Below are 280,694 nucleotides of genomic sequence, written 5' to 3'. Positions count from 1 at the left end.
ATGTGTGGGATTTTTTTTTTTTTTTGATTGGGGGCTAGATGATGTCTAATGATGGTCCCCAGTCAGATCATCGGTGGGAGAATGAACCTACCACTTCAAGGTTTAAAAGCCCGTGCTGCCAATTAGTAGGGCCATTAGCTTAATGGCAGAAGCAGACTCATAAACCTCCAGGTGGTCAGCTGCTTTAACGAGACAAAGCGCTACGCTATCAATTTTGGTTTACTCAACTGTTTCCAGTATAGGACAAAAAAGACATTTTGGAATAGAATCCTAGAAATGTAGGACTGGAAAGGACCTCTAGAGGTCATCAAATCCAGCCTCCTGTGATGACGCTGGATCAGTTAAACCTAGACCATTCCTGACAGGTGTTTGTCCAACCCATTTTTAAAAACCTCCAGTGATGGCGATTCCATAACCTCCCTTGGAAGCCTTTTCCAGAACTTAACTACCCTCATAGTTAGAAAGTTTTTTTCCTAATAGCTAACCTAAAATTCCCCTGCTGCAGATTAAGCCCATTACTACTTCTACTTTAAGTGGACATAGAGAACAATTAATCACAGTTCTCTTTATAACAGCCCTTAACACATCTGAAGACCGTTATCAGGCCATCCCCAATCGTCTTTTCTCAAGACTAACCATGCCCAGTTTTTTAACCTTCCCTCATAAGTCAGGTTTTCTAAACGTTTTATCATTTTTGTTGCTCTCCACTGGACTCTCTCCATCTTTCCTTAAGCACCCACACTTGGACGCAGCTGAGGCCTTACCAGTGCCAAGTAGAATGGGACAACTACCTCCCATGTCTTCTATTCAAAACTCCTGTTAATATGCCCTAGAATATTAGCTTTTTTCACAACTATATCACACTGTTCACTAATATTGAGTTTGTGATCCACTATAAACCCCAGCTCTTTTTCAGCAATATTACCAGCTATCCAGTTATTCTCCATTTTGTAGTTTTGCATTTAATTTTTTCTTCCTAAGTGAAAGATCTTGCACTTGTCTTTATTTAATTTCATCTTGTTGGCTTCAGACCAATTCTCTAATTTGTCAAGATCATTTTAAATTCTAATTCTGTCTGCCAAAGTGCTTGCAATCCCTCCCAGCTTGGTGTCATCCAGAGAGTTTATAAGCATACATTCTACTCCATTATTCATGTCATTATATAATACTATTCACTATTTTCATTAAGCAAATATTGGCATTCATTGCTGGCCCTAGGAGAGCTGGGGTGAGGGGGGGAGGTTTAGTCTCTCTCATGGGAGACCCGAACCCTCCCCCAAAACTGGTCCCTTTCACTAGACCCCTGCTTCATCTTGAGGAATGAGAAGCCACATTTAAGCTCACAAAATGTACTAGCTATCACGAGGAATGACAGCAGCTGGAATGTTTGCAAATTAGGACTTTAACAAGGATAAATGTTTTGTTTAATCCACACAAAAAATGTGGCAGCAGAGATCAAATTTTCTAATAACATTTTGGCCATCTTTCATGCATTATGAGTGCTGGTGTCACATCTGGCAGGTTTGAAGGTGAAGAGATGTGCCTCACATGGGCAGAAAAGAAAGGACCCTGAGAGAGGGGAGAGTGAAGGCTCGTATGCTGTTGTTGCAGCATCTCCTGGCTGTATCCATTTTCCAGGAAATGCTTTGGTGTGCTTTGGGAAGGGAAGGAGTTCTGCATACCTCCTTTCATGGAGGTCACCTCCTGCGGACAGGTTGTCATCACTATTAAATATGGTATGTTGCTCTTGTCTTAATTAGTTTCAGTAACTTTTCTAATACTTCATCGTTGCTGTGAGGCGTGTTGCATTTCATGCCCTTTGGCAGGATTGAGACAGCTCGGAGTGGCTTCAATGGTGCAGTTTTCCTCCTCCTCCCAAATCTTGAGGGATTTGAGGTGCTCCAATATAAAAAGACAAACTTGGAAATCAGCACAAACAAAACCATAAGGTTAAGGTTTCATCAGGACACAGCCACCAAGACCAAACCTTGGAAAGCATGGAAATAAGTCCTTCTGGCTTCTTCATCACCTTCACAATGCCCACAACGCTGTGGTAACATACTGAAAAGAAATATCTTCCCAACTTCATCAAACTTGCTGTGTCATGTAAAACTTTAATGGTGACCTCAGCAAAGGTAAAACAGAGTAACTTTTAATGGACTTTGGGACAGACATGTCACCTTTCAGCTAATATGTGATTTGGCTGAATGGTAAAGTCTGTCTTCTAGATTGTATGTCCCTTGTGGCAGGAATCACATCATCTGTGTACTGTAAAGGAGCTTATTTAGACAAAATACTTTAAAAGATAAGCTTGCTTGACAAGGGTCGCCCCTTTCTCATAGTGATAATGTTTTATCTAAATGGGAAAATAAGTGAATCCATTCCTCAATTCCTTTCTTTCCTTCTGAACGGTTCTGATCCATGGAGTCTTTCAGAATCCTGTCATCCTTCATTTCAGAGTCCAATGTAATTGCAATATCAGACACTTTTAGTATCTCCCAAGAAATGGTTTAGTCTCTTAAAAAGCAGAGGTGTTCAGAAGATGCTAGTAAGTGTCATGTCCTTAGGGTAGAATCAGCTGATGAAAACTTGTTCTGATGATGTAAAGCTTTTAAATAGGTTGGGTTTTTTTAGCGGCTGCCACTTGATTCTTTGTGGAAGCTCCTACAATTTCATTTCTAATTTCAGTTAAGTTCTTGTTAAACTCAACTGTGTTTTCTAACTTGCGTTCAGAGTTTCAGTATTGCAGCTCCAAAGGCAAAAATACTTCTGTATTAGCAAAACTTTCTAGTATAGTAGTAAGCATAGTTATATAAAGTTCTTACCTGGATAGTGTCTGAGTCTTGAATATTTACCCTAGTATTTGTTTCATTGCTAATATTTTATTTTAAAGAGCTCTGCCAGGGAAGGTCTCTTGTTGAAGATTCATGATATGAACACTATAGAAAGCTATATTAAGCTCCTTCTTCATATTAGGAAACCGCCACTTGAATTGTCATATAAACAGCTGTCATTGGCTTTGTGTTGCTTTGTAATTAAATTGTTAGGCTTTTTATGCAGTTCTTGAGGTGCATTGCATGGAAAGTAACTTACAATATGGTGCTAGGTTGTCATCTGAAAAGCAATTGTTTAGTTTGCTGTAGTATGTTTTAGCTCTTGTGGTATTTTATGTTCAAATTCTGCAAGGAACATTTAAGTTTCCAAGACAAAAATACGTGTATTGAATATCCCAGAAATGAGATGTCAGTATTTCAGAGTTCTCATGGGTGATCTGGAGGGAAACTCAGGGAAACGGTCTATCTTTTTGGGAGATTAGATATGAACAAAAGATCAAACGGAATGAAAAGTTAGATACAGCTACAGGAAAACATGTCTTTTATACTATTAGAAGACTACTTAGTTTGGACAAGTAGTTCAATTAAGTGATCCAAAGCACAATTCTAGCAGCATGCTGTATGCAGAACATTTATAGGATTGGTCTCCTGTAGTTAACATTTCATTCCAGTTACTCTGTGATAAAGAAAAAGTATTTTTTTCAGTTACATAGTTGCCACATTTACACTTCTGAATATTTACTGAATGGGGTAATTTTACACAAGGAGTCTTTTTATAGTGCTTTGGCTTTTGACGTCCTGCCTACAGGGGCAACCCATTCAGAAAAAAATGTTGAGGGTTGCTATTGGCAACATTCAGGGGTGGGAAATATTTTAAACATACTGGTTTGGATTCTTCTACTTATGCTAGTGTCACACTTTTGTAATGCCACTGACATCAGTGGAACTGCTCCTGATTTTATGGGCTATAAGTGACTAAGAAGTAAATCAATCCCAGTGAGTCAAGTTCAGTCCTCAGTTAAATGTTTATAGTATCAGAGGTGTAGCTGGGTTAGTCTGTATCCACAAAAACAAAGAGGAGTCCTGTGGCACCTTTAAAGACTAACAGATGGTGTTAGTCTTTAAGGTGCCACCAGACTCCTCGTTGTTTTTTTAGTTAAACATTTGTAATCTGTTTGTCTTTAGCTTTCCAGAAGTGTATCTAAGACCAGATGTCAAATTCTGTCCTTAAAGAACTTAGAGAGGTGCGATGTATTAAGAGAGAGCTTGTGGGAATTAAAACACTTCACTTCCAATAAGACAACCCAAGTCTGACTTCTTGAAGTATTAATGGAAAATTTACCATACCATTTATAACTCAACGTGTGCATCCTGCTGTTTCTTGCCTGCTTTTATACTTTACTCTAACCTTGATTAGCCAAACCCAGATATATTAAGACAGAATAACAGGAAAAGAGCTTTCCAAAGTTAGCCTCTGATGAGCCATATTGCAATCCAGGGGACTGTCCCACCCTAGTAAAATATAATGTTGAATTATTTTTGGAACAAGAAATTAGACTACTTTGTTCCCCTAAACAGCTTCTGTCCTGGAGAAAAGATATGGGGAATAGGTTTTGTGTTGAGATTCTTAAAAGATTTTCTGCAAAGCAACACTGAACAAAGATGGCTAAAAGTTGTTCTCAATGCTCTTGTGCATGTGCCAGAGTAACTCAGGTGAATGGTAATGGGAGTTATGTTTCTGAACTAAGGAGAGAATAGATATCCTACCCCCAGTCAATCAGACACTCGAATAAGTATTATTCAAGGAAATAGTGTACAATTTCTCTGTGAATTACCCAGGATAATCCTACATTATTAGATGGCTTTGGTAGAATTAGCCAGAATCCTGAAATTATTTATCAGCCCTTAATTTTTCTATTCAATTTTTGTTTCTTCAGAGGCCTTCTGAGAATTGTTGATCTTCACTGAGCAACAAGACCAGAGACTGTAGTACTTGTAATATGTGCTAAGTGGACCTAAACTTAGATTTTCATTGTAACATACAAAATTGTGGGGAAAATCATGAGAAGCATGCCAGACTTGAAGGAAGAGCCTTAAAAAGGTAGAAGCCCGGTTCAGAGGACCAGCCCTGGAAAAGAGACACAACTTGCATCCTCAGCTATCAGATAAGCTACCTCAGGTCTCTTGTGGTGTGGAGTGGGAGCACAAATGGCAAAAGATCCTTCTGGGACAGAAGGGTTGGTGCCTGTATTTATTTCTGTTTGTTTAGTTTTCTTTCCTTTGTCATATTGGGAATGGGGACCGGGGGGCCTGGCCCAGGGCAGACCCCTGCCAACAATGTAAGCCTCTGAGGAGAAAGAAGGCTGACATAGGAAGTAGTCCAGGGAAAAATCAAGATGTCGGATGATACAGACTTTAACTGCTTGCTACAGGGTCCTTGGAATGCAACCCAGGGTTGAGGGAGAGACTGGGTTCCCCTAGAGCCTCACTGAGGGCAACTAGGTTCAGACCCCAGACACATCGGGTAGAAGGAATACCGGGCCTGGATCCAGGCTGATGACCTGACCTGAGGTCACGGAACTATTGTTGAGTTGAACTCTGGTTTAACCCAAAAGACTAAATGTGACCTGGAGAGAGGGCCTAGTCACAAGATGGAGGCCACAAGAGGACCTGAATGGCTGGGCAGTGGGGCTATGGAGAGGAAAAACCCAGCCATGAGGCAGCACACCAGCTGATGAGTCACTTTGTCACAATGTCCAGTTCCCATTACAATTAATTCAGATGGCTTTGAAAATCTCAGCCATAAAGTGCTATAGAAGTGAGTATTTTTATTCATGTTTTTTCCGTGAAGATATGACATTTTCGTGATGGTTAAATTCAAATCAAATTAGAAAAGAGCAATTTTCTGTAATTGTTCAGAAGGAATGTAATTAGAATTTAATTTAATTAATACTAATTAGAGGGATTGTTTTTGCAAGTTAACCTTTTAAAATAATGGCATGTAACTGATTGTATGCTTATATTTTTCAGCTGAAAACCAAATAATAATGGTCCTGAATCAAATGTTCCACTCGTGGCTATGTTAAATAAGTTGTATTATAATCATTGTTATGGATATGATTTGGTCATGGTAAAATTCGGCAAAAATCACAGAACAGGCAAGGTGAAAATGTACAAAATCAGGATATTGTCACAGCAACCAAAAAACTCCACTGGACATGGAGGAATTGACACTGACTGCCCTACAGGCTGGGTGGCCCACAGAGGTGGCTCGGTGTAAAGGTAGTACTCCCTCCCTGAGCCCCGCCACTTGGGGCTGAAGCCAAAGAATTCATGGACATCTGTTAAAGACACACAATCTGTGCCCTTGTGTGACCAAATCAGATCCTTAATAATTGCATCTGTTTGTAGTTTCTTTCCTCCACAAGGATCCCATGTATGTTACTTCTGTAACTAAAAGCCTGATCTTTCCAGAACTTAAACACATCAGCAACTTTACTCACATGAGCAGTTCTATCGGGAATTACTCACATGCTTAATAAATATATGCAGGGTCAGGTCTAATATACAAATTAGGGACCAATCCTGCAGTTCAATCACTTCTGCTACCTTTCAAAAAAGGATAGTAGTTGTTTTAACAGAGAAGTTTAGAACAAGAGTTAAGAATTTCAGGGAGATTATTCCAAATGGAATTACAGGTATGTAGGCAGAATGTAATTACCAGAATTGAAATTTGACCAGATTACTTTATTCTTGCAAAAATGACCATGGGGTGATTAATGATCAAAAGTGGCCCATACCTCAAGTTTATATCTCATCTGATCTAGTGCAGCCACTTCTGTTGAGCTGGTTTTTGAAAATATATGTGGTGATCATTATTTACAGAAAATCTATGAATAACTCTTTCTTACTTAAATTTTACTAAGAATAATAAAGAAACACTTATCTCTTCAGTTCTCTGTGCCTTACAAACACCACTTAGAAGTCCAAGGGGCAGAGGATGAAATTTCATAGCTATTGTAAAACTGTGTTGAATGGCCCTACAAAAGCTATCCCTTGGCAATGACAAACTTGACTAAGACCAAAGCCAAGATAACATGTGATTTCAATGACAAAACTGAAGTAAGCAAAACTGTACAAAACAACAAATGTGACTTGCCTTATATAAAAGTTCAGTATTCAATTCCCAGATTTTTAATTGTGCCTCTCAGATTCCCAAACCTGTCTTCTCTCTAGCTGTTCTTATTGTTTTAGATCCTTAGAGATTAGCTGTCAGGTCAAATTTTCAAAAAGGATCCGAGTAACTTAGTTGCTCTTGAAAATGGGACATATGAGCCTAAGGATCCTAAGTCCCATTGACAGGTTTCAGAGTAGCAGCCGTGTTAGTCTGTATCTGCAAAAAGAAAAGGAGTACTTGTGGCACCTTAGAGACTAACACAAGTCCCATTGACTTTCAATTAGACTGAGGCTACATCTGCACTACAGCCAGGATCGACGCTCTGAGATCGATCCACTGGCAGTCGATTTAGCGGGTCTAGTGAAGACCCGCCAAATCGACAACAGATCTCTCTCTAGTTGACCCCGTACTCTACCCCCAACGAGAAGAGTAAGGTAAGTCAATTAGAGAGTTTCTCCCGTCGACCCCCCACGGTGTAGACCCCGCTGTAACTTGACCTGAGATACGTCGACTCCAACTACGTTATTCACGTAGCTGGAGTTGCGTAGAGTAATTCAACTTACAGCGGTAGTGTGGACATAGCCTTAGCTTCCTAAATCACTTGTGCTTCTATACTTTTTGCCTGTCCTCTATTTTAAGATGAATAATCATAATCAGGAGTTGACGTTACATTTTCTTTCAAATTAGTTAAATGATTAGTTACAGTATGATTTAGATGTATTAAAGGAACAGTTAGCAGTCAGAACTCAAGCTTGTTAAATAGTCAGCCTAGCTAATTCCAGCATGTTTGCCTGCCTTGTTTTTAAACCTAGATGAAATGATGACTCAAAACATTAGATATCTGTCCTCAATGGTGTGCAAAATCCACACCCCTGTGTCACAGTTAAACCGACCTAACCCCCAGTGTAGACAGCGGTAGGTCGACAGGAGGTGGAATACCTACACTGATGGGAGAACCCCTTCTGTTGGCATAGGTAGTGTCTTCACTGATGTGCTACAGTGGCACAGATGCAGCAGTTTGTGTAGTCATACCCCCTAGGTTACACTGGCTGGCATTTTCAAAAGAGCCTAAGGGAGTTTGGCACCAAACTGCCATTATATTTCAGTGGGAAGTGAGCATCTGACTCCCTTTAAAAATCATAGGCCGTCTCTCCGACATACACATACCCCCTCCCCTTTCCCAAGTGCAACAGACAGAGGAAGTTTTGCTGCCAAGGCAAAATGTGTAATTGAGGTTAGAGGGGGATCTAAGAGGCTATTTGAGTTCATGTTTCAGTTTTGCAAGATGACACATTTTTCCCTTTGTAAACCCAAAGTTGATTTAGATGTGGGTTCCATTGTATCCACACCCCACCTTTCTTTGAATGGGAGGAAGGAGTAAACCAGCATGGGTTTGATTTATGATTTACAAAATCTTACCAGTCTGGGTTTTGTTTTTGCAGTATCAGGATGCTTTGGGTTTGATTTATATCTGAGCCACCATGTTCATAGATTTCCCCCACCCCCAAAGATTTATAAAGTTAAGGCAGAAGGAACCATTTGATCATGTAATCTAGCCTCACAACACATTTCACGTGCATTGAGCCCAATAACTTGGGTTTATTAAAGCATAACTTGTGTTTGGCTAAAGAGTAGCTTCCAGAAAGGTATTCCGTCTTGATCTGAAACAGCAAGAGATAGAGAATCTACCACTTCCTCTGGTAGTTAATCATCCTCACTGTTAAATTGTGCCTTGTTTCTAATTTGAAGTTTAACTTCAGGGGAGAGTATTAAATAAAAATGATCAGCCTGTGCATCTTGATGTTTTCATGACACCGTTTTGTCTCATCTGTTTTTCATAGCTGAATTTAGTACTGTTGAAAAATGTATTCTTGATTGACAGCATTGGAAATGAAATCCTCTATCTTCAGGAAAGGTTCAGCATGAGCACACCAAAGTAATACTTAGTACTTATATATGTAGCATTTTACATCTTCAAAGCACCGTACTAGTTAATCCTCACAAACATTCCTGTGCGGAGAAGAAGTATTATTACCATTTTAATAATGGGGAAATGGACACAGAGGTGACATGACTTGTCCCACAGTAAATTCACACTGTAAACTCCATTTCTAATCCATAGATCTTTCCATTCCACAATCCTTGTCTAGGCCTGAACCCTGATGGGAGAAACCCCCTCTAGTGTTGAGAGAGTAGTTCAAGTTCCATCTCTGGTTCTAAAGTTCAGTTTGGGGCCCTTTTGCTCAGTTTGCCCACAGGGGTTCTAACTGAGTGTCAGCTGTGATTGCTTTGTGATGTGTGGACAGTGGCACCCCAGACACTGGAATGACACCACCAGCTTCTCTTACAGGGACCACTAGTAACTTCAAGCAGTCCCAGCCTGGGCAAGATTTCAACTGGTAACCTTGTGGTGCAAAGGAGAAAGAGTAAGGATAATAGGATATAATTTAAATAAATAAATAAATAAATAATCTCTCTCTCTCATATATAAAATAAGTGTGGGGAAACTATTAATAAATATAATGATGAATATCAGGGGGTAGAGGAAGGAGAATGGGCATTTGTCCTTTTTTCTTCTGTCTAAAGATATGCAACAGTCTTTGCCAGCACCTCATTTCGAAAGCTTCCATTTTCTTCACACAATTCACATCCATAAATTGCTGTGGAAAAAAATGGGCACCAGTCCCACCTTCGTACATTTCATGAATCCATGGTTTTCCCACACTTACTTAAGGGAGGTTATAGCTGAAGAAGTCATCCCTAGTCCTCTTCTGTTTTCTTTAGAATAGCCTCACTGGTTGGATATATATGATCCCAGATCATTACATTCATCTACTGCCTCTACAGCGTGTCTGTTTATCATGATATCAGTCTGCATCCTGTTCGTTAATTGTGTCAATGTGCAGGCATTTTGTTTTTGTCCCGTTCAGGAATAGTCCATATTCCTCACTAACTGGTTTTATAGTATGTAGTAACTATCGTACCATGTCCCCCATATCTCTCACAAGCAAAATTCTGCTCTACGTACTGCAGGACTGCTTAAAACAAAGGATAGAAGCAGAACTACCCTCACAAGAAGTTAGTTTTGGAGAGGGCTGAGGGCACGTATGACCAAATCACAGAAATCCATCACATCATCGAAAAATGCAGAGTACGATAACCTACTGATCATTTGCTTTTGATGCCATCCAAGACGACAATGTTTAGAGGATACTGGCAGACACCAACAACAGACTACAGTGCAAACAGCAGTAGGCAGCAGTGAGGGGTTTCCCAGGACAGGGTGAAAGACAAAGGTGTGTTTTGTCCCCAGGTGTTTTTAACATATACACAGAATTTATTATGAGACAAAACCTTGTAAGGTTTTGACAAGTGAAAGGAGCTGGGATTTCTCTTGGTTGAACACTGATGACACAATGTGCTTTGCTACAGCTACTGAAGCAATGCAAAGACACATTATATGTATATATATATATATAAAATACCAAGAGAGCATGAGAAAAGTAGTCCAGTGGGTTAGGCTGTTAGCTTGGACCGTGGAAAACCTAGGTTCAATTTTCCTACCCTGTCACAGACTTCCTTTTTGACCCTGGACAAGTCACTGAGTTTCACTGACCCTCAGTCCCTCATTTGCTCATCGTTCCCAAGTGTGAATAGCACTGCATGACTTGTTGAGGAGAAATACATTACAGATTTTCTCATATGTCAACACTACGAAATTAGGTCAATTTTATAGAAGTCGGTTTTGTAGAAAGCGGTTTTATACAGTTCAGTGTGTGTGTCCCCACACAAGTGCTCTAAGTGCATGTAGTCGGCGGAGTGCGTCCACAGTACCGAGACAACCGTCGACTTCCGGAGCATTGCACTGTGGGTGGCTATCCCACAGTTCCCGCAGTCTCCGCCGCCCATTTGAATTCTGGGTAGAAATCACAGTGCCTGATGGGGCTAAAACATTGTCGCGGGTGGTTCTGGGTACATATTGTCAGGCCCCCGTTCCCTCCCTCCCTCCATGAAAGCAAGGGCAGACAATCGTTTTGCGCCTTTTTCTTGAGTTACCTGTGCAGACGCCATACCACAGCAAGCATGGAGCCCACTCAGCTAACCATCACCGTATGTCTCTTGGGTGCTGGCAGACATGGTACTGCATTGCTACACAGCAGCAGTTAATTGCCTTTTGGCAGCAGACAGTGCAGTATGACTGGTAGCCGTCATCGACGTAGTCCTGGGTGCTCTTTTAATCGGGCACCTGGGCAAACATGGGAGTGACTCAGCCAGGTCATTTCCCTTTTAAGTTTTGTCTCATGGCGATTCAGTCCTACCAGCAGTGCGCTGTCTTTTAACCTCCAGCCAGCAGAAGATGATGGCTAGTCATCATACTGCACCCTCTTCTGCCGAGCACCCAGGAGATGATGATGGCTAGCGGTCATACTGCACAGTCTGCTGCCAGCAAGATGTGTAAAGATAGATGAAGTGGCTCAAAACAAGAAATAGACCAGATTTGTTTTGTATTCATTTTCTCCTCCCTCCTTCCTTCCCTCTGTGAAATCAATGGCCTGCTAAACCCAGTTTTGAGTTCTATCTTTGAGGGGGCCATTCAGTTTCTTGCAAAGCCACCCCCTTTGTTAATTTTAATTCCCTGTAAGCCAACCCTGTATGCCATGTCGTCAGTCGCCCCTCCCTCCGTCAGGGCAATGGCAGACAATCGTTCCGCGCCTTTTTTCTGTACAGACACCATACCATGGCAAGCATGGAGCCCGCTCAGATCACTTTGGCAATTAGGAGCACATTAAACACCACGCACATTATCCAGCAGTATATGCAGCACCGGAACCTGGCAAAGCGATACCGGGCAAGTAGGTGACGTCAGCGTGGTAACGTGAGTGATGAGGACATGGACACAGACTTCTCTCAAAGCACAGGCCCTGGCAATGTGGGCATCACGGTGCTAATGGGGCAGGTTCATGAGGTGGAATGCCAATTCTGGGCTCAGGAAACAAGCACAGACTGGTGGGACCGCATAGTGTTGCAGGTCTGGGACGATTCCCAGTGGTTGCGAAACTTTCGCATGCGTAAGGGCACTTTCATGGAACTTTGTGACTTGCTTTCCCCTGCTCTGAGGCGCAAGAATACCAAGATGAGAGCAGCCCTCACAGTTGAGAAGTGAGTGGTGATAGCCCTGTGGAAGCTTGCAACGCCAGACAGCTACCGGTCAGTCGGGAATCAATTTAGAGTGGGCAAATCTACTGTGGGGGCTGCTGTGATGCAAGTAACCAACGCAATCAAAGATCTGCTGATATCAAGGGTAGTGACCCTGGGAAATGTGCAGGTCATAGTGGATGGCTTTGCTGCAATGGGATTCTCTAACTGTGGTGGGGCCATAGACGGAACCCATATCCCTATCTTGGCACCGGAGCACCAAGCCGGCGAGTACATAAACCGCAAGGGGTACTTTTCAATAGTGCTGCAAGCACTGGTGGATCACAAGGGATGTTTCACCAACATCAATGTGGGATGGCCGGAAAAGGTACATGATGCTCGCATCTTCAGGAACTCTGGTCTGTTTCAAAAGCTGCAAGAAGGGACTTTATTCCCAGACCAGAAAATAACCGTTGGGGACGTTGAAATGCCCATATGTATCCTTGTGGACCCAGCCTACCCCTTAATGCCATGGCTCATGAAGCCATACACGGGCAGCCTGGACAGTAGTCAGGAGCTGTTCAACTATAGGCTGAGCAAATGCAGAATGCTGGTAGAATGTGCATTTGGACGTTTAAAAGTGCGCTGGTGCAGTTTACTGACTCGGTTAGACCTCAGCGAAACCAATATTCCCACTGTTATTACTGCTTGCTGTGCGCTCCATAATATCTGTGAGTGTAAGGGGGAGACATTTATGGCAGGGTGGGAGGTTGAGGCAAATCGCCTGGCTGCTGTTTTCGCACAGTCAGACACCAGGGCAGTTAGAAGAGCACAGGAGGGCGCGGTGCACATCAGAGAAGCTTTGAAAACCAGTTTCATGACTGGCCAGGCTACGGTGAAAGTTCTGTTTATTTCTCCAGGATGAAACCCACCGCCCCTTGGTTCACTCTACTTCCCTGTAAGCTAACCACCCTCCCCTCCTCCCTTCGATCACTGCTTGCAGAGGCAATAAAGTCATTGTTGCTTCACATTCATGCATTCTGTATTCATTCATCACCCAAATAGGGGGCTAACTACCAAAGTAGCCCAGGACGGGTGGTGGAGGAGAGAAGCACTAGGAGGGGTGGTGGAGGAGGGAAGGATAAGGCCACACAGCACTTTAAAAGTTGAAAACTTTAAAACTTATTGAATGCCGGCCTTCTGTTGCTTGGGCAATCCTCTGGGGTGGAGTGGCTGGGTGGCCAAAGGCCCCCCCACCGCTTTCTTGGGCATCTGGCGGAGGAGGCTATGGAACTTGGGGAGGAGGGCGGTTGGTTACACAGGGGCTGTAGCGGCAGTCTGTGCTCCTGCTGCCTTTCCTGCAGCTCAACCATACGCTGGAGCATATTGGTTTGATCCTCCAGCAACCTCAGCATTGAATCCTGCCTCCTCTCATCACGCTGCCGCCACATTTGAGCTTCAGCCCTCTCTTCAGCCCACCACTTACTCTCTTCAGCCTGCCACCTCTTCTCCCGGTCATATTGTGCTTTCCTGCACTCTGACATTGTCTGCCTCCACGCATTCATGTGGGCTCTGTCAGTGTGGGAGGACAGCATGAGCTCAGAGAACATTTCATCGCGAGTGCATTTTTTTTGCTTTCTAATCTTCACTAGCCTCTGGGAAAGAGACGATCCTGTGATCATTGAAACACATGCAGCTGGTGGAGAAAAAAAAAGAGGCAGTGGTATTTAAAAAGACACATTTTCTAGAACAGTGGCTACAGTCTTTCATGTTAAACCTTGCTGTTAACATTACATACACATCACATGTGCTTTCGTTCCAAGGTCGCATTTTGCCTCCCCCACCACGTGGCTAGCCCCTCACACACACCCCTCCCCATGGCTAACAGCGGGGAACATTTCTGTTCAGCCACAGGCAAACAGCCCAGCAGGAACGGGCACTTCTGCATGTCCCCTTAAGAAAATCACCCTATTTCAACCAGGTGACCATGAATGATATCACTCTCCTGAGGATAACACAGAGAGATAAAGAACGGATGTTGTTTGAATGCCAGCAAACATACATTGAAATGCTTTGTTCTACAATAATTCCTGAGTACATGCTACTGGCCTGGAGTGGTAAAGTGTCCTACCATGGTGGACGGAATAAGGCTGCCCTCCCCTGAAACCTTTTGCAAAGGCTTTGGGAGTACATCCAGGAGAGCCACAAATGCCAGGGCAAATTAATCATTAAACATGCTTGCTTTTAAACCATGTATAGTATTTTAAAAGGTACACTCACCAGAGGTCCCTTCTCCACCTGGCAGGTCCGGGAGGCAGCCTTGGGTGGGTCCGGGGGGGGACTGCCTCCAGGTCCAGGGTGAGAAACAGTTCCTGGTTGTCGGGAAAACTGGTTTCTCCGCTTGCTTGCTGTAAGCTATCTACAACTTCATCATCATCATCTTCCTCATCCCCAAAACCTGCTTCTGTGTTGCCTCCATCTCCATTGAAGGAGTCAAACAACACGGCTGGGGTAGTGGTGGCTGAACCCCCTAAAATGGCATGCAGCTCATCATAGAAGCGGCATGTTTGGGGCTGTGACCCGGAGCGGCCGTTCGCCCCTCTGGTTTTCTGGTAGGCTTGCCTCAGCTCCTTAAGTTTCATGCGGCATTGCTTTGGGTCCCTGTTATGGCCTCTGTCCTTTATGCCCTGGGAGATTTTGACAAATGTTTTGGGATTTCGAAGACTGGAACAGAGTTCTGATAGCACGGATTCCTCTCCCCAAACAGCGATCAGATCCCGTACCTCCCGTTTGGTCCATGCTGGAGCTCTTTTGCGATTCTGGGACTCCATCATGGTCACCTGTGCTGATGAGCTCTGCATGGTCACCTGCAGCTTGCCACGCTGGCCAAACAGGAAACGAGATTCAAAAGTTCGCGGTTCTTTTCCTGTCTACCTGGCCAGTGCATCTGAGTTGAGAGTGCTGTCCAGAGCAGTCACAATGGAGCACTCTGGGATAGCTCCCGGAGGCCAATCCCGTCTAATTGCATCCACAGTACCCCAAATTCGACCCGGCAAGGCCGATTTAAGCACTAATCCACTTGTCAGAGGTGGATTAAGGAAATTGATTTTAAGAGCCCTTTAAGTCGAAAAAAAAGGGCTTCATCGTGTGGACGGGTGCAGGTTTACATCGATTTAACACTGCTAAATTCGACCTAAACTCCTACTGTAGACCAGGGCTCAGATACTACAATAATGGAGGCCACATAGTACCTAAAAACCCAGCCTCTGATGCGAACTCCGGCGGCTGCCAATGGCTAGCAGCAAAGTGGTGGAGATTTGTTAACTGCCACATCTCAGGTCAAGCGACTATGTTCATATCCCAGGTGTGTGGTAAGTATGCATTGTCCTGAAAACATAATGAAATCTATACTGTAGTTTGGAGTCTAACCCAGATACAGATGGGAAAGTTCACATGTATAGGTCAAGGAATTAGTCTAATTGTTTTTTTTAAAACAATTGCCAGTATTGAAACTTGAAAGCTACTCTTGCTATGAAGCCTCTGATGAAGAAAATCATATGGAGAACGCCGAATGGCGGGACTTAAATAAATGGAAAAAAATCTGTTTGCTGATATTGGCTGCTTGCCTATTGGAGAACTTTGCGCTCTGCTGCCTTAGAATAATTAACTTTGGTGATAACCCTTGAAAAGCAGGAAACGAGCATGATGAACCAAACATGAGTTACTTCTGAGGAGCTGCACTCACAACCAGCCACACCGTTTTTCAGGCTGATTAATTCATGACACATCACCAGCTGAGACACAGCTGTTCACTAGGAAACCAGCAGACTTTATCTGATGCATACCGAAAAGGAAAACTCCATGCACAGGCAAGCAACACATTAACCAAACACTTCTGCGCTTCCTCAAACACCGTTAGATTTTCTGTCAGCCTGACAAAATTCTAACCCAAGTGCTAATTGTGACTCTCTCTTTTTTTTTTTAATTAAATTTTGAAGCAGGTGTTACTTTGTGAGCGGTCTAATGAAATAAGCCAGCACTGTGCTACGCTGCTGTCTGTAGTATTTCCTGTCCCACAATATCTCATCCAGATGTCTCCCAGCCTTCTCTGTCTAGATAGCTGTTGAATACTAAATCACAGGTACTAATGAACCTAAGGTGCCGCAAAGAAAAACTTTATTGCTGTAAAAGTTAAGTTCAGCAATGGAACCAGCAATGGAACCAGCTGCCAATGGCAGTTGTAGATTCACCATTATTGCAAATAGTCAAGACTAGACATCTGTCAGGGTCCGTTTAAGGTTAATGCTTAACTCCTGCCATGATTCAGAGAGAAGGGGCTAGAAGGCCAAGCTACACTGGGTGGATTTTCCTAAACACCTAAGGGATTTATGAGCACTTGGAAAGTCAAACTAGGATGGTGCTTCTAAACTCCCTGAGGCATTTTTTGAAAATCTCTCCATAGTGTGCACTGTTTAATTTAAGGCTACATAAACCAAGAGACTTCAAGGCTGAAATTCGTAGCTAAGAACAAGTTATGTTTAGGAATGCCAGCACATATGTACCTCTCACCTACTCCTTGCCATGAAGGCCAGTTGTCATTTTACACCCAGCGTGATATTCCACTTTTATTATTGAAAATTACTTCCATATAATTTATTCAGGTTGTATAAAATCTGTTTAGTATAAATAAATTAATCACATGCTATTAAAAAAAGATCACTGGGATTATTAACAGGATATAGAGTTCAGTGTGTCGGTGGTGAGGTACCAAACAACGCCATGAATGGAACAGGCAACAAATGTTAAGTACAAGCATTTTACTGGACACAGGCAGAGAGGTGGTAATCACATTAGGTTTAAGACTAAGGCCAAATAGCAGGGCTAGACAGCACTGAAATCCTGTGAAGTATTCTGACAAGATGTTGTCTCAGTTAATAGAAAACTCATGAGAACAGTTGATATCATGAGAAAGCCACCATTTTGGCCCCAAATCCTGTGAGAATAGCTGCTGTTGTATGACAAAGACAAGGAATATAGAATTAGAACCCCTTTTGGTTTGTGCTCGAATCAAAAGTATAGGGAGCACATTCAATTCTGGGGATTTTAATCCGAGCAACTTCATGTACACACTCACCCCAAAAATCCAAAGGGTTCAAATTTATGTTTTGGCCCCTCTCTAGCTTTTTTATTTTTGTGAAAGTTGAATGTAGATCTCACAGGACCCAGTCTTGCAAGAAGCTGAGTGCCTTCAACTTCTCTTGGTTCCTTTCTGACCTTCTAATATCTATGGATGCTCAACCGCTCACATGCTCACTTCCATAGCTATTTAGAGGGTCTTGCAACAAGAGGCACATGAGGACAGCATCCCAACAAACCCCTTTTGGAAATCAGATTCTCCATTGACCATCTAGATCAGTGATCCTCAACCTCTGGCTCAGCCCTAGAATAACCTTTATTTTATTGATCCATAAACCATCCTTAATGACTCATACCTAGCACCTCCTATCAATTAAAATGCAAAATTGGTATGAATTAAAATGTTCTCCTACACTGCTGCTCTGGCAATCCCATCAGTTAAGTGTAGGTCTTACCAGTCTCCCTATTTGGGAGTGAGATGCATTGTAACATTATTGAGTAGGGATTGCAGCACTGGGTGGGTATTATGCACATGATTTGCTGATCTCAATTAACTAGGTTATGAAAAAAACACTGCTATCTTGTGTGTGACACAGTTTTTGACCACAGCCAAACGGTATGTGTGGGACATGCTATACATTTAATAGATGTGCTTGCCACATGCTTCAGTCACATTTTATCGATAATCTCTTTTATTTCTTTGTGTTCATTCATAAGACTGGAAACAAAAAGAAAACCGCCCCTATTCAGTCATGCCAGAAAGATGACATTTTACGATAAGATGCCAAATTTCCAGTCACAGACAATTCTCAGTTCATTCATCTTTTTAAGTTTTTCTTTTCTTTTGAAATGCCATAATGCTGATCAAAGGGAAATGGGTAGTTTTTCAGTGTCATGTGAACAATATTGGAGCAAGATTTATTTACTATTTGTATTACGCTTTGTAATTCATTGATTGGCTTATGGGCCCAAAGTCCTCCTGGGAGTGTCACAAATCCATATATTGGGCCAGTCCTCAGCTGCTGGACGTTGGGGGGGGGCAATAGCTCAGTGGTTTGAGCCTTGGCCTACTAAACCCAGGGTTGTGAGTTCAATCCTTGAGGGGGCCATTTAGGGATTGGAGCAAAAATTTGGGGATTGGTCCTGCTTTGAGCAGGGGGTTGGACTAGATGACCTCCTGAGGTCCCTTCCAACCCTGATATTCTATGATTCTATAACATTGAAGTCAATTAACTTATGCTGATTTACACTAGCTGAGGATTTAGCCCAGTGTTTCAGAGCACTAGAGCCTGCATTTGCTTCTCTGATTTACCGAACAGATATGAAAAAATAGTCTAGCTGAGCCATGTGGCTCCCTAGTGACTGCACAGCTGCATAGGCTTCAGAAAAAGTTATTACAACTACAATTTGCATTAGCTTCGGCATAAAATGTTCCCTCCAGTTCTGCTTGCACATGCTGGTAACATACAGCTTTAGTATTGTTTTGTGCCGTGTCTACTCTTTTTTATCAAACTACACGGGAGATGCATTTCTTTGTCAAGTGGGAACATCACCACAGATACTCAGTTAAGATGCAGAACACCCATACATAAATAAATGATGTTACCCACCTACTGAACACATAGGCACAAATTTCAGAGCTCCACAGTGCAGCTCATTTCATGTGTGTGTCTTTTAAAGAGAACCTACTTATATGACTAGTATTGTTTTATTGTGGTAGCATCCAACTGCTGCCATCGAGGTTGATTAATAGATTATTAGGCCAGAAGGAAGCATTGTGATTGGCTGGGCCCCATAGAACTTCCCCCAAACAATTCCTGTTTGAAGTTAAGAAAAAACAGCCAATCTTGATTTTAAAATCACCAATGATAGAGAAACCACTGTGACCCTTGGTAAGTTGTTTCATTGGTTAATTAACCTCACCGTTAAAAAATTGTGCCTCATTTTGAGTCTGCATTTGTCTAGCTTCAACATCCAGCCTGTTAGGCAATACCTATCTGATAGGCATAGTATACACCATGTAAATAGGTGTTATGTGCCTGTATTTATACAATATATATTATATATGTATGTTCGGAAGTTATGTTACCTGAATGCACAATGCTCTTCCGACAGTTCTGTTCACCCATGTCCAGTATCCCACAACCCTTTGCAAAGTCAAAGGCAGCTTTGGCATTAGAAAATAGGAAACTTGTCAAAGCAAAGATGCATAAATACTTTGTATGAAGTACAATTAGGGAGTATTTTCAGGCTCATCGGCACCGGGAATGTAGTATTCAAAACAAGGTAAGGCAAAGTATAGGGAGGTACCTTCATGGACTAATATCTGGAGTGCTAGTATCCAAAACAAAGATAAGGTACAGAACAACAAATTAAGGCACTGATATGACATGGTGGGTTGGATTTTAGTCACATACAGAAAGTTTTGTAACATATCTTTGAAACACACATCTGTGTATGTTGAAGGTACTGTGGGAATTTGGTTCCCAAAAGGAGGGTATGTATGTTTTCTTTTTGCATGGCATTGTTTTGTCTTTAGACAATAAATTTGGCTAAATTCAGTTATTCGGTCTCTTGACCATTTAAAGAATGAACCGTGAGTGTAGTCAAATGATTGGCTATACCTTTTAATCAACTTTGGATTTTTTTACTGGGGGCTCCATTGTTTTAGGTATTCCTAGTACATAGTCCCTACCTCAAAGATCTTACAATGTAATTTGAAACAGAACATAAGTAGCTATACCATGCAATGGTGCAGGAAAGCTGAGAGAGGATAAGGACAGTATAATGAGATTGCACAGTGATTTAGGTTAGCTGTTGTGTAACCTGATGCTTCCAAACTATTTGAAAATGTTATTTTTAGAATTTATAAATTACTAATACCTGTTCCTTCTGCCTATCCAATAATCTAGTCAAGCTGTCAGCAGAGATTCTTTATATGCAGATCATGGGTAGGATGATCAGTCCATTGTGGAAATTCATTCCCAGAGAATCTTTAATGTCCAAAGTATTGATGCAATAAAAGTGTCTTGTGTGTTAGCTTTATACAGGACTCTCTAATTCATGGTCTCTTGACTGTAGAGTCAGATTGAAATGGCTCCATTTAGCATAGCTGTTATTTAGAGACTATTAGTTTTTGCTAGAAAGAGTCTTCTGCATCCCTGATGGAACAGTCCATTTTCCTCATTTTAACTCCATCCAACTTCCATTCTGAAGGCTCTACACTGATCATCCTTAATTTAACTAGAGAGAAATGGACAGAACTCCCTTTTCAGCCTGTAACACCCCCCTGTAATCTGTCAGATGAGTCTCCTAGGGCTAAGTGTGCTGCCACGGCAGCATTCCCTACCAGCTCATGAAGAGCAACCAGGAGAGGTCATTCCTGGATCTCCTGCATGCCAGTGCAAGGTGCTACCAATAGGTTACAACACAATGGATTGTAGCTGTTCTCTTGTACCGTGGTATTCAGGGAACTGCTCACATAACACCACCTCACCGACATGTCCAATGTCTGCCACTGCCTGATTAGCACCTGCTGTGAAATCCTCATCCATGGCTTCCTTATCTCTTTCTTGGACTATTAAAACAAGTCCCAGCTCTCCAGTCTCCAATATGTGCAGAATATTCTCTCCAACTTCTCACATGTACAAAGAAGTACAGCCGTATCACCAGTATCCCCCTGACACCTGCCCTAGCTGAGAAGTCATTTCTGGATGCAGTTAAAAATGGCAAGGTACTCACTCCAACCTGACATCATGGACCTTGTCTCTCTCTAGTCCCATCCTAGCACAGCTCCTCCCCATGGCATCCTATCACTCTCTGTGTAGGGCTGCCATAGGATTCTCCAAGATGAAGGCCTTTCTTGGGTCCGTAATCAAGGGAAGAATTTCACAAGTGGTTGCACAGAACTCCTGTCAAAGTCACTGGGAACTGCTCATGTACAACTGAGGGGGGCAGAATTTGGCATACAGCCCCCCTTTTTTTAAAAAAAGTGTATAAAATGCTTTGATTGCACTAGCTTCATAGATTCCAAGGCCAGAAGGGACCACTGTGATCAGCTAGTCTGATTTCCCGCATAACACAGGCCTTTGAACTTCAGCTGGTAACTTCTGCATTTTATTATGTGGTCATGAAAGATCAGCTCTTCAGTATTAAAGGAGATGGGATGCTGTCTTCACCTGTGAAATGCCAAGAGCTATTGACAGAACTGGGTTAATATCAGGCACTCTGATGCTTCCAAAGCAAAAACAAAGTCCAGGATTAAAAGAAAAAAAGCCCTGAAACTAACAGAGGGAGGATATGAGTTCTGAGCAGAATGCAAATCCAGCCCACCTCCATTTTTGAAGTGCTGCTGTTGTGTTCAGGATTGAATGAGATGAATTTCTGAAATGGTCTAGAACATATTTTGATCGTTCTTGTCTTTAGAGGGCCTGCATCAGTCTTCCGGCGCTCCTTTGATGTATGTCGCCTCATTAACACAGACGGGATGGACCACATAATTTTTTCTGAAAAGCGAGAGTGCAGCTTGCATTAATGTTCCACTATATGTAAAATAAGACATGTTTCATTTAAAAGTACGACTGCATATATAATGCAATTATGGTAGCTGACAGCCCAAACTGATTATCATTGCCACCAGGGATTGCCTCTGCTGAGAGATGATACAGTACATGAAAGGTCTATGATTTTAAGGACTATCTTTTATATCATCATGGGAAATTTAGTCCAGATTTTGTTCGGCGGTATTAAAATGTTTGCTATGGCTGGCTGTGGTTGGTTCCCCTTTTTTACTTTGGTTTAACTTGCTTCATATTGCATTTTATAACAAATACAATATCAGCAGATTATTATAATACCAAATAAGGTACTGTATTATAGCGAATTTTAGGGGATGGTGGGTAGTCTGATGGTGGGAAGACTAGAAATCAAGACTCAGCTTTATTCCTGGTTCTTAATTGGCCTGGGTAAGTTATTTACCTTTCCTATGGTCCAATTTCCCCGTCTGTGCCTTGGGATTAATAACAGTTCCCTTTCTTTATAAAATGTTATGAGACTCATAGATGAAAAGCATTATGTGAGTGCTAAGCTGTGGTGAAGCAATAGCATGGTTTGTTGCTTAATTAGCACTGTGAGATCTTTGGATGAAAGCTGCTATAGGGGGACTGTGAGCTGTTTTTTCTGTTCCATGGGGGGCATTGGGGAGAAAAGGGATCTTCCCTTCTCCCGCACCTCAGATTGCAGAGTCCTGAGGCAACAGGCCCACCGACAGCAATTCCAGGCCCCTGGGCAGAACAGTCAACCGGTCCCCACCTATGCACAAGCTGTGCCCGTGTAGACGCAGTCCGCCTGACATTTGGCGGTGCTGCACCTGTGCTGGCTGGTGCCCAGCGAGCTGCCGGCTGTGCTGCTGGGTGCACGCTTTGGGCACAGCCAGGGCTTCCACATGCCCGCCTGGTAGGGTTGCCAACTGTCTAATTGCGCAAACCCAAAGATGCTTGCCTCACTCCCTGCCCCACCCCTTCCCTGAGACCATGCCCCTGTCCCACCCCTTCTTTGAGGCCTCGCCCCCTGCTCGCTCTCCCACGCCCTCACTCACTTTCACCAGGCTGGGGCAGAGGGTTGGGGTGTGGAAGGGGATGCGGGCTCTGGGAGGGCGTTTGGGTGCAGGGTGCAGGCTCTTAGCTGGGGCAGGGGTGCAGGAGGTGGTCAGGGGGTTGGCGCTTAACTCAGGCAGCTCCTGAAAGTGACAGGCACACCCCTCTGGCAGAGTCTTCTAGGCGGGGGGCCCAGGGGTCTCCACACACCACTGCCCATAGGCACTGCCCCCAAAGCTCCCATTGGCCGCAGTTCCCAGCCAATGGGAGCTGCAGAGTCGGCGCTCAGGGCGGGGGCAGCACGCAGAGACCCCCTCCCCAGGGGCCACAGGGATGTGCCAGCTGCTTCCAGGAGCGGTGCGGAGCAAGGGTGGGCAGGAAGCCTGCCTTAGCTCCACTGCGCTGGCCCCGGGCCCTTTTAAATCACCTGAGCCCCTTTTGCCCTCCCCGCCCTCGCCAGGCCTGTGAGGCAGTAATATTAGATCCTGTGGCTGCCCAGTTCTGCTCTTCAGTGGCTGGCAGTTGGTGGATCCATACAGCAGCAGATCCAAGATGTTCTTCAGGGCCTTTTCTTCTCCTCCCCCACCCTGACGTACACTCCTGTTACCTTCCCCAATTGTGATTAAACCACACAGTGTGGTGGTGCATCTGTGCACAGCACCCCCTCTGGCTACGAGTGGCACAGCCCCTGGGCTCACCTAGCCTACCGGGGCTGTCAGTCTAATCCCGGTGCTCAGGAGTCTGAAAAACCTTTCTTCAGTTCCAAGTCCGCCAGGGGGCTGGTAGGGGAACTCAGGCCTGCCCACTCCACCGTACCAGCGCAGGCCCTCAAATTAGAGAAACAAAATCAGGGTTCTTCAGCTCTGACAGTGCTCTGAGCTCCTTCCGCCTGTCCCCTGGATCTCTGCAGGCTCTCCAGCCTGTCAGTCAGTTCATTCCCTCCTGGGCTGCAGTCTCTGGGCAGCTCTTTAGTAGTCTGCTGGCAGGAGCTCCTTGCTCTAGCCTGCTCACTCCTCTGGGAGCCACCCCACCTCCCTCCTTCCCAGCCCTTTTATCCTCTCAGCTGTTGCGAGCCTTCCAATCAGCAGTGACCAGCAGTGCCTGTATTAACTCGTTGGTTGCTGGGCCAGCGTGGACTATTTACACCCCAAGACACACACTGTTAAGCCACTGCTCCAGCTGGCTCAGTTCAGCATACATGGCAGTCTTTGTTCAGATGAGGTGAGGAGTTAGCAGCAGTGTTGCGGGTCGGATTGTAGTGGCTGAGTGACATGAAAGATGGCGTGCACTGATCCTATGGGTCAAATTCTGCTCTCAATCACCCTGACTTCAGCAACTACTTTGGCTTTATACCAGTGTATGTGAGATCAGAATTTCACTCAAAATCTGCCTCTGGACAGTGCCTCTGTAACATAATTTTCAGACGTGCTGAGTGCCCACAGCTCCCATGTGGAGCTGTGGTTGGTTGGTGCCTCTGAAAATCAGGCCATTCATTTTTTGTTGTCATAAACATTAATCAGGAAAGAGAGGTTGTATGCTAAAGCAATGTTAGCCAGGATAGGGCAGATTTCCTCAGTAAAAGCTCCTACGGCATCAGAGTATGCCCCTGTGTATGGCAAGCTCCATTTAGAAGTACATCAAAGGAGGTTGGGGTAGGACCGGATTAACGCAGGGGCTTTAGGTGCTGCAGCCCAGGGCCTCGGGCTAAGGGGGGCCCCACAAAAATAAATCCATAATTATATACGATTCAGTGGTCACCAACCCATTGATCGTGATCAACTAGTCGATCCTGGAGCCTCTGCCAGTCAATCACGATGTCCAGGCCACTAAAAGTCCACTGACGCAACAGGGCTCAGGCAGGCTGCCTGCATGCCATGGCCCCACGCTGCTCCCGGAAGCAGCCAACTTCTGGCACATCTCTGTGGCCCCTGGCAGGTGGGAAGCAGCTCTGCGCACTGCTCCCGCCCTCAGCACTGTCCCTGCAGTTCCCATTGGCCAGTTCCAAGCCAATGGGAGCTGTGGGGGTGGTGCTTGTGGGCACGGGCAGTGCATGGAGACACACTGTCCCCCTCACCCCAGGGGTGTGCTGAGACATGACATCAGCTGGCCCCTTCTGGGAGCGGCGTGGGGCCATGACATGCAGGCAGCCTGCCTGAGCCCTGCTGTGTTGCCGGCCGGGAGCTGCCTGTGGTAAGTGCCTCCCGGCCAGAGCCTGCACCTCACACCCCCTCCTATACCCCAACCCCCTGCCCCAGGTCAGAATCCCCCTCCTGCACCCAAACTACCTCCCAGACCTCGCACCCCATTCCTGCACTCTAACCCCCTGCCCCAGGTCAGAATCTCCTCCTGCACCAAACTCCCTCCCAGAGCCCACACCCCTCACCCTCTCCTGCACCCCAACACACTGCCCCAGCCTGAAGCCCCTTCCTGCATCCAAACTCCCTCCCAGAAAGAAACTAACATAACAGCTGTTCTCAGGTAAGAAGTAGGCTATTTTGAATTAATGTAACTATATTCTACATGTTTTAAGACTGAAATGTAACTACAGAATGGCTTTGTGTTAATTAAAAGGCAAGTTTAGTATAAAATTAATAGCCTCGATGCCATAATTGTGATTGTTTTGTTTTAAATTAGGAAAAAGACTTGTGGGCCCCACAAAATCTAATGGCCCTGGGCCCACAGGAGAGTTAATCTGGCCCCGGGTGGGGGTGGTGTCAGAAGAGTAATTTTAATTTAAGAGTAATTTTAAAGTTAATCTTAAACTTCTTGTTGAATTCAATCTCTGGATCATTGAGTGAGGGGAGTTTTTTTCATCTTCACGGTCACTGAGCCATCAGATATTGTGCAGCCAGAGAGGTGGTGATGCAGGCTGGAGGCAAAATGTGAAGTTTTCTGAGATGTGAGATGCTGCTATGCGTTGTTGATTGTATTCTTTAATTAATTTACTTATGTTCTCGGTTGTGTTGGCTTCAGGATATGTGGCTAGCTATTACATATACCCCCTTTCACTGCCTCTCTTGGATTAAATGCCATTGCAGGAAATAAATTTCCATGAGTTCCGTTTAATTTTAAGAAATGTTGGTTCAAGCTCCAGAGCTCATGTATTCTTTTTATTATTATTATTATTATTATTTTCTAACAAAGGTACTATCACTTCTAAGTATCTGACTAAAAATAAGGGCAGGGCTAAGAAGGTAACTGAGCATAAGCCAGTTTCCCTAAACCAGTACAGAACCCATGCTGAGGTCATGTTAACATGAGCCCAATTTAGTAAGGGGGAAAAAATACACCCAGCTCCTGCAAAAACATAGAAACGGATTTTTTTTTAAAGAGCAAAAGGCTCAAATGCTCACAAGTACTCTGTGCATGTTTCCATGTGTATTTGTAGTGAGTAAGGGCATGGAACAGCTTCCAGATGAGGAGTGATTAAAAAGACTGGGTCTGTTCAGCTTGGAAAAGAGACGACTAAGGGGGGATATGATAGAGGTCTATAAAGTATTAATTATATGGAGAAAGTGAATAAGGCAGTGTCATTTACCCCTTCACGTAACACAAGAAGTAGGGGTCACCCAGTGAAAGGACTAGGCAGCAGGTTAAAAACCAACAAAAAGGAAGTATTTCTTCACACAATTCACAGTTAACCTGTGGAACTTGTTGCCAGGGGATGTTGTGAAGGCCAAAATTACAACTGGGTTCAAAAAGGAATTAGATAAGTTCACGGAGGTTAGGTCTATCAATGGCTATTAGCCAAGATGGTCAAGAATGCAACCCCATGCTCTACATGTCCCTAAGCCTCTAACCTCCAATTCTGGGACTGGATGACAGGGAATGGATCACTTGATAATTGCCCTGTTCTGTTCAGTCCCTTGGAAGCATCTGGCATTGGCCACTGTTGGAAGAGAAGATACCGGGCTAAATGGACCATTGGTCTGACGCAGTATGGCCATTCTTATGTCTTTAATTGCAAATTTTAAATGTATTGTAAATGGCAGGTTGTAAATCTAGGAATCATTTTATCATAAGAAACAATCAACAAAGGTGTCTTCTGAAAAACTAAGACACACACTTCTTGTATAAGATATTAGTCTGGTATAGACGTGATCTTTGTCTCAAGAAAACAAACTTTGTAAGGTATGTTTTTCAGAAGAGATCTGTCTGGGTAAAAGAATGTGAAGATGCTCTTTATTTAGAATATTCCAAAGAGAGTGATGCTTAAGATGTGATATATATCAAACAAACTCAGAGGGGGCCTGTTTACTCAATCTGTTTGCCAACAAAATAACCTTTAATTGTTAACTCACACAACGAATTTTAGAAATATCCTCAGTGAAACTTATTTTTTCTACAAACACTATAAGGTCATCTTTCTTCAAATATTAAGGAGAACATGTATGGTAGGAAAATCTTTTATAGAACATAATTGGTTATTTCTGACTTACATCTCCTCATGAAAACCTTAAATAGATTCATAGATTATAAAGCCAGAGGGGATTATTGTGGTCATCTAGTCTGACCTCTTGTACAACACTCCAGAAGACTTCCTTGTATTAGTTCCTGCTAATGGTCCAATGGCCATGCGTGAACAGAGCATGTCTTTTAGAAAAATAACCACTATTGATTTAAAAACGTCCATTGAGGGAGAATCCTACCACAGTCTTGGTAAATTGTTCCAATGATTAATGACCCTCACCATTAAAAATTTGCACCATATTTTTAGTCTGACTTTCTCTATTTTTAGATTCCAGCCATTAGTTCTTGTTATACTTTTTTCCAGATTGAAAAGACCTCTATTATCAAATATCTGTTCCCAGTGAAGGTACTCATAAACGGTGATCAGATCACATCTTAACCTTCTCTTTGTTAAACTAAATAGATGGAGCTCCTGGAATCTTTCACTATGTTTTCCAATCCTGTAATCATTCTTGTGGCTCTTCTTTGAACCATCGCCAATTTTTCAACATCCTTCTTGACACAATATTCCAGTGGAGGTCATGTCAGTGCCAGTACTCCTACTCATGATTCCCATGTTTACACATCCGAGGATCACATTATCTCATTTAGCCACAGCATTGCATTGGGAGCTCCTGTAATGCTCATTATCCACCATGACCCCCAAGTCTTTTTCAGAGACACTGCTTCGTAAGTTAGAGTTCCTCATTGTGTAAATATAGCCTACATTCTTTGTTCCTAGATATATGACCTTACATTTGGCCATACTAAAATGCATATTATTTGCCTGTGGCCCACTTAGCAAGCAATCCAGATAGTTCTGTATCACTGGTCTGTCCTATTCACTATTTATCACTATCCCAATATTTGTGTCATCTGCAAACTTTATCAGTGATATTTTTGTTTGCTTCAACTCATTGATAAAAATATTAAAAAGTATAGGGCCAAGAACCAGTCCTTGTAGGACCCTGCTAGAAACAAACCCATTGATGATTCCCCATTTACAATTACATTTTGAGACCTACCAGCCAGTTTTTAATCCATTCAATGTGCACAATATTGATTTTGTATCATTCCAGTTTATTAAAGAGGTCATGAAGTACCAAGTCAAATGTCTTAGACTTCTATAAATATATTATATCAATACCTTTATCTACCAAACTTGTAATCTCGACAAAAAAATATCAAGTTGGTTTGACAAGACCTATTTTCCATGAACCACTATTGACTGGCATTAATTATATCACTCTTCTTTAATTCTGCATTATCAACCATTCCATTATTTTGTCCAAGATTGATATCGGTTGACTGGCCCACAGTTACCCAGACAGGTCATCCTGTTTATTCTTTAAAAAGATTGGCACAATATTAACTTTCTTCCAGTCCTCTGGAACTTCCCCAACATTCCAAGACTTTACTGAAAATCAACAGTAACAATCCAGCACCTTAATCAGCTCTTTTACAATTCTTGGATGCAAGTTAGCTGGACCTGCTGATTTTAAAACATCTGACTTTGATAGTTGATGTGTAACAACATCCACAGTTACTGTTGGAATGGAAAGTATACCATCATTGTATTATATGATTACATCTGCTTTTTTCCCCACATACAGAACAGAAATTTTTATTGAACATTTCTACATTTCCTGTATTATTGACAATTCTACCATGTTATCTAGTAATGAACCACTTTTGTTCTTGATATACTTAATCTCCTCCTTGTTATTATCTTTAATTTTGCAGGCCATATATGTCACCCTGTGTCTTTTGGCTTCCCTTATCAATTTTCTATCCTTCATATCTTCTAATTTATATTAACTGCTATCAAATTCCCCCATGCATTATGTACTATATTGAGTTAAATTTTTTTATAGCTGCTTTCACTTCCCCTTTAAGTCAGGGTGGTTTTTTAACTAGCATAATCTTCTTTCTCGACTGGAGCTTTTTTGGGCATCTGGTAAAATGGATTGTGGTTTTGTGAGCATCTTGTAAGGTGTTCTTCAGCAGTTTCCAGTTATCATTCACATTATTTTCTGTTTAAATCCTTTCTTCTAGCTGATTTGTCAGATAATTTTTTTCAACTTTGTGAAATTGGCCTTTTAAAACCACCAAGTACATATATTACTGATTTAGACTTTATTCTGTTTGCACATATTAAATGTAATCAAGACATGATCACTTGCACCTGATCTACCACTAATTTTTAGTTCAGATATCAATTCCTCTTCTCTGTCAAGATGAGGTCTAAAATAGAATTCCCCTGTGTTGGAATCAACACTATTTGAGTTAGGAAACTGTCATCTATAATTTATAGAAATATTTTTGTACTGGCAGCATGAGACCTCTAGCATATGACACTTTATTGGTCCTCAAATGCTTAAGATGGCATGAGCTTCCTTTGAGAGTTTATTTGTAAATGTTTTATATCTAAATGCAAATCTTCATATAATAACTGTCTGAAACCATTGTTATGTGACTACTAAGATGTTTTATGTACAAGTATAGCAAGGTCTTTGATGCCACAACTGGTTACTATGATATGAGTATAAAAATTTATATTAATTGGATAATTAAATAGTTGTCTGGCAAAGCTTAAGCAACAACTTACTGAGCTCTGGCCGACAAGAACCTCTCCATAGTTGGTAGGAAGAAAGGACAGTAACTTCTTCAATGACCATTTAAGTTTAAAGACTTTCTTTAAGAATAACTTAAGTTTAAAAGAGACTATTTTAAGGGTTGAAAGGCTTATATAGGAAATAGGTGTGTCTGGATTCCTTTGAAACAGAATTTCAACTCCTACTAAACCAGGAGTGGCCAACCTGTGGCTCCGCAGCCACATGCGGCTCTTCAGAAGTTAATATGCGGCTCCTTGTATAGGCACCGACTCCGGGGCTGGAGCTACGGAAGTAAAGGGATATATCAGAAAATGAACTGAATAAAATAAAGATAGCGTTTTAACTCTCTTTCAAGATGTTCTGAGAATTTCCTGCCACAAACCCAAAAGCAATTATCCATACAGTTGAAGAATTACAACCCTGCTGCATATGCATTAGTAAATTGCATATTCATGAACTGAAGATGCTATCATGCTCAGCCAATGAAGGCGTTAAGACACTGAAAGGTAGCAGTGGCTGATACTTCAATCCAGCCAAGCCCTGAAAGCGGTGTGCCTCCCACCTTCAGTGAGACTGTGGAAAGAGGCGTATAAATTACTCTGGACTCAGATATGTACAGGCTCATGCACCTTTATTCTCGTATTCTTACGCTCCTATGCGCTCACTCAGAGCTACTCTTGCTCTGATGCACACACACTCACTTTCTTTGCTTATGCCCTTGGTTCAGCCTATTCATCTCATCTCAACAGGAGCAGCAATAGAACAGATAAGAAGAACAATGAAGCCACAGCACAGCATCAGGAAGCAGCATTCTCCTGGCCCAGTACAGCTTCTGCAACAGGATAATGAGAGCTAGTTAAAAAAAAAAAATCAGACAGATCAGTATTCCATACTTATTAGGCACAATAGAAATGTTTCACAAGAACATATGATTTCATCAAAATATTTTGTGGGAAATTATCTAAGTTTCACTTTGACTTTATAATTTTGACTTCTATATATATTTATATAGAGGTAAATATATATTTCTGTATATATTTTTAATATACAACTCAAAAATAAAGTCAAAATACAACATTTTGGCTGTATTGAAACAATATTTTTGGAATGTTTTGTTTCATGAAAATTTCTGAGATTTTGACTTTTCTTTCCAATTCAGGATTAAACCAAATTTCAGAATTCCCCATGTGATGGAAATGCCAAATTTCAATCACCTCCTATGATGACATGACCAAAGAATTCAGCACCATTGGTGAGATGGAACTTGCAAAAGCACTGCGAAGGGATTTGATTTAAATGGCTCCTGTAATAATTTTAACGGGATATTGAAATGTTATTTTAATTGAAGGTACTAACAGTTTCTCCTATGAAACATCAGACTGTTTAGACTGTGTACTCCTAGAAAAGAGACATCAGCTAAGCTTGGTAGACAGAAAGAAATAGTGGGATTTAACTTGAATGTAAGTGTGACATTCAGTACTTTGGGGAAGTGTACTGTAACCCCCATATTCCTCATTTACATATAATCATTATCTTACATATAAAGCATGCCTTGTCAGGTATCAGGGAAAGGTGCACCCGTTGTTTCATGTTCTCTGTGTATGTAAAATCTCCCCACTATATTTTCCATTGTATGCATCTGATGAAGTGAGCTGTAGCTCATGAAAGCTTATGCTCTAATAAATTTGTTAGTCTCTAAGGTGCCACGAGTACTCCTTTTCTTTTTACAGATACAGACCACGGCTGCTACTCTGAGATCTGCTGAAAGTCATTTCTCTATCCATATATGTGTATCATTAATGTGTAGTATGGTTGTCACTAAAACACACTGTAAGTTGGGGAATCAGCCAGATATTAGCCCCCCAGAGGCAACAGCAAGGAAAGTAACTAATTCCTGGGCAGGGTGTCAAACAACCCATCAACAGCCATTGTCCAGCAAGGGAGCAACGATGCTGTGAGTCACCTGCATGAGGCCCCACCAGGGGAATTGTTCAACCTTGCTTGGAGAGACTCAGCAATGCCCCATAGACATGCCTGGACTTGTGTTCTACAAGCACATGGACTGAGGGTATAAAACAGTCAGAGTGGACGCATCCTGAGTCCTTCTCCTGCCCCCACCTATGCTGCAAGCAACCAAGACACTGAGAAGAAGACAAGACTCCAGCACAGGAGATTGGCCCAGATTTAAGGAACAAACCTGTATATTAAGGACTGCAATATCCAGTGGGATGAGGAAAATTGCTTAATCTAGTTGCTGCCCAGTCTAATAGGGTTGAGAGTTTAGACTGCGTGCTTATATTTTATTTTATTTTGATAACCACTCTGACATGTTATGCTTTGACTTATCATTTAAAATCTATCTTTATAGTTAATAAATCTGTTTGTTAATTCTACCTGAAGCAGCGCATTTGGTTTGAAGCATGTCAGAGTCTCCCCTTGGGATAACAAGCCTGGTACATATCAATTTCTTTGTTAAATTGACAAATTCATATAAGCTTCACTACAGCTCACTTCATCGGATGCATACAATGGAAAATATAGTGGGGAGATCATGAAACAATACCACCTCCCACCCCACTGTCCTGCTGGTAATAGCTTATCTAAAGTGATCATCAAGTTGGGCCATTTCCAGCGCAAATCCAGGTTTTCTCACCCTCCACCCCCCCACACACAAACTCACTCTCCTGCAGCTGGATTTGTGATCTCTGTGTGTATATAAAGTCTGCTGCAGTTTCCACTGAATGCATCCGATGAAGTGAGCTGTAGCTCACGAAAGCTCATGCTCAAATAAATTGGTTAGTCTCTAAGGTGCCACAAGTACTCCTTTTCTTTTTGCGAATACAGACTAACACGGCTGTTACTCTGGTTCCTAGGGTTGTGTCTGGGACCAGAGATATTGAGTAGTGTCATTCGGTTGCAAGTAGCTGGGAGCAGCTTACATGCCAGAGGCTGTGCGTGAACAGCCTGGGAGTGGGGGTTCTCACAGCAGAGCAAGATAAGGCTGGCTCCCAGAGTCAAGGATTGGAGTGACCTAGCAGATCACCGGTCCAGATAACACCAGAGGGGAACATCACAGTAAGCTTCTTAACCATTCATTTATCTGATTCAAGACTCTTCCTTGCTTTTCTTAGGTAATAAATTTAAATATTGTCTCTGTTTTCATAGGACTTAGTTAAATTCACTTACCTTTGTTATTTATAAACTGTTCAGGTTACCCATGCTAAACCAAACAGGATTAATCAACTCTTAAATGAAATTCCTTTGCCCAGCTATAAACTGTTCTAGTTATCAGTGATACACGGAGACAGGATTCACTACTAATTTTGGGAATAATATTACTTGTCTTATCTTACGTAGAAGAGAGCATCCCCACCAAAAGAGGACCCATTCTTAAGGTCTCTCTGTTGAAAACTCTTCACAGAAAGACATACAGAAAACATTGACAGGTTTCAGAGGAACAGCCGTGTTAGTCTGTATTCGCAAAAAGAAAAGGAGTACTTGTGGCACCTTAGAGACTAACCAATTTATTTGAGCATGAGCTTTCGTGAGCTACAGCTCACTTCATCGGATGCATACCGTGGAAACTGCAGCAGACTTTATATACACACAGAGAATATGAAACAATACCTCCTCCCACCCCACTGTCCTGCTGGTAATAGCTTATCTAAAGTGATCAACAGGTGGGCCATTTCCAGCACAAATCCAGGTTTTCTCACCCTCCACCCCCCCACACAAATTCACTCTCTTGCTGGTGCTAGCCCATCCAAAGTGACAACTCTTTACATAATCAAGTCGGGCTATTTTCTGCATAGATCCAGGTTTTCTCACATCCCCCCCACCCCCATACACACACAAACTCACTCTCCTGCTGGTAATAGCTCATCTAAACTGACCACTCTCCAAGTTTAAATCCAAGTTAAACCAGAACATCTGGGGGGGGGGGTAGGAAAAAACAAGAGGAAACAGGCTACCTTGCATAATGACTTAGCCACTCCCAGTCTCTATTTAAGCCTAAATAAATAGTATCCAATTTGCAAATGAATTCCAATTCAGCAGTTTCTCGCTGGAGTCTGGATTTGAAGTTTTTTTGTTTTAAGATAGCGACCTTCATGTCTGTGATTGTGTGACCAGAGAGATTGAAGTGTCCGCCGACTGGTTTATGAATGTTATAATTCTTGACATCTGATTTGTGTCCATTTATTCTTTTACGTAGAGACTGTCCAGTTTGACCAATGTACATGGCAGAGGGGCACTGCTGGCACATGATGGCATATATCACATTGGTGGATGTGCAGGTGAACGAGCCTCTGATAGTGTGGCTGATGTTATTAGGCCCTGTGATGGTGTCCCCTGAATAGATATGTGGGCACAATTGGCAAACATTGTATCTGAAGTAACCATTGGTCACTGCCTGAGTTCTGTTTAGTTTTGTCTTATTTTATTTCTCTCTTTATTGAATAAAATAATTATAGTTAATAACTATGATGATTTTACTTGCCTTTAGTAGTGGTGTCAGCTAAGGCATGGCAAGAACCCGAAAGAGTGGGAGTCACCTCCCGGAATTGGCATTAAGAGAGACAGTTAATAAGATCTGGCCTGCCATTTCTTGTTTCTCTAGATTACAGATAAAATTACTTGGCACGTTAAAACACTCATTTCTATCCCACATATGTCAGGGATGAATATGGCCTCTGGTGTACAGTTATTTCCCAAGTCAATGAGTCAGGGACTTTCAAACCACAAATACATTCTAAAGATGTCAGTCCAGGAATAAGCAAATACAAGTGTCACAAACTCTTGGAAATGAGAAGCAAACAGTTCCTGTTCACATAGTAGGAGGATATTGTGACCTTCTCTGGAGGTCTTGTGGGCTTTAAATACTGTTGTCAGATGTTATGGGGAATGACCGAACATGTATTGTCTTCCTCTTTTTAAAGCAGGAAAGATGGTTTTGTGATTAAAGCACAAGCCTGGGAGGTTGTGTTCCTATTGACTCTCTGTGTGTATATGAGTACGTTACTTAACTTCTTTGTGCCTTGTTTTCTCCATCTGCAAAATGGAGCTAACTCTTCCCTACCTCATAGGAGGCTGAAGTTTAAGTCATTCATGTTTTCAAAGTGCTTTGAGATCCTCTGATGAAAAGCACAATAGCTACGTAAAGTATCCGTATAGTGATTTTTATTATCTACATGACTGTGAACATATGGCCTCTCTTAACATAATTTGACAAGGACTCTGTTTAAGGCCACCAGCATTTTTTAACCCTGGTGCATCTTAGGGTATGTCTACACTGCACTTTAAGCCTGGCTCTGACTCAGATTTGAGCCCAAACCCCCCTACCATCCACACACAAATCGGTACAACTTGGGTCAGCAAGCACTCAGGATCCAGGTTCTAGGACCCTGTTGGAGGGTCTGAGTCCTACTAAGACTCAGGACCAAGCCCTATTCTGAATGCAGGTCAAGCTGCAGACCCAACTCAGAAAGTCTGCATAATACAGTATTGATGCATTAGCCCGGCTGTGAGACTTAGGTCCAGCAATTGTAAACCCAGGCTTACAATGCAGTGAGGACACTCAAGTGCAGGGTTGGAAAACAGTGAGTCCGCAAGCCTGGGTCCCAAAGACCTGGTTTACAATGCCCTTAGGGTATATCTACCCTGCAGTTAGACACATATAGCTGGCATGTGCCAGTTGACTTGGGTTCATGGGACTCGGGATAAGGGACTGTTTAATTGTGATGTCGAGGTTCAGGCTTGGTCTGTAGCCCGACCTCTGGGACCTTCCCACTTCAAAGGGTCTTAGGCTCCAGCCCAAGCCTCTACACTGCAATTAAACAGCCCTTTAGGCTGAGCCCCACAAGCGTAAGTCAGCTGGCACAGGCCAGCCATGGGTGTCTGTTTGCAGTATAAATACCCTTAGAGGCTGCAGGTTGGAGCAAATTGGACCACGATATACTCAGAGAAGCTTTCAGGCAACTGACTAAAAGAGTTCACATAAAAATAAAGCACCAGTCTTCCACACACTTCTCTAGTAAACAGCGAGGTGTTTAAGGGGGAAGTTGTGAGAGGACGTCATTTCTGTGACTAAAGCGTACGGGGCAAGATGCTGCTGCAGCAGAGGTGCAGAATAGGTGTAAAATGAACACATGAGAATCTTCCTAAGGGTCAAGGCTGCAGATCTAAGTGGGGATGCTATGGTGTTGAACACCCAAAATAAGACAGTCAAGCACCCAAGTGTAGTGGCAGGGCGAGGCGTGATTGACAGGCTAGGTGTGCTGCACAATGGGCTTACAGGCTTCTAAAGGAAAAAGCGCTCAGACACAGCAGATGTTACAAACCAGCCGGACTATTCATAACAGCTATTACTAGGCACAGATAGCAAATGCACCCCTGCTGTTTATTGCTGTGTCCATCAAGCTTGCAGTACCCTGATACCATTTCTCAGCACTTCATAGATCCAGGCTCCTTCACCCTGATAACCAGTGCTGGGTGAACACTGCACAGTCGTGTGTGTGTGTGTGTGTGTGTGCGCATATGCGTGGAGACAAAGTAGAATTACACTCATTTTTTTGCACATCCACAAAAGGCCTCAGCAGTGCAAGTTAGTCAGAAAATGGGTGTAAGCAGCAAAGTAATTGATCTTACACTTGATAGCTAATTTTATAGCCTTAAGTAAGTCACTGCAGGTTTTTTTCCAGATTTGAATCCAGACTTCTTCAACAGCAGGAGGGAGGGTTCTCACTGGGGCTTCATCCAGCAATTAACTTTAATAAGGACATCAAGCAGGAATTAGTGAAAAAAATTCATATAACTCTCTCTCTCGATCTGAAGAACACTGTACTTGCATGAACTCACTGAATATTACATTCAGATTAAGGTATGTTTCTATTAAAATGCAAAACTGGAAAATCTCTGAGGTAGAAAAGCAAGGTTCTTGCAGGGACAAGGGGCCTAGAAATTTGACATAAGGATGTGAAATTGAATTTCAAGCTGCAGTCTCTTATTCACTGCTCCCAAGAGAAGTGATCACCAAAAATAACAGGAAGACAAAGCCCCTTTCACACACTAAATCTTGGCAACAATTAAAACACTGCCACTAAAAAAATACTCTGTCATATGATTACCTCAGTATTTCCTACTCACACCAGGAGGCTGACCCTCATGCATACTCAGGGTAAGTGGAGCTTATACATTTTATTTTTACATCACTCTTACAGATAGGTATTGCAACTCATCTGAGGTTTGTCTCCAGGTTCAAGCTGGACAGATTCCAGGAATTAATTACTGTTTCACACATGTTGGTGTATAAAAGGTTTTTTTATTTGAAGATATCTTACTCACTCAAAAAGTATGTGTAGTGGCTGTTGACCTCTTTTTCCCTGCTTTTGTCGTAATGGAGGGAATAATCACGCAGAGCTTCCAGGTAAGAGAAAACATTTGAGAGAAGCATAACCTTGAGAGGGATAGAATTTGTTATATTGAGCCAAATGGAGAACCAAAGGGATCAATTAACACGAGCATAGGACTTTGCAAGTAGCATCTTCTCTGAAGCATCTTTTGAGTGATTGTGTTATACCAAGCCTACAGGACCACTCTGCACAACCAGATAATTCCACTTACCACTGATCTGGAATTCTGAAATGAAAAAATGCTAGATTCTTTTCTTCTAATGGCAGCCATACCAGTTTAGATTATGGCCTTGTCAGGTCACACAGCTGAAGTATTTTGGATTTGCTCAATATTTGGATAGAAATCCCAAGCACAGAAGCAGTATTGGTCATTTGCTGGGTCTCAGTCTTCCTGCTGAGAAATGTAAACAAACTATAGAGCAGCGATTCCTGACTTCTGCATCACTGTCCTGTGAAAGGCTTTTCCCATCAATATAGCTACCGTTTCTCAGGGAGGTGGATTAACTATGCCAATGAGAAAAGCTCTCCTGTCAGCTTAGTATCGTCTTCACTAAAGCACTACAGAGGCACAGTTGCCCCAGTGCAGCTCTGCTGCTGTATCTGAAGACAAGCCCCTAGACCATTTCCACTGAGGTTGCATCAGTTGCTGAGCAGAGCTCCTTGGTTTCCTACCAGATGTTTCACTTTATGCTACAGCCTCTTTGGTTTGCTACACTGGAATCAAATTGTTCTGGAGACTTTCTTTGTTGCGTCTCTGATGTACATTCAACCATCATCACTCTGGCTCTCACCAGCCTGGGTTAGATTGCAGGGTGACCCCAACACACCCCCACTCTTATATTCCCCACAGAAATGTATGTCCTGTACTGCCCAGCCCTCTGCTGGACAATACAAGTTTTATAAAGTCTATTATCTCTTTAATATACACACAACTTGTCACCCTAAATGGAATGTTCCAGACACTCCAATTTAAACACACTGGATTAGCTAAAACAATAAAACAAGTTTATTAATTACAAAGAGAGAATTTAAGTGAGTATCAGTAATGAGGCATAAGAGTCAGAAATGGTTACAAGAAAAATAAAGATAAGACATTTACTAATGTCTAACTTAACAAACAATATCAGATGAAAGCAAAGTTTCTCACCATATGCTTTCAGCAGTCTTACTGACCAAACCTTCTAGGTCAGGATCCCTTCCCCCAGAATCCAATGAAGGCTTCATTTGTTACTTCAGGTGCAGTGAATTCAATGGGAATGGAGAGAGAGAGAGAGCAGTGCCTTGGGTGTCCCTCCTTTTTATAGTTTCAGTCCCCCTCTTTTAACACATTTCCAGCTGGTTACCAGGAGACAAAAGGTCTATGTGGAAGGATGTTCTCCACTGCTTTTTTTCTCACCTATTTTGAGCTTCCTTTGTTTACCTTCCTGCTTGATGACTTGGTTTGTTGCTTAAATCAAATTAAGCAGAGCACACATTCTTTTGTTTAAGACAGACCTGTTTGCTAACCTCAGTTTGGAACATGTGTTAATAACACCATAGAGTGGAATCTTATAACTTCATGTACAATGTTGCCACACGTATTTTATCAGGATGATACTGATCAGCAAAGTAAGAGTTTTCAAACAATACCTCACATGACATACTTTGTACAAAGATTATTACAATAGAGTGTAGGGTGTGACTACAGGAGTACTGTACATTTTGTCACAATAATATTTACCTACCTACCTCAAAAGAAATGTGTGTAGAATGGGGTAATAGCCCCTCACCTGAGCATTGTAAGGATAATTACCTTAAAGATTGTGGGATGTCCAGATACAACAGTAATGAGGGCAAAGTAAGTACTTAAAACAGAATAGGGTGACCAGATGCCCCGATTTTATAGGGACAGTCCCGATTTTTGGGTTGTTTTCTTATATAGCCTACTATTACTCCCCACCCCCCTGTCCTTATTTTTCACATTTGCTATCTGGTCACCCTAAACAGACAGATACTGTATTAGGATTAATTAGTTCTTCTGTACAGTGCTTTGAACATTTAAAATAATATATCCATGCTAATCCATACAAACATTTGAGCTATTCACTGAAGTTAAAAAGGCAAGGTCATGTAAAGTATGTATCTTAAAAATGCCTCTGGCAGCTTTCAAAATTATAGGCTCAACTATACTTACTCATTTTGAACCACAAATACAGAGACTATTGTCATTGTGCAAAATATATTAAACAATGTAAAACATTCTAGAGCAAATATCTGGTTGTGACAATCTCCTGTTGCCTTGCCAGGAGGGTTTGGTGAGATGTTTGTTTTCTCAAATGTTGCATTTTCAGGAGCGTATAGAAAACAACCTTTCTTACAATTCAGCCTGAAGCAATAAGGGCTAAGCTATTTTGGGAGATGAGAGATAAGCAAAGCAGAAAACCTTATCAGAGATTTGTCTTGACTTGCAAGGTATTTTCTTTAATGAAAGAATTCAAACAATGGTCAGAAATGCTCTGTCGGTTTAGATTTGTTTTCAGACAAAACTCACTCACACAACCCTCCTACCAAAATAGGACTGTTTGGATTAGATTCCTGAGTGTTGCTCTTAGACTTTCGGGATTAAAAACTAGTTAAGAGTCAGAAAACAAAGAATGAACAGAAATAAATGGACAATTTGGAGCACAGACAGAGATTAGTAGTGTGTTTCACCAGAGATCAATATTGGTTCAACATTTTATTAGGATCTGAGTCCAGATCCAAACTTCTCCAAAGCTGACAGGAGGAGTGAGGTGTATTAAATCCAGAATTTTTGTGTTTGAACCCATCCCTTATATTTATTAATTGTCTGGAACATAGGGTGCATACCAAAGTGTCAAAATGTGCTGAAGATTCAAAATAGTTAGTCAAGGCATGGGAGAATGTCCAGAAAGACTAATCAAAATTAGGTAACTGGGCAATATAATGGCAGATACATTTCTGTGTAGATCTGTTTCATGTAAAATACAACTGTTCTCATACACACTGATGGGTTTTGACTCTGTTGTAACTTCCCAGCACAATGATCCAGGAAGCCATCCTGAACAAATGAAATGAGATGTTTTCTTGTTGCGTTACAGCTAGTAAAATGTTGGGCTATACAGAAAATGTCATTGTACAAAACTGAATCTAGGGTATATCCTCACCTTGAGTACTGCAGTTAGTCCCCTAGTTTCTGAAAGGCTATAGCGGGAATAGAAAACAACAATAATGTTTTTAGGACTATGCTAATTCATTGTGGGGAAAATTCACTCCTGTGCAGACGGCCAGCAAAAAGCCCAGGCTTCAGTTAAACCCCAGATAAATCCTGACATAGGATTTATGTGGGATTTCAGCGATTCATAGGACTTTTGCTGGCCATTTCACCTTGCAAGAGGGAAATCTGGAAGAGGTGGCTAATTTGGGGGACAGTTTGGGTGGATGGGATCAGTGGATGCTGGGTTACAATCTCATACCAGTTCTACACTCATGTCATTCCATTGACTTCATTGGTTTATATCAGTGTAAGTGAGATCACAATTCTGTTCTAACAAGATTCTTTTATTGCCGCTTATCACGGTAGTATGTGAGTGTTTTCCAAAGCACATTGAGTGACATAACTACCATCTATCATGTGTGGTTCTTTCTCTCCTCCCTTTCTTTAATGATAAATTTTGTGGGATTTTTTTTATTTGAATTTTGGGAAACTGATAACGTCTCACTTTTTGTGGGAGAGTGACAGAAATAACTGAGGTGAAGAGTGGCCAAGTTACACAGTGCAACAAAGATCATGGGTGGGTGGCATCCACAGATGATTCACAATTGGCTTCTTCTGACCCAGAAGCAGCTAGTTGGGGAACAAAGTTGGGTCTTCCCAGAAGGTGATCTAAGGGGTGGAGAGGCTGCTTAAAAAACAATGAATCCACGATGTAATTAAGACACACAGGACTGTTGGTAAGAGCTTTAATTTTATTTTCTGGCTCCATTCTGGTACTATCAGTCCAGTATTGCAAGCGGTTAATATCCCATCACATGGCAGGGGCCAGTACCCACCATCTCCAGAGGCGACTATTACAAAGAGGGCACTATACAAACAAATATCCTTACATGCTTGCTTTTTATTATTATTATGATTTATTATTTATTAATGTTTAAAGGTAGGTGGCTTAAAAGTGGTTTGAATAATTGTTAGACGGTCCCAAACATATGATAAAAGTGATGACTTTACCGATAGTTCCTAAAGGAGGAGAATTGTGATTGTTCTTCCTGTTTGGCTCTTTCAGAATCTGTGTGCTGCTGCTGAGTTAGTGAATATTTGCTGCTCTGAATAAAGCCTGTATTGAAATCCAAATGCTGCGAGCATGCTTCATAATTACGAGGGAATCAAACTCCGGGGATGTTTATGTGCAGGAGATTAAGGGACTGCAGAGCTGGAGGAAGCTGTTCTTGCTTCCCTCACTGCTCTGGTTTAGGCAACTTTCTGCAGGGTGCCACAGGTTGCTGGGGTTTAGTTGGGAACAAACAGGAGTACCAGTGTGTGTTGCAAGAAGTAGGTCTTTGGGGGAAGGGGTGTTTTGAGGCGCGGGGGCGGGGGAAGTTGCAAAGACGTTGATCTTTGGTGGGTGAGGGAGAAGAGTGTGGCAAGAAGTTGAACTGTGGTGATTTGGGGGGGCGGGGGGGGGGGAGCTCCGTGTATGATTTCGAGCTTGTACCAGTTCTTAACAGTCTGCATCGCAAAGAAACATCGCAAAGAAAGCTACTGTGTCGCAGCGCTGCTATTGCTCACACTTTTCAGTGTCTCCCAAGGTGGCTTTGTTTACACCTCCCTTTTGGGAGCTGAGGTTAAGTAATAATAATAATAATAATTAATAATAAATAATAACTGTAATGAATAAAGTGCCCAACTTCTGCTTTCGCAGAGCTTCATGAAAGCACCGCCTCCCCTGCCGAGAGACACGGGGGACATCGCACCCCCCCCCCGCCAAGACCCTTATTTCCAGCCGGACTCTCGCTCCAACCCTGGAAGGCATAACATTCTCCGACTTGTTCTGAGTGACTGTTCCCGGCCCCAATCAGCTGGCGCGTGTGGGCGGCCATTCCAGCCCCGCCCCGCCTCTCTGTGGCCGTTCCCCGCGGGGAGGGAGGTCTCTGGAACCCGAGTGACGTAAGCTCCCCGCTCAGTCCCCGCTTGGAGTCCCCGGGCATGGTGTGAGCGGCCGAGAGCGAGCCCCGGCCGGGACGAGCGGCGGCCGGTGGTTTACAAGGCTGCCTAGGGAGAAGGTGCCGCGGAACTTTGGGAAGGCACGCGGCTGTTTTCCGTCCAGGTAGGTGGGTCTGATTGCACTTTGGGGGGAGTCGGGAAAAGAGGGTGGTATTGCAACACCGTGCTGTCCGCAGCTGCTGTTTCTGGGGCACAGCTTCCCTCTGCAATTCCTGCTCCTCCTCCCAAAACAAAACCAGTCACTTTTCCTTCTCTCTGGGCGTTTATTTATGTCCGCTCCCTTGAAGCGCGGGGCTGTTCAGTGCAAAGCTACTAGTGAAGAAGGGTGGTGGGGAAAGTACCGAATTCAGTCTGCCTTGTAACATTACGGTGCTTGGGCTAAATGGGGATATTTCTGTAGAAGGTTTGTTTGCAGTAGTTGGAAGGGTTTGGTAAGGGGGAGGGAGTGGAGTCTGAAGGAAAACGCAGGGAGCTTGCAGCCGGAAAAAAAGGGGAGGGTGAGAGAGAGCGAGGGTGCTTTGTAGTACACTTCAAATCTGGTGTTTGTAAGGATCTCTGCGTGTGTGTTTTAAAGTGTTTCTCTCTCTCTCTCTGGAGAAATGGGGGAGGGAGGATTTCTTGAAAAGGAAAACCTGTTGCTTTCAGGTGCCCTGAGTTTCTGGTTTCAGGCTCACACCATGTTATGTGGAAAGGAGAACAGGAAGCATGGGTTGGTTATAATGCTGTTTCAAATAACATACTTAATTTGTTGCAGTTTAGTGACTGAGACTCTGGTTCTCAATGAAATAATCTAATAGAAGAAAAGTTTATTAGCATTGTAGGTTATCATCCCCAAGAAAGACTGCAGGTGATTTTTATGTAATTAAAAATCTGCACTTAATAAGTTATTTGCATTCTGTGGGAGGCTGTGTGAAATTCAGCTACATGTGTTAATTGCAAACCTGTGTCTAAATCTAATGGAAAGCAGCCTCTTGGGAAAAATTTCTGTTGAACAGCAGAGATAATCCTGCTCATCTCAGCCACTTCTCACCTCCCCCCTTAATTTTAACACAGAAACATTTTCTGTTGCTTTTACAGTTCTGCTCTGTCTGGAAATTGAAGGGCTCATGTAAATATAGATGTCTTTATTTCCCTTCTTGCCTGTGAAACGGAGGCCATAATAAAGTTAGGAGAATGTCTGGGTATTGCTTATTCATTGCAGCAAGACAAATCCACCTTTTGTCAACTAAAATTTGGTAAAGGTTGAGCTACCTGTGTCAGGTTGGTAGGTAACAAACTGTTCAAAATTTTAAAAGCTACACCTGATTGTGTTACTTCTACTTCAACATTTATTTTAGAGATTGTATGGCCACTCAATGCAAGGAGGGAATAGCTTTCTCCCATCAACAGGCATTGCCTGTTTCTGGATCTTTAGCCAGGGTTTAACTGAAAGAGTCTAGGGTGATGAGTCATGTTTCCAATTCCAGTTTGCTTTCCTTAGTCCAAAGGAAAGTAACCCCTTTTCCTCTCCGCCTTGTGTCATCTGCACAAGGGAACGGGAATCAGCTTCACTGTGAATAACTGGCTAGCTGGCATCCAGACTCATGGCACTAGACTAGTGTATATCAAGTGGCATCATCAGTCCAGCCGATGGGAATGAAAACTAGATGTGATTTGTGCTCCTCATGAGGGTTCTGTTGAGGAAATGAACAGGTGATGACAAAATTTAGACTATTGGACTCTTTGCTAACTGGCCACTTAATAGGCTTGAAAAATGAAGTTGATTAGAAGGGCTAAATTTAAATATGCCATACTTCTGTTACTGCATAATACAGTGCATTATAGCAGGATGGTTGAGGTTGAATCTGTGTTTGGGTTGCCATACTGTGGGCACCAGAGTGTATTTATAGACCGTCTCTAGCTATAAGCCATGGAGAGAGACAGCTTTTAGGAAAGTGGTAGGGAAAATGTGTGCTTAGGTTTAAGCTCTAACAATTCTGGGATTTAATAGGACTCTTCCAAATACAACCACTGAAATGCTAGATGTGCCTTGAATTAGCAATGTTTCCCTCTCCAGGGCCTGATCTACGCACAGTTCTTATGTAACTATTTTGGTTAAGCTTTTTTGCTAGAATATTTATACTGTACCAGTACAATCCCTAGCATGGATGCAGCTGTTCCAGTATAAAGATGCTTCTTACTGGTATAACTTATTTACCTTCCTTTATGGCAATAGTTATGCCGGTGTAACTGTATCCACACAAGGGGGATGTATCCCTTTGACTCTTAAACATAGATGTTTATATATGCACAAGAGTTGTATTTTTTTAACTATACCTATATAGCTAAATTTCAATTATCTTTGGAGCTTTCAAAGGCTTTGCTGGTTTGGTTTGGTTTGGTTTGACCCCAGAAAGGATTTCTGTAGTAAAATGCGTTAGTGGCTTGTTGGAGAGACAAAGTGGGTGAGGCAATATCTTTTATTGGGCCAACTTCTGTTGATGAGTTGGTGCAATAAAGGATATCACCTCACCCACTTTGTCTCTCTCATATCCTGGGACCTGCACGGCTACAACACCACTGCATAAGTTATTCCTTGTGGCACATCCTGAAATGGCAGCAGGGCTGAGCAAAACAAATATCTGCATTCCTCAAACTGAGTCCTCACAGGGAAAATGTTCTTCATGCTTGTGTGATCAAATATCTGACAATAAAATGTCTTGGTGTGTCAAATCCAGATTTATTGCTTCTATTAAAGGCAAGAGTCAGAGCTTAAGAATTTACATTACTGAAGAGCAAGTGTGACTTCTAATTTTTGGTAACATCATAAGTGTAGATTTCAATAAAATCAGTAGCAAGGTAATCAGTGAGGCAGTGTTAGAGCATGGGGTTGGGAGCCAGGAGATCTGGGTTCTGTTCTTTGCGCTGATGCTGACTTTATGTATCAAGTCGCTTAACTCTGAGAGCCTCACTTTCCTCATGTCTGGACTGGGAATAATAATATCTACCTTGCAGGGAGGTTGTGAGGCTCCGTCCAGTAATGTTGGTATCGTGCTTTAAGATCCTCTCCTGGAAAGTGCTACAGAAGTGATACATATTGCATTATTTATTAATTCATAACCTGGATTTTAAAAAACACCCTGTTTTCGGTTAGCCAAAGTGATGCTGATATAATAGCAAATATGTATTATATTGCTCACTGATTAAGGTTGGTGTTATGGGCCCTGGAATACAAAGTTTGTTACTTTTTCCCTCAAAGTCAATGGTAGTTGCACGTGTTTATCTGACAGAGCTTGGCCTGGAGGGTGGCGATTCTCTAGTTTCAGTGGCATTCTCAGTTTTAGAAGCATGCTTCCTTTGAGCAAGGCACTGTTACACTTAGCACCCATTAACCCTCTTACATGAATGTCAGGGATGGCCTGAGCCAGTGTTTGAATCCAGTGTATTTATAGCTGAATTTTTGGTTTGGTCCTATTTCTAGTTAGTGTTGCATTTAACAGCTTGACTGAAGGATATTTAAGTGGACCCGTCGTGCCCACTGGTATTAAAAAAGAAATCCACATTCCTTTCTTTAAAGTTCTGTGTGTTGTAGTAATTCTGGTCAGTAATATCACTAGTTTACTGAATACCTGTGAAATTTAGGGGACATACAGAGACGATTTATGCTCTATAAACAATTTGAAGTCAGTGGTGTCACATGGGCTGTAAGTCAGCACTGAATTTGGTCCATTCTCTTACCTGGGCTGTCCTCTGCTCTGGGCCACAGGGGTATGGGGTGTTGATAAGAATCCTTCCTTCCCAGCTCCACCTCCTTCCACCCCTATCTTCACTACCACCACTAAATTGCTCTGTAGCCCAAACACGCCCTTCCCACTCGGCAGGATCTACATGGCAGAAGATCTTTGGTATTCACATCTTCCACAACCCATCCTGGCTTCACACTCGACCATTCCTGCAGAGCTCAGCTCTACACAAGGGGTCCACACCCTGCATGGCCCCCCAAGGCCCTGCTTCCCTCACCTGCTGCAGGGGAAATGCATAAGTTCTATTGCCAAGGGAAGCCTCCGCAACCACAGATTTTTTTCCCTTGATGTACACATCTGTTCCCTCCAAATTCTTGATCAAGGCTTGGAACAACCAAAGAAGATGGTTGCTCCCAGAGAATCCATCCTAGAGTTTACACAGAGCCCTTAGACTGTGAACTGTTTGCAGAAGGGATTTTATCTCCTGATTTGTTTGTACAGTGCCTACAAAGGGACTTGGTTGGGAGAAGGGCATTTAGCTGCTGCCACAGCAGAAATAGTAATAGTCCAGTGCACTTTGGTACAGGAGAGAGGAGATCATGGAGTGCCATGTGAACACTCCTGCAGTTCAGATATGGTCAGCAAAGCTTCCGGGTATGTACCTTGCTTTTGTCTGCATGCATCTGTAACTACTCATTGCAGAGCTCTCATCATGGAGGTATGCATATCAGCGGGAAGGTATACCCGAGACAGCTGCTTCTGTTGTTGAACTCATTATTTTCAGACTTGAAAGAGAAATTCAAACTCTTCTGCAGCTGTAAAGCTCCACAATTACTGTGTGACCTATTTCTATCTTGCATGTTAAAAATCTGAATATGGTGAAGTTATTTAAATGTTCTAAGCTGATAACTTCTGACTGACTTTTTTGGAGGCCAGATTTACTGTATATTTCTGTTGTGAGGTTAATCTCAAATAGAGACCTGATGATGATGATGATGTCCTTTAGCTTGCATATAAGCTCTTTTCATCCCTAGATCTCTTTAGTGATCTACAAAGGGATCAGAATCATTATCCACCCTTTTCAGATAGGGAAACTGTAGCCTAATAAAAAGAATTAACTCCAGACACACTGGAATCTTTGCATATGTACAGTTAACTGACTTCCTCTAATAGCGGTCGCTCACTGTTACCAGTCATTCAGAGGTGGCACGTGAGTCCTCCATTTGGGGAGGCTCACACACGAGTGCCGGAAGGAACCTAGAAGTTGGGAGGAGCCCGCTCTGGCTCTTCCCCTTGAGGCCTTAGGAAGAGACAGTCTCTTCCCCAAGGAGGTTACAGTCTAGGGGGAAGACATTCGAAGAGGAGTTAGATGCTCAACTAAGTGTATGCCCACATTGTAATGACAGGGTATGATTGCAGTTTCTGTAGACATACCTGAGCTAACTTTAATCTAGGTAGCTCAGGTACTGGAGCAGTGAAGCCATGGCTGCATAGGCTTCAGCGCAGGCTAGACAGCTGCCCTTGCTGCTGCAGCTTCACTTTTCCAGTAGCTAGATCAGGGGCTCTTAAACAGGGGGTTGGGAGGTTATTACGCAGGGGGTCGTGAGCTGTCAGCCTCCACCCCAAGCCCCTCTTTCCCTCTAGCATTTATAATATATTTGTGTTTTTAATGTATAAGGGGGGCCTCGCTCAGAGGCTTGCTGTGTGAAAGGGGTCACCAGTACAAAAATTTGGGAACCACTGAGCTAAATCAAAGCTAGTTCAGGTATGTGTGCATGAGCTGCAATGACTCCCCCTTAGAAAGTGTCATCCCACCCTTTCCTCATAATCTTTTTAGTAGAACTGGCCAATAATTATGTTGCAACATCATTTAAAAAAAATAAATACTGAGGCTGATTCTCTTCCCACACCTGTTTTATACCTAACTTTGACTTCAGTGAAAGTCGGGAAAAACTCCACTGCTGTGAGAGGTGAATTGGGCCCCACTCAGTTTTGAGATGAGTATCCAGTACTGTTGTATTAGGTAGGTGATCTGAAAACTGTGAAGAAACTGCTTAGAGCTATGTGAAGACAGTTTCAGAAATCAAGATAATATATAGCAAGCTTATCTTCAACGTGCTTTACGAATGCTAATCTTCACAGCACCGTGTGAGAGAGGGTGAGTATTATCCATAAGAGGTATTTGTCTTGACTAAAGGTTTTTGAAGGAGTCGGTATCAAATCCAGAATTTAAATTTGACTGCTTTTGGAGGGGCATGTTAGAGCAGCAGCTGGAGCTGGGTCCAGGGCTGGCACAGAAATAAATACATTTTTAGACAAATATTGGGGATGCGGGCCCATACCCCTGCTTGCCCTCCCTTGTGCATGCTCCTGCTTTTGGGTTACATATCTAACTATTTCTCTTCACAGTTGTTGTACAGCCTAGGCTTTGAATGATGATTACATCAAGTGAGGAAAACAATGGCTCTATCAGTGGGATACTGTGTTTTCAGATCTTTCCTGTGGAGGTTGGCCTTAGTTGGTTGTTTTTAAACAAAATATCCAGCCAGGGGATTAACTGTGAACATTTTCCAGGGTGCTGTGAATTATACAGTCACTTTCCTGACTGAACAAGATGACTTGTATTTTTGATTCAGATCAGACTAAGGATAGTGGCGCGCTCTGGTATTTTTCTAATTGTAGGGAACAAACTGTTCGTTACCAGTGTGGGGTTTATTATTTTTACTAAAGGTTGGAATTTTCTGTTAATAATCGGCTATCAAACTGGATTTGCAAACACTTACCTATGATATGTGTTGTCCTTCTGGTGAACACATACAGTTTCCCCATGTTTGTAGCTTTCAGAGCCTTTTATTCCTTTCTATCTTTGCTGTGGAGTGGAAAAATATGGTGGATAAAAGCTTGATTTTTTGAATGAATATGTGCCTGGTTTTGTCAAAAGCCCAAACTAAACCAACCGTATAATAGAGCTGATTGTGCTGCATGGGAATGTTTAAATAACACAAATTGCAGCAATGGCCTTTCTTAGGCCTCTGTCATTTTCTCTTGCATGGAAATAATTTGTGAGGGAAGGGGACATTTACCTGAAAACATGGGCAAGGTTTGGCAAGGCTGGAGGGCAAGCCCTTGAGTAGCTGCAGAAGCTGTGGAACTGTGAAAAATCGTGACTCAGACACCATGGATCCCACATCAAGATGTGCTGCTTCTCTATGTTTCTCTCATGGTGGAAAGGGTATCTCTGCAACTGCAGTAGCACCCACCTTGTGTGCCAGGTTCCAGTTAACTCCCTCCACGTTCAGAGGAAATGCAGGATTTAATGCTGCTTTAATACTCCCTCAGCTTTAGGCAGAAATCGTCCTGTCTAGGCAGAAGGACATGCTGCATAGTGGCTGTTCCTCCCCTCCGCTCCTGGCACACTCCACCTCTTCCCCGCAAGCATTTTAATAGGGTGAATGTAAATGTATCCTTTAGGAACCAAGAATGTAGGCCATTAGGAACCAAGAATGTAGGCCATGCTTACATGATGGGGGACTATCCTGTGAAGCAGTGACTGAAAAAGACTTGTGCGTCGTGGTGGATAATGAGCTGAAAGTGAGCCCCCAGTGCAATGCTGTGGCAAAAAGAGCGAATGCAATCTTTGGATGTATAAACAAGAGAATCTCAAGTAGGCAGAGAGAGGATATTTTACCTCTTTATTTGGCACTGGTGTGACCACTGCTGGAATAGTGTGTTCAGTTCTGGTGGCCGCAATTCAAGAAGGATGTTGATTGATTGGAGAAGGCTCAGAGAAGAGCTACAAGTATGATTAAAGGCTTTGAAAATTTGCCTTGCAGTGATTGACTTAAGGAGCTTCATTGGTTTATCTTAACAAAGAGAAGATTAAGGGGCAACTTGATTACAGTCTGTAAGTACCTACGTGGGGAACAAATATTTAATGGTTGGCTATATAATCTAGCAGAGACAGGTAGAACGTCATCCAAAGGCTGGAAATTGACGGTAGACAAATTCAGACTGAAAATCAGGTGTAAAACTTTAACAGTGAGAGTAAATGACCATTGGAATAACTTATTGGTGGTAGATTTTTCCATCACTATTTTAAAATCACACCAAGATGTTTTTCTGAAAGATCTGCTTTAGGAATTATTTGGGGGGAATTTCTGTGGCATATGTTAGAATAGAGGATCACTGTTGTCCCTCTTGGCCTTGGAATCTGTGACTCTATGAAAAGTCACCTCAAGTGCACAGAAAGTGTTATCTACGCAGACAGTGGAACATTCTCTTCCCTTTTACAGCTACCCACAACATTTTCAAGACATTCCTACAATTTTCTCTCTGCTGCACTGCAGAATGGAGAGGAACATACAGTAGGGGTTTGTGTTCTCTATGGTTTACGTTAGAGTCCCTTTAATTTGAGGCCCCAGACATGAGTATGTGTGAATACAAATGTTTGTGGTTTTCAGTTACAACACAAATGTGACATTTAATACTTCCTCTTATGTTGTGAACCCCAAACACAGTTACACAACATGTTAAATCCTGGGAATCAGACAGCAAAAACAATTCTACGTGTAGATCCACTGTAGTTTCATTTTCTGTATCCCATCCAAATGTAAAAAGTAAAGTCTACCTAAAGACACAGCCACAGCTTCTAACTGGGACAGCAGCTTATTTAAGAGCCTAAATATAGATTTAAATGCCCACTTAGAACTTTTTTGAGCTAACTGGATAAATGGTGGACAGACCATCGTATTTTTTAATTGTTTTAATATTACAGAGTGTTACTGATAAAATATGTTCTAGTGGTAGTAATAATGCATGTGTAGCACTTTTACATTTTCAAAACACAAATGTTAATCGCCACAAACATCCGTGGGATGTAGATAAATATCATCCCCATTTATCACATGGGGAGAGTTAGGCAGGAAGTTTGAGTGACTTGTCCAAGACCAGAGAGGAAATCAGCTTCACAGCTTGTATTAAACTCAGGACTTCCTGACTCCCAGTCCTCTGTTCAGACCATGAAACAGTGCTTCTCTAGCCAAGGCATTAGAGCCAGGACTAGAGCTAACTACAGAGTTCCTTGTTGCTAGTGCTGTGATTTATTTATTTTTTAATCTTGACGTTGTCTTTGTAACAGCAGATTGCATGGATGGGTACGCTAGGCACGGTACTTCAGCCTTTACATGTGTCTTCTTATGGGAACAGTCCCATTGACTTTACTGAAACTTCCAATGGGAAATTGCATACACCGCTATATAGACAGATCAGCATACTTGTCCTCTTTGTTGTTTGCTTATAAATCTTATTGGAGAGTGTGAGGTTCAGACTTGTGAACCACCTACTGTAGTACCTGAATTCCTTTATCATAGGACATAGATGGGAATCGAATTATAGGACTTAACATTTGTTTTAAAACATACTGATTTATGACAAGTAGTTATTTTCAAAGGCTTTTATGGCACCATCTGAGACTGGTTTGAGAGAGCAGCTTTATTTGACTTTTTTCATGAGAGAAGTGATTAAAATAACAGAGGGATGGAAAAGTCGGGACCATAAAATGGATGATGGGTTTTAGTGGGAGTTTATTTTGGCTAACTTTAGTTGTTTAGTGATTGGTCATAAGTGTCTATTGACTAGTCAATTTCTAGGTAACTGCCACTGGAAAATGTAGAACTTTCATTTCAAATATAAAAATAGAATCCAAGTTCTCATTACCAAAAGCTTATCAAACACTTTAATGTTTGTGAAAGGGGAATTGAAACTACTAAATGTGATTTAAGCTGGAGACCTGCAAAATAGCAAGATGAGAGAGAGAGATTTTTTTACAGTAATTAAAAGAAACTCTTGTTTTCAAGGCCCTACTCCTACAGTGCCTTGTCTGAATGACAGAAGGATAAAATTAAGAGAACACATTTACCAAATTAACAGGGTGGTGTTTTGGTACTCGTGGAAAGGGTGGCACTCTGCTGAGTCTGTGACAGCTTTACACATAGCTGCCCATCTGTTACATGATTCAGCTGTTCGACTGAATGGTTTTAATTTAAAACAGCGCTAGTATTAGGTGAGTTCAGTCATAGTACCTACATTCAGAGATAATGCTGCCTCTGCCTCCTTAATTAATTGTGCTGTACACTTTTCCTTCCTGCAAAAGAAAGCCATTCAATCGCACAAATCAAGAAAACTGGAACAATTCTCCCCTGTTGCACCCATAAAGGCTGCAGAACCCTCGGAGCCAAATCCCATACCTGGTGTAGCAGGTGCAATTGAAGTGAGTGGGAATTAAGCATGTTTATTAAGGGATGATTTGGCCCTTTTGTTTCTTCTTCTTTTTTGTATTACAGTAGCACCTAGAGGCCAACTTTTGGACACTGTACAAACACACCGCCCATACCTCAAAGAGCATCCTATCTAAATAGACAAGGCGGACAATGGGTGGGAGAGGAAACAGCTGCAAAGAGAGGTGAAGGTCACACACAAGATCAGTGACACAGCAGGAAATAGAACCCAAGTCTCTTGGCTCCCAGTCCTGTGACTTACCCACTGGACTGCTGCTTCCCCCAAATGTCTTTGCTTTTGTCTGTCATAACATACTCCAATTATAAGAAAATGAAAAATAGTTTCTTGAAAAGCTGAAGTTTGCATCATGAGTTGAATTTTCCTAAAGTTTAGAGCTGATCAGAAACCTGGGTTTTGGTTGAGTGCTTTTAAAAGGATCAGAATCATCCACGAAGTCTGGAGGTGAATTTCTCCAAAGTTTGGAAGTGTTCAGATCAGGGTTGTACAGCTCAAGTCTGTCTCTTGTAAATGTGAGCACATCTTGGCTAAACAGTGGCTGAGGATCAGGCAGAAATATCACACTTCTACAGGGATTTGAAAGGGGGTAAGCATTAGTGCAGATCAGTTGTTTAGGGTGGCCCAGACAAAGGAGAGTTTGTAATAATACGCAGTAAGATTAAGGAAAAAGAAAACGTACGTTCACTGGAGGCAGGAGACCTCTGAAAATGAGGAAGTAAAATTGACAGGTAAAGATGTCTGTAGGGCCAAATTAAGATCATGTGATATATGACTCAAAACAGGATTCTAATAATTGTAATTAATGTCTTCCCTGGGGAGCCTTTGCTGCTTAGACTGCATCTCAGGCAAAACTTCCTGCTGCTGAGAGACATGCTGTTGGACTTCTATAGAAATTACTCCAACAACCTATAGTTCAATAGAGAATCCATTTCTGCTGGAGAATACCTTAGGCTGGTATTAAATGTTCTGTGGAAAAGTGGTTATTCACTATTAAATGTCAAAGGACTCTTTCATAAGGGATCCTGACAGGGAGATGGACTGGATGAGCTTTAACTAATGTGATTTCCTCATTATGTAGTTCATAGATGCCTCTCGTGTTTTGGGATTTTTTGAGTCTGGATCTTCTGAGTCCCAGATTACTACCCTAACCACTAGACTCTCTCTTGAGCAGATTTTAAAAAAGTCCACCAACCACCACTAAGTATTTTCAGGGAACCTGTCCATTGTAGATAGCTGGGGTGTGTTAGGTGCTCCAAATGCAATGGTGATGGGTGCGGTATAAAAAAATCAGTTAGAACAGAATTGGGTAACTGGGATACCATGGCAATTTCCTCTATTTCTATCCCTACTTGTATAGAATATAAGTCAGGGCATGATATCGCTCAGTAAGATGTAGGTGCACTGAGTAGCCTGGGTTAGCCAGCCCTAGGAGTCCCTCTGTGCAGGAAGGAGGAAATGCTAGCTGGGAAAGCCCTGTTCTGCTGGACTTTAGTCTGCCTGCCTGCACAAAACCATCCTTTTGGTGAATTCCATTTTAAAATTAGGACAAAGGAAACTTTTTGAATTCTTAATTTAAATCTCTGTGGAAAGTTTCATTGTGACAGGGCCCCGAAAAGCCTGTCAGTTGGATTTCCAAAGCCTGCGGTATTTGTGTCGCACCCAACTGAGGTTCATTTAACCTGTCACAGCACCTTATTTGTTTAAAGAAACATCCGGGAAGGTTTGGAAACATTTCCTGGCGAAGCTCATGTAGATAGGTTTCCAGCATTCTCTTTTAATTCATTCAGGTAGATGTGCTTCAGTCATCCAATGGGCCTTTTTTTCTTGCCGTAACCAGGGCTGATGCAGGCATTTGCTATGGGGTAAAGGTAGAGGGAATTCTAGAGGCGGTCACGCAAGTGGGGAAGGACATGTGTTTCTACCCACCATCCTTCTGGCAACAGTTACTCTCTTTTGGTCTACACCCTGTTGGCAACCACATACATAAACCCATAGCTTCTAGCTGAAATCATCTTCTAGGGGTCGGTATGGACTGATTATAATAATGGGGGACGCTGTAGTGTTGGCATTTTTAACGCTGTCCTAGGTCTGCTCTTGATACTGGTAAAAACATCGGTGTCCTGTCTACGCTACCGTGTACGCTCCCACTAGATCTAATTCATCACAGCATAAAAAAGCCTGAGGGTGATAATGCCACTCTAAGGGTATGTAGGTAGATCCTATGCTGAGGGAAGGGGTTTTTCTGTTGGTATAGGAATACCACCTTCCCCAATGATGTTAGTTATGTTGACAGTAGGGATGTAAATATCTGTTAAAGTTAATGGGTTAAACATTAAAATTATATTGTTTAACCGGTTAAGGTAGCTTGTGCGGGCTGGTGTGGGGTGGCAGGGGCTGGGGTCCTGCTGGGCCAGCCAGGGTTGGGGTCCCCTTGGGGCTGCGGGCCTGGGGTTCCACCTGCCCTCCAGGCCTGGTGTGGCTGGCTGCTGGGGTAAACGGTTCAGGTCCAGTTAATAGTAAGCCTAATGCTTACCGGTTAACCTTCTACATCCCTAGTTGACAGGAGCTCTGAGGGGGGAAGAGGGGGAGGGGGTGGTTTTTCACACACCTGACGGACATTGCTATGCTGTTGTAACTCTAAAGTGTAGACTAAGCCTAGGCAACTTTCTGGGGGAGCTTAAAACTGATTGATCCATTTCTCCCTTTTGTCCCCCTCCTACCTCGCACTGCCCCAGTGGAAGCAAAGAAAGTAACATTGACGATACACCCACCCCACCCCTTTCAAGGTTCTTTCTGTCACTTAAAAAGTGTGTTCTAAGTGAGTTTAACCTTAACAGTGCAGATGTCACTGCAATAATAGTTAGTTTCTTGTTCACCATTCCTTTGTCAGTTGCATGGCTGGCTTTGCTTCGGATTGTTCATGTAACACAGATTAAAAAAACAAATGATGTTGTTCTAAGGGTGGTGCAAGTAAACTTCCTGCTTGTGTTAGTGAGTTGTTCCACAGAGATAATTCTGTGGGTTTAGCTCTATTGCTGTGATTGATTGATTCTGAAATTACTTTTTTAAAAATATTTTGGTGGGAGAAACATTTTTTTTAATCTAGTAAGCGATTTTTTTCACCTTAGATTTCACTATATTTTTAGAATGAGATCTGAATCCCGAATTTTTGCATAGCTTTGTCCATATGGCAGAGAGTAAGGATGTATATGTGGAAAAGTCTCATAATTGCTTGTCATGCTGGTTGGTCATAACACAAGGTAGAAAGACACCCTTCTATCCTAAAGCTGAGGTGCCCATCTGTGACGGAGTCCCCGGGCGATGCTCTGGAACTGCTCCCTACGAAGCCAGTCAGGACTCTGGTGAAGTCTCCTCTTTGTGAGCAGATTATCTGCAGGGCAAGAAGCTCACACAGCTTCCACCTTCCTGGGTCTGACCTCGGAGCATTCAGCATCCTCTGCCCCTCCATGCGCTTCCCACAGCGAGTCCACCCAGGCGGGGCTCCTGGGGAAGCCAGAGGGTCCTGCACCCAACTTTGCAGTCAGACGTGAGTCTCAGCCATCCAGTAAAACAGAGGTTTATTAGACGACAGGAACATGGTCTGAAACAGAGCTTGTAGGTACAGAGAACAGGACCCCTCAGCCGGGTCCATTTTGGGGGGCAGTGAGCCAGACAACCACGTCTGCACTTCACTCCATGTCCCCAGCCAGCCCCAAACTGACTAACCTTCCAGCCCCTCCTCCTCTGGGCTTTGTCCCTTTCCCGGGCCGGGAGGTCATCTGATTCCTTTGTTCTCCAACCCTTTAGCTATCACCTTGCAGGGGGGAGGGGCCCAGGCCATCAGTTGCCAGGAGACAGAGGGTTGGCCATTCATGTACACTGGCCCTTTGCTCTGCAACAATTACACCGCCTTATCCCACCACCTAGAGACTTAAGAAATGCATAGGGGAAACTGAGGCACCCCTACAGCATTCAGAGGAAACATTAAGAACAGTCCCACATCGTCACACCATCTGATAGCAGGGATGCCAGCGTTCTCCTAGAGTGACTTCAGACAGCATGATCAAAATTGATAACTGAAGGTCAGATTGCTGTATAGCCTGTAAAAGTAACTATAGTTCAGCTATTAGAAAGGAGGGTTAAGGGCAGAGTGGCTCAGCTCAGCTGATAATCCATCACTAGGCTGTAACACATGGGGAAAGTAGAAACAACTTAAGGAGGAATCTTCTTACCGAGTGTGCCAAGGTCTATGAACTTGTTGATCTTCTAGATAAGATTTCTAACTTAACTGTTCAGAGGCACCCATGCCAGTCACTGGGCAGCTGTTGGCTCTACGCAGTAGCTTATTTGTAGTGTCAGTCATGGAAACTTCCCCTAGTGACTTGGTTCTACGTATTCTATAACTTGCCAGCTATTGAATGTATTTTCCTTCCCTCTTCTGTAGTTTGTATTGCAGTTGCTAAGTATGTTGAAAGTGACGGTAACAACTGGAGTTCCATGCTAACATGAGCAATGCTGCTATAACAGAGCCCCTGCAGAAATCCAAAGCACTACCCGTCAGACCAGCGCTACGGCTGCTAATGTGGCTGGCAGCTGTACTGCATGACCACAGAGACCCCCTCCTTCTGGACAAGGTGTCTGCCCCAGCCCTGGCTGGAACGGGCCCCTGGACATTTTATTTTGGACACAGGTGGGAGGCTATTCCCCTCTGTGTTGTATAGAGGTGGGGCTTAGGGGCAATATGCAAGGCTTGTTGGAGACAGAGAAAGAGCTGGAAGCTGGCTGTGCTAACAGCTTTATTGCATTTATGTGGCAGTTCCATGCTAGTAGCAGGTTGAGTTGCTAGCATGGACTCCTGTGATTACAGATCCAACCCCTTTCAGCCCACATCTTTGAGGCCTTTTGGGGTTTAAACATTCTTCTTCCATTCCCCCCTCTTCCTAGGAATTTTACAAATAAATCAACTTGCTCTAGGTAGTTATGACAGCAGGAATAACAAACAGAACTGGCTCCACAGTGATATGAAACGTACTTGTGAAGTATCTATAGAAGAGATGGTACCACACAATTATCCCTTACATTCCTTCAGGACACACTTGAAATTATTTGCATTAGTTAAGCAATTATTGCAAGTTTGTGCAATGAAACACATTCGCTTATTGTAGCAACTTCTTTCTTCAATTCTGTAGTGCAAAAGAAAAAAAAAAGCATCGTTGCAAATAATGGGATAATGGATCTCAATTCTTGGTAGATGAACTACTCCTGTTCGGCTAAACCAGGATTATCAATCTGATGATGCTCATATTTCAGTCAAGGTCTGAAAAGATCTTAAAGCCCTTCATTATGCCTTGCAGTGCACATAACCGGGTGCCAGTTAATTTTATGGCAAACTGATCAAATTATTGCTGTTTGAACAGTTCTCAGCATGTGAGCTTTAGTACTGTTTAACTTGTGCATCACGTCTGAGTTAGTGCATCATATCTGAGTTAGTCTCTCAAAGCTGCAATGAGTGAGATGAAAGTAAACAATTCCTAGCTTGAAACCTCATACTAACGCTAAGGTATTTGCACTAATTTGTGATGAAATCATCGCAGAAGCATAGCAAGTAATAGACTGTGATGGGCACATTTGATAAATACCCCAAAATAAACCTGGGACCCTGATTCTTTCAGTTAGAAGGCTGTATTTAGAATTTTGTCCAGCTGTTTTACATTGCTCTGAAAGGTCATCTTGCTCTCAGTGAAATATAGTACCAGTGTGTGTGTATATAGACTGAACAAAACACACACTTGGGCCCTAGTTGTGCCCTTATTTGTACCAATGTTATTCCATTCACCTCACTGGGATTGCACAGATGTAACCGAATACATAGAGGAGACTATCTTATTGTTAGGTGTATGTAAATGCAAACTGTGAGAACTATTGCTTATGTTTCTGAAGGGGCATTCATAGGCTTCACTGTGCTTCCTAATAAACTTTATCACATCGCTTAATATATACTAAAATAAGCACATAACATTTTCTTTGGATATTATGTTCAACCCAGTTGATATGGTCATTGGTGTATCTATCTGTGGTGGTACATCTGTGTAGTTAAAAACAATATTGGAGGACATAAAGGCTTGAAAATCTTTTGTTTAAGGTAGACCTACTGTGTTTTTATTTTTACACACACACACACAATCCTGGGAGGAGGGAGAATAGTAAGCTTCAATTTATAAGAATGCTTTTCATTAAGAAAGATCCAAAAATGCCTCAGTATTTTCTATAAAGGAAACACTTCTATGCAGCTGCCTGTTGGGAGAAATGTGGCACTTGGTGGTAAATGGTAGGTGGTCACTATGTATATACCGAAACTGGAATTTTGCTGTGATGGTGCAGTCAAAATCCCCATTCTCCCAAAATGTGCTATGTTATCTTTCAGTGACCACCAGTGGGTAGGGTCTGGGTTTTCTATCTTATCTTCTTAGCTATTAGATGGAGATTCATTTCCTCAGTGATTGTATCTTATGCCTTATTAATGCAGACGGTGTAGAACGTGCACTTAGGGCTAATATGGGGCTCTTGCCCGAGTAATAGCTGCAGGATTTGTTCTTTAACAGTTAAAAAAACTGGAAAGAGACACATCTGGAATGTCCTGATATCCTGCTCTTTTTTTCTTTTGAATGTCCTGTTTGAACCTCTGGCTTTAGTCGCACTGAAGAGTACCTTGTTCCAAAAGTGGCCCCACTGAAATCATAAGTTGTTGATAAGGGGCTACTTAACATGAGTAAAGGTATCAAAACCTGGCATTTGTACTGTAAGCTCTTCAGGAACTGAATGAAGGTTGAAATCCTGGCCTGGTCAAAGCCTATGGAAGTTTTGCTATTGATTTCAATAGGGCCTGGATTTCACCTGTTATCTTCTTTGTCTAAAACACTATACACATGTGTGGTGGTAAGGCCAATGATGTCGTCATTTAATACATCTAGTCTGAAATAGCCCACATTTATTAATTTTTTAGGGCACACCGCAAAAGCCACTTATGAGGGCTTCTGATGTGAGCTGGGCGCTTGGGGCATTGGGTGGAGCATGATGGAGTTTGCTGCTGTGTTTACTGGTCAGTTTTCTGATTATTTTGTTATGTTGGGCTGCTGGGGGATATTTTCCCTGAGTGCAATTGTCAGGGCACCTAGAGCGTGCACTATTTGTGTGGCTTTTAAATAGAAAAAAAATGAGTTTTCTTGAAGTATGCATATGATGATGCACAGCTGTAAGTCATTGCTCAGTATTGTGTGTGTGTGTGTGGAAAATTTGTAGTTTTAAGAAATAACCTAAAGTCTGGTGATTACTAGGCTTGTGGGAAAAGAATTTGACCTTGGAAAAATTACTTACTACCCCATAACAGTGAGACTAGTGAATTACAGAACTGCAGTTTGAAATCCAGTTCCTCCCGTTCCCCTCTCCTCAAACTACCTAAGCTCTGCTCCACACCCTTGTTATCTTGTGCCTGCATTGCTGTAACCTGGTCCTCTCTCCTCTGCCTGCCTCTCCCCATTGCAGTCCATTCAGTATGCTCTACCCCCCACCCCCTTTCAAACCATTCCCTACGTCTGGGACAGACTCTTTCCTTCTTTACATCCCTTCAAAAATATGATTTAGTTGCCTCCTTTTTGCCATCTACCCGTGCTCTTATACATATTCTGTCCTGTGTAGGTTCTTATACTGTGCTCCTCACTATAGTATGTGAACGCCTTCCAGTAGTGCATTGTAACGTGACTTACTGCCTACTACTTAATCTCAGTCTCTTATAATATAAATATAGTGTTGTTTTTTTTACAGTCAAACTCTCTGAATTAAGACAAATATAAAACCCATCCCAACCAATTTATGTTGTGTCCCTTTTTGTGTAACTGTTGTCTGGTTTAGACTGTAAACTCTCTGGAGCAGAGGCCTTGTGTTGTATATCTAAAGCCCTGTGCATGCTAACAGCGCTACATAAACATTAAACAATAAAGTAAAAAGACAGGGAGAGGTTCTCCAAGTTTCTAGCAGAACTGATGGATAACCACATGTCAGGTTAAGTCCAATTTCCATTATTTATTGCTGGAATGCATTCTAGCACACATTTACCGTGTTGCGTAATTTAAAGTATATGAAAAACGAGGAAAAGTGAGTTCTTTTCTTTTCCAAATGTTGGCCCAGTCTGATTGCCCTTTATGAAGTTTTGAGACAAGCCAGCACATTGTGTAGGCGTATGAGTAAAGCAATTAGGTGAACTACTTTACTTCAACTACTCTAGTTTAAAAAAATAAAAAAGCAACACCCTACTTCATTGTACCCATAATCCTCCCCTCAAAGGCAATTAAACAAAAAATAGGCCTAAACAAACCCCCTGCATACGAACACTCCCTCTCCTGGTGCCTGGGAGGTTCAACTCTTGATCTGAATTTAGAGGCTAAAGCCAACTCTAAAGTAGGGGATGAGAGGGGAAGTAAAGTAAGGTTGCTAGTGCAGGCCCGGCTGAAACTCTTATTGGTTAGCTATAACCCACATGTGCCACAGGATACACAGCTGGCTTTTCGGAAACTCATGTTCCTCCGCATGCGCTACAGTATTGGAGCATGAGGAAGAAATGTGAAAACCAAAAAAATGGGTGGGTCCTGGAGAAGATGGGCAAGGTTCTGGTCCCTTTGTGATGCCCAGGGTGAGCCAAGGGGCCAGATTCTGGTTGAAAGGGGGCAGTAGAGAATTCTCCTGGCAGAGGGAGGGGAACTCTCAGCTGTCGTAAGGCTGGTGGAGCCGGCTCCTGTGCCAGCTGCCTCCCTCTCCCCCACCAGTATTAGGGGAAGGGAAGAGGGTCTGGCTGAGTCAACTCGACAGAGCAGAACCCTCCATGTGGTAAAGACTCACCTGTGGCACAAGTTCGAGCAGCCCCATGGCCAATCTAATGCACACTGGGACCAGTATAAAAATATAAGCCAACCCAAGGATCAGGGAGACGCAACCTGCACTGTGAGCTCGGACATGGACAATTCTGTCCCAGTGCTGGGATCTCAAAGTGGTCAGGGTTAGGCCTGGCCAGTAATGAGGTATTCATTGGAGGTTTCCCATCTGGGTGCCACAGGAAGTGGCAGTAGCCAGTCACTAGGTGGCACTTTCCCCTCTGAGCCTGTAATAAATCATTACCCAAAAATTGTATAATGGGGCAGTATGGTGCTTGTAGCCAAATCTTTCAGCTGAAACACATTCATGCTATTAGGCCTACGAAGCCTAATGTTAATAACCCTTTATAAAGCCATAACTCGGCACATGTGAATTATTAACCAAAGCGACCACAACATCATCTTGTTGTCACCATTGTCTTCCCTTGCCTCTAACCCCAGAGTTCACTATACATCATGTCTTCATTTAGACCCCAATCTGCAAGTTTATTACATTCAGGTGGAGCCCCACTGAAGTCAGCTTACAGGACCTTTGATTATAAGCAGTTTGGGCCTGGGTGTTAACAACTCTTATTTGTCAGTAGAGCACTGGGGACGTTTATGCGGCCACAGACGTAACACGGAGGTCCCCTCAATGGGGAGAAGAGCAGGCCCACCTCTTCCAACATCAATCTATAAAGTGCAGCATTTACACAGCATAGTCCCTCCATTTAGATGAATTAATCCTATGTCCCCATTTCTGTTTGTGTATGTCGATTTACTGCATGCTGCTTAAGCCCTCATATGAATCCAGTGGAAGTCGAGAGCCCAAGTTAATACATAAATCTGGTGTTTTATAAGGCTGGCTGAGATGATGTGCCTGAAAGGTACAGAAGAATGTACCGAGTTTAGTTGTTTATGAAGCTTTTCCAAGGAGACTGTCCCCTCGACCGTACATCATTGGCTTGGTGCCTGTAGCACTCATTCTGAGCATTTCAGATATTCCAGACTGGGACCTGTGTTAACTTGTGTTGCTGCTAGGTTGGTTGTAAAACTCGGGCGGGGCCCCCCGCCCCCTCAAAAGCAAAACCCAGGGGTAGGCTGTATACCCAGGGCTTGAACTGAGTCTGTTAAATTATTTAATTTTAACAGTTAGTTGAATGTAGGGTGAGCATTGAGCACAAAAATGTGTCCTGGGTATAACTTGACCCCAGGTTGAAACTTTATGAGCATGTTCTTAGCTGAATTGGGGTTTGGTTTTGTTAAATAAAATTGTTTCATTTCTTCTTTCCTCCAAAATTAAACGCCGTGTCTAATGTACTGCATGCTGGGTAACAACAGAAAAGGACTCTATGCTTGTAAATCTAATCTGGCTCTCCACAGAGAGAACTATTTACAGAGATACTGCATTTGGCATCCTAGCCATGTGCACAGAGACTGACTCCCTGGTGTTAACTTCAAACTCTTCTCTCCTGCAACTTGTTCCATGTAGATTGCTACAATATATGAAATGAAGAAGAAAAAAAAGTGAAATAAAAAAAAATGCTGTTCCTTTCTGCTTGTTTTGTCACCGTCCATCGTTTGGTCATTTCATTCTGTTGCAGTATAAGGCTCCGAAGTCTTGCATCCAACTGGAGTGCTGCTGAAATCATTGCTGGGGTTCTGTGCAGGTAGAGGGGGCTGCCCTTATGGACTACATTGTAGGATCAAGGCCTAGGGTTTTTAGATCATAGCTGGCACACTTGTATCCTAGATCATGTCTCCCCTTGACCCCTCCACCCCCTTTCTCCAGCTGTTACTAGGCAGAATATACGCTTTGCCTAACAAACAGCTTTTTTGTCATTGCAGTAGTAGCATTTAAACATGCTAGAAATTAATTTAAAAACTGCAAGTTGGAAAATGCTTTGAGAGACTGCTGAGATCCCGCAACTCTCTCAAAAGTCAGTGGGAGCTGTGAGGCTCGGTATCTCTCAGTATCGGGCCATTAGGTCAGTGGTTCCCAAACTTGTTCTGCCGCTTCTGCGGGGGGGAAGCCCCTGGCGGGCTGGGCTGGTTTGTTTACCTGCCGCGGATAACCAGCCCAGCCCGCCAGGGGCTTCCCCCGCATAAGCAGCGGAACAAGTTTGGGAACCACTGCATTAGGCAGTTAGGAGCAGTAGTTTCATTTAGAAGAATGGAGGGAACCTGATCAGTGAAATCTGCTTTCATGGTATTTGTTACAACCAAACTGCTGCTAGATTACATTAGCTGGTGACCAGAGACTGCTAGATTTTAAGATTGTGAAACAACTTGGTCTGCAAACGGAACAAGTAGTCACCTGCATATGTTCATGGAATTGTTTTCTGTCCATTGACTGTACAAGCAGAATAGTAAATAGCAGAGTTAAATTTATGGACAAAGTTTTGAACAAGATCCTTCCTCAAAGCACATGATAAACTTCCTAATAGTGTGGAGCACTTGCTTGTCTTTGCTACACATTGTGTTGTCATAGTTTTTAATGGCCATAAGCAAATTACTTTTTGGAAATGCAATGGTTTCATCAAGATTTAATTTATTACTAATGGACACAACTTGAATAATTTAACAGCCAAAATCAGCCTTTGATGATTTCAGGTAAAACCAAGAGTTATAAACCCTTATACATGTGTCTGAAATTACATTTAAAAATGGAAATCTCTGGGTATCAAATTGTTTCTCTCTCTCAAAATCTCGAATGGTATTTTGTGGTGGGAGAGGGGAGTATTGAAAAATATTAGGGCTGTCAAACAATTAAATTAATTGTGATTAATTGTGAGATAATTACGATTAATTGCAATTTAAAATGCACTGTTAAATTAATTATGATTGAAGTTTTAATCACACTGTTGAACAATAATAGAATACCAATTGAAATTTGTATTATATATAAGTATTTTGGATGTTTTTCTACATTTCCAAAGATATTTATTTCAATTGTAACACAGAATACAAAGTGTAGAGTGCTCATTTTATTATTTTTGATTACAAATATTTGCACTATAAAAAAAATAAGACCGTGCAATCCACAAGTCGAAGCATGAAGGGGCATAAGAATGTTTAGCATATCTGGCATGTAAATACCTTGCAATGCTGGCTACAACAGTGCCATGCGAACGCCTGTTGTCACATTCATGTGACATTGTAAATAAGAAGCAGGGCAGCATTATCTCCCGTAAATGTAAACAAACTTGTTTCTCTTAGCAATTGGCTGAACAAGAAGTAGGACTGAGTGGACTTGTAGGCTCTAAAGTTTTACGTTGTTTTGTTTTTGAGTGCAGTTATATAACAAAAAATATTTCTACATTTGTTAGTTGCACTTTCATGATAAAGAGTTTGCACTACAGAACTTGTATGAGGTAAATTGAAAAATACTATTTCTTGTTTGTTTTTTTTACAGTGCAAATATTTGTAATAAATAATAAAATGAGCACTATGTACTTTATATTCTGTGTTGTAACTGAAATCATTATATTTGAAAATGTAGCAAAACATCCAATAGAAATTTATTATAAATATTTGGTATTGTTTAACAGGGCAATTAAAACTGCAATTAATCACAATTTTTTAATAGAGTTAATTTTGTTTTGACTTAATCGCTTGAGTTAACTGCAATTGACAGTCCTAAAAATGTATTTCTAGATTTTGGTTAAAAAAGAAAAAAAGGTAAACTGTCATATTTCCATGGCTTGATCCACCAGTGTCTGAATGTTTATGAAAAATGGAAAACTATCAGACAAGGTAATAATGAAAAAAATGACTTGATACCTGCCAGATTTGATAGTCTATCTTTCAGATGAGTGAAATCTGAGGTCTTAGCCACTTGTAATCATTAAAAATCCCACTGTGCTTTTAACAAGAGTAGGGTTATTACCCAAGTTTTCTGGCTAAATTCCAACTCTGCGTATATCTTCACTGCAGAGTTAATTTGTGTTTTCTACACTTGTTACTCCTCTTGAATTAGCCTAGCTCTCCTGAGAGAGGCTGCACTGCAACATAACACTTGAGTCGCTAGGTCCACACTGGCCCTGTGTTCACTCATGCGTAGTGCTAAGGCTGTTGGGGCCGTATCCCATGATTTTTAGTGCTGCAGTAAGATGAGCTGCTCTATGCATCCTTTTGCACGATATTGTGGGAGAATTTGTCTATCCTTTCTGAGCATGTGGGGGGAACTGTGAGGAGACTTTGGAGGAGTAGTAGCTCTCAGGTGACAATAGCCTATGTCCATGCTGCAGTATGGTTATGTTAGCAGCTGACAGGTTGCACTAACTTGAGCTTTATTTTTAGCCTATGCCCTTGACAAGCCAGTCAGCTTGATTTAAAAGCACTGTCACTTTTGAGTTCGGGGTTTTGTGTGTGGATGGGAGTTAAGTTAGAGGCAACGCTCGAGTTATAATTTTGCAGCGAGGCCAAGCCCTCAGTTCATTAGTCTGTTTATCTAAATCCTACAATTTAACGTTTCATCATTCTCTTACCTATCATAGTGTTTTGTTGTACAACGTAACAGTTGCTCTGTGTCACTCTAGAAATGGTTGCATTTCAAAAATGCATTAAGTGATCTCTGGGTAGTTTATATTATAAAATGCATTATGCTATCGCTTCTTGTATCATTCATTAATTTTTTTTCTAGCTGGAATATGCTAGAACATAATTTGGTTCGGTCTTCAACAGCACTACTGTGTGAGGTAGAGAGAGTAATAAAATCAACTCAGTTTTCTTTTTTACTTTGTGCCTGTACAAAAGCTCTTTTTTTCTCCACTCTCTCCCTCCCCCCCCACCTTCCCTTGCCCATCTTGAATTCCAGTCCATTTTAGTTTGATCTAAATCTGTCCCCAGCTCTGGGTGGGAAGTGGTTAGAGCATGGGGTTGGTAGTCAGGACTCCCGGGTTCCATCCCTGGCTCTGAGAGCGGAGTGGGGTCTGGTGGGTTAGAGGGAGGGAGTGGGGGGGTTGGGAATCAGGACTGCTGGGTTCTGTCTCCAGCTTTGGTAGAGGAGGGTGGAATCCCACTATCATCTTGCTTGTGAAATAGTGACACCGAGATTCTAAATGATGCTTCCATTGAGAAGTTTGATCATTGCCTTTTTTTTTTTTTAAACTGTTTTGCAGATTAGTGGCAGTTAACTGTCCTTTTTTATGGAGCAGGAATAATCACTTAAATAAGATTTGTGTTTCTGTACATTCAAACAAAATATATTTCAAAGTGCAATACTCTGCTTTACTACACAGTTTATGCAGAGTGTAATAAGCCATTCAGATTCAATGACTTTTTTTTTTATTATTATTATTATATAGAACTACCTGATGTTATAGCTCACAGGAAGTATATCTGCAGTGCTTGGTGTTTTCTAAATTTTTTTGAAAAAGCTCCTGGGAATACATTCTTTCAATGACCCTTTTCTTCTTTGTTTTCCGTTCCCTGTACTAATAATTTTGGCTCCTTGTTCACTTTCTTTTCCTTTTTAGGAGAGACTAGGAAAACAATGATTTCTTTTTGCTGAAGAATTTGCTACAGTATCTTATAGGACAAATAAGTCTCATTTTGCTTTTTCTTGGCATGAGAAAAGTCTTCCATTAGAGAGAAATCATAAAATAAGGAAAAATACAGTTTGACCTTTTATTAGATAGGAAAATAGTGATGTAATCAAATGGCTATTGGAGAGTATTTGTGAGACGCATAGTACGGATCTAAGGCCTTTTTCTGTCAGATCTCTTGCATTTTGCCCGAGTCTAATGTTTTCCAAAAAGTCCTGGACTTTGCCAGAAGTGCAGTTCCCAGCGCTCATAGTTATACTATTGTATGGAACTTGAATTTTGGATTTTGAAGATATGGGTCCTGATAATGTACATATGCTCAAAACAGAGAGGTTACAACTCCCTGATTCTGTGTCCAGCTCCAGGCAGCCTATGGACTACTCTAACCTGTGTCAGCTAGCAGTAGTCCCCAGGATGACATTTGCCAGCTGAGCATACCAGAGTGCAGTGTACCCAGTCATACCTCCTTCCTGACTCTGGCTGTTTTCTGCAGCAGGAGCTATGGGGAAGGGGGTTAGGCTCTGCATTATACATTCCTGCCAGGTTAGGGGGATGTGGCTAGTCTCTGCTTCTTTTATGCCATTTGAGTGGCACAAAGGGAGCAAAATGGGGAAGAGAATCTCTTCCTAAGTTGCTAATATGTACCAAATTCTGGCCCTCTTGTAAATGGCTCTAAAATGGGTATGTGTTACCTCTTCTTGTACACCCATCTTCTGACCAACAGTGCTGCCCCTCCCTAGATCCCAAGTACGGATGGCTCCTGCTGGGAGAACATCATCTCTGGTGGGTGAAGTAATGGTTTCCATTACTGAAGCAGTAGGCATATGCGTGCAGATGTCTGGACCGCCCACCTGGAAGTAATCACTAGAATGCCTTTTCGCAACTCCCACCATAGAGGGTCTGGGACTGACATGTTGGAGGATTTTGGAGAGCTTCAGAATTGGGGGAGAAATCTTCCAGCAAGCACCTTCTCTGTACCTGTTGTATGCCAGCATTACAGACAGAATGTGGTCCTACGGGAGTAATTAAGACCTGGCTCAAACCAGTGTAAATTCAAGAGTTACTCAGTGGAGTTACACCCATGTAAAACTCATATGAGTGAGACCAGAATTGGTCCCTGTACGTTTAAAAGGAGAAAACACATAGTTATTGGCATGTGCTGTTGAGCTAGTTTGAGACTTTCTATCCCTTTCCCGTATCACACATCATCCTAGGCTTTATTTTGCTATTTAGCTTGCTTCAAGACATGCAGTTGCTAGATGGAAAAATGCAACCATGATCCCCAATTTGCTGCAAGTCTGACTGGATAATTTGTTACAGCTAGACACGTACAAGCTTGACATCATGGCTCGAAACAGAAGAGAGTGATAGCAACAGACTGTGAACCCTTTCAAGAGATTCTGAAGATCAACTGTACTAAATTCAATCTTCAGATATGTTTCTGGTCTTTGCATGTGGTGTTAATTTTTGCATGTGGGATTAATTTTAGTTCTTCACAAAGTTTATTTTAACTACACCCACATCCCCTCACAGAAACGTTGACTACCTGTATGCTAAAGGAATTTGTTAGAAGTGACTTTGTTGCTTGTAATTTGAAGACTTCTTTAAATATTAAATCACAGCATGTAGACTGTCAGGCAAAAAATCAGCCCTTGGATAGTGAGTCAAATCACTAGTAATTACTATAGAACAATCAGACTTCCCTGCACCTCAGTGGTGATAACAAAGAGTGCATTGCTGCATGAAGAAGTCTATTGATCAATGGATAGAAGCATGTGTTTGTCTGCAGAAGAACCTTTCTTCAACAGTTGGCTGCTTAGATGGAATTTTGCATTTTGGAAACCTACTTATCTAAATTTGGTGGGTTTCCTGGGGTCTACAGTTACTGCCTGCTCCTTTTTTGGGGACAAATGGCTTTAAACAGGTAAAGCTGTTAGGTTTAGATGGAATGATGTGTATGTGCTGACAGAGGTTTTTTGTGCCTGTGTATCAGTAGGAAATAGAATTGGGCCAGGACTGAAAACCTCAGTTCTGAGCCATGGGGAAGTTCAGATACAGATCTAGATTCTATGGTTTAGGCCCAGCCCCATTAAGAAATAATGATTTGCACTGATGTAGCCCTTCCTGTTTGTGCATTTTCAAAATGTTGTACCATCAGGATGATGGATGCTCTTGATTAGTTTAACAGGGACCACATTGTACCTACTATTAGGAGTACCTGTATATGGCAGTGATGTGTAGATCCAGTACCTCATTGTTATAATATACAGGTGTTCCTAATGTGTTCATACAGTGATCCCTCTTAAAGTCAGCACTTCCCAGTAACCACCATTTACCACAGTTACTTTCCTCCGCCAAGAGTCCTGCTCTGGGGTAACCATTGGCTCTCCATTAAGTATCCTTTCATTTTGACTGATGGGAATCTGAGGCAGAGAGTAGTGCAGTGACTTGCCCAAGCCCCACTGAGTGAGTGAGCGAGCGGCAGAGCTGGGGTTAGAAGTCAAGTGTCTATGGCTCCCTAATCCAAATGCAGTACGAGACAACCCTGCAACTTAAATACCAATTAGTATCACTGTATCTCTGAAAAGTTTGAGTGAGCTGGAGGAGGTGACCATCCTGCATAGTTTTCTGACTATCATCCTATCAGAGTGTATTTAGACAGACTTCATTTGTGTATTTCTTATGCTGGTTTCACACAGATGTAACTCCCATTTATTTCGGTGGAGTTATTCTTGGTGTACCTGGGTGCGAGTGAGTGGAGAATCAGACCCAGAAATCCTTTTGCTTTGCCCTGGCCATGCTTTTAGGGCTAGTCTACCCTAGAAGCGCTATAGCGGCACAGGTGCACTGATGCAGCTGTAGCACATCTGGTGAAGATGTTCCATACTGATAGGAGAGAGCTCTCCTGTTGGCGTAATAAAACCACCTCCCCGGGTGGCGGTAGCTAAGTTGATGGGAGAAGCTCTTCCGCCGACATAGCGCTGTCCACACCGGCACTTAGGTCCGTGTAACTTATTCGCACCTCTGAGCGAAGTAAGTTATACCAATGAAACCTGTAATGTAGACAAGCCCATAGATTTAGCAGGGTTTTTTAAGGGAGTTGCTGTAAATAAAGTCAAGGGCGTACACCTTAAATGATCGAATCCATTTTTCCACAGTCTTGCTTCATAAAATGTAAGTTTTATGTGACATTCTTTTATAATGACCCACCATCTCTGGCTTCATACGGTACACTTAAAAAAAAAAAATCGACGTTGGAAACCTATTCCCTGGAGTTGAGTCATGAAACAGACTGCTAACAAAATAGTTTGTTTCTAAGCATTTCCTTGGCATAATTATATTGTGAGGGCGGGGGCGGCGGAAACCCTCTATTCCTTGCTGGCACATTTTTCTCAAATAAAGGAGTTATACAAAAACCCTGTGAATGAGAAATTGTACTGCAGGCAAAGAGGTGAAAATACATTATAACAAACTGATTTGCTTCTGTATGCACCAGGATTGCTATTGTGCAATCAGTAGGGTAGTATTTGGGGTAAGTTTTAAATCTCACCGATTTCACGCTGCAACAGAAGGTAGTCTAGCAGCTTGCAGATCCCCAGCTGACTTGAAGAATTGACCCTGGAAAAAAATTGTGATACTGCACGTTGGTGACTATATTTTTAAGAAAAAAAAATTTAGTTTCTCTGCTAAAAGGGGAACAGTGGCTAATGATGAAGCTAACTTTGCAGTCATCAAAGTTCGAAATTGCTGACGCCTTTTTTAAACTCTCAATAGACTTGCTCCATTCTACTTCTCTGTGCCTTCACCCAGTTTCCTGTTCTCTCATTCGGCTCCTTCTGTCTCCTTCTTGCAGGTAACCACAGTTGTGGATTGCTCCCTGGTGCTGCCCAGTCTGACAGTCTCTTCCCTTCTTCCGGGCTACTGAGTCACCTCTCCTCTTTAAATCTGCACCCTGCAACCATTACATCCGTTAGGGCTTGTAAAGCACAACTTTTCTCCCTGCTGAAGACAAGTGGGCAGTGTGGTGTCTTTTGGAGGAGATGTAAAATAGAGGTTCTAACTGTAATGTGTTACACTGACAGCTTGTTGTCTTTAGCGGCAGTTGTCAAAAACACAGGAGTGTGAACCTCACTGTCCTGGCAAATAACTTGCCTGCATTCTGCTTACCTAAAATTCCCCCATTAGTTGCAGTTGGGTGCAGAGTTTTCATTTGCTGTCCTACACAATTCTGCAGGGTTGCAGTGGCTGCATTTCAGTACAAGATCAAGTGATTCTTGTATAACTTTTTAATATAAACTTGTTAAAGTTCTTTGGCATCCATCTGTATAAATGGAAGTTCTGCCCTAAAAACCAGTTCCTCTTCTCTTCTTGGCTTGATGTTCTCATGAAAGCATTTGGCTGTTTCTGCCTCTGAAGGGCTGTCTACCACAGTAAATTGCATTGTCGTATTATAAGGGCTAGATTGTCATTCCTGCTGCTTGAGGGTGGGAGATGTGCTAACTGGACATTTTTTTTGGATGGTGCAGCTTGCTTCCTCCATTCCTTTGCATCTGGTGTACTTGGCACATGAAGGTGATGTGCATCCCCAGGACTCCACAGAGAGAGTAATCCTCGAGTGCATGGGTTGTGACTGTAGCTGGTCCTTATGCAAGGGATAAGGAAGTTCCTTGTGTTCTCCTGTCAAGCACCTGTGCAAAAGCCTGTCAAAATCTAACCCTTAACAGGAAGTTTAGTTAAATTTAATTCAATTTAAACAGTAGAAACATAATTAGAGAGTGAAATTCGGACTTTTCCCACATGATCAAAACTCTTACCAAACAAGCAATAACATTTTTCTTTAGCTACACTTGCCTGGTTTTAGATTTCTGATCTAATAATAATAATAAACATTACATCTTCCTTTAGGAGCCACATGTAATAACTTTCCCCTGTGGCTGCACTTGAGCAGTTCAAGGTGGCTTTTAAATGAGGTATTGTTCTACATAAGTGGGTTTGTTTTTATTTTTAATAGCTGTGAAAGACAGTGTAGGTAGCCAGTAGGTGATTTTCTAATTAGCGACTGTGTCTTGCGTTTCCAGCACTTTGAAAACTTGGCAGACGAGACGAAAGTATTAATTGAGCTAATCTCTTTAGAAGGAATAAAAATAAATGTGCTGCTTTTGTTGTTGAATAGTTGCACTGTTGTGTTTCTGGTTCACCTGGAATCCTTTGCTGGTTCATTGTGGAAGGGCTGAGGATGTTATGTACCAGTGGCTCCTCTTCTTTACTTCTATGACCGGTTTTGTCTCATTGTTTCCTCCTGCTCTCCCTGTCTGGTTTATCCATCTGTTGTCTATAGTCTTACACTTAGTCCCCGCCTCCAAAGAGCTTACAGTTTTTTTCTGTTTGTACAGTGTCTAGCACAAGCGGGTCATGGCCTCCGTATACAATTGTAAAACGAATAATGAGCTTAATCATAAAGGGTGCCAGGCTGACCTATATGGACAATTGCTAGCCGCAGGCTAGGTGGCAGCCGTGCAAAATTCCCCACGTTGCCTAGACCAGCAGTGCATGTGCAGAGTAATAAAGTAGTTCAGTATCCGTGCACATTCAGTCTGCTGCCTTTCTGGAGTGAATGCCCGTTGTGGTGGAGGTGTGGTTTCTGTAGGTGTGGTGGATAACTGTCCATTGAGAAGTGGGCCGCGATAACACATTTCACATATTAAAAGATTGCCCCAAAATCTATTGGCTGTACATTTCAATCATTACATAATTGGGTTGGATTTGAATTGGTGACCTAGAGCTGAAAAGCTCCTGTATCGCATCAGCAGTTGCTTGAGCCATCCATTCTTCCTGCTTCTTTTTTTGAAAAATTATGCGCTTTTGTTCAAAAGAAATAGTCAGAGCTTTGTCTTTTTAGTTTGATACCACAATATTTGAAAACCTACGCTTGGAGGGAGAGGCTTTATTCTCTGCGGCCTAATCAGAGCCTACTTTTCCTCCAGATATGAAAAATAAATTGTGAAACTTTTTGGATTGTGTACACAGTGCATCATTGGTATTTCCCCTGAGAGAAAAACACATCTGTTGTTGCAAGACACTGACCTCTTTAGAGAAGTAGATAGACTGAAAGTTAATGATGATTTTTCTCTGCGGATAATGCTCTATTATAGTTAGTTAGTTTGGGGTATTTAATACTAGTGGCTGCATCTTTACTTGTTGCTGAAATAAAATATTGCAATGGGTATAAGGAAAGCTCTTGAGTAAAACAGATCAAAACGTTTCTAGCAGCTATGCGGGGAAGATTTTGCATTTTGGCATCACAATGAGGACATGATAGTTTATAAACTACCAACATAAATAAAACCTTAAATATATGTATGCAGTGGTGTTGTAGCTGAATTGGTCCCAGGATGTTAGTGAGTCAAGGTGGGTGAGGTAATATTTTTTTATTGAACCAACCTCTCTTGGTCGGTGAGAGGGACAAGCTTACGCTGAGCTCTTCTTCAGGTCTGGGAAATGTACTCAGTGTCACAAGATGGAAAAGATTGTTTAGCATAAGTAGCTGACACACATTTCAAGGGACCCTTTAAGGTGAATGTTCTGTCAGCATCTCTCCAAAGACATTTCCCCAGCCTGGCAGCTGTATGTATAGGCAGCATGGTCTAGTGATTGGAATAAGAAAATGGGGCAAGCACTTTGGGTTCTATTGCCGTCACTTGTGGTGATTGACGCTGGGCCTGCTTCTTCAGGGTTCTGAGTGCTTGCAAGATCCAGCACATTGCAGAAGATGCTCAGTACCTCACATGATCAGGCCCTGCATGGTCACAGTGAAGTTATTTTACCTGTTCTGTGCCTCAGTTTCCCCCACCTGTAAAATAGGGATAATACTTTCCTGCCTCAGAGGGGTATCTGGGGCTTAATTTGTTAATGTCTGTGAAAGGCTTTGAGCTGCATGGGTGAAAGGTGCTAGACATGCAAATATCAAAGTTTAATTTACGCCATGCTCTTTCTGGCCTTTGACCTTCCTACTGACAGCTTTACCTTGTCTTGCTCCAATCAGTATTTCTCAGGAGTCTGTTTTTTCCTATGCTCATATGTTCCCAAACAAGATCCATTTCCCTGGCACCTCCTCCCACAAGCAATCAAATCCTTCTCCTTGCATGAGGGGGACTTGGGAAAGGGGGGGTGGGTTGTTTTTTCCCCCAACTACTGCTTTCTCCTCTTAAGAACAGAAGGAGGCCTTGCATAATCCACTGCCCAGGACAGGAGTCTGGGGAAAGAAGGGGTGGGACACTAGATTCTGGTGTTCCCATAGTCAGTCTACATGAGGGGCCCTCTGCAGACCACATCCCGTATTGCATCCTGTTCTCCCGCTGCTGTTCTTGACTGCACTCGCAAATCAAGTAGCTAAGTATCTCACTGACCTAAATTGCATCCATAACTATTGGTAGCTAAAAGAAGGGTGAAACTAAGTTCTAACTACCTATCCCATTATATATGGTCGAATATGTTGGGAGAATAATGCTGATTGTGTGTCGGGAGTGGGGGTGGAGGAGAGGGAATAACCCACAATACTCGAGTTTTCTCTGGTGGAAGAAAAAGAGAACTCTCTCAGTTCCAGGGACTGAGGAGATGAACCAGAATAGGTCAGGTGGTGGTGATGAGTTTATTTTGTAATCTAATTGCGTCTGTTTAAACTGTCTGGAAAATAACTTGGTGACTGGAAATGGTGTGTTCAGGGTTATTTAAAATTCACTGCTGGCCATTTGTATATCGAAAGCTTATGTGCTTATCAGTATATTTTAAAGTTTAAAAAATAAAACAATCAATCAAACCTGGAGCTGCAGTTTTATTTGGCAACAATGCATCTCTCTTATAATGCCATTGAAACGAAGGAGGGCCCTCATCAAGTCAGCAGAACTATACTAGAGATGAATTTATCCGTGTATGTCTCCAAATAAGACACAAGGGAAATTAAAGATAAGACTCTTCAGTAGTTGTGGAAGGAATGGAGTAAAATTGGAGTCAGCGAGATAAAACACTGTGGCCATATCCTCATATTAATTAAAGCATTTTCCTTTTGTAAAATGATCATAATGGGGTTAACCCCATAGTCCTTTCTCAAAGAAGTCAGTTAATTCTGACTTTTGTACTCCAATAGATCAGGCATCAGCTAAAAGATTCTGAGAGACTCCTGGAATTTCCACAAGAGTGGCTTGCTGTTAGCTTCACTATTAACTCTGCAGGTTGTAACACGATTAGCAAGATCAATGAATTTAGTCAAAGTGGTGCATGCAAACTTGATTGAAGTAAAAACGTGACACATAGTTTTCATCACTTTAATTTATACTAGAGAATCAGTCTCTTTTTGCATAACAGGGAGAGATGGCAGATCTCTTGGATTTCTCATTTGACATGACTAATTACCACCTTATTTCTACAACAGAGAGAGTTGGGGCATGAGATTTTGTAGTCAACTGTACACTGGACTTTTGGGTTAAAGAGGAATATTTGGAAAATTAGTTTTTAATTTCTGCATCTTTCACCCATTGTTCATTGGAGAATTATGCAGATAAAATTACCCGCATAATTTTGGTATTGTTTTGTAAGTATTTAAGTATTTAACTTGAGTTAAAACAACAAGTTATATGATTCTGTATTACAGCATAACCTGAATAACACAATTTAGTGCAGAAGAGCATTTTAATTTTAGGGTTGACTCAGTCAGTGATTAATATAGAAATTAGTCATAGACTTACGTTTTTTCCTAGCATAGGTCATGTCTAGTTTCACTTTTAAACTCTGAACAGTCAGTTACCTGAAGACTTCATTTAAATGATTTGTAATTTTTATTTTCATCCCTATTACACATGTTTATACCAGACAGAACAGTTAATGTAGCACTTATCAATGTTCTCTTTTAGCAGTATATAATAGGTCAGTGTATATGTTAGTCTGTTTTTGATGCAGTTTTCTGAGGTTAATGTCCATAACTCAGATTATGAATTGAGGACCATTTCCTTTTCATATAGACAAAAAATAATCAAGGGTCTTTAGAGTAAAGGTTGAAAAATTCCATGTTGTGTCGTCTTGGTAAAATGGCTTTGCCACTTTGCCTCAGCTTCCTCATCTGTAAAATGGGGATAACAACACTTATATCACAAGGGTATATGTGAGGCCTGATTAATGTTAACGAAGTGCTTGGAGATCCTTTAGATAAAAAGTATTAAATGAAAGTTGAGTATTACTAAACTCATTTCTTTATACCCCAGGCTGTGAGGTAGGCATTTTTATCAAGGTCTCTCCCTAGTGTGTGAAGGGGTATCTTGTGCTTTCCATGTTGAAAAACAGGGCACTAAGGATGGAGTACCAACTTTTTACTCTGAATTAAACTGACAATTTAATGTTACCTGTTTGTGTTGTAATTTAAATGCTTAATTACTGTAGCTTTCACATCACTCATTGCGGTAAATTATGCATTTTGAAGTTGGAAACTTGCTGAACAAACTGGCTTCCCGAACATCAAAGAGAAGCCAAATCACAGAATGTGTAATTGAATTTTGAACACACACACCATATTCACTAGCTGTCGGTTGCAGTAGCAATTGGATGTGTTGCCTACACCCTACAGTGCTGGCATGTGAGTTGTGACCTGTTTTTCCTTCCCCCTCCCCAGCTTTAAAATTGTGTAGTGGTAAGGAGCAGTACACAAAATACCAGTGGCTTTGGTCACAGGGCTTCATGCGTACGTTAAGTGTCCGTCATGAGGAATGCCCTCGGAGCACTAGTTTCACTCTGAACTTCGGGTTTGAAGGAATGCAGAAACCCAAAGTGAAATTCAGTTCAAACTCCAGCCTTTCCGTCAGCCCAGGTTCGGCTGAGAGACTGACTGACCTTACGCCGAACTTGGACTTGTAGTGAAACCCACCGGCGGGCAGGCTTTATGGGCGTTAGGCCTTTTGCTGTGCACGCCTCTACTGAAGACAAACATGACGCTCCAAGACTTGAGGGTCAGTGTTTTACATGTCATTACAATTACATGATCTTAAAAAAAAAAAAAAAAAAAAAAAAAATCGTAAACTTCTGTCGCAGCATTATGAAGCGCTTCATTATATGGTCCCTCTGCTGGCTCGGCAGCAGGAGTTGAAAATATTATTCCTGGAAGTATGCTGACCTCATTGCATTTTGATATTTGGTATGATTAGGTGCTGTGTATCAAGATGGCGAGCACGCTGGTTTTGTTCAAACAGTAATCCTATTAATTTCCATTCAAAACAGTGTTTGGCTTAATGCCCTGTTGTATGATGATTTTACCAAAAATTATACTGACATAATAGATATTTATTATCCATGAACATGGAGTTGACTTATTTTCTGCTAAGAAATCACTGGGCCTTCCTGAAACAGAAACACGAATATTTCTTCAGTGTTTGCTCTTTGATTATTTAAGGTCTTCATGTAAATCCATGCATGCTGCCTCAACCTTGGTGCATAGTTATCATTGATGAAAACCGCTGTATGACACCTGGGTGGCATTAATAATAATAATAATTATGTATTATTACTGTGGTGATTGCTTTAGAAATATATACAAGTATTCCTTTTCCTTGATTTTTAAAAAAAGCCCCTTTAAAAAAACCTGGTTGTTTAATGGAAGAGTAAATCACAAAATAAACTAAATATGAAGAATAAAAACAGAAGGGGGAAAAAAGGTTGCCAAACTCTTCTCCACAGCTTACAATATAGATCAAGATAAACAAGTAGCAGTGGTAGTAAGGCTGTTAGGGAAGCATCTGTTAATCAGAGCGTTTCAATTCTGGGGCTGCTTTACGTCATTTATATATAAAATATAGTATGTACTGGACATGTGGTTATTGTTGAGGAGGTTAAAAATTGAGGGCCAAATCCTGGCAAAAGGGTCATCTACGATGTAAAACTCACAAAAGCTGGGTAACCTACCTGGGATCCTGATGAGGAAGAACATTTCCAATGGGACAGCCCGTAACTGCATCATCCGCATCACTGAGTGAAGTCTAACTCTTTGTGGAACACAGTTGCTGTAAGTACAGGCAGGTTCTTGGGAGGAATAAGCTCCTTCTCCGTATCCCAGCAGTGGGTGGAGGTGTTAGTCTGGGGGGATGAGATGGAATGGGCTGTGTGGTCTAAAGACTTGTCCTAGGTGGTATCTCTGCAATGGAGCTGCTGCCAAGCAGTATAGATGCAGGCCCATCAGGCTGAAGAACACCCCATCTCCCTGAAAACAGGAGTGTTATCAAAGGAAAATAGCCCCAGAGGACACCCCCCCCCCCTGCACCCAAAACATGCCAACATTTAAAAAAAAAAAAAAAAAAGAGGGGGAGAGAGAAAAGAAGTCAATTATTCCTTTCCCAAGGTCCCACCATGGAGGAAAAAGCTCTGTAAGGCACCTTACATCTCATGGCACTTTACAAAGGAGGTCAAAATCATTATCCTCATTTTACAGATGAGGAAACTGAGGCACAGAGGGGAAGCATGGAGCTGCTCAGGGGTAGGAAAGCTTATTTGCATAAGTTCCTGCTTCCAAAATAACTCCATGACATTTATCCACAGAGCAGAGATTTCTTGCCCTCCTTTCCAGTGCAGCAGCCTGAACTGCACCCCCAAAGTGGGTGATCAGCCAGTTCACAAGGCTGTATGTTGCTTGCAACATGTAACCCCAGCTTGATGATTTGGCCCATAAGTTCAATATGGCCAGGATTCCTCATAGTGTGTCTGTCAGTTAAGTTTGTAAAGTGCTTTGGATGCGTGATGAAGGAGGCTGTATAAATGTAAGTTTTTAAAGTATATTTGTCTTTCTGTGGCTAATGGAATTTGCCAGACTATATTTTTCAGAGATGCAGGTGGAGTGTCACAACAGCATCTTTTAATTATCCACTTGGACAATAATGAATGGGTGGGTGGGAGAAGTAACTGGAACTGTTTTATGAGCCATCTGAAAGACTTAATTTCAACTCTCTATTCTGTAGTGGAAGGAAGTCAAACAACTTTTTATAATTTAAAGAATTTACCTTTCTTTAAAAAATTATCTTGCATCAGGAATAAAAGTAAATAGATCAGCCTAGCCTGATTACTTGGTAATGAACAGATCTAAAACAGACTACGGCATTCCAGTCTTCCAGATAACATACTCCCAAAAATGCCTTTGAAGGAGAGATTACAACAGGTACAAAGAAGAAATTGAATCAGTCTGTGCTGCACAATCTGGTACGAACAGTTAAACTGCTGCCAACACACACTCCTAAATCAGTCTGTCAGATCCTCACTCCTTGAATTGTAATTCCAGTGCCATTTTTAGTTTTTCCTTTGTCCAATAGCTAGTCCTGTCTCCATAGTCTGCAAAAGAAATGAGTGATCATAGCATAAAACCCTCAGTTTGGCAAGGTGAAGTAGAATTACAGACACATTAAGATGCATTGGTTTGAGTTAGTTCCCTGTTTTCCTCCTGAGTAATGGGGTTAAGGGCTGGAAAGGACACCAGATTTGAAGTCCTGCACATCAGTTCAGTTTTCTGTATATTGTAAGTCATGTTTGTTTGTATTATTGTCTCTGCCTACTACACTAATGGGGTACATTAGAAGAATTATGTATTGTATCTTTTTCTGTGTTAGGTCAAAAACGATCATTAATTTTTCCTCAAATTTTTATGGCAGCCTTACCTTACCTTTTTTTAAAAACTGAGATACACATAATCTGAAATTCTTTTGTGAATTCTAACAGTTCACCCTAAGAAGTAATTTTCTTCTGTGGAGATTTGCTTCTATATTTTGCCTGCAAATCTCCTTAAATTGCAAACATGAGTTCTAAAATTCAGCCAACTAGCTATTGAGAGAGAGAGAATTATAGAATCTTGCTGATTAATATATAACCTTTCCAACAGTATAGAGGGCCTAGCACTGTAATATTTAATAATAAGGCTAGATAAATCATATAATCGAGATATTTGGCTAGTGTGCCCTTTTGATGGCATTTTGTATTGTTACAGTGTTTATTCTGCACCATGCGGATGCGTTTGTTCCCTAGTTTCCATCACTGAGGACTAGTTTGAGCCCTCCCAAAAAATTCCACCCTTTCCAAAGTAACAGAAGTCCAAATAAAAGTTCCAACTTTTACAGTCTCCCTGACTCACAACCATTGCTTGAGGGTTTGTCCATCTTCTCCTCTGTTCTGGAAGCAACAGCAACACCCCCACCCCCTGCTTGTCCCTTACAGTCAAAGTCAAAGTGAGTTCACACCCGCCCTTCCTCTTCCATAAGAGCCACCTTTGGGGCCCTCAACAATGAGGCAGGTGTCAGGTCAAACCACCATCTTTCTCCCTCCCCAAGGCCACTGCCCTTCCATAAGCATTGTCTCCTCAGGGTACATTAGCCCTGGATAGCCCTCCAGCTATTTTCCCTGAATCTTTCACTAGCATCTTAAAAAGCTTCCCCCCTAAGGTCTTTTCCAGGCCCTCTGACTGATGGGACAGCCCCTTTTCCTCGTCTCTCTGCCATTAGACAGAGCAGGTCTTGCTGCATTTCCCAGAATTCCCTGTTCATGGTGGAAACCAGGGGCACAGCACAGTGCAGGACCTGCAACCTGCCTCCCTATTATGTATATAAAAAGTTTAAAATCAATTAATTACTTCTGTGTTGTGACTTCTGAGGAAATGGCAATCTTGAAAATGTGGTGCATTGAAAACGGTGTTAAAATTGTGATCTGCCCTTTTAAATTCTCTAGGGTTTTCTGGGTCCTGCTCGCAGGAAGCAGGATTTTTAGGGCAGAGTCATTTTTGCAGATGTCCTAAAGCAAGTGGGGTGATTTGTGCCCCTCTGTTTTAGGAAGCAGCCTGCTTTCTCTCTCTCTGTTTTGGGTTCTTGTGTGTTGTTTTTGTGAATTCTAAGACCAAGAATAGCATTATGTTTCAGCCTTCCAGCAAGAATATCATATGTTTTTATCTTGCCTCTTGGCTTGTATGATGTGAAACACAGCAGAAAACGGGGGGATAGTTGTTTGTCATTAAAAAAAAATTGCGTCTTTACTTATTCTTTTATGAAATGTGCCCTATTTATCCATAAATTGGGTCACTCCTTGGACTTTTAAAACTATAAACCTCATGCGGTGTTGAGGAAGCTGCACGCATTTCAGGTGATCAGCTAGCTCCTTTGCTGGTAGCAGGTGCTCGAATGGCACCTTTCGATGGCAGTGATAGTTGTGTATCTCAATGGCTAGCTAAGGGCCAGTATTGAAAACCTTGAGCTCTTCCTGTAGGAAAAACATTGAGGTAAGATGATAGCCAGCCATGTGGAGATATATTAAATTCCTTTGTTTGGGGGCTTAACTCTAAAAACAGGCTCCTTACAAAAGTATAAGGTGATGATGGGAGGCTCCGGGATGCACTTTCTTAGACCACTTGTCTTAGGTTTAGGGGTTCTGAGGAACATATATAGGTTTATTAGTAAAATTATTTTGAAGATTAGCATAGACACGCAAATTGTGTGAAACAAAATGAAAATGCTCTGATTCATCTTGGTGGTATCAGCTCACAATGTAGTGAAAGGTTTGAGTGGTAGCTGTGTTAGTCTGTATCAGCAAAAAGAACGAGGAGTACTTGTGGCAAACTTGTTAGAGACTAACACATTTATTTGAGCATAAACTTTTGTGGGCTAAAGCCCGCTTCATCAGATGCATGCCGTGGAAAATACTGTTTCCCCATGCTAATTTCCCCCCTACTGTTACTCACACCTTCTTGTCAACTGTTTGAAATGGACCATCCTGATTATCACTACAAAAGTGGGTTTTTTTTCTCCTGCTGATAATAGCCCACCTTAATTACTCTCGTTAGGGTTGGTATGGTAACCTCCATTTTTTTCATGTTCTGTGTGTGTGTGTGTGTGTGTGTGTGTGTGTATATATCTATCTTCCTATTGTATTTTCCACTGCATACATCTGATGAAGTGGGCTTTAGCCCACGAAAGCTTATGTTCAAATAAATTTGTTCGTCTCTAAGGTGCTACAAGTACTCCTCGTTCTTCTTCATGTACTGAAAAAATTTCTTTTATGTGAAATGTGTGTTTAAAATTTTTTCCTCCTCTCTAAAGCAGTGAGTGACCATACTGGTGGCCGGAAGTGTAGGCTTTGTATGCTCAACCCCACGCCTGTTGAAGAGGAAATAATCGAAGCCTCTTGCTTTCTGACATACCAGAGTAACAAAGAACATCTTTGATTTACAGAAATAACCCTTTGAAAGAGACTCAAAAATAATGACCAAAGCTCCAAGTTCAGGTGAATGCAGCTGTTCTTATTAAAATGAAATAAATAAGATGGATGGATTTCACATTACCAGAAAAAGCGTCACCCCGACAGCACATTCTATTATTCTTTTCCTTAAGACAGATCTCCATAAAGTCCATAACAGATGAGGAGGACAGATTGGCCTTGGAGCAGTTAGCACGAGCGAATAAAGGCCAAATGGGGGGGGCCTGAATAAAGCAAATTTATGATTTCTTCCTTCTCTCTCTTCTCCCCCCCCCCCCACCTACTGGGGAGGACTTTCCCAGCCTACTTCTTCCTCTCCTCAGACTCTTACTCCCAGCCACCCCGCGATGGACTGCTGTCGTCTTCCTATTGCTGAGTCTTTGGACTTGCTGCCAAACGAGCCGGCTAGCTTATTTCAGCTGGCAGCTCGCTGCTGGCCCTGTTCCAGCAGCACACCACGTCGCTGCCTACTGTGCTGCCTTCTGACTCGCTACTGAGTCCGTGCCCCCTCCATGTGAAACAACAACCCTACTACAGATTCTGAGGCTTGAGCATCTTACCGTCAGGGTAATACATAGGATAAAGACAGCAGAGACAAGGAGATCTTTTTCCTTATTACATGCTTTCTGTTTGAGCCCTTTGCGTTCGACTAGACACGCTCAAAGTAACACTGTCAGATAACTTTTTCCCCTAGCTGTCTCCTGTTGTGTGTGAAGTTCTGCAGTACCCTTTTTAGAAACCTCAAATATTTTTTTCCCGCCTACCAGATTTTGTCCCTTTTCCATCTGGCAAATGAATTTTTTCCTAACACTGTGGAATAGAGCTCAAATTAACATAGTTATTCTAAGTTCAAAAGCTTGAGGCCCCATTCCTGGAAAGATATCTGCTCGATCATCCCCTTGTGCCCATGTGGATTCCTGCTGCCTTGAGAACAAGTATGCACACGTGTGATCTTTTGCAGGATCAGGGCCTGAATCTGTATGTCACCTTATCTTGACACACTGTGCCCTGGCATTATGACAGATGTTAGCAGCCCTGGCAGCTTCGGGAACTGTTTTAGATGCTGCAGCACTCACCAGTGCAAAGCTGGATCTACAAAGCAATTTAATGTGTGCTTTTTTTTCTTAAGTTCACTTACAGGGTGGTAGATTCATTAGTTGATGATTTCCCAGTGCTTTGACTATGTACATAAAGAGCTTGTGTCTTACGTTAAAAATACAATTGTATGAAACCACGTTCTTTCCTTTAGGAATGAAAGAAGTTAGATTTAGAAAAGCCACTTAGATCATCTAGCCCAACCTTCTGCCAATGTAGAATTGTTTCCTGTTTGTTTCCTAGTCTTTTTGTCCATTCTAGTTTAAAAGAATTTTGAAACCAATGAGTTTTCACCACTACTTTCAGGAGAACTATTCCATAGCCTAATAAATCTCATTGACAGTTTTCCCTGATATTCAGTTTAAATTTTCCTTCCCTAAATTTCATACAATATTCCTAGTTATATCTCCATGTACCACACACTAGATTTCCTTCACTCCTTTGTGTTTTTTACACTTTTGAATACTGGTAGACTGTCATCTCATGTTACCTTAGCCACCGCTTAGTCAAGCTATGTGTATTTAATCTTGTTCATTTTCTTTCCTACTTCGATCCCTCCAGTCTTCTCATCATTTTTCTTGTAAGATGGAGTCCAGACCTGAATACAATATACCAGGAGTGGCCAAACTTACTGACTCTGAGCCACGTACAATAATCTCCAGAAGTTCAAGAGCCACGAGACACGCACAATCTGCCCTGCGGTATGGCACCTGCTGGGGCATGGAGCTTCTGCCCCTCTCACCCCCAATTGGGCTAAGATCCTTAGATTCCCCTCCCTGCAGGGCAGAAGCCCCTAGTCCCATCACCCTGCCGCAGGGGAGAAGCCTGATCTCTCCTCTTCTCCCTAGCCCAGTGTGTTAGGTGGAGAATGGGGAGGTGCGTGGGGGTGTCTTTTAATTTTAAAAGAGCCACATGCAGCTCATGAGACACAGTTTGGCCATGCTTGCAATATATCTAGATGCGGTTGCAGCAGAGCCACATAGAGAGAAGCTATTGATTACCACCCTGCTGCTCAGTGATGTGTGTTATCTTTTAATGTACATGGCCCAAAGTATACTTATCTTTTTACCTATTATACCTCAATGCAAAGTCATGTCTAACTTACCGTTTCTTACATTATTCACTTGTGGGGGTGTAACAAAGCAGCCTTTGGTGGGACACTACTGAGAGTATCAGTTCAGGAGAAATTGTTTGGAGCAGGGCAGTCACAGCCGAAGGCTGGGGGTCCTTCACTACCAAGGCACACCAAACCAGCTGAACAGAGAGGACTTCAGTTTTACCCCACTGGCTCACCAGAAGTCATACAAGCAATTCCCTCAGACACTCCAGTTTCCCAGTATGACCACCAGTGCCACTCATTATGGGGATGAATGGTTATGAAAACCAATACCCCAGTAAAAGAAAAAAGGTTTTCCAGATCCCAAAGCACCAAGCCCCAGACCAAAGTCAATATACCAGTCAGATCTTACCCACAAATCATGCTGTTGCCAATCCTTTAGAATCTAAAATCTAAAGGTTTATTCATAAACAGAAAAAAATATAGATCAGTTAAAATTGGTTAATCAAATACAACAATTGCAAAGTTCTTAGTTCAGGCTTGTTTCAGGCTTGATGGGATTACTACTGATTTAAACCAATCAAATCTCTGGATTACAAACACCCCATCTTGGATGGGTCATTCAGTCCTTTGTTCAGAGGTTCAGTTTCAAGCATGGTTCCTCCAGAGGTCAGAAGCAGAATTGAAGACACAGTAGAGGAGTTTCCAGGGCCTTTTATATCCCCTGCCCTGTGGAAGGAAGCTGCTTTGTTCTTATTGTGGAAAATCACAGCAGCAAGATGGAGTTTGGAGTCACATGGGCAAGTCACATGTCCATGCATGCCTCAGTTTGCAGGCAGAAGGCATTGCTCAACATGTTATCTTGCACGTTCCAGGAAGGCTCTTCAGATGTGGATTGGAGTCTCCCAAGGTCCATTGCCAGTTAAGTGTTTCTTGATAGGGCTATTCTGAGTAAGTGCCCATTCTCAAGAAGCTGACCAGTGCTTCACTGATGCTACTTAGAATCAAACACATTGAGATACAAGTACATTGCCAATATTCATAACTTCAAATACAAAAATGATACACACAGATAGCATAATCATAACCAGCAAATTACAACCTTTTCATAAACACCTTACTTGACCTCCTTTGTAAAAGATTTGGTGCAACTATAGGACGTTGGTTGCAACAATGATCTATATGTCACAGTTCATGTCAATAACTTCACAGGGGTTCATATAAATAATTGGTTTTATTCAACTAGATTCTTATCCCCTGAATTTTGCCTTGTTTTCATGTTTGAAAGAATGTAAAGTCTCAAAGAGAAGTTGTACTGAGCCCATCAAATTTCTTTGGCTTCATTTTGATCACAAATGGGAATTAATATGCAAGCTAGATACCATTAACTTGGGTTTGAATAGAGACTGGGAGTGGCTGGTCATTACACATACTGAATCTATTTCCCCATGTTAAGTACCCTCACACCTTCTTGTCAACTGTCTAAATGGGTCATCTTGATTATCATTACAAAAGTTTTTTTTCTCCTGCTGATAATAGCTCATCTTAATTCGCCTCTTACTCCACCTTTTCATGTTTTCTGTGTGTGTGTGTGTGTATATCTTCTTACTGTATGTTCCATTCTGTGCATCCAATGAAGTGGTCTGTAGCCCACGAAAGCTTATGCTCAAATAAATTTGTAAGTCTCTAAGGTGCCACAAGTACTCCTGTTCTAAATGTGGGGTAGGATCTGTGAGGAGACGTAATGCTGTTTTGAGCAGAAAGTCCACCTGGTGCTCAAGGGACTATGCTGCTGGCTTTCTCGCTTTCTGACCTGTGCGTCCCCATCTCCATGGTGTGCTCTCTCTAGACCCCTAAGATTAGAGGCAAGCCTTTTGCAAAGCACTTTGTCTTCTCTGCCTCACTGCTGCATGCTTTTGATCATCTTGGCCAATGGAGAGACGTACATAAGAATGACCATACTGGGTCAGACCAAAGGTCCATCCAGCCCAGTATCCTGTCTACTGACAGTGGCCAATGCCAGGTGCCCCAGAGGGAGTGAACCTAACAGGTAATGATCTAGTGATCTCTCTCCTGCCATCCATCTCCACCCTCTGACAAACAGAGGCTAGGGACACCATTCTTTACCCATCCTGGCTAATAGCCATTAATGGACTTAACCTCCATGAATTTATCCAGTTCTCTCTCAAACCCTGTTATAGTCCTAGCCTTCACAACCTCCTCAGGCAAGGAGTTCCACAGGGTGACTGTGTGCTGAATGACATATCAGGTCCATGGCATAAAAACAAATATTAGGAACTAATTTTATTAAGAATAATTAGGAATAAATAGAATAACTTGTTTCCAATCTGCATTTCTTGCTTTCTCTACTCTTATTCTTTAATCTGTCTTTAATATTCACTTACATATGACACCCAGTGTTTCTTCTTCATCCAGTAGCATTTCTGATAGTTGTTTATGCTTAATAAGTTACCTCAAATTTTGTGCTGATTAATAACTCAGACTTGTTGTTGTTTGCTTTTTAGTGTCAAAAGTTTTATATGGATCAACTTGTTAATCAACTGTGTAGTCTGAAGAGTATCAGTAAAGATCAGCATTAAGTCACCTTTTCCAGTGTGAGTAATCCCCCAAACTACCGAATCATCCTCATTATTGGCATCTTTACTGGCCACAGTCATCCTTGTTGCTTGTACTTTATCCCCTCAAGGAGCTATTGAATGTTTCCAAAGTTAGGGAAAGTTTTACTGTATTTTTATACATATATTTTATATATGTATAAATTTCCATTTAATGAATTGTAAATTGATACCTTCCCTAGTAGTAATGCTGCCTCCTTTGATTTGCAATGTCCTTTTATTTTGGTATCGCTTAAGGGTCCTGATCCTTCCATTCAGGTCAGTGAAATATCTCTCTCTCCCCCCCGCTCTTCCGCCCCCCCCCCCCACTTTGAGCAGTATGACTGGGACCTTAATATGCGGACTGCTGTTATGTCACTGTGCTGTATATCATGTGAACTTCCACATACATACCCACAAGAAACTTCTCTAAAATAATCACCAGAACTATTTTTCTGGTAGAACCCTGGTTGGAAGACCATTTTATTAAGCAATATAATATTTGTTGTTGTTGTTCTCAGTTTCAAGTTCTATAAGTTTACATATATTTGAATTTGACCACTTTTAGGTTAGACTCTGAATTTATCTAAATAACTGAGTACATGTCAGAGTTTGGTAGTCTTGATTTATCTACATTTTAATATATGCTGGATAAAACGTGAGAGGACTTCATGTTTCTGAAACTAAAATGGCTCTTTATTAATAGAATTATTTACAGAGAGGCTGCAACTGCTGCTAGTATTCCAGCCATGTGCACACAGACTGACTTCCTGGTGCTTTCTCCAAACCCTTCTTTCCTACAACCTAGGCTCCTCCTTCCAAGCTCCATGCATGTTGCTACTGTGTTCCTTTTAATTTTTGTTGGGTTTTTTTGCGCAAGCACAGGTTACTAGCACAGAGCCCACCATGGGAACATGGCCTTTAACATCAACCCGTTGTGCCTTGTTAGGCTTCATATTTCTTCAAGTGTACTGGTCTTCGAAGCAGCCACCTACTTCTTGTTTGTGTTTTCATTGTTGGTCGGGGACTTGATTCCTCCCTGTTGCTGCCTTCATCCTTGGCTTCTTTGTCATACGCATGCTGTGATGGGTTTGATCACAGAGACCCCTTGGGACTGTCACCTGATGTGCTGAAATGACCTTTGAGCCCATTTTCCCTGCCAGCTTGGGGACTCCAGAACCCTGCCTTGTTGAGCCAGGAACGCTAGCCTGCTGCAACACAGACCCAGGGTCTGGTCTGCGACCCCAAAGCTGCAGGCTTAACTGAAAACAGCTTAGCAGGTTATTTGTCTCCAGCACCCAGACACCCAGTTCCCAATGGGATCCAAACCCCAAATAAATCTGTTTTACCCTGTATAAAGCTTATACAGGGTAAATTCATACATTGTCCACCCTATATAACACTGATAGAGAGGTATGCACAGCTGTTTGGTCTCCCAGGTATTAATCACTTACTCTGGGTTTATTAATAAACAAAAGTGATTTTATTAAGTATAAAAAGTAGGATTTAAGTGGTTTCAAGTAATAACAAAGTAAGTCATCAAGCAAAATAAATCAAAAACATGCAAGTCGAAGCCTAATACATTAAGAAACGGATTATAGGTAAATCTCACCCTCAGATGTTCCAAAAAGCTTCTTTCACAGACTAGACTCCTTTCTAGCCTGGGCCCAATCCTTTCCTCTCCTTCAGTCCTTGTTACTTCCAGCAGACATCTGAGGTGGTAAGCAGGACTGGCACCCCTTTGTTCTGTTCCACCCCCTTTTATAGCTTTGGCACAAGGTGGGAATCTTTTGTGTCTCTGTCCCCACCCCTCCTCCTAAATGGAAAAGTACCAGATTTAAGATGGATTCCAGTATCAGATGACATGATCGCTTGTCCTGTGAGACCCCATTTTTCATTACCCATGGGCTGGCCCACATGTACACAGGAAGACTTGCAGGTAAATAAACCATCTACAAACAATTGTCCTAGTCAATGGGAGCCATCAAGATTCTAAACCACCATTAATGGGCCACACTTTGCATAGTTACAATAGGACCCCAGTATACTTCATATTTCTAGCTTCAGAAACAAGGATGATACATGCATACAAATAGGATGAACGCACTCAGTAGATTATAAGCTTTGTAATGATACCTTACAAGAGACCTTTTGAATAAAGCATATTCCAGTAGCGTCCTATTCACATTCATAAGCATATTTTCATAAAGCATATGGAGTGCAATGTGTCACATGCGCGCGCACACACACAGTATATCTATTACAACACAAAAAAAATTAAGGTTACCAATATACATAGAATCCTAGAATATCAGGGTTGGAAGTCTAACCCCCTGCTCAAAGCAGGACCAATCCCCAACTAATCATCCCAGCCAGGGCTTTGTCAAGCCTGACCTTAAAAACTTCAAAGGAAGGAGATTCCACCACCTCCCTAGGTAACACATTCCAGTGTTTCACCACCCTCCTAGGGAAAAAGTTTTCCCTAATATCCAACCTAAACCTCCCCCACTGCAACTTGAGACCATTACTCCTTGTTCTGTCATTAGCTACCACTGAGAACAGTCTAGATCCATCCTCTTCGGAACCCCCTTTCAGGTAGTTGAAAGCAGCTATCAAATCCTGCCTCATTCTTCTTCTCTTCTGCAGACTAAACAATCCCAGTTCCCTCAGCCTCTCCTCATAAGTCATGTGTTCCAGTCCCCTAATCATTTTTGTTGCCCTCCGCTGGACTTTTTCCAATTTTTCCACATCCTTCTTGTAGTGTGGGGCCCAAAACTGGACACAGTACTCCAGATGAGGCCTCACCTATATCGAATAGAGGGGAACGATCACATCCCTCGATCTGCTGGCAATGCCCCTACTTATACATCCCAAAATGCCATTGGCCTTCTTGGCAACAAGGGCACCCTGTTGACTCATATCCAGCTTCTCGTCCACTGTAACCCCTAGGTCCTTTTTCTGCAGAACTGCTGCCTAGCCATTCGGTCCCTAGTCTGTAGCAGTGCATGGGATTCTTCCGTCCTAAGTGCAGGACTCTGCACTTGTCCTTGTTGAACCTCATCTGATTTCTTTTGGCCCAATCCTCTAATTTGTCTAGGTCCCTCTGTATCCTATCCCTATCCTCTCCTCCCAGTTTAGTGTCATCTGCAAACTTGCTGAGGGTGCAATGCACGCCATCCTCCAGATCATTAATGAAGGTATTGAACAAAACCGGCCCGAGGACCGACCCTTGGGGCACTCCACTTGATACTGGCTGTCAACTAGACGTGGAGCCATTGATCACTACCCGTTGAGCCTGACAATCTAGCCAGCTTTCTATTCACCTTATAGTGCATTCATCCAGCCCATACTTCTTTAACTTGCTGACAAGAATACTATGGGAGACCGTGTCAAAAGCTTTGCTAAAGTCAAGGAACAACACATCCACTGCTTTCCCCTCATCCACAGAGCTAGTTATCTCGTCATATAAGGTAATTAGATTAGTCAGGCATGACTTGCCCTTGGTGAATCCATGCTGACTGTTCTTGATCACTTTCTTCTCCTCTAAGTGCTTCAGAATTGATTCCTTGAGGACCTGCTCCATGATTTTTCCGGGGACTGAGGTGAAGCTGACTGGCCTGTAGTTCCCAGGATCCTCCTTCTTCCCTTTTTTAAAGATGAGCACTACATTAGCCTTTTTCCAGTCATCCGGAACCTCCCCCGATCGCCAGGAGTTTTCAAAGATAATGGCCAATGGCTCTGCAATCACATCCGCCAACTCCTTTAGCACTCTCGGATGCAGCGCATCCAGCCCCATGGACTTGTGCTCGTCCAGCTTTTCTAAATAGTCCCAAACCACTTCTTTCTCCACAGAGGGCTGGTCGCCTCCTCCCCATCCTGTGCCGCCCAGTGCAGTAGTCTGGGAGCTGACCTTGTTCGTGAAGACCGAGGGGAAAAAAAGCATTGAGTACATTAGCTTTTTCCACATCCTCTGTCACTAGGTTGCCTCCCTCATTCAGTAAGGGGCCCATACTTTCCTTGACTTTCTTCTTGTTGCTAACATACCTGAAGAAACCCTTCTTGTTACTCTTAACATCTCTTCCTAGCTGCAACTCCAGATGTGATTTGGCCTTCCTGATTTCACTCCTGCATGCCCGAGCAATATTTTTATACTCTTCCCTGGTCATTTGTCCAATCTTTCACTTCTTGTAACCTTCTTCTTTTTTGTGTTTAAGATCAGAAAGGATTTCACTATTAAGCCAAGCTGGTCGCCTGCCATATTTACTATTCTTTCTACACATCGAGATGGTTTGTCCCTGTAACCTCAATAAGGATTCTTTAAAATACAGCCAGCTCTCCTGGACTCCTTTCCCCCTCATGTTATTCTCCCAGGGGATCCTGCCCGTCAGTTCCCTAAGGGAGTCAGTCTGCTTTTCTGAAGTCCAGGGTCTGTATTCTGCTGCTCTCCTTTCTTCCCCGTGTCAGGATCCTGAACTCGACCATCTCATGATCACTGCCTCCCAGGTTCCCATCCACTTGCTTCCCCTACTAATTCTTCCTGGTTTGTGAGCAGCAGGTCAAGAAGAACTCTGCCCCTAGTTGGTTCCTCCAGCACTTGCACCAGGAAATTGTCCCCTACGTTTTCCAAAAACTTCCTGGATTGTCTGTGCGCTGCTGTATTGCTTTCCCAGCAGATATCAGGGTGATAGAAGTCTCCCATGAGAACCAGGGCCTGCGATCTAGTAACTTCTGTGAGTTGCCGGAAGAAAGTCTCATCCACCTCATCTCCCTGGTCCAGTGCTCTACAGCAGACTCCCACCATGACATCAGCCTTGTTGCTCACACTTCTAAACTTAATCCAGAGACTCTCAGGTTTTTCTGCCATTTCATACTGGAGCTCTGAGCAGTCATACTGCTCTCTTACGTACAATGCAACTCCCCTACCTTTTCTGCCCTGCCTGTCCTTCCTGAACAGTTTATATCCATCCATGACAGTACTCCAGTCATGTGAGTTATCCCACCAAGTCTCTGTTATTCCAATCACATCATAATTCCTTGACTGTGCCAGGACTTCCAGTTCTCCCTGCTTGTTTCCCAGGCTTCTTGCATTTGTGTATAGGCACTTGAGATAACTTGCTGTTTGTCCTGCTTTCTTAGTATGAAGCAGGAGCCCTCCCCTCTCGCGCTCTCCTGCTCGTGCTTCCTCCCGGTATCCCACTTCCCCATTTACCTCAGGGCTTTGGTCTCCTTCTCCCTGTGAACCTAGTTTAAAGCCCTCCTCACTAGGTTAGCCAGCCTGCTTGCAAAGATGTTCCTCCCTCTCTTCATTAGGTGGAGCTCGTCTCTGCCTAGCACTCCTCCTTCTTGGAACACCATCCCATGGTCAAAGAATCCAAAGCCTTCTCTCCGACACCACCTGCGTAGCCATTCGTTGACTTCCATGATTCGACGGTCTCTACCCCGGCCTTTTCCTTCCACGGATGGACAAGAACACCACTTGCGCCTCGAGCTCCTTTATCCTTCCCGGAGCCACGTAGTCTGCAGTGATCCGCTCAAGGTCATTCTTGGCAGTATCATTGGTGCCCACGCTGAGAAGCAGGAAGGGGTCGTGATCCGAGGGCTTGATGAGTCTCGGCAGTCTCTCCGTCACATCGTGAATCCTAGCTCCTGGCAAGCAGCAGACTTCTTGGTTTTCCCGGTCGGGGCGGCAGATAGATGACTCAGTCCCCCTGAGAAGAGAGTCCTCGACCACCACCACACACCTCCTTCTCTTGGGAATGGTGGTCGTGGAACCCCAACCCTAGGACAGTGCCTCTCATGCTTTCCAGTCGGTGGAGTCTCCTTCTGTTCCCTTCCCTCAGATGTATCATCTAGTCCTCTCTCCGCATTAGTACCTGTGGAGAGAACATGAAAAAGGTTGCTTACCTGTATCTGCTAATCAAAGAGGATCATAGTTTTGTTTTGATTCACCTCTAGCAGCAGTGAGATATAAGGCCACATAAACACTTCTTCATTTTTTTAATTATTTTACAAAAATTAATTCTTTGTCTTACCTGGACAAACCCTGACAGAGATGTTGTGTGTTCATAGCATGAATGAACTTAACCTCAAATTTGAAAAAATGAGGAAGGAGCAGAGATAAAGCCCTAACAATATTCGAAAGCATTGAACTCTTGCTGTCAATTCCATTCAAGCATGGAGGCAAAATTCCAGCACATCTGCATAAAGAAAACTCTTCTTGCTGTATGTATTTGATATGTGGAAATGGAGCATAGTAAACTCATTGAGACTAGTAGTGTGGGCCTGTTCTAAACATTCATTCAAGTGGATTGTTCCATTCTTTTCTTGCTGATGGTTGGGGGGAGGGGAACAGAATTTAAAGGGGGGTGTTATTGGAGCGTCCCCCCCACCCCGTTCTCCCTTAAACAAATGCTGCTGCTTGTAGAAGATTGTATGTTCGTGGGCTTCATAATGTAAAAATGTCTCACTTGTGGTTCAGGCATTAGAAATGCTCTGTTTTGCATTCTGTTCACCCAAAACACTGACAGTGACACTCCAATACAAAGAGACAGGGAGAAAGTACATAAATATTTAGCACACTGCCCTGTTTATCTAGCATCTGACCTCTCTGTTGCATCCAGTGAACAGTTTTTTCTTTTCCTCTCCAGTTATTTATTAAATTGGCCCCTCCAATGCTGCTAATCACTTCATATTCAGAAATTATAAATTCATCATCCCCAGAGCTTTTAAATATGATTTCCATTTCTTTGAGATTTGTTTTTCCCGCTCCAAGGCTTGAGATACTTTTTCATGTTTTATTTAGACAAGCTTATTCTGCCAGCAGAAAGCCAATTGAGTGATATTTTTCTTTTCTTGGATGCATACTCCTATAAAGTTTGTGTGGCTGGAATAATCTTTCTGAGCTGGCTAAAGATTATGCAATTTGTGTTTAAAATGTCCCACTTTTTCAGTATCTCATTTAATTAGAAATACAGTTGCGTGCTTTGTGTTTTCCCGTACGTACCTTGAGGGAGAAAATACATCATTTCGTTGTCTAATAATACTGCTTGGCACTTATGTTCGTACGGCTCTTTGAAGATCCTAAGTAATTAATTGTTACAACAAAATCGTGTAGTAGTTAGTAATTATTGTTTGACCCATCTTACAAGTGGGAAACTGAACCAAAGCGGTTAAGTGACTTCCCCTAGGCCAAGACATGGAGGGCAGGGCAGTCATTTTTCACAGTGAAATTAGAACTCTAGAAGTACTGGCTCCCCAGTTCTATGCCAAGACAGTACCACACCCTTTGCAAACTTTCTCTGCTAATGAAAACTTTATTTAAAGAAAGGGAAGATTCATTTATATCAATAGTAAAAGAGGGGAGAGAAATATTCAGTGAGATACTTTGAAAGGATGTCTATCTTTTAAAATTTTTTAAATTATCTAGCCTAGCTTTAACCATTATTAATTATTTACTTGTATAATGACAAGTTTTGCAAGTTATGAAGAAATGGTCCCTGCCCCAAGCAATAGGAAGTCCAAGGTCCCAAACCTACAATTGGATTAATGTGGGCAGAGCCCTATTGATTGCATGAATCTGCTTGTTTGGATCTGATTATAGGAATCTGGGCTAAGTAGATAAGCCCCATCCCTCATTCGTAGGTTGAGATGTGACTAAAAGAGGAATGATCAAGCAGAGTGACCTGACCAAGTGGTGAAATAATGACTTGTTCCATGATTGATCTTGATTTATTATGTATAGCGTCAGGGTGGATTTGATTTAAATCAAATTGATTTAAATTACTAGTCAGGAAGACTCTGTTTAATCATGGATTTCTACATAAAAGTGCATTCTTGTTGGTTGTTAGAACCTTTAATACACATTCTTCGCAACTCAGAGATGTAGGTTTCATTTTTAGAAGGTACACACTATACATTTTTAAAGTGATTTATTTTGAAAACTTTTCAGATTAGTTTTACAGCTATATCAGAAAATGGTAAATGAAATAACCAAACAATCATTCAAAGGTAATTGAAGCAGATATTTATGAAGTCATTGGGAGGTGAACTATCTCCAATTCAAAAGGTTAATCATTAATATTTGGAGGATTTTCTTGCCATGCCGTATTAGGAGGAGAACATCCCCAGCAAACATTTAAATTGTTTTATTTAACTAAAACAGCAACGTTATGTATTCTGGATTTTTTTCTTCAACAGCAAACATAGAATATTTTAACAATACAAGTATATGAATTTTTAAATTTAAACAGTCAAGTTTTTTAAAATCAGGTTTGTTTTTGTTGAAATTGTTTTTAACTAAAATAGTTAAATGAAATATTTAAAAAAAAAAAGTGGACTATGTCAGCCAGGTCAACATGAGAAACTTAGAATATTGGCTTCTGCAGCTAACTCAGTCGTCTTTACCTTCATTTTCCTGTTTGTTCGTAATCTGGAAAAGAAAAACAAGCTTTCGTGCTTTTTCAGGTCCCAAACAATTTCTCAATTTGGAATACATTAGTCCAAAGGAAGAAAATTTCTTTCTACACCGGCAGAAGAAGCTACTGCTGTTAAAAGTGAGATTATCACTTCAACAGTCTCTGAATCCAAGTGCTTAAGTGACTTCCACCAGTTCAGTGGTGTGACTTTCTTTAAAACATCATCAGCAAACATATATTTCTAGAATGGTTCACCCTTAGCTCTGAAGTTTATTATAGTTGGCATTATGGAGGGATGATTGCTGGATGTCCATGTCCTAGCCAACTCCTCTTCTTCAGCAGTTAAGGTTTGACCCTGGTGCAGAATATTGAGAATATTTGCAAGAAAATGAGCTGGAGATAGTGCTTGTCCCATTTGTTTTATTAATGCTTGTAATGTAACTCATTGCATATTTCTGTTTTTAAGATCTCACTCGGTTCCTTCCAAATTTCAACAGCGGCCACAATAAAAGAGCTATTTCCCTGCATTTTGTTCAAGGCTACAGAAATAGGCTTCAGGATATTCAGCATGTGTTCAACATTTCTCTTTAGCCCAATGTTGAGAACTTTGGCTGGGTCAGAGCCATCTATTTTTTCACAATTTCATTCACGAACTGTCATCAGATTAGGCCAGTTCTTGATGGTAGTGCTCAAAACAGTCCACTACTGAGTTCCATCGCATGTCTTGTGGGAGAGTTAGCGTGGTTCCTCCCACTTTTTTCAGAGCAGCTGCTGCAAAGTGGTCATTACAGAAGTGTTTTTTGCAATTTCAGCACATTAGCCTTTATTTCTGGGACACTGAAGTATTTGGCTAAGAGGTGCGTCAAATGAGCACTGCAACTGTAAGTTGTTAGCTTGGGACTCTCTTCTAAATAATTTCTTCTCATCTTGGACACATTTGCAGCATTGTCTGCAACCAAGCTGCGTACTAGACATTCAAATTTTTTTTCCACAGTTTGTTATAACTTTTTTCTTGTAAGTATTCTGCTGTGTGCATTTCCTGATGTCAGTTGTTTCTGTAAGGAAGACATTCCCTTTTTCTGTTGTGTCACAAGCACATCCAACAGGATCATTGTGACATTGCTCCACCCATCAAGACTCAGGTTAACAATTTCACCCTCTAGACCTTTTGCACACAGCTCAATTTCTCTTTCATACACTTTATCCAGCAATTTGCCTGCGACATCTGCTCTTTTGGGTGGACTGTATTCTGGTCTTAATGACTGAACCATGTTAATGAAGTGTGGGTTCTCAATCATATGGAAAGAGGAGTTTGTTGCATAAACAAACTGGGCAATTTTTTTTATCAATTACCTCTTTTTGTAATCTGCTAGTTCTTATCACAAACTTATCTATGGTTGTTCCTCGATGATGAAGATTTTGTTTCTTTTTGCTGCAGGTGATATACTGTGGCTATGTGACATACATGATGTGTCTGAAACAGTATCATTGGCAGCTAACTCCGAAAGTATAGAAAATGATGGTGATCGTGAAGGTGGATAGTCTTCAGAATCCCGTGTGTTGAGGATGGATTCTCCTAAACAAAAAAAGTCAATGCAGTTATTTAATTATTATTACCACACTGCTCATTTAGTATTACTCATTGCATTCACTGGCACGCTGTACTGCTTTAAAGGTGAAATTGTAAAAGGAAGATCTGCCTATTTCAGCTACTTATTTCTTGTCACAACTGCATCTAAAATGATAGTACCATAGAGTAACAACTATATTTTTTGCTCAAACATGAGAATTCAAGAATAGTCCCGAAGGAAGACAGGCAGTCCGTAAGAAAGAAGTATGAAATATAAAAGCTTACCAATCTGAAGATCCTGTATGTTCAGACATGTTCCTTTCATCACCTTCAACACAGCTTCCTCTTGCGAAGGAACACTTCTCATGATGCTGTTTCATTCGGGCAACCCGGCCTTGCATTTCTTTGTGGCCCTGTTTGCATTTTGCTCGCATGCCTGTCTTACCCACAGGTAGAGGAACTTCATTAAAATATTCCCAAACTGGATCTCTTTTACGGCCTGCTGTTTTCCCTTCTAGTGAGAGAATGGTGTGGTAGATCTCAAATCAATGAAGGCTACACTCAGAAAGACTTCAAGACTTCTGGAATATGCTGCTCAAACAGTTTCACTTTTGTTTCTACTGCTTGTCGCTCCCTTCTCACATTTCTCTCCAGACTTCTTCTCCTTGTCCAGATCTATTCTGCCCCCAACAATCTTCTATTCATTGAACTTTTTGAAAGTTTGCACTTTTAGAGAGAGGTAAGGGATTGACTATGTGTACACAAATTTGCAGAGGGACAATAGGGTTGAGGTCTGTTATTTTTCACCTCTCTCTCTCTATTTATTTATTTATTTTAAACATTTTTGCTGTTAACACGCATGTTGTCTCTGGAGACACGAATTCATAGTTTGAAAACTGCAAAACTAAGCATCTCTGATGGTATCTTCTAGACTTAGCACTGAGTCCCATTGGGTAGATGGAAAGATTAACCTAAATAATCTATACAGAACCCCTGGAACCCCATAAGGTTGGGTCCCTAATCTATGAACTATTGGAACTCATTTACAAAACTTTTCTTAAATATTACATGAATATATTGTCTCATACTCTAGAATTAGAATGTATAATTCCTATTCCATGATGAGATATCTTTGAGCTATAATGTATCTTAATTCAAGCTATCTTTAGATAGGTTTTTTCCTCAAAAATCATTTTATCAAAAAAATCCAATTTTAAATACGTTTTTTTTTACTTTTTTTAGAAAAATCATTGATTTTTTTTATCCACCCTGTGTAGTGTTTTCTTTATTGTTGATTTGATTGGCTGACATTTCTGCATGTCTTTGGATGTGTGAGAAGGGGTAGCTAGTGTTTTACTAGCCTAAAGAAGTGTGTTTGATTTACTAAAGTGTCAGAGAAATAAATTATTAGGACCTGGTGAACCAGTTTGGAGGGAAACCCCTTTAACCCCCACCTATTCCTTCCTTCCTCCCACTCCCTGCTTTAAACTTTCTCCCATTTGTAAAGCTGAATTCAAAATGAACCTTTTTTGTGGTGTTTGGAAAATGTTCTTTTTATTTCTGGATTCCAGCTGGGACTAGAACTAGTAATGCAGGAAATAATAGGAGCAAGCTTGTTTTAACAGGGTCCCAACGCAATTGTGCAGACTCCTGAGATTCTTATACACTTCAGCTAAGCATCTCAACCTTTCGATATTTATAGAAAATGAACCTGAATTATGCACCTTGGGCATAATCCAGCTCTCAGAGAAATCTGTGGGATTTTTTTTATTCCCCCCCCCCACTTCAGTGGAAGTTGTTGGATCAGGCCCCGTTTGAGATTCTCATTAGTAGAACCAATCTTATAAATCAGTGACTTTGGCTAGTGATTAGCAGGGCATGCGCTGGATTTATTGTTGCTTAATTATTTTACAGTGCCCAAAAGTACACTAAGCACTTTACAGAACAGGTAATTCACTTAATAGAATTATTGAATTAAGAAGTCCCTGATAGAATAGACATGTAAATCACACTAATAATCTCCAATTACTAGTTATGCTAAAAATGTTAGTTGTGCTAAAAATGATTTTACTGGAACAAAGGAGACAAGTTTTATTTGGCTGCTTCACAAAGGTTAAGGAAGATAATCGGGGAGCTGAATAACGTGAGAGCCAGATAACTCTGTCGGGGAAGGATATTTCATCTGCTTGGTGAAAAGGGGCTGTGGCAGAGGAGTGGAAATTGCGCTGGGAATATCTTCATCCTGTTTCAAAAATTCTCAGTGGTGCTTCCCGAAAGGTTTTCAAAGTGGCTTGCGCTGCTTATGTCTGGCCCACACTGCTGCACTTGATGAACTTTTTCTGACGAAGGTCTTGTGTCACTAACCAGCCTTTTTGTGAGCATGCTCCATTTACTGCACTGTTAAAGATGAAAGTTGAGGGGAGGGCTGTTTTCAGCTGTCAGCTCTAACTGGAAATATAAAACCCTACCCATCCATTTTTGGGTTGAAGACTCAACTGCTAGGGCATATCCAGGTGTCCATTCCACACGAAGTAGCGAGGGGTGATGGGAGCTTTTTATTTCTGAAACTTTTATTTCAGGCAGGAAATATTGTCTTCTCTTAGAGGGGCTCCACTTCCAGCTGTGTTAGACAAAGTTTTTGCTTCCTCTTTTTAAGAGAACACTATAAAGCGAATGTGTGTGTTAATTTTCAACTTTCCATTGTTTGTAATAGTGTATTTTATCCCCACATCTTGTGTGTGCATGCACAGACGCAGGCATGGTGGGAAGTGGCGGAGCAGGAACTGAGAGAGGCGCTCTCATGCATGTGCATGGTATCTACACAGGCATATCGGAGGGGCGAATTTGGCCCTTAGCCTTTGTTTGGCCAACACTGATTTCCCCTCTGTTTTGTTCCTCTCTGCTATTTTGAATGGATCTGAAAGTATTATGGCTGTTTTGTTCAACTCCTATTACATTCTTCAACTTACTAATGCCTTGTTACTCTCAGCGCCTTTGTTCATGTACCTGAATCGCTGACAGATGGGAATACAGCTCCGAGGATTGACATGTGGACTTGCGGAGTCTGAAATCTTCTCCCCACTGAACTTAAGAATTTTTGGTTCTGCATATGAACTGCTCATCCTTAGCCAAACGTAGTTTCAGGGTCAGCAGAAGAGCATAAAATAGTTGTATAAAAGTCTACAAAACTTAGGGTTAATGTCTGCGTATTTAAAATTTCTCTGCAGTGCTGTGTTTGTGTATCTTGTGTGTATATTTTAACATACATAAATTAGCCACTGGCTTCATTATGGGTGGTTTGATTGCTTATAAGTTTTGCCAAACTTGAACCCTCCAGTAAGAAAATTCCACAAAAAAAAAAAAAAAAAAAAATTCAGCCCAAGTCAGACACCCAGCATGGAAAGCTGGTTCAGGTGTTTCCGAGGACAAGTTTAAGGTAAAATATGTTGCCCATGTTAATTAGCTGTAAGAAATATTCTGAAAAGCACTAATGCATCCAGGCTCTGGAGCAGGGACCTGAACTTTGGCAGGGGCTGTCTTGCTGTGAGGGAGGAGCCTTTTTACTTTCACTGTGAAAATTCACCCACATTTGGCCACGTTACAAGCCTCTGAAAAATTGTAGTTTGCAAATCTCGGCAAGGACTTGTTAGTTTGGCTGCTAAACTCCCTGATGCTTCTGTCTGACCTGCATGCTTTAGCCCCACATGCCAACCAAACTGTGCTTTTGCTGTCCCCACAAAGCAACCCAGAAGCTCTATCCGGGGGCTGGAGGGGTTAACAAAATCTTCCCTGCAACTGCCGCTCTTGGCTGCTGTGGTGCCAGGCACCAGAACTGAGAGCAGGGAGATGCTGTCCTGGACTGTTAATATCCCACCTGCTGGCGGTGCCCAGGCACCGTGGAGAAGCGGGAAGCAGCCTGACTTAGCGTGGGAATTATGTGGGTAGATGGAGGGGGGACTGGAGCTGGTGGCAGGAAGCAGTAGGAGACAGGGGCCGATGGGTTAGGCAGATATAGGGAAGGTGGATGGGAGCTGGGGCTACGGGGGGCTGGGGTTGGATAGGAGCAGTGAGAGGGGAAGGTGATCCGGAGGGGGGTATATTGGCTCAGATAGGAGCAGAGGGGTGAGGGTCAGGAGATGGAGGGCAGGGGACAGAAACAAATTTGAGGGGAACAGGGTAAGAAGGGTCTATAACCACCAAAGCATACATCCCTCCAGAACCTGAAATCAAACTCGAGTCCTGAGCATATTACTCTGCTGTCAGCAAGTATCTGTAAATCCCACTGACAGTCATCCCTCTCTAGTTCATGTAATCAGCCTACTACTGCCACCAGTTATTCTGTTAGTTTAGGTCAGTGGTTCCCAAACTGGGGTTCACGAAATACTACAGGGGGTTCTCGGGGAAAAAATTCCCTAATGGCGGACAGAGCTGTTCCTAGGGACCCTGGGCCAGCAGCCCAGAGCCTCTGGACTTCCAAGAGCTAAGCAGATCAAAGCAGGCATATCTATCACACTGAGGAGATTTAAACTTCAAGACTGCTTTTACGAAATAGAAAGGGGGGTGGATATTTTTTGCTGTTTTTAAAATTAAATAGGCTGCTAGTGTGTTAAAATTATTATGAAGAACAAGTTTAAGCTTTATTGTAACGTGAGTTGTTTGCCTGGACTGCTCAAGACCTGACTGCTTGTGTAGGAGGAACTCGTTGAGTTGGCTTCTTAAACACCTTCGTGCTGTTTCACATCTGATACTCCTGGATGAAACGTAGGAGCCAGAGGCGCCAGTATGGGGGGGGCAACGAGTGTCACGTGCCAGCCCTGCATCTGCGTGCCCCCCCATGGGTCCCTCCCCTTTTTTCCCATGGGGGCCCCCCCTTCTCTGGCAGTGCCCTCCCAGGGTGCATGGGGGCTTTGCCTCCCCGCACCCCTTTTTTCTACTGGCACCCCTGATAGGAGCCTTGTCTTATAACAGGCTTAATCAAAAGTGATACAAGCTACAAAAGTGAGATCTTGGAAGAGTGTTGCCATTTTCATAATGTAATAAAAATACTGTAATGATAAATAATTAATAAATAGTGTGTAATAAGCATGTCATAAAAACAAATTTTATATTTCCAAGATCGCTACTTTTATAATTTATGCTGAGGTAAGGGAGAAAATCCCTGGAAATATTCATTTTTAGGAGGGGGTTCACAAGACTTGACATTTTAGTGAAAGGGGTTTGCGGGTTGTTAAAGTTTGGGAACCACTGGCTTAGGTGGTAGAGGCTTGTGCTGTGGATGTAATGGTCCAAACCCTGTTGATGGTCCAAGTTGTGGGTCAGTATGGTTCCGAATGATGGAAATTTGATTGCTTTTGTTTGTTTTCCAGTTTGTATGGTTTTTATAAGATATAATTTGTAATTTTATAATACAAATATTTAAAATAACATTAAGGTTCCAAACTACAGCATTCAAAGTTAGGAAATCCCAGCCTCTCAGCTCTCTGTATTACCCTAATTCAGCTCGTGTGTGTGCACGCGCGTGTGTGCATGTTATGATAGTCTTTCATTCATATTGCATTCATCATCTCCCAAAATATTAATTTAAAAATGTCATCAGTAGAAGAATTCAAGTGAATGTAAAATAACTCCCCTATGTGTGTGTTGTGTTGTTGAAGGATTAGAAGTATCATGACTGTGAGAGTATCAAATTGGACGTGCAAAACTCAGAAGTAGGAAGGGGTCTTTTTGTGCAAGAAATCACATCGTCAGTTAGCGTCCGAGACAAACATTTGTACAATAACTTACATAGCAGCATCCAACCAGACAGATCCCAACATGCTTTACAAGCTGGATACCGTACACATACATGTATCCCTGGAGTGGAAGGTGCCAACCAACGAGCACAGAATAATACTGGATAACAATGTGTTTGGGACACTTTTTTTTTTTTGCCAGCAGCACCAAAGCAAGCTCTTGCTCTTTTTGGAAAGGGTCATGGGATCTGTCAAGATCTACAGAGAACAGCAGATAGGACCTCAGAATTTTATGACCTTGTCAGTAAGATTTCCACACACAGCAAACTGCATGCTTCTCAATGCTATGTATGTCAAGAGGATGAAAGGATGAGTTGATGCTGCCAAGATTTGAACCAGTGATTCCTAGGAACCGAAGTGTTTCCAGTCTGATGATTAAACCAATAAGCCTTCCCTCTGACTTTAATCAGGCAGCTGATTAAGGTTTAGGAACTGGAAAAATGTCAAGGTGTGGACGATAAGATGTAAATGGTAACAGTGCTTTAAATAGCCATACAAATTCTCTTAAAATGTACTTGTGGAATGGAAATTCAGAACAGGAACCCCTGTGGACTGACACTCTTCTTGCTGTAGAGTCTGTTTTTTTCCTAAGCATGACAGGATTGAGGTAGTTCTGTCATGTGAACATAAAGCAATAATATTGGTTAGGATTAGAGACTGGTCCAAACAGGAACGCTGGGTCTAAACTGCTTAAATTTCCCAAGTTCCTTGGGGGTGTGGTGCGGCAATTCAGATCTGGGTTCTATCTAAAATTCAACTTTGTGGCTAAGGCTTCTCTCAACTTTTTAAAACGATATGTACTGACTTATGGGATGTTTAAAAATAGGAATAGATTTGTTCAAAGGTTCGTCTCTCAAAGTTTAAGAACCTCTTGAAGTCATTCATTCAGCATTTGGAGGTTAGCCAGTATCGTGCAGACTGTGGCCAAGCGTTTTCAGGAACACAGCACATTTCAAAATCATGGTATTAAGATAATTGGCTTTGAGCCAAAGGGAGGGGAACTTTAACTGGCTATGTGCTATCCATCAGAAATACCTCTAGCACTTTTTTCATCCAATATATAAATGTCATGGTTTACATCCACAGGGTCTTCTATCGAATTTTTAGCAGTACCAGTGCATTTTCTCTCCAACAGAATAAATGCCATATATAGTTATAAGCACCATTTTTCATTTAGACACCAAGAATAGCGCGCACAAAAATGTTGTTACCGCATGAAAGTAGTAAGATGAAATAGTTCCATTTTATTGTCCTATAAATGAAATAAAATTCTACTGGGTCTCTTGGTGATTGATAAATCTTTTACCTTAAGACCATACTTTTTGAATTAAACCTACCTAACTGGAACAATGTAAAAACTGCCATTCTCCCCCCCACTTCCCCCCCCCCCGCTTCCCCAGCTACTTTTTTTTAAGGAGAGGGGTTGGAATATAGGGTCTGATTCTCCCCTGCTTTGTACCATGTGCCACCATTTATACCTGTGCAAAGGGTGTGTAAAATGCATCACATTCACTTTGCAACAGCTATCCAAAGGTACAAGGTGATGAAAAGTCAGGCCTCTGTAAACTAGAGCTCCATTTATCTGAATAGACTGAGAGACAGGGAGTTTATTCTGTTAATTTGCAATAAAAAGTTCCACATTTATATGCATGTCTTGTCAGGCTGTTCAACCCCATATTAGATAACGGGGATTTTAGAATAAGTGTGTTCAATTACATGAGATTCTAATATACATTTGGATTTTATTCTGTTTAAAGGTAGTGATGTATGTTTCCACTTTGAGTTACTGAACCACTGTGTCTGAGAAATTGACTTGCTAGACGTCTGCATTATTTGAATAGGATGTTAAAGTAGCTGTAATCTGCTGTCTTTAAATAGTCTTGTTTCTGTGGGATCATGGTGAGTTGCGCATTAAAACAAAATATGAAATTTTTGGGGAGAAGCATTTTTCACTGTGGAAGGCAAAAATAAGAGGAAGGGTTGCTGCAGATTCTGCAAACCCCAATAGCTACTGTATAGCTTATATGTTAAGTTTTGAAAATACCTTCCTCACAGAAAAATCAAGAGAAGAGAAATCGGCCTACAGGGGTGACCAAGTGGCTGGAATTTCCATTGAGCAATGATGCCGTGCACATTTGCCTCTCCCACATCCTTAACTGCTGATTATTTAACCAATATTGGTCATAACACAGGACGCATTGTGGGGATTCCTGGCTGGTTGGTCAGTTTTGCCATGGGCCATTAACGATTTACTGGAACTAATCAGTCCTTTAGCTCCATGCTGGTGAATTGGTTCTGTACTCATTCAGGGGTAAGAGTGCCACCTGGCAGATCACCATCACTAGGTCCTGGGGCAGGGTAGGGAAGTCTCTTAGCTACGTACTAACCTAGGACAACCCAGCTCACTCTGAGATTTTGTATCATGGGGCCGTAAGGCAGCAGGCATGATGTCTTTCTACAAGATATGCTCCAGCTGAAACACAAGTTACTGGACTTGATGCAGGGTGAGCTCCAATGGCCTGTGCTATGCAGGAGATGATAATGTTCCCTCTGGCCTCAGAAAAGATAAATGGTGAATTTCCGTAGAAATATCTTACACCAGAGAGCTTGAGGGTTTTTAACCAAAGGCTAAACCCTCCTCTTCTCCCTCGCCCCAGTCCCCAGTTATTTCTGTATCCAAGAGAAGTGATCTGTATCCCAGATGAGTGTGTTAAATTTTACCGATAGTGGTTTTGGGGCAACACCTGGCTAAACATAGGGCTTGTCTTCACTGCAGAGTTAACTCGAACTGTAAGTGGAACATTGCTCCCAACTTGAGTCCCATCCACACGCAGAAATGCTTAATTTCCTAAGCGAAATGGGAGAGAAGGGAATCAAAAGTGAAACAGAAGGTAGGGGGCAAAAGGAAGGGTGAGGGAAAGGTTACTTTAAAATATTGTGCAATGGAGTGTTCCGATTACTATTGTTGCCTGCTATGAGGAGCTGCATACGGTGAACTACAAGCTTAGACCAGCAATAGGGGATTACTGACTCAGCCAGAGGAAGGCTGCCTTTGGCTCTCTGATCAAGCCACTTCTGTTGGTATCTCTGTGTAAATGACTTGAAGGTCAACCTATCTGTCTGCATTGGTTTTAAGTGGTACCAGGTATCACCGTGGTATGTAACTGAACACAAACCGACCAAAGGTGGGGTGCAGGGGGTCTTTCCCCATCTAGTCATTTTGGGTCAGAGAAGGATAACTGTGTATGTAAAAAACGAGGAGTCCTTGTGGCACCTTAGAGACCAACAAATGTATTTGGGCACAAGCTTGCGTGGGCTAACACCCATGTAGAGTATACTCTTGATTTATCCCAATAGCATGGGGGACACAGATTTTATTTGGGTAATCGACAGTTTGGATAATTCAGAGGGCAGGAGACATTCAGCAGCAGAGTGACCTCCCCCACAGCCAGGGGCTTGTCAACCACCTCCTGGCCAGGGGTCTCTGCGGTGCCCCGCCAGGACTGCAGCCTCCCTTCCCACCCTTGCGCCTGCAAGGGTCAGGTGTTACTGCCCCTGTGGCAGTGCAGGATCCCTCTGTGGCTCCGCTGTCCCAGTCCCACTCACCTCTGCAGGGCTGCAGAGGGCTCCCTGCACAGCCACAGGAGCCATTCAGCAGCAGGGTGGCCTCCCCCATGGCCCAGGGCTCGTTGTCATTCTCCTCCTCCTCCCAGTCTGGGCGGGGGTGTCTCCACTCTATTATCGGAACCTGTGCATTATCTGCATTCCTTCCTTGTCTCCCAGTATGAGATACATGTTGCAGAGGGCAGGTATCTCATACTGGCGAACAAGGAAAGGATTTGGATTCCAAAGTTTTGGATAAACAGGACTATACTGTATAGGATTCCCGCCCCCACAATAGCACAATACTGAAGGAAGGCTTTTTGTCAATTTATATTGGAGTGTATGTAATATACCAATAAGGTAGAATAAGTTGTTATGGGTGGAAGACAGATGGTCCAGTGGCTAGAGTGGTAGGCTGGGACTTAAGAGATCCAGATTAAATTCCCTACTTTGCTTTGGATTTCCTGTGTGATCTTGGTCAAGTCACTTAGAAAACTAAGTACAGAGAGACTGTCTGTAAAATAGAGATAACATTTCTGTCTCACAGGGGTTTTGTGAGGATATATACATTAAATATTGTACAGAATTCAGATGCGATGGTAATGGGAGCAAAATAAGTACATAAGATGGATAAATAAGGTGGGAAACGCATCTTTTACCTGCACTGTAAAGCACCATGGCTGTAAGCGACAAATATTAATAAACATGGTGTGTTGGAGTCAGAGCTGTCCCTTTCAGGCATTTAAGTTTACTTGATTACTTGTCAATGTCTATTAATTTCTACCATCAAGAAGTAGTTCAGTTTAGAGGCTTGCGTTATTAAAAAAAAAAAATTGTACATAATTTACAATATGGTACAACAGCCATAGCGTACTCCATAATCCAAGCCATGGTGGACCTATATATAGCTGAGAAAATATTTATTATCTGTAAAAAGACTGCAGCTTTGCTGGTGCTCCTGCTGTTTTGCTCGCATAAAATAGAAGCATGTGGAGTAATGTGACTGTCACTGTGCGTTTGCAGATGTTGTTTTGGAATCCATAAAACCAAAGTGATGTAAAAGGTCACACAAACTCTGCACAATACAAGCTTGCTGGCCTGCAGCCCTGCTACTTTGTTGTGAACCTGTCAGATCCCGCAAACTAAGTAGCATTAGGCTGGGTCAGTACTTGAATGAGACCTGCAAGATACACTTTTCTGCTGTGGAGACACAGGATACTGGGCAGTGCAAAGGTGTATGTCTGTGCATTTGTGTCCCTGTCCTGTTTGGTACCGTTTATATTTTTGCACATAAGGCCCCCACGAAACAGCACTACATACCTACTTACTGTACCAACTCTTAAATTGAAATCCTATTTACACTTGAGATAGTGATACTGTAATAGCTATATTATTGACTGAGCTGACAACTTTTGAACCCTGTAACCAATCAGTTTCCAGAATTTCTGGGAATGTTCTAGGCATCAATAGCCAAACTTCTATTGCTTTTTGGGAAAACTGGAAAGCCAAAGGGAGGGGGTCGCGTGAAGCCTCTGCTAGCTATTTAGGTCAGCTTATGCAAGCTACAGTGTGCAGTCCCCTTCCCCACAGTTTATAAGGTGCCAATCAACATAATATCTAGGCATGGGTGGAGTGTCCTATCCACACAAAATACAAATAGAAACCGTTGATGAAAATGGCCTTGGCAATATAATTTTAAAATTTCCCACAATGCAAGTCAAATATTTCAGCCAGCAATTCAGTATAGAACTATATTGAACAATGGTGAGGGATGAACTCTAGAGACTAATTTCAGTCTTCGAGATGTGATGCATTGGATAGGGCACTGAACTTGGCTCAGGAGAGCTGCATTCTCTTTCTTTCCAAATCTGGCTAAATGACCTTGTACAATTAATTTAACCTTCTCTGTGCCTCAGTTTCCCCATCTGTAAACAGGGTTAATAATGCTCACCCACCTTAGCAAAGCACTCTGAGAAGTGTGGATGAAGAGTATTGAACAGATATTAACCCATTGACAGTGAATTTGTCCCTATGGGTATGAATCATAGAATCATAGAATATCAGGGTTGGAAGGGACCCCAGAAGGTCATCTAGTCCAACCCCCTGCTTGAAGCAGGACCAATTCCCAGTTAAATCATCCCAGCCAGGGCTTTGTCAAGCCTGACCTTAAAAACCTCTAAGGAAGGAGATTCTACCACCTCCCTAGGTAACGCATTCCAGTGTTTCACCACCCTCTTAGTGAAAAAGTTTTTCCTAATATCCAATCTAAACCTCCCCCACTGCAACTTGAGACCATTACTCCTCGTTCTGTCATCTGCTACCATTGAGAACAGTCTAGAGCCATCCTCTTTGGAACCCCCTTTCAGGTAGTTGAAAGCAGCTATCAAATCCCCCCTCATTCTTCTCTTCTGCAGGCTAAACAATCCCAGCTCCCTCAGCCTCTCCTCATAAGTCATGTGTTCCAGACCCCTAATCATTTTTGTTGCCCTTCGCTGGACTCTCTCCAATTTATCCACATCCTTCTTGTAGTGTGGGGCCCAAAACTGGACACAGTACTCCAGATGAGGCCTCACCAATGTCGAATAGAGGGGAACGATCACGTCCCTCGATCTGCTCGCTATGCCCCTACTTATACATCCCAAAATGCCATTGGCCTTCTTGGCAACAAGGGCACACTGCTGACTCATATCCAGCTTCTCGTCTACTGTCACCCCTAGGTCCTTTTCTGCAGAACTGCTGCCTAGCCATTCGGTCCCTAGTCTGTAGCTGTGCATTGGGTTCTTCCGTCCTAAGTGCAGGACCCTGCACTTATCCTTATTGAACCTCATCAGATTTCTTTTGGCCCAATCCTCCAATTTGTCTAGGTCCTTCTGTATCCTATCCCTCCCCTCCAGCGTATCTACCACTCCTCCCAGTTTAGTATCATACGCAAATTTGCTGAGAGTGCAATCCACACCATCCTCCAGATCATTTATGAAGATATTGAACAAAACCGGCCCCTGGACCGACCCTTGGGGCACTCCACTTGATACCGGCTGCCAACTAGACATGGAGCCATTGATAACTACCCGTTGAGCCCGACAATCTAGCCAGCTTTCTACCCACCTTATAGTGCATTCATCCAGCCCATACTTCCTTAACTTGCTGACAAGAATACTGTGGGAGACCGTGTCAAAAGCTTTGCTAAAGTCAAGAAACAATACATCCACTGCTTTCCCTTTATCCACAGAACCAGTAATCTCATCATAGAAGGCGATTAGATTAGTCAGGCATGACCTTCCCTTGGTGAATCCATGCTAGCTGTTCCTGATCACTTTCCTCTCATGCAAGTGCTTCAGGATTGATTCTTTGAGGACCTGCTCCATGATTTTTCCAGGGACTGAGGTGAGGCTGACTGGCCTGTAGTTCCCAGGATCCTCCTTCTTCCCTTTTTTAAAGATTGGCCTTTTTCCATTCTACATTAGCCTTTTTCCAGTCATCCGGGACTTTCCCGGTTCGCCACGAATTTTCAAAGATAATGGCCAATGGCTCTGCAATCACAGCCGCCAATTCCTTCAGCACTCTCGGATGCAACTCGTCCGGCCCCATGGATTTGTGCACGTCCAGCTTTTCTAAATAGTCCCTAACCACCTCTATCTCCACAGAGGGCTGGCCATCTCTTCCCCATTTTGTGATGCCCAGCGCAGCAGTCTGGGAGCTGACCTTGTTACATTGCAATAAAAAATCTCCAGCACAGTCGCGGCTGACAGGCATCAGCTGACTTGGACTCATGGGTCTTCGGCTGCAGGGCTATAAAATTGCAGGGTCTCAGAGCCTGGACTCCAGCACTAGCCCAAATGTCTACACTGCAATTTTATAGCCCTGTAAACCTGAGCCCTGTGAACCCGAGTCAGCTGATTAGGGTTCTGAGACTCAGTGCTGTGGGGTTTTATTGCAGTATACACACACCCTAAGTGCCTTCATGCTATGGAAAAGGGAATACTTGTTGTGTGACGGTTTTCCTCCAGCTGGAGCCATGTGGCTACGTTATCTCCGTGTTGGTTATAAGCCTGAAAAATGCTTCTGTTTTAGGAAGAGATTTGATCTGAAGCCACCCAGTGCTGGAGTTTTGTCTTTAACTGCAGCTTTCTTCCCAATATATTGGAGAACTGTGACATTCCCCAGAGTACAATCTGGACTGTTGAATAGATGTGTCCCCTCAATACTCCAGCCTGGGGTGCCTTTTACACTACTTCACTGTGAGAGCAACCACTCCTAGTCTGCTCACACACAGCCTCTAGCATGTAAATTACTCCCAGCTGTATTATATGAGCCCTGGTCTACACTAGGACTTTAGGTCGAATTTAGCAGCGTTAAATCGATTTAAACCTGCACCCGTCCACACAATGAAGCCCTTTATTTCGACTTAAAGGGCTCTTAAAATCGATTTCCTTACTCCACCCCTGACAAGTGGATTAGCGCTTAAATCGACGTTGCCGGCTCGAATTTGGGGTACTGTGGACACAATTCGATGGTATTGGCCTCCGGGAGCTATCCCAGAGTGCTCCATTATGACCGCTCTGGACAGCGCTCTCAACTCAGATGCACTGGCCAGGTAGACAGGAAAAGAACCGCGAACTTTTGAATCTCATTTCCTGTTTGGCCAGCGTGGCAAGCTGCAGGTGACCATGCAGAGCTCATCAGCAGAGGTGACCATGATGGAGTCCCAGAATCGCAAAAGAGCTCCAGCATGGACTGAACGGGAGGTACGGGATCTGATCGCTGTTTGGGGAGAGGAATCCGTGCTATCAGAACTCCGTTCCAGTTTTCGAAATGCCAAAACCTTTCTGAAAATCTCCCAGGGCATGAAGGACAGAGGCCATAACAGGGACCCGAAGCAGTGCCGCGTGAAACTGAAGGAGCTGAGGCAAGCCTACCAGAAAACCAGAGAGGCGAACAGCCGCTCTGGGTCAGAGCCCCAAACATGCCGCTTCTATGATGAGCTGCATGCCATTTTAGGGGGTTCAGCCACCACTACCCCAGCCGTGTTGTTTGACTCCTTCAATGGAGATGGAGGCAATACAGAAGTAGGTTTTGGGGACGAAGAAGATGATGATGAGGAGGTTGTAGATAGCTCACAGCAAGCAAGCGGAGAAACCGGTTTTCCCGACAGCCAGGAACTGTTTCTCACCCTAGACCTGGAGCCAGTACCCCCCGAACCCACCCAAGGCTGCCTCCTGGACTCAGCAGGCGGAGAAGGGACCTCTGGTGAGTGTACCTTTTAAAATGCTATACATGGTTTAAAAGCAAGCATGTGAAAGGATTACTTTGCCCTGGCATTTGCGGTTCTGCCTTTGCAAAAGGTTTCTGGGGAGGGCAGCCTTATTTCGTCCTTCATGGTAGGACACTTTACCACTCCAGGCCAGCAACACGTACTGGGGAATCACTGTAGAACAAAGCATTGCAGTGTATGTTTGCTGGCATTCAACCAAAATCACACGGTGGGAGGAGGCAAAATGCGACCTTGTAACGAAAGCACATGTGCTATGTATGTAATGTTAACAGCAAGGTTTACCCTGAAAGAGTGTAGCCACTGTTTTATAAAATGTGTCTTTTTAAATACCGCTGTCCCTTTTTTTTTCTCCACCAGCTGCATGTGTTTCAATGATCACAGGATCTTCTCCTTCCCAGAGGCTAGTGAAGCTTAGAAAGAAAAAAAAACGCACTCGCGATGAAATGTTCTCCGAGCTCATGCTGTCCTCCCACACTGACAGAGCACAGACGAATGCGTGGAGGCAAATAATGTCAGAGTGCAGGAAAGCACAAAATGACCGGGAGGAGAGGTGGCGGGCTGAAGAGAGTAAGTGGCGGGCTGAAGACAGGGCTGAAGCTCAAAGGTGGCGGCAGCGTGATGAGAGGAGGCAGGATTCAATGCTGAGGCTGCTGCAGGACCAAACCAGTATGCTCCAGTGTATGGTTGAGCTGCAGCAAAGGAAGCTGGAGCACAGACTGCCACTGCAGCCCCTCTGTAACCAACCGCCCTCCTCCCCAAGTTCCATAGCCTCCACACCCAGACGCCCAAGAACGCGGTGGGGAGGCCTCCGGCCAACCAGCCACTCCCCCACAGAGGATTGCCCAAAAAAAAGAAGGCTGTCATTCAATAAATTTTAAAGTTGTAAACTTTTAAAGTGCTGTGCTTAAAGTGCTGTGTGGCATTTTCCTTCCCTCCTCCACCACCCCTCCTGGGATACCTTGGTAGTCATCCCCCTATTTGTGTGATGAATGAATAACGAATGCATGACTGTGAAGCAGCAATGACTTTATTGGCTCTGCAAGCAATGATTAAAGGGAGGAGGGGAGGGTGGTTAGCTTACAGGGAAGTAGAGTGAACCAAGGGGTGGGGGGGTTCATCAAGGAGAAACAAACAGAACTTTCACACCGTAGCCTGGCCAGTCATGAAACTGTTTTTCAAAGCTTCTCTGATGCGTACCGCGCCCTCCTGTGCTCTTCTAACCGCCCTGGTGTCTGGCTGCGCGTAACCAGCAGCCAGGCGATTTGCCTCAACCTCCCACCCCGCCATAAACGTCTCCCCCTTACTCTCACAGATATTGTGGAGCACACAGCAAGCAGTAATAACAGTGGGAATATTGGTTTCGCTGAGGTTTAAGCGAGTCAATAAACTGCGCCAGCGCGCCTTTAAACGTCCAAATGCACATTCTACCACCATTCTGCACTTGCTCAGCCTGTAGTTGAACAGCTCCTGACCACTGTCCAGGCTGCCTGTGTACGGCTTCATGAGCCATGGCATTAAGGGGTAGGCTGGGTCCCCAAGGATACATATAGGCATTTCAACATCCCCAACAGTTATTTTCTGGTCTGGGAATAAAGTCCCTTCCTGCAGCTTTTGAAACAGACCAGAGTTCCTGAAGATGCGAGCATCATGCACCTTTCCCGGCCATCCCACGTTGATGTTGGTGAAACGTCCCTTGTGATCCACCAGAGCTTGCAGCACTATCGAAAAGTACCCCTTGCGGTTTATGTACTCGGCGGCTTGGTGCTCTGGTGCCAAGATAGGGATATGGGTTCCATCTATAGCCCCACCACAGTTAGGGAATCCCATTGCAGCAAAGCCATCCACTATGACCTGCACATTTCCCAGGGTCACTACCCTTGATATCAGCAGATCTTTGATTGCGTGGGCTACTTGCATCACAGCAGCCCCCACAGTAGATTTGCCCACTCCAAATTGATTCCCAACTGACCGGTAGCTGTCTGGCGTTGCAAGCTTCCACAGGGCTATCGCCACTCGCTTCTCAACTGTGAGGGCTGCTCTCATCTTGGTATTCATGCGCTTCAGGACAGGGGAAAGCAAGTCACAAAGTTCCATGAAAGTGCCCTTACGCATGCGAAAGTTTCGTAGCCACTGGGAATCGTCCCAGACCTGCAACACTATGCGGTCCCACCAGTCTGTGCTTGTTTCCCAAGCCCAGAATCGGCGTTCCACAGCATGAACCTGCCCCATTAGCACCATGATGCATGCATTGTCAGGGCCCATGCTTTCAGAGAAATCTGTGTCCATGTCCTGATCACTCACGGGACCGCGCTGACGTCGCCTCCTCGCCCGGTATCGCGTTGCCATGTTCTGGTGCTGCATATACTGCTGAATAATGCGTGTGGTGGTTAATGTGCTCCTAATTGCCAAAGTGAGCTGAGCGGGCTCCATGCTTGCCGTGGTATGGCGTCCGCACAGAAAAAAGGCGCGGAACGATTGTCTGCCGTTGCTCTGACGGAGGGAGGGGCGACTGACGACACGGCTTACAGGGTTGGCTTCAGGAAGCTAAAATCAACAAAGGGGGTGCCTGTACATCAAGGAGTATTTCAGGCAGGACTGCACGGAGGGTTCCAATAAGAAATGGTGCACCTAAGTTATCGTTGTTATTGGAACAAGGAGGTTAGCCTGGCCTCTGATTGATACATGGCTAGATTTACCTCGCTGCACCTTCTCTGTGAGTGACTGCAGTGTGACCTAGAGGAATGAGTCCCCTAGACAGGGGAGGAGGCAAATGAGTACAAAACAAATCTGGTCTATTTCTTGTTTTGACCCACTCCATCTATCTTTTACATCTTTGGCTGGCAGCAGACGGTGCAGAAGGACTGCATGCCATCCACATCTCATGGCTGCTCGGCAGAAGATGGTACAGTACGCCTGCTAGCCATCCCCATCTCTTGCCTGCCTGGCAGAAGATGGTGCAATACGACTGCTAGCAATCCTCATCTCTTGCCTGCCTGGCAGAAGATGGTACAGTACGACTGCTAGCAGTCCGTATCGCCTGCCTGCTCACCATAAGACGGTTCAATAGGACTGACTGCAGGACTAAAGAGAATGACCTGGTCAAGTCACTCCAAATTTAGTCCCTGCGCCCATGTCTGCCCAGGCGCTCCCAGCCGACGCGGCCAGGAGCACCTCGGACACGATGAGGACGACTACCAATCGTATTGCACCGTCTGCTGCCAGAAGGCAAGGGGTTGCTGCTACTGTGCAGCAAAGCCGTACCGCGTCTGCCAGCACCCAGGAGACATAGGGTGACGGTTACCTGAGCGGGCTCCATGCTTGCTGTGGTATGGCGTCTGCACAGGTAACTCAGGAAAAAAGGCGCGAAATGATTGTCTGCCCTTGCTTTCACGGAGGGAGGGAGGGAACGGGGGCCTGACGACACGTACCCAGAACCACCCGCGACAATGTTTTAGCCCCATCAGAGCGCTCCATTGTGACTGCTCTGGACAGCACTCTCAGATGCCCGATTGTTTGCCATTGCTCTGACGCTGGGAGGGGCGCTTACAGGGTTGGCTTCAGGGAGCTAAAATCAACAAAGGGGGTGGCTTTACATCAAGGAGTATTTCAGGCAGGACTTCACAGAGGGTTCCAATAAGAAATGGTGCACCTAAGTTATTGTCCTTATTGGAGCAAGAAGGTTAGCCTGGCCTCTGATTGATACATGGCTAGATTTACCTCGCTGCACCTTGACTGCAGTGTGATCTAGAAGAATGAGTCCCCTAGACAGGGGAGGGGGGGGAAGCAAATGAGTACAAAACAAATCTGGTCTATTTCTTGTTTTGACCCACTCCATCTATCTTTTACATCTTTGGCTGGCAGCAGACGGACTGCATGCCATCCACATCTCATGACTGCTCGGCAGAAGATGGTACAGCACGACTGCTAGCAGTCCGTATCGCCTGCCCGCTCACCATAAGACGGTTCAATAGGACTGACTGCAGGACTAAAGAGAATGACCTGGTCAAGTCACTCCAAATTTAGTCCCTGTGCCCATGTCTGCCCAGGCGCTCCTGATCGACCTCACAGAGGCGACCAGGAGCACCTCAGACATGACGATGACGGCTACCAGTCGTACTGTACCGTCTGCTGCCACAAGGCAAGGGGTTGCTGCTACTGTGTAGCAATGCCGTACCGCGTCTGCCAGCACCCAGGAGACATAGGGTGACGGTTACCTGAGCGGGCTCCATGCTTGCCATGGTATGGCGTCTGCACAGGTAACTCAGGAAAAAAGGCGCGAAATGATTGTCTGCCCTTGCTTTCACGGGGGGAGGGAGGGAACGGGAGGCTGACGATATGTACCCAGAACCACCCGCGACAATGTTTTAGCCCCATCAGGCATTGGGATCTCAACCCAGAATTCCAATGGGCAGCGGAGACTGCGGGAACTGTGGGATAGCTACCCACAGTGCAACGCTCCGGAAGTCGACGCTTGCCTCGGTACTGTGGAAGCGCTCCGCCGAGTTAATGCACTTAATGCACTTAGAGCATTTTCTGTGGGGACACACACACTCGAATTTATAAAACCGATTTCTAAAAAACCGACTTCTATAAATTCGACCTTATTCCGTAGTGTAGACATACCCTGAGTGCTCTAGCCAGCCACTGGTGAATTATATCGCAGAGCAGAGCAACACCAATGAATTCTCAGTCCCAGAACTTATCCCCAGAAAGGCACATTTTGTGCTGCCCAGTACTCTCCTGGACTATACAAGGTCATAGAAAGTACACAAACCTTGTTATCTCAAATGGAGTTTCCCAAATACTTTAATCCAAACACGCACTGATTTATATAAAACAAGTTTATTAACTACAGAAAGATAGATATTAAGTGATTACAAGAACGGTAATGAGGCATAAAAGTCAGGTTACAAAGAAATAAAAGGCAAAACGCAAACTAATATCTAACTTAACAAACTAAATGAATTCAAAGCAAAAAGTCTCTCACCACATGCTCTTGCAGTCTTAAATGGTTGGATGCTTTTCAACCAGGTCCCCTCCCCAAGTCCAATCCTCCTTTCCTTGTCCTTCAGGCTTTGTGGATGTTGTGTGCAGAGAGAAAGGAAGAAGAGATGTTTTGTGTCCTCTGTTCTCACTTCTTATAGTTATTTTCCTCTTTGAAAATTATCTGGAGCTGAAGTTCAGGAGACAGAAAGTCTGTTTGCATAGGAACCTCCAGCTGTTCCATTACCAACATGTAAATTTCTCACTCACACCTTTCTACCCACCAAAGAATGGTGGCTTAACCAGATGGTATTCTATTTGCTTATTCTGACACCTGGTTGAGGTGTTGGCTAAACTTTTGTCTCTGGGGAACTGGCTTAATGCTGTTTCCACAGGCTTGGAAACATGTCTTATACATTAGAATTTTATAACTTTACATACAATGCTGCTATGTACATGTTACCAGGACAGTAATGTTCAGTGGATTACGAGTTTTCAAGTGATACCTCTAGGGATGTAAATAACACTTTAAAAAAAAAAAGTAAATGTTTAAACTATTAAAATTTTACTGGTTAAATATTTAACCGTTAGACTCTGCTGCTGCCCCATTCACCCGGGATTCCAGTAGCTGGGACCCGTGGCAGAGTTTAAATGTTAACCGGAATACCTTACCGATAAGACTGATGCTTAGCGATTAATGGTTACCTGGTTAATATAGTTTACATACCTAGATACCTCGCAAGGCATACTTTGTACAAAATTAATCATAGTCTTATAAAAACGGTAAACATAAGGGTACAGACTGTCACAAGACCATACAGTGATCAGTGTCCTTTCCCAAGGAGTCCATGCAAAGGATGCTTCAGCATCTCGGGCTAGGAGTGAGCATTGCTGGTAGTCCCTTCTAGTTCACTAGTTGTTAACAAGCAAGGCCTTTTCTACTTGTCACACCAGGTTAGTGCAGTTGCCTGGAAATAGCTTGTAACTGCAGGTGCTACTCTGTTACATTCACCACAAGGTGTAACAGAATACAAATGATGCCCTAACTCATCTGTCCTTCCCGCACACAGTGACATCCCGTTGTCTCCTTGGTGACTTTCGCTTTCTCCTGCTGGCTCCTCTTGGAGCTTTAGATCCTTGGTCCCTTCCTGACTGGTTCCCTAGTTCGAGACCTTGTTTGATGGTAGACAATTGTGAACTCCCAGCATGTGCAGCCCTTGAGGCCAGCTTCACCACAGGCCACCTCAGGAGCAGGGAGTAAACCAAAGTCTTAAAAGCTTCCAGAGAGCCACCAACCACTTCCTCACTCCCATGAGGTTGCTGCCTGCACTTGCAAGAATCTGTCGCAATGCGGATGGCTATTTGGCTAATTTTCCCTGCTCCATGTTTCCTGTGCTCGGTTCCCTTTGCAGGCTGATGAAGGGGTAGAGGCAGCTCTGACAGCCCCCATTCTCCCTGGCAGCAGCAGTGTTGACACTCTGGACAGCCAATAGTCTGCCAGGATAAGAACTACCATGCGTGCTGGAACTGGGGATGCTGTCGCACCCCCTGGCTTGAAGGGGTTTCCATTCGATACAGGGTTTACAGTTTGGTTCAGTGGCTCTCAGCACTTCCACACACACATTGTTCCAGCACCCCTGAGAACTACACCAGGGATGTAAATGAGTCTGGAAGGCAGTGGAATGAGAATGCCAAAGCATCACCAGGACATACATTGCACCAGATTGTTCCTATTACAAACTGAAAATGGTAGCCAATGTAGGGATAAGAATATTTTTGTGACTGATGCAATTCTAGCTGGTTTATATAAGACATTTCTGCTGAATGAATTTCCTCTACACTATCCAGCTAAATTGCTTGAGTCATCTCTCAGCATTCTAGTCAACATGTTGTTTTAGCAAAGGCTTTCTTTCCAGCTAAGAAAATGGACTGTCTTCTCCTGAGCCATGACACTATGTGCTATTCCTCCCTCATAAGCCCTTCTTGAGAAAGCTTGTAGTGACACTAGTGTTGCAGCTGCCCACATCATACCTTGCCTTTTGGAAAGAATGTCACAGTGACACGGAGCTTTTTGCTGAGGGAGTGAATTAAAGAGTAAGCAAGTAGTAAAAATAATACTCATTACTTGTGTAGTGCTTTTCACCTAGGATTTGCAAGCACTGCAAAGAATCTCATAGCACGCCTGTGGTGGTGGGAGGTATTTATCTTCATGGTACCAATGGCAAAGCTAGAACATGAAGTAATAAGCAACTTGCCCACAGTCGCTTCTTGGGTCTGTGGCAGAACTGGGCATATAGTCCCAGGAATCCTGACTTGCATCTCCCTGATTTTCCCAATGCGTAAAGTGTGGGGGTGCATCGCTGGGGAAATCCCCTTTCCATTCATCCCTTTAAACCATAATAATAGAATCTTTCTCACACTGAATGGAAGTGTGACTCAGCAAATAGGGCATTGGACTACAACTCAGGATACCTAGGTTCTGGTCCTAGCTCGGTAACTGGCCTGCTGAGGGAACAGGGGCAACCAATGTGTGCTCTGAGAGAGGTGGTATTATCTTTTGTGACTTCAAAAGGGCAGGCTCTCTCAAGTGCTGCAACACTTGTACTTATGTGGGAAGAGTCATTATTGCAGTATAGTAAGCATTTAAAATTCACAGTTCAAAAAGCAGGTTTCCTTAAATCATAATTTTATTTGAATCCTATTAAAGCAGGTTTTGCACAAGCCTAAAAATCAACAGAAATGTCTGAAATGCTGCAGAATCTCACACTGTGTTTCAGTGATAACTGATCCCCACATTTAGAAAATGTTGTATATTTAAGTAGTTCAGTCTTGCCAATTTATTTTTCTAGTTTTTCTCTTTAGATTGCAATAATTTAATGCAAGCAAAAGAGGTTTAATCCTGCTGCTTTCCTCTGAAGTTTTTAACCAGTTGATAATGCTGATTCAGATTTTGTAATCTGCAAAATACTGGACATAATATGCTGCTTGTTTCTTACAGCACCATACTTTCTTTCTAAAGCAAATTTAGAGAATTAGTTTTAAACCCCACCAACTAGATGCACAAAGACGAACGTCAAGAATGCTAACTCGTACTTTCTCTGAAAGCTACTTAAGATTATCTAATTTAAAAAAGGCAAATTTTATCTGCGAGTCAAATAATGTAACCAAGATGATATTTCATTAAAATACTGTACGAAGACTGAATGCACTTTTGAGTTATGAAACTTCTGCAAGAAACATAAATTTGCTAATTGGAACCCTTAAGAAGGATTTAAAAAAAAAAACACAAAAAACTCTGGTTCAGAAATAGAAAATTCAATACCCTGGCACTTACTATTATGGGATGCGCTGCCTTTCATTATCTTTTCTTCTGGGCAAAGTGATGGCATTTTGTAAAGGGTATCTATTGCCAGACCTTGGTGTGAAGAAGATGAACTTTAGAGTTTGAACTCGTGTTTAGAAAATCTGTAATGACAATTACCACAATTTAGATTTATTTCCAGGTACACTACAAAAATGTGCAAGGCTGTGAAACTCTTTTCTCTGCAGCTTCCTCAGTTACCTGCAGTGCCGATGGTGAATGGTACATAACATCTACATTTTTTTAACTGAGTTGGCCCCCTTGCGGGTCATCCCTCCCTTCCTCAGCCCCAATACAGGAGTCGGGCTTCTCTGAGAGAGACTTGTTCATTTGACTTTGAGAAGCTGAGATCAAAAGATAACTTGCAGTGTAACGTCTATAAAATTGGGAATAGTTCTCATGTCAAGCATTTTAGTGTTCCATTTTAGAAAGGCACTGCATAGTACTATAGAGGAGCAGCTGATAAATGCCAGTGTTACACAAGCAGTGTATAATTTATACAAAGCTCTTCTACTTAGCGTGCAATATTTTTGTTAATATTGTGCCCTCATATTATATTTTAAATACCTCTATGTTGAGAAAAGAAGGAAAACCAAACTTTATTTTTACAGCTCTCAAGAGTGCTCAATAGTTTTACTTTTAAATTAAAAGCCTGTTGTACTAAGAGAGAATATATCCTTAATGGAATGTGTTACATAAATATCAAAACCCACATTTTTTTGAGGGACCGACTTGTTTTATTAAGCCCTGATCAGGCTCTCTGTTCCATGCAGCCTAATCCCTGTACCCTTGTGAATCCCCACTGAGGTTCCATGTTGGGTCTGGAATCTGCCCCACAAATTGGATTGCAGTATCAGGGCATGACTTTTTGTGGGAGTGTAGTGAGTAGACTATGTATAAATACTGGGTTTTATGAATGTAAGTTTTGTAGTTAATTGCATAAGGAAATATTGTGCATGCAACACTCAACGCATACAGCTTTGAAAGTTTGTCCGTGAGAATTTCTTACATTAGTGAATTTTTCTAGAAACTTTTGCTAGTATAGTGCTGTTGATTAGGGAAAAGCCCTAATGTAGATGCAGTTATACTGGCATAAAGATGCTTTTGCGGGTATAGCTTATTTTGTTTGCTGACCTGATATAAACTATACCGGCGGAAGCTGCATCTAGATTTGGAGGATTTTGCTAGTATAGCTTTGCCAGTATAGCCTTACTGGTAAAACTTTTAAGTGTAGGTTAGATTCTGCCACTCATATATTCATTGAGCACTTCCATAAACCATGAATAGTCCCATTGATTTCAGTGTTAGTGTAAGCTGACTCTGTGCTAGCTTATTTAGTATCACTGATACTTATATCACTGTAAATTACTGTGGACTTATAATTTGGAAAGGTACACAAATACTAAAATGCATAAAGATTTTTTCCTATTGTCATGTCAGAATATAAAATAGCATTTTCTCTTTGCTGGACAGAAACTCTAGTTTAATGCATAATATACTGAAAATAAATATAAATGCATTTGCTGCTGCAGGTTAAAATTTTTGTATATTTGACTCACTTTCCCCTTTAGTATGACTAGAATTTCATACCGTGGGGTCTCAGCATGACTAGTTTCTTCTGGGAACCTAGAATAGAATTTATAAGATGCTTTCTTTCCATGTGGGTGGGTGGGAAGAGCATGTCCTAACTTTAGCTATGGAAACAGAATCCACAGTGCTTTTAAACTAAATATAAACATCTCTGAAAACAATTCTTCTTCTCTTTTTAATCTGTGTCCTGGAGCAGCCTTGGAGTCAGCCTTGACCAAAGAAATTTCAGTGGGAGGAGAAAAAAATCTTTACAGATGTATTATTTGTTCAGTGAGAGTCCACATTTTAACAACTTGCCTTAAATGGTGTCTGAGAGTGAGCCTCATTTCTCTGGTCTAACTAACTCCACTGAGTTCAGCTACACCCAGGATGAGGTTTAGCCCCAAGATGTTTAAGCGATTAGTTGGAAAGCCAAGACTGTTATTTCCTTTAACTGCAGGTAGGGTGACCAGATGTCCTGATTTTATAGGGACAGTCCCGATTTTTGGATCTTTTTCTTATATAGGCTCCTGTTACCCCCCCACCCTCTGTCCCGATTTTTCACATTTGCTGTCTGGTCACCCTAACTGCAGTGTACAGCCAGGGCAGCTTCCCTACCTTGCTCAGACAACAGGCCCTTACTGTAACCTGGAGGAACCTCCATTCTGGCTGAGAATCAGATTCTGTCTGCCAAAACTGCCAACCAGCATGGGTGACGGCTATGACACCGCTTTATGAAGAAGTGGGCAGATGCTACCAATTCATTTCAGGTTGGTCACTGAGTCCATCAGGGTCTTGATGATGTAATCAGATACACGTGAGTGGCCCCTTGTGCCCCTGGGGAGTCCTGCTCACTTCAGTGGGGCTTTGTGGCGGTGGACCCGTCCATCTATGCAGAACCCCATTAAGGTCGACGATAGGACTGCTTACATACTCAAAGTTAAGGCCATGCTCAAATTCTTTGCAGTCTTGGGACTTGAGTTCTCAGCCCCTGGCAGGATCAAGTCTTGTACACGCGCTTCCATTTGATCTCTTGTCACCAAAAATATAGTCGCTAAAAGCGTCATAGTAAAAAGCTCGGTCTCCCAGTGGAAATCTCGGCACAAGACTGATTTAGATACAAGGACAATTGGGGAGGAGAGACACTTTTCCCAAAGTGCTTATTTCAGCGTTGGAGATACAAGCTCTTGTCAGGCTGTAGGTAGGAAAATGTTGACATTTCAGTGAAATGCAGGGACAACCTGTGAAAAATATGTTCTGTTTTCTGTTCAGCTATGCTTTTAATAAATCTCTCTCAATGTCCCTGAGGGTGTTTTAAAAGAAAAATTTTATTCACAGCAGAGCAGATATACTTAAACTCTACAATTCTTTCATCAGACAGAACACAGTATCATGTCTGGTATTTCTTATTGTTCACTTAGTGATAGACAGGCCCTCTCAGGGGTCCAGAGAGGCTCAGGACACTTCCAGCCCTTAGCCATAATAAAAATTGACGACATATAGTCTAATATTGTGCCTTCAGAACCAATATATTTTATTAATATTTATGAACATTTTAAACTTTTTAATGACAGTTGACAAAAAAATTCTCTTACCAAATCATGTCTCTTATTTGCTTAAATTTGCAGCTCTAAGCTGAGAGAGTGTGTCACATTTTGGTCTGATAGGGATGTGCATAAAAACAAGTTGTGAAAATTATCAAATTCCAAAAAATTAACAAGTGTCTAAATTTGAGGCTCCCTTTGAGCTTGAGGCCCAGGCCAAATGGCCCTCCTGGCCCCCCCCCCTCTGATTGGCCCCGGTGATAGACAATTACATTAAAAGCAAGTTTGCAGAGGTGACAGCGATTTTGGGTCCCTCAAGCTTGTCTCAAAGAGGCCTGATTTTCAGAAGTCAGTGGCTTAGCACTTTCTGCAATGTGGGCCCCTTTAACACCTCAAATAGAACTGGTTAGGGAAACTTCTTGTTCCATGAATAATTTAGACAAAAATTATGGGTTTTTTTCATTTTCTTCTAAAATCTTCTATAATTATTTTGAAAAATATTTTGATTTTTCAGTCACTTAAAACCAAAAAAATTCATCCAGTTGATCAAAAATGTTGTTGGTTGTTTTTTTTTTTTTAAAGTTGCTCATTCAGCTGACATTTTTTGGGCATTTATATAATGACAGTTTAAACAAATTAATAGAAAATGGAATGTTTGCATTTTGATGACAGTCATGTTAGAAACACCATGTGAATGGTGGCAGCTGTAGCCTAGTGAATCTGGCATCCATATGTTCATTGACAGCTCCGAGTGTATACATTACATTTTATTTTTATGCAGCTTTGCTTCTAAAGACAAGACGTGTTTGCCCTGAAAATCTACCACCCATAAGAATAAGATTTAGGACATAAAGAGCAGGATTGTCTTTCACCGCCATGACTTCCAGCGTAGCACTTTCTATCGTTTGCAAAGTTGCAAACAGAAAGCCGTCACTTGAAATGTTAATAGACTTCAGTCACAAGGCTGATTGATTTAAGTTTGTTATGAAATTGCAGTGTAAAATGCCCACATGTGCTTGTCTTGATCTGCTTAAGAATGCCCCTCCCTCAGGCTATGTTAGCATCTGTCTGTTTCTTCAGTGCATTCCAAATGGGAGAGAGGCAAATGACTTTTTTTCGTTGCACTCAGTGCTTTGGCCAAACTAGCAAACCACTGAACGTAGAGTAGTGAAATAGCTCATGGTATCCTTGAAGGCATTATCAAGAGCTTGAAGTTGCTGTTGTCTTTTGGGACTTCAAATTTGAAAACTTATTTCAAAATAAATCCAAACTTTAAAGATAGGAACAATCTCTTGTTGAGATCCAGAATAGCAGGTTCAAGGGTGTGTCTCATATACCTCACAACAACACTTGTCTGTATTTGGCCTGCACACCACTGAAATGAGCCAATAGTCACTGCTGCATCACCTAAATCCCCCAGAATCCCCCACCTTGACAACTGTGCTGGGGAAATTCCCTCTGAGGGCACTAGAAGGTGTGATGTTTCCCTTCCCCCTTCCATGTGGCCTTTGGGAAAGCCACTGTGGTGGGGAGCCAACCAAAGAGTGAAGCCAGCAGAGCAACAGCAACTTAAATAGGGACTTGCTGATGATGCTGAAGTCATTAGATTTTTTTTTTCAGTTTTATCTGGACAATCTGTCCACTGTGCTGAAGCACCCTTGCCAAGTCCACTCACAATAAGCAGAAACTGGCTTATTTTAAGCAGGCTTGGCTTAAACTTTCTGCTGGTTGCTTGTTGGCTTGTTTTGGGCTTGTCCCAGTTTTAAAGTAGCTTGTTGCGGTGTGGTTTTTTTTTTTTTTTTTTTTTTAGTTTCCTGCCGGAGAGCTTGATTGGCTCTTGGCCCCAGGCCTGGCCAATCAGATTAAAAAAAAATCTTGAACTGTGATTGGCTCCTGGTGGCACAATCACTTTGGCTGTTCGCTCCAACACCTTCCTGCTGCCTCAGTTACCCCTCCTCCCCGCCCCCCAATCATCTTTCTGTTTACTGTATCCCCTCCCAAATAAAACTCACCTCAGATAAAAAATTGTGGCGCTAACATGACATTTGTCACCATCATATTGTTCACTCTGCTTCTACATTATACCTCTTTCTGCTCCCCTATGTCTGTCCTGTCTAGTGATGCTGTAAGCTCTTCAGGGCAGGGATTGTACGTTTGTACTGTGTTTAACACAATGGGGCCTTGGTCTCGATTGGTCTCTAGGTGCTACCATAATGAACATGTTTAATAATAAAAGAAAAGGAGTACTTGTGGCACCTTAGAGACTAACCAATTTATTTGAGCATGAGCTTTTGTGAGCTACAGCTCACTTCATCAGATGCCTTATGATGAAGTGAGCTGTAGCTCACGAAAGCTCATGCTCAAATAAATTGGTTAGTCTCTAAGGTGCCACAAGTACTCCTTTTCTTTTTGCGAATACAGACTAACACGGCTGTTCCTCTGAAACATGTTTAATAATAGCAACCTATTCAGGCCAACTAGTTTTTATTTGAGTTCTTCTGCATTAACCCACAGAACTCCTACAGCCATTTTTATTTCCTCCGCTATCCCAGATTCCAAGTCTACACGTCATCAAAGACCACATAAAATTTCCCATCTTGTGCAAGTTCAATGTACAGAGCGGATTGCTCTGCCATAGACGTATTTGTAGATCTATCAGTCAACACAGTGATAAGCCCTTCTGCTTGTTTCTGAGCCGTAGAGTTTTTTCCCAGTCTGCTAGATATACCTACCTCTGTTCTAAATGACCTACCTGTGGGTTTTCATGGGGGGAAAATAAGTTTAACAGCTATAAGTAGGGGGACAGATTTGGTGTTTGCCAGCAATATGCCTAAAGCTCTGTGATGAAAACCACTTAGCTGTATTTACCAGATGTGCAAGTATGTCAAAAGGGACAGTAGAAACTTTTGTTAAACATTATACTTAGTATAGTTGTGGCTTTCATTTTGCCAGACCCATAATGATAGATGTGAAAGAGCGCTTTAAAATAGCCTTCAGAATGAGAAGCCAGGCGAGCCTGAAGTTAAGACTTCCATGGGACAGTTGACTCAGCCCAGTAATGTCTAGGCACTATAGCACATGCAGCCCTCAATCAAAACAACCCATAGCATTAGCCCCTGTTAAGAACAATGTCTGGTTGCACTAATGACACAGTTTTTTTGCTACTCACCAGTATGGCATTTTGAGGAGAGTTTTTCAAGCACTGCATTTGTGTTTTGCAGCTAACTTACTGCTAGTTAAAGCCCAATCCTGGATAGCATTCAGCAGGCAGGATTTCATCCCCATTGAAGTCAATAGATGTGTTGCCATTAACTTTAGTGGGACCGGTACCTGACCATGCGAATTGAAGGTACTCAGCACAGTACAGGGTTGGTTACCAAAACAGTGGTTGTGCAAAAAAAGCCTTATTGTCATTTATACTACTTTTCAACATCTTTCTGCTACAAACTAATATTCAGGGTCTAGCATAATAGTTTTGTTTTTTAAAACTACTGCCTACACTCAGTAAATATTTTTCAAACCTAGAAAGCATTTTAAAACTTGAACTGTATACCTAGAAAATTTCAGTTCCCCTTGTTGAACATTTTAATGACTTCAGATGAGAAATGTTCATTTGATTAGTGACTAAGGTCATCTGTTAACTAGGGTAAATTGTTTTGAGTTAGACTCATAGTAATTAGAGATGTAAAGGACTGCTCGGATTATCAAATTCATCATGTAAAAATAAACTGTTCACAAATCTCCATTACAAACTCTTGATCAAGTGCTTTAAAATAAAACCATTGCCACTCAACCAAACAAAAAAGCCCTAAGGCATGATTTGAGTTTAGTAGGACAAAATCTGAAATTGGGCCAAAATGTGCTGGAGGTATTATGTTTTTTCAACTTTATAACTTTAACTTTTTAATTGGAGAGGGGGAATTCTTGAAAACAGAGTTCACAAACATGCCAAGTTTTATACTCCTTTTGTTTCAGATCGCCAAGACAGGAAACACAGAAAATTATGCTATGTGGTGGAAATGCCTTCAGAGCCCTTCTCACAGCAGTATTCTAGATGGTTGGAAATAATGTGATTTTTACATTTTGCGTTTTTTATTTACCTTCTGGGATCTGAAGCCTTAACGGTGTACTCCCATCACATTTTCAAACTTTTTCTCTGCCAACATGAAGGCTAGAAATGTACTTTTATTTTTATTTATTTATTTTAAAGAGTTACGTTTCTCATGCATTCACTTGGCTTGCAGCAAGGTGACTTTAAGAAAAAGATCAAGTGTCGTGAGACTTGTGATAAAATCCCAAGAGTTGGCCCAATTATACTCAAGTTTCAGCATATTAATCCACTGCAAAGCCCCCTCATTACCATAGCGCACTAATGTGGCAGTTGGCAATTCTGTGGCAGTTTCAGGTAAATATTCAGTTGCCTATCCTATATATTCCAATGTCTCAGTAGCCCGTGTGCCACAGATTCTGTGTGCTCAACTGGGAAAGTTGCAAGTTTTGACACTTTTGTGTAGAGATCATTTGGAGCTTTATGGGAGGGGATGTGGGATAAGCACATTAGCTGGATTTTTACTCTAAAATGTTCAGTAATGGTGTAGTTAACAATTATTAACGTTTAACTTAATCCTTTTTAGTCTTCACGATTAATACCCTGTTGAGATGTATGGAGCAGCTCACAATCTTGTCTTTGGCCTTATCTATAGCACAATAGTTCTACCTCTTTAACTGTACCCAAGGTATGTCTACACATGTAGGGTTTTTTTGCGCTGTAAGTTTCACCGGTGATAGGGAACGGGTGAAAGTCAAGTGCTGGTTTGCATACTCACCCAATTCCTCAGGCGTCAGAGCGTGTTTACACTACCAGCACTTCCATCACCGATGAGAGCAGCGCTGTAGGGCAGCTATCTCACAGTACAGCTCGCTCGATAGATCTTGGGGGGTGAGGGAGCGGAAGGCATTCTGGGTCCCTGCTCAGTGCTGAGTGCTGCCCTGCTTTATGTCCCAACAGCCCCATTACTTCCTTGTTTCTTTCCTGGCATTTTTTTTTTAAACCCCCTGTTGTCTGGCTGCTTTCCTTGCCATATCTACAAGCAAAGGGAAAGGGAGTTTCAAACTTTCCGGGGCTTACAGGGGGAGGGGCGGACATCCGTGCATCAGAGCAGCAGAGATGCTGGCCAGAGTGGTCAGTTTTGGAACTGTGGGATATCCTTCGAAGGCAAAGGGAGTTTACGCTGGTAGAACGTGTCTTCACTTTCACAGCTGTGCAAAAGGAACAGCGGTAAGAGCTGTATGCCTCTCGTGAAGGTGGTGTTCTTTTTGCGGTGAAACTTCTGAGTTTCACCGCAAAAGGTAATTAACAAGTGTAGACGCTCCCGAGATTTTTAGTGCAAAAAAGAGACTTTGAGCTTTAAATGGTAAGTTGAGATATAGCCCTAGTGGGGACACAGTTTTATACTAGTATAAAGGTGCCTTATACCAATACAGTGTATCCCCGTACGGGAAGAGGAATAAGATATACTGGTATAAGGCTCCTTTGTACCAGTATAGCTGGGTCCACACTAGCAAGGTGGTTCAAGTATAATTATTTAACTAAAAATAGCACCCCTAAGTGAGGTAGCTTACTGGTACAAAATCTGTATGTAGCCCAGGACTTAAGTTTATTATTGCTGTCTCTTTGGAGTCTGAGGAAGGCAACTCTGCATCCATTTTATACCTGTTCCCTTTTTCAAGGTTTTCTTCACAACCATTAGGGTAACTGTACGTTTTCTGAAAAAACTAAAAAGAAAATTTTGGAGAACAAACCTGTGGTATTTCATGGCAAATTCCACAGCCAGAAAGTATGTTGAGGTCCCAATGATAATACTCATCTCATGTGGCAAAAGTGATGTCTTAATTCACTATATATATGAAACCATTATTTTGCAGGGATGGGCTTAAAGCAAAACTCTCATGTCATAATTGGCCACATCAAAACCTTTGATCCAAACACTTATATAATTGGAGGTTTGATATCCAAATTTGAATTCTTCCAATTTTTATGGCTTTTTCCTATTTTGGATTCATTCAGTTAAAGAGAGAGGCATGCGCTGTGAAATCTGATCTGAACATGACTTCGGATCTGGGATTTTGGATGACTTCGAATCTGGTTCTCTAGATTTTTTTTTTTTTTTTTTTTGAAGAGTCAATTTTAGGACCCTGAATGAACAATATCTCCTTTGTTTCATGGACTGTGTGGCCCCAGAATGTCAATATTGTGTTGATGGGCAATGTGTGGTATTGCCTTGTTTCTATTTACAGTCTAAGAGCTAGAAATGAATGTCTTGACTGTTTTTCCTAATCAGCTGATCTAAGCAGAATGTGTGAGAAAATGAATGTATTGATTTCTCGGAATATTTAACTTGAACCGTTGAAATGAATAATTAGCTAATAAAAATATCAACTGCATAGTATGAAGTACGTCTACATGTATTCCTAAGTTTCCCCTTGACCTCAGAACACTTGTACAGAAGTGGCAGCGGTAAGTCCAAACAACATTTACAGCCAAGAGCCTACTTCGTATGATAGACTATTGTATTTAGCTCTCTGAAATTCCTTGCAAAGTGCTAACTTGTCCTTCACCAAAGAAACTATCTTGCCCTATCCTATGTTTTTGAAACTTCTTGAAAACAGAGGGATAAAAGGGATAGGAAAGACAAGCAACAAAAAAAGGCTTCAAAACTGTGGACCAAGGTAGATAGTGTGTTTTGTAACTAGAGATGAGCCTAAGCCATAAATCTTGGATCGGAGATTTTGGAATGTTTTGAAATCCCAATTTCTATTTATATAAGGTATGCACTGTGTATGTGACTGTTTGCCAAGGTATTTATTCCATGCTAATCACTCTGGATCCAATTGTTGAAGCTTAATGCCATCTCTAGTTTTACCATATTTAACTTGTTATAATGCAAAGTCTAGAAAAGTATATAGGGGAGCCAGGGAAAATACATGTGTAGCTGGAAAATTATTGCACATTTTAGTCAGGGAGCAGGTAACTGGGTGAGAATTTTCCTGGCTTTCCCAATATAAATAATTTGACTACATTGGAGGAAGGGTGCCATCCTTTTCAATAGTAAAAAGTTACTCCTCTTTGTATTTTACCTGTGGATCTTAAAACAACTTTAGATGTTATAGGCTAAACTCTCTGCTGAGGTAAATGGGAATAGTTTCATTGACTTCAAAGTTCCACCCACTTACATCAGTAAAAATTTGGCCCTGTATGAATGTACATTCTATTTTAGATACTGTAACAAAGATCTATGATGAAATTCTGGGCAAAGAATCCTCAGTTATGAAGCATGTGATGGGATTTAAAGTTTTTTTTCTCTAGCATTTGTACAAGCTCAAATTGTTATGTCAGTAACTGGATTTTTGGAAACTATAGCCAAAAAATAAAAAGAATATTCTTGAGAATAAAACCCATTGATTCTCTTAGTTGGTATTTATACTCCCCCTTGTTTATTTGTGAACATTTACCTAAGTTAGTTTTTTATTCATAAGAAAGTTTGTGCAAAACAACAGTATCTCAGGTAAAGATTCAGATACATTTGCATGAGTATTAACACGGGAAGTATGCTTACGACCATTTAGAAAAGATTGTTTTTATTAACTCAAATGTCAAATCTTGACTACCAAGTACATTTGTTAAAAAAAAAAAAAAAAAAAAAAAAAAAAAAATCATGACCTTTTTGCAGATAATTGATGAGCAGAAAAAGGAGACTCCATGTTTATAAAACTACGATGGTCTAGTCATGGCGTAGAAACTGCCATGTGACTTAAGTGACTAATCACAGGACAAAAATAATGAACCATAAATAATAAATACGCATAGCAACCAGTTCACGCTTCATTTCAAAAAGCACATTACAGAATTAGAGGAGATTCAGAGGAGGGTGATGAGAATAATCGAGGGCATGGAAAAAACTTTCATGTGAAGAGAGATTACAAAGATGGAAATTGTTTACCTTAGAAAGGAGGACAGGCTAAAAGTTTAAAAAATAACAAACTGTCTAGCGAAGGTAGATCAGGAACTTCTGTTCTCCCTGCCTCATAACTCAAGAACAAGAGACTATTCAACTAAATTAAAAGTTGGCAAATTCAGTACTGATAAAAGGAAATACTTTTTCACTTGAATAATTAGACTGTGGAACCCATTGCCACGGGAAGTCCATTGAGGCCAAGAACTTAACAAGATTCAAAAAAGAATTGGACATTTATATGAATATCAAGAGTTACTAATGATAAAATTTTGAAGCGATGTTGAACCTCATGGTTCAGGGCTAAAGCCAATCTCTAATTACTGGAGATCAGGAGGAGACATCTAGTATAAGGGCCATTTATCCCACATCTTCGTACTGCAGGGTTCTTACATTTTCCCATGAGCCATTTGGTGGTGGCTGCTGTCACAGACAGAATACTGGGGTAGATGGATCTCGAGTCTGGTCTAGTCTGGCAAATTGCAGTGTTCTTATGATAAGTTAATGTGTAATTTATTCCATTATAAGAAGATTAAAATCATGATTCATTAGGCCAGCATTATTGTCTACTGTCTTGAGGCATTAGTTCAAGGATTGCCGTGTCTTTGAGTGCCTGGGTTGGTAAGAGATGGAAGTGTGGCCCAGCTGTGGCTCCTAGCTTGAGGAGGAAGTATTTCATCACCGTTGTACCATGCTCTTGGTGAACTTTGGAGTGATGCAGAGTTTCAGAGGGATCTGGAAGACCCTGCCTCAGTGCATGTTCTCATTGGATCGTTTAGTTTTGGCATGATATATAATGGCTATTTAGCTACTGTGGATGATTTAAGAAAGATATTAGGGGGTGAGTCTCAGTCCAAAGAGGAAAGACCATCCGAGAATGAAGGGGGCAAAGTGGACAATGATGGGGAGGAAATGGGAAGGGTACTGTTAAGATCTGTCAGAAGATCAAACGTATGACCTGAGAAAACAGTGTGTTCTAGAAGCTAGTGCATTGTTGGATTCTTAACATCCTACAATACTGCACAAGAATCCTCCAAAATGTTTGTGTGGTGCTCAGATGAATTTTCATGCTCTGGGGATAGAGTGAAAGGACATTAGGGTCTCACCTTGAAAAGCTGCTTTAGTGACTCGGAAACAATGACAGCGGGGCCCTAACACAGGCTAGGTGGAGTAGATGTTCTGCACGAATAAGTTTTCAGAGGGAAATGCTCCTGCTGAAGAGACATGGTTCCATTCTTTGTGATGAATATGTAGGTTTGGGAGAAGGGAAGGAGATGTGAGATGTCATAAACCAATATTGTTTGCTCGTCCTAACAATGATCTTTCCAGTAAGCTAATCTGAAGTCCTAGGAAGTTTCTTGCTGTTAGCCTGCACACTTACCTCTTCTTTCTTTAATACTTCCAACATGTCATATCTTAACTTAACTTTCCTTAAACATGCATCTTTTTCTGTATATCTGCAGTTTCCTTTATCTGTACCTTTCACTTCCTCTTATTGTATGGTCAGGTCTGCTCCGAGCACTTCTTTTGGTGTGTCTGAGATGTCTTATTCTGCTATGCAGTAATAATCTCTTTCATTCAGACTAACAATCTGATTAAAATCTACCTATCCCAATATTCTGATCTGAGCCTGCTATCCACATGTGTAATTTTCCTTTACTCGTTTCCCTTTGACAAATTCACTTACAATTAAAACCAGGTTAGGTTAAATTCCTGTTCCTCTGTCTGCACTTACCTTGTATATAGAACAAAAATGCTTTTTAATTACCTGATTCAGGGAGTGATAAGTGATTTTTTCCTCCTCTGCTAGTAGTGGGTGTTACAAATTGCAGTTTGGTTCTAGCTACAGTACATATTGTAGTATAAGGCAAATGTCTTCCATCATCATTTTCATCACCTATTTGTTTGCTTGCCTATGGCACAGATTCTAACACACCGCTCAAAAAAAAAAGTCTTGGGATAAATTTGAAACATAGGCAGTTTATTTTTTCTGTCTTGTATTAAGATATATTTCCAAATTGTTTCCATTAAGTTACTGCCTTGCCAGCATTTATTTTATTTTAAAGCTTATTTATTCTCCTTCCTTGAGCACCAGAGTAATGTATTGAATACAGTTATACTGTGTTTTTTCAGGTCTGGAACCATGATGGCTCAACAGATTTGAAGCTAAGCCCTTTTTATATAACTACTAAAAATACCCCAAAGTAATTTTTAAAAAAATCAATTACTTGTTAATTGTTGAAGTTTTGTTTCTGCACCTTTCACCCTTTATCTGCCAGCCTCTAAAAAAAACACATGCACTTTCTTTAAGAAGTTAATGGTAAATTTAAAAAAAAACAAAACACAACCATGAGACTTTTTGGATCTAGAAGATGTGGAATAGACACTAAAGTGTCTCTCCTGGGGAAGGGTGGTGGTGGTGTCCTTTCTTTGCTCTTTACCTTGGCTTTAATAAGCCACCATGACATGTGTGTGTTTATTTGCAGAGGAATATAATTAACCAGTTTGATGCTGTTTAACTATAAAACTGGTTGTTAGCTTTGTAGCCTTTAGAACTCCCTGTGGGAAATTATTCAACTGATTAGATATTTCATATTCGAAACAAGAGTTTGTTCATAATTGAAATGTATTGTACAAAGAAACCTTTGTAAAGTATATTTCTTGCTTATTCTGGCACTTCAGAGAGCACAAACAGGTATCAATATGTCTGAGGTGACATTAATTTTCATGAAATATCGCCTCACCTAGCAATGCTGATAGCGTTAAGGAGATGGTGGTGTTTTTCCAGATTTAAATAAAATCCCTTATTAGTGGGTTTGTTAACTCAGAAGAATTAATTTGCCCTAGAGTAAAACTTGGCATATTGAGTCTCTTCATGAAATAGCTCCCCCCCCCCCCCACATTTACAAACTATAAATACTGGTTTTGTTTTGTTTTGTTTTTTTGTGGGTGTTTTTTGTTAAGACTACCAAGAGAACAACATTTTGACTAGCTGTTCTGTCCCTCTCCTCACCCCAGACTGTTTCCTCTGGCTAAGAAACAAAATATAACCAAGATTGGAAATGTGGTACGCAGTAATTACCAATATTAAAATGCGTCAGAAAGGAATGCGAGAACTGGCTACCCAAGACATGCATTTTATTTATATGTCAATAAATGACAGTAATACTTATCAAATGCTTTATTAAGATTTTTGTACTACTAAGCCTTCTTAAAACGCATATATAATGATGAAGACAAGTCACATATAAAGAGCAATCTAGATTGTTTGGTAAGTTGCCGCAAACAAACGTGTTTCAGTAAAGCCAAATGCAAGGTTACACCTCTACAGACAAAGAATGTAGGTCATATTTATGGGATAGGGAGCTATATCCTTGTATATAGTGTCTCTGAAAAGGACAAGGTCATGGTGGATAGGTAACAGGTAGAACATGATTCTTAGCTGTATAAGCAAGGGAACAGGGAGTGGGAGTGGAAGTGGTATTATCTTTGTCTGCAGCATTAATGAGATCATTACTGAAATGCTGTGTTTGGTGTTCACAGTTTAAAAAGGATACTGATAAATTGGGCAGGGTTCAGAGAAGAGCCATAGGAATAATTTGAGAACTGGGAAACCTGTCTTTTAATGGGGGACTGAAGAAGATTGATATATTTATCTTTTTGAAAAGAAGTTTAACAGGCAACTTGGTTATAGTCTGCAAGTACCAGCATGGAGAGAAGATGTTTCATGGAGGAGGGCTCTTTAATTTATCAGACAAAGGCATCAGATCTGTTCTAGTCTATTGTTTTTTTACATTCTCTTCATCACTTTAGTATCTGTTCACCTCCCAGAAGTATGTTAAGTGTCTTTACTAACTCTTGTTATGTTTGATACTCTTGATCTTCTTTCTCTCTTCTCCCCCCCCCCCCCCAATGGGAAGGAATCCAGTCTCATATATGACTCCCAATGAGCTCTAAAGGTAGCTCTAATGAAACCAAAAAGGCACAAAAAATTACAGAAAATTCCAAGGGCAGCCATCACGGACAACAGATGCTGCCATTTGAAAATGTAGTAGTGTCCTAAATTACGATACATCATCTTTGCATGAGAATTAACAATATAATTGATGTACTTTGGGGCTGTGGAGTGGGGCTGTGTCTTGGGGGGGGGGGCGCGGCGTGGGAGATGTGGACAGGGATAAGGGGGCCAAGGCTGAGGCTGCAGCTGGGGGTGAGGCTGGGAGCGGGGCTGGTGAGAGTGGAGCTGCAGCCGGGCTGTGGTGGTGGCTGGCAGCTGGGCCCCCGGCCAGGTATGGGGCCAGGGGTGGGGCCCTGAACTGGGGCCATGGCTGGAGGTGAGACGGGGCTGGGTGGGTGCTCCCTCCCTGCCCCTCATGGGGCTGGCTTGGGCCCGCCATGCCGCCCCCCCCCCCGAATGTTTCTCTGTGCTCTCCTTGGGGGGTGCACCCCACGCTTTGGGGACCTCTGCTCTAACCATAATGGATAGCAACTATACTTTTGTGTAAGTGGGAGAATAATTTGATCCTGGGTGTATATAGGTGAGAGTTAATCATTTATATACATATCGGAATTACGAACACTTACATGAATTTGAAAAAGACCATGAGAACAAGTAATAGTAGTGTGTAGCGTTCTTGGATGCTCTGAAAGTGCTTATTGACGTTCCTTTAAACCTGAAAGCCATTTTACCTTTTCTGAGCTCAAAAAGAGAGAACAGATACCTCTCTAGATTCTGGCAAGTTTTGAAGCTTTCTCTTTCAAGAATTTCAGACATTGCTGGCTCTTCCTTAACAGAGAATGAATTCCCAAGGGGTTTCTGTCTGAATTCCCTTCTGGCCTTGGATACCTCCACTGCTTTTATGTTTCAAATTGCATACAGAGAACTCTTTGGGTGCCACTAACATATGAATATGTGGGCACTCCACATATTGTCTCTGCCCCTATGAGTAGTTTCTTTGTACATGTAGGGAGCTCAGACTTGGAATAAAGAAGATGATAGACACTGACCTTTCTTCCATTATCCACATCATTCTGAAGTCTGCACTCTCATCTAAAAGTTCAGGCCATAGTTTTGAAAAATGTCCACTAATTTTGTGTGCTAATAATTTTAAGACTGTTAGAGCCGCCTTTTCAAAGGTGCTGAGCACCAGAATCTGCCATTGACTTCAGTGAGTGTGCATGCAAAAGCAAAGGCACCCCAAACTAGGGGACATGTTTGAAAATGTTGCCACTATAGAAACATTCAGCATAGATAGTCTCTCGGGGAGAACGTTGTGAATAATTTTGAACATATGCAATATGTTTAAGCACATAATTTTTGTTTGGCATCTTCATTAAGGATCCTGAAGTCCTTATTCAGGCAGATCTCCGTTTGAAGCTGATGTGAGCTTTATGTGAATAAGCACTGCAGCATAAGCTCTCTGATGCTGCATATTTTGGCTTCCCTTTGCTTTTCTTGCAAAGCAATGTTTTCTTTTCTCTGTGGTTTGTTTTTCACTTTCTCTTGAAGTGGTTTGGAATACATCTGCACTGGTGAGGTAGCCAGAAGGGTTTCTGTGTCTTTGTACTGGAAGGTGAACTGCATAACCCTAGCAACCAGAGTAGTGGTGGGAACCAGCAGAAAGGATATTTAACAAGTAAGACCAAATATCTCCTTATATTTAACAGCCAGAGACTTTCTGGAAATGTCAGCAACTGATAGTCATCCTAATTGATGACAGAAATAATTGCAGTTTGAAAGGGTCTCTCTTTCTTTAGCCTTCCTGAAGTAATATGTTGTTGTTCTTAGCCTGAACAAGGTGTTCAGCTGTGAACACTGGAATAGAGTCTCTTGAACTGATTTATATTTAAGAAAGGAGTAAGGATGGTAACACCGGTTTTCTTTTGGGAAGCGTGGCAGAGCTTGTCTTAAATAGTCCCAGGGATAAAGTATTTTGAGAGAGATACGCACCTAGTGGACCAGATTAATTGCTGGTGTAGCTCCACTCATGTCAGTAAGATTGCATCAGGGATGAATTCCATGTGCGTCTCTTTGTCTATATGCAAGCGTCTGTCTCGCTCATCTTCTGTGTTATACGTATGGGCCCATCTATTCTTATGTTGTGATTTTTCCCTTTCCTCACTCACAAAGATAAGGAGAAAGGGAAAATGGTTTATTCTGTTTGGTGTGGTGTTTGTATATTAGCTATGGATGACTGTCTGAACAACCTCATTAGTTAATAAAAGATTCCCAGGGACCTTGACTGCTTCACCACTCTGTGGGATTATTCAAGCTGTTTTTTCTCAATGTTACCTGGCTGTCTGGCTTTTCCTATTTTTCATTTTTTTGGGAGGGTTTTACCTCCTTTGGAATAAAGTAAATTAAAAAGAAAGAAACTGTTCTATTCATCAACAAGTATCTGTTCCGTTTACTTGCCAGTACATCATTCTTTCATATGCGGCCTGGTTAGATGCTACCCACTCTATTGCAAAAGTCAGCAATTCATCCTTTTAGTGTATCAGTATTACTTTTGTCCTTACTCTTTATTGTATTTGTACTAGAAACATCAAGCAAGCAGATGACTCATTTCATATGCACAAGGCCACTATCTTGGTACATAAAATGGTTTGGGATGCTTGTCCCAAAAATTCATGTCTTGTATTCCCCTTTCCCTCTGCTTTATGATGTCCCCACGTCTTTCCCTCTCTCTATGGTGCTTTGTCTTTTCTTACCTTGTTTTTGGTCTGCTGTAAATTCCTTAGAGTGCAGTCTTTGTCTTCCTTCCTGTCATTTGAATGCCATACATAGCAGTGGTGCTATGTAAATAATAAAAACTACTGTTTCTGGAGCAGGGGAAGAACACTTCCAGTTTTCTTGTTATCCCAGTAGTTTCACTTCCTCAAACCCAGATGAACCACTGTCTGGGGAGGGTGGCCAGTCCATTCAATTTAATTAAAGCTATCTTAGTTTTAAACTACCACTTTGTAGGGCTGAGTAGTCAGGGAAACAATATCTTGTCATATAGTCTCCATCTGTCTTTTACCTCTCAAAATTTCCTAGCCTGTGGCCTGCTCAGTTTGACAGCAGATGTTCTTTTAGAGGTGGCAAGAGGATGTTTGGGGAAGTCCTTTTGTTCTCTTTGGATTACAAAAGGCAGCGATATTTCCTCCTTTTACTTCACTGGACTTTATTTTTTAAAATTTGCCCCTTCTCCTACCCCCAGGGCAATTCCCGTTGTGGTAGCGATGGTGGGAGCTCTGCTGTATGGCTGCCTGTGTTTTAACCACCATGTTGTCCAACCCCACTTAGAGTAGGGCTAGATAAACCACGAGTTAAACCACTAGTGACCACCTGGGCCCTCTCTAGACTAGCGCTCTCACTAGTGCTGCTATTAGTTGAGCTGTATTGATGGTAGCTTTGGGGGGGATCTTTAAGAACAATAGTCCAGTATAGACAAAGTCTTTGCTCAGAAGAAAAACTTAGTAAGTGGGAAATATATTTATCTGAAAATTGTGAGATTATTTTGCCCTGTGGAAGCAAAATGCTTCCATTTTTATATTGTGGTGGGTAGTGCTTAGGTGCCCCAACCCCATTGTTAGCTAAGCATTGTACAAACATGTAACACAGTCCCTGCCCTAGAGAGCTTACATTCTAAGCATAAGATAAGAAACAGGTATTTGGGTATGGGGGGTAACAAGGTAACAATGAGATAATGATTCTGCTCCTTACCAAAGCTATGGGCAGCATCTTGGCTTTCTTACATTGACTCTCCCTCCATGAGGTTTTTTTTATAGGTGGCCTGTTCCTGAGCTATGTTGAGCATGTTCTATTCCCATTAAAATAAATGGTAGTTCAGGGTACTCCACACTTTGCAGTATAGGGCCCTTAGTCCACAGCACAATAGGGAACCAGTATTTTGTCGAGAGCGGAAGAAGTTCTGAGGGTTCTCTTTAAGCTCTCTGCCTTAGAGGACTCAAGATAAATCTAAAGATGACCATGCCCATTCTCTATTCATGAAGATTCTTATACTACGTTAGGGAAGGGCAAGAAGTCCTTAATTGTCTAGGCAATCCTCAAAGGAAGAGGGAGTTTTTTTCCTCCCTTATCAAACAAGTAGGCAGCTGACCCATAGATATTTTAGGGAAGATTTGCTATAATGGCAGGCAACAAATGTTTGATCTTTATTGCTTTTGTACCTCATGCCAAAAACCTGCAGCTATAATTCTTTGATTTGGTTAGACCTTTTTATGTTCAGCTCATCCACGTGTTACTTTTTCCCTTTCAGAAATTACTGCAGCTTCTCAAACTTCGGTAACTAGGTTAAAAAAACAACACGTATGTCATTATGTAAGTTCAGTAGCCTTTATTCCATCATTCAAAGGGTATCCTTAAGGTTCAGATCCACTTCTTGCTGATTTGCTGCAAGAAGAGCTTTGATGGAAAAGATATGATGCTCACTGGCCTTTTTCAGTGTAGCCTTTCAAAAGAGATAGCTGGCGGTCTGCAATAAAAGTTGCCTGGCAGGTGATTTATACCTATAGATGACTATTGTGTAGGGAAACTTTAGAATTGTTTTGCTTTTTACACCAAAAATTAGATGAACAGCTTTCCTTATTGTTTACACTGGAGCTGAGTGCTGCCAATGATGCTGAAAATATCTGACCTTTGTTAAGAAGACACAGTGGCAGGGCATGCAAAAGGTTAAAATGATTCTCCCTCTCTGATTTTTGTTTAGCCTTGTGCTATATCTATGTTTATAGTAGAAGTGTTCTCTCACACAGACTATTTGTGTACCAGATGTAAGCCACAACAATCTAGAGTATCCCTGTGACTCATATCTTCATTGTGCTAGAATAGAAACTACAGAACCTCTCCGATTTCCATGGCTCTGACTCAGCAAAGTACTAAAGCACATACAGGAACTCCTCACTTAACGTTGTAGTTATGTTCCTGAAAAATGCGACTTCAAGCGAAACGATGTTAAGTGAATCCAATTTCCCCATAAGACTTAATGTAAATGAGGAGGTTAGGTTCCAGGGAAATTTTTTTCTGTATATATTAGTCTTTTGTCTGGTGAAAAAAATTTCAGAAAAAAATTTCCCTGGAACCTAACCTCCTCATTTACATTAAGTCTTATGGGGAAATTAGATTCGCTTAACATCGTTTTGCTTAAAGTCGCATTTTTCAGGAACATAACTACGTTAAGGGAGGAGTTCCTGTATGTGCTTTAGTACTTTGCTGAATCAGAGCGGTACTGTAGTTTATATTCTTTAAAGCTGGTGTGTGTGTGTGTATATGTGTGTGTATATATATATATATATATACACACGCGCACACAGTATACGTTTTAAACAAACAATTTAATACTGGTACACAGTGATGATTATTGTGAAGCTTCGTTGAGGTGGAGGAGTCAGAGGGTGGGATATTTCTCGGGGAATGCCTTACTGCTAAATGGTGAACTAGCAATTGCCTGAGCCCTCAAGGGTTAACTCTCACTCTCTACAAGGCAGCAGGAAAGGAGGGAGGGCAGACAGAGACAGACACACACACCCTGTGTGTGTTTGAGAGATAGAGATGCACATTTCCCCTTTAAGTATGAAGAGTGGGGTCAGAAGTACACTGCCTTGTTAATTAGATCAGCAAGCTGAGACCTGATGCAGCTCCCTCTGTCCATGTATCCCCCCTGCTCTATGGAAGATGGGGTAAGCAGGGGGGAGGGGGACACCCTGACATTAGCCCCCCTCTCCCCCCCAAGCAAGCAAGAGTATCGGGGAGCAGCTCCAAGGCAGAGGGCAGGAGCAGCACATGGCAGTGCGGGGAGGGACAGCTGAACTGCCGGCAATTGGTAGCCTGCTGGGCAGCTGCTGCACAGGGAACTTAGGGGAGCGGGGAGCTGATACGGGGGCTGCCGGTCCACCCTGGTTCCAAGCCCCCAGCAGCTAGTTGCCACTGGCTGCTCTTCCTGCAAGCAGTGGACAAAGCAGGCGGCTGCCAAAGGACGGTAGAAGGGAGCATTGCACAACTTTAAACGAGCATGTTCCCTAATTGATCAGCAATGAAACAATGTTAACCAGGATGACTTTAAGTGAGGAGTTCCTGTACTTAACTTTAAGCATGTAGATACATTGCCTTTGCTGGAACTACTGATGTCTTTAAAGTTAAGCACATGCGTACATGTATTGGCCATGTGACGTATAAATTCAGTGCATGTGTGTATAAACTCCCTTTCAACACAGTGGCTTGCCACCTTGGTAAAGACCACTGCATTTTTTTAAAAGGTAAACTTAGTGCTTCTGAAGGCATCCACATTGACATCCCAAAGATTCAAGTCTTCCAGCCATAAAAGATATGTCTACGCTGGAGCCAGGAGGTGTAATTTCCAGGTTAGGTAGGTGTACCCGCGCTAGCTCTGATTGAGCTAGTATGCTAAAAATAGTGTGGCTGCAGCGGCACAGGGGGACAGTCCATCTGAGGCCTTAGCTATATATTTAGGTGGCTAGCTGTGCAACTGTGGTTACTTGACAATTCGTAGCACACTCGCTTGATCAAAGCTATCATGTGTGCATCTACCCAAGCTAGAAATTATACCTCCAGCTGCAGTGTAGACACACCCAACGAGGTAAACCAAGGCATGGGAAGCAGCAGCTCAAACTTTCTCACACCAGTGTGATACAGACTTGGCTTGGAATGGAACCAGCCCTAAGGGCAAGATGGTAGTTCAGTTTTCATGGTCATTCAACCCTTGGCCTCTCCTCTGAGACTGTCAACAAGGATAACAACCATGTTGGTGGTTTTTGTGATGTGGCTGTGTTATTTTATAAAAACTGAACTGACATCACCACCTCATTTCACATAGGACACCAGACAGCTTTGAGACCGTAATAACTTTTTGTCCCTACTGGCCTGGGCTGGAATTCAAGCCCCTTATTCCAGTGGCTCTCAACCTTTCCAGATGACTGTACCCCTTTCAGGAGTCTGATTTCTCTTGTGCACCCCCAAGTTTCACCTCACTTAAAAACTACTTGCTTACAAAATCGGACCTAAAAATACAAAAGTTTCACAGCAACTATTATTGAAAAATTGCTTACATTCTAATTTTTACCATATAATTATAAAATAAATCAATTGGAATATAAATATTGTATTTACATTTCAGTGTATAGAACAGGATAAACAAGTCAGGTCACTGTCTGTATGAAATTTCAGTTTGTACTGACTTCGCTTGTGCTTTTTATGTAGCCTGTTGTAAAACTAGGCAGATATCTAGATGAGTTGATGTACCCCAGAAGACCTCTGCATGCCCCCCAGGGGTACACAAAGATCAGTTTGAGAATCACTGCTTTATACCGTGATGGCCCCTTGTTGATCCAGTCACACAGCAACTTCACTGTTATCCATACAGAATATGCTTCAAAGTACCCATCTGCTTCTCACCAGATTTTCAACTTTGGACATTAGGTGGTTAGGAAAAGGAGGTATGAGGAAAGTGTATCCCTCTCTGTTGACTCAGTAGTCTGAAATCTTGGGATCTTATTGCATGAATTGCTCTGCTAAGAGTCCCAGACAGTAGGGTTAGCCCAAATTTTCCCTATACCATCTTCAAGTTTCTTACTGATTTTGTAGTTAAGACTGGGAGTTCGATCTGGGTTTAATCTCAGCAGTACCACAGACTTCTTTTGTGACCTTGGGCGAGACACTGAAAGGACTGCCACTGACTTCAATGAATGTTGAAGCAGGCTTTTAATCTTTGTTCTTCAGTTCTCCATTTGTAAAAATGTGGATAAATACTTTTCTACCTCGGGGGTGGGTAGGTAGGTGGGTTTGAGGCTAAATCATTGTCTGTGAGCTGCTTGTATACCGTGATGAGGGCATCCATATATGTACCTAGATAGACAAGGATACTAAGTATATGCTTTTGTTGATTTCTATGCAATTTCAGTGTAATAATAGCACAATAATTAATTGAACAGGAGTTGGTGGCCTAGTGCCCTAAACCTTAGATATAAGACAAAGGGGCCACGTATTCTTCCCTTGGTGTAATAAGCAAATATAGGGAGCTCTGAGATAAAATCTGAACCCAAGTGATTGCTATGTTGAATACAAGGATGTTTACGCAAGCGGTAAATACTATCTACTGTGTATAAATATTAGGGTTGTCAATCTCAGTTAACTCAAGCGATTAACTCAAAACAAATTAACTCTGATTAAAAAATTGTGATTAATCAAAGTTTTAATCGTACTGTTAATAGAATACCATTTTAAATTCACTATAAATATTTTTGGATTTTTTTTACATTTTCAAATGTATTGATTTTCAGTGACAACGCAGAATAAAAAGTGTACAGTGCTCACTTTATATTATTATTTTTGGTTACAAATATTTGCTCTGTAAAAAAGAAACAAATGGGTTTTTTCAGTTCACCTCATAGAAGTACTGTAATACAATCTCTTTGTTGTGAAAGTGCAACTTACAAATGTCGAATTTGTTTTGTTACATAACTGCATTCAAAAACAAAACAATGTAAAACTTTAGAGCCTACAAGTCCACTCAGTCCTACATCTTGTTCAGCCAATCACTAAGACAAACAAGCTTGTTTACATTTACAGGAGATAATGCTGCCTGCTTCTTATTTACAGTCCCATCTGAAACTGAGAACAGGCATTCACATGGCACTGTTGTAGCCAGTATTGCAATGTGTTTACATGCCAGATATGCCAAACATTCTTATACCCCTTCATGCGTTGACTTATAGATTGCACTGTCTTTTATCTTTTTTTACAGTGCAAATATTTGTAATAAAAAATAATATAAAATGAGCACTTTGTATTCTGCATTATATTGAAATCAATATATTTTAAAATATATTGAAAAATATCCAAAAATATTTATAGTAAATTTAAATTGGTAGTTTTATTATTAACAGTACAATTAAAACTTTGATTAATCACGATTAATTTTTTAATAATTTGACAGCCCTAATAGATATATAAAATCTCCCTTCACAACTGCAGGATGTTTTTCGCCTTGTGTAAGGTTTTTTTGTTACTTTCTAATAAGATATGTCAACTTGTCTCTGAGCTGCATGGAGCATTAGACTTAAAATGAAGGAAGGTAAGCTGGTTCATTAGGCAAAGTTCATTGGCTATAAATACTTATGGTGAGGGATTAATTCTTCCCTTCACTTAGTTTAAAATAAGAGCCATAGAGATTTGAACTCTGGCACACCAGATACTCCTAAGATGGCTTCCACTTGTGCATTTAACTTTGCCCCCTTTTGATTCCTGCTGCAGGGTTTCACCAGTTGCCTCGGCTAGGCACAGTGGGGAGAGGCTGTGGCTGATCTTCTGGTCTGGGCCAGCTCAGATGCAGTCAGTTGAAATTGGTGCAAAGGAAGTGGGTTGCCATCTTTAAGAGCCTCTTGTGTTGATTTTTTGAAAGTTGAGTGTTCTCATGAGCTAAAGGAGAACAGGAAACAAGGATGAGTGGTTGCAGCTGGGAAAGTGGGAGTGATTCAACTAAGAAATTAAGTTTGAGGACCAAAACTTAAAAATACTGCTTTCTTCTTTAAATCACCCATTTAAATTCCCAAACTCCCAGCTTATCATCTTGGGAAGTATGTCCAGCATACTTAGCCTTCCAAGCAGTACTTGAAGAGTAGAGTAGTGTGTCCTTCCAAGAAAAGTCTAGTTTTTAAATCCCTCTTTATTCCTCAAATTCTAAGCATTCTGGGATTAGATTAATTGTGGTGTAACTCCATTGTCTTCTCTGGAGTTCTTCCAGGGGACAATTTGGTTCACACACTGCTGATTCTTGTTAAAAAAAAAAAAAAAAAACTAGAAGCACTCTCCTTATGTACAAGAAACTATTTTTGCATTTTTATTTGATAATTTATTTTATTTGATATTTATGAAGCACATTGGCATTTCTTTTATTTTGCCCCCATTTGTCATCATGTTTCTACAGACACAGTCACAATAATGCAAGTGATATGTATTTAGAACCTTTAGAGAAGTCCTAAAACTACACATGGGCTGTTTTTTCCCCTCAGTCTCTATTGACGTAATGCACGGAACACTAGACCCCCGACTTACCTGAACTTCCTGAAACCTGGATTATCTGCAATTGGGTTCTTTCCCCCCAGATGCACCATTGATATAGAACAGTGTGCCCTGTTAACCAAAAGAGTTATTTCCTTTCTCATCCGCTGTGGGACTGTCTTTGATTTGTGAGGGACTACAGAAGAGAAGAGGGGTTGTGGGCCATGGGGAGCTGTAAAGCAGAGACTCAAGCTTACTGCTATCATTAAAGCTTCACCTGCAATTTACTTCCCTTTTGGCAAATTTCAGTTGGCTATTAGAGCTTACTGTTTCTTCTGTGTGAGCTGTCTGAAGCATCACATGCCACTGCTGGTGGGAATTAGAGGGCCACCAATGTTCTATAATACAGGCAGTTGGTGCCTATGAACGTGACTGTGAACAGACCTGCCAAAGATAGAGACCAGCCCACCAAGCAAAGACTTGATTTCCTAGCAGCTCAGTCGGGGCTTAGGTGAGATATGTCTGCTGATATTGCCAGTGATCAGGAAGGAAACCTGCTGCTTTGTAAGCTTCCTAAATTTAGAGGACACTGAGTGATGCTGTGGTAATTGGGCTTACAAATGTACCCTAATTTTAAGCTTAATTGTGAAAAAGTACATGAAAGTTCAAGAGATGTTGCAATAACCTATAAAACAAATGTTCATGGAAAGTAGTTGTATGTTATAAAAAGGTATGAAAGTGAGACCAAAAAAACTGAATTAGTCTAAGCAAAGAGGCCTATTAATGTAACTCAAAGACTGTTCAGTTTAGTAAAAACAAGAAATGTGGAACCAAAAACTAATGAACCAAAACTGATGTGTCAGATACTAGGCCTAATTGGTGGACAAAATAATGAGGGGATGAGCTACTCAACCCATGACTCCCTTTTTGGGTCCTTAAAGACTTTTTTGGGGGAAGGAATAAGAACAGAGTGAGGCTACTGGACCAACTTCGTCCTCATGACTGGTCCCCAGTGTTTTCTGGGACCCTAGCCTTCCTCATCCTGATCCCGAGAGATGTCCTGACCAGCCTGGGCCAGAGAGAGGGATCCAGATGGCAGCGCTAGCCCTACCCGCTCCATCTGAATCCCAAAGACCACTTGAAATAAAATGACAGGTTTCAGAGTAACAGCCGTGTTAGTCTGTATTCGCAAAAAGAAAAGGAGTACTTGTGACACCTTAGAGACTAACACATTTGTTTGAGCATAAGCTTTCGTGAGCTACAGCTCACTTCATCGGGTGCATACAATGGAAAATACAGTGGGGAGATTTTATATACACAGAGAACATGAAACAATGGGTGTTACCATACATGCTGTAACAAGAGTGATCAGGAAAGGTGAGCTATTACCAGCAGGAGAGTGGGGGGAGAACCTTTTATAGTGATAATCAAGGAGGGCCATTTCCAGCCGTTGACAAGAACGTGTGAGGAACAGTAGAGGGGGAAATAAACAAGGGGAAATAGTTTTACCTTGTGTAATGACACATCCACTCCCAGTCTTTATTCAAGCCTAAGTTAATTGTATGTGTTTCTGAAGTTTTTTTGTTGAAGAATTGCACTTTTAGGTCTGTAATCGAGTGACCAAAGAGATTGAAGTGTTCTCCGACTGGTTTTTGAATGTTATAATTCTTGACGTCTGATTTGTGCTTCAAAAACAGACTCCAATGAGAGACTGCTGAATTGGAATTCATTTGCAAACTGGATACAATTAACTTAGGCTTGTATAAAGACTGGGAGTGGATGTGTCATTACACAAAGTAAAACTATTTCCCCTTGTTTATTCCCCCTCCCCCCTGCTGTTCCTCAGGCGTTCTTGTCAACTGCTGGAAATGGCCCACCTTGATTATCACTATAAAAGGTTCCGCCACCTTCCTCCTCCCCCCGCTCTCCTGCTGGTAACAAACAGCTCACCTTACCTGATCACTCTTGTTACAGTGTGTATGGTAACACCCATTGTTTCATGTTCTCTGTGTGTATAAATCTCCCCACTGTATTTTCCACTGAATGCATCCGATGAAGTGAGCTGTAGCTCACGAAAGCTCATGCTCAAATAAATGTTAGTCTCTAAGGTGCCACAAGTCCTCCTTTTCTTTTTTTGAAATAAAATGGGATGAGACTCTAACAACAGCAACAATAACAGTTCCAGCCCATTTCAACTCACTTCCCTCTTCCCCAAAAGGGCAGTTATTACCATCTAAGAGACCGTCAAACAAGACGGGAGGGTTTCCTTCTAAAAACTCTCTCCAGTTAAAGGAAAGGGAACAAGGGAGGTTGTTAAAATGAAATTTGAACTTAATATTTTTCATTGCAGATACTTTAACTGTTTTTTCCTTCTCTGTATCTTTAACAACAGGGTACAAGGATTTTTAATGGTGCGTTTGCCATAGTATTAAACAAGCTGAGGTCTCTGTATACCAAACCCCAGACCTTGTTTAGTACTATTTAATGTTGGATTATGTTAACACTTTTGGCCGATGTATTCCACCCTAATTAATACAGCGGCGAAATGAATAGCCACTTGCAGACTGACTTGCATGGTTGAGCCTTTTGAAGAGTTGGTGTCCATGTAACGGAATGATCATTTCATTTCTTGTTAGGCTTTAGAAGCGAGGACCCTTGAGAAGAAGGAAGATGATGAGTGACGCAAGTGACATGCTGGCTGCAGCTTTGGAACAGATGGATGGCATTATAGCAGGTAAAAACATTATGCTGTTTGTTTAACCAGTTCAATTCTCCTTTCATATGTGGAGGGCTGAGTTCCAGTCGAAGGAGGATGCAAAGAGAACTGTGTTTGACTTCCTACTAACTAGTTTGTGAAACTCAAAGGATGCAAACAGATTTGAAAGAGGATGGCACAAATGCCTGCAAACACATAGTGCCAATGCAATTGCACCCTTTCTCTGATCTCCCCGTCACTATACTTCACAAAACCAGTGGGCAATGTGGTTCAACTTGAAGGACTGGAATAGCCAAGGATGTTTCGAATCAGGTTTAGTGTGTGTTTGAAGAGTAGTGGGGTGTCAGGAAGGGAAAGCTTATCTAGTGCTGTACCTCATTCAAGTCTTGGGAGAAATTAATTAAATGGGCCTGGATGGGACAATTCAGATTAAGAACTGAATTTTGATCCCTTTGAAGTAGAGGGTTTTTGAATCAGGGCTTTGGTTTGGGCCTATCTCTAACTTTAATGTTTTCATAAGCATGAGCAATTCGCTCATACATTTTTACTGGGCTGGGGAGAGAGATCAAAAAGTATATTACTTCCTGAACTCTTAAAGCTGTGTCCAGTGAGCTGTGAAAAAAATACAATCATATAAAACAGAAACAAAGCAGACAGAAGTTTTTGGTTTGATTCCATTCCAGCAGAGCTATCCAAACAGCTGTTCAAATGGAAGAAGTATTCTGCGTAGGCAGCATCAGAGATATGAAGGCTTCAACAATCCCACATACAATAATTTCCTTTAAAAAGTTTCAAAAAGTGCCTGCTTTGCTGGAACTGACTTTTCTCCACGATGCTATCTCCTTAAAGATCTCTGGCACATATGTGCAGTGAATACAATGGGTCATAATGATGTCCTAGGATTGATATAGTCTATCTGTAAAAAAAAAAAAATCTTTAAGTAGGTATTAGCATGCAGATCTGGTCAAGCATCTGTATTATAAAGGGCCCAATTAGGCTTGGACAGCATGGGGTTTAATGTAAAAATAAAGGGTGGTTATCAGGATGTTTAAGGCACCAAAGACTTAATTACGTATGTCTTTACAGACCTTTAAATAATATTGAAAACGAGTTGTTAATTCTGTCCTAACATCTCCTATACTTCTGCAAGGGATTTTTCTCTTTTTAATTTTCTCAAGGGGAATTAATAGTTGGAATGCTTGCATTTTTCAGACTGCCAGACAAATGAAGGCTTAGAAGGAAGTGTACATTCTGCATATATCTGCAATATCGAAACAGTTAACAACACAAAAGCTGATACTTTGTCGTTAATATGTCTCATTGTGTCTAGGCATTACAGTATTAAGTCGTTACAGATGTGACAGTCTCACATCAGTGTGTTGCAGTGTCGAGACAGAATTATCTAAGCTAATTTAAATCGGCTTTAACTGTGAATTTCTTCCCTTTTTTATTGAACCTTTAACTTTAAAAAGAAAAGGAGTACTTGTGGCACCTTAGAGACTAACCAATTTATTTGAGCATGAGCTTTCGTGAGCTACAGCTCACTTCATGTAGCTCACGAAAGCTCATGCTCAAATAAATTGGTTAGTCTCTAAGGTGCCACAAGTACTCCTTTTCTTTTTGCGAATACAGACTAACACGGCTGTTCCTCTGAAACCTGTCTTTAACTTTAAAGTGAACATCCTTTGTGTTAGTAAAATGAACCAGGGGTACTTGTGGCATGTTAGAGACTAACCAATATATTTGGGTATAAGCTTTCGTGAGCTAAACCCACTTCAGCAGATGCATCTTCACCTTATTGCAGATACAGACTAACACAGGTACCACTTGAAACCTTTGTGTTAGTGAATGATAACTTTTGCTTACTAATACTAATGTGTGAACTCCACGATATCCAACTTGTTTGGGCTTAGGGTTTTAATTTTAGGGGAAGTCATTCAATATTTCCTTTCTCTCCCTCTTTATTCTCTTTATTTTTTTAAAGGCTTCCAAGCCCTTACATCAGAGTAACCTATCTTTTTGAGTGAAAAATGTTGACTACAATTCCCTGTGGAACCCATCAGCTCTCTTGGGTCATGTAATCACCACAGAGTGAGACAAAACACTGCTAGGGCTGAGCATGTTTCTTCCATAGTATTCCCAACCTCTGGTAGCCTGGGGAGCTAGGGGACCAAGCTGTGCCTTGAACTCCAGTGTACTTTGTATTGGCATGTTACTCTGGTGCAATACAGTCCGTGATATATCATGTTAGGTTTCCTGTACATTAAAATTGTAGAAAAAATACAAATTACAGGTAGCAGCAGGACACCAGATGAGTATCAGTGAATAATTACCTATGTTTGTGCTGTAGATGAGCCTACATCCAAACACCCTTAAAAACTGGGAGGTTCAAAATCCAGATCCAGGTCTGAATTTTGTTGGTAATAATATTTGTCACTAGGAATCCCTGTAGGTGCCTAACCTCCTAGATCAGTGCTTCTCAAACTTTTTTTTCCATGGACCACTTGAAAATTGCTGAGGGTCTCGGTGGACCACTTAATGTTGAATGATCTTTCCAAATGTTGTTCATACCATCAGCTAACTATTGTAAAGAGCTTTGGATAAAAGCACTATATTAAAAAAAACTTAATGCTTAATTTTTTTTGCTCTACAAATAAAAGCACACTACTCATATTTTAATATTAGTAGTCTTACCTTTCTAACGTGGTGGATGTGCCCTCTCTCTCTGCCATGGCAGCCGCCGAGCTGGGGCTGAGGAGGATGGGAGGGCGGTCTCTCCCTCTCCCCCACCACGGCAGCCTCCGACATGGGGCTGGGAAGGAGGAGGTTCTCTCCCTTTCTCCCCCACCTCGGCAGCCCTTGAGCCGGGGCTGGGAAGGAGGGGCAGCCGCAGCCCTGGAGCTGGGGAAGTCGCCACTTTCTCTGGCCGCCGCAGCCCTGCACGTCCCAAATTCCCCCCCACCCCATCTTCTCACCCCACTGTCCCCTCCCACCTACTCCCTATTCCCCCCAAGGCCACCACCTCACCTTACATGTGCATCTTCTCCAGGGTCCAGGCACCTAATTAGTGGAGCCCATGCCTGCGCAGCTCCACTAATAAGGTGGGTGGCCCTTCATTCTTCTGTATGCAGTCACCTAGGGGTGCACCTTAGAGGGAACTATCTGTGGACCACCTGAATGGAGCTCACGGACCACTGTTTGAGAACCTCTGTCCGTCCTAGATGTATTATAGCAAGTCACATAATTGTATTTATATATTTATTTACTCTTGTGGCTTATCTAATGTAATCCTTGCTTGCTTTTGTCTAGGTTCCAAGGCTTTGGAGTATTCCAATGGTATATTTGATTGTCAGTCCCCTACCTCTCCATTCATGGGGAGCCTGCGAGCACTGCACCTTGTGGAGGATTTGCGTGGTTTATTAGAGATGATGGAAGCAGATGAAAAAGAAGGACTGCGATGTCAGGTCCCAGATTCCACAGCAGAAGCTTTGATTGAATGGCTCCAAAGCCAAATGGTACAATATCCCCTTGACTTTCTTATAAAATATTGGTGTCCTGTCTTACATGCTACAGCTGGTCGGAAAATGGGTTTTTATTTTCTGCAGAAAAATTCTGAATTTTCAGTCAAAAATTGAAAACCAAAATGGGAAATAATTTGCTTCAGAAAAGCTACTGTAGAGCCTCATGATCTCATTGTCCCTTATAGCCCGGGGTCCCTGGTTGCACATTTTCCATGATGCACCACAGTGTCTCCTCTTGGTGGGAAATTTTTCCAGTGATTGGGCATTTGATATTTTTATGGAAAAAATCAAAATTTTCTGTGGAAAGCAGACACTGTTAGAGAAAATTTTAGTTAGTTGAATTTTTGATGGAAATTTTTTGATCAGACCAACTGTTTACGCTTTTTGGTATTAATAATCTATCAGGAAAACTTTTAGAATGATAGCATCTTTAACTGACTGTTATGTTAGTTTAAGAAATAAATTAGTGGTATATCGTATTATTCAGCATAAATTGCATATTAGAGACCAAATCTGTTCCAGTTACCTTCTGTGCCTGTGAATTCCAGTTTTGTCATCCTTACCTTGAAGAAACCCCAGTGTGTACTTGGCAGGTTAATTTTTCCCTTGCCCGTGGCTTGTTACTACTGCATTTGAGAGCAGTGTGTTACTCTGTAGTAGAGTGTGACTTAGGAAAGCACAGAGGAAGTAATTATGCGCAGCATATGAGAGACATAATTTAGGGCAACCTTTTCAAAGAGGCCTCAGCCTGACCACTAATTTTGCATCCCTAATCCCCTTCTGGTTGCAGTATTCCTGATGTACTTGCTTGCGGGGGCAAGTGAAAGTCTTCCTTGTTTGTGAGTACCTTTGGTGCTGGTTTGGTGGCTTAGGGGAGAATACATATCTCAGGGGAGCTCTGGTGGTGGAAGTGAAAATGATATATTAGACCTCATACTTCAGCGTTTGTCAATCTCTAAGGCTATGTACACATTACCACATGCGTCAGTATAAGTTATGTCAGTCAGGGGTGTGAATAAGCCATCCCCGAGCGATTGTAAATTACATTGACCTAAGCGCTGGTGTGGAAGTTCTCCCGCCGGCATAGTTACCACCGCTCTCGGGGGCTGGAGTAAGTAAGGTGACAGGAGAGCTCTCTCCCATCGGTTTACAGTGCGTGTGCTGGCAACGCTACAGCTTTGTAGTGTAGCTATGGCCTAAGTGTTAGCAATCAGAATAACACCTAATGCAAGGAGGGGCAGGGAACAAATTATTCCACATCTACCTACTGCAAGGTTTTGCATCTTCCTCAGAAGGAGCTAGTGCTGTCCGCCATTGGAGACCAGATACCAGACTAGATGGACCTTGGGCGCGTGGGAGGGGGAAGCGGGCAGTTCTTGTGTTCCTAAGACTGCATTCTGTTAGTAACATTCACAACACTGCATGCAAACTCAGTTACGTGTGCGAAATTAGAGGCCATTTTTGAATATTGGCCCCTGTAAGAATGTAATGCTTTTCATTGATAGAATTTGCTTCTGTTTGACTTCAGGTGCCATCTAGTGGCACACGTAGTTCTGTGAAATCGAGATACTGGTCCTGGGAATAATACAGCTGCTGAACTTTTCTCTTATTGAAGGTTCTAGGAGGAGAGCTGTGTTTTTGAAGTAGCTTTTGCTTTATACTAGTCAAATGACCCAGGGCCTGATCTAAAGCCTGCTGAAGTCAGTGGAAATCTTTTCATTGACTTCAGCAGGCTTTGGATCAGAGCCCTCAGTGTTGAAATCTGTGATCAAGACCCAAAGTGGCGGTTAACACACTGATGTCAGAAGGAAGAGATTGAATTATATGGGATTCAATTCTTCAAAATATATAAAGTTATCTATAATTTTAGCACCTTGAAGGTCTGTAATTTACAGGAATAACATCAACTCTAGCTAATATCATGTCTGTGTGGAATGGGGGTAAACATGGGACTTAATCATGTGCTGTCCAAGAAGTTGATTTATAATATTTGAATGCTTGTGAAAGGTGCTAAGTAAATTATATCGGTGATGAATGAAAAATCTCTGCAGGTAAAGCATGAGCAGTACAAGTTTGGCTGTACTGGCCTGCCAGTAGTATGCCTTATTTGTGAGCAGGAGGCACCGTCTGTATCAGCAAGAAGATAGTTCCATCTCCGTGACCAGTTTCTCTGCTAACACTATCAATAAGGATGCCAAATAGTGCCAGTTTTGGTCGTGGTTTTGAGATGCAGATGTGCCTGCCTATTAGGAACTGAAAAGAAATCGCCAAACTCATTTCTCATAGACCACTGAACAGCTGTCAGATGGTAACAGCTTTCAATTACTGCTATCACAGGTGGAATTTGAAGTAGTGATCTAGCTGGGAAAGGGTCTGGATTAGCATTCCTCATATCAGGGGTCGGCAACTTTCAGAAGTGGTGTGCCGAGTTTTCATTTATTCACTCTAATTTAAAGTTTCTTGTGCCAATAATAAGAATCCATGTGATTCATGCTGAGCTGCGCCCCTTCTTGGCCCTGTCTGCACCCCTCAGTGCCCCAGGCTGGGGCCAGAGGGCCACAGCTGGGGTTGGCTGCAGAGCCCCAGGTTGAGGCCAGGAGCAGAGCCCTGGGCCAGCGGACGGGACCCCAGGCTAGCAGCAGAGCCCCCCGGACCGGTGGCCAGGACCCAGGGCCGGCAGCGGGCTGAGCAGGGCCAGCAGCAGAACCCCAGCTGGCAGGGGCCCAGAGGCCCGTACCACAGGCTAGCAACAGATCCCCCCCCAGACCGGTGGCTGTGATCCGGGGCTGGTAGCAGGCTGAGCGGGGCTGGCGGACGGAACCGCAGTCCAGCAGCGGAGTCCACCGGACTGGTGGCCGGGACCCAGGGCTGGCAGCGGGCTGAGCAGGGCCAGCAGCTGGAACCCCAGCTGGCAGGGGCCCAGAGGCCCGTACCCCAGGCTAGCAACAGATCCCCCCCAGACCGGTGGCTGTGACCCGGGGCTGGTAGCAGGCTGAGCGGGGCCGGCGGATGGAACCCCAGTCCAGCAGGGGAGCCCCCCGGACCGGCAGCTGGGACCTGGGCCCGGCAGCGGTCTGAGGGGGCCAGCGGACAGAACTCCGGCTGGCAGTGGGCTGGCGGCTGGTACCCCAGGCCAGCAGCAGAGCCCCTGGGACCATGGCCATGACCTGGGGCTGGCAGCAGGCTGAGTGGGGCTGGCGGATGGAACCCCAGTCCAGCAGCAGAGCCCCCCGGACCGGCAGCGGTCTGAGGGGGCCGGCGGACAGAACTCCGGCTGGCAGTGGGCTGGCGGCTGGTACCCCAGGCCAGCAGCAGAGCCCCTGGGACCATGGCCATGACCTGGGGCTGGCAGCAGCCTGAGTGGGGCTGGCGGCCGGAACCCCGGCTGGCAGCAGAGCCCCCAGGACTGGTGGCAGGGACCCGGGCAGTGTGAGTGCCACTGAAAATCAGCTCTCATGCCATAGGTTGCCTACCCCTGCCTCATATAGTTCTGTATAATGTGGTACAGTTAGCTGAGATTTCTTTCACTCCCACAATATTGAAATTGGCTGTCTCAAGTTATCCTCATGGCTCTCCCTAACCCCACACCAAATTGTTCCTGCTGTACTTACATGTGTAGCCCCTTTGGGATGACTCGCAAAGGAAGGAGAGCAGGATTCTACACACTAAGCATTTAAAAACAAAACGAACCTCCTGTTTCAGATGTCCTTTTTACACAAAGGACAAGTCGTTCAGTTAAAATATGGATGGGAAATATTTTAAGGAAACGGCTGAGTGTGCCAAATGGCCAGTTGGAACCAGCTGTACGTGTTGTGCAGTAACATCTGCTCATGGAGTTGTCTATGTAAAGTGATCAAGTAGTTTCCATTGAGGAATTCAGAGGTAAACTAATGTTTCGATTGAACAAAATGAACTCTTAACATCTCCATTTGAAATCCACAATGTGTTAATTAACTCAGCGGGGTAGAATCAAGATGCTTTTCTTGTCTGCTTTTCTAACTCCGGTGAATAAAAAAATGCGTGGTGGAAATCATGCAGGCATTTCCCTGGGTGCATGCTGGAAGTGGATGGATTTGTGTGATTAAACTTAGAGATGGGCCCAATCATTCACAGTTTAGATCTGGATTCAGGCTTCTTCAAAGTTCAGAAGTATTGGGATCCAGGGTTTCAGTGTGTCTCACCATAGATGTAGGAAACAGCTGTGACGTTCATGACGCGATCATAACCTTTCCCGAGCTTCAGGGATTTTCAGTTTGTTGCTGATGAATAAAAATTCTCATTCTATTCTAATGTGTATCTACTTAATGTATATAGTGCCCAGGGCAAAGCAGTTATTCACAGTCTCTTTTCTCTGTAAATAGATCTGGTTTTGTTTCTCGATGCTTTCCAGGTCAGATATGGCCAGTTTGCAAATAAATAAAAAAAAAAATCCATTTCTAACTATGAGCCCCACAAATTGAAAGGCAGTATTTTTATCCTTCTTGCATATCATCATGGGTATAAAAATATTTCAAACCAAATTCTGCTCTTCATTGTACCGCTGCAACTCTGTTTAAAGATGGGCCTGGTCCAGAACCCCAGACCTCCGCTCCCCAAAGTTTAGATCCAAACCTTTCATCTTTGGCCCCTCTCTAATGGTGGTAGGGGTGTAACTCTGCGTGTTTTTTATACAGAGGAGCCAGTGACCTGTAACAGCCAGTGACCATTTTTTAGCCAAGTTTCATGTTCACCATGGGTCAATTCATGTGTATCTTCAGCTTTTGGTAATGAGTTGACTTGTGATGCTGACAATGATTTCCTGACTCCGGGCATGTAGTTGTTGCACCATGGAAAAACGCGGTCCTCTCACAAACTCAGCTACAGGTTCTGCCTCCTCTTTAATGAGTTAATTCCTTCAGAAGCTGGCCAGATTCTTGGGAGCTAATAAAACCAATAGTATTCTTTATGAGGGCATATTAGGTTTCAAAGATAAATTTGCTTGTCTGAGATAAGTGTACTGAAATAAATCAGCCCTTTTTAAGATGTGGAGTGGTTCCCATGTGGCAGAAGTAGATCACTCGCCAAGAAACGTTAAATGTGATTTATTCATGGAAAAATCCTGTATTCAAGTGAAGATTTATTTGATTTTCTTAGTGTAGACATAGGATAGATTTATTTGATTTAGACTGACTGGGTTAGATCCTGAAAGCATTTTATGATGGTATGTGGCACATGTAGTCTCTCACCCCTTGAGAACTGAATTCGGATCCTGACAGAGATCAAAGGTTGAAAGGAGTGTGATGATTCCATCCTCCCCCTAGTGGAAAGTGCCCATATCACAAATTGTCACATAATTGAGTTTTTGCTCATGAGAGGCCTAGCTGTGGAGTGCTCTTTAACCACAAGATTATCCTCCTTTCTAGGGATTATTATCAAGTTTGGTCTGTCTTTGATAAAATAAGTGATTTGAGAATAGCAGGGAGCCATCTACCCTGCTGCTTTGGTTGGTATCTTTGATAAGTTCATGCATTGTACCCTGTTCTCAAGCAGCCACAAGGGCAGTATTGCCAACCCGAAAATCATGAGTTGGGGTCACAAATTCATGATTGTCTTAAAAATCATGAGAGTTCAATGAGTAAAAAATGTGGGGTTCTTGTCACTCACCTCCTGGTGTTTGACTCTTTTAGAGTTCACGGTTTCAATACTTTTTTCTGACATCCTGAGGCTATAAACTTTTTTTGGTAATAAACAAAAGCTGAAATTTTCAGATAATCACAAGACTCCAGGAACTGGGGGTTTATACCCAAATATTTTGAGATTTGCAATAAAATTGTGAGAGTTGGCAAAAGTATGATGGGGTATAATTACTTATTCTGAATACTGAGCGGGTGGCAGTTCAAAAATTAAAACACTGAGGTATTTGGTATTGTTGTGAGGATACAACATAACCAGACTCCTAAATCATCTTCTCCTAAAACTTTAAATAAATCATGTTTGAGTCTTGAGAACGTTCAACTATTTTTTCAATTATTTTTCATTTTTGCTTGGCCTCTGCACTCGTGCGTTCCACCAACTCTTCCACCTTTTAAAATAATAGTCCATCGGTAAAATCTGAGTGTCAAACCTAGTGTTTTTAACCATATTTATATTTTGATGCTTGTAAGCAGGAAACAGAATCAGAACCTCTATTTTTAACTGAATTATTTCCATTTAAAAGGAGGCTCGTCTTGATTTTGATAGAAGCTGTGGAGTTGAGATGGGAAGTGCTTGTACTGCAACAAAAGAGGTTAAGGGAGGCTTTATTACTCTCTGCCAGATGAGCCAGTGAGATGGGGAAGGGGGAAATGACTAATGGAGGAAAATTGATGAGGCCCTTGGGTATCTCAAAGGGGAAGCTGATCTTTGTGGGAAAGCACCTAGTTTTCTGAAATTGTGTAGTGCGAAGGGAAGGGGCTTTGGTGCCTCAAATTTGAACAAATTAGGCTCTTTGGGGGGGTGGGGCTTTGATGTCTTAAATCTAGTGAGAAACTGCTTTCCATGGATGAGGGAGCAGGCGCCCTTCAGCCTCCCTTCCCACCCTAACTCCACATTCTATACGATCTCCAGGTAGATGAGGAAACCTGGCCATTGCTAGCTTTCCCACAAAAATATCTGCTTCAGGAAATCTTGATGGCACACCCTTGTGCGTATTGTGGTACGATAGCTCTCTGCATCACTACTGCTGCAGCTTTTGGTCTCTCAACTAGACACAATGTTCGGTCACATCTGTAAAATACACAAAGATAAATGTGACCGAAATGGAGTGTAACTGGAACATTCACAAGCACTGTGCTTCACTAAAAAGGGTAAGAACATCCTGTTTTTCTTCTGAGTCGTGCTATTTGTTTGGGTAACAAACTATAGCACTATTGCACATAACACTATTACAGTAAGGGTTGCATTTTTGTGTTGTAGCAGATACTGAATTGTGACTGAAGGAATTAACCATCCTGAAATAGTGTCCCCTTCCGATCTCAGCAGCTGCTTTATTTATTTTTAGAAATGTTTCAGGTGAATTGTAAGGTTCTGTTTACTTGTTTTCAGACTTTCTTCTAAGTTCATTTTGGGGGCGGGGGTGGGTGGGGGTGTTTCACTTTCATTTCTGCTAAACCTTTTAAAAGTAAAATTAGTTTAGTGTATTTTTCTTCTTTATGATGAAATTTCACAGGCATGTCCAGTAAACTTTTAAAAGTATGCTGTTTAATAGTAGATCACTATGATTATAGCTGGCTAATTTATAGCTGTGGTGAAAATCACAAGGGTTATAAGGAAGAAGAGTTCAAAGGAGATGCAGGCTTGAGAGAGAAGAGGTGGACTTCTGTGCATACTAGTTAAACTGATTAAGGTAGCGGAAGCTATAGCTAGATATATAGGGCCTGATCCAAAGCCTATTAAAGTCAATGGGAGGAAGATACTGTGTATATGATTGTGTGATGTGGTATAAAGGTTTCCTCAGTTTGAGTCTGAGATTTACTCATGAATGGTGAAGCTATACATGATTTTTGTGGGTCATCCCAAATGAATGTCAGTAATACCTTTTCTGACACAGCACACCATCCTGTGAGATAGGAATAGGGGGTTAATGGTTTGGTGGCAAAATCTACTGGTGGCACAAAATGATTTAGGTTAGTCAGGATTAGAGAAGATCTGAGGAACTCGAGGGACCCAACAAAGCTAGATGAATGGGCATCATGGTGCAGATGTTTAGAGTTGACAAATGCTCAGTAATGTGTGTTGGAAGGAATAATTTGAGCTATATACGTATTAATGGATTCTAAGTTAATGCAAACACTCAGGAAAGAGACATGAGTATGTCACTGGACAGCCCAGTGAAAAATCTCGGTTCAATGTGCAACAGTGTTGAAAACAGAAAACTAAATGTTAGGATGTACCCGTATAAAGAAAGGAATAAATATGTTATTATGGAATATAACACAATATAAAGCAAATATTTAGCTGGAATGCTGTGTTCAATTCTGGTTATTTTATCTTTTAAAACAAAAACAAAAAAAAAAGAGGGGCAGGAATAGAGAGGTTCAGAGATGGACAACAAAAATATCACCCTTCATAGGCCATAAGTGAGGCTAATTTTTGAGGGAAATTCTATATTTGAGGGAAAAGAATGCTTTAAAATGGCACCTGTTCGAAATTGCTCAGTGCTTTGGCGTGTTAAAATAAGTTTTAGTTGGTAGAGGGCAGATTAAACAGCAAAAGGTACAGGATATCTTTTATCACATGACTGTCCCCTCCAGAAGTGTGTATAAAAAGAAATCTATGCATACTCATTTAAAATGTATTTTTGCAATTGTTGCTGTGGGTTGCTGCAGTCTGTGCTGAGTCTGTGATTTTAGTAACTAGTAATGTCTTGATCCTGCAAGATTCTAAGTAGTCTGGACCTGATCCTGCAAAGCATTTTAAGCTTGTGAGTCGTCTCAATTACTTCATTGGGACTGCTCACTTATTTATAGCATTAAAGCCAATTTTAGTAAGTCTGCATTCTCTCCTCCCACCAAAACATCTTTTTTTTAACACAAAACCTCCAGAATCCGCATAGTAAACCCTAAGTTACTGGTAGAGGAAAGCTTTCTTTGAAAGGAAGAAAAGTTTGTATTTTCATTCTTCATGTGCTTTGGACTACATGAAGTAGTCCAGAAATGCCCAAATGGTAAATCCTGACTTCTCCTGGCAAATGCAAATGCTTTTTGGTAAATTGTAAATACTGACCTAAATGTCTCACAAGTTTCTATGAAAACAAGTATTCTGAGCTTGCTTTCCTGTACTATTGTGTACTGTTGCTGTGCACTGTTAAATAGCTGTCATGACCTACGCAGAGGAGGCTGCTTTTCAGCAATGGGTGAAGTTATTACTAGAGTGTGCTTTGTTCCTTCTGTAGGCCAAGCACACTGCACACATCAGTGGGTCTTTGCATTCCAGCATTCCCTGCCTCTCATGAGTAGCTCCATGTACACCACTCTCCCATCCCCCTCTAATTCAGGGACTCCCTACTACTCCCTTTCTCCCCCCATCCTCTTTGGGGCCCCCCATTTGCCCTTCCTCTTCATACCAGGTCTCCCATTCTCCTCCCCCTCCCCAATCTGCCAGAGGCTCTGCATACATCCTGATTCCATCCCTTTCCCTCCACCCTTCTTCTGCCTTTCCTTTCTGCCTGGGAGACACGTCATTCAGGGTGTCATCATTTTAAACTCTGGAAGGGTGGGCGGAGCTGAGGGGAGGATATTGTTATTCTGGAAGTTGTTAATGGCGGCCATCAACCCATTCTTTGAGATATAGGCAATTGGAGAGATAGTTGAAGCTGGATTCACAGGACTCTGGGTGTCCCCCATTTCCCGCTTTCGGTTTTTCCAGTTTTCATGAAAATCATTAAGGTTCTGCCTAGAACATTCTCTGAAAGTGAGGAATTGGTCGGATGTGCTATCGAATGATAGACAGAGAAGCGTCATTGAGTTGAGCATGAGACCTTGGTTTAATCCACTCTAGTCTACACTACAGACCTATATCAGTATAACTACGTTGCTCAGGGGTGTGATCTTTTCACCCCCCCACCCCCGCCGAGTGACGTCATTATACCAACCTCATCCACCCCCACCCCTGTCTAGGCAGTGCTGTGTCAGCCGGAGAGCGCGTCTCCCTTCGACGTAGCTATGGCCTCTCACGGAGGCTTAGAGCGTCTTCATTAAAGCACTAAAGCTACGCACTGGTGCGGCCGTGCTGATGCAGCTTTTTAAGTTTCGACCTGCCCTTAGTCAACTCTCTGTTTTTACACAGGATTTACAAAAGGTTTCTGGGTTTGGTTGATTTGGCAGTTTTGTTAAAACCTGTCATTGCCAGTACAATAAAAGAAAATCTGCTTGTTGGGGAAGAGAGAATACAGACTTACTCTGCCCTGAATGGAATTCCCATCTATTTACTGTAGGGGGGGGTTTTATGGTAACATTTTTAAATGTGGTTTTTTGTTTTGTTTTTTTTTTAAAAAAGTTGTCAGCTCCAGGTATGGTCTGAAGCCTTTTTAAAATAATGATGTGGAGAAAATTCACTGTTGAGCACACACCAAGCCTGGGCCATCTGGGACAGAGAGGAAACTTTCTTCTCGAGCTTGGAAATGAAGTGTCCTAGCAAAATGCTATACTGACCAACAATGCTATCACACCTCATCAGTTTTCACCCATATTTGGAAGACTCTCGTGCTTTAGAATAAGCACCATAAAAAAGATATGGCTCTGTGTGTAGATTTCCGTTGGGGTCAGTCTGTATTGATTTTGCACAGAAAAGAAGCAGAATGAGCCAGTGTTTAGGGTGCTAGCCTAGCACTTGGGAGACTTAGGTTCAGTTCCCTGCTACTGTGTGACATTGAGCAAGTCTTAACCTCACTGTGCTTGAGTTCTTCATCTATAACATGGGAATGATATTTCCCCACTTCATATGGGTGTTGTGAGGCTAACAGTGGTAATGGGGCTGCATAAGCACGTGAGATAGATAGAACCTGCAATGGAAGATGTTGATCAAATATTTTCACCATTTTGATTTCAGAAAACTAAACAGATACCAGTTATGTAACACTGATTTACAAAATAGCAGCAAAGTCTATGAACATTTGTTTTTCACATTATTCACACACCATATAATTTAAAAGAAAGCCCTTCCCTTTAGCATCCAAGAAGAGTTTACTTGGGAAACTCTTGGACTTGTTTAACCTGTCTTTCTCAATTGTCTGTGAGGTAAATCCCGATTACTTCAGCTAAATTCCAGTGAACGCCAGAACAATTTTATGTAAACACAGACAATGGCTAAGCCTTGCCCTGGTGCTTAGAATCCAGCAGAGCCAGGATGAGCAGAGATACTAGCAGGTTATTCTGCATCAGGAATTCTTCGAGCACAGGAGTACACATGATGGACAGCTGCAGTGTACTCTGGGGCACGCTTCCTGCTCCTCTGAGAATGTTGACCCTGGTGCCAGGTATTGATTGCTTGAGTATATGACAGAAATTCTTGCCTTCCTGGGAAAGTGATACATTTTTCTTACCATGCAGTATCTCCCTGGTACACCAAGGTGCCTAGAAGCAACACACCCTCTGCCACAACACTCCAATGTAGCAAATGGCAGGATTTACCCCAATTTCTTGAGGACTTAACCTTTAACTGCTTAATATTTCTATAATTTTAAACTGAGCGGTCCTCCATTATATTTTGAATGTTGTACTGCAGTTTGCGAGAGTACAACAGGATGTCTGATTCTTGGAGCATGCATGGAGTTGCAGGGCTGTTCTGCTGACTCATGCAGGTGGTCATTAGACCCAGCTTGGGGAATTTCTTTTAGTATGTATTAAGAAGACAAAAAGAAGGAAAGAAACAAGACCTGATCCAAAGACTGTTGAAGTCAATGGGAGTCTTTCCATTGTCGTCTTTGCCTTATATCAGGCTCCCATGCTTTCCCAAGTGATTTATATGAGGATAGGAAGACTATTTTAAAAATAACTTAATCATTGCTGATATTATAAAATGCTTTGAAATAATGATGAGCGTGAAAGATCTGTGTGAATTAAATCAGATTGTTCTCTAAGATAGTTTACGTTTTTCTGGTGGAATCATTATGAAAAAGAGGTCTCTCCGTTGATTCATTTTCCTGCTGTGTTTTCAGTTTCTGGGTTCCTGGGTAGCATCAACATAATTTTTTCTTCAAACTGAGGCAACTTCTTAAAGAAATGTATTCACAATACAAAGTTTTGCTTACACAGTGAAATATATCTGAGGTTGTGAAGGGATGCCCTGTATTGTGTGGGTTTTTTTAAATTACTCTGTATGTACTATCATGCAGCATGTTGCTCGTAAGTAATAACATTTGAAATAATTCATTTTGTTTCACCTCAGATGGGATATTTTGTGGTTGTGTTGTTTTTTCGCTTGGTGAGCTTCTTGAGGTACTCATCTCTTTGCCAGGGTGTCTCAGAATGCTACTGTATCATGCAGATATTTCTAAAATGCGGAATGTGCAATAAGTGACTTTGGGCAATTGAGTCACAGAGGACCAATTTCTTCCTTCTCGTCTTTAAGTCCCCACATGCTCCTTGTGCTGAACATGTAGCCCTGTGTCTTTTCTTTATATTGTAACCCTTTTAGGCCGCAAAAATGTTAGGAATAAAATCTGTTTTTAAACTGTGCAAATTAACAACACTATACAGTGTAATTTTTATCCATAATAAATATTTGGATTGGTATCTAAAATCTGGTCTCTTTACAGGCTGCATAAAGAATTTGAACCTTAAAGCTGAATAAATTTAGGTTCTGTCTATTGCTGCAGAATTAGAGCCAATGTTTTTTGCTGATTGCTACGTGCTTTAGCTTTAAGGAAATGCTTATTTACTTTTCATATGATAATTTGCTGAGTCACTCAAGACCCATATGTAAATCTGTGGTAGAGCTCGTCCTTGACTCAAGGGATCAGGGGTGATGGTGATAGTTTGCTTGAGAAAAGTGACAGATGCTATTTTAAATAAATTGAAGAGATGCTAATTTTAAATGAATACATTCTCTTAAAAAGCTAACAGAAGCAGTGCTTTTAGTGGGGTTTTGTAGAGCACGGTCTTTTTATTTCCCTTTATTGCTTCCTCGTCTATTAATCAAAGTATACATGCCGAAAGTAATGCTTAGTGGGCCAAAATCTCTGCTACTGTAACTTGCACTTTGTGGAGTTACAGCAGCAGAGAATTTGGGGCCAGATCCTCAGTTGGTGTAAATCAGCATGGCTCCATTGACCACAGGTTACACCAGGTGAGGATCTAGCCCATTTTTATATTTAAACCTCTTTCTTGAGGTATTGCATGTAGCTGGAGTTTCTAGGGTTCAGTTATTTTGGAGTTTTATTGATGAAAAATGCTAACAATATGATAGCATATAAACCACACTTTTTAAATTTCTTTTTCAGACTAATGGACATATATCTGGTAATGGAGATGTATATCAAGAAAGGTTAGGGCGTCTGGAAAATGACAAGGAATCTCTTGTTCTGCAAGTAAGTCATTTCCAAAGTTAGGTTTTTTCCTCTTCTGTGTATGGATTGTGCTTTAAATGACTGAATGAGAAGCTTTGAGTGCAACATTTGGACTGAGAGTTTATTTAATCTTGCTAGATGAGCTTGTTCACGAGGCCTCTACCTTCTCTGATTCTATCCCTCCTTCAGACCCACGTTTTCTTTGACACCTTAAAGAAATTATACAACTAAGAGATCTATGTATTTTTATTTGCTATTATTTTTTAATTCTTTATTCAGGAAAGGCTAGGTGGAGTAAATTCATAATCTGACTGATGTTCTCCTGGTCCTTCTTGTTTTAACTTCTTTCTTTTGTTTTTGTTAACCTTTTTCATTGCATCGGGTCTGACAATTGTAAGAGCAGGCATCAGGTCATCTTACCTGTAATATGATGGAGCTAGTATCCTGGGCATTGTAAAGTAACTAATAATAGCTAAGTAGGATCAGGGCTGCTCAATAGCTGGATGGGCTAGGTAGTCCTACAAAATGACATTGGTGATACAGCTGAAGATACCTTTGAATCTGATTTGATAGTAAAATAATGAAGTAGCATGGTCCTCAAAGGCATAGTGCTGGTAGACCTGCAGATTCCCAGACAAGACTCTAATGAGACCCCAACCAATTGTGGACATTTCTGAAATATACTATGAGTTCTTAAAAGGAGGTATGAAGCCCTGTGATCTTGACTGAATTGCAGCTTTGGACAATTACTATCTGCCTACCAAAAATCCCACTGAAATTTCAGCAGGCCAGTGGATTTCTTTTTTCTCCTCCTCACCAAAAGGAAACGAAGGTCTCGTTTACACTAAAAAAAATTAGTAGTGAAAAATCCACACCCCTGAGCAAAGTAGTTAAACTGACATAATCCCCAGTGTTCACCTATCCGTTGACCTAGCTACACCTCTGACGGGGAAGTACATTACCTATGCCTCCCATCAGCATAGGTAGTGTCTACACTGAAATGCTACACTGGTGGATCTGCAATGCTGCAGCTGTGCCGGAGTAGCATTTCAAGTGTAAACAAGTCCTCAGTAGCTATAGAAACAATGGGTAGGACTAAATGGTCAGTTTTCACAATGGAGAGAGGTAAGCAGTGGAGTCCCCAAGGATCTGTACTGGGACCTGTATTACACTATTCAACGTATTCATTAATGATCTGGAAAAGGGGGTAAACAGTGAAGTGGCAAAGTTTGCTGATGAAACAAGACAGAAAATTTCATATGCCACTCTATAAATCCCATGGTGCACTCATATCTTGAATACTGCGTGCAGTTCTGGTCTCCCCATCTCAAAAAGGATATAATGGAACTGGAAGAGGTTCAGGAAGGGCAAAAATGATGATCAAGGATCTGGAATGGCTTCCATATGAGGAGAGACTAAAAAGATTAGGGCTGTTCATCTTAGAAAAGAGATGATTAAGGGGAGATATGATAGAGGTCTATAGGATCATGAATGGTGTGAGGAAAAATGAATAAAGAAGTGTTATTTACCCTCTCACACAATACAAAAAACAAAGGTCACCTGATGAAATTAATAGGTAGCAGGTTTAATACAAACAAGAGGAAGTACTTTTCATGCAATACACAACCTGTGGAACTCATTGCCATAGGATTTTGTGATGGCCAAAGGTATAACTGGGTTCAAAAAAGGTAAGTTCATGGAGGATAGGTCCATGAATGTCTGTTAGTGAAGATGGACAGGGATGCAACCCCAGGCTTGGGATGAGCCTAAACCTCTGGCTACCAGGAGTGGAAGACAAGGGTGGATCCACTCCATTATTGCCCTGTTCTTTACACGCCCTGTGAAGCTCTGGTATGGGCCATTGTCAGAGACAGGATACTGGACCATGGTCTGATTCACTATGGCAAGTCTTATGTTCCTCCTCAGCACATACAGCATAACTATTGCAGAACGCCTCCTATGTGCTGTAATTGCAGAGGTTGCCTCTTATTATTTATTCCTTGTCCTGCAGGGTGATAGGTGCTATATAAATTCAAGGTAGTTATGGATTTTCATATTTCTGTACTCTACAGGTAAGTGTACTTACTGACCAGGTGGAAGCACAAGGAGAAAAGATTCGAGATTTAGAGTTCTGCCTAGAGGAGCACAGGGAGAAGCTGAATGCCACAGAAGAGATGCTGCAGCAGGTATTGCGAGGAAGTCAGAGCAATTTCATTTCTCTCACTGTCTGTGCTTAGTAGATTTGTGCGGTAGCACTGAATACTGTTTTGTCTGCTTCTGTCAGACTAGTGTGTTTAGTACAAAATTTTGGAATTTATGGTGTCACATGAAGAAGTGATAACTTTCTTGTTTACAGTTCTATTTTATTTGTTAAAATCGTTCTCATTCTGAGTCATGTCAGCCCTATCCTGCAGAGTAAGGATCTATTCCTACTCTCATTGGAGTCCCTGCACTGACTTCTAAGGGAGTTGGATTGAGGCCCTAGGTAGGATGGGTGTTATTTCTTAACTCTAATTTATTGTAACTCTACTTGCTGCCCTTGGCAACTGTGACAACCAGCAGGTTTGTTGGGGCAGCTGTTCCTGGGTCTGACAGCGATCACCCCACTACCCATGATCCTCGATGCATCCAAGTTAACTGCATCCAACCCGCAGCCACCAATTGTTCAAGGATTATCTCTCTCAATGGCTGCTGAGTTGTCAGGCCTAGAGCAAACTGACTTGCCCAGGACCTGGGGATGTCCATTATTCACGTCCTTTTCCTAACGGGGTGGAATTGGGCATTCCAGGGGAAAATCCCTCGTTAAACTAGAGTTAGAAGTTGAGTCCTGATTGAAGAGACAGGCAGCAGTCAACAGTCAAGATAGGCATTCAGTTAACCAGGTTAACGGTGGCTGGTATTCTTTGGCTTGATAGATTGGAGGAGGAGTCCTGCCTTTCTATCCAAGAGGCCTCTAGATGCAGGAAGGGCAGTTTCCTACTCTCTATTTCTTGGGGCCGATCTTAATGTGGTGCTAAGCATGTAATTTTTCCTCCTCAGAAGAATAACTCTGTTCCTCTTCATCTTGAATCAGGAACTTCTGAGTAGAACATCTCTTGAAACTCAGAAATTGAACCTTATGACAGAAATTTCCAATTTGAAGCTAAAGCTAACCGCTGTAGAGAAGGACCGATTAGACTACGAAGACAGATACGGAGACACAGAGGTGAGTAAAACAGATGAATTGATCCTCAGAGCTTCATGTGGTTTCAAGTTACGTGAAACTTTCTCTCAGTTTAACAAAAATAACTTTCCAAATTCAAGTCATTCTGAGTCAGAAAGAAATGGGATTTGAGATGGACGGGCTCATGGTGGGAATGAACAGGTACCTTGCCTTGCTGTGCTCCAAACTAGGAGGTCACACTCAAGCATGCTCTTGTAATGAAAGACTTCTCACTGATGTTCAGTGAGAGCCAGACAGCATCTGACAGTTCTTTTAAATATCACTCATTTGACAAGTCAGAGTGTAAAATCCTGTCCCTATTGAAGTCAATGGGAGTTTTGCCATTGACTTCAGAGAAGCCAGCTTTTCACCCAGAGTCTGAAATGAGTGTCAGATATCCAAAATGCCAGCAGATATTCACTTAGGTCTGAATTCTGCCAGACTTTTACATGGGTGCACAGGGATGGGAGGCGAGGAGATGAATATATAGAGCCCTTCCCACAATGAACGGCTTGAATCAAGGGCAGGCAGAATTGCAACCCATGACTCACCTTCCTCTGGCTGCACATGGGCTAAGAAGTGGCAACTTAAAAATGAGTATGTTGCCTCTGTGTTCCGGAGAGCTGTTGGTCTTGTCTTCACTGCAAAATCTGTACCATTTTTTGAACACAGAATGCCACCCAGAGCTCCCAGTAGCACTTCCCTTTAGGCTACCACAATCACGCCCATAATGAGCCCAACAAATGTGTGTTTTAATTTCTTTTTGGAAGATGGAGCTCTCTGTTGAGGTTCACCAGAGTTAAGCCATTCAGCATGCGGCTTGTTATGCACAGTACCTGTACTTTTTTTGTTTTAATTTTTAAACTGACTCTCTTACCGTGGCTTTCTGCTACAAGGCTCAAACTGGCCAGCCCAGTTCCATGTGGTAACAGCGAGGGTGAATTGAGCCACCACATAGTGGTGAGCTATACCATGCCAACAATCTTCCGGTGGCTGTACAAGTTATTGCAGGCCATTTTAAGCTCTGATTTTATAAAAAGAAACTTTAAGTTTCTTACCCTTAACGGTGCAAAGGTAGGATTCCAAACGTGAATGAATCTGTGGAAAGAAAGAAACAGTAATGTAGTTCTGGGAGGAATGACAAGCCCCATTAACTTCAATAGTGCACTCATTCTGAAGGCTGATGATGATAATGTAAATGTCAACGTTCATCATTTTAGCAAAGACATCTAGCTACTGTGGAGCTATGAGCAGAGCTTGCTTAGAGTTCTGTTGCCTTTTCCTTGCAGCCTGATCCCAGTTTTATATGAACGATTGCTATTGCCTAAAAGCAGTGAACTTAACCAGTTCAGACAAGTGCCATACATCTCAGTGCTGTAGAAATAAAATCTCCATCTGGCACAGGCAGATTGAATTCTTCTTAGTATTGGTAGTGCTGTGATGGGTCAGTCCCATTATAATCGACTGGTTCTTAGAACTCCCCCAACTTGTAATGTTCTTTACTCAGCCCCGTGACACGCAGTAAAATGTGAAATTCTTTCCTAAGACAAAAAAACCATAAAAGATACAATGTGATCTGATCCTTACAAACTAAAGACCTCGCTGAGCAGTAAACACATCGGTACGAATGGCGAGCGCTTTTTTTTTTGGGAGGCAACATTTGACCCAAATGATCACAGTAAATGCGTATTGCTGAAACTGAATTCTGCTCCGACTCTGCTTGGAAGCATCGCTTGGTTTCTTAAATAAGTTTTCCGAAACAGGTAACAGAAGTGGTTGACCCTTCAGTGCTTTTGCTTTACTCTTTTTCTTTTTTTTTTGGGGGGGGGGGGGTGTCTTCTGATTACAGTTTTTTCCAGTCTTTCCTGTCATCCCCTTCTTTCATTTCCCCTCTGCACTGCAGTCACTCCATAATATTATAGCAATACTCAGACAACAGATGGAGAAAGTGGAGGTGGAACTAGCGCTGTTCCAGGAAAAGAGGTTACAGTATGGGGATCAAGAGGTGACTTTTCCACACCATGCATTGCAGCTGTAGACTCTGTGCAAAAGGCTTACTTGCATGGCAGCTATTAATACCAATATTTCTCTTAAATGCCTCCGAATATACCTAATCGTGGTCTTTTATGGGAATAAAAAGAAGATGCTGTAATAAAATAACATTCAACTTAAATTGCATTTAAATGCAATTATTAATGATGATGATTAAGAATAATGTAGTTTTATTTGCAGGACATCCATGCCAGAACTAATAAATTATTACTAAAATGTGTCTTGCTTTTTTTAAGAAAAAGGTAACATAGAGCTGCTTGCTTTATTACAGAACTTATTAGTTCTATGAGCTAGCTAGCCCTTCATGGCAGTAAAGAGTTGGTGACCACTCTACATATATGTGTTTTATAGTTTTGGGGAGTAGAATTTTAAAAAGTGCTCATTGTTGACCTAACTCTATCCCCACTGAAGTCAACAGTCAGTTGATTTCAATGAGGCCAATGCTGAGTGCTTTGAAAATCCTACCCTTGTGCCATTCACAGGCACAAAACCAAACAGAGAAACTTCATATCCAGAAGAAAGCACAATCAGCAAAAATGTCCTGAGCCCTCCAAAGAAGATAGTTGATTACTCCAAAGTACAGAACAGACTTTATTACTGATTGAGCTAAATAATTTACTCCTACACAGCCATCCCATTTTTGCTTAAATCTACTACTAGTGCTTCCCTTTCAACTGGAAGTTAGTTTACCCTATTCACTGCTTCTCTTTAAATGAATACTTCCTTTTATTCTTTTTGCATAATTTCCTTCATCAATTAAATCTTTGTCTCCTAGAGTGGCTCTGTCCAGTATTCTCAAATACAGTAGCTTTTCAAGGTTTATGATGTAATTAATTTCAGTAACTCAATCAGTACTGATCTATTTTTTTCTATATTAAATAATCCCAATTGTGTCAATCTGTTCTCTGGTAAAACCTCTCCATGTATTTCTGTCTGTATCATCTTTTTGTGCTGTGCTCTATCCAGCTTGACTGTATCTTTCTTGAAGATGGCCAAAGCTGAACATTTTGGTCCAAATGTGGTGGTATGGATAACTAGGTAAACATACCTCGCAGTACTTGAAGCCTTCCAAATGGGAGGAAATTTTATTTAGGTAGGGATGTTCAGTCAGCCAGACATGACCCTCTACAGAGCCACAACTTGAAGTTAAAACTATCCTCCCTTCAAGGTTCAAACACCACACTCCTGTGTGGGGTGATTCTATGACATAGGTGCTGGAACTAGGGGTGCTGCTACACCCCCTAGCTTGAAGTGGTTTCCATTATATACAAGATTTATATTTTGGTTGAATGGCTCTCAGCACCCCCACTCTACAAATTGTTCCAGCATTCCTGATCTCTGAGTGGTGCAATGTCTCCTATGGTTGAAGGTTGCATCCCCCAATGCCAGTAGGGGGAGATGAGCCCCACAGCCTAAAAATGTCCTGAATGTGCCCCAGCAGCTACCCATTCCCATTACTCATGCTAGGAGCATGATTAATATGAGCAGGAAACGGAATGGGGGTGCTGTGGGAAGACAAGAGGCTACATGCCGAACAACCCTCATCCCCAACATCTGAGCCTGCCATGGAAAGTCCTCCGTAGAAGGAAAAGCTGTGGAGTATGAACTGCATAGGTTTTGGGGGGGAGCCGAAGATTGGAGCATAAGAGCTGCACTTCGTGACTTCTGTCTTTTGGACATGTATGTACACCTAGCCCAAGCTATCATTTTAACCCTTTTGTGTGTGTGTTTTCAGAGGAGAGGTTAAATACACGTTGAGCAGGTTCTCCAGAAAACCGTCTCATATTGGTGTTTCACTTTTCACTCTAGGCTTGATCCAGAGCCCACTGAAGTTAATCGAATTCTTGTTGATCTCACTGGGCGTTTGATCGGGGACTAATGACGATATTGTGGTTTTCCATCACCATATCTGAAGACCCAGGGGAATTTGGTGCAGATGTGGCAAGCACTAGCACCAGTTCCCAGAAGTAATCTGATCGTGGACTGTTACACTGATTTGTATTAGAGTAGCACTTACAGGCCTCCATCAGCATCGGGGCATCCATGCACTGAAAAGTTTATAATCTAAATCAATAACATAGACAAAGGGTGGAAAAAAGGACAACACAAGCAGTTGATGAGGGAACTGAAGCACGAAAAGATGGACTGGGATTTTCAAAGGAGCCTGAGGAAGTTAGGTACTATTGAAAATCCAAGTCTTGCCCAAGGTCAGACAGGAATTTAGTGGCGGAGCTGCAGATTGAATCTATATCATCTGAGCACTCGTCCAGTGCCTAACCACATGACCATCCTTCCTTCCTACTAAAGGAGGCCAGGCTAACTGCAGTTCACTGTGTGTTACAGAAGAGGGGGAGCAGAGCTAAGGAGTGCAAAGAGCAGGATTGTGGCTTCCCACTGTGTAGATGCATAACAGGGCGGCGGAGGCTGCTTATTCCCCCTCTTTCTCCTTGGCCCATCTGTGCAGGGTTGTAGTCTGTCCCATGTGTGCTGATGCAAAGGTTTTATATAAACCTACTTCTCTGCCTTGGAAAACTGACAAAGGAATGTAATTTATAGTATAATCTCATATATAACATACTTTGGCAGGAAATGAATTGTTAAATTTTCTTCTGCAAAACACATGGGTGATATTTCAAAAACAGAAATGTGGTCATAGATGTTCTTTAATTCGTTTTGTCGCTTTGCAATAGTTGTATAATATTTTTAATGGTGATGATTATGAATTAGACAGCACCCAAATGTGTAGGAAGAAGTTGATTAGAATAAATAACAAGGCATGGTTCCTGCCCTGAAGAGTTTACAATCTAATATTAGACATGACACACAAAGACAATAACTATCAATAGGGGATGGGCTGAGAAAATGCTTGGCTTACAGCAATAATATTACCCTTAGAGGTTGTGTGCACATCTTAACAGTTCTCTTAGTTCTCTTTTTTTTTTTTTTCTCTTCCATTAAATTAACCGGAAGGAAGAAATTTTTAAAGGGATTTTGAATAAGGATTTGATTTCTTTTTCTGGTATTTTCAATGTTAAACAGTTCGTGATAAAGTTATAAGTAATAACTTTATCAGTTACAGACATACACTAGATTATTTGCCAGTTGTTTTGAAGTCAAACATATAGCAACAAAAAAAAAATCCAAATCTATTTCGATAAAAGCAATACACAAATCTAAGGCCAGAGACACAGGGATTTGATTAAAAACTTCAACGTTTTTCATGAGCAAGGTACAGTTCAGTGTATTTAATTGTGTATGTTTATAAGAAGACTGACATGCTCTATCAGGTCCCACTTCATCCCTAAGTTGATGACGGGTAAGGAAGTGCCAGGTGGAGCCAAGTTATAAAGTTGTACGCTAACATAGGGATCATTAACAGACTCTTAATGATCTCCCTTTTAATTAACTTTCTAGTTCCGGAAGCTTAACTTGGAAGGGGTGTAGCTATATACCCTGACCTTCAAGTCAACTGTAAATTTTTGAAGTAGATGGAGAAGAGCTGTTTTATGTGGCAAATTTTTTCCGTTCCTTGTTTAACCACAAAAACATAGTTCCTTCCCATCCTCTTCCCACCAGTTCAGAATTGCAGCTTCTTCAGTTCTGTTTGTGGTTCACTGTTGACATTTGCAATTTTAAATGGTCTGAGCTTTCTTAATTGACCCAGTATTGTTGTCAAGGGCATTAATTTGTGTCTCTGTAAGGAGATATTCCCCTGCGTTACACCAAATCTGTTTCGCAGAGTGCATACTCCAAAGACACAGGCATCAACTGGTTCAAAGTGGCTGGGAGGGCCACAGCTGTATTAAACTATGCCCCAATTGCTAATTAAAACTAGAGGGCAAGAAGTGGTGAAAGTCGATAGGATGGGGAGATGCCTGGTCTGCCTGTGACGTGCTGCTCCTGGTTCCTGTTACTGCATCTCAGTTCAGGGGAGCAACCCAGTCCCTCAGAAATCACGGTAATACACCATTCCCAACAATGATCTGCTGCCTGATACTGGGCTAGATGTGCCACTAAGCTTCCCAAAGAGCATGGGTGCTTCTGTAAGACTCATCAGTCCTGGATAATAAACCTAATTCCCATTTGGCAGGAGGATGGTTTATTCTACCATCTTACAAATGAAGCAAGGTTAAAGGCTAGAGCTCCCAGAACCTAGTGAATGACACAGTTAGGGTCCCCATTTAACCCTTACTGCCAGAAGTACCGATTGACCAACAGAAATAGCTTAAATTAAGTTGCAATCATGGTTCAGGATAATAAAAGTTGAATAAACTCCCCAACCCCACCCTACCCTTTTTCTGTAAGATTTATCTGCCTCCTGCTTCTTGTCTGATCTTCATTAAGAAATAAAAATATTGCTACGTGGTCTTCAGATTCACTGAGTAGTTAGCATAGTATAACCAGTGAACTAGCTAAAAGGCAAGTAGGTGGAGAACATCTGGAACAGGGGTTGGAAGGCAAGTCATTCCAGCTACCCATAAATATCCTAAGAAGGGTGCCTGTCATTGACTGGCGTGGATGAAAGTAGACTGCAGCACCTTATATAGAAACTGGTAAAACAGAGCACCATGCTGTTGTCTGGGGCTTGAAAGTTGTTAAACTAGGAGGTTTTAGTCATTTTTCTATCTTCTTGTGCCTGTTTTCCAGGACTCATAAAAAAGCTAATATATTTTTCTTGAGTGTTTTTCAGGTGAAACAGCATTACAGTTGCTACAGTGCATTTTAAGAATGCACTTTTAGCCAAAATATAATACTGGTCTGGAGATCAGGATTAACTAACAAAATTAGACATGATGAATAAAAAGCTAGCCAGAGGCTTCTTTCAGACCTTAGCACTCAGGGAAATGTTTTCCCCTGCCAAACAGCAAGTTCAATATACCTTTTGTTATTTTCCAGCAGGCCATGCCTTGTTTACTTTCATGGGAGAGACATTCTGCCCAGTGGTGAATGTTCTGTGCTAAAGAGGCTGAGGAGTCCAAAGACACATGCTGCTCATTTCTGCTTGGTTTAGCTACCTGAGGATGTTTATGTAATCTAGTGCAGTTCCTTCCCCTGTGCTCTGCAAATACAGATACAAAGGATGCCCAATTCATTGTACTTACCATGCGTGAGTCCTCAAAAGGTTTCACAGCTCAGTTTGGAAGTTTATCTGAGAGGATAGTCTGGTGGTGAAGGCACTGGACACTTGGGTTCAATTCCTGGCTCTGCGACGGGCTTCCTAGTTGACCTTGGGCAAATCACTTAATCTGTCTCTGCCTCTGTAAAGTGGGGATGTTAATAATCATCGGTAAAGCTAAGATCTTGTCATAGATATTTTTAGTTAAAGTCACGGACAGATCATGGGCAATAAAATAAAAATTCATGGAAGCCCATGACATGGCCGTGAAAATATCCATGACAAAATGGGGAGCCACTGGGCAGATGTGGGGGCGGGAGCTCTGGGGCCCCCCACCACCTGTAAGGGCTTGGAGATCCAGGATTCCCCTCTGCCTGTGGCTGGGTTCCCGGCAGCCCAAGGTGGAGGGGAGCTGTGGGGGGCTCAGCCAGAGGGTCCCCCTGCTGCCTTCGGTTTCCGCGACCTCCGTGACCAAATTGTAGCCTTAATCATCAGCATACTTCCTTGAATCTTGATTGAAACACTGTCAACCTTGGGTTTAGTCTCACCTCTTTATTAAAAGAGTTCTACAGCTGGTATTCCGCTGCTCCGAATGTTCTACCTCTCCCCCCCCGCCGTCCCCCCAAGAATGTTGAAACCTGCTTGTCCCTAGCTGCATCACTTCGGGTGAAGTGTAGCTGCTTCGGAAAGCTCAGGAAGGGCATGGCAGTCTTTGCAGAAGTCCGATCCCAATCCATTAGGGTTAGGATTGTGAGCCTGGCTCTGAAGCAAAAGGGGAGTCAGTGGAGTTCACAAAGCACACACTTGACAGCGTTCACCGCAGCTTTTGTTACTTACGAGGCATGTGGATTTCAGCCTTTTGGTGGCAGTTGCATTCACCCCCTCGTGGCGTATGTTGCAATGCCATCTAACTTAACGTGACCAAAAATATGGAACGCTATGAATAATATCCCATTCGTTTCAGTGACAATATAGGTCACAAAAATTGATAATAGGATGTCATCTGCTGGGACTACATGCACAAATAAGACGAGCATAATTTGGGTTCACATTGTGTTATCTTTTCTCAATGCTCTCCAATAATAGGTCTATTTCATCTTGTTGTATAGCCTCAGTTAAATGTAACTTGCTTATATAGACCCTTTATGAAGCCAGCATTTGATTTTGTATAACTGGAGGGGTTTTATTCTGGGTGACTACTATTTTACCATTTGTATTTTATAGAGAGGACCAGAAACAAGACCTAATTTCATAGGAATATTGAAGAGTTACTGGGACAGAGTCTCCATTTCCTTGTCATTCACACCTGTGCAAAATGGGTGTCAAATGCTACCAAATCAAGCCAGTAGCATTTTCCATGCACCTTCTAGTCACAGGTATAAATGACTACACAAGGTGCAGGCTGGTGGAGGATCAGGCTGCTATTTTACTTAAAAGTTGATAAATCATCTGATTGTTGCCTGCATGCATTAATTTGGTGCTTTGAGGAGGAAACCTGGAAATCCATGGGTCTGATTCTCAGTTGCATGAAGGTCTCTTTATGCTGCTCTGGAAATATAAAGGTGCTTTGAAGGGGCGGCGGTGGGGGGGATGGGACGCTGTGTACATAGGGAGCACACCCGCCACTGAAAGCTACCTTTTCCTCCCCTGCTTCCCTCCTTCATTCCTGTATTGAATGTAGGAACTTGGAATTGGAGTCCATGGATGGTCCACCAAGCTCTGAGTTGCTTGAATATTTGTCCTGACCTAATTTTGAACTTTGAAGTGTCTGTATGCACAATGTGTGTGGGTTGTTTTGTTTTGTTTCTGGTATTGCTTTGTCTTTACTTTCTCACTGATGTATGGTTGTTTATGTGGTTTGTTTTGTTTGTTGAATTTCTTTTTTTTTTTTTCTTTTTCCTTTCACTCAGGGTTTGATGCAGGAAATCAATGAATTACGGTTAAGAGTGGGAGAGATGGATAATGAAAGACTTCAGTACGAGAAGAAGCTTAAATCCACCAAAGTAAGTTACACTGAGGGAAAGAGGGGAAAGATGGGCGTAAGCTACAAATTTTGGAACTCTATCTGGTTTTCAAACATCCTGAAGTCTTGGGAATTTGCAGATCGAGGGCTTTTGTGATGCTCATTTTAAAAAAACAGACGAGGCATTTGCAAATTTCGTATCAGATTCTGATTTCAAACCTCAACACAGAAGTTCAGGAGAGTTCAGATCAGGGCCACAGGTTTAGCCCCATTTCTGAGAGGCACCATTGCTTTAGTTACAAAGATTGCTGCTTGCAGCTAGTTATTTAAATTCTGTTTAGATATTTGTATGCTTGTGGATCAGGGAACATCATTAGTAATGAGAAAGGCGTGGACCATGGGTGGGATGAAAACTGAGCATTATTTTCTTTTAAATGTGCTATAAATTATCCATGTTTACCCTGAAGAGAAAGCAGTAACCTGAGCAATTCTAGCATGCCATTTCTCTAAGTATCTAACTCTGTTGTGAATTCTGTTATCTATCTAGCCTTGTTTCTTTTCTATCATTAGTTTTCTCTCACTCCTCTATCTCTGTCACCAGTCTTTAATGGCCAAACTTTCTAGCATGAAAATCAAAGTGGGTCAGATGCAGTATGAAAAGCAGCGGATGGAGCAAAAATGCCAGATATTAAAGGTGTAGTAGATTGTGGGTAATATTGGGCCTGTTTTGAATCCTTTCTGCACCACAGCTTTGTGGTCTGTGTTTGCATCTTGCTGTCATGCTGTCTGTGTTTTTTATTGATTACTTTCTGTTGACATGCAGTGTGCTCTTCCCACTAGAAACTAAACCTTGTGAAATGAGATGTTCCTAACAAATTGTTTTTAGGGCATAAATAGGACTTTACAGGGATTTCAGTGGTTCACAGGCCTTGGGTGGTTTACCCACAACTTTATTTTAAATTTAAAGTATCCCCCTTCAAAGGGGTAATTTTCACTCCTACAGCTTGCATTCATTATTCAGAAAAAGCTCTTACTGAGCTGCTTATAGAAGTACAGACTCACACACTAATTTCACATGAATTTCTTGCCAAAGGCTTGTTAATGTATTTTTAAACAAGAAAATAATTGTTGTAATATATCAACTTCCTCAAATATTATGAGCATAATAAATTAACAGACCATATGTTGAGTTAATTGGGGAAAGTACCCTGCATCAGAAACTGAATGCAACTCCAATTTAAATCTCAATTATTGTACTAAAAACTCTTAAAGATTCTATGATAGGGACACATTTGTGGAAGAATGTAGGGCCCAAACCTGCGTGTCCTGTAAAACTAAACCTCCCACTCTGAAACCAGTACCAGTTTGGAGTGTCTGGGGAATGCAAAATCAAGCCTTTTTTTCTGGAAACATTGGAATCACTAGTGAAGCTCAGGAAGGTATTTCAATCCAAATGTTACATTTTAGCATATCCGTTTCAGGATTTAATAGAAATGTTAGAAATTGCAAAGGCAATTTTGAGTTTTGCTTTTAAAAAGAAAGTTGAGCAAATGCCATTTTATAATTATCAAATATGCTTCCGCAAAGGGTAAAATCCTATTCCAGCTATTCTCATAAGAAATCCCAGTGAGGCCAAAGGGACATGTTGTTCAGATGAGCAGAATTTGGCCCAAAGTTTGGAAACAAAATTTAATGCTGGGTCAGTGTGTATGGGGGTAGATACAGTTCAGAAGCATTTATCTGACCCCAAGAACCATCTGAGCTTTGAGTGTTCCAGTGAAATGGGACCCATATCCAAGCCACCCTCTTTGATTTTGGTTTACAAAACCGAATCACGGCTGAGGTGTTGCAATAGCAAACCCTGCTAAAGTGTAAGTTATAGGTGAACTAACCTGTGTAGGTGCAGTGACCCGATCCTATGTTGTCTGAATGGAAAGTGAGCATAGATGTCCATGATGTCCATGAGGTTTGGTTGGTTTCCTTATTTAGACCCTCACTGCTAAAACTGCCTGTGACTTATTTTCTTTCTTTTTGTCTGAATTGCTTTTCAGAGTGTTTGGCTTTTTTTTTAATATTATGACTGATTTTCTTTCATAGTCAGTTGTGTGTATTGATAAAACTGTTCATGGCCTGTTTTGAGACAACGCTGTATTTAAAGAGAAAAAAACACCTATTAGCCTTCAAACACATGCAGTAAGCTCATACACCCCATGTGTTCGGATACTACATGATAAAATACTAGGCCGAAAATATAGCACGATTCAATTATTATGCAACTCTATTTCACTTTCAGCACTTCGAACATACAAAGTGCTGTGAAAGTGCCGTGAAGCATATAGCCTCATCCCCTTCAATTTTACTATTTGTGCATGCTAAAAAGAAATACCCCTTTTTCCCCGATGCTACTTTTAATTCAGACCAAAAAAAATCATACATTTTAAATTGGTGATGGTACTTGCATGGAAAATTTGGTCTGAATCCAAACTATTTCCAAGTTTGGGGCTGTTTTGACCCAGGGGAAGGGTCTATCCTGTTAGAGATAGCAGCTTTACTGCAAAAGTTGAGATTCAAAGTTTTGGGGACAGATTCTCAGCTGACGTAATTATTTCAGTGGGCCCATAACAGTTTGCACCAGATTAGGCTCTTCTCCCTGGGCTTCTTAGGTGTGAAATTTTGACTGGGAACCATCTCTAACTTAAATAGTAAAAAATATTTTAAAATCCTACTTAAACCTTGTTCTTCTCATGGATAAATGATTATGGATCTATACAGGATGAACTGGCATCTTTGAAAGAGAAATTGGAACAGAAGGAAGCAGAAGTAAGAAAGTTACAAGAAAAATTGGTTTGCAAGATGAAAGGAGAAGGAGTGGAAATAACTGACAGAGGTAAGAACAAAAGAGGCTCTCGGTTAAGTGGAGGTTTCTAGAGGTGTCTTTTGCACAGTTGTAGTTATGCCTTACCTGTTTTAAATAATTGTTTCTGTCAATTGTTATAAGGGAATCATCGTTATAAACCTCAGTTTCCTTACACATTTTGCCAGCATGTTTATTCCTTTTAACATATTCGGCGAGTATTCACAAAGCAATCCTAAAACCTACAATGATAGGTTGTTGATTTGCTTTAAAATAAGGTGACCAAGTGTTTACAACTCTGAGGCCCTGTCTACAATAGAAAGGGTTTGCTGGGAATACCTCCCAACCCCATGTAGATGAAGCTTGTAACTGCAAAAGTATAGTTTACTGCTCTAATGGAGTAAGTTATACTGGCAAAAGGACTTTTTTGGGGGCGGGGTATAACTCCATCTATGTTGGGACTTGGCATAGCTAAGTCGTTTAGGGGTAAAGGAAGAAAATCACTCGCCTGACCAATTTAGCAGTGCTGATAGGGTTGCCAACTCTGACCGAAGCTGTCCCAGATTTTTTTTTCCCCAACATGACATATATCATTTTCTTAAAATGTCCTATTAAAATCTCCTGGATTGCTTTCAGTAGTCACCCGGAGATCGAGATCGATTCCGGGACACTCCAGGCCAGTCCTGGAGGGTTGGCCATCCTGAGTGCTGACAAAAATTTTAAGTGTAGAGCAGGCCTAATTGGGTGAAATTCAGGACATGAGCACAAGGCCTACCTACGCTACTTGGAAGTCCCACTTAAACCCTATCAGAGTCCTACTTAAACCTGAATTTTCATGGAGAATTGTCATTGTGGTCAACATTTTCCAGTTTTAGTGAAAAACTGGAAACCCAAACCTTTTAAAGAAAATTTTTAAAAATCGGTTATGGGGGTTTTCTCAGAAGATTATGGGGATTTTTAAAAGTTTTTTTTTGTCTTCAAAATTTGCCACAAAAAATAATTGGCATTTTCTGACCAGCTCTTACTTTACTTCTCAGTAACATACACTTGCTATAGTCAGTCTTAAGATTTCTGAGATTCCATTATTTTTGTAAAATATGCTTCATTACGTTTGCTAGACTAGTGTGAAGTATTATTGTACTATGAATAAATAAAACTAACTGGACTTCAGTTGCCAAAATGAATGTATAAAAGACATTGTGTGCATTATCTTGCAATTTTTGTTCACATACTGATTTTCCAATGTTTGTTTTTATTACATTTATTACTCATATTGAGCTTTTTCCTGGGAGGTGCCAAGCATCCTCAACCTTCGCTGCTCCTTTTGATTTATTGTACTGAGCCATAATTTGCAAAGTTCAGTTGCACACAGGGGTCTCCCAGTCATTACTGTGAATGAACCAAGGTTCTGTTGTGTTTGGAAAATGTTAAAGAATGCGTTTTCTTGCAATGAATGCAATTGAAATATTTGCAGATTATCTGCCATGTTTGCAGATTTATGCTTACCTGAGTAATTATATTCTGTTCTCTACTATTAGTTGTTAGTACAAGTGTAATATATTTCATATCTAGTGTTACAGTAAGAGCAGTCTGTTGGGATAAATACTATATGAGACAATGTATGTGAAAACATGAAGGCGGGAAAAAGTGCTGAGGCCTTGTATAAAGTCCAGTTGTATAGACTCTCATGTCAGAGCCCTTACAAAGTAATCCTGTTTGGCTTTAGCAGGTGAGTAGGGAGTACTTGTGTGCAAGGTTGTAGGATTGGGCCCTTAAATTATAAATGTTGTTTGTTTTACTCTTGTTGTCAGAGGGTAAGGAATGATTCACTGCTGACTCCAACAGTAACAGTGTGTAATGTTAAATGGTACTTAATGTCATAACCTGAGTGCTAATTTCAAATCCACTGGGTTTTCCTGCACAGATGAAAATTGTAAAAAGAAGCTCAAAGACAAAAGTAAGGTTTCCTAGTATCTTTCCACGAGCATTTATACTTCAGAAGTTCTGTCCAATATAGCCTTCTGCATGTGTTTTTAAAACTGCTTTAACAGAAGCTGTTAGATTGCCTCATCTATAACCCTCAGTTACATTATTAGAAATGAAGGGAGATTTCAATCGGCTATGACTTTTAATATGAATCTTTTTATTGAAAATCTAGTAAACAAAATCTTTGGCTTCCTGAAGCAGCCTAAGAGAGGGAGCCTGCTATACTTGTTCATTTCTAGGTGCTTTACACACCCGTTAGATATGACTCACTGTAGAAAGGCTTGTAAGAAATTAAATTGATCCTGCTAAGAAGTACTTTTACAGATGGTTAAATAAATAGATTTTTCTACATAAAAGGCACATATAAATAAAACATATCCCTCTATATTAAGTGCATTCACAATACGGTAGGCCAAATTCTCTGCTGGCATAATTCGACTGAAGTCAGTGGAGTTGCACCAGCAGAGAATTTGTATATCTAACTTTAAACAGCTTTATGTATCCAGTGAGCCAATCATGCACAGGACGATACATTTTATACATCTTTCTTTGGTCGTCCGTTTTGTGGAGGAAGAACTTTCTTCACCCCTTCAGCAGTAATCCTCGGTTATATTTGTTGGTGTGCGATAATCCGTAGCAGATTGAAACACTAATCTGTGATGTAACAAAGCAGAATATTTGCTTCTTCGTCCTTTTGATCACTCTTCCATATTTGTAACTTATTTAATTTTAAAGCTGCATTTGCTCATTCAAAATAGGTAGATTTCTAATAGAAATAAAGAAAATCCAGACCTCTTAAAAAAAATTCCCCTCTTTTTACATATTTACATTATGGCGTTTACATATTTTGTAAGTGAGGATTATAGATGAAGCACAGTTTGTACTCATCTCTGTTTTAAGGATCCTTTTCTACATCTAAACTACAACACACATTCTAGCATGACTGCTCATCACAGTGAATACATATACCATTCCATCATGCTGTTCTCATCCATTCTGGGCTATGACTAAGCCTCATGACATAATGCTTTTCTCACCATGTCCCACAATCCACTGCTTAATTCCATTGCTTTGTATAGCTGGGTTGATAAAATGCCCTATGGAATGTTTGGCTGTTATCATAATGAAGGACTGTTTTATTGCACTCCTGTTGTAATGTTTTTATTTTGGAGCTCTTCATTATAGTTATTCTGTTATTTAAAGGAAAGGCATCGCTGATTGATTTAGCAGTTTCCTTAGTATTGTTTAGGATATGTATATTTGCTAAATTCAGTCATTCAGTTATTGAAAACTCCTTCCATAGAGAGAATGTTGTGAATCTTGCTTTCCATTTCAGATGGAAATTATTGTAGTAGTTTGCATTTTGTTTGTTTATTTCTTGTAAACATAGCTTCAGAAATGGTCAGGATGTTTTTTTTCTTCCATTTACTTTCTCATTTAATCTGACTTGTGCAATTGTGTTGTATACTTTTAGATATAGAGGTACAGAAAATGAAGAAGGCTGTGGAGTCTCTAATGGCGGCAAATGAAGAAAAGGTAGCGAAACAGCCATTAGTTCAGCATTTGTTCCTTGTGTGAAGTTATACCTCTAGTACGATCAGCACATGGGCAGCCTGTAAATTGTTACAGTTCATTTTGAAGATTAATTAGTCAGGGTCCAATTCTGTTCTCACATAAGTCAATAGGTATATTGCAATTGCTTCTGACCGCACCACAAATAGGCATTTATAAGTTGTATCCTGTAAATCTTGTCCATGCAAGTAATCCTTACTCACACAAGTAGTGCCATTGAATTCAGTGGGACTACTTGCATGAGTAAAGGTTTGCGGCTCAAGACCTATCTTGTAAAGTGCTTTGAAAATGTAAAGCTCTACATAACACTTCTATGAATTATTAATAGGCCAAATATGAAAAAGAGCTTTCTATAAAGTGTATTTAGATCCTGAGTTTTGGTTATGTCCTTTGTACAGAAACCAGTTTTCACCAAATATAAATCCCGGTTTGGATTTCCAGCACTCTTCAAGCTCTGAGCTTTTATCCGCCTCTATTTTCTTTAAATCTGTTAGACAATTTAATTTATTTAGGTTTTTATTTCTTATTTTTGACTCTTCATAAAAGAAATGACAATCACAACGTGGATCCTCCCTTTATTTTAGGATCGGAAGATAGAAGAGCTGCGACAATCCCTGAATCGGTATAAGAAAGTGCAAGACATGGTAATATTGGCTCAGGGAAAAAAAGGTACAGTATAAGTGCAAAGATTTCCCACATTGCTAGCATTTAAACTGCACAAATACTGTGATACCATTAGATATTTAACTCTCGGACTTATTATCTTTCCAGGTAAGAGTATATTAAGACCCTGTTCCTCAACTAGTGTAAATTGGTATAGTTCCATTGTAGGCAATGCAGTTACACCAGTTAACACCAGCGATTACTGGCCTTGATGATTTTATAGGGAGCAGGTAGCGACTCCTATCATTTAGGTTGCCTGACGCTTTCCATTTTAAAAGATTCTTGTGCCTTTTTTTTCTTTTTGAGAAGCTCTGTCACCTCCATTGATTGCCACAGGCCTTTGAAATTCAGCAAAGGGAAAGTCCTTGTGCTAGAGCAGTTCCTTTTCTTTGTCCCATGAAATTCCATCGAGGTTTAACTGTTAAAAATAACCATTCCCCTTCTCTTGCTTGCATTCCTTAGGGAGAGTTGGCAGCCTGCCAAAATAATTATTGGCCATGAATGTTCTAAAGAGCTGAGCTCACCACCACCACCACCGAAGCAGCAGCATCACAGATTGCACTGGGAAAGTCTGAGAGCAGCTAGAGCAACTGTAGCAGTAGGTGATGGGCAGGAGAGAGCCAGGCTTGGGCTCTCCCTATCCTCATCACATCCTCTGGAGCCAGCACATGGCCTCAGGATCACATCCTCCCTCTGGAGGACATGACTTAGAAGAAGAGCACGCCCCCACACACATCCCTCTTCTGTGGGATGGGAAGAGAGAAGGAACCAGGTTGGGCCAGGCTCCCCCGACCATCCCTAGAGCCAGTACATGGTATCAATGGCATACCCCGCTCTGGGATCACAGACTTCTCTACTGCCAGATAATGTACTCAGTCCCATAGCTCAAGTGGTAGAATTCTGTGCTTTAGAAAAGGTGGTTCAGGTTTCCTAATCAAACACTCAAAATTTAGAAAATGCCAGAGGATTAAGGTTGTCTGTACAATCTTAATTTAGCCTCCTTGTGCATATGCGTTATGACACAGCCTTTAATTACATGATCATGTACTGTGTCTTCCACAAGACCCCTGCTTCATTCATTGCACAGGTTGGATCTTGTAGCACATCTGTTCCTAAAAGATTTAGTCTTGGTCAATAACTGTTAAAACAGATGTTGGCATTTTACCAGCGGGAAGGCTGCCTAACATTTTACCAGCTAGAGTCTGAGAGTGTACAGGCTGCAGACCTTATGAAGGAAGCACAGTGACCTGCAGTGCTGAATTGTCTTGCATCGGAAACCGATTTTGTCACTCTGAACCTTTAGAAGGTTGCAAAGGACCAACCCCAAACCTCCACAAGGCTGAGAACTGACTTGTTAGTCCCTGACAAGGCAGTTTGGCTTTTTGAGGGTGGGGGGAAGGGCGGATGTGTATTAACACTGTAGGGGACCCCTAAGGAGCATCCCAAGGCTTATAAAAATTGGGGATTTCTAAGGTTGCTGGGGATGGGACTTGGGAGGCTCCACTGAGACTCTCAAGGAGTGAAGATTGGCACTGGACAGGGAGCAGAATAGCTAACTCCTGTCAGTGCAGGGTTCAGGTTTTTCAGTCCCTGAGAGTTCCTGTGAAGGGCCCGGATGGGAGAGGGATGGGGGAAGAAGTTCATCACGCTCTACATGTTGGGTACAAGTGGTGATTTTTATCACATTTGTAATGTTCACACAGAGTAAAGTCCAGTGATATATATATATATATATATATGCGTGGTACTTTAATAGGGCCAATTTCACAAAGCTGAAAACAATTATGAGCCAGATCAGCTCGGAGGAACAAATTGAATGATAATTTGGGAATCATTTAAGACATCTTACAAGATGCCCCAAAAGCCACAATTGCAGAAGGCGGCCATACTGGTTTAAAAAACCACCTGGTTTAGGGGGGAAGAGAAGGCAGCTATAAAAAATAATTTGATATATAAAAACAAATGGAAGAAAGGGAAAGTTTATAATAATATATATATAAATCAGAAGTTAGGAATTGTAGAAAATGGATAAGGGAAGCAAAGGATACAAGGGGAAATATGTGGCCAATAGAGTTAAGGACAATATGTCAGGCTCTGGGTTCTAGGCAGGTGAGGCCTAGTGGTTGAAGCCATGACCAAGAACAGGCACCAAGGGTCGAAGCCAGAGACTGGACCGAGGGCAGTGCTGAAACTGTGATCTGGGATAGGCTGTGGTCAGAACCAAGGTCAAAGTCTGTAGACTAGCCAAATCGGTGTTGCAGTTGGACTCCTGGTGCAGGCCAAAGGTCAAATCTAGGTTCGAGTCATTCTAGGGGGTCCAGCGGCAGGTACAGGGCTGGTGCAAGGTGGGATTTAGGGCATGGATAAGGCTGTAGAGGGCTGGAACAAGGCTCAGGCAAGGTTGAGGCAGGAACAGGAACCGGATCAAAGGCAGGCTGGAAGCCTAGGGAGTCTGTAACGCTGCAAGGCAGTAGGAGAGTTCCTGACCAAGTAGTGCTGTTGCACAGGCTAACTTGCAGCTCTGGGGGGGTCAGGCAAATACCTGTGCCTGGGGATCCTCTGACCCGGACCTGCCCAGGGATAGACTGCAAAGCCTGTGAGTTAGCAGCAGGATGGGTAGGGGGAATCTTCCCCTCCCTTCTACCCCCCACATTTTGCTGACTCGAAAGCCACCTGCAACCTCGCTTCCACAAGCCTTAGGAGGAGAGTCTGACCCATTAGGCAACAGACGGGAGGGAAGTCTCACTACTGTGCTGCTCCTAAGCTCTGCAGAAGAGGAACCCTCATCCTGAGGCTTCCAGAGAGTCATAGGAATTGGATCTTACGAAGTCAGCACAGGATGGTGGGTGGGGACTGCGATTTGCAGGATACTCTGTGGCCAACAGAATAAGGGGGCATCTCCCTATCTTCCTAAGAGCTGTTGGATCTCCTAGCCCTCAAAGGGTTTGTAGGAGAAAGACTCCTCCCTAGCAGCTCCTAGGACCATTTTTAAAGAAGAGAGAAATTCCTGCACAAAAATTTCATGAAGGTGAAGATAGTGGCAGGGGGGTGTTTGTGGTTTGGGTGCATTTGACCTTTCAAAACATTGGAGTTGAATACAAATGAAAAACTCACAGTGCTAAGGTTTCATTTTTGCAGTAAGGCATCCAAATTACCTTAGCTCTGCCCCTGTTGCAATGCACTGAGGAAAATCACCAGTTCATGCTGCCTTAGCCACCCATAAGAAGCAGTTGCATTATATCAATGATCACTGAAATGCCTTAGTATTAATCATATAGTGAGTGTGCTGCTTGACAGCATTGTTATCATCCTATGTAATACACGTAGAAGCACTTTATACAAATTCCTGTTTAGACAAGTTGCATGGTGAAAGCAATCATTCCCCACTTACTAAGAGCCTGATCCTAAGCCCATTCAAGTCAATAGCAGTCATTCCATTGACCTCAGTGGGCTTTGACTTGGGATGTAAGAGCATGATCTTCCCTGGTGGGCTCCTCATGGTGGGCAATTTATTTGCTAGTGTCATTGACCCCAGCTTGCACGTCACTATATACCAGGGGTAGGCAATCTATGGCATGTAAGCTGATTTTCAGTGGCACTCACACTGCCCGGGTCCTGGCCACCAGTCCCAGGGGCTCCACGGCCAGCTGGGGTTACATCCGCCGGCCCTGCTCAGCCCACTAACGGCCCCAGGTCACGGCCACCAGTCTGGGGGGCTCTGCTGCTGGCCTGAGGTGCTGACCGCTGGCCCCCTGTCAGCCGGGGTTCCGGCCGCTGGCCCCACTCAGCCAGCTGCCGGCCCCGGGTCCTGGCCACCAGTCCAGGGGGCTCTGCTGCTGGCCTGGGGTCCCAGCTGCTGGCCCGGGGCTCTGCAGCCACCCCCAGCTATGGCCCTCTGGCCCCAGCCTGGGGCAGTGAGGGGTGCAGACAGTGCCACAAAGGAGCACAGCTCAGCATGGATTCTTATTACTGGCACACAAAACCTTAAATTCGAGTGAATAAATGAAGACTTGGCACACCACTTCTGAAAGGTAGCCGACCGCTGCTATATACAAACTTCATATGCCTATGTCATGAAATTTGAGCATTTACATGAAAAGAGCAAAGGGTGGCATGACAGAGTGAAGGGTGGTATGACCGAACAACCTATTTAATAGTGGCGACACAGAGAGAGGTTTTGAAACCAAGGTTCAGTGGTGCACATTTGTGATACTCTACATTCCATGGGAAATGATAAAAGTGTATTTTATTTCTTGTATGCTTCACAGAACACAGACAATGTTTTTGGCTAGAGAAAAGGGGCAGTAAGGTTGAGATTTTACTTTGACAATAAATTACAGGTTCTAGAAACACAGCGCTGTGAATGACAATAACAATGACAAGAAAAAGCATTGGGGCAGTCATGTGGTACTTTGGTATTGATCAGAAGTGTAGAAATCCATACCTTTCAATGACTGAACCAGTTAAAGAATGGCAATGCTGTCAGTGAAACTCTAACACAAACTGTAACATGGTAGGGAATTGGCAGACTGAGACACCACTGATTTGTGGCACTGTACAAACTGGCACGGAATTTTTTGTTCTTATTTAGAAGCTAGCACAGTAATTGATTTTGACTGTTCTTTTTCCAGTTATTTACTGCCTTGAGCTTTGTCCCCCATTTTGGCTCAGATGGCACAATGGAGACAGATTTTGATTCTTCATCTTACATTTGAGACAAACATGTCAGTTTCTTTTTGGCTCAGTGAGGATGGGAAAAGAAATGTCTCTGTGCAGTGTTTTGGGGTCTGATACATTAACGAACACACAGAATGTTCAACATGTTGAAAAGGACCCCCCTGAAATGCTTATGTGGAGGGAGTGGGTTTCTGCTGTAATTAAGAAATATAATTGCATGAGCAGGATGCTTCCATCCACTGTGGCCCTTTTTAATCTGCTGCAGTTGCATAAATGAGTCATTAGACAACTGGACCTAGCTAGGGGAAAGTTCCCCCAGCTCAGGCTTTGTATGAGCTGGCTTTTACACTGCCGCATGTGGGCCCCACCATAAGCATAAGCCCTGCTTTGGATGTATATGAAAGTGGACAGGAGTAGGATGGGGCATGGCCACAGCACGAAGCACTGTAGGGATTCCAGGCAGTGCTGCTACCGTAGGCAGCTGGAGACAGGCAGCCCTTCAGGGCTGCCTTACTCCAGGGGCCACAGGGGCCTCCGCAGTAGCCCAGAATTGGGAGGGCACCAAGCCACTGTTAGTCCCTTTCCTCTAGCCTGCCTCTTAATGGCACAGCAAAACATCTCACCCCATGCATTTAAATGAGGATTGTGCATTCTGGTTCCCCAAGAACCCCAAATAAACCTTAAAGAATCTATCAGGAGTCCAGTAACCGTATATTTTTGGAAATTTCATTTATTCAAAACCACAACTTAAAAGAAATTCAACCCTCTTGGATTTAAAAAAAAAAATCCAGTTGGATCATTAGTGTGCAGGGTTTCTGCCTAACATTGCCTAGATATCAAATTCCAAATAGGGATTTATGGGGCCAGATCTTCAGCTGGAAGTTGGCATAGTTCCATTAAAGCCAATGGAGCTATGCCGAATTACACCAGTTAAGGATCTGGCTCACAGTGTGAAACTTTGCTTGCCTTTTGTTGTATGGGCACAGCACAAACATGATCCTATGGCTGCCTATGGGGTATCAGTACTTCTGTCCTGCCTTGGTACTGCTAGAATTGGAGCTCCTGCTGTTAAGCACTGATGCTTTTTTGTTATTGGTGGAGTTTTACTTTAAGCTGTGTTGGGAAATCATGATCCCAGTCAGGAAGGGGTTAAAAAAGCCAGCCATCCCACCCTTACACCCTGTCTCCTCCTATCACCATCACCCTCCCAACCCTGTTGCCCTATTGAGCCCATAAATAAAAGTCCTCCATAGAACAATACTCATATGTACTGAACTAAAGCCAGTTTGTTTGCATCTCTCTTCTATTAGGCAAAGAAGGCGAATGTGAAGAATTTTTAAATTCAGGATCTGTTTCAGCGGTTTTATTGGACATGCAGAGTTTAACTGAGCAAGAGAAAAGCCCATCTCCTGTCCCAGGAATCAGCTCTCCGAGCCATGAAGAGTTTAACACCACTGTTCCCGAAGAGGTACTGTTCTCTATTTTCTCTCAACGTATCACTACTTGACAATGTTACTCATGCTGTAGTTGTATTACAGAAACCAGCCCCCAGCTTCTTTAAGTTTTCTTGCTTGTTAGGCAGTTTCAGTAAAACTTCCCCATTTTGTTCGGAAAGTCCTTACCAGTATGGAATTTGTTTGAAAGCCACCAACCCCAAATTTGTAAACACAAAAAATCATATTTAATTTTCATTAAAATGTCCGGAAATGATTTTAATATCAAATATAAGAAAGTTTCTGGAACTGTATTCTCACTGATTTTATGTAATATCTTCTTTAAAAGCTTGTTTTCGCTTACCTGAAGTAAATTTGAGACTATTTAAAATCCGTTAAAATATATACTATAGTATGTTTAAAGGGGTACAGTCTACTTGGTATTTTCTCCATTTCCAAAAATGAGTTATAAGTCGTTTATGATCTGCCCCACGCCAACATCCTTGATTTTACAAGCATGTTTTCCTATATTTAAAATATTTCTCTCTCCCCTCAAAGCACTCATGCAAAATGAGGAACTAACTGATTATACAGAGAAAACCAGTGGAAAGAGCTGTAAACCAAATGCTGTCAAATGCACTAAGCAAGCAAACTGAAACATACGATCACCATCCCCGGCTCTCCTGACCATCCCCCACACACAAATGTTTCATTTATAGTAATCTTCAGGGTACCTTGTAACAGTGGATCAGAAAATTTGAGGGGTGTGATTCTTTTGAGTTGATGTCCCTTTAAACCTAGGGCATGGCCCTGCATTCCTTCAGCTGGAGATCCGGGTGAACAGGCCGTGCAGGACTGGGCACTAAGAAAGAGTACTGTATCATGACAGTTATGTATAGGCAATATCTTACACCAAGATAACGCATGAGTAAAAGTCTTGTTGACTTCTGTGGGACTGCTCATGTGTGAAAAGTTACTCATTTGAGTGGTGGGATTAAGACCCTAATTTTTATGTAGTATATTTACAAGTCTGGTGCTTTGGCCTTGTGGAAGGCTCTGAACAGCTTGAAATAGGGTGTTTGCCTCCATGGGTTGAATTTATATATGAATACATCATTTTGTTGATTCTCTTGTAAAGAAATCGAGAACAATGGTGAAATGAATTACTGTAGCACCTAGAAGCCCTAATCATGGACTGGGACCCCACTGTACTAAGGTTGTACAAAGCCAGCCCAAATCCCAGCCCCAAAGAGCTTTCAATTTAAGTACAAGACAAGACACAACAGGTGGAGACTGTGGAGAAACCCAGTTGCATTCTACCAGCAGTTTCATTCACAAACATGTCTTGCATTTGCATTGTAAAATAATGGGGATCATTTTAGCTGACATGGTACTGTCCTGTTATACATCATGTATTTAAACTGTTTCTTGTGTTGCTTAATATCTGAGATAACAAACATTGAAAATTAAAAGTGTAATTTTCTCTTACCTTTTGTGTGTGTTAGTTTATATCTTGTGCCTCTCTGTTTGGGCAAATCACTTAAACACATGATCACATCCCATTGAAGTTGCATTTAATGGGACTTAAGCACATGCATAAAGTTAAGCACCTGCTTAAGGGTTTCACTGACGAGAGATGGATTTACACAAGTGCATAAAATGAATTAATCTATTAACATTATGTAGATATTTAATAGGATGTTAGAGAAATTACTTTTAAAAAATCCGTATAAAATTTAATAGAAAATAACTTTGTACAGGATTTTTTGAACCTTTCTATATAACTGAAGAGCAGGCTTATAATTTTCTATTGAATCCTACAGGATGTTTCAAATAATCTATGAGAAAGTTACAGTTTTCTGTTAAATTCCATAGGACTTTTCCAGGTTGTGTTTTTGTCTTTTAATTTTAAGGTTATGGATACATTCTACTGTTATGTTCTGATGTGTCTATGAGTAGTAGTCCCATCGAACCCAATGGGATGCGTCCCATGCATAAAGCTGTGCATGCGTAAATAAATTATATGATTAGGCTTGAAGCCCAGATTCAGCAGAGCCCTTAAGTGTGTGTTTAAATGCTTTGCTGAATCAGGGCCTTAGGCCTTAGAGCCAGAGGGAGGCACTTTGCATGTAAAAGAAAATAAATGGCTTAAATAATTGGCCCCCTTGCTGGAAGTCTCAGAGGAGCCAAGGACTGAACAGAGATGGAGAGTGAACTGTTGTTTTATGACAGGTTTAAGAGTAACAGCCGTGTTGGTCTGTATTCGCAAAAAGAAAAGGAGTACTTGGTTAGTCTCTAAGGTGCCACAAGTACTCCTTTTCTGTTGTTTTATGCCATAGGGGGGTCCCTAAGGGAGACACATAGACCAGGCAGCATCAAGAGGCTTATGCTGCTTTTATCCATCCTGTTATACCTGCTCTGTATACCAACAGAAGATTTTAAGCTCCAGTGTTGTCAGCCTGGCCCATCTTTATAAGCACTAAACTATGTTTATAGTAAAAAGAAAATGAATCGAACCATATGCCTGAGTCAGACTTTTTTTATTTTTGTCACTGATCTATTTGATTCTTCTTTTCATGCAGTGATTGTGTAGTTTTTGCCCACTGTAATGTTGTATCCTTTCTTCTTTTAGAATTCACTACAAATTCACACCAGCATCCTGCAAGTTTCAATCCCTGCTTTTCCACCAGCACCCAAAAGCTCAGAAGCAGCTACAGAAAAAGTAAAAGCACAGCCTAAACCAGCAGTTGCGAGTGAAGTGAGGTATAGTTATTACAAACTATTTCTAACTGGTATGTAAAGTCAAAGTTTTGTTACAAAATGTTAGGTGAAATTGTGTTTATTGGACAATTAGGGTATTAAGTCTGTTTCCTCAAACTAGCATTGTCACGTATTATAATGTCCATCTAGGGTTGAACTATATGCTCCCCAAACGCATTTCTGTTATCATTGTTGTTCATGATAGCACCAATAGTGTGCTACGTGCTTGTGAACAAAGAAGGTGTTGAAATTAATAGGACTGTTGTGGGGAGCAGTTGCCCCATAGCGCCCCCCAGCTGGCTGAATGTGGCACAATAGGTGCTCCCTGCCACAGTTTCCTTCCCTGAGATGGGTCTCCTCAGCACACACCAGCCAGTGCTAGAGCTGTGACTTAGCCTTCTGGCCAAGTCGCAAACAAAACCCCTTCTGGGGTAGCAAATGTCCAACTAAATCACAACAAACAAAAAGGTGGTTCTACTCTTTGCAGGTTTCTCTTCACCCCACCCTCTGGGCCTGTTCCCAGTTTCTGGGCTACCGTTGAGTCGTTATGGCCCTGCTCCAGTAGAGCATCGGGTCCCCAGGCTGGTTCCACTGGAGCAGTGGTTCTCAACCAGGGATACGTGTACCTCGGGGGGGGTTCGCAGAGGTCTTCCAAGGGGTACATCAACTCATCTAGATATTTGCCTAGTCTTACAACAGGCTACATAAAAAGCACTAGCTAAGTGAGTTTCATATGGACAATGACTTGTTTAGACTGCTCTGTATACTGTACACTGAAATGTAAGTACAATATTTATATTTCAATTGATGTATTTTATAATTATATGGTAAAAATGAGAATGTAAGCAATTTTCCAGTCATAGTGTGCTGTGACACTTCCATCTGATTTTGTAAACAAGTAGTTTTTAAGTGAGGTGAACCTTGGGTGTACACAAGACAAATCAGACTCCTGAAAGGGGTACAGCAGTCTGGAAAGGTTGAGAGCCACTGCCCTGAAGTACCCTTCTCCTGCAGACCCTGGCTCAGAAGCTTACACAGGAGCCTGTCCATTCTCTCTGGTTCCACAGGGAAGATTGATCTCCCTCAGCTCTTTTACAAGGCCTAGGTGTCCATTAAGTTGTCACTTGACTCTCCTTAACCATGCCACCTCAGTCTGGGAAGCAACTAATTAATTATGGTATGTGTGTGGCTGGCTCCATTTTCCCCCTTTAAGATAGGGATGAAATGCAGTGGGGAATCTGGGATATTTCTTTTTACTTTATATAAATAGCTTAGTTTTAGATGCAATATCATCATGTGTAGTGTGAATTTGCTGTAAGCGATTTGCACTCGGAGATTTTTAAAAATTCCTGAAAAGCACTGCCAAACCCAAACCGAAACTGAGAGTGACTAGCCAGTACACAGGAGCCGTAACTAAGCTACCAGGAAGAAGATGAGTCACGGTTTCAAGAAGTCTGAGAGGCTGATTCCCTTGAGGCTGGCATATGACAAAGAAACTGGGTTTTTCTAGCCTGAGGCATAAATGAGTGCAGATTTTAATAAGGAGCGGCGTTTGAGATTTTTAAAAACAGCTAGAGGATTACAGCCTTAGCCACAGAACTCCTAGTACAGCTAATGAGAGATGTTTCGCTAAATTCCTTAGTTGGCTTTTGAAGATCTCAACCATTATTTTTATCTATAGTAATATGGGAGGTTAGGAATCCAAATGCCATGAAATCTCATTGATATAAGACTGTCTTTGACTTCAGGGTACAAACTAGAGCAGACAAGTGTTGAAGTGTGCTTTCTTTGGCCTTGACCCAGGAAAGCATCTCCACCCAGGACAGCACTTGTGCTTAAGTGTTTTCCTGAATCAGGGCCTCTGTCTTTCTCGGCTCTCCTTCTCTCCTTCCCTCTCTTCCAGTGGGTCCCATATTTCTTCATGCTGTGCTGCCACACATGTAGCTCTAGCCTTAAGCAATGTGAATCTCGTTTCTTGTTCATTTTTTCTATTTTTAAAGACGATCACTGTGACCCGACTCATTCCCAGAGTTCCTGTTATAGGCTGCTTGTGTATTCCTTTCTTGCAATGGCATATGAGACCATTACATATGCTGTGACCTCTTAATTTATTCACTCATTCCTGACTATGTTGGTTAGCCTGCAGTGGTATAGGAAGTCTTTGCTATGCGTCTTGAGTTCACTCCCACCCTTTTACTTTTATAACAGAAGATGACAGAAGAAAAGATTTGATTTGTGGTAATTATATAGCCATTCAGGTGAAAAGAGAGAGAGTGAAATTCGTAGGTATCTTATAATGGAGTACCTTGTCTGTTTTTACAGTGAAGAGACAACACCATGTTCCTCCGTAGAAACACAGCCATGTGACAGTCCATTGTAAGTACCATATCAACCAATTAAATGCTTCTGATTAAACACCTTTCCACCATATTTGTAAAAAAAATTTTAATGAGTACATGCAAATGTGTGTTGTTGTTCTAACCACGTTAACTCATTTTAAAATAATTTGGTGATGAGAGTTTTCTGCTCTGATCATTTCTAATAATTTCTAGTGCTTTTTCAATAAATATATACTAGCATTTCATCTCATTTCTGTTGCAGTATGAAATGTCTTCAGTCAAGTCATGTAAGATCAGTAGGCTTGGGGCTTAAAAAAATTTGTTTTTAATATCTATGTGACAGGTTCCTCCCGGGGTGCCATGCCACCTGGAACTGAGAAAACCACTGACCCCGACTCACTCACTAGCCTGGCTCCCTTTATACTGTAACCAATGCATGGTGGGGCCAAAATGAGTCACCCGGTGTGCCGTGGAGCAAGGGATCAACTTCCCAACATGCAACTGTTGCCATCCCATAATGTCATCTGTGTCCCATAATTTTTCCACATTTTCTTAAAAAATCCCACAAACCCACATGGCACTCCTTGCTGTCCACATTTCTGACAGAAGTGTGAAGCCTGCACAGCTCTCAATTTTCTTTTGGAAAATTTAATTTAAAATAAGAAGCAAAGAATTTCAGAGTTAAACATCCTGTCACTCCAGCATTAGCTCATCCTCTTGTACCTTAACAGTAATTGTGCTACAGAAGATCTCCTGGCAATACCTAGCCACCACATGGGAGGAGTTAACAAAGGAGGGCTGTAATACAATCTTTATACAGTTCTTTAGAATATATTTGCCTTTGAGACAGTGGGGTCTAACTCAATTAATTCCTAATTATTTTGATTTTGATTTTTATGCTCTTATTGTAGAGCGTCACCCCTGCAAAAATCCAGCAGTCTGGGCAATTTGAAGAAAGAGGCATCAGAAGTGGTTGGTTTTGTTTTTTAGTCCTTATTTTTCCCCTTAATACTGAGGTCCAGATTGTCTACCCCAGTTCTGGCCCCCTGGGTGGTGCAAGGGGCTGGAATCTGGTTGGAGCCGGCTAGATGAGAATTCCTGTGGTAGTGGGGGAGGTCTCTTGGGTGGCATGGAGTCAGTTCCTCTGCCTGCCTGCCCCAAATTAGGTTTGAAGCAGAGCATAGCTCTGGTCATTCCATTTACAGCTAGCTATGACCCCATTTGTAACAAAATCCTGTGGATATTAGTGAAGAAGAAAATCTGTCCTTGAATATTTAGGGGTCTATCCTCTTATTGTATGAAGTATTTACATAAGTAAATTTCCTGCACTCCAAAGCTGTGTCTTCATTAGGTAAAAAGGTGTATTCTTAATTCGAGTTACCTAACGAGGTAAAATCCTAGTAAAGACAAGGCAGTTTGCCATTGTCATGTAAATTAGCAGGGCAAGTTGAAGACAAGGGTGCCCCAGCATCTCAGCAATAGAGATGGGTGAATGATAGAGATGGAGGAAACTGGAGGAGAGGGTGAATTTTGCTTAGGGTTAAAAACCTTTATCTGTCGTTACGAGAACCAAAACTAAACAGGTCAGATCTGAGTCCCATTATATCCAAATCTGTGATAAGTAGCTCTAGTTCAGACTCACTGTTATTTGCAGAGCTATGGAAAGGTAAACCTGGAATTATACCCCATAAGATTTATTTTCACTGTGCTTAGAGAGAGATGCTTTTTTACCAGCACTAAATTCATTTAATTTTTGTAATTAAAACCAGTGTTGGTTGTGCAAAGGCATTAATAAATCGGGATCTAAAAGGACCATATTATGAAATCCAAAACCTAAACAGAAATGCATGTATAGGGGGAAATAAAAGGTGACATTAACCTAGGGGAAGTATAGTTCTTATGTGCCAATATATATTTATGCCTGTATCTGTATTTTCACTCTATGCATCTGAAGAAGTGGCTTTTTTACCCACGAAAGCTTATACCCATATAAATCTGTTAGTCTTTAAGGTACCACTGGACTCCTCATAGTTCTTAAGTGATTTCCTTTGAAAAATAGAAGAGGAAAGAAATCTCACTATTTTTAACTGAAATGAATTAAATAATGGGGTAACTAAGAATTTTAACACTTCTCAATCCTTCCCAAACAGGACAAAGAACCTGTACAGAAACCAGCAGAGGTAACCTTTGTGTGTGTCTTCATGTGAAGCAATGCAGAGAGCAGAAGGTGTTTTAAATAGCGTAGTTTTATTCACATTGTGTCCGAATTTTTAAGGGAGCATAGCAGACCTGCAAGCAAGGTTGTGAAGTGTGATTCAGGGAATATATTCGGGTCTCCACCATCACTTTGTGTCAAGTTTATATTCTCTCACTCTCTTGTCTTCTCACACATGGCTCTTCATTTTGACTTGCTGAGAATAAATAAAATCACCCATTAGCTATTTTTCCCCACCTTCTCTTTGGGCAAACATCTTCAAATCACTCTGTCTCCTAGTTGAGGTTCTCCCCTCACCTATACTCACCATGCCCCAAGGACACCCCTTATTGTGGTAGGCTGTCCTAGCTAAGTAGGACTCCAGGGGGCTTGCAGCCCAAACCATTGATGCTTCTCCTGAGCCAGCCAGAGGATTCCTTACAGAGCAGCACAAGCAGTTCCTCTTCCCACATGGCAGAGTCCGTGCTGCTGCTTCAGCATGCTCATCCCTTGTCAGCCCAGGATCAAGGGATTTAGAGTGTCTCCAGCCCTGCAACCCTGTGAGGTTACACGTTGTTCCACCACAAACGAACAAAGCTGCGTCTCGGATTTGTTATTTAGCTTTGTAGCATTTGTAATTGACTTGTGTTTTTCTACCTTAAAACTTCCAAGTTCACGTTGTTTTGGAGCAGAATTGCTATTATCTTTTTACAGTGGTTGCCATTAAAAAGTAACCATTTATCAACCACTGCCTAGTATGCAGCGACTATTTCCTATTCTAAGTAATTTCAGTGAATTACTGAAATTCTAAGTAATGGGGAAGAATCCTAGTATCTCAAATACCACTTTTATAGTTGTGACTGTGTTTTTCAGCAAAAGGAGAATTGTTGTGTTTACCTTGCCAATCAGAGACCATGAGAGGTTAAAAATCATATGTTGAAAAACTCAGAATAAATAGAGATGTGCTTATTAATATTACAATTATCTGAGATTATCAAAACTGCCAGAATTTTACAAATCTAATTTATGTCTCCACCATTTATGCCATTTGCTTGTTGCTTTTGTTTCTTTGAATTGGACAATGGAAATAGGCTGCTAGTCCAGTGATTTTCATACTGTGCTCTGCAAACCGCTGATGATCCCTGGAGCCTTTTGGCAATCTGCAGAGAACTGGCCAGTCATGAGGTGCTTGTTCTTCCTCCATTTTTCCAGAAACTTCCAGTGGGAGATGAGGAGCTCAGGACTTCACAGGATCACACCCTATGTGAATGAGTGGTTAATTTATTATTTTAAAGTGCCACTTTTGCAAGATCTGAAACGTTTCGTACAGAAATGCTACTGTTAAACAAGTAGTAAATAGAATTGAGTCCCGAACACATTTTAACGGAAGATCTTGCTTATTTAACCTAGACTCAGTACATGCACACTATAATCTATTTTACAGTGCAAATGCTACCTTTTTTTGCAGATTACCTTTCAGAATTAACTGTGCACAATTAAAAGCTTTTTATGGTGCAGTAAGATTAAGTTCTGAAGTTCTGTTTTCCTGACTAATCAGACTAAAGCTTCCGTGGAAGGTAACAAGTGTGGAACCCTCCCTCCAAAATCCCCAAGCCATAGTGGTACCGGAGATGAGGACAGTTTTGGTACCCGGAAAGCCAGATCTTCATTTGGACGAGGCTTTTTCAAGATAAAAAATAACAAGAGGACAGCAAGTGCACCTAATTTGGGTAGGTACCACGCTCCTGAAAGCATCTCCAGTGTATTCTGAACAAGAGTCTTTTATAATGATGGGGGTTTCTTTTTATACATCTTGTAGCTATCATAAACGGGCAGGGCCAGCCACAGTATAACCCAAAGGCTGAACTGGAGTAACTGATGGCTGCGCAAGAAAAATGCTGTGCTATTGAATAGCAGGTCAATCCAACCCTTGCCTTGACCTCTCAGCTCAGCCCCTGCATAGCATACTGCACTTTTAAAGTAGCAAGTTCCTTACTGAAATCCAGCGGTCCATAAGTATTTTTCTCCTGCTCCAACCTCTGCTCAATACTGTGATCTTATCACAAGAGCCGTGTTGTTACCACAGTCCAATATTATACCTACAATAGCACCTCTACTACAGTTGTCTTCCATCTTTTTATTATAAGTGTCAGCAAAACGTGGGCATCTGACATGCATCCTCCCAGAATTTTAATTTTCCCCTGGGAGAGGAGCAGAGGAAAAACCTCCATCCTTCAGAAGTTTAAATGGGATTACTGCGTCCTTGGTCAGAAGAAAAGACTTCCACTCTTGCCTACTTAATGGTCACTCCGATCCTATGCCCAAGGGAGTTAATTTACCCACAGCCTTGTTCTATATGGCCCATTGTCTTCCTCTCCCATGTATAATATGAAAATTGATAGGCCTACATGGAACAGATTTCAATGATTAGACCCGTTGTCTCGTCCCACTAAGATGTTTTTGTGCCCATTTCTTCATACGACATCTGCAGCGTAACAAAAATAGCAATTTTTAAATAATCCTTATTAGCTGAAGGCAGTGGGGTATAGTGGTCACAGTAGAGGACTGGGAGATGGACCCTGGGTCCTGCTCCTAGCTCTGCTATGAATTTGCTCTGTAAATCTGAGAAAGTCACTTACATTGTCTGTGCTTCAGTGTATCCATCTGAGCAACCAGTCAATAATACTTGTCTCCCTCACAGGGGTATTGTGAGGTCCAGGCACAATGAATTGTTATGACACATGCAATCTTTTACTTTCTTGTGCTCAAATGCTGATTTGAAATCATCAGGATGTTGTTTTACCCTCATTAATATATAGCTTTGCTGTGTTACGTTTTGGTGAGGAAGGGATTAACAGTGTACTGGTAATCCTAATGTGTGTGTGAAGTCAGTGCTGTGTGTGGTGCGTGTGTTTGTTTTACTTTTCTCCCCTTGTCTTGTATTTTGCCAGTGTAAATTTTGATGTGTGTTTTACCTTGTCATTCTGCGTATTCTCTCCCATTGTGCTGCGTGTGGGTATATGCATTGTTTGGATATCTGAAGATCGCAGTCGAAGTGCAAGTGCACCTACCTTAGGTATAGTAGTCCTGCATGTCACCCTGTATCAGTGCTCTGCTGTGATTGCTGCTAACAGCTGGTTATGGCCATGAACTTTTAAAACTGAGCTAGAAACAAGATCTTTGTTGAAACACTAAAACGTACGTTCTGTTTAACACTGGCCCACTACTCAAAGTCTGCTGCATTGTTTCATGATAACCACTACTAATGAGTCACATTGCGGGTGGATTTACAAAGGTTAATGAACCTCCGAACACAAGGTTGCCCATCAAGGCAAAAAAGAAGGGAGGTAATTGTAGAAGTGTGTGTAAACTACAGAGGCCTGGCCACGCATTCCGCTCACTTTTATCATAATGACTTGGTGGTTATTCAGATCATCATCTCTTTCTGTTGTCATCCAACTCAGTGCTTCTGGAAGGTGCTGAGAGGTAATGCAACATGAGTTCTGGCAGTATTTGTAGGGCTTTAATTAAGGTAGCACTGAAGGGAGGGGTACACGATTCCTCTTTTCCAAATAACTAAGGAAGAAATTAATGTAATAAACGTAAGAGAGAGAAACCACACATAACAAATGCTAGTCTGGTAGTTCTGGCAGGTGCTCAGCTATGCTGGTGGATGAGGGCAGGATAGAACCGGAATGGAATGTGTTGCCTTTATGTACACCCATGTAACCCTAAATCAATGATGGTAATTGAAAGCGAATATGGTCCTAAGACACAACAGAAATAGAGGCAGTCTCCTTATTTCCCATTAGTGTTCCAAATTTCCAAACATCACTTTCATAAAACAGCTATCCTGAAGGATTATTTCAGTGATGAAGGAAATACAGTGAGCGGCTAGTGCCCACAAACCTCTGCTTCTGATTCATTCAACCTCGTCCTGATATTTCCCACCAAGAATGCTGCTGAAATGTGTTTTTTCCTAAGTTAGATTCCTTTCTAAAATACCATACCTGTACAGTAACACTATCCTCCAGCTCTGAACACCTCGTTCACCCATCAGTAGAGCGGAAGTGCTCCGAAAGCACATGTTAAAATATTTGACATAGCTGCCTCTGTTCATGTTTGGCCATTAGAGAAGATATTGCTAAAATGGGACCTACTGACTCCTTTTGCTAGGGCATCGAAACTTTGCCCAACTAAGGGGCACACTGGTGAGTTCCCAGGAGCCACAGGGCCACACCTAACTTGCATTAATTGGAGCAAATTGCAGCCACTTTGATCATTAACTTTGAGGTATTAAACTATAGGTCCCAGCATATCATGTTCCATCTTGATCCAAATGACTGGCAGTTGCTTCGTGAACGTTGTTTTCTCTTGAAAGGCAATACAGAATTTTGTATTTTTTAAAACAAATGATGGTGCCTGTAGCTGTCCATCCGTATTAAAGATGATGAAGGTGGCCACAAACTGCTCTGTGGACTCCAAGGGCTACATTTTGGCTATGGCTGTTTCACTTTAACAGACTCCAGGCAGCAGATTTATATTCACTCTTCAATTTTGTTTTAAGCTTCCATTAGCGAATAACTGATGTAAACAAACTCCTCATCATTTGTTTGCCCACAGCTGTATGGCACTTGCTGGCACATCTCTGCTTAAGTAGAATATTAGATTCTGCAATTTGTTTAATCATCTATTTAGCACCTTTTCTGTTTATTTGTTTTTCATTTTATAATTTTGGTTGGCAAGAACATTCTTGAGCAGTCCCTAGGTTCACCTGAACTGGATATGAAGTCTCTGTAGATAAATACAGGATAAAGATGTAAGATTTGCAGCATGGATGGTAACATGTTGTTTCCCTGTGCAGTGGTGGGTATTAGATACATCCATCCTTTGACTCTTAAAGAAGAAGCAATGGCTTTTTAGTCAGGACACCACCCAAAGTTCATGGTACTCCTCTGTGAAGGAGCAAAATAGTCCACTATGTGCAGAAGCGTATGGCCCTCTTTTCCCAATTGCATTTTTGAGTCAGAAGGAGATGGCTTTTGGTAGATCTTGCTAGATGGGGATCTAATCAGAAATTGCATTTTATTATCAGGAACGCTGGTGTGAAAATGCTTTATAGTGCTTAAGGCATCCTTCGGTACTACTTCCTGCTGTGCCACTGGATTCCTATGGGGCTTCCTTGTGCCTCGGTTTATCTGTCTGTAAAATGGGAGAAATAACATTTCCCTGACAGTTATCTATGGTCTTAATTTATTAGTAATTGATAAAGCGTCTTGCAGTCTTTTGATGCAAGGTACTTAATGAATGCAACATATTCATTGTTATTGGGTGCCACCAGTTTTCAAACACTAGACCGCTGAAAGGAACACATTTGATCTCCTTGGATCCCCCTGTTTTCTTAAAATCGATGGTTCACAGTAATTCCAGCATGAGTGGTTACAGACTTCAGTAATGTGCTCATAATGTGAAACGCAGATGAAGTATTGCCAGGTGAAGTTCTACTGGGGTTTGTTTTGTAATAGCTGAAACAGAAAAGGGATCTGCAGATCACTTGGACCTAGCTGGTTTGCCCCCTCGACCGAAAGAAACCGATAGTGGGCAGATGTCTCCCTCTTCTCCAGACTCCAAGAAGAAAGCCAGAGGAATCAAGAAACTATTTGGAAGGTAAGTTTTAAATTAAATAATAATAATAAAAAGTGAACATCAGGTAGGGCTGGATCGTTAGAGGGATTGCTAATGTGATACGTAACCTTTCATCTCTAGGTCACCAGAAGTGCAGCTTAGGCTGGAAATGACATAAAGTCATTTACCATTTGCAGTCTGTTTGGTGGCCTAGGTGAAATGACTTGGTAGTCTCAATACAGTTCCTAGTAAATAGTTATTCTTATTGCAGAGTCACTGCCATGCCTGGCATGTTTTTATTGTTTTTTTGTTCTCTCTTAGTTCTTTGTCCTCAGCTTCTCATCCTTCTTCTCTCCCGTCCCCCCAACCTGGACTCTGCCAGTTTTTAAAATAGCCCGAATGGAGTTTAGTGCAGATGAAATAATTATTGCAACTTATTTCAAGACTCCATAGTGTATTCCATGGTTTCGACAATAAAGGGATTTATTCCTGGTTATCATATGTTAAGGATATTAAATGTGCTTCTTCTCTTTTTTACTTAGGCTTAAAAGGAGCCAGTCTACCACATTTAACCCAGATGATATGTCTGAGGCAGAATTCAAAAGAGGAGGGACAAGAGCGACTGCAGGACCAAGACTGGGCTGGTCTCGAGATCTTGGACAGTCTAACAGGTAAGAGGAGCTGCACTGAACCAGAACATGCAGTGGTTTTCCACTTCTATTTGCCCTTGTAGAAGGCTGTCATTTTACTACTGTATTAAGAGGAATTGTGCTTTGCAAAAGTTAAGTTAGAGTAACGTTAGCATTGCTAGCAAAAGGAAACGGACAAGCCCCGGCTCTTTGGGACGTTGTCCTCCTTAAGAGGATGTTGGGGAAATTAATGTACTAAGTTTGGCCCCCATACTGCAGTAATTCACATGGGTGGAATCCTGCACCTGAGTGCAGTCCCATTGACTGCAGTGGGGCTCTCAGGCGTATGGGCTCAGGATCTGCCTCTATGGAGATACACTGAAGTGAATGGGGCTGTACATGGGTGCAGGTGTCAGTCCCCCATGTGGATTTCAGTCAGGATCAAGGCCTTGGTCATCGCATAAGCTGATAAATTTCCCTTCATTATAATGTAAGTCACTGGAGTATCTTTAGTTATCTTAAGTAAATAACATATTTCAGTCGCATTTTAAAGTTTTAAAGCCATCCTGGAACACACAGATTATGACGACGATGACTAATAACTGCCATTGTCCTGTTTATTATGGTAGTGCTTCAGACTCAACAACTGAGATCAGGGTCCCATTTCGCTAGGTACACACACAGAGCAATAGGCATACCTTTTCCCAAGTAGCTTACAGCCTAAATAATATAGGCACACATCTCTTCCTGTCCATTGTCTCACCTCTGAAAATCACCTATGAATTTGTAATTTAAAAAAAAAAATTTCTTCTGCTTTAGTGACCTGGATATGCCATTTGCTAAATGGACAAAGGAGCAAGTTTGCAACTGGCTCCAGGGCCAGGGTTTAGGTTCATACATGAATCATGGCAAACACTGGATACTGTCTGGGCAGACTCTCTTGCAAGCTTCTCAGCAGGATCTGGAAAAGGTAAGAAATGTTAGGAAAATATTTATAGTTGGATAATTGTTAAGCATTGGTGTACATTTTGCACATGTGTAAGTCAGGGCTATGAGATGCAGCAACTACAATCGAAAAGCCCAGCAAGTGAATCTTTAAAATACATTTGTCTTTAGTAATGCAAAAAAAAAAAAATTGTTTTGTCTAACTTCAATATGAATTTTAATGTTCTATAATGAAAGAGGTAATTAAATGTATGATTTAACTGCAGTAAATGTTGGCACATCAACTAACTCTTCCAGTCATTACATTTAAAAAATATATTCAAATAAGGGAATCCCTTGTTACAATACCACTGTCTTATGGTCCTGATTTTCCACTTCTTTGCACCTTATGCCTTTATTTACACCTCTGCAAGGTGAGTGTAAAAGGCTACTATTCTGATTTGGTTTTATGCCCCATCTACCTTGTATGGTTATGAATGACAGCACATGATGCAAAGCACTGGAGAATCAGGCCCTCAATTCATGTAACTTTCTGATTAAATTGTCCATGCCACAGTTTTTCAATTACATTCAGTTTGGGAAAGTTAATTCTTTTCCTGCTTTGGGTCCGCAGCATTCATCATCGTTTACTTCAGTCGCAAGTCTGGATGTACTGAATGTGTAGCTTCTTTTAGTGTTGTAAACAAATAAGGCAGCCACTTTCTTAAGTAGTCCCTGGTTAGTTCAAAGCTGCTGTTCAGAGTTGCTGTTGTACGATATAATGCAAAATCAGAAAACATTTTTTAAATTAAAAATAGGTGTGGCCATAATGGCTATTTCGCCTACCGATGCTCCAGTGTTTGCATTTGATATCAGGTATTAGTTAAAAAAACAGAAAACTCTCTTTGAATAGTTCCTGTGACAGCTGCACTTGTAACAGTATTGGGGAGGAATATCCTATCAGGCCATTTATTCCTTAACATTTATATAGCACTTCATATTTTCAAAGTGCTTTATAGCTAATAACTAACTAAATCTTGCAACCTTACCTGCCGCACTCTGAGGTAGGTAGATAAACATATTATCCCTTAAAATATTATGCTGACTACCATCACAGTTTAGTGCGCAGGCTGTTTTTGCTCCACATAAGAATACTGGGATTAACAATCACCAAAGGGATGAGGCGCCTAAATGCAGTAGGTATGTAAATAAGTGGCCTCATTTGCAGAAGTGCTGTGCAGTTGCAGTCCCATTGACGTCTTAGGATGTGGGTGCTCAACAAATATCAAGCTGTGCTCAGGTAGGTGCTTCACTATGAATGTAGGTATCTACATTTAGGCACCTGACCAGATCTGACCTCTGATACATGTGCACAATACTTCTTAATTTCAACAGCAATTGCTGCGTGTGTCCAAGGGCAAAATTTGGCCTGTCGTATTGCAGGTTGTGTGTTAGTTTGTGGGTTTCGATACTGTGTAAATCACATGTAATCCATATGCTGCTGAGCTAGAAATTAAGTGCTTTGGTTTCTGTGTCTTCACAGGAACTTGGAATAAAGCATCCACTGCATCGGAAGAAACTTCAGCTTGCTCTTCAGGCACTGGGGTCAGAAGAAGAAAACAATCATGGAAAACTGGATTACAACTGGGTTACCAGTAAGATTTGTTGTACTTTAAAATAATAGCATCTGTGCATTCTAAAAGTGTCTACAGTGCACGCTACTGGAAGCAGCGTGTAGGGGGTGTGTAGCTGCACACAGCAGTGAACATCAGGCTGCATCCACACTGCACTTTGTAGGTAAACATAGCAGTATAAGGCTCTGTCAGGGGGGAGGCAGCTGGGAGCTGCTGGAGCCTTCCCCTGCTGCCAGAATCTTTCACTGTGGTGAAGAAAGGCTCGGTCCGCTCCCTGTGGTGGGGAGAGGCTCCAGTAGTGGGCAGCTGCCAGAGCCTCTCTGCACTGCCAGAGTCTTTATCTGCTGCAGGAGCCTTTCCGTGAGGTGGGGAAAGACTCTGGCAGTGGGACACTTCACCAATAACAGTAGCAGTATAAACAGGGGAGGCACTGCTTGGGCATGCGGAGAGCCGCATAGGGTACATACCCTCAGTGTTCTGATGTCTTTGCTCACCTAAGCATTGTCTCACTGTCCACACGGCTATTCATACCCATGCTAGGGGGACCTGCTGCATATGTACTCTACATGCCGCTGTAACGGGTGTGAAGTATAGGCGTACCCTAAGATAGGGGCAGGGGTTAAGGATCCTGGATAATTCAAGTTTCCATGAATAGCTGAGAATAATGATAACATGGAGAGTGCTGACTAGACACATAACTCTCCTTAGGCTAAAGGTGTTTTGAGTTAGTAATATGTGTTTTTCTTAGGGTGGTTGGATGATATTGGACTTCCACAGTATAAGACTCAATTTGATGAAGGAAGGGTGGATGGTCGAATGCTCCATTACATGAGTGTTGTAAGTAAATGGCAGTTTATTTTCTGGCATATTTTGTGTTATTGGTTTTGGTAGCTTTTGTTAGGGTTTTTTTTAATGCAGAGTGACATGATTCTAGGTGGTAAATTGGAGCCTCACTAATCTAAAGAAACTTGCTTTTCCTGCTATATATCATGGTGATTCCAGAAATATTACCAAATTAAACTTTATTTTACCATGTACTCAGAAAATGGAAATCAGTCGACTTTTTCCTTATTATTTATCGCTTTTGTAGTAACTACATAGAGAGTAAAATTCACCCATGGGAAGATCAGCAGAATGCCTATGCATGACTTAGGCCAAATTCTGAGAGCTTAAGATGGGACTTAAATGGTGATACGTCTAGAGTGAATAGATCTATTATACGGAAGATAACTATAGTTCACATAAATTAACAGCCTTAGAAGATTAACCTCATTTGCTTTTATAAAAAGAGAATGGAAAATCTATCTATAGATCTTAATAAAATAGTTCAACAGAAAAGCAGCTTCTTTTGTCTTGTGGGACTTTCTGCAGGTAATTTTAAAATTGTTGAATTTTCCAAAAACCTTTTCTGCAAATTTGCTGACTGATAGCAGAGTAGTGTTTTACCAGAGGTCAGCATGTCAGAAATTTCCCACCATTTGAAATGAGTTTTAAAATAAAATATTTATACAATAATATACTGTAATTGTCTGTGTGTCTCCTCCCACAAAGTTGTGTGCCACTAACCTGTAAAGGAATGTCGGACATTGTCAAGTGTATTCAGTGGTATGCCATCATCTAGTAGCCACACCCTTCAGAGGATATAAATCCCAATAATACTACCTATGTGACTGTTTCACAGGTTATCGCTAATATGGAACATTTTAAGGTCCAAATTTCAAAGATAGTATTGTAAAGTATACTTGCGAAATATACCCACATATCTCCATTGTGCCTGAACATTTGAGAATTATATGTATAAATGCATATGTGAAAATGAGGTAACCCTATGCCTATTTAATTTGCACACAAAATTGCATGATTTTCAAATGCAAGTGCAGTACTTGTAGACACAATTGGTGTGTGTAAATTTTATAGTCATAACATCCATCTACCAACTGAAAATTGGGCCTTTGTTCAAGTTCATATTAACTAATTCAAGTAGATGGACTTAATTCTTCTCTCTAAGAAGGTTAACATTAAATGTTCAATATATTGTTACTGTTCATTGGGGTGACTAGGGTAGGAAATCAGAGCAAGTTCCTTTAACCTTTAAATCAGGATTTTTCTTTAAAGTTTATTCTAAATAATTAAGACTAAGTTTAATATCATTAGGTGGTATTTTTTAAATATGTAAGACCAACTTCTGACCTAGTTCCACCACCTTAAAATACCACGGGTGAAATAAGCCCAGAGCATTTTGTTTGAAGGCAGGTAAGACATAATGCAACTGAGAGGCAAGGTTCTGTTCTTTCCTCCAGATTTGAATGGAAACAGGATCATATACAATATGACCTTTAAAAAAAAAAAAAAGTCATGAAAGTGTTTTCTAATATCATGTGCCATGAACATGGTAAATGTTACCATCTCATGCCAAGATACTGTTTGTATGTACTTTGTGCATTCTATACACTAGCACAGGGGAGAAGGCTAAGATCTTCCCATATTAACTTACTTACAGTGCAGCCACTGAGCTACTAAAGAATTCAACATATTCTGTTTTGGACGTTGATAAATAATGGTGATTGTACATACTGCTGGGTTTGCTTTTTCAAATTCATATGTACCACTGCAGAGGAAAAAGACGTGCATGCAATGAAATTCACTCCTGTGCAGAGGTTCAGCACAATGTCTATGCCCCACATAAGCCCTTAAGTGCACTTAAGTCAAGTGGAAGTGAGCTACGGCTAGATTTACGGAGGTATTGAGGCACCTAAAGATGCAGAGAGATATCTAGTGGGATTTTCAAAAGCAGTGAAGCAGGTTAGGCGCCTAATTCCCCATTGAAATCAATAAATGCTTTGCACCCTTACTCATATATGTGCTTTTGTCAATCCCACTAGGCACCTATCTGCATCTTTAGGTGCCTAAATACCTTTAGAATTCTGGGCCAAAGTGAATTTGGGGGGAATTTTACACAGTGTGAGTTAGCTGACTAAAGCCTTGTGACAAATTTTGAAAAAATATGCCAAGTACTCTGTTGCTTACATAGCATGTTTTTCTGAATTTGCTTCCCATTTTTGTGTGTGTTTGGGACATTAATTTAAAAATAGGGTACATGCTTTTAAGACCTGATTTGCTCCTGCTATTTAAGCCTCTGTTGAAAGCATAGGGCCAGCAGGCCCATGGAAGGCTGTGGTCAATTCAGTGGTGACGTAAACAGTGATATAAATTACTTAGGGGCTGAAAGCTGATTGTAAAGAATCTGCACCATTTGGCATTTAAAACCAGTGTAATTTACGTGTAAAGAGAAAGGAGAGGTGTGTAGCAGAAATTAGACCTTCCTAACAGTTGCTTTTTCTGTGGCACTTCCCCCTTTAATTTTAGATCCATTACTATGTTTTTAGGCAAAATCCTAACCATGCTCAGGGACCTAATGGATTGTAATAACTGAGTTTACCCTAAATCATTAACTGGAAACAGAGATGTCTGCAAAGTCAAAATGAAACCATATGAAACTCACCTGGTTCAAACACAAACAAATAATTCAAACTCAAAATTCAGATGACATACACGATAAAATTCACTAAAGCTGGTAAAACACACGAGTGAACCTGAATTAACCTGACCAGATTTGGGGGTTTTATATTTTAAACCATGTAAATATCTTGGTTTTGTATGACTTTGACATGAAACCAAGTGAAGCTAAGCAATTTTAATTAAGTTTCATGTTGCTTTTTGGACTAGTTTGAACCTGAAAATCAAAGCAACATTTTTTTCAGGGTCTGAGTAGGTTTTGTAGAAAACCCTACAGAGTGAAACTAAAGAAAATAAATGCATAAACCTCTGAAGTGAACTACTGGATTTTCCGTGGAATTTTCTTCATATAGTTCCCTGAACATAAAGGTAGTTAGAATGGAAGTTAGAGCACAAGCTGAATTGTAGTATTAGTTTGATTATAAATAGCACTAAAAGATGGGAATCCAGATTCCCTCTCACATAAGTGTGTCTAAATCCATTGAAGGCAGTAGAGTTGCATTTACTTACACCACCATTGAATCAAACTTTGTGATTGACTTTGAGACTTAAACTAAATAAGCATTGCTTCATGGCACAATTCTGGCTGAACGTGCAGTTTTAGCGTAGACATCTCCTGATTTTGAGTTCTTAAGTGTGCAATAATGCAACAATATTGCAATAATGTAGCTTTTGTATTTAATATTTCATAATATTTATATTTATTAATATTAATATTTATAATATAACCCGTCAGGTTGAAATGTGGCATGCGAATGTAAAGGTATCTTTTCCTGATGTGTGAAACTTCTGAGGTTAGATGCTGAAGTGAAACCCGTTGTAGAAAAGCCAAGTGTAATCTTTCACACTGAATAGATTGCAAATGTATAGGTAAATCTGGGTCTGCAAATGAATAATAGCCACAAACATCTCTACACCTGAAAAATAAACCAGATTTAAAATTCTGGTTGTATCCCTATGCACCAAGTGATCCAGAAGGTGGATGTGTTCAATGTGTACTTGGGCAAATGAAAATGTATCATTTCTTTGCTCTGGAAGTAGTAATAAAAAGTTTTATCTGTTCCCTCATTAGCTGTAGTTAGGTTTGAAAAAATACTGAATTTGAGATGATGTGAGGGGAATCTGCATAGAGTCAAAGCAACGTCAGTGCATGTAGTCTGCTATTGTAGTTGCAGAGTGACATTAAGCCTTTAGTTTTTGTCATTGCGATTAAAGTGTATATCAAAACCATAATGAAGAGCCAGCACAATCTCCTTCCAACTGTGTCACTGATCACGTGCAGGAAGGACTGTGTTATATTTGAAAGGATATGAGCTGCTGTCATTTTTTCCTTCACCTTTCTGATGAGATGCCCCCACAAAGGCATTTTACAAAGTGTGAATTCAGCGCTCATGTGAGAGCTGCCTAACTGATAGTCCTGAAGAATGAACTCTTCCGTTTCCTCACCAAATAGCGAGCATGTGCCTCAGTCCTGACCTGGAGGTGAGATGGTCCCTCAGCCTCATCCCAGTTAGTCCTTTGTGTCTCTGTGAGACTGATAATAGGACGTCGCTTTTGATGGTAGGGTAAAAAGTCTCTCTGGGGCACTTCCCTGGTGGGGTTGGGCCCCTCACTATGCCCAATTTCCACCAAAGGGTTGGCCTAGTATAGGCCCCAGTCTCTTAGGGTACATCTACATGGCATAAAAATCCCACAGCACATCTGCAGCTGGCCTAGGTCAGCTGACTTGGGCTGTGGGCTAAAAACTGCTGCATAGACATTCGGGCTTGGGCTGGAGCTTGAGTTTTGGGACCCTCCACCCTTGCAGGGTCTCCTGAGCCTGAACGTCTACGCAGCCGTTTCTCAGCCCCGCAAGTCCAAGTCAGCAGCTGACCCGGGCCAGCCACGGGTTGTTTATCCCCGAGTAGACATACCCATAGCCCTGCCCTTGTGGGTCTGTTTACTTTACTTCTAGCTGGGGGAAGGCAAAAGTTCCGGTCAGCACAAACCAAGCCCCTCTTGGGGTCAATAACACGGTAGAAAAGCAGGTGTGCCTGGGTAGCAGCTTTACTGGAGTCCTTGTGGCTGGGTAAATGAGTCAGCCCCTCCTTGTCCGGTTTGCCCCTGGGGTTTGCTGGACTCCTCACACAGCTGGAAGGCTTCTGGTGTGAGGGATGCAGGAGCTCTCTAGTTGCTCCCTTCTCAGGGCTTCCCCCTTTGAAAGCCCTCCTCCCTACCATACATAATGGACAGGGGCAGGGCTACTTTAGTCAGTGTGGGGTTTATGCACCTGTCACAGGTGGTTTTCATTATTTAGTTTACCTCACTTTATAGGTGCCTACAACCACCAAACCATTTCATGTAGACACCTAAACAGCCTGTACGTAGTAGCACTTTTCCACTCTAGTGAGCTAATGGTCAGCTCCTGTTGTCAGTCACCTGACCATCCACTTCCTTTTCAGAAGCCCCTGAAAAACATTTATCAGCTACATGAAAAACATTTATCAGCTTGAGGCCAGCATGACTATTTCTTTGTTTTTCTATAGGAGCTACCTCTCTTTTCATGGGGATGCTCGCTTTTTCGTATAAGCACTGTGGCTGGAATTTTTTTTAATGTTTTCCATGTGAAAATTTGTGTCTGGGTTGGATTAAAATTTTAAAACGAACTTGATATTCTGTGTTCAGAAAGTTGTGTTGTTGCTGGTTGCATTGGTGATGACAGGTTATGGCACTCTCTCTCTCCTAATCATTCCGCAGAATCCTTTCCACGAACGACTGTGCACGAAGGAAGTTACACAACAGCTGGTAGAAAGAATTCTGGGAAATGTAGGGGGCGGCAAGGCAAAATTTTTTTTTTTAAATCCGTAAAAATTACCGTGAGGAGGAGCTATCCCAGTATTTCTTATTTCTTTAGTGTGGCACTGTAGGCAGACACTAAATCTATCTTTTTCAGGGTATATGTTCTTATAGATTCCAAAAATAAATGGGTGTGTTTGTTTCTGTGTGGGTGTGTTTTCACACCTTTTTAATTTTTCACAGGATGACTTGCTGTCCTTGAAAGTTGTTAGTGTCCTTCACCATCTTAGCATTAAAAGAGCCATTCAGGTCCTGAGAATAAATAACTTTGAACCCAACTGTCTGCGCAGGAGGCCATCTGATGAGGTAACAAGTTTTAAGTGAAGGCTAAATCATGTAGAGTATAATCCACTGGTTTTCCTTACAAGTGATTCTTGCTCTGCTCACCCCCAGCCTTGACTGCTACCTGTCTCCAACTCTTCCCTGTCCCTTACTTTTTCCCTTCCTTCAACTTTCAAGTTGGGCCTTACCTATCTGGGACTATGGCCCCTTTTGTTCCCCTTACCCCAGCCCGTTGAGTCAGTTCCTCTTGTCAAATCTCCCCTTTAATGACTGACTGTTTCTGGAATATATTCTATGTTGTGCTATTTTAAGGGTAGAAGTGGAATCTATTGATTGTCTTGAATTAGGTGCACAGTTCCTGGTAAAGCTTTTTGTTGAGTCTTTATGAAATCTGTAGTTTTCTTAATATTTACCTTCTAAAATGGGTTGACCCTTGTAATCAAATATTATCTTGGGCTACCACTGTAGCTGTGTTTGTCTTACAGGCAGCTTGCTCTTGAGAGGGAATTATGATACTAAGATAAGGCCACCAGAACTGTGGTTCAAGATGCATCACATCTTTCTCTAAGGGATGCCCAGTATAGCGGTTCTTTGGGGATAACTGATTCTTACATATACTGGTGTAAATTGAAGTCACTCCACTGAAGTTAACAATGGTGTAAAAACTGGTGTGAGCGACAGCAGAATCAGGCTTTTTGCGTTCATGGACACAGCTCACATAATTTTACCATACTTGCTGCATGAGAGATTGGGGTGGGGGAGTTAAAACGTTGACCTCCATCTGAGATAACCAATCAGCTGCAAAGGCATGGATCAGATCAATATGTCTTCAGAAATCTTGCAGCTATATAAAAAATCCAAGTTCTGAATTGGTGTCCTGGTTACAACGAACTGTTTCAAATCACAATGCCTTTTCTAAAAGCTTCCGACAAGTTCTCATAACGTTCACAGGAGCATGAGGTAGCTTTCTTTATTCCACCCTTCAACAGCAGTACCACCAGCCTGTTCAACACACATTAACAAATGATCTTGAAATACCAGACTCGAAGGTGAGGATGCTGAACAAGAGACAGCAGCCAAGGAGCTTGAAGAAGGAAATCTGTTCAACTTGTCAGGCACTTTGTAGGGGGCCTCCTAGTACAGCATCTCTGATGAAGACATGGGCTGGACCCCTACAATTGAGATCTGATTTGAAATTTCCCAGTGTTTGGTGGGGGGAGGGGGAGGTCTGGGATTTTGGTCTAGGTGCATCTCCAGCCTGATAGTATAAAATGCCCCAAGGTACCAATAAAAAAGAAAAGTGTTATGCATTTGAGAGTGGAAGATTGGTTAAAGTGAAGGGCAGAGAAGGAATTAAATTAAAGCTGGAACTAAGAAATCTTCATGACTGTAACTATTCCTGTTCACAGAACAATATCACCCCATCAGAGGTTACTCAGTGGACCAATCACCGTGTAATGGAGTGGTTACGCTCAGTTGACCTAGCAGAATATGCACCTAATTTGAGAGGGAGTGGTGTGCATGGTGGACTTATGGTAAGGGTTTAGTGTTTCACTTATAAGAGACTCCAGATAATATTTTAATACTATATATGGCTAAAACCAAATGTAACTATGTGTTGCCATGTTAGCAATCTCCTTTTTACTTCAGTCTGTCCAAATGGGCAGTCATCTTTAGTAAGCTTCTTGCTGTTAGGAACCTTTATAAACCCTGATGTGCTGGCCATTTAGGTAACAATGTTTCTGTACACCTAAATTTTCCCTTGCATTCTCTACTTCTTGCCCTAAACTGTTCTATACTGTTGCTGTGTGCTGTTAAACAGCTGGATGTGCTTCTGTAGTGGGAGAGTATTTTGATTCCTGTGACTAGTTTGTGCATCAGTTTGTAAAATACTTTGGGATCGTTCTGGATTTCAGACACTGTACAAATCATCTTCGTATAGTGATATTAATCTCTGCTGGCTCAGATACCACAATCAAGAGCACCATCTAAGTAACTAGGCTGGTAGATCAGATTCTTGTACAGAAACTGATTATAGAATGCAGAACATTGCTGTGCTGTTTGAGAAACGCACCACACAGAACACTTTCACTCTATGCTTATTCACTATCCATTATATACTGTTGTTAAGCTTAAATAAAGTTCCCAACATTAAAACCGAGATGAAAATTACACATTAACATACTATTATCAGTTTGACAGGATCTCTGAAGCGCTCTCTCTAGTCATCCAATCAGAGAAACATTTTTTAAAAAAGAAAGAAGGTGGGGGGAAAGATCTTTTACCATAAATGAAAGCATATTTTAAACACGATGGTGGGTCACTCTTACTTTCTCTTGTTTACTGGTTTGTTGTCACTGAGAACTCTGCAAAACCACAGGAATAACCCTTTCTAAACCGAACAGATGTTAACTGGAGAAGGTGGTGAGGTTCTATGGCCTGCAATGTGCAGGAAGTCAGACTAGATGATCATGATGGTCCCTTCTGTCCTTAAAGTCTGAGTCTAACTCTTTTCTTCTCTTTTTGTAGTGCATTTCCCCTAAAAATGGCCTATGCAACCCAAAAAATGCCCATAAAGTCTGGCATGGCCGCTGGCATCCTCAAGACCTAATCCAGGGGTATTGATTTCAGTTTGACTCTCTGTGGTTTGTTTCATAGGTCTTGGAACCTCGTTTTAATGTGGAAACCATGGCACAGTTGCTGAACATCCCACCAAACAAGACGCTGCTGAGACGCCATTTGGCGACCCATTTCAATTTACTGGTTGGTCAGGATGCCCAACATCAAAAGCGTGAAGCCATGGAATCTCCAGACTATGTCCTTTTAACTGCTACTGCCAAAGTGAAGGTAGGTCAATGCTTATTACTGTCCAGTGTACGTGTGCATTTTAAGAAGCAGTTAAACTGCCACTTTGCCAGACATGTGGTGGTTTTACAAGCGTTCAGGGTGCTGTTCCCTGAGGCTTTGTGGGGCAGAAGGGAGAAAAGCTAGCTCAGTTAGTAGAGCATCACACTTTTAATCTGAGAGCCCAAGATTCAAGTTCCTGCTCAATCCAAGTGCTTTTTAGAGTGGGAGGGTGATCAGAGGCGAAGATGCTAGGCTGAGTTAGGAGAGCTGTAGGACCCTACCAAATTCACAGATGTGAAAACCGCATCACTGACCGTGATATCTGGTCTCCCATGTGAAATTTGGTCTTTTGTGTACTGTTTCCCTATACGATACAGATTTCACCAAGCAGACCAGCGTTTCTCAAACTGGGGGTCCCACCCCAAAAAGGGCTTACGGGGATCGCAAGGTTATTTTAGGGGGCATCGTGGTATTACCACCTTTACTTCTGCGCTGCCTTCAGAGCTGGGTGTACAGAGAGCGGCGGCTGTGGGCCAGGCGTCCAGCTCTGAAGGCAGTGCAGAAGTAAAGGTGGTAATACCACGACACACCCCCCCCCCTTCAATAACCTTGTGACGACACTCCCCTCCTTCCCCCTCCCCATCATCTTTTGGGTCAGTACCCCTACAGCTACACCAGCGTAAAATTTCAGATTTAAATAGCTGAAATCATGACATTTTAAAATCCCATAACTGTGAAATTGACCAAAATGGACTGTGAATTTGGTAGGGCCCTACAGATCTAGAATCAGTTCCTGGCTCTGCTGCAGGCTGTGTATGTCACCTTGTGTGATGGGTCTGTGCTTTAGTTTCCCAGTGGTAAATGAAGATAATGCTTCCTTTCTTCTGTCTTTTACCCTGTTCATTTATATTTGTAAGCTGCTTGGGACAGAGACAGTCTCTTACCCTGTGTGTGTGTTCAGTATTTAACACAATGGGACTCTGATCTCAGTTGTGAATCTCTAGGTGCTACTGTTACACAAATAATAATAAGAAGGAGGATCTGTTTCTTCCTGGTTTTGGTTGTAGTGAAATTTGAAATATTCAGGCTAACGTGTTTAGGATCTGAGCCTCTATTATTTGTTTGCAGTTAAATACCTGATGGAAGAATAAAAGCTTAATTAAATCCAGGCTGAGTAAATTACCAAATTCCTGATTTTATGACAGTTTTTTTCCAACTTTTTAAGCCAAAGAAGCTTGCCTTCAGCAATTTTGGAAGTCTGAGGAAGAAGAAGCAGGATGATGTGGAAGAGTATGTGTGCCCGATGGAACTGGGACAGGCATCTGGAAGTGGGTCTAAGAAAGGATTTAAGGCTGGCTTGGATATCCGAGTGTATGACGATGACGATTTGGATAGACTGGAGCAGGTGAACCAACTTCTGCTGTTTGTATTCGGCGATGGCGCTGTTGGGTTTGAATGGCATACCCAGTGTTTACCTTGGCTTGTTTAACTCCTTGTCACCAGCAGTCATGGAACACCATGGTACTACCAAAAAATATGGTTCCTGACACAAGTCCAAAGGAACTACTTATGCGCAGAATTTGGACATTAATTTGGCACAAGTAAGCTTTTCCACAACACCAAAACTTACTCCCCCACAATTGGCATAATGTAGCATGTTTGTTGCTTAATGGATTTACTGAATTACCACCACAGATAAGTATAAATTATTTTTTCCCCTGTGACCTGTTTCTTGTAGATGGAAGATTCGGAAGGGACAGTGAGGCAAATAGGAGCATTCTCTGAAGGCATCAACAACTTGACAGTAAGCCTTAAAATACTGCCAGTAGAACTAAAATATCCGTGCTTTGAATATGGCCCAAAACCTTAGACAACCTCCTGTACTAAGAAATGTCCCAAAGTATTGCCAAGCACAGCTCTACTTCACTCTTCTTAGCAGACCATCTGTGTTTGGGAGCTGCCTTTTTTTTTTTTTTTTTCTTCCCCAGCCCTTTGGGTGGTTGCTTTGGGCAGGTTTTAGTCTATTGCGGAACTTGGTGAAAGTTAATTTTTATATTGTGAAACTCCTGCTATATTTAAGTCGACTGAAAGTCCAGAATTATTGTGCAAATCGGAGTTCTGCTTATATTTAACGCTAAGATTTTGTCATGGTTATTTTTAGTAAAAGTCATAGATAGGTCATGGGCAATAAACAAAAATTCACAGGAGCTGTGACCTGTCTGTGACTTTACTAAAAATAACCAGGGGAGGTGGGGACAGGGATAAGTAGGGGTGGAGGAATGACAGCTGGAGTCCCATGAGGGAGGGACTGACAGGCGGAGCCCCACTGCCATGTGGGGGGCGCACAGGCCCAGCTCCAGGAGCCACAGGGGGGGTGCGCAGCCACAGGGGGGCGCATAGCCTCCACTCCAGGGCTGGCTGCGGGGCAGGGGCACAGAGTCCTGGTGCCAGCCCCAGCCACAGGTGCACGGGGGAGGGAAGAGGGGCACACGGCCCTGGGAAGCTGCGAGGTGTCCCACCTCCAGCCCCAGCTTCAGCCGTTGACAGCTGAAGCCGAAGAAGTCACACAGGTCTGGTAAAGTCACTGAATCCGTGACTGCTGTGACGTCTGTGACTACATCGTAGCCTTAATTATCGTGAACCACCACAAAGAATGTCCCAGGTGTGGTTTGGTTTGGGTTGGTTTTCTGTAAAATCATGGGCTCCAACCTGAACCCAAATCTGGTCTTTTTTCACCACACTGCAAAGGGGCTAGACAACAGCCAGATACCATAGCTGAAGGTTCCCCTAGTGGGGAGGAGTCCCCAGTGTGTAGAGCCTCCAATAGCTGACTCCTGCATCATCACTGGTGTAGGGGTAATCCTGCTGGGGATGAAGGGTGTGGCCACTATGGCAATCCCTGGCTGGTGGATGGCCCTTTATCAGCAGAGGCAGCCAGGCATACTGGGACTGCTCTACATTATGCCAAAGACCAAAACAGCTTTAGGATCAGGGAGCTGCAAATGATTCTCTGTCATCTCCACCCAGCATATACTGGATGCAGAAGAGGAGTGGGGTGAATGACTTCACCCTAGAGGATTCACTACAGTTGCATTGCATTTTATTTTCCTGAGACTACACAATTCTGAGTTCTTAATTTTGTCAGAGTCTGTGTTAATTCTTCCTTTGTTTCCTTTGCAGCACATGTTAAAAGAAGACGAAATGTTTAAAGACTTTGCTACTTGCTCTCCTTGCGCCAGTATAACAGATGAAGATTCAAATGTGTGACCGTAACTGCCGAATACCAGTAAAGAATTCAGTTTCTTATATGCTAGGAACATCATCGTTATATGTGATGGGCAGCAGATCATGTACATTACATTGTTCTTGCTTCTGTTTGTTAGAAGTGATATTTTTGAGTGGATAAGGAGAAAAGGTGCCTATTCTAAAGTTGCCATAAAAAATAAACCAACCAGAGACTGGTGAGCGGTAGTGTAATTGTTTTTACTATATTTAATGTACAAACCTGTGACATATATTCCAAAGTATTGCATTTACAATTGGCTGCCATAATGCTCTTTATGCTTATTCATGTTGTGAAATGTGCGGTTTCAAAATAATAGGAAACATTCAACTTGTAAATAACCTGCATCAGCATTCAGTGTGGCTTTCAGCTGAAAAAAGATATCACTGGTGTCCTATTTTAATGGATTTGTCCAAAGTAAATACCAGTTCTTTCCTTTCATATCCAGCGTAGGCCTCCAGGCCCCACTGCCCTACACAAAACTCAAGGTAACTCTTGACTGTTGCTGTCTTATTTTTATACTGTTTTATATATTAAAAAAAATTATATGAAGTGCATGTAAAGCAGAAGTTTTATTTTGTGACATAAAGTGGTGAAAGGTTCAATTGTTTTTTAAAGGGATGATCCCAGTTTGCAAACCAGCTGGTTACTGGAAAAGTCATACTGACCTTTGAACTGTTTGCTTCCTTTTGTTTTTAATTTTTGCAACGTGTCGTCAACATTCTTATGTTTTGGATGAAGCTATTGTGAAATGTAGATCTGCTTGCATCACATTTCTAAATCTGTAATATCTGAAATTTCTCTTCTTTTCTTTTTTCCTCCAGCAGCAGCTATTAACATTAAAGTAAGGTTTTAATGGTATTAAAAATATTCTGGAAAATTCACAGCTTGAAATTGAGGAATGCTCAGTGTGGGGAAGGATATTTCTGTATTGTGTTTCCAATAGGATGGCTTGTATAGTTGCAAAAGTTATGTAGAGAAACATATAGGAAATGTATAATTTCCCAGCATTAAACCTAAGGCAGGGTTTTGTCCCAAGAATAAGTCCAATACCAAAACACACGTTGCCTAATACTTATGCCTCTGTAAAGCACAGCTCCTTTCTGCTTTGAAATAATCAGGTTTCTAAAATTCTAACTAGCCAGTGAAAATCTTGTGTCCAACATTCTATAGAACTTGATGGTTCTTTTCAAAAAATGCTAGCTCTCTGTCTGTTAAAATGATGATTGTTAAGGTGTTGAATGTTGCATGTATTGTAACACAATGGCATGATGCTTCATTACTTGTGGGGAAAAAACTACAGCTAGATTAATTATCTTACCATGTTGTTTGCTTTAACAGAAGGGTTTCATCATGCTTTTCATCATCGCTCTTGTTACAAGCATTGGGAAGGACGCTGTTCTAGATAAGTTGGTTATTACAGTCTAACCAATGTTAGATTTATGGCAATTTCAATACATCCGATCTATTGTTACAGAAGTTGGGAAGGCAATCGAGACGTTATCAAGATTTTTAATATGGGCTTCTACAAGTTGCTGGGAGGGATTTGAGACTTTTTGACGGTTAGCAGTATAACTGTGTACGCTGTTACCAGTCTGTTTTTTTACAGGATGGGCAGCCTAGGTTTATATTTATTTATAACTACAATAACTTCAATAGAACCAATTACGTTATGCATTACACTGAACTCTGCCATTCGTTGCTTACTAACTAGAGCTTGGCAAATAATTTATAATGAATTATTTATTCATTATTCAAAATTATTGATGGAATAATTTCTGCAAATAATTCTTGGTCTATAGCTTGATCGTCAGCAATTTCTTGTGATGGTTTGATATCTGAGCTATTTTGATTGGACAGCTAGGTCAGGTGGTAAGCGTCTGTTCCCTGACTGGCTAAGTGTAACACTTAGAATAGGATCTCCAGTGTGAATGCTTGTGAATTTGAAGTTTGCTTTCTGTGAATATTCTGCAGTATAATTACTATTTGTTTTGAAATAGTGCCCAACCAGGGATCCGGGTCCTGTTGTGCTCGGCATTGCACAAACACAAGAAAACATGGGCCCCTGCCCTTGGGAACCAACAGTTGTTTAAAATTCACTCATTTGCAAACTCTCTTGGAAGTGAGCACAATAGTTAAAACATTCACAGAAAGAGATCCCAAGGGGATTATAAACATACATATTGAAACAAATATTCACAGAAAGCTGTTTTTTTCCCCCATTCAGCCCTATCAATAAGCCTACTGAGAGCTTTAGATGTTCATTTGTTTTTAATTTTAATGTAAATAGAGGTCTTTTCAAAAATCATTCTATTCAGCAGTTTACTGGTTGGAAAAAGGCCATCCTATCCAAGCTACCTATCATCTGAACTTTGATTATTTTATGGAGAGAGTAATATAAATGCTAAAATAAAGTCAGGAAGTTAAAACAAACATACACTTATGATATTTTAAATTTTGTGTGTAAAGAGGGGCAAAATAAACTAATATGTATTGCTGTGTAAAAGCAAATAAAGTCTGTTGGAAAATGCCAAATATTTCTGGGCTTCTGCATTTTTAAAATAATATCTCAATTGTCTGTCTTCTTTATAGTTTCAATTGACCTTAGAATACTTTGCAAACTAATTTTCTGGAAAGTTATGTTCTCGTCATTTAAAAGGAAAAAAAAAAAAAGCCAAGCAGAATTCCAGTGGTTATATGTTTATTAAGCCATCCATCCATATATAAAGTTCTATTAGGCTAGCCGATTCTTTGATTTCTAAGGGGTCTCAAGTTTTATTTCTGAGACAGACCTAAACCAGCCCAGCTTGATGGCAACAATGTCATGAAAAAGCTCTGCACTCTGTTCCTGGGTTGTTCAATAATGATTTCTCAAAGCCACGTTAGTTGACCCATTGATCTCTTGATACCGTGCCATAGTGGAGTTGCACTGTGAAAAGTGAAATGATGATATTTTGGCACATCTGCAAAGAGTTTCAAAGTGCTGTGCAAACAGTAGTTAAGCTTCACAAAATCCTGTTTTGAAGTAGGGAAACAGAGGCACAGATAGGTTAAGTGACTTGCCCAGGGTCACATAGGTAGTCTGTGACAGGGCAGGGAATATAGAACCATGATTCCCAATCTTGTGCTTTAAGTGCAAGACCTGCCTTTCTCAGGAAATGGAGGAGAATGAACAACTGGAATCTAGAATACATTAAATAAAACTTTTCTGTATGTTTATTTACAATAGATGAGCAGAAGAGGACCTTGAGCTATATAGAGTTCTTATTCAAAAAAACCCTTTGAGATTAGCTCATCATTGATTATGGTCACTTTTTAAAATGACATTTTAATTTTCTTTAGCCTTTTATTTTTCAGGAAAAATTCTGCCTCTCTCCCAGTTATGGTTGCTTCCTAGCAATCCTTCTCATGGTATCACTTTACGGAAGAAGGCCTGCACCTCCTTCACCACAACCTTGTACCTTTTTATGCCTCTCAGTTCTCCTGACCACATGACCCTCAGTATGAACACTCACCACTGCCCCACAAATATCTCCATTTAATCACTGTGCCTTCAACATCTTATTTGCAGCAGGACATTTCCCTACTAAGTGACTGCTCTCTTCCTCCCAGTAGGGAGGCTCTCAGTATATTGGGCAGCTGTGAAAATTGAACCAGAACCTTCAGGCTTTTCTTTTGGGAATACGAATACCAACATCTAGTTCTTATACAGCACTTTTCATCCATGGATCTCAAAGTGCTTCACAAAGGAGGTGAGCATCATGCTCCCCATTTTCCAGATGGGAAATTGAGGCACAGGGAGGTCACCCAGCAGGCCAATGCCAGAGCCAGGAATAGAATCCAAGTCTCCCAAGTCCCAGTCCAGTTCTCTTATCCACATGGCTATAGCCCAGCATAAGGCTCTAATACAGAGGTGCTCAAACCGGGGGAGGGAGTGCACAGGAAGCTTTAGGGGGGAAAAAACCTTCCTGCGCACATTTTACCCACTGAAATGAATAGCAAAGCTCATTCCTCCAGACATATCAGGTCCTCAGAGGGCACTGTGTATCTTGACGGATTTCTGTTACGCCTGCAAAGCATTATACAAAGTTTTTGCCCTCTGTATGTTAATCCGTTTGCTGCAACACAGTGTGCTCATTTACTTGTAAGCATCAACCACAATTGCAGTTTTGCTTTTGCTCTTATTACAGTGGATCACTGGCTCTTTTTGAATCAATGCCTTAATGGGTTTCATATTTAGTGAGAGTTGCATGTTGATTTTTTTTAAAATCCGTATACGTACTTCTGTGGTGGAGGGAGGGGGTCACGCTGGTAACTACTATAGACACAAAGAAGGGGCATGCAATCAAATAAGTTTGAGTACTACTGTCCTAACGGCTACAGATGCTGCATCTTCCTGCATGCCAGCTAACCACACAGGTCCTGTTTCTATATTGTGACCTAAATTGACTGTTTGGAGTAAACATCTTAATTTTTTTTTCTTTCCAAAGAGCTTTGAGTGTATCTTATTATAATAGGACTTGTTTATTCCTTGCAATGTAGAACTAAAAAGTTAGGAACTCAGATACCACATAACTTGCAGTGATTGGAAAAATATTTTCTGTGTGTAATTTAGATGTACATCTCTTCAAATCTTGAAACAAATATGATCTTGAGAGATGGGGAGGAATACTTCAAAGAGGAACTGCAAAGCTTTTCGAAGCAAATGAAGCAAAACCTCTTCCATATCCAAATCAGTAAAAGATCGTGTCCTCAGATTAGGGAAATGCTCTGCTTTGTGTTACGTCCTATGAAGAGGAGCCACACAAAATTGTTGGCAAGCAAATAAGAACTGATTTCCAGTCTCTTGTAATTTCTGAGTCTATACAGGCCCCTGATTCTGCTACTGATTGGCATATTAAACAGTTTAGTTCTTTTAGTCATAAAAGACTGGACACTGGGGACAGTTGAAGCTTAGGGAATCATCTGCTTGGAGGTGAGTAGTTGAATCTGTGGATGCAGATGAGTTTCCGTAACAGAAGAGAGATGTTAGGCCTGCCAACAAATAAGGAGAGAGAAGATTGAGTGGGGGTCACTGAAGCAATGGCCAACATGGAAGGAGAACCGGGAGCTTCAAAACACTAAAGTAGAAAGGAAGAGAAGTTAATCAGTGATATTAAAGATTACAACTAGATCAAAAAGAGCAAGAGCAGAGACTTGCACCTTAATCTTACCTCTGAAGAAGTTGTTGGTGACCTTCATGAGGGAAGTTTTTGTGGAGTGGAGAAGGGCTGAAGTAGCTCAGGAAGAGATTGGAGGAGAAGAAGCCTAACCAGCAGAGAGTAGATAACATGCACAAGGATTTGCAAGAGAGAGGGGAGAAGAAATATAAGTAGTTGGTAAGGCCTGAGCATTTGAGGGAGGTGTTTTGGGTTTTTTTTTAGGTTGAGAGAAGAGAGACATGCTTGCTTGTTGGCTGGTGGAAAACAGCCAGCAGGCCAGGAGTGGGAGGATGGGAAGTATGATGAGATGGTTGAGAGATTAAAGGCAGAGAGTTAGAAGAAAGATCTCCACATCAATGTCTGCCATCAAAGAGGGAAAGGAGGAATGGAGAGGAGAAGGAATAAAGTTCTTACAGGACAGTGTTTGACAATATTGATGAGATCCTGGGCAGAGGAAGTGGTTTCATTGAAGAATTGAGGTTTGGAAGTAGCAGAACTAAAACTGGCCTGGGTTCATCCAGACAAATGCTATGAAGATGGCATGCATCTGACTATCATGTTTAGCGAATCCAAGAAAAGAGAGGAGGGTGATGGATTTTGTAAGAATGGAAGAGCTTGTTTATATAAACTGTTATGTATTCATAAAAGGCGGTGTATGGAACAGCCCTAGTGTCTGGGGTTCCCCAGGAGAAGGACAGTACAGGCAGGTAGGAACAGTCATGCAAATGTCCCCCCATCCTTGACTTACAAGGTATTTCTCTGGGGCAAGTGGATTTCCTAGCTTCCATTCTTTCCTTGGCCTTTCTCCTGGGTACTAGTTATTGCTAGCAAATTTTGCAAAATGGACAAGTGTCCCCTAGGAATGCACCTGAAACCACCCGCTCATTTCACACAGCTCTCTGAAGAGCTGTCAGATGGCAATGAAGATCGGTCTCCACTGTCCTGAGCTGAATTTGAACCAGTGTTCTGGATGGCTCCATATTCCGGTGAGCCAGCCAGCCTCCCTAGAAGGGCTTGTTTGTTAAAAACAGAAAAGGATACGGTAAGTTAAACAACTGGTGCTGGAATTAACGATAAAGGTGTAAAGTCTGAATAATGCACACTGAGGAAGTGCTACTGTGTGTGAAAGCTACCCAACCTGTTCAGCTGGTTTCTGGTAGTGAGCTGGATGAGAGCATGCCCAGAAAAATGTGTATCTGCCTTTCCGGAACTGTGACCTGTTTGCACAGCATAGCTCTGCTATCGGTGTGACTTTTTTCTGGTAAGCAGTGGGTGAACATTGTGCATATTTAAAGGTATGTCTTAACCGTGTGACCACGCAGCTTTCACTGAGAGGAAAAAGAAGCTACCCCAGAGCATTCTGCATGTGGGAATATCTTTTTTGCCGAGAAAATGGGCCAGAAATTATCACAGGAATATAATGAGAAAAACAAGGCTGACATTCTCATTATAAACGAGGTGTTCAGCCAAGGAGTGGTCCATGCATCTCAAAAGCTGAAAGAATACCTTGGATTTGAAGATCCTCAGAGCCAATTCCGCCCAGCCATGGATACTTTAAATGAGATCTTTTTGGTTAACTTCATCAGTTTCTGTATTGAAAAAGGAGTGGAGGAGCGTATCGCGACCAGCAAGATGACAAAGCAACAGTCTTTGCTGCTTGGGATTGACTGGATCTGGACTTTATCTGGAGCCGACAAACAAATCAATCTTCAGATCGCCGTGCAGTCTTTGCAGATGGCTGAGCTCCTCCACAATGAAACTGGGCCCAGCAAGGAAGCCAAGTTAGCAGACCAGCCTTTCAAAAACCAAAGCAGGTTTGAGAAGCTGGAAGAGTTCTGCACACTGGTGGGACAAGACTGCCTGGGCCTCTTTATAATGTTTGGAGTACCAGGGAAGCCTAAGGATATCAGAGGAGTCCTGCTCGACAGCATCAACAAGGAGAAACGAAAAAATCACCTGTCAGGCGAGAATGCTCTAAAGCAGTTTATCTTGAACACTGACAGCTTCCTCTCCACAAAAGAAATGCTTGAAAACTGCCTCTGTAAGAAAAATGGGCTCAAGGAGGTGGGCAAGGTGTATATTAACTTTCTTTAAACTCCTGGTTTATGGTAAAAGGGCTGTGAACCCAATCACCAAAGAATATCCAGTCCTGGTCTTTCAATCATCAGCATTTCTTTCTCTCTCACACACTATTGAACATATTTACTTAGTCCAGGCAGTTGATTTTTATAGAACCTAAGATGATTAACTCTCTTTCCAGTTTTTAAATCAACACTATATACATTCCAGAAAATGTGTTCATACCGGAGGCTTAATTTTAAGAATATTCTGTTCTTCAGAACTTTAATACTCCACACCCAAACCTGTGAAAGATCTTTTGGAAGAGTTGAGTTCACTACATTTACCTAGAGAGTGTGGGCACTTCTTAAACAGAAAGTTGCTATAAAGACCGTCGTTGGTTTTTTTTTTATTTGGAATGAGAGAGAAGGGCAATGATGCCATGATTTTATAATGCTGGGTGTAAAATCTGTTGTTCCATGATTGCAGAGACTAATCCTGCTGTGGCATGGATGTAGACTGAATGATCATAAGAAGCTTTCCTATATGTAACTCTTTTCACTAGTAAATGGTAGTCTGTTAATCATTTATTATTGTATTGCTGTGATGCCTTGACTTTGGAATCATACCTTGCAGAAAACACCTCGTAAGAGACAAAATCCCAGCCCCAAAAACACTAGACGAGGCAGACAAAGCGGGGGAGGTTAGGACTGAAAGTATCACTATTTGGTTAAAGGAAAGTGGTCTTGCAGAGTATTTTAAGACTTAAAATAGGGGGTGAAATCCTGGCTTCACTGAAGTCCATGGCAGTTTTGCCATTGACTTCAATGGCGATAGAACAGTGGTTCTCAAACTTTTGCACTGGTGACCCCTTTCACATAGAAAGCCTGAGTGCGACCCCTCCTTTATAAATTAAAAACACTTTGTATATATTTAACACCTTATAAATGCTGGAGGCAAAGCAGGATTTGGGGGTGGAGGCTGACAGCTCGGGACCCCCCCCATGTAAGAACCTTGTGACCCCCTGAGGGGTCCCGACCCCCAGTTTGAGAACCCCTGCGATAGAATTTCACGCTGTCTTGTATTTGAAGTTAAATCCCCCATGTATTACATATGCTCTCCATGTGCTTTTAATTATTCAGAGATTAATTATTCTTTTCAACATTTTAGGACTTAGTCATGCTCCCTTTTCAGCCACATTCTTGATTTCCCACCCTTCTCCCTGCCTAATTTCTAGTTAGCAACATGTGAGTTTCAGGTTGTATAATCCCAAATACTTTTTCAAGGGAAAGCAAGTAGTGATTATGTGTATAAGAGGAATTTACAAATTCACTATGTGGTTACAATGGCTTTGGTTACTTGGTAGTGATACTTTAAACCAGCTTACACCTTTGAAAAGACTTTATGTTCTATACTTGTGAATATTTAACTTTTGGGATATTAAGCTCCTTTTCACAAATCCTTTTCATATTTTTTTCTACTTTAAGTTGTATAGTCAAATTTCTATTTTAATGTAAAAATTGTATTCGACAAAATAAAACACGTAATATTGAGAATCAATTAGCTGTACTGAATTTGCAATCTTTGTGGTTATGAAAATGGAGATGATATGGCCTGATGTAACTCAGGCATACCTCAGCTAAAGTCAGTTGCCTTACACCAGCATAAAAGAGAGCTCAGAATCAAGCCTGGAATTCCTAGCAGATTTCTATGACGCACGGAATTAGGCCCATCGGTGAACTGAAAATACGAGAAGAAAAAACAGTAAGGGCACTGCAATTTGTCTTTAAGTGAGCAGCCAAGATCCACAACAATCAGCTGTCCTATTAGGAGAAGCCTTGCATATGCTAAAACGGTTCTTTGAGATCAGGGTTGTCTAACAGAAGTGGTCCTTAGTGTAGATTTCAGTGTATTTAAGTATTGAGGGGTTCAGTAAGGAGGAGAGGATAAAACTTGGTCTCTTAAAAATAGATACTTTGGGGGTGACTATCCAGCTTTTTGTTTGAACTCGGTAGCACATTCCATTGCCTTCATTATAAAAATCCTTGCAAGAACAAAGTCTTGTGAAAGCCTCAGTTATCCATTAGTTTGGTAACTTATTTATTAATGGAGTTAGTCATGAATATTTTGTCAAAATGGTTTGTTTCAACATAGAATGCTATTTTTGCAACATTGAAATTTTTCAGTAGAAACTTCAGATGTTGCTGACATTTTTTCAGTTTTCCTTTGGAAAAATCAAAGGGAAATGTTTTGCTTTGAGTTGGGTTAACCCGAAGTGGAACATTTCAGTTTAGTTTCCAGGTCAGTCTACTAACCTGTGTCCATCACAGCTGCTGTGGTACCTCATGCCTTAAGCGCCATGTGGAAAAGATGCTAAGTTCACGTATTATTTTTAGGAATGGTATGTCTGACTCAATTTCTCTGCTCCCTTTTGCATTGTTACCCTTCGTTACACTGTATTTTCTTTCCTGGGACAAAGGGTAAGCAATGAACCAAGCAGGCGTTGCATAGGCACGTAGGGGGAGGGAGAAGAATGGTGTATCAAGAACTGCTAAGGTATTAATGGAGTTACCTTAGAACTAAGCTAGAAGACAACTGCCTGGACCAGAGCCACAGGTCCCATGAGAACAATGTGACCAGACCTCTCAACCCCCCAGACTCTGAAATAAGGGACACAAGATGGACATCAATTGATTTGATTGCACATACTGTTTTATTTATTCTTTAAAATGTACAAGCATGCATGAGTTTCCCAATGTGTTGTCATCTACTCAGGGAGCAGCCTGGGCAGCCCCAGAAACGCAAAGAGCAGAAAGAGAATTTCCTGTTTCTATCTCCCTTTCCCCATACTTCCCATTACCCCCACCCCTTCCCTTAACCTTGTTTCTGACTCCTGTTCCCTTCTGTCACTGCCTTTCCTCCCCTCTCTACCCTGTAGGCTAAAATTGGCCCATCCACCACCACCAAAGTTTCTGCCCACCATGAGCAGGAGGGGCCTCATGCTGTCTTCTCACCTGTTTCCTCTTGAGGGATGACTGCAGGACCCCAGGACATCCTTAACAATGGGAGCCAGATGGGGGGTCTGAACATGACTGAAGTGTGAGACAAAGAAATAAAGGGTGAGGGGACTGCAATGAGATCCTGTTTTACCAGGACAGGTTGAGGGGAAATCCAGGTGCTGCAACCAGGCACATGCAGTTTTGCTTTACCCAAGCTAATGTCCCTCCATTTTATATTCCAATTGACTAATAAAATGGTGTCATTACACTGACAGGCTGTCAACATGTCTGCTGGCTGTAGAGCTCCCTTGAGGGTAAGCAGGCATCCAGCTCCTTTGGAGCTTGTGAGAAACACAGGTGCTGAAGCCAGGGACCCAGTCTGAGTAGCAGAGCCCCAGGGCCACCATGTGCCAAAAAGGCCAAGCAGTAAGAAAGGTAGACACCTGTAAAGGTAGGAGGCATATCAAGCTGTGTGCATCTGTCATGTGACATGCCATTCTCCTCTGTGGGCTTTTTGGAACTTTTCATTCCACAACACATGTTGATATTTCCACTTTTGTTCTGACTGGTGCTAAATCAGATTTTTGATCAACTCTACTTACTGTTAGACCTATCCTCAGACTGATGTGGTGTTTGCAGGCACATGTTCAGAGAGTGAAAACCTAAACTTCAGTTTTCCCTGAAGTGAGTTTCTTGTACCTTTAATTTAAATGTGCAGCTGGCTTTAACTTGACAGTTAGGCAATACAGTTTGTGTCATAAATACAAGTAGTATTGGCCCTAGCCTCACTGTGCATTAGCCAATAGTGTAAAAAAGCACCATTTTGCAAAGTAAAATCTATTTTTTTTTACTTTAGACAAATGGGGCTAGATCTTTGGTTGGTATATAGCAACAGAGTTTTCTATGGATTGACACTCATTTACCCCATGTAAGCATGCTGGGAAATATTTTATAAAGCAAAGCAGTTTCCTAATAAGACCTCACTATAGTATTTGTTAATTAACTTTGCCAAGAAGTGTGGTGACACAGCAAGGTATTTGGTAAGACTGGATTTGATTTCCACCAACATGTGAGGTTTTAAGCAGTGAGTCTCCTCTAGTCCCTCAATGTGAAAACCTTTTTTAAAAGTAAGAAATGTAATTGAGTCATTTAACATTGCGTGTGCACATGACTGACTGTCACAATTGCATTTACTAGTATTCTTTAATTGCATAGGGAGCTGTACATTATTCTTAGGCCCTAGTACAGGTTTTTTATTATTTTTTTACCCTGTAACAAACCCTTCTTACTGTTACCCATTGGTGGCTGAATGATGGGTGATGCTACAAGTTAACCTAATCTACTCAAACATGCAGTGAGTCAGGTGAGGAATCTGGGCTAGTATATAGTTTTATGGCATTTACAGCTTTTGTGTTTAGCTGTAATACACTAGTGAGCAGAGGGAGGAAATGGACTCAAAGGATCTCTGAGTAGACTGGAAAAAAACCCCACATTAGGGGCAGTATGTGTGGGATTGGGGTGGTGAGAGCTAATCTATTCTGGACACCATGGCAAGGGCAAACATTCCACAGCAATGTTTCCTACTAGAACATGGAGCTTTCTGCAGGCATGGAGTGTGTTAGAGGTGGGACCCTTCCTCCCATCCCAGCTTAGACAGTCACCTTGAAAAAACAAGAGACAATTTCTTCACCACTTGTAAGCAGAACCATGTCTTAGAGGTGCTCTAGGTGTGTCTGCATTTCTGCACTGCTCATAGGAGAACCACTGTCCACTGGGCCCACACATGCACTGTCTCATCTGGGCTAACCTCTCCTCAGTTCCTTCTCTACAGCAGAGTCATAGCAAGAACCCAGAAGTAGAGGGTAGGAGGGCAAGTAGTAAAGCATGCCTAGGGGGACATTTTAAAGAACTGTTGTTACTGCACAAGGTGAGTCACTATTTTTCCAACAGATCTCAGCTTAAGTATGGGGAAACTACTATTGAAAAACTATGATACCATGACAACACATTTAAGGCAGGTATGGAAAAAATGTAACCATTAGCAGATTCTCTTTCCAAAAAAAGGAATGGGCCTCTGCCACCAAAGGTGATGTACTAAAACCCTAATGGCAGGAAATACAAGAGGGTTTTGAGTACAGACTGAATTTATTCTTCCCTGAATCTAGTTAAGGAAACAGATTTTTTTAAAAAATCTGCAAAAAGAAAAGGAGTACTTGTGGCACCTTAGAGACTAACCAATTTATTTGAGCATGAGCTTTCATGAGCTACAGCTCACTTCATCAGATCTGATGAAGTGAGCTGTAGCTCACGCTCAAATAAATTGGTTAGTCTCTAAGGTGCCACAAGTACTCCTTTTCTTTTAGCCAATACAGACTAACATGGCTGTTCCTCTGAAACCTGTCATTAAAAAATCTGCTTGTTTTTTAATTAGTCCTTTTCCCACCCATGGTAGGATTTTATTAAGAGGCAGCAAGTTCTTTATCTGTATACCTGCACAAGTGGCTTTGCAAAGTTAACACTTACATGAAATGACAATCAGCAAAATATTTTATTTCTTGCACAAACATTTTGAAAAAGCCAGTAAGTGAATATGCATGATAATACAAAACAGCTTGTAATTAACCAGCTATAGAGTTGATCAAAAGTCTTAATACAAGAAAAAAATCTTTGGGTGTGTTTGTCCCCTACAGATACAAGCAACACCAATGCTTCACTTTAAACTTGAACATATTGCCTGCTACAAAGACAGATTTAAATTAGTAGCAGGAACACCTCAGTTGTACTGTTCTACCAAAGCCCAAGTTTCAGACTGTAAGAAGCACACATTGATAAGATCTCCCAGAATACATTTAACCTCATTTAGTAGCCTTGCTGCAAAAGGAACCTAGAGTGAATAATAGTATCTTTTCCACCTGTTAAGTGCAAAATACCAGGCTCTACATAGGCACAAGAGAAGGTCCTGCAAATTACTATAACCTCATAGTAATATGTATCTTTGTATCAACATTACTTACTCTTTCAGCCAACAGTTTTAGCAACTCGAACAAGATTTTATAGTTTGACAGCTTACAGGTAGGATTGCTGCTGGGAAGTAGAAAATTCTGTATGGAAACATCCATAGATGAGGTACAAGCTGTTTAAGACCCAACTGCAATCAGTCCAGCACTTTTGGATTTGGCTAGACAGATGAAGCTGCTGTCAAACAAATTCAATTCTACACATCCTTTTTGGACAAAATTCTCAATGGAGTTTTGCTTGAGCACTGCATGCAGGGTAGATGACCCTGCTCCCCTTAGTAATTTATCACAGAAAGACTAAATTGAGTAGTTTTTGCTAATAGGATTTTAGTACACCTAGAGATCTGCAAGTGAAATCCTAGCATGAACAGTTCTGAAGAGTCATCAAATCTACAGTTTTCTACAGAGGGAACACACCCCACTAGTCTAGCACCTTCAGCTCTTTAAAAATAACTGCTTCAACATTCAAAAGCCCCTGCCTTCAAGAATTAATCTCAGGTTCTTGGGAGGGGAATGGCTAGTAAAGGTGATCAGCTGGAAAAGATTTGCTTTAAGCAAGGTCAGTCCAAAATACAACTGGAAATTATGTTCCTGGTATGTGTATTTATGTTGAAGTGACATCTTACACCATATCTCTCATAACCAGTAAACCACCAGATTTCAATGAAAGGCCATCCTGAACCTTTCACCTTTGCCAGGTGACGGTGTAAGAGACAGCCATTGTTGATATGCCTGCTGTAAAAGCTTTGTGATTAGTAAGTTCAATAAAGGTGTACTTCCTATACATGGCCATAGTTCATACCAAGAATAATATCCAATATACACAGTGTTGGGAAGTAACTAGTTAGCACTGGGATTACAGTGTAAGTAATGTAACAGTCCTCTTCATTCCCCTAAAAATTACGCTTTGGTGCTGAAAATTGACACTAAATTGTAGTCAATAATCAGTCTTTCTGAAGAATGTGCTAAGGAAAGCACAGCCAAGCATCATATATCACTACGTACCTGCAACCTGGTTAAATTATTTGTTTTTAGTGTTGTGCCAAATTTTGAACTGCATTAAGAAATCTAAGTGATTATAATCTAAAATGTAGCTTCCCAGCATTGTACACCAGCCACCTGTGTGTACTTTGTGTTGTTCCCTGTTAACTAGATGCTTTTCCTTACATCAGCTTCCTTTCTGCACTACAGCACAGCTAAATCTTCTTTAGTAGGAGAATCTCATGTCCTTGGTGTATCCCAGTTTTTCCAGGTTGGGTAAGCAAGCATACTGGATCATTGGAGGAGGACCACACATGAGGATCAGAACGTCATCTTGAGGAGGGGGCATGTGTTCTCTGAGCATGTCTTCACTCACAAATCCCTGGCTATAATCCCAATCTGAATGGAGAGGGCAGAGGGGAAAAAGGTATTTTATTAACAGGCTTTATAACAACACACACCCTTATTTATTATGGGCCAACCAAGAACAGAGCTCCACTGTGCAGCCGATCAGCTGCCAGCCCTTGCTACAGAGCAGGAGAGATAAAAGCGGAGCTGCAGTGCGCTCTCTGCTCCAGAGACCTTGGGGAAGGGGGTGGAATCAGGGCATATCCCCTCCAGGCCCCTGCCATGAGCCACCCAGGACAGGGGGCTGGGAGCACCCCCACCACCCCAGCCCTGACCCCTGTACCCACCACAACCCCAGCCTGACTCCAGTACCACCCACACATCCCCACTCCCACCCTGAGCACCAAACAGGAGCTGCCCAGGTAAGCGCTCCACACCCAAACTTCCTGGCCAGACCCTGCACCCCAATCCCCAGCCTGCTCCTTCACCCCCAGCCCTGTTCTCAGCACACTCCCACCCTCATCTCAGTGCAGAGAGAGGAAGAGAATGCCTAGCACCAGAGAGAAGGTAGGTACCTACTCTATATGGACAGGGCCAGGACTCCAGACCAGCAGCACGCTGAGCCGACCCTGGCTGGCAGGAGCCAGCGGACAGAGCAGCAGGCGGCTGAGCTGCTCAGCTCACTGCCAGTCTGGAGTCCCAGCCACTGGCTCCGCTCAGCCCACTGCCAACCTTGGTGAACGGAACCCTAGGCCAGCAGTGTAAGATCAGCATTTTAAATGAAGCTTCTTAAACATTTTGAAAACCTTGTTTACAAAATGACAATAGTTTAATTATATAATATATAGACTGAGCAAGACCTTCTAAAAAAACATTAAAATGTATTATTGGCACACAAAACCTTAAAGTGAATAAATGAAGACTCAGCACACCACTTCTAAAAGGTTGCCAACCCTTGGTTTAGTACCAGATGACCTTCCTTCTTAATCCATTGTTTAAGAAAATAAAATAAGTATTTAAGGTGTTATCCCTTTTATAGATTCAGGGTTCCCCAACTTGCTGCTGGTACTGAACACACAAAACTGCTGACCCCAAAAAGGGGAATGAGATTGCCTCTGTTCTCCCATATTAGCCAACACATTTAATCCTCAATTCTTGTGTCAGTAATGCTCTCTCTCTTTCTTCAGAATATATTGAAACTGGTATCAGGGGGGACTTGTTCAGCTTTGCCTCTCTGAGTTCACGTTTGCTACCAAAGTCAAAGATGAGGACTACGCACTAGCATTCTCCTGACCAGTTTCATAGCTTCAGAGGCACTAGCTACCAACCTTTTCCTCCTGTCAGCTCTGAAGGCATCTAGTTGCCTTAACAGGGGATGAAAAAGTTAGAGGATTCTAGAATTGTAATCAGCCCTAATAATCTGGTGCATTGACAGGAGTGGCATGTTAGATCTTACTCTCAGGTGCTCTGTCCAACGTGTACCAAAGCTTAAAGCGGTCTGGATGCTGAACCTGAACTTCCTCCAGTTCTGATCGTAACAGGATATCTTTCTCAGTCTGCAGGGAAAGGAAAGGAGTTATACTTTCAATAGAGTCCTTCATCCAGTCTCTTAACTGTAACAGATTAAGCCTCACAGAACTCCTGTGCAGTAGCTATTATCTGAATATTAGAGAGAGTTTGAAACATGTATAAGTGAACTCAATAAGATAGTGACAGAGTCAGAAACAGATCCCAAATTTCCCAGCTTCTTGATCTTTGATGACCACGCCTTGCCTCATGGAAAGGGATAAAAATATGTTTAGATTTTTTTTTTAATAAAACAAAACCACCCCACCACCACATGGTTATTAGATGCAGCATCACAAAACTGAAATGCTGTATTAGCAGTCTTCAGTATCAATTCAGCTTTCATAAAACTTGGGAAATTAAATATTACTGCACAATATCACTATAGTATAAATAATGCTAGGAGACTCAGAGTAGTTTTTCCATCTCCTTTTCAGCCTCACATTATGAAGTGGTGCTAGTCCCTTCATATTCTTCCCAGCCACACAGCAATTTGGCACCAATGAAAGCAAAATATTTGGGACTATGGAGGGAGTTTATCAGCACCTGTTGCTGAGAAGGCACCTATTTCTGGATCTAATGTGAAACTGCATCTGTTACAAGAAAGCTATTTCTGGATCTGACTAAATCAAAGCAGGCATGTGAACCGGACAATAGAAGACATTTTCAATGATCTAGAAGGGAGCTAACAGCATGCTGTGAGATTAGCAGTAAGTATTAAATATAAATGTGTAGAGCACCCATGAGGACATAGAATCTCATTTTATTTCCTTCCCATATTCGTAAACACTGTAGACCCTCTTGTATTATTTCCACCTGGGATAATACAAGATATATACACAATCCTAAACACAGATTAATTGGGAGGGAGAAATCTGGAAAGCAGCAAAAAATAAGGACATTTTATGGGTGACAGCAGCAGACAGGAGCTAGAAGTTTGCAATGTGATTTTTGGTTGTGCAAACTCCATGTCTCAGAACAGGGAGACAGCAGGCCCTCTGTACAAAGTTTTATTAAGACCGTACCTGGAATATGCCAACAGGCTGGAGAGAGTTAAAAGAAGAGCAACAAAAGTGATTAAAGGTGTGAAGGGCTGAGTACAGGGGTAGAGGGGGGAATAAACCCAGTTATGGAAGTACTTAGTGTATGAACTATCCTTAGAATGAGACATTTTATACTTTAATTGGCTAAATAATGACCAGGAAAGGACGTTTTTTTAAGTATGTAAAAACCAAGAATGGAGAGGCATTTGGAGTGGTAAAATATTGAGACGAAACGCAAGAGGAAAAATTTAGGCTTAACATCAGGAAATACTTCCAAACAGTAAGGTGCATTAGTCTATGGAACACGCTTCCAAGGGAAATGGGACATCACTTGGCACATTCAAGTCTGGGCTAGACATAATTCTGATAAACGTAAAATAAGGTCAATCCTATATAGGCAGAGAAGAACTAGATGACCCAACAGGTCTTTTCCATCACCAACTTCTACTATTATCATTTCTACAACATTATCTATGATTAAAATAGCTTCAGTGGACACAAGATAAAAGTTAATGCACTGAGGATAATCAGTAGCATCATATACTGTCAACCCACACATCTGCTTTCATTTGGATTAGTGTAACTTGATACAATGTACTTAGATACTTGTGCCCAGATTTTCAGAAGTGCTCAGCATCTACCAAGTCCTTCTGAAAACAACAGGAGTTGAGCCCTTTAAAATAAAATCTGGTTACTTTATTTAGGTGCCTATAATATGACCTTTTGAGAATCTTGCCCTTCATACATTTTGGTATGCGTGGCAGAATGTTATCTGGGTAAGAGTGGCTCGTGTGGTTTAAGAGACAAGTTGTTCAGTACCAATGGAGCATGTTTGCTACACCATTTAATTAGGGATATTTGATTACTAGAACCAAATGGGACTAAGACTTCCTATAAACTTACATCCATACCCCTCAGATGGTAGACAGAGATTTGTATCCAAATTAAGCCATCATGTAGCAGCCATAAGCATCTTTTAAATGCCTAATGCTTAGCACAGCTAGATCATGAAATTCGTAAACAAGAATTTCCTGTTTTAAAATTGAGAATATCATTTACCAGTTCTATGACAATCATATTAAGATTCACTGTATCGACCCTTCATTGGAGTTTTGTAAAGAAAGAGACAACATGTAGTGGCATAACACAATGCAACCTTTCAGAGAGTTGAAATCTGAAAACGGGGCCTGAGTAGACTATGACCCCCAACAGATCAGAAAATATCTTTTTGTGGTGCTGGTTCTACAACAAGTAAGCTGCTATTTCTAATTGCATGGCACTCTCTCCCCCATTTTGCAGTTCTCACCTGTTGGGGACAATTAAGTTTAGGTCACATGCTGCAACTGTGCTCAGAAATAGTCAGATTCATACTTCCCTATGCAAACCTGGTTCCGTGCCCTGCAGGTGGGGGGTATTAATCTTAAAGGAGAGCAAATGATGCTGCTGCTAGATGGGGCAGCTTTAAAATTCTGACAAGGGCTTCTCCCCCCCCCAAAAAAAAAAAAAAAAAAAACATGCTGGCAGTCAGTTTGGATGAGCTATTGCCAGCAGAAGAGTGAGTTTGTGGGGGTGGGGGAGTGAGAAAACCTGGATTTGTGCTGGAAATGGCCCACCTTGATTATCATGCACATTGTAGGGAGAGTGGTCACTTTGGATAAGCTGTTACCAGCAGGAGAGTGAGTTTGTGTGTGTGGTTTTTGGAGGGGGGTGGGGGGGGTGAGAAAACCTGGATTTGTGCTGGAAATGGCCCAACTTGATGATCACTTTAGATAAGCTATTACCAGCAGGACAGTGGGATGGGAGGAGGTACTGTTTCATGGTCTCTGTGTATATAATGTCTTCTGCAGTTTCCACAGTATGCATCCGATGAAGTGAGCTGTAGCTCACGAAAGCTCATGCTCAAATAAATTGGTTAGTCTCTAAGGTGCCACAAGTCCTCTTTTTCTTTTTGCGAATACAGACTAACACAGCTATTACTCTGAAACCATTCAGAAGAAAGAATCCCTGTCTCAAAACACTTACAGTCTGGATAAGGAACATAACAAGAGGACATAGGAAAAAAAAGAGGGGTAGATGTCAGGGCAAAAGTTACCAGGCACTAATGTAGAGAACCGTGTGCTCATTGCAATGGCCTCACATGTGCCTGTTTTTATAGTTTGTTCATTTTTAGCTTAGGGTTTTATGATACTGAATTGTATCTATGTTCTGTGCTGTCTCAGCAGAGGTTTGCATATACCTGGGTTTTGTTTTTTTAAACTTAAGGACAATTTTAATGTCTTGCCACAACAAGAAAAGAAGAGTTACCTGATTAGCAAACAGCAGCTGACAAATGGTGGGATCATCTTTGTCCTTCATGATGGCGCGAATGAGCTGCAGCATAGGAGTTATGCCTGAAAAAGAACTGCAGTTAAAACTGGCCACGAGCAATACATCTAATAGCCTTGCAGAAACAAGGTGCACAAAGAATGAAACTTCATTCTTGCATACCAGTTCCACCTGCAATCATTCCAACATATTTCACTGTTTTAAGAACAGGTTCAGATTTCTTCTCAGCGCGAATAGCAAACGTGCCTGGAAAAAAGGAGGAAAGGACAAATATTAGGGAGTACTCGCAAACACTAATTTGAACAGAGGACTGGTATCACAAATCCTGAGTTCTAATTCTGATTTATAGTGACTGCCCAGGGTCTGAGACAATCACCTCTCCACTCATTTTCCCATCTGTAAAATGGCAATGTGTCACCTTTTCCTTATAAGGCTATCGTGAGGACAAACAGATATATTTTAAAAGTGCTAACTATTTTAAAAGACGTTGAAAATGAACGCTGCTAGTGTATTATAATTAGACAGGATTTTTGACTCATTTCTCAACATCAAGCTATTATGATTTGCATTTCAGTAATGTCTAGTGGCCCTGAACAAGGAGCAGGAGTCAGGTCTGACAAGGACCATCCTCCACCCCCAACAAGATCAACCTGCCCTCAAGAGCTCACAATCCATTCTCTGTATGTAACAACTATTTCCAGAAGACATCTCAATTGGGTGAGGAAGAAACTTGGCTAAAATTAAGTATCTAAACACTATAATACAAACCCAGTCCATCAGCAATTATTACACAAAGACCACGCCAGTGGATGGTGTTGAATAAGGTCACGACCAGGTTTTAAAAGAGCCCACTCACAGGTCTCTATGGGCTTCTCTTCACCGTGTTGTGGTGTTTTTGGTTTTTTTTAAAACATGGAGTTAATTGATTCCCAATTAACTTGAGGTACTTTCTAATGGCTAGTGTGGACACACCACACAGATTTGACAGAGGCCACAAACATTTCTGCTTTATCCTAGGAATCAGCCCCAGCTTGGGATAAAGCCCATTTCTTAATCATGACATTACATGTTCCTGCCTCATTCACAGAGGCCTGGCCAAAATAACCAAGTTTAACCATTGTTAACTGTCATGCAGATGGAATCCTAACGCAGCTACTGGCTCTTCTGCTAGGAATTGAGAGTAGGAGTCTGTCAAGCCTTGTCTACACACAGTTTTTGTATCAGTATAACCATGTCAGTTAGGTGTGCTTTCTTTGCAAATATAGTACAATCCTTGCTCTGGGCACAGTTACAGTATGTAAAAGTTGCTTTATCCTGGTGTAGCATATACCAGGCTTACACAAGAAACTTCTGCCAGTATAGCAATGCTGGTTAGGGGTGTGATTTTGGGGCAACATTTCTATGCCAGCAAAAGCCTTAGTGAAACACAGTCATAGTGCCATAAATGTACTTTTGCTGCTATTGTTTATTTCACTTAGGGAACATATATACAGTTCTACCAGCAAAAGCACTCTTGGGAATAGAGCTCTGTCTGTACTACCAGCAAACCTTTGTAATGTAGAGAAGACCTTATTCCCCGTCCTATATAAGTAAGTTTACAACAACAGTATAGCTGCAGGCACTCTAGAGCAGCTGTACTTCTCTAAGTAACCCAATACAGTTAAAGTGGTTCAACTTGTGTGTAGGAAAGGCCAGAACCTCTTTGGATTGGGGGGGGGGGGTCAGCGATCACTACTCCTACATTACAGTGCATCACAATTATATAAGATTTTCGGTGCTTGTTATTCTGGACACAATATTTCCAAAATCAGTCTTGCCTCTTCCCTTGTAGACAAGTAATCCACTGGGACCTCTGAAGTCAATGGTATCCCCTAATTTCAGGCTGTCTAAATTCTGAGACATCTTTCCTCCATCAGGGAACTTTGGATGGACCCCTTTAAAATAAATCTGTTAAAAATAAAGATTAAAAGGAACTGTAAAGACCTCAAACTAAAGACAAGTTTTTGCCTTAATTTTCTGTAATACACAAATTCATATGCCCAAACTCAAGCAATGAGACATGGTTCTCAGACATGCTAAAACAGAGATCTGAGAATCCAAAACAGAGACAGTTCTATTTTAAAGCCAATTGAAGAGGTGAAAATTGTCCTAGGGCAGCTTTGTTATACAGGGATAGCCTCAAGACTTGTTAACCTTGGGCCCAATTCTGAGATACCAAGAGCCTGCAGCTTCCAAGTGAAGGCAATGAGAGTAGTGGGTGTTAAGTACTTCAAGATCAGACCCCCTACCAGTAAAGCTATGGGCTTGTCTACATAGGAAAGATATATCTGTATTTACAAGTATAAGGTAAGGTGTGAATTTAAACAAATATAGTTGTACTGGTGTCATTCCCCTCCCCCACCACACACATTCCTATATAAGAGGACCAGTTAGCAATTATCTTTAAGAACTCACTGAGGCAAGGGGAGGTCCCCGAGGACTGAAGGGCAAATGTATTACGTATTTAAAATAAGGGGAACAAAGAGGACCCGAGAAATTATAGACTACTTGGGATTGGTCCTGCTTTGAGCAGGGGGTTGGACTAGATGACCTCCTGAGGTCCCTTCCAACCCTGAGATTCTATGATTCTACAACTAGTCAGCCTAACTTCAATACCTGTCAAGATACTGACACAAATTATTAAAGAATGAATTTGTAAGCACCCAAATGATAGTGTTATAAGAAAGAGTCAATAGGGATTAGTCAACAACAAATCAAGCCATGCCAAGTCGTCTTTGGCAAGGTTACTGGCCCAGTGGATAGTAGGGAAGCTGTAGCTCTTGTTTTTACTCAGGCTTTTGACACAGTCCCAGATGACATTCTCATAAGCAAACTAGGGAAATGTGGCCCAGATGAAATTAATAAGGTGGGTGCATAAATAGTTCGAAGTAGTTATCAATGGTTCACTGTCAAATTGGGAGGGAGTATCTAGTGGGGACCCACAGGTGTCAGTCCTAGATCTGGTACTAGTCAATATTTTCATTAATTACTTGGATTATGGAGTGGAGAGTAGGCTTATAAACTCTGCAAATGACCCCAAGCTGGGAGGAGTTGCAAACATTTTGGAGGACAGGATTAGAATTCAAAATGATCTTGACAAATTGGAGAATTGGTCTGAAATCAACAAGATGAAATTAAATAAAGACAAGTGCAAAGTACTTCACTTATAAAGGAATAAATCAAATGCACAACTTCAAAATGGGGAATAACTGACTAGCTGGTAGTGCTGCTGAAAAGGATCTGGGGTTTATAGTGGATCATAAATTGAATGAGTCAACAATGTAATACAGTTATGGAAAAGGCTAATATTATGGGCTATACTAACAGGGGTGTTAGATGGAAGACATAGAAGTAATTGTCCCACTCTACTTAACACTGTTGAGGCCTCAGCTGGAACATTGCATCCAATTCTGTGTGCCACACTTTAGGAAAGATGTAGACGAACTGGAGAGAGTCCAAAGGATTCCAGAGCAACAAAAATGATAAAAGATTTAGAAAACCTAACCTATGAGGAAAGGTTAGAAAAAACTGGGCATATTTAAACTTGAGAAAAGATGACGGAGGAAGGACCTGGTAACAGTCTTGAAATATATTAAGGGCTGTTATAAAGAGGACTATGATCAATTGTTCTCCATGTCCAGTGAAGGTAGGACAAGAAGTAACGGGCTTCATCTGAAGCAAGGGAGATGTAGGTAAACTATTAGGGAAAACACTAACTATAAGGATAGTTAAGCTGTGCGATAGGGTTCCAAAGGAGGTTGTAGAATTCCCATCATTGGAGGTTTTTAAGAACAGGTTGAACAAACATCTGTCAAGGACTGTCTAGATCAGTGGTTCTCAACCAGGGGTAAACATACTCCTGGGGGTATGCAGAGGTCTTCCAGGGGGTACATCAACTCATCTAGGTATTTGCCTAGTTTTATAACAGGCTACATAAAAAGTACTAGCAAAGTCAGTACAAACTAAAATGTCAGACAATGACTTGTTTATACTCCTCTATATACACTATACACTGAAATGTAAGTATAATATTTGTATTCCAGTTGATTTATAATTATATGGTAAAAAAATGAGAAAGTCAGCAATTTTTCAGTAATAAAAATACAAAAGTGTCACAGCACACTATGTTTGATTTTGTAAGTAAGTAGTTTTTAAGTGATGTGAAACTTGGGGGTATGTAAGACAAATCAGACTCCTGAAAGGGGTACAGCAGTCTGGAAAGGTTGAGAGCTACTGGTCTAGATTTCCTTGGTCCTGTCTCAGCACAAGGGGCTGGACTTGACTTCTTGAGGCCCCTTCCAGCCCTACATTTCTATGGTTCACTTTATAAAGCGTGTCACCGTGTGAGAAAGAAACACATAATAGGAAACAAAACTCTGAAGAGAGCCTGCAAAGTAATGTAGTAATTTAATACAAAATTCTATCAGCTTTAGAAATATTTGCTGAATACCTCAACGTGGCTATTGAGAGGGGAAATTCAGAACATTAGATGATCCAAACTTACCATCTCGCCAAACAGAGCACCCACAATGTTATGGATCAGTGATATCTATGCCTACCAGCTCCCACATTTAATAATGCTCCTGCGTACATCATGCTGACCACATCACCCATGGAACAAGCACACAGGAGTTCAGGCAAGGTTGGTTGCTTCTTAAAAAATATTGAGAGTTTTGTGAACTTCTACAAATTTGATTCCCTTTGCTACAGAAATGTTGGAAATCTGCACTCTCTGTGTACCTATATCTTCAAACCCCTGTCTCATCATATATAGACAAAAAAAATCACAGGACACTATATGGATTAAATCTATATTGATTTGCATGCTGAGGTACCACTGAGTGGAAGCCAACAAGCCATAGTAGAGTTAGACATCATGGAATCACACAAAAGTATTTTTACAACACCATGCTCTTTACTGTAACCTTTAACGGCTTATAAATAGGCAAGTATTGTATGGCACAATGATATCCTTACCTTGATAACAAGATCCACATAGCCTTTGTCGTCATCGCTGGAGACTGGTGTGTAGGGTCTGACAACCAGATTTCCATTAATCCGTGCAGAAAGATAAATATGCTGTCCTACAAGCAGCAGGAGGGAAGAACAGGTTTATTTTTGAGGGGCTATTCTGAGCCAATTCTCTTCCACTGTAGCTGACAATGACTTGGTGGAAAAGCCAGATTGGGTCTTAAGGTTCTCTTTACCCCTTTGGTCCAGAAGCAATAATTTTTCCCTTGCTCGCCTGTATTTCCATACTACCTTGCTAGATTTCTTCCTCCAGTCTGCATGAAATCCAGCTGAATGGGCACAGTCTTCAGCTACCCCAGCCTTAGAGAGCAGTTCTCCAACCCGGAGCTCAACCATGTTTGTTATTTACTGTAGCAGCCATAAGCATAAGTTTAGATATTATATATTACACACATACACAGATGTAAAAAAGGATGTTCAAGGATGACTCGCACATTCAAGTGTTATTAGCACCTCATTAACACACGTCACTTACACATAACTGAACATAAGGCATACTATAAAGGTGTCCTAGGAACTCCATATTTAAGGCTGCATTTTGATGTGCATTTAGAGCATGAGTTTTTTTTATTTCATTTTACTTTGCAACTGGAATGAATCAGGTGATGTCACAGGAGAGGACACAACAACATCAATAGCATTTAAAATGTTTTTTCAAGTAGTTCTTGTAGCCCATACGGCCTCATAGGTCTGTGACAGGTATAATTAACAAAGCTTTCATTCATGATGATAAAACCAGGCTGCCAATATAAAACATACCAACAGGGAGACCTAGAATGTGCTCTCGAGTTGGAAGGGCAAAGCGAAATCTTCTCGTGTCATGGCTAATTTCCTGAAATGGGAAAAAAACAAAACCATCACACACACTGTTGGAAATACTTTGTATTTTGTTAGCCGTTTTTGTTTTGTTTTTAACAGATACGTCAGTCAGGCTGTTTCTAAAACTTTGTTTCACCCTAATCCACAGATATGTAACTGAAACTGTTTCAGCACTCTGTATATGCTATAAAATAGGAAATCAATTTAGCACTGTTTCACTGCTGTATCAAAAGTATACTTTCCACTCAAATTCCTTGAAAGCCTCTCTCTTTTCAAGAAATAAGAAAAAACATTGATATTTCAGTTTGTGAGGTCAAAAAACAACAATAAATACCTAATACAAATGCAAAAAAAAGGAGGGGGGAGAGAAACTACAGGAAAAAATATTTCAGATTTAACAAAGATCAATAAAAACTACTTATTTGCAATTTAGTATAGGCAATAACTTTATAATGCTCTGCACTTGTACAGAACACGATCCAAAGATCTCAATGAGGATCTAATCAGTTCTTCATTTGTAGTTTAAATTTAGATAAAAGACAAAAAGGAGGAAGTTCAATGGCAGAAGTTTCAGAAACAGTTCTCCAACAAAAGACTTATTTTTGGCTAAGTTGTAAATCAGATGAATTAGTTATTCTAATTTAGTTTTGGAGCAGAATACTGGAAAGGACACTGGTGGGTATAAGAGGGGATTAACAACTATCAAGTTGGTCTCCTTTGTTACATTAGTGCTTTAACATGTTTATATAAAGTTTCCTTAATTATAATGGGAAAGAACACACACTGCAGATTAGAGCCCTGCTATAAAACTTGGGACCTTATTAATGATTTCAAAATTATTTATCCCCAAATAAATCAAAGCGATTTATTTCTCAAAGGTTATGATCATAACTCTTTAAACAGTATAAGTCATGATCATTGGACCAAAGTGACACTTCAGTTTAGATAAAAATATTAAGTGATATGTAATGTATTTGGATGGGGAGAATGAACAAGCACTAATGAGACATTGTTTCATTTTCCCCTTCCCACTCCACCTTGTATGCTTTTGGTTTCATTACAGCATACTTAGGGTCTGAACTCTAGTGCTATTTATTACTTTGCAGTCCTTAGATTGGGGAGGGCAAACTACAGCCCACCTCCTGCTGGGGAGCGGGGTCTGGGGCTTGCCACGCTCCAGCCAGGGACCAGGATTGGGGGCTGCTCCACGCAGCTCCCGGAAGTGGCAGCATGGCCCCCCTCCGGCTCCTATGCCTTCCAATGGCCCCCTCCAGCACTCCAATGGGAGCTGCCATGCAGAGCAGCCTGGCTGCACCTCCACATAAGAGCCGAAGAAGGGACATGCTGCTGTTTCTGGGAGACGCTTGAGGTAATACAGCCTGCACCTCTGAGCCATGCCCCAAGCCCTTCCCCTAGGCCTGCTCCCCCTCCTGCCCGGGATCCCAGCCAAGAGCACCCTCCCGCACCTCAAACCCCTCATCCCCAGCCCCACCCCAGAGCCATCACCCCACTCTCCCACCCAGAGCCCTCTCCCGCACCCTGAAGGCCTCATTTCTGGCCCCACCCTGGAGCCCACACCCCAACCCCAATTTTGTGAGCATTCATGGCCCGCCATACAATTTCTATTTCCAGATGTGGCCCTCGGGCCAAAAGTTTGCCCACCTTTGCCTTAGATAAATACTTAGCACTTCTGCAGAGTTTTCATATGTAATGCTTTACAGAGGTGGGTGGGCATCATTTCCCCCCATTTATAGATGAGGAAATTGAATCACAGAGCTGTTAAGCGACTTGCCCAGGGCACACAGCAAGACAGTGAGAGCAGAAAAGAGAACCCAGGTCTCTCAGTCCAATGCCTCATCCATTGTACCATATTGCATCTTCTTATAAAAGATCCCTATAAAATGTAATAGAACATCCCTTATATACAATGGTTAAATACCCATAGAAGTGATATCTATTAAATTAGATATGATTGTAGAATAGTTGCTACAAATAGGTTTTGTTCCTATTAAACTCTATTGGACTTTTCCCTAAAGGTTCACTTCAAATCAATTGGACTCCCGCTTTTACTATGGATTTTAGAATCAGACTCTTAGGCTATGTCTACACTTCAGACCTTACAGCAGTACAACAATACCATCGCAGTTACAACGCTGTAAGGTCTCTCGTGTAGCTGCTCTACTCCGACAGGACAGAGCTCTCCTGTCAGCATAATTAAACCACTCCCAACCAGCAGCGGAAGCTATGTCTGCAGGAGAGCATCTCCTGCCAGCGTAGTGCTGTCCACACCAGCACTTTTGTTGATGAAATTTATGTCAGACGGGTGTTTTTTCACACCTGACTGACAAAAGTGCTAATGCAGACATAGCCTATAGGCTCGTCTACACAAACACTTAGTTCATGGCAAGCTGGGGTGTAAATCTACCTCGCGCTAGCCTGCCACACATTAAGTGCCCATGTGGACCCTGCTGCTGCACACTAGAAGTTCTGTAATACTCTACGAAGTGAGACCATATCTACACCATGGGTGCTACAGTGGCAGAGATATGGTGCTGCAGCTATGCTATTGTAGTATAGACACTTCCTACAGCAATGTAAGGGGTTGCTAGGCTGACAAGTGTTCTTCTGTCCATGGAGCTGAATCCACACTGAGGGTTAGGGCGGCATGACTACAGCACTCAAGGATGTGAATTTTTCACATCCCTGAGTGTCAGAGCTATGTCAACCCAACTTAAGCATAGGACAGGCCTGAGTCCCAGGGAAGTGACATAACCAAGGATAGAAAAAGTTACTGACAGTTGTTGCTCAAGTAGGAAGGTCCTACTAGTTCCATTTAATGTGAGATGCATTCTGCCTGTGCCAAAGGATTACGGTTTATTTAGGTGTTAAATAGGTGTAAAATTAAGATCTGATTGTTCATTAGAAAGGATTCCAAACAGGAATCTAGAAAGAAAGAAATGCAGTGAACATAATTTCTGTTATAGTAAAATTCCTTTTCTCTTTATCACCTCGTCACTTAACTGGAATGTCACATCAACCACAAAGGTGTCCAAATATGATGATTTTACTACATCATAAAATAGGATTCTAAAGAGAAACTGAATGGTTTACAGAGGTCTAAATGCATAATTCTGTTTGCCAAGGCCTCATCTACACTACAAAACCGACCCATAATAAGTACGACTGATGGCAACAGTTGTTAAGCCAGGGTATAACAATGGTTAGGTGAAACAGTGCTAAACACAGTTGGTCCTTGTTTAACAAATGGACCATGCTGAGCACGCTCTCTTCTGCATCTGTTAGCAACAACTGTTGCTAACATTACTATTTGGTAGTTTTGAAAAGGCCCTCATTCACAAAAAAGTGAATGCAATGTGAACAAATGCAATGAAGTTTGTGGGCAGTTTGAAACAATGGCTCTCTGGTGGCATGAACTGGTATTATTCACTTCAAAGGAGTGATAACAGTGAAACCTAGTAACAATTCAGGTTGTAACACTGTTAGTGATTTCACTAACCGATGTAAGCATGCTATAAAGGAGAGGAATTCCTGTATTAACAACAGCTGCACAATCTAGTGTGAGAAGCAATGCATTTTGGCATCGGGGTGGGCAGAATCTGGGTTGAGCTTCAGAGTACTACCACTCCCCTTACACAGTTCAGCCTTTGGGAAGGAAGGGGAAGAATGACCACAGAAAACACACATGTGCATGGAGTCCACTTAAGAAAGTAGTTCTCTCCCATCAGAAGATATCCTGTAACTAATAAAATTTGTTTTCAAATAAGGGTAGGTTTATACATCAAAAGCTGCAGGATCACAGCTGCACCAGTGCAGCTGTGTCGCTGTAACTGTTTACTTAAGATACTACTACACTGATGGGAGAGCTTCTCCCATTGGCATAGTTAATCCATGTCCACAAGAGGCAGTAGCAGCTCTCCTGTCGACATAGGGCTGTCTACACCAGGGGTTAGGTCAGTATAAATGCGTCTCTCAGGGGTGTGGATTCTTCACAGCCCTGAGCAATGTAGTTATACAGATGTATGTTTGTAGTGCAGGCCTGACCTAAGCTCCATATTCAAACTGAAAATCAATTGTGCAACACACTTCTGTATCTTGGAGACTTTTCCAAATAGTGACTGATATTTTTAACCTTAAAACCCTAAGAAGTTCTCATCCAATTCAATTTAACAGGTCTTAAAATACTCAGCAGTGCACACAAGAAGTTACATTATTCCCCATACCCACACACAAGTGGATTTTGCAACACTGAAGTGTAAATGACGAAGGTCACCGTTCATTTTAGCAAGAAACATGTTTTCATTAAGGTAGTATTTTTTCCAAAGCGGCTATAGATTTCCAAACATGTTTCCTGTTTATGTGAGAAGTCTTTTTTGACCTCCCATCCACACAGATATAAACTGCATTACAATACGTGTGACTAGAACTGATCTTAAAATGAGTCTCTCTTCTCCCCTCTTCCCAAACCCATGGAAAATCCAGATGAAAGTGAAAAAAGGTTTGCACAGGAAAGACAATCAAATCCTGCAGATTTTAGGGATTTAGGGTGACGCGTTCCACAGGATAATCCGGAAGAGACAGTCTTTCCCATTGGCCAGGCATGGAGACAACACTAACAAAACAGTAGGAATTCAGAGTCTCGGTTTTAAAAAAAATCAGAGGTTGTCAAGTTTACATTGTGTCATAAGCGCTGGATAAACTAGGTAAAAAGCATTTGCTCTCTGCTTTGTTTCAATATAAACGTTTACATGGCTTAACCAGAAACAGAACTCCGCAGCCTTCAAACTTTTACAATTCTCAACAGGGCACAATATTGCTGCAACATTACTCAAGTTGTAGAATGCTATGGGCATTATAGATCTATAGGGAAGTGCTGTCAGCGTGCTCAGTACTGTACAAGCGTGCACACACTTACCTCTTTGTCAATCAGCCTCAATGGGTATTTCACTTCAGGGTCCTCCAGGGTAACTGCAGGAGGGGGTTTCCTGAAGAGTCTCATGATCAAGCTGTAGACTAGCCATAATGGGTATGTCACAATCCCTCCAAGCTGCAACAATGCATAAAGACAGAATATTAACATCGCTGTTTGTTTTAGTGAAGTGATACCATGATGATAATGGCATGTCAGAAACAACCCATGAGACATATCCTCAGTTTTTGCATGCTTATATTAGGAGCATACAGAAAATAGTCCATTCAAAGATAAACCAGTGTTTACACTTACTGCACTGAGGTACCATATAAATAATGTGGTAGTTTAGATACACATTTAGTTTGCCTTAGTCTTTCTGGACTCCTAGGACTCAGCTATCACAGCATGGAACAGATTATAGACATGATGGTAGATTTATTCTGCCTCTTGTTTTCATATGTCCAGTTAGTCATTTAGAACAAACCTTCTCCCTTTGCAGAGGGTCCATGCAAGGGTGGCACAGGCATAAGAATGGCCATACTGGGTCAGACCAAAGGTCCATCCAGCCCAGTATCCTGTCTGCCAACGGTGGCCAATGCCAGATGCCGCAGAGGGAGTGAACCTAACAGGTAATGATCAAGTGATCTCTCTCCTGCCATCCATCTCCACCCTCTAACAAACAGAGGCTAAGGACACCATTCCTTACCCATCCTGGCTAATAGCCATTAGTGGACTTAAATTTATGGAGGTTCTCTAGTTCTCTTTTAAACCCTGTTATAGTCCTAGCCTTCACAACCTCCTCAGGCAAGGAGTTCCACAGGCTGACTGTGCGCTGTGTGAAGAAGAACTTCCTTTTATTTGTTTTAAACCTGTTGCCCACTGATTTCATTTGGTGGCCCCTAGTTCTTATATTATGGGAACAAGTAAATAACTTTTCCTTATTCATTTTCTCCACACCACTCATGATTTTATATACCTCTATCATGTCCCCCCTTAGTCTCCTCTTTTCCAAGCTGAAAAGTCCTAGCCTCTTTAATCTCTCCTCATATGGGACCCGTTCCAAACCCCTAATCATTTTAGTTGCCCTTCTCTGAAGCTTTTCTAATGCCAGTATATCTTTTTTGAGATGAGGAGACCACATCTGTATGCAGAATTCAAGATGTGGGCATACCATGGATTTATACAAGGGCAAGAAGATATTGTCCATCTTATTCTCTATCCATTTTTTAAATGATTTCTAACATCCTGTTTGCTTTTTTGACTGCCACTGCATACTGCGTGGATGTCTTCAGAGAACTAGCCACAACTCCAAGATCTCTTTCCTGATTAGCTGTAGCTAAATTAAACGCCATCATATTGTATGTATAGTTGGGGTTATTTTTTCCAATGTGCATTACTTTACATTTATCCACACTAAATTTCATTTGCCATTTTGTTGCCCAATCACTTAGTTTTGTGAGATCTTTTCGAAGTTCTTCACAGTCCGCTTTGGTCTTAACTACCTTGAGCAGTTTAGTATCGTCTGCAAACTTTGCCACCTCACTGTTTACCCCTTTCTCCAGATCATTTATGAATAAGTTGAATAGGATTGGTCCTAGGACTGACCCTTGGGGAACACCACTAGTTACCCCTCTCCATTCTGAAAATTTACCATTTATTCCTACCCTTTGTTCCCCGTCTTTTAATCAGTTCTCAATCCATGAAAGGATCTTCCTCTTATCCCATGACAACTTAATTTACTTACAAGCCTTTGGTGAGGGACCTTGTCAAAGGCTTTCTGGAAAGCCAAATACACTATGTCCACTGAATCCCCCTTGTCCACATGTTTCTTGACCCCTTCAAAGAACTCTAATAGATTAGTAAGACATGATTTCCCTTTACAGAAACCATGTTGACTTTTGCCCAACAATTTATGTTCTTCTATGCGTTTGACAATTTTATTCTTTACTATTGTTTCAACTAATTTGCCCGGTACTGACATTAGACTTACCGGTCTGTAATTGCCAGGATCACCTCTAGAGCCCTTTTTAAATATTGGCATTACATTAGCCATCTTCCAGTCATTGGGTACAGAAGATGATTTAAAGGACAGGTTACAAATCACAGTTAACAGTTCCACAATTTCACATTCGAGATCTTTCAGAACTCTTGGGTGAATGCCATCTGGTCCCGGTGACTTGTTACTGTTAAGTTTCTCAATTAATTCCAAAGCCTCCTCTAATGACACTTCAATCTGTGACAATTCCTCAGATTTGTCACCTACAAAGGACGGCTCAGGTTTGGGAATCTCCCTAACATCCTTAGCCGTGAAGACTGAAGCAAAGAATTCATTTAGTTTCTCCACAATGACTCATAGGAGCCCTCTGTGCAGGAACAGATTTTAAACATAGGACCATATTATATCATTCTCTACATGGTCTACTCCCACACAGCAGATGGGGTTGTGACAGGAACCCCTGGGGTGCCACTTGGAACTGGGGTACCACTGAGCTCTGACCCACCAGCCTGGGCTCCCTCTCACACTGTGCTGCTGTGACAAGTTGCAAAGTCCTCCAAACTTGCACTTTCACCAGCATTCACACAGGTAGGGACACACCCAGCTGCAGTTACATGCAGGCTCTCTAACCATCAGCCTCCCAGCCTAGGACCCCAGAGCAGTACCATCTTGCCCTGGTCAAATCTGGCCAGTATATGGGTTTAACACCCAGTCCGCCTCTCCCTCAATGTGAAGGAGGACCGTGCACGCTTGTAGTAACCAAGCTGAGATTTTCCCCAGACACCTTAGTCAAACGCACCCTGGTTTGGATTAGAACATAAAATAAATTTATTAACTATAAAAGGTAGATTTTTAGTGATTATAAGGGATAGCAAACAGATCAAATCAACAAAACATGCAAACTAAACTTAATCAATGACATAGGTTGGATATGAATAGCAAATCCTCACCTAAATGAAGAGACAAACAGGCTGCAGATTCTTAAGGGGCAAGCTGCACTAGCTTATAGTTTGGAATCCCCAGGTGTTTCATTCACAGGCTAAAAATCCCTTTAGCCTGGGTACAATGCCCCCCCACACACACACCGCCATTCAGTCTTTGTTCCTCAGGTGTTTCCAGGAGTCTCTTTGGGGCAGGGAGTCAGTGAAGAACCACAATGATGTCACATCCCTGCCTTAAACAGATTTTGAATATGGCAGGAACTCTTTATTTCAAAACTTCGTTCCCACACCAGTCAGTGGAAAAACACTGATATTCCAAGATGGAGTCCAGTCCCTGCTGACCTAGTCACATGTCCTTGTAGTGTTACAGCAGCCATGAGTCAGAGGCTGTTCCTCAGGAAGGCTCCCGGCCTGCAGAGTTGCCAAGTCTCACAAGATAAGGGAGATATGCTTCTTCTAAGGCCTTCCCGAATGGGCCCTTCCCAGCCAGCGATCCAGACTGAGAGCCTTTTGCCTAGTGGGCATTCCCCAGGTGTAAACACATTTGTAATACAGATATAAAGTCAGTATTCCTCACTTCAGATACAAAAATGACTTTCTTCCTCTGGGGATGGGGAGTGAAAGATTTTGCCCCTCCACCAGAAGGGGCAGGGAACTCCATTTTCTTTTTTTCAAATGTTACATACTGCATTGGTGCACTACAACTTCCAGAAGGAATTTAAGACATAACTGGGCATTTTTCACTTTCGCTAGCTTATAAAACGAAGTAATTTGATTGGCTGTTTTCAAGTCATAGTGCTATAAATGTGATGGCTATTGAACACTATAGCAACTCATGTCAAGAAGCTACTAATATAAACAACCATTTGTGGCAGATTCAGATCATTTTTAGTGTGTTACGGAGGTATCTGCTCAAAAAAATTTAAATGAAGCCAGAATAGCTTAAACCCTCTCTTCCTAGAACTTTGCTGTACTGAAGTAACATACAAAAGTCTCAAGTAGGGGTTTTTGTATTTTATCCATTAGCATCACAGGAGCTTTGAAACAGGTCCCCATTCCCCCCCCCCCCCAACTAATCTTGTTTTAACTGCAAATACTGATGTTATGCATGCACACCAGTTTCTAATGGATCTAAAGCTAACAAGACTATTTACATTTCCATGTTTCTGCGGCACCATTAGATGTCAACTCTGAGGGCTTGTCTACACTTACAGTTCTGCACCAGTGCAGCTGCACCACTGTAGCACTAAGAGAAGACGCTACCTATGCCAATGAGTGAGCTTCTTCTGTTAGCGTAGGTACTTCACCTCCCCAAAAGTCGGTAACTACGTTGATGGGAGAAGCCTGCCCATCAACATAATGCTGTCTACACCAGGAGTTCAGTCAATATAACTGTGTTGCTATGGACTGTAGATTTTCCTCAACCTTGAGCGACAGTTATTCTGACATAAGGTTACAGTGTAGACCAGGGCTAAGATGACTGTTCGTTAATTGCTGATGCAACAATAGCAAAAAACTATATCACACAAAAGGTTACTTTTTATGTTCAATTTCTTGGTGACAGAGATGGACAGAATACTGAATAGAAATTCCAGATTACAGAAGATTTTTTGAGGCCGACCAAATTTTAGTCCTAACATAATGTAGTGTCCTTTAAAGATGCAGTTATCAATTAGCAAAGGAGCAGCTACAGCTAATTAAATGAGCACAGGATTGCGAATCAGGAGCCGAGGCTCTATTCTCAGCTCTGTCACTGACATGTTGAGTGACCTCGGGCAAGTCACTTCATCTCTTTGTAAGTCAGTTTCTCCATCTGTAAAACGGAGCTAAATCCACCCCAACTTTGTGAACTACTTTCAGTCCACATATGGCAAGTACTGTAAGTGCAAAGTATTATTGTAACTTATTACATTGTTATGTCACATTTACATCTTCTTCTGAAGCACAGGACAACCACCACTTTTAGAGGCAGGGTGCTGCACTACATATCCGTCACGATATGGGAATTTCTACCATTAGTTTTGATCCACACGACTAATACGCTGTCTGCTTCATAAATGCAGAATGAAAGGCACTTTGTTATTTATGCTCAGTTAGTGCAAGAGCCTCTCGGGATTCTGCTTCAAAGGAAAAGTACAGTAGGGCAGTTCAGATACATTCTGATCCAGCAGCTAAAGACTTATTGTCAGCTGATGGGAAAAACATGGACTGGTTGCTTTCCAAAATAATTCATCACTCTTGCTAAGAAAACAGGCCTGAAATATACTAGCAGGACAAACAATGTTCTGTACACTCCTAATATAGGGCATCAATCAAGACATAAATCAAGATAGCTCCCTTGAAGTCAAAGGAGCTAGACCAACTTACAGCAGTTGAGTGATTGCAAGAAGGCAAGTTCTCTCTCCAAACATTGCTCTGGCAAGTCCTGCTTTCTAACGAGGCACATCCTAGCTACCAAAGATAAAACCTCCTGTTCTGAAATAATTTATTATTGCAATTGAACAAGCGTAATATTTTATGAAAAGTTCTACTTTTAACAATGGCATTTTACTACAGGTACAGGATCCTCGGCTCCTGAACTGGGGCGTGGTCAGTAGCATACAATGAAATACTTTCAAATGTATTGCCTTTAGAGCAGTGGCGGGCAACCTGCCGTCCACCAGGGTAGCTGATTGCGGGCCGGGAGACATTTTGCTGACATTGACCATCCACAGGCATGGCTCCCCACAGCTCCCATTGGCTGGGAACAGCGAACCACAGCCACTGGGAGCTGCGGGGGGCCATGCCTGCGGACAGTCAACATCAGCAAAATGTCTTACAGCCTGCAATCAGTTTACCCTAGTGGGCCGCAGGTTGCCCACCACTGCTTTAGAGAGTGCATGTTATTGCCAGGAGTTACTGGGCTGCTATGTTTGTCTGGAGAGAGGGCAACAACTGAGAGCAGCGCATCAGGCATATTCTGAGGGAGATAATTTCTGGCAAAATACTCAGTCACTGAATTGTAATAAAATAAGAGCAATGAAAAACCTTTCTAGGAGAGCGTCTTACATCATCCAGGATGCTCAGCTGTTATCTCCCCATCCCAGCCTAGACCCACCTTTTAAGAAAGTTTAATTAGCATAGAGGGGTTGTTTGTGGTTTTGGAGGAGACATGTACATTTTGTCACTGTGCCTTTATCATGTACCCATCTTTGCTCTCTGCCTTTGTGGTCTAGAAGCAACAGTATCTGAAGTTCTATAGTTTATAGCTGCCTCCAGTCTATTCCTACAGGTCACCCTCAAACACCCACAGTTAGAAATATTTAAGCAGGTGCACTGGAGAAAGGGGGTGGAAATGAGAGGTTAGACAGCTGCTGGAAAAGGGTAATGATGCATGCTAATGACCGTTAACACTTTTCCACACAGACCCATCTCTTAACAAGCCACATAACTGTGCAAAGGTCTGATAGCTCATGGTATCATTTTTTAAATCAGATCGTGGCAAGGAAAAGGAAATCTGATAAATAAGCAATATAAATGAATAAGAACTTACTTTAATTATTCCATATAAAGAGTCTTCATTTTAGCATGTATACTGAGGCCTGTGTGCATTATGTACACAAGTAGAATATCACAAGTTAATCTCCTTTCCTTTTTTCCCACCTCTTCTAAGTAGTCAGTATACAAGTATTCAATATCTCTGGAATCCATCTGAAATTACCATATTTCTAAACAAATACATATTACATTGTCAAGTCAATAAAACATATGAACTTAAATTTAGACAAGATGGTAAGACGACACAGATACAGACATCCTTAATGTGCTTGCTTTCAGAATTCATAAAGCACTCTGATACAGCAGACATGAGCCAGAGTATAAATGCCATCAGAACTTCTTTCCTCCATATCTAGGCACCTGTACTCAGGCTAAAATTAAGATCCCATTTATGTTTAAGCAGGCCTTCACAAATAGAAGAGGGAGGATGTTCTACTGTACATCAAGAGACTATGAGCCAGATTTTCAGTTGATGAATATGAGCACAGTTCCACTCACAATTTATCTCAGCTGAGAACCTAACCCATAAACAAGTGCTGCTTAAACTGACCTATACGGGGAATCTCAATGAAATGAGCGTTTGGAACCAGGAAGAACTCAATAAAAGACAACCATAACACAGATACTATTAAACTGGATTTTGCCCAGGTTAAAAAGTTGTGGGAAAGTCATGCAACTGCTGACAACTGATAGTATTTAAACACCCACTTTTGCCTAACATTGGTCTGTCAAAAACCTTTCAACAGAAAAATACTTTTAAGAAATAAACTTAAATTACTTTAGTTTTCTGCCAGATAATTTTAAAGCAGAGAATTTATTTAGAAATAAAGTTGACTGTACATTCTTAGATTTAAAGGACAACTCATTCACTCACAGAATGGTTCAAAGAGTTTGTGCCTCCTCTTCTATGGGACCTTTACTTACTATTCTGAATTACACTTAAATCAGCAAGGATGCAAGCCCTTATCAATGAGTAGTATATTTAATATCGATCTTTTTTTTAACAACCACCACTCCCTTCAGAATAGGAAATACAGCATTAAACTAATAATATCCTCACAGTGCTAGTGCTATATTCTACTTATAGCTGAACACGAACTTTTGTTTAAACTTTTTAACTGATTTTTAACAAAGGACAGAAGTGTAGTGCTTCAGACATACACACAACCCCGTGCACTGAAATCCAATGTAATCCAATTTCTTAAGGAAGATGGCCGGTCAGCCCTCCCTCCCAAGCCTCCCTCTACCAGTTATTTGGCTGTATAATGACTGCATTATAAAAAAAATCAATGAATTTTGCACCTTCTGGAGCTACACACCCAGAGTACAAGCACTGCACCTTACAAAGCATGTGAAAACTGAAAGCAAGGACACTAGATCGTAGCTGAAAAGCAACCAGCCAGCCCCGCATCCTAGGCCTTTGCCAATGACCTTCTAAAAGATAGGATGTGGGTGTGATAAGCGCTCTTCTTCAGGCACATTCAATCTGTCAGTTTGCAAGGGAAAAAAGAAAACTGTGCTTCTCAACATTTAAGGTCACTAGCTCTTTCAAAACAGAATGTCTATTGTTATCACACACACCCACTTTTTACTGAAGGGTGATGAGAGCAGTTGCATTGCTTTGTAACATGCCTTACATATTCCGTTTCCTGGATAATGGAAGCTTTAAAATACACTCAGACCCATGAAAAAATTAAGTGACACTATGTCATTTAACGCCAGTGTTTATAGATACCCGCAACGTGTTTAAGAGAGGAAACGGGGTGGAGGTAAGTTTAGACACCATAGGCTGGTGCCCATCCAGAAAACAGGAATCTGGAATGTTTTTCCACTGACTGTCAAACACGATGACTCACAAACTCCACCGCACAAGCCTTGGAGCAGCTGATGAGGCCCCTAAGAAAGGCTTTACGGGTCCCCCCCTCTCCCGCCTTGGCATTGCTAACGGACCACTGCCAAACCCCTTCGCTTTTGCAGGCAGCAAACCAACTGCACCCGCTAATCCTGCGGGCAGCAGCTTCCACTCCCCAAGTTATTTGGTTTGCGTGGATGGTCAACAGACCTTGGGTGCGGCACCCCTCTAGATACGGCACCGGGGTGCCCCACACAGACGCGCACCCGGGGGGGGCAGAGAGGGGGCACAGGGCAGAGACGAGGCGTTTGCACGCAGCAAAGGGCTCCACCGTGCAGCTCTGCAAAAGGGAGCGCCAGGGTGGGGCCCTGTTCCCGGCGGAGAAGGGGGTCGGGGGGGGCAGTCTCAGCAAGAGGCCCAGCCGCCTCGCCTCGCCCCATCGCGGAAGAGGCGCCCTGCCCGCTCCGAAGGGCTCCAGAGCCCCCGCCCCTCCGGGCAGGAGCAAGCGGCCGCTTACCGTGCTGAGCTGCGCCCCCATGCCTGCGCCGGGCTCCCTCTCTGCTGCTGCTGCTGCTGCTGCGCCGGCGCCGGCGCCGAGAACAACCCAGAGGCCGCGAGCCGCCCCCCTCCCCGCGCTGCGCTACACTGTGGCGAGTCGGCGGCGCCTCCAGCGCGCTCCGCCCCGCCCCTCGGGCCTGCCTCTCCATTGCTGCAGCCCCTTGCCCGTCACGCGGGCTGACAGCTCGCTGGGTTCCCCCCCCCCCCCCGCGCGCGCGCGCGCGCGCACACACCGCCTGGCTGCGGGAGGGCGGGGCCTGGTTCCCCACCCTGCGGCCGGCTGTGGGGTGTGGCTGCGCCCTAGGGAGGCGCGGGGAGGGGGAGCGTTCCGCGTGCAGGGAGCGGGTAACCCGCAAGCCACCCTGCCTGCGGGGCGGCCTCGCAGTGGGGGGTGAAACCTTGAATTCCCCTTCCCAGGAGCTGGGAGCCGCTGCCGGGGCCCGTTGGCTGTTCTCCAGACAGACAATGCTGTAGGAAGAGTGAAAAAAAAAAAGAGGAGGACTTGTGGCACCTTAGAGGCTAACAAATTTATTTGAGCATGAGCTTTCCTGAGCTATAGCTCACTTCATCAGATGCATTAAGTGGAAAATTCAGAGTATTACTCATTAGCGTCCTCATGGGCAGCCCGAAGGCGGGTGTGTCAGGGTTCCTTCCCCACGCTGAACTCGGGGGTACAGATGTGGGAACCTGCATGCAAGACCCCTGAAGTTTATTTTTACCAGCTTAGGTTAAAAACTTTCCCAAGGCACAAATTCTTTGCCCTTGGAAGGTATGCTGCCACCACCAAGTGATTTAGACAAAGAATCAGGGAAAGGACCACTTGGAGTTCCTGTTCCCCCAAAATATCCCCCTAAGCCCTTACAGCCCCTTTCCTGGGAAGGCTTGAGAATAATATCCTAATGCTGTAATGGTTAGAGCAGCTAGGGCATCCGAGCCTGTCGCCCCATCCGCCAGAGCTTGTTGTTTGGCCTTGGGCAACTCACTTCATTTTTGTATGTCTCGCTGCTCCCATATAAAACGTAGAGAACACCTTACATGCACAACCTGCCCTTCTCGCCCCCACAGCCCCGGGCTGTTGCTATGAGGGCAAGTTAATGTTTGTCTGGTGCTTTGAGCTCATACAATCCGGGGTGCCATTTCAGATTTTGGTGGGGGGGGGGGGCAACTTTAACCATGATTCCTGGGGCTACTTAGGCATTTGAAAACTAGTTTTTTGGCAGATAACTTAGCAATCAGCTGACAGGAGCCCTGTATCTAATTCCTTTATAAAAGAAAGAAAATTAAATAAATATTAGACCCACTCAGTTTTGGCCTTCACAACATCCCCTGGCAAAGAGTTCCACAAGTTGACTGTAAAGAAATACTTTTTTTTTAATCTTCTGCCTATTAATTTCATTGGTTGACCCCTAGTTTTATGTGAAGGAGTAAATAACATTTCCTTATTCCATTTTTCCACACCATTCATGATTTTATAAACCTCTATCATATCCCCCTTAGTCATCTCTTTTCCAAGCTGAAAAGTCCCAGTCTTTTTAATCTCTCCTCATACAGAAGGTATTCTATACCCCTAATCGTTTCTGTTGCCCTTCTCTGTACCTTTTCCAAATCCAATATATCTTTTTTGAGATGGGGTGACCAAATCTGCATGCACTATTTAATATGTTGGCATACCGTGGATTTATATGGAGGCAATATGATATTTTCTCTTATTATCTATTCTTTTCCTAATGATTCACAATATTCTGTTATCTTTTTTAAATGCCACTGCACATTGAACAGATGTTTTCAGAGAACTATCCACAATGACACCAAGATCTCTTTATTGACAGGTTCAGCTAATTTAGACCCCATCATTTTGTATGTATAGTTGGGATTATATTTTGCCAAGTGCATTACTTTGCATTTATCAACATTGAATTTCTTGAGCCATTTTGTTGCCCAGTCACCCAGTTTTGTGAGATCCCTTTGTAGCTCTTCGTAGTGTGCTTTGGACTTAACTATCTTGAGTAATTTTGAATCATCTGCAAATTTTACCACCTCACCGCATACTCCTTTTTCCAGATCATTTATGAATATGTTGAACAGTACAGATCCCTGAGAGACACCACTGTTAATCGCTCTCCAATCTCACCTTTTATTCCTGCCCTTTGTTTCCTATCTTTTAACTGAAGTGCCTGGCAATGCTTTCAGGATCATCTAAGGATCCTTAATTTATTTTAATGATAAGCCTTTTGTTATCTAAATCACCCTGCCTGTTTATAAACAAACTCCCTTCCCCAAAGGCTGTGCAGCTCCCAGCTACCGAACTCATCACATATCACAATCAAGCTGTTGCACTTAAGAGCTCCAGCTGGGGCTAGGGTGGGTAGACCTCCCCTACAAAACTCAGGGCTAGAGCCCTCCCCTGCCATAGGGGCCAACTTCTCCTGGAGCCGGTGGGTGCTCGACCCTCCCCGGCCCCGATTTCACCCCTGCCCCACCCCCATTCCAACCCCTTCCCCAAAGTCCCTGCCTCAACTCCGCCCCTCCCTGCCCCTATTGGACTCCTTCCCCAAATCCCCACCCCGGCCCCGCCTCTTCCCTGCCTCCTCCCCTGAGCACACCGCATTCCCACTCTTCCTCCCTCCCTCCCCCAGCTTGTTACGCCATGAAACAGCTGTTTTGTGTGGCAAGCGCTGGGAGGAGAAGCGGGGACGCGGCACTCAGGGAAGGAGGTGGAGGCGGCGCTCAGGGGAGGAGGTGAGGCGGCGCGGGGAGCTTGGCTGCCTGTGGGTGCAGAGCACCCACCAATTTTTCCCCGTGGGTGATCCAGCCTCGGAGCACCCATGGAGTTGGCACCTATGTCCCCTGCCCCCGCAAGTGGTGCCCCTGCATACAATGAAAAGCGCTGGGGAAATGTAACTTTCCGTATGCCCATACTATCTAAGTTCTCAACCAACATAAAGCTGGTTTCAGATTCTCAGCCTTGTCAGGATGACAGGGGTCAGGTCTCTACATGCATCTCTGAAGTTGCAGGTAGCTGTGCTTCCTTGAATCACCTGCAAACATTAGGGCTTCACAGTGAGTCACTTTATTATATAAATTATCAGCTCCTCAGCACTGTTTCATTAGTAAGAGTGAAGGTGACAAGAAACAAGGTGTGCATTATGGTCCGGAGGACCCCTTATAAAATACATGACTGAGGGTTATGTCTACTCTGCAAGCACGTGTGATTGCAGCTTATGTAGACGTACTGGACCTAGCTTTAATTAGTTAGCTCAGGAACTGGAGCAGTGAAGATGCAGCCGTGCACATTTCTGCGTGAGCTAGTTGCACAAGTAACTACCCAGGAGCACTTGTACAGCTCCTGGTGAAGTGTGCACTGGCACAGCTTCACTACTTGTGTATAGAGCTGGATGGGGAGGGTGGAAATGGTTAAGGGCCAACCAATTCTGAGATTGTTGGTGAATCAAAAAAGTCTGTTTCGGGTCTGTTCCTGAACAGGCATTTGAATGTAGGTCTCCCACATGCCAGGTACCTTAACCACTGAGCTAAAGGTGATAAAAGTGGGAGGGGGTCGGAAGGACAGCAGCATCATAGCTACCTCTTTAAGCCATTTGGTAAATAGCCAGAATTAATCATGTCAAATTTATGACTAGTTTTTATTTGACTGTAACCACGTTTTTCTTTGAATAACCTACTAATCTGAAAAAATTCACCCAGCTCTATTCCAGGACTTGACCTAGATGGATTAAAGCTAGCTTGTGTATGTCTACATGAGTGTAGTGCAGACAGACCCTGAGTCAAATAAAAATGTTAAAAAATTCTTATGAAATCATATAATCATGATCTCCTTTGTAAAGTGCTTTGATATCTGTGCTACCATGGCATCACTACTGTTGGTACCCAATCAACTAAATTAAAGCCAACTAGGTATGCCTATGTGTGTTGCAATCATACTTCTTAATTGCAGGGTAGACAAATCCAAAAATAAAGGGAGAACAACATTGACTTAAAGCCATCTTTCCCACCTAAGTGCAGAAATAGCGCACCTGAGAATCAGGGCCCGAATTTCTTTCAGGTGATCCAGTAGAGAATAAGAACCTGATGGGGGACCTATACCAAATGTTGATCCATAAAGTAACCATAGGCCCTAAAAATGCTGTCTTGGAAAGGAAAACAGATGAGCTTGGTTTGGGTAAGGAGCCAATGAGTTACAGAGGTGGGAATTGAAAGAATGGTAACCAGTGGTTTTAAGGTGACCTGCACAGGCAAAAGTTATTTGAATTATGTTCTTTTTAGTTTCTTTGTGATATATTTTTTAAAAGCCTAAACTTTGGCATTTACAGTCCTTGGATTTGGCACTTGGGAGAAGCAGAAGTATCCAATCTCTAGGTTTAAATGTGCTTTCCTGTGGAGGAGCCTGCAGGACCCCCAGCATCCTTTGTCCAGGCTTGGCTGGCCTTCGAGAGGGACCAGGCTGAGGCACTGCAGTTTGCTGGGCCCCACAGGAGGCTGCTGTTTCTGGAGCTGGGTGTGATACACTGTACTTCAAAGTAGCACCCTGTAACCCCCATATTCATCATTTGTATCTGGTTGTGATATTTCATACAAAGCATGCCACATAGGATACCATATGAAAGGTCATGATCTGCTGAATCTCATTGTTCTGTCAAAATATGTATATCATTAGTATGTATGAATTTTTAAGATTTTGTAATATAATTGTTATTGAAATATGTTGTGAGTTTGGGAGACACCCACTGCTAGCTCTCCAGTGACAACAAAGTGACACCCAAACAGGCATTAAGCGACCATCATGAGCCATTGACTATCAGGGGAATTATAAATCAGAGATTTACACTTTTGTAAGAAACAGTTGCGTGAGCACCACACAATGGGGATTGCTCAACTCTGGGACTCAGCAAGGCCCACAGGACACATCTGGGCCAGTATCTTCTCTGGGACATGAACTGAGAGTATAAAATAAGGGACAGTGGGATCACGAGACCACCTCCTCCTGCCCCACCTACAATGAAGGCAACAAGAACACTGGGAAGACAAAGACTTTGAACTGAGGAGATTGATCTCAGACTCAGAAGGAAATTCAGCCTTTGTGTTAAGAACTATAACCTACCTGCAACATCCAGTGGGGGGGGGGGTGTGAAAAAAACTGTTTGATTCAACTCTTGCTTAGTCTGAAAGTTTAGGGTTTAGAACACATGTTTATGTAAGAAGATAAAATATAACTATCTCTGACCTTTATGCCTACCACTTATAATCACTTAAAAAACTTTCTGTAGTTGATACACTTGTTTTAATGTTTTGTCTTTACCAGTGAGTTTGTCTAACGTGTGTTGGGAATCTGCTCAGATTACACAGGATGTTTTACGTCCACTCTCCTTTGACAAAGTGGCGAACTAATTAAGGAGCTTACATTATTCAAGAGAAGGTCTTGAGCAGTATAAGATGGTACATTCTGAGGTGCAAGGCTGGGGGGATTGGCTGGTGTCTCCCTTTCTATAGTTCATGAGTTGCTTGCAGAGCATTCATGCAACTTAGCTGGCTGTGTCTCTGCATTTTGGTGGCTGAGTGATAACAGCACCTGGAGGAGTTTGCAGCTTGGCACTAGCAAAGCATTGTGAGAGACACCCCAGGCTGGAGAGTAAAGGGGGCACAGTTCCAGGTTGTACACTGGAGATTCCATCACACCAGAGGATCACATTACACTGGGGCATCAGGTCACTGATTCCCCAGAGAGATTCTCAATGGGGCTGCATCTAGCCTTTGGTCTCAGCCTGTGCTGATCCAATCAAATAAGGTGCTTCCAGGATGGCTCACTGAACTGCTGTCACCACTTGCTCAGACATCATCAGGAAAACCTTCGAGTCATCCTCAGGGCCCATTTTCATGAGTTTTCACTGACATGACTGTGGCTGGCCAGGTCTACAGCCCCTGGAGATGAAATCCCAGTAAGACGCTGAGGCTACATTAGGGCCACTACCTGTTGGACCAATTGTTGCTGCTGTGCCCCTAAGTCCCGGATCTGCTGTTGCTGCTGGACAGCCAGTTGCCACAGGAGCTGCTGTTGCTATTGCTGAATCTTGGTCATCCACTTTAGAAGGCATCCCAGATCCACGCTGTCACCATCTTACCAACTCACGACCTTAGGTCGAGGGTGTTCAACAGTCTGAGTCAGTCTCCAGGGATGGGAAGATCATGCCCGCATTCTCTACCACATTGTCACTAGGGTTCTTATGCCAGGTAGGGTTACCACCTTTGAAATGCAAAAAAGCCCGCCGCAAGCCCAACCACAAGGCAACTCAACAGCCCCCCCCCCCCTTCTAGAGCCACTCCAGAGAGAACACGTATAGATAAGATTGATAACATCATTTTCTTATTTAAACTTCAGAAGTAGGAACGCTGCAGCATCATTAGCTGGGCACAGAAACTTTTAACATTAGCTAGCTCAATGTATTGTGGTGCTAATAATACAAACCTTTAGACCCACTTAAAAAATAAACAAGCAGATTAAATTATTTTTCTGGCAACTGGCAAATCCGTAAAAAATCTGGCCAGGCCAGTCAGATACTGGCAAGGTAGTATCCCTAATGCCAGGGTGCCCCTTAGAGGCCAGGCCAGCCTCCAGCACTCATCTAGGCCTCTGCTCTATGGTGTCAGGGTATTCCAACACTCCAGTCCAGTCTTACAAGGCTCAGCCCTCCGGCTGAACCTAGGGTTGCCAACTTTCTATTTGCAGAAAACTGAATATCATTACCCCGCTCCCTGCCCTGCCCCTCCCCAAGGTCCCTACTCTACCCCCTCCCCGAAGCCGCACCCTCCACTCACTTCATCCCCCCTCCCTCCATCACCCGCTCTCCCACATCCTGGCTCACTTGCTCATTTTCACCGGACTAGGGCAGGGGGTTGGGGTGTGGGAGGGGGTGAGGGCTCCGGGAAGATTTTAAAGCCCTTCATAGTACTTTCCAAATGTCAGCTCTCATGATAGTTGTGGGAGGAAAGGCGGGAAGGTGTTTTTTCCCTGTATACTATGTCTTCATTAACTTTTTCTTTGTTGATTTATAATAACCATACAATAAAACAAAAGCATGAGAATGACACTAAGGACCCAAGCCTGCTCTCAGTGAAGTCAATATTAAACTTTTAGGTTTGAAGTGATTGTTTCTGGATGTAAAATTCATACACCATGTGGAAAGTAGTGGGCAAAGAATTTAATTCTGGAATTCCCTACAGAGCTCTGTTTTCTGTGTGCTTTGTAAATCTGCACGTCCACCATGACGAAAGCTCTAGAGGCTAAGAATGATGAAAAGGCAGATCTAAATCTTGCTTAGCGTCTCCCTATCTCCTCAGCACACATAATAGCAGACAAGTTACTCCAGTTACTAGCAGGTTGCAGCTAGACACAAGTTTATTATTGTCAGGTTTTGCCCCTCCCTCTATGCACACTCCCCTCCTGTAGCTACGTGTCTGCATCGCCATTGCCTTCTTGCTCTGTCTATCACATTGACTGACAGTTCTGGGTAACTAGGTTGTGGGAAAGAAACACCTCTTCAGTCTGTTCACTGAGCTGCAGAGTTTTGAGCTTCAGCTGGATCTTACTCTCTAGTGTAAGAGAAATATATCCTTTCAGCATGGCTCGTAGGTAAGGGAGAATCACATTGGCTCACTATTCCTCTTTTTTAAATGCCAAATAGACAGAGAGTTGTGCTTCTCTGGGGCACCTATATTTAAAGGAGCTTTAATTGGAGTGCAGCATTGCAATAACATTCTGCTTATTGTTTCTGTTCTATTGTAGTAACTTGCTTCAAGTTGAAAAGCTGCTGGGGGCTAAAAGGGCAACTGAATCATATGCTGCTTTATGTAAAATAATGTGATACTAAGATTAGATGTTTTAAGACAGCTGATGTTGTAGGATACCTTGCAAAGATAAAGTTATAATGATTCAAGGCCCTCCTTCTAGACTTTCATCAAGCCCTCTTGTGTTTTTCCTGTATTATAGCGTCTTACTAGACTGTTTATTGCATTGATACAGTTGTTATTATCTTGAAACTTGAAGTGTGATCACCACTCTGCAGATACAGTTCTGTTCAGTGGATCGGATTCTTCTCTCAAATGTATCATAAGGTTGTAAATCAGGTTTAACTCCACTGGAGCCCATGGAGTTGCACCTACACTGGAATAAATGAGAGGAGAATCAAGTCAATAGTTTATTTCTTTTACGAACAATTTCATACAATTTTAAGGGAAACTTTACATGCATGTTAAATCTTTATGCAAAGGGTTTGCTTAGCAACCTGGGCAAGTGTTTTGCTTCTTTTAAAATCACAAATGATGCGAAGATTAGGAGGACTTTTAAAAATCACCCTGCTGCTGAAAGTCTCCTGAGGATAAAATTACACTGCAGAAGAATTAAACAGCCTTCTGTTTGGGTGTTGCACTGCACATTTACAGTACAGGTTTGGTTGCATTGATTTTGTTGAATTCTTTAGAACTAGCTTTCAAGCTGGTTGTGTCTGCTGGTTACAGCAGTACTTATTTCCTGCTCAGAAACTATTTGAACAAGGTGAAATCAGGGGGAGGGGAAGGGGGGTTGTACAACTGAATTGCATAAAAACCAAAAGGCATATCATGCAAATGTCTTGTTTTGAATTAGCAGCAATGCTAAGATTAGAGTTTTATTTTAAGTGTACAACTGTTAGAATATAGTAAAGTTTCAGTCAAGAAGCTACATCCCAGAAGCCCTCTTGCTTCTTACACTCTCAGTACAGCTTTTATTGCAAAGAAACTGAAAGATCTGAGATGGCTGGAACCAGCAACACTCCTGCAAAATTCACTTTTAATCCTATGCAAAACACGGCCTGTCTTGTCCTGCAAAAATTGTTTTAATCTTTTTTTATATGGAAACACTATGCTAGTAATTGGGGTGATTTCATCAAGAGTATGGAAGGAGGAATAATAGGGAAGGGATCAAGAACATACGAGACTATTCTCTGATTGCAAGCCACAGATGCTATCATATTGAAAATTAGAGGGGGAAGTATTATAATTTCTTTCAAGAAAACTTTTATCCAAACATTGACTGCATCTTAAGATGTATTATGTCCTGGGACTTCAAAGCCTCTGCTTGAGGTTATCACACCAGATGGTGAAGGTATTTTTGTGACATTTAGAAATACTTTGTACCGAATGACAATGTAACTTGTTAAGTAAGAGCTCGGTCTTGGCAGGGTTTGGTTTTCCCTTTGGTTTTTTTCACCTTCATTCTAAATTTCAGGTACAATTTGTGCATGTGCTCTTCCCTGTTTGAAAAGAAAAGGAACAACAAAAAGAAGATGGAAAGTCCCTAAGTTTATGGATGCCATTTTGATATTTTGGTCATGGATAGGGGAGAAAGGAGAGAAAAGAGAAAGTCATTGTGTCCTGTGAAGTGACTGCATTTCTAGGCACACATTTTTTGAATTGCTGGCAGTAGCATGCTTATTAAATTAATAGCTGAGCATAACCACTGTCTATGTGTTTGCTCACTCTTGGTCATCCTCTTTTGACTAAAGAAGCATGACGTGTGTTGTGGAGATGGGGTGGGGGAGTAATTTGGAAAATTTAAAAAAAATTACCCTAGAAGAGGAAAGTGCAAATGGCACCTTCCTATCCAATAAACACTGCCAATTTATAATGTGTAGCAGGGGTTGTTCCATTGGGGACAGATCTCCCCTATATGAAAGAGAATTTTTACATAAATGCTGTCAAACTCTTACCTTACTAAATCCTTATTTACAATCCAGCACACAGCAGATTCCCTGTCACCATAGCAATTGGCTCAAGTGTGAATATTCTGTGAAGCCTAGCACAGAGGTAGTGTAGCTGATGGTAGTAGAGTTGCCAACTTTCTAATTGCACAAAACTGAACACCCTTGCCCTGCCCCTTACCTGATGCCCTGCCCCTTCTCTAAGGTCCTGCCCCCCACTCACTCCATCCCCCCTCCCTCTGTTGCTCACTCTCCCCCACCCTCACTTGCTCATTTTCACCGGGCTGGGGCAGGGGATTGGGTGAGGGCTCTGGCTGGGGGTATGGGCTCTGGGATGGGGCCGGGGATGAGGGGCTTGTGGTGCAAGAAGGGGTTCCGGGCTGGGGGTATGGGAGGCGGATGAGGGCTCTGGCTGGGGATGCCGGCTTTGCGGAAGGGCTGGGGTTGAGGGGTTTCGGGTGTAGGAGGGAGCTCCGGGATGGGTCAAGGGGTTTGGAGTGTGGGAGGGGGCTCAGGGCTGGGGCAGGGAGCTGGAGTGTAGGAGGATCTACAGAGTGCCAGCTCTGGGCAGCGTTGACCTCAGGCAGCTCCTGGAAGCAGTGACATGTCCCTTGGCTCCTAGGCACGGGGCAGCCAGGCGGCTCTGCGGCGTCCGTGCTGCCTCCGCCCGCAGGAACCGCCCCCGCAGTTCCTGTTGGCCGTAGTTCCTGGCCAATGAGAGCTGCAGAGCTGGGGGCAGTGCACAAAGCCCCCTGGCCGTCCCTCTACCTAGGAGCTGAGGGACATGTTGCCGCTTCTGAGAGCCACGCAGAGCCAGGTAGGGAGCCTGCCAGTCCCGCGTCAACTGGACTTTTAATGGCCTGGTCAGCAGTTCTGACCGGAGCCACCAGGGTCCCTTTTTGACCAGATGTTCCAGTCAAAAACTGGACACCTGGCAACCCTAGATGGTAGCAGCAGAAGCAGGGAGATAGACAGCATGAATGTACAGAATGAGTGGATAATGCTAAGAGTAAAGGAATAAAAGAAAACAAAGAGTTCAATATATGAAGTTGTCCGTTGCATTGCTGTATTTACTACTCATTTTAACCTCTTCATCCCTTGTTTGTTGGGTTTTGTGTTTTTTTGTTGTTTTTTAAGATCTGTGGGCTTGGGGAAAATCATTAGTAAGTCGGGATGATCTGTGGAACAGCAAAAACAGCAGCACTGGATTGGAACGTGAGATGAAAGGTAGTAGGGAGAGAGAAGGCAAGGTCAGAAGTGGGAGGAGCTTCAAAAGCAGCTAGGAAGGAACATAGGAGATGGCCAGTTCTATGACATTAAATGATTGTAGCATGATGGGAGTATGGCAACCTGTTGCTTCCAGTATGCTCCCTAACATGCAACTGAATTGGCATTTTGGTAAGAAAAGAGTTAATTTGACCTGCAGGTACGGTCTGATACAAAGGAATCTGCCCAGGAACACAGTAAGTGTGCAAAGCGACTATTGTTATACCACTGAAATTTATTATTGGGGCCTTGTGCTGGGAGATATTTTTAACACGATGTGAGGAAAAATAAAGGAGACCTGAGTTCAGTTTCTGGTTTTGGGGCCAAGTTCACCCTGATGTAAAAGCCTAAGTCAGCACCAATAATGGATTTAACCTTTGTTCCAGGTGCTTAATGCTAGTGATGGATTTGGTCCTTATTCCCCTTGATTTCAATGCAAGTTTGATTGAGCCTTTACTTCCTCAGACCAGTAGGAGCAGGAAGTACCTCATATCAATCAATGACAACCTTCTTCAACTAATGAAAGAGAATGGTTTAATGGGATTTGATGTGTATTCTGTCCAAGGCCTTCAGGGCTAAATGAACTGTGGCTGCTGAAGAGGCCTGGATTGTGTGTAATGCTAGAAGGAATACAGGCTAGGGGGGCGAATGCACAGGGCAGTTATTGCAAGGAGACCCTCATTTCCACATCCCCTTTATAACCAAAGCCATTGTGTTAAAGGCAGTTTAATATTTGTGCACATATATTGTTACTGTCAGGGAAGCAGTGTGTGGCAAGTTCCCGTTACCACAAGACATGGAGTTGATTTTTAATGTTATGTAGATTTGTAGCACATGGTGCATACAAGAGCCTGTCGTTTCCTCAAGTGGTCTTGTTTTCTCTCCTGCACTTACATGGCATATTATCTGTGGGTTTTGTAATCAGCGTCTGATTTCTACACCATGTATTGTGGAGTAATATTATTTGGCAATTCAGTTTTTTCAAGCAGTCTGTTCTAAAGCTAATTTAAGACCTCCAAATAGAATTACAAATATCTAAAAATAAATAGATGCGTGTGCACAAAAGGACATATGCTGTTCTCTTTCACTTTCATCCATCTTTTGCTTATGCTTAAATTCTAAAGGCAAAACTCTGCCCTCAGATACATGCAAGAGTCTCCCATTGAAGTCAATGGGACCCTGCACGAGTGCACCCAAAGGCAGAATTTGGCCCACAGCTGTCAGTTTAGACTTTTGATTTGACACCATTCAGACTGGCATTTCAGTGATCAGTGGTCAACGTCTTGTTTATCTACACTTGGTTCTTGTGCCAATATAAATTTGCATAAGTCCTCATTGTATCTTTCTGAACTAATGTGCTGGACTTGCCAATTCAAATAGTTAAACCAAATAAAGTTTACTTTGTAAAGTCAGAGGGATTATAAATGAGCCTATTTGAACAGTCACAGCAGACTAAGAAATAGAAACTAGATAGGTCCTACTGGCTGTATTTTCAGATTGTTCAGACCTTGTTAGCTTTCTTCACAGTTGAAAGAAATGAGTCACAATCACTTGGTGACTAAGGGTGTATCTTCCACTGTAAAGTTAACTTCGGTGATTAGCATTTGGGTCTGGGCACCCGGATGGGCCTAGCCTGGGTGTGAGCAGCCACGCTGCACAGCTATAGCCGAATTTCTGTGTCCTCACTGGTACTACGCTCACCCATGTGAGGCTCTAGGAGTTCTGGGGGGCACATACTTTCAACGGTTCTTTGTGCTCCAGTAACCTGAACTTGCCTGATTCTTGCCTAGTGAATTGTGGGAGAACTTGTCCTTCTGCACGCATGGGGGGAATTGGAGGACCATCAGCGCTTGGGTGGTTTTGCTTGTGTCCTCAGTTCAAAATGATCAGGTACCCAGGCCAAGTGAAAGCCTCACTGGGGCTTCAGCCTGCAGCCTGAGATGAGTCAGCTAGTCCAGGTTAAAAGCACCACCACACTTGGGTCATAGGGTCTTGTGTATGGACTGGAGCGAGGGCAGGGGTAACACCTAAGGAAGAGCCCCAGTGAACTCTGAACTACCCCAAAACTAAGGCTAGTTCCTTAAGCTTAGCGCCGCTTGAAGAAATAGGGTCAAAATTTCATTGTAAATGTAAAACAAAGGGAAAAATACTGTAACCAGCCCCACTTCAGGGTACTGTAGTGAGTCCTGTGGTACATCAGTCCCCTTTGACCCCTTGTAGCATGTCCTGTGTACCATGCGCTCCAAGCATTAGGCTCTGCAAGGTCCAGCCCTCGTTGGGTTCTCATAAATACTCACACATTTTGAGTAAAAGGATTGCTTTACTATACAGCCAGTTATGCTCCATGGTGGAGGGGTGGGGCTTTCTATCCTGATCCCTGCAAGCAACTGGCTGAAGCCCTGATGCATGAGACTTTATTATTGCCATTGTTTTAATGCAGAGCTGCCAGTGTAGTGAGCACATTGTGGGCAATGTAGTCAATCCTGTTCTTCCCATGGACCACAAAGGAACGGGATGAATAGGCTAGTGCCCTCTATCCTCCAGCTGTGGCTACTGCTCTCCCCTGCCAACAACAGAGCGTGTCCGGCCCACTCTCAGTGTACTCATCCCAACTCTCAGGTTGACTTCTATCTGGCCTTCCCTCAGGCTGCTGTCTCTGAGCTGCTGTTCCTGGCCTCATGCAGCTTCTGTCCCCTTGATAACAGTTTTCAAGTATATAAAAGGTTGTTACAATGAGGAGGGAGAAAAATTGTTCTCCTTAACCTCTGAGGATAGGACAAGAAGCAATGGGCTTAAATTGTAGCAAGGGCAGTTTAGGTTGGACATTAGGAAAAAAATTCCTAACTGTCAGGGTGGTTAAGAACTGGAATAAATTGGGAGGTTGTGGAATCTCCATCACTGGAGATTTTTAAGAGCAGGTTAGACAAACACCTGTCAGGGATGGTCTAGATAATACATAGTCCTGCCATGAGTGCAGGGGACTGGATTAGATGACCTCTTGATGTCCCTTCCAGACCTATAATTCCGGAGTCTGGTCCACTCTGACCTCAGCAAGCTACTTCCTTTTCTTGCATTCTCAGGATTATGGAGCTCTCTACTGGCTGGATGGTGAACTGGAGTGCCCTGCCCTGCACTCTCCACCTCAGCCAGGGTGGAGGTAAAGTAGGAACCCAGTTATCAGCTAGCAGGTTCATCACGAATATTAAAGAGAAACAAAATGTCACCTTCACAAACCTTCATGATGAATGCTTCTTGCTGGTGTCTATGTAATTCTATTTCTAAGCGAGGCAAATGTCTTTTAAAGTGTGGAGGGGCCAACATTGTAGCCTTGCAGTGAGTGCTTAATGCCACTACATGCTGGGAGAAGACCACAGATACAAGACTCGATTTATCCCTGGATTAGTTTAGTTTTATGCTGGTGTTTTCAGCTCCACTGTTTTTTTGGAAGGGAGGAAGCACCATGAATTGCCCCACAACAATCTTCCTGACTGCTCTAGGAGCAGCACTGATGTACTCTGAAGGAAGTCCCCTCCAACCTCTTTGAGCAAAGGAAAGCTGCTCTGACAGGGGCATTTGAAGGATTGGAAGGTGGAGAATTGGCAGGAATAGGGAATGTGATGGAATAAGCGATCTTCCCTAGAAAACCAACCATAAAAAAAATGGAATTCTTCACTTCTTTTTCTATTCTGTTGTGTAATGTTGTTGTTGGCTGGTAGACATCTGCTGCATTCCACATTAGAGATGGCTGCCTTTTTGTGATGAACCTATAGAATCCTTCTAGATGAATAGTTGTCATCTTTATTTTAAATTTTTTTTTAGTAGAGTTCACTAATTATAAAATAAAACTGAAATCTACTATTCAAAAATAATAACATCAATTGCTTTAAAAAGGAAACATTTTTCTTTAAAACTTACAAAATAAACCATTTCCCATTTCTTTATAAAGTACTTTAGGTATTATCAGCAGACCATACTACTAATTAATATTGTCCCTCAGGTGAGAGTAGCACTGACTAAGAGTGTCATGAGGCGAGAAAGCTCCCTTGATATCCTGAGAGCACCCTGCTAAAGTGGCACCAGAAATGTGGATGCGGCCATTGACAAAGTTGTGTTGATCTGTGTCTTTTTTTTTTAAGCATTGATATTTTTCTAACTTTCTTTGCAGGCTGGAGTTAAATCATGAACTTTCTAAACTTTTCAGTGAGCTATGGGATGCAGATGTTAATCGCTTTGTGCCCGGGAAAGATTATACAATTGATTTACAGGTAATTTAGCTACTAAATATCATGAGGAGTGAGGATAGGATGAATCTATATGAAGTAGCGGGAGTAGCAGCACAGAGGGTGTAGCTCCCAGAACTGCACACGATATTCCAGCGGAGGCCTCACCCAGCGCCAAGTAGAAATGGACCAATTGCCTCCCGTGTCTTACATACAACACTCCCATTAATACATGCCAGATTGACTTTTGCCTTTGTTGCAACTGCATCTCACTTTTGACTCATTCAATTTGTGATCCACTATAAACTCCAAATCTTTCTCTTCAGTACTGCTACCCATATAGTTATTCCCCATTTTGTATTTGTGCATTAGATTTTTCCATCCTAAGTGTAGTACTTAGTGCATATCTTTATTGAATCTCATGCTTTTGATTTCAGACCATTTCTCCAGTTTGTCAAAATCATTTTCAATTCTAATCCTGTCCTCCAAAGTACTTGCAAATCCTCCCAGCTTGGTGTCATTCACAAATTTTATAAGCAAGCTTTCCATTCCATCATCCAAGTCATTGATAAAAATATTGAATAGCACCATACCTAAGACAGACCCCTCTGGGTTCCTACTTGATGTGTTTTCCCTGTTTTACATCGAATCATTGATGACTCTTTGAGTATGGCCTTTCAAGCACCCACCTTATAGTAATTTCATTTAGACCATATTTACCTAATTTGTGCCTGAGAATGTCATGTTGGACTGTGTCAGAAGTCTTACTAAAGTCCAAATATACCACATCTATTGCTTCCCTGCTGCGCACTAAGCTGATAATGAGTGTGAGTGACTCAGGGTACGTCTACACTGCAATAAAAAACCTGCAGCACCAAGTCTCAGAGCCTGGGGAAATTGAATCAGGCTCACAGGACTCGAGTTGTGGGGCTAAAAATTACAGTGTAGACGTTCGGGCTCGGGCTGGAGCCTGAGCTCTGAGACCCAATCTGCTCATGAGGTTTCAGAGTCAATAGTTAAACACTTTTTTTCTGGCAGATATTCAGCCAGGGGTAATTTACTGATATTTAGCTGGCACAAAGCATTTAGAGAAGTATCTGCTTGCTCTGGTAACACTGTTTCTTGTTCAAAATCCATGTATAGATTAAATGTACTAGTCATCTAACATTATCGCATCAAAATGTTCTGCTTTTCTAACAGGATCCTTTAGGAAAGTTTCGCAGTTCACATGTGTAAATCGGCTCAGAACTCAGCAGCATAAAACATAAAACATATTCCACTAAACAGAATTTTTTGTTGATGCCACATTTGCGGGAATTATTCTGAATACTGTTGCTGTTATAAATTATATACACTGGGCTCAATTCTGCCCTCATGAAACCCCACTCCCTTTGAGGGGGTTGCACAGTCAGGGCACAATGTAGCTCACTTTGATTTTTTTTCTTTTCTTCCTACGGAGTTAACAAGATTTGTCAGATTTCTTCCTCTTATGTAATGCCTGCCTTCTCTAACAGAGACCATGTGGGGAAGTGCCAGTTCAGTTGTTAATGCTTTTGAATTTTTTCAATACCAGGTAAATCAAATGTTATGAGAATGAGGAAAGGAACGTATTTTGTGATGCCTGAAATTAGCTAACTGCATAATGTAGCAATGGGGGCCGATGAAATCTAGCAGTAACACGTTGCTTATGAATGCAATATGTTTTTAGCTTGGTAGATGTCTTCATTTAGCACATCTAAGGCCAAATTCTGCTTTCAGTACCACCCTGAAATAAGTAGAGTAGTTCTGGATTTATGCCATGTAATTAACATCCGAATTCAAAAATGTTGAGTACCCAACAGCTTCCATTGGCTTCAAAATTAGACCCCCCTAAATCCATACTTGGGCGCTTGTCTCATTTTCAGAAGCTTCAGTGGGAGCTGTTTGGAGCACTGTTGAAAATCAGGTAGGTCTCTATATAGGGATTTTAAGCTCCTGCTTTTGAAAGTCTGGCCAGAAGGTTTATTCTGTAACAAATCTGTCTCTTTATCAGATATTCATCTGAGTTTCATTGTATTTCCATATATATCTATGATCTGGGTTGGTCCCTGCAAAATGTTCCAGAATCATGTGACTATTAAATAGCTATCTGCTAAAGAAGCAGATCTAAAGGGAATTTGGTCTCATGGTTAGAGCAAGTGATAAGAAGCCAAGTAAAAATGTTGAACATCATGGATGCCACAGGTCCTTGAGGAATTCTGTATTCCATATTCCTCGGTGATAGCATACAATTTCCTGTTTAGAGGTCAGTTTCTCTCACCCCAGCAACACCCCTTAGTCACTGGGGCCCCAATCCTGCTCCCACTGAAGTCAGTGACAAAATTCCATTGATTTTAATACTGTAGGATCAGGTCCCAAAGCAACCACCCGTAATGAGTTGCATGAAAAGCTGCTGAAGTGTCCCACCTAACTAAAATGTTGAACTTAGCCAATCTAAAACAAGCAGGAGATCTTTCATGACCTTAATAAGCATACCCTGACATCCAAAAAAGGACACAAACCAAGCATGGGACCTAACCTTGATGTCATTGGTATCCAAATGATCTTGGAATTGAACAACCACTGCCTTCTCAGGTATCTAACCAAAAAAGAAAAGGGTAAAAACTAGACCTCAATTGGCAAACACTCCAGCACCAGGAGGTGAAATCAATGAACTAGTACAGCAAATCAGTCAAGCCAGTTGATTTCAGTAGGACTATTCATAGAGCCCTGCAAAGCTACCGATATCTGCTTTATATCTGCGGATATCTGTATCCGTGGACCATGTTTGCAGTCAGATCGCAGATGGATGCAGATCCAAACTTTATATCTAGAGCCCTGCAAATCTGCGGATATCCACAGAACATGTCTGCAGATCTCCGATCGGCTGCAGATACAAATTTTGTATCCGTGCAGGGCTTTATTCGCAAGCTAAAATTTATGAATGTGATTAAATGCTTTGCTGGATTGAGGCCAGAGTGCTTATTATTGTTTGTAATTATTATTATAATAATATTTATTAGTTTTACTAAAGAAATCCACTGTGCTAGTGCTCAAAAGACAACTAGCTATTGAATTAATATTCAAGTGAGAAGTAAACTAACACAATAATTCGTAAGTATCAGCGGGGTAGCCGTGTTAGTCTGGACCTGCAAAAGCGGCAAAGAGTCCTGTGGCACCTTATAAACTAACAGATGTATTGGAGCATAAGCTTTCGTGCATGCACCTGATGAAGTGGGTATTCGCCCACGAAAGCTTATGCCACAATAATTTTTAGTAAGCTAGAAAATATTCCGTAGTATATTCTGTAAAAGTAATGAAATCTTAGTAGTAGCAGACCTCTCTAGAGTGAGTCTGAGCTTATATTTTGATCATAAAGTGGGAAGAGATGGGTGTGTGTGTGTATAAGTTATGAGGGCATGGACTGGCAAAGCACAAAGTAGTGAGGTTCTCCTGTCTAGCAGAATTCTACCGTATACAGCGAGAAGAAATAGTTAACACAATGGCTGGTGAAACCACGACCTCTTCAGAGCATTTTATAATGCACGGCAGGCAGGAAAACAGATAACTCTCACAGCATCCATTCAGAATGACAGTTCTGTTCTTCAGCTAGCTGACATGCACTTGGAGTAAGAGCAACGACTTCCAGCAACTGAAATATATAGGAAGGCAAGTTGGCAAGTGTCAAATAAAAAATATTAGAGGAGTATTTTTTTAAATAAAGCTTAAGTCTCAAAAGTTTTGTGCAAATTGTTTTCTGTTTTCTTCTAAAGATATTGATTTATCTGATTTCTGTTGTCCATGAATACTAAAATTTATTAGTGTTATAATTTATTAACACCAAGTGCTAAGTCTAGACTCCTCCCTTTGCAGGGGAACTGGTGCCGTTCTGCTTTGTGATGGAGCAGGGAACTCAATGTGGGAGGCCCTGCAGGGGATGTGCACCCCTATTCAGTGTGGAACGCAGCAGCACATGGGAGTGCCCCATATGGGTGGGCTAGGGGCAGCTGGAAGTGGGGCTAGAGGATCAGTTGCTATGTTCTTCCTCCTTTCCTTTGCACTAGGGGTTTGGGTATGTACACACCAGCTCCACAGTGCATCTACCCAGTGCTTGGCCTGGATGCTACACTCGGGATTTGAATCTAAGAGAAGAATTTCTACTCAGAAAACTTAAATCTCTTGTTGAAACAGGGCTGACTTTCAAAAACACAAAGGACAGTTAAGTGCCCAACAGTCAGTGTGGGTTGGGTGCCTGGCTGTCCTTTATAGCTTTGACAATCTCCCCTTCTGGGCCTGATTCCACAATTCTAATGTAGGCACCAATTCCCCTGAAGTCAATGGGAGTTTTGCTTGTGCCAGGAGAGTAACATCAGACCCACATTGTGTTATATAAATAATAGGCAATCAAGTGGAGCAGAGGTGTCCTTGGTTATTCATTATTGCGATGCCCCCAATGAGCTATCACTGTTAACCCTGAGAAAGAGGCAACAGGACCCTTTCAAACACTTACAATGACAAAAAAGAGTATTTTTTTCTCTCTGCTTGATGTTGTGATTTATTATATAACTATCTCTATTGTTTTGTAGTATAATAAACAAACAGTTAACTTCTTGCTGTGCTTTGATTACTACTCGGAGAGGGATTATCCCCTTTAAATACATTTTGCATCCTTCATTGTTTTGTTCTGATGCTTCTCATAGGAAAAAGCAGGCTTTGTACAGCAGGGCAGCAGCATTGCAAGGGACAGTGCATCTGAACCTCTGTTTCGCTACGTAAATGAAGAGCGTCTGAAGAGCACAAAAACTTTTGCAGGTGAGATCTTCCTGTGATTTGTTCTTCAGTAATTGTGCATCCTTTCTTCTCGTTGTCGTTTTGGTAACATGGGAAATGGAATGATGAATCTGCATTATTTTTTTTAAATGTAGACTTAAAATGTAGCATTATGTACAGCTTGAATGGTCAGACAATTTGGAACTGAAGATCGTCATGCAGTACGTCATTTGAAAGGTAATTTCCCATAGATTTGCAATCAGATCTTGGAGTTTACCTGTGGCCTCTATTTCAGAAAGTACACTGATCTCCAGAAATACGCAGGTAAACAAATGTACACATTTTTGGTAAGATTGGCTAGAATTATATGTATTTGCAAGAATAAACTCAATCAGCAGAACCCAGCAACTTTTAAAATTTAACTTGTTTACACTTAATACTTTCATTGCTCAGACGGTTGGCTACACTGGTATTAAAATAGAGTGCTAACTACAAACAGTACCTTTATTTCAAACAAACGTCGCTGAGCAGTATTCTGATATCTATTACACCTGTGAGGCAATGCCAATAAAATCAATAGAGGCAATGTCTCTGTATATACACAGCCATGTAACTCAGAACAGAATTTGGCTTTATGCCTATTAAATGGCAGTTCCAGAAACTGCTATTCCAATTTATTACTTATTCCTTGGTGCCTCTAGAAACTAATTAATTGGTCGTAATATTATTTCTCATATTGCAGCCATTCAGGTTCACACTGACTCCTTTTCTGCCTGGAGGATGTTTTCTGGCATTACTACTTCTACTGTGGAACAAGGACCTATTATTCACACAGATCTTTTTTTGTCAGGATTAGCACCCACTCCAGGGTTGGGCTCACCTGGGGATGGACAAACTTTAGATTGTTGAGTAGCAATGCCTACTGGGCCTAAAACCCCTGATCAGAGCAAAGATGCAATGACAGAGTGATTAGTGGAGCTTCACCAGAACACTGCTATTTATATATCTGCTAGATAGAATACCAGAACTGATCTTTTTTTTGTGATTCTGTTGCCATCTAGAGGCCAAACTACAAAGGTGATTTTGGTCTACACACTGTTGAACATCTATACCAGGTGCCCTGCTGAATGGCATCTTTCTTTGCAGCTTTTGTTTCCCTATTGGACAACTATGAAACGTCAACTGGTGTAGCAGAAGTTGTGACCCCACAAGAAATGGCTGAAAACAATCGTTTTCTTGATGCTATCTTAGAAACAGAAGTAATGAAAGTGAGTACAGCAGCTCTTCATGCTTTATCACTTGCCACAGTTAACTGTAAATTAAACTAATTATATTTCCTTGTTTTCGATCCTCCAGCTTACTCATCAATATTTAGTTAGAAAAAATTGGTCAAAACCCAGTCTTAACGACTTCAAGTCTCAGCTCTATGACATCTGGTTTCAGCTATACACCAGGGAAACAGGAAAGGGGTATGTATGGTCAATATGGATCCTAGTAGTAATCATATTTAATAGGACGTAAGAAATAAGTCTTACATGTATGTCATACAGACATAACCACAAAAAATGGAGAAGGTTATGTAATGTATTAATTGGGCGAAAGTAATTTTTAATGTCCCACTGTTTCTGTAATAGACTGTCCTGGCTTGTCAAAGAGTATTTATTTTATTTTTCGATGACTGAATGATTATTAGGTACATAGTCCTTTTTATGAAAACAGATGCATTTGAGGGACAAAAAGCAATTTACAGATAAATGTCAATTTATAATGGAAAAGACAAATAGTCTGGTCCATTGGTTTTTTTGTTTGTTTGTTTGTTTTTTACTGGTAGTTATTCCTTTAACATTAAATAGCAACTTAGATTTCATGACCAGATCTTTATTTTAAGTTCCACAAAAAAGAAAAACAAAACATTCAGAACAGGAAAGTTAATGGATAACTCTTAGCAAGTGCCAGTTTTGTTCATTTTCTGGCCGTTAATCCAGCAAATTAAATTTTTTAGCTAATTATTATTATGCTGATTTTATTGTAGGCCTGATTCCTCTGGATTTGAACACGTGTTTGTCGGAGAAACAAAACATGGAAAAGAGATTCTGGGTTTGCATAACTGGGTACAATTTTACCTTCAGGAAAAGCATAAACAAATTGACTACAAAGGCTATGTTGCCAGGAGGAAAAAGAGCAGGGTAAGAGAGACTTAGGGTTGTCTGTTTGTATGTGTACAGTTTATAGATAAGGTGAGTAAATCTACTCAGGATGTCTCTGGTAATGAGTCCAGGGCATGATGGTGTTGGGGGAGACAGATTATTTTTATTTTTGCTGTGGATTTTGTCTGCTATTAAAGCTCAATGCCCATCTAATTTTTAATTCCCCACTGAGACCCTAAAATTCTCTCGGGCCACCTTTTCCCCAATACCTCTTGTAGACAGAGGGGATTAATAATCCTCTAGTGGTTAGTGTCTTCATTGACTTTACCATGCTGGACCCAAGACATTGGGCCTGATATTGAAAGGTGCAGAGTGTATTCAACCACAAAAATCCCTTGGAAATTCCTCTGCCTTTCATACGACATTTGACAGAACCCCGTA

The 280,694-nt window shown here is 41.9% G+C and overlaps 4 protein-coding genes across 10 annotated transcripts in view; 3 read left to right on the top strand and 1 right to left on the bottom strand.

Moving 5' to 3' along the window:
* The first annotated feature begins 42,509 nt into the window (after window positions 1-42,509).
* PPFIBP1 (PPFIB scaffold protein 1) lies at window positions 42,510-221,380 on the top strand. Of its 7 annotated transcripts, XM_048825732.2 has the most exons (30): window positions 42,510-42,671; window positions 147,835-147,932; window positions 151,224-151,429; window positions 164,394-164,480; window positions 166,532-166,645; window positions 167,533-167,664; window positions 176,740-176,832; window positions 177,394-177,486; window positions 179,565-179,679; window positions 181,571-181,603; window positions 183,107-183,168; window positions 183,789-183,873; window positions 189,855-190,012; window positions 192,610-192,740; window positions 195,060-195,113; window positions 195,988-196,048; window positions 197,227-197,256; window positions 198,829-199,000; window positions 200,314-200,346; window positions 202,796-202,937; window positions 203,438-203,566; window positions 204,344-204,494; window positions 205,992-206,103; window positions 206,831-206,919; window positions 212,617-212,739; window positions 214,125-214,250; window positions 215,374-215,562; window positions 216,788-216,967; window positions 217,301-217,366; window positions 218,743-221,380. In XM_048825732.2, exons 2-30 carry the CDS (start codon window positions 147,869-147,871, stop codon window positions 218,827-218,829), a joined length of 3,117 nt encoding a protein of 1,038 aa, XP_048681689.1. In that variant the 5' UTR covers window positions 42,510-42,671; window positions 147,835-147,868; the 3' UTR covers window positions 218,830-221,380. The 7 variants fall into 7 exon arrangements, with proteins under 7 accessions (XP_048681689.1, XP_048681708.1, XP_048681698.1 ...); XM_048825751.2 differs by lacking the exon at window positions 181,571-181,603; XM_048825741.2 differs by lacking the exon at window positions 200,314-200,346.
* Window positions 221,381-221,462: 82 nt separating this feature from the next.
* On the top strand, window positions 221,463-227,664 carry REP15 (RAB15 effector protein). The gene has a single exon (XM_048825825.2). The coding sequence runs from the start codon at window positions 225,439-225,441 to the stop codon at window positions 226,138-226,140; it is 702 nt and encodes a 233-aa protein (XP_048681782.1). The 5' UTR covers window positions 221,463-225,438; the 3' UTR covers window positions 226,141-227,664.
* A 3,968-nt stretch (window positions 227,665-231,632) lies between these two features.
* On the bottom strand, window positions 231,633-258,203 carry CYB5R3 (cytochrome b5 reductase 3). Its single transcript, XM_048825811.2, has 9 exons — window positions 258,046-258,203; window positions 249,206-249,337; window positions 244,213-244,285; window positions 243,400-243,506; window positions 240,201-240,330; window positions 238,546-238,629; window positions 238,363-238,448; window positions 234,906-235,005; window positions 231,633-233,500 (listed from the first exon to the last, which is right to left on the bottom strand). The coding sequence occupies exons 1-9, from the start codon at window positions 258,064-258,066 to the stop codon at window positions 233,328-233,330; spliced, it is 906 nt and encodes a 301-aa protein (XP_048681768.2). The 5' UTR covers window positions 258,067-258,203; the 3' UTR covers window positions 231,633-233,327.
* A 7,426-nt stretch (window positions 258,204-265,629) lies between these two features.
* LOC125624641 (poly(U)-specific endoribonuclease) overlaps window positions 265,630-280,694 on the top strand; it is a 19,917-nt gene continuing 4,852 nt past the window's right edge. The window contains exons 1-6 of the mRNA XM_048825719.2: window positions 265,630-265,728; window positions 273,264-273,363; window positions 278,037-278,148; window positions 279,253-279,374; window positions 279,463-279,575; window positions 280,139-280,292. Coding sequence (XP_048681676.1) covers window positions 265,718-265,728; window positions 273,264-273,363; window positions 278,037-278,148; window positions 279,253-279,374; window positions 279,463-279,575; window positions 280,139-280,292 — 612 coding nt within the window. The 5' untranslated portion in view covers window positions 265,630-265,717. The remainder of the gene's footprint in view (window positions 265,729-273,263; window positions 273,364-278,036; window positions 278,149-279,252; window positions 279,375-279,462; window positions 279,576-280,138; window positions 280,293-280,694) is intronic.

The sequence above is a fragment of the Caretta caretta genome, chromosome 1, assembly GCF_965140235.1.
Source record: "Caretta caretta isolate rCarCar2 chromosome 1, rCarCar1.hap1, whole genome shotgun sequence".
Lineage (NCBI taxonomy): Eukaryota > Metazoa > Chordata > Testudines > Cheloniidae > Caretta > Caretta caretta.
The sequence above is the reverse complement of the archived record's forward strand: the minus strand, read 5'-3'. Positions and strand labels throughout refer to the sequence as shown.

What these genes read in the sequence shown, in the direction of transcription:
- CYB5R3 (XM_048825811.2), bottom strand. Translation starts at nt 258,066, where the DNA reads ATGGGGGCGCAGCTCAGCACG. An exon ending in AGCTGCTGTTTGCTAATCAG is followed by an intron (nt 235,006 to 238,362) that starts GTAACTCTTCTT and finishes CTTTCCCTGCAG; the next exon opens with ACTGAGAAAGATATCCTGTT. An exon ending in GTTGGACAGAGCACCTGAGA is followed by an intron (nt 233,501 to 234,905) that starts GTAAGATCTAAC and finishes CTCTCCATTCAG; the next exon opens with ATTGGGATTATAGCCAGGGA.
- PPFIBP1 (XM_048825732.2), top strand. Translation starts at nt 147,869, where the DNA reads ATGATGAGTGACGCAAGTGACATGCTGGCTGCAGCTTTGGAACAGATG. An exon ending in ACACCACTGTTCCCGAAGAG is followed by an intron (nt 190,013 to 192,609) that starts GTACTGTTCTCT and finishes TTCTTCTTTTAG; the next exon opens with AATTCACTACAAATTCACAC. An exon ending in GGATTACAACTGGGTTACCA is followed by an intron (nt 206,104 to 206,830) that starts GTAAGATTTGTT and finishes TGTTTTTCTTAG; the next exon opens with GGTGGTTGGATGATATTGGA.
- REP15 (XM_048825825.2), top strand. Translation starts at nt 225,439, where the DNA reads ATGGGCCAGAAATTATCACAGGAATATAATGAGAAAAACAAGGCTGAC.